Consider the following 288358-nt stretch of genomic DNA (forward strand, 5'->3'; position numbering starts at 1 on the left):
AGGAAGCGCTGGAGGCTCTGTGTTATGCCTCCCGACCACGGGGATGGAGTATCGTGATGTCACGCCCCCGCCCTCGTGTGACGTCCCACCCGCCCCCCTCAATGCAAGTCTATGGGAGGGGGCGTACGCCCCCTCCCTCAGACTTGCATTGAGGGGGCGGGGCGTGACATCACGATACTCCCTCCCTGTGGTCGGGAAGCATAACACAGAGCCTCCAGCGCTTCCAGCAGTGCTTACAGGTTGGTGCCGCATGCTATATTGCGGGAGTCCCCAGCGGCGGGACCCCCGCGATCAGGCATCTTATCCCCTATCCTTTTGGATAGGTTATAAGATGTCTTGGGGCCGGAGTACCCCTTTAAAGGGGGTATTCCCATCTCCTGTCCTGTAGATATGCCATTGTCGTCTGATATATCTGGGTTCCACCTCTGGGACCCGCATCTATCTTGAGATCGAGGACCCCTATGGTCTTATTGCAGCCGCTGGATGGATGTAAAGCCAAAAACAGGCAAACTGATTTTTAGTTTTTCGTAACATACCGTAGATATCAATGGGCGTTGCCCAAACGGTGTAGCCATAAACTTTGCCTTTTCCATAACTTATTTTGGAAATTGCCTAACTTGTGGTCCAACACTGTTTGCATAACTGCATAAAACAGCCTGTTTGGCTTCCTGACCACCTCAGGTGGCTGCAACCAAGGTGGAGGAATCTTGGGATATCTTGTGAAAATGGCAAAAAAATTACTAGATGGGACTACTCTTAAAGGGGTATTCCAGGTAAAAACTTGTGTGTGTGTGTGTGTGTGTGTGTGTGTGTGTGTGTATATGTATGTATGTATGTATGTATGTGTGTGTGTGTGTGTGTGTATATGTATGTATATATGTATAATATATATATATGTGTGTGTGTGTGTGTGTGTACACACTCTCTCTCTCTCTCAATTGGCTCCAGAAAGTTAAACAGATTTATAAATGACTTCTATTAAATTTTTTTAATCCTTTCAGTACTTATCAGCTACTGAAGTTGAGTTGTTCTTTTCTGTCTAACTGCTCTCTGATGACACCTGTCTCGGGAACTGTCCAGAATAGGAGCGAATCCTCATAGCAAACCTATCCTGCTCTGGACAGTTCCTGAGACAAAGGTGTCCGCAGAGAGCACTGTGGTCAGACAGAAAAGAACTCAGCAGATGATAACTATTGGAAGGATTAAGATTTTATAATAGAAGTAATTTGCAAATCTGTTTTACTTTCTGGGGCCAGTTAATCTTAAAAAAAAAAAAAAAAAAATTTTTCTTTGGAATACCCCTTTCTAATTTGGTGGCTGCCTAGGGAAGGCCTTGACAAGTGGCAGAAGCCATTTTTTGCTGGCTCTAAGATTCATAGCAAATTTGTCAGGCCCTTTTCTAGGGAAACCTGAATTTTATCCTTTTTTTCTATGCAGAGGATTTGGAGCTGTGTATCAGCAAAACTACAACCCTTAGGAAGGGATAACAAATGAATCAGTGTGAAATTCTGAACTTATGTATGTAAAATAAAGATTAGGCCTCATCCATCACATTGGTTGTCCATGGCAACCAGCCAGATCTCTGCTTTCTCTAACATAATGAAAGCTGCGCTGTGATTGGTCGTTGTGAGCAACAAGTGATCGATTTTCATTTGGACAGGTCTCTGCGCCATTGTAGATCACGGCTTGCGGAGATGGCGGAATCGTGAGAATCCTAGTAATGGACCCTTTTGACGGACATTGAATTGCGATGACTTCTATTACGCTTCCCTTTTGGTTATCTCCCTGAGTCGATGTAAAGTAAACCTGTTTTCGTACGCCCAGTGGGTCGGTACCGCGTCTGACGGTAGATGCCACCCTAGTTAACCCCTTGTGATGTGTGTGTGGATTCGGACATACCCTGCTGACTCTGTTACCCGCGCTATTGCCTTTTGATCACCTCGGCTTTTTAAGAGGCTCCTCAACAACAGGCGCTCGCCTCCCTCTCCATCTGCCTCCATGTCGGGGGAAAAAAAAAAACTTAAAATGGTTTTGCCTGAAATATTCCTTTTTAAGGGGACGTTCACACGTACAGGATCCTGCGCAGGTGTGATGCGCGGGATTTCTAACTGCCGATTAGAAGCTGCGCTCAGTCATTTTTAGTTTACATTGAAATCTTCAGCAGAAAATCCTGCGCATCAAATCTGCGTACGTGTGAACGTACCCTAAAGGAACACTTTAATGCAGTGTTTCTCAACCGGTGTGCCTCCAGCTGTTGCAAAACTACAACGCCCAGCATGCCTATACAGCCAAAAGCTGGTTGGGAAACACTGCTGTAATGTATAAATGTTGGGGCGGGGCATGACACACTAGAGCAGTGTTTCCCAACCAGGGTGCCTCCAGCTGCTGCAAAACTACAACTCCCAGTATGCCCGGACAGCCTTTGGCTGTCCGGGCATGCTGGGAGTTGTAGTTTTGTAACAGCTGGAGGCACCCTGGTTGGGGAAACACTGCTCTAGAGAGCATGTCTGTGCAATGCCCTGCCCTAAGCTTGAGTGTGTGTTCCTTTAAGAGTCTGTAAGGGGGAATGTTGGCTGCCCGGGCATGCTTGGAGTTGTAGTTTTGCAGCAGCTGGAGGCACCCTGGTTGGGAAACGCTACACTGCAAAGCATGTCTGTACACTGCCCTGCCCTAGGCACGAGTATGTGTTCCTTTAAGACTTTGTGAAGGATGCAGAGTACAATGAAGCGATATTAAAGACTGCAGTTGGCCATTTTGGGGGATATAATTCCATTGGAAAAGCAACTGTGACCTCATTAGTCCTCAAGGTTAAAAGGTATCCACAGGTAATAACTGACAGATTGCTGGGGGGTCTGAATGCTGTGGACCCCCCCCCCCCCCCTCTCTCTCTCTCTCTCTCTCTACCGAATGCAGCGTACATGCTTAAAGGGGTACTCCACTGGAAAACATTTTTCTTCTAAATCAACTGGTGCCAGAAAGTTAAACAGATTTGTAAATTACTTCTATTAAATAATCTTAATCCTTCCAGTACTGATCAGCTGCTGTATAATACACAGGAAGATCTTTTCTTTTTTTTTGAATTTCTTTTCTATCTGATCACAGTGCTCTCTGCTGACACCTCTGTCCATGTCAGGAACTGTCCAGAACAGGATAGGTTTGCTGTGGGGATTTGCTCCTACTCTGGACAGTTCCTGACATGGACAGAGGTGTCAGCAGAGAGCACTGTGGTCAGACTGGAAGGAAATTCAAAAAGAAGAAAAAAACTTCCTGTGGAGCATACAGCAGCTAAGTACTGGAAGGATTGGGATTTTCTTTTTATATAAGTCATTTACAAATCTGTTTAACTTTCTGGCACCAGTTGATTTTAAAAGAAAATGTTTTCCAGTGGAGTACCCCTTTTTAACCACTGTTCCATTCACTGTCTATTGGGCTTCCAAACATTGCCGAGCTCATTGGCCATGTCCCTAAGTCCCACAGAGAATGAATGGAGCCAGGATTGCGCATGCATTTTGGTGTTGTTTTAATTGTGGTCGGACCCCACCAATCAGCTACTTACCACATATCCTGTGGATAACCCTCTTAAAGGAACACTTCTGGAAAACTAACACCCACCCAGTTCATATGTTGCTGTTTTGGTGGCACATATGGTTCTTATGCAAAAAAAAAAAAAAAAAAAAAGAGAAAAAAAACTACTTCTATTTCTGGTTTCAATTTGCAGTGTGTGAACTGCGCCAACCGTATTTAACTTTTGTCTTTTAGCGGTGTTTCCTAACCAGGGTGCCTCCAGCTGTTGCAAAACTGCAACTTCTGAATGCCATAGGCTGTCCTGGCTTGTTGGTTGTTGTAGTTTTGCAACAGCTGAAGGCACACAGGTTGGAAAAACCCAGATCTATAGGAAGGGGGGTGCCACTGCTGCATCTTATTTTCTCTGCATCTGTAGCAATTGTACCTCTGTGTGCCATCTTTGGCTAGTAGAAGGGGGTACTCTGTTAGCTGACTGTACCCTAATAAGGGATCTGGAATGGGGTTAAACTCTTTAAGAAATAATGCCAATACTGTCAACAGGCAATGCAGTCATTTGCAGTACCAGACATAGCCTGTGGACAAGGGTGGCGCTGTTTCTGGAGTATAGTATATAAAACCTAAAGGACCCACGTTTACCAGCTATTCTGTTGTAATACATCAAATATGGACATTTTTAGAATGTTTTATCATTTTATTTTTTATTTTTTTTTTTTTTTTACATTTTCACTACTCTCGTTTTTTACCCCGATTCTGTCAAAACGAAAAACGATTACTTGGTAATGAAATACTGGATTGATATGGACTAATAGGGACCCTAGGGTACAGCTTGTTGGCGCTATACCAGTGGTCTTCAACCTGCGGACCTCCAGATGTTGCAAAACTACAACTCCCAGCATGCCCGGACAGCCGTTGGCTGTCCGGGCATGCTGGGAGTTGTAGTTTTGCAACATCTGGAGGTCCGCAGGTTGAGGACCACTGCGCTATACCAATATAATGGCCTGTTAGAGAAGGGTCGGGGAGGCGACAGGCTGCAGGATGGTAATGTTCCCTCATAGTCATGTGACATCAGGAGAACCAATGCTGAGAGTTGTGAACATTTTTGACTGGACAGCATCAAGCTGCATAAAGTTAAATGACTACAGATATTAGGAAAAGTGGAGCAGCAGGTTCTAGGACAGGGTTTCCCAACTAGGGTGCCTCCAGCTATTTCAAAACTACAACTTTCAGTGTGGCTGTCCGGGTCTGCTGGGAGTTGTAGTCTTGCAACACACTGGTTGGGAAACACTTCTCGGTCCCTGCATGATAATGTATTCCCAGCTAGTTAAAGAAAACAGCGCCACTCTTGTCTATGGGCCATGTCTGGTATTACAGCCAAACCCCCTACACTGGGAGATGAGCTGCAAAACCAACAAACCAGAGGTGCTATTTTTTTTTTTTTTTATGCTTTAAAGGAATAGAAATTGTTAAAGGGGTACTCCCGTGGAAAACTTTATTTTTTAAATCAACCAACCGGTGCCAGGAAGTTAAACAGATTTGTAAATGACTTCTATTAAAAAAATCTTAATCCTTCCAGTACTTTTTAGTGGCTGTATGTTGCAGAGGAAATACTTTTCTTTTTGGATTTCTCTTCTGTCACAACCACAGTGCTCTCTGCTGACCTCTGCTGTCCATTTTTAGGAACTGTCCAGAGCAGCATATGTTTCTTATGGGGATTTTCTCCTGCTCTGAACAGTTCCTAAAATGGACAGCAGAGGTCAGCAGAGAGCACTGTGGTTGTGACAGAAGAGAAATCCAAAAAGAAAAGCATTTCTTCGGCAATATACAGCCCCTAAAAAGTACTGGAAGGATTAAGATTTTTTAATAGAAGTGATTTACAAATCTGTCTAACTTTCTGGTACCAGTTGATTTAAAAAAAAATAAAAAAGAAATATTTTCACGGGAGTACCCCTTTAATTTCTTCTAAATACAATGCCACCCCTATCCTTAGGTTGTGTTTAGTATTACAACTTGGCCTCAATGGAATTGAGCTGCAATACCACACACAACCTGAGGACAGGTGTGGTGCTGTTTTTGGAAGAAATCAGCTCTATTTTTGTTTTTAAAATCTGGATAAGCCCTTTTAATTTATCTGATGACATTATAGAGGGTAACAGGGTGATGCTCTATATGTTACTTGCAATACTGTATATTGTCTTTGCCTCAAGCTGTGACTAATGGGTTTACCACTAGGCCCCATTTTAAAGGGGTACTCCAGTGGAAATTTGTTTTTACATTTTATTTTATTTTTTAAATCAACTGGTGCCAGAAAGTTAAACAGATTTGTAAATGACTTCTATTAAAAATGAATCTTTCCAGTACTTATTAGCTGCTGAATACTACAGAGGAAATTCTTTTCTTTTTGGAACACAGTGCTCCCTGCTGACATCTCTGTCCATTTTAGGAACTGTCCGGAGCAGCATATGTTTGCTATGGGGATTGTCTCCCGCTCTGGGCAGTTCCTAAAACGGACAGCAGAGGTCAGCGGAGAGCTCTGTGTTCCAAAAAGAAAAGAATTTCCTCTGTAGTATTCAGCAGCTAATAAGTACTGGAAGGATTAAGATTTTTTTTAATAGAAGTAATTTACAAATCTGTTTTAACTTTCTGGCAGCAGTTAATTTAAAAAAAAATAAATAAAAATAATAATTTCCACCGGAGTACCCCTTTTAAGACCCCTCGCTGGATCCCATCTTCAGTCCTGATCTTTCTCTATGCCAGTTGGACATCCGGCTGTTGCAAAACTACAACTCCCAGCATGCCCGGACAGCCTTTGGCTGTCCGGGCATGCTGGGAGTTGTAGTTTTGCAACAGCTGGAGGGCCACAGTTTGGAGACCCTTACTCTATGCCTATAGATAACATATCATAATTGTGATGCTGGAACAGTGTGACATTACTAAGAAGCGGCAGCATCGCCTATCTGGTCAGCCTTTAATTAATTCGTTAGGTTATCGCTGTTTTCCTATATTCTGAATGTACAGGTCCTGCTGAGGTCACCGATTCGGCTGCGGCAGGTTTCATCTCTCGCATTTATACTGTTCTATTGCTCCTCTTAATAAACAGTGTATTTTGTTAATGACTTTGGACTTCTTCTGTGTGTTCCCTGTATAACTAATAAATGACAGCACTAAAAAAAAAACTCCCAATACATTCTTATGGGTTATAGAAACTTTTTATTTATTAAATCAAAATGTCAACAGTTTAGAAATCAACAGTTCCCTTTGTTTGTAGCTAAAAGTCACTTAATAAAATTCAATTATTTTTTTATTTTTTATTTTTTACAAATCTTCTGTATAATGTGGTAGAGAGAAGTAGACAGTTCTGCTACACAGCACTAAAGTCCGCAGTAACGTTAAAATATATAGATTTACCAAACGCTAGACTAAGAATGGGCTTCCATTTTTTTTTTTTTTTTTTTTTTTTTTTTAAAGGGGTACTCCACTGGAAAACATTGGCCCTCATTTACTATTGCAAAGCCGACATGTTTTGTCGGATTGTGCGCCAGATTCTGTCGCATTGCACCAGAATTGAAAAAAACCCTGACTAACGCTCCATTTTGCTAAGAAAACCTGAAAAGGGGGCGTGGCTGGTGGAAAACGGGGCGTGTTCCCGACTTTCACAAGAACCCAACATATTTACTAAGGTTTCCACAGAAAATGTGGTGGATTTGAGCTGAGGAAAACCCAACAGATCAGAACATGTGTTAAAAATTAAAATAAAAATATGTAGGGAAAGTGGAAAAAGTAGGGAAATCTTAGTAAATACAGTGGAAATAAATTGTAGGGAATTAAAACCCAAAAAGAAACCTACACAACACTCTTAGTAAATAAGGGCCATTTTCTTTTAATTCAACTGGTGTCAGAAAGTTAAACAGATTTGTAAATTGAATTCTATTTAAAAAAAAAAATGTTTTACCCTTCCAGTACTTATCAGCTGCTGTATACTACAGAGGAAGTTCTTTTTTTTTGTCTGATCAGAGTGCTCTCTGCTGACACCTCTGTCTATTTAAGGGACTGTCCAGAGCAGGAACAAATCCCCCATAGCAAACACCTCCTGCTCTGGACAGTTCCTGAAATGGACAGAGGTGTCAGCAGAGAGCACTGTGGGCAGACAAAAGAAATTCAAAAAGAAAAGAACTTCCTCTTGAGCATTCAGCAGCTGATAAGTACTGGAAGGAATAAGATTTTTTTAATAGAAGTAATTTACAAATCTGTTTAAAATCAACTGTTGTCAGAAAGTTAAAGAAAATGTTTTCCAGTGGAGTTCCCTTTTTTAAACGCGCAAAAAAAAAAAAAAAGCAGTCATGTGTTAGCAAAAGTCAAAAGGGAATCCTGGTATATATATATTTTTTCTCACACAGACTTCCAAATGCCAAGTAAAATGTAATGTGGGTTTCACGTTGGCATTTTTGACCCCAATTCTCCAGTAGAAGTCACATGACCTGTAAAGAAAAAAACGCAGGGGGAGAAAGCCAAAGAATATAATGCAATGCGAGATTAACCTCGTGTTTTCTGGGTCTCTAATATACCAAAACCCGGGACACAGGATCCCTTCGAGAAACTCCCCTAAAATATAACTTATTGTGTTTTCTATAATATCATAAATGTGACAATTGTTATAACCACAGTCACAGCTCCAGATAGGTCCATATAATTGGGATGACCCAAATATTTGTGAAGTATAGGGAACTACAGTCTCCCTTATTACTGTACAACGGTGACAATGATTTTAATAATCTCCAGTGATAAGGGAAACTTCACAATAAAAGTTATATTTTAGGGGAGTTTCTTTAAAAGGAATCTTGTGCCCTGGGTTTTGGTATATTCATTAATAAGGTGGTCCCTGGCTCTCCAGGGCGATCATTTGTGGGTGTTCTGGGTCACACACACGAGATAAAAAAATGGCAAAGGAAAAAAAATGTCTAAACTAAAACTATATTTTTGGGGGGAAAAAAAGCCACAAAAACCGCATCTTAAGAGTGCAAAATTATGGGGGGGTTTTTAGTGGCCAAAAATAAGCTGTATGGAAATGTAGCTCTATGAAGCATGAAGTCATTCCGATTCCCTGGAGAAGTCCGGAATGAAACTCTGGACCATCCCAGACCAGGAAATCGGAATGACTTATAAGACTTATTGAACCAATGGCCGATTTGGGGAACTGCCTAGTGGTAAGAGGCCTAGACCAGTTGTCTCCAAATTGTGGACCTCCAGCTGTTGCAAAACTACAACTCCCAACGGTTGTCCGGGCATGCTGGGAGTTGTGGTTTTGCAACAGCTGGAGGCACCTTTTTTGGGAAACAATGCTGTACTGTGTACAGGGCCTCCAGACTCTTATTTACAGATGAGGGCTAGAGATGAGCGAACTTACAGTAAATTCGATTCGTCACGAACTTCTCGGCTCGGCAGTTGATGGCTTTATCCTGCATAAATTAGTTCAGCTTTCAGGTGGGCTGGAAAAGGTGGGTACAGTCCTAGGAGAGTCTCCAGCCCACCGGAGCACCTGAAAGCTGAACTCATTTATGCAGGATAAGTCATCAACTGCTGAGCCGAGAAGTTTGTGACAAATCGAATTTACTGTAAGTTCGCTCATCTCTAATGAGAGCGGGAAGAATTGGGTACATTGGATTTCAACTGCAATATTGTTGTGTTCTGCGGAGAGATCGCTAGCCACAACTATCGTGTGTTTCTGTGTGTATGTCTCTACCTTTAAAGGGGTACTCCACCCCTGGCATCTTATCCCCTATCCAAAGGATAGGGGATAAGATGTCAGATCGCCGGGGTCCCGCTGCATCACCCCGCTATCATTACTGCACAGAGCGAGTTCGCTCTGTGCGTAATGACGGGCGATACAGGGGCCAGAGCAGCGTGACGTCATGGCTCCGCCCCTCATGACATCACAGCCCGTCCCCTTAATACAAGTCTATGGCAGGGGGCGTGACGACCGCCACGCCCCCTCCCATAGACTTGTATTGATGTGGGCGGGCCGTGACATCACGAGGGGCGGACCCGTGATGTAACGATGCTCCGGCCCCTGTATTGCCTGTCATTACGTGCAGAGCGGTCTCGCTCTGTGCAGTAATGATAGCGGGGTGCTGCAGCAGCGATCCCCGGGGTCCCCAGCAGCGGGACCCCGGCGATCTGACATCTTATCCCCAATCCTTTGGATAGGGGATAAGATGTCTAGGGGCGGAGTACCCCTTTAAATACAACACATTATTTTCCTAACCATTAGAAAGAATTGAAAGAATGCATTATGTTGCCATCTACTGGCAGAAAGGTGGTATTGCACAATAAAGTCCTCTCTCATTTTATCTAGTTACTTCTAGGTCCATTTAAAATAAACTTATTGCCAGGAACCATTATTAGGTAGATATTACTTTATCTAGTTAAAAAAAGGGAATGGTTAGCTCAACCAAAAATGTAGAGATAGCTTTGTTATGCCATACGAGTACTAAGGTAAAAAAGTTGTCTCATACAACTTGAACAAATATAAAATATACAAGGGGCACTTTCCTCAAGACTGGTCTTAAAATGTAACCTTGGATTTGAGGTTTATTGTATATAATGGTTCTATAATCAATAAAATACAGTCAGATATGTATAACAGTGGTTTTATTTATATCTCATAAAATACAATAATATGCTTGTAGTGAGTGTCAGCTGCAGGGCCCTTGCAGCTGATCTCAGCATATAAGAAAAATATGGTCAATAAAATAGATAAATATGGTCAATCTATAGATAAAAGTAAATATCAGAAAAATATGCATAGAATACAATTGTTTGTAGATATAACCAACATAACACCAAATGTAATTAGTCTTTTTGCACAGCAACGCCAAGGTACTGTAGTGTAAATAGTGTGCGGCCTCCTAAAGAGTGCAGTTCAAATAGTGATTCAGATAGACCATCCAGTCTTCCGGGAAGACGTCCTCAATAGATACTATGTATCTGTAAAGTATATAGCAGAGAATGGGATCCACTCATTGCAAAGTGCGATCTCACCAGTTCAGATGATGTCTCGTGACGCTCACACTTACCCTCTATGGTCGCACGGACGCTCTGATAGCGGGCTTAGGCTGCACCGGCAGACCTGAGAAGGGAGAGGTCTGTTGCCGGCCTGATGCTTGTGATGAATGGGTTGTCAGTAGTAGCGTTCTCCTCGTGCGTGCCAACTTGCATTAAGGGTTGCGTACGTGCTGGGAATAGTAGTGGTAGGTAATTCAAAGGCATTTGCTGACTGTGTATATGAATCGGGTATTATACATCAAGGTTAGACGTGTTTCGATATCCTGCTCCATCTCTTTCAATAGCTATTGAAAAAGAGATTGAGCAGGATCCCGATTCATGTATACAGCCAGCAAACTCCTTTTGAATTACATACATGAAGAAAAGACAAAAAGGTACCTGCACTCACCGCGAGGAATCCGACTTCTATGGCATCTCAGACAGATCCGGATTCAGGCTGATAGCAGGACGCTCAGAGTGGAGGCGACAAAGTTTCGCGCAGGTCGCGCTTCTTCCGGCCTCGTACGAGGCCGGAAGAAGCACGACCTGCACGAAACTTTGCCGGCAGTCGGCTCCACTCTGAACTCCCTGCTATCAGTCTGAAGCCGGATCTGTCCGAGATGCCATAGAAGTCGGTCTGCTGATTCCTCGCGGTGAGTGCGGGTACCTTTTTGTCTTTTCATGTATGCTATTGAGTGACTTTGGGTTTCTTGGTTCCCAGCACCTCCGGACCCATAGGCACTAGGACTCCGCGCTGCCACAGTGACAGGACGCTAGCCTCCACACTACATGCTGACATACAGCGGTGATATAGGGATCGGTCCTTCTCCACAGCAGTGCCCTCTAGTTTGTGTTAGTTAGTTCTCCTTTGAATTACCACTTCTATTCCCTGCACATCCGCATACCCTTTATTGCACGTTGGCGCGCACGAGGAGAACGCTACTACCGACAACCCATTCATCACAAGCATCAGGCCGGCAACAGACCTCTCCCTCCCCAGGTCTGCCGGCGCAGCCTAAGCCCTCTATCAGATCGTCCGTGCGACCCTAGAGGGTAAGTGTGAGAGCACCGTGAGACATCATCTGATCTGCTGAGATCGCACTTAGCAATAAGTGTATCCAGTTCTCTGCTATATACTTTACAGATACAGTGGGGCAATAAAAGTATTTAGTCAGCCACCAATTGTGCAAGTTCTCCCACTTAAATAGATGAGAGACACCTGTAATTTTCGTCATAGCTATACCTCAACTATGAGAGACAGAATGAGGAAAAAAAAAAATCCATAAAATCACTTGATATTTCTGATTTTTAAAGAACTTATTTGCAAATTATGGTGGAAAATAAGTATTTGGTCAATAATAAAAAAAAAGTTCATCTCAATACTTTGTTATATCCCCTTTGTTGGCAATGACAGAGGTCAAACATTTTCTGTAAGTCTTCACACACTGTTGCTGGTATTTTGGCCCATTCCTCCATGCAGATCTCCTCTAGAGCAGTGATGTTTTGGGGCTGTCGCTGAGCAACACAGACTTTCAACTCCCTCCAAAGGTTTTCTGTGGGGTTGAGATCTGGAGACTGGCTAGGCCACTCCAGGACCGTGAAATGCTTCTTACAAAGCCACTCCTTTGTTTCCCGGGCGGTGTGTTTGGGATCATTGTCATGCTTAAAGACCCAGCCACGTTTCATCTTCAATGCCCTTGCTGATAGAAGGAGGTTTTCACTCAAAATCATCTCACGATACATGGCCCCATTCATTCTTTCCTTTACACGGATTAGTCGTCCTGGTCCCTTTGCTGAAAACCAGCCCCAAAGCATGATGTTTCCATCCCCATGGTTCCAGTAGGTATGGTGTTCTCTGGATGCAACTCAACATTCTTTCTCCTCCAAACACGACAAGTTGAGTTTTTACCAAATGTTCTACTTTGGTTTCATCTGACCATATGACATTCTCCCAATCCTCTTCTGGATCATCCAAATGCTCTCTAACAAAATTCAGACTGGCCCGGACATGTACTGGCTTAAGCAGGGGGACACGTCTGGTACTGCATGATTTCAGTCCCATGTGGCATAGTGTAACTGATTTTGACACCACGGGGTGAGATCTTGCGTGGAGCCCCAGATCGAGGGAGATCATCAGTGGTCTTGAATGTCTTCCATTTTCTAATAATTGCTCCCACAGTTTTCTTCACACCAAGCTGCTTGTCTATTGCAGATTCAGTCTTTCCATCCTGGTGCAGGTCTACAATTTTGTTTCTGGTGTCCTTCGACAGCTCTTGGGTCTTGGCCATAGTGGAGTTTGGAGTGTGACTGAGGTTGTGGACAGGTGTCTTTTATACTGATAACAAGTTCAAACAGGAGCCAATAATACAGGTAACGAGTGGAGGACAGAGAAGACTCTTAAAGAAGAAGTTACAGGTCTGTGAGACAAATCTTGCTTGTTTGTAGGTGACCAAATACTTATTTCCCACCATAATTTGCAAATAAATGATTTAAAAGTTTTCCTTATTTAGTCTCTCATAGTTGAGGTTATACCTATGATGATAATTACAGCCTCTCATCTTTTTAAGTGGGAGAACTTGCACAATTGGTGGCTGACTAAATACTTCCCCCCCCCCCCCCCCACTGTACATAGTATCTATTGAGGACGTCGTCACAGAAGACGGGATTGTCTATCTGAACTGCACTCTCTTTAGGATGCTGCACACAATATTTAAACGACAGTACCTCAGGGTTGCTGTGCAAAAAGACTAATTACATTTGGTGTTATTTTGACTATATCTACAAACAGTTGAATTATTCTATACATGAATCTATATTATATATATTTTTAGTGACAATTTTTTTATTTTATTTGCAAGAGCCCTGCAGATGACACTCCCTACAAGCATATTATTGTATTTTATGAGATATAAATAAAACCACTGTTATACATATCTGACTGTATTTTATTGATATAGAACCATTATACATAATAAACCTCAAATCCAAGGTTACATTTTAAGACCAGTCTTGAGGAAAGTGCCCCTTCTATATTTATTACTTTATATTGCACCATAGCCTGTCACAGGCCCGAGAACTAAAGTTGGTAATGCTTTATGAATGAAGGTGACAAAATGTTTCCCGACAGCAAATCCAATGGTTCTATCTGCTACAATAGGATCAGTTTATGGGTTATAGCACCAGTTTTCTTTATATCTTGTATATGAGGGTGCTACAATTAGTACGTGTAGCATTTAGCGTTTCCAGATTAGTGATTTATTATCTAGGCTGTGAATGTAAACCTGTGTTCAGCTGCGTAACCAGTCTGTTCTACGTAATACAGAGCGGTGTCCGCTAGTTTATAGACCTCTGGTCGTCCTCCTCAGATAGGATCGGGGTTCTGTCAGACTCTTCCCGGGACTCTTGCTCCACCTGAGGTCTCTTCTTTGTCATTTTGTTTAATGTGCCTCCCTGCAAAAGTGAAGGGGGGGGGGGGGGGGGGGGAAATAGGTCCGTCAACTGTGCAGCAAAACTAGGGCTATGTCCACACAACAGAATGTCAGTCTGGAAAACACGCGCAGACATTCCGCATATTGCAGGTGCGGGCAGAACTTGCCGGTGATCAGAAATGTGATGGCAACGCATTTCGGAGCAGGTTACATCGAAATAATTGACATGTCAAATCTTTCAGCAAAAGCTGGAAACGGGATTTCCACAGCAGTAAATTCTACCTTGTGCACGGTGCAGCAGACTCCCATTGAAAACAATTGTATTGAAACAAAAAAATAGGGTAAATACCGTTTGGTGTGTACATAGATTATATGCTAAACTCTCACCCTCTACCTACCTCAAGTACTTGTATTAGAGAGGTCTTCCATATTTTTGGATGGCCTCTTGTGGTGGTGCAGCCTTCCTGGTGACCGGAGTCCTAGGGCTGGTATAGATCTCTTGGAAGAGATAACTGCAAAATTCCAGGTTCTAGTGGCGCTCCCACTCCGAAATATACTCAGGCAGATGTAGGAAGTTGTATAACACAATGTCTTTTTATACCCGTATGCTTAGACGCGTTTCGGGACCTGCAAGTCCCTTTTTCAATAAGGGTGTAGGCTATACTCACTGAAAAGGACTTGCAGGTCCCGAAACACGTCTAAGCATACGGGAATAAAGAGATATACGCAGGCAGATGTAGGAAGTTGTATAACAGAATATTTCAGAGTGGGAGCGCCACTAGAACCTGGAATTTTGCAGTTATCTCTCCCAAGAGATCTAATCACTGAAAACAATGGGACTCTGCTGCAGCAGAATTTCAGAGCAGAATTTTTTCCCCCACCCTATAGCACAGTGGTCTTCAACCTGCGGACCTCCAGATGTTGCAAAACTACAACTCCCAGCATGCCCGGACAGCGCATGCTGGGAGTTGTAGCTTTGCAACATCTGGAGGTCCGCAGGTTGAAGACCACTGCTATAGCAGAACTATTTTGGTTTGTACACAATTGTCAGAGCCAATGTTCACATGTGCGGAATCCCGTAGCGGCAGAGCCCCATTGTATTCAATGGGATTTTGCTGCGCTATATTCATGCCAGATGTTTCTGCCACGGAAATTCTGATTTCCGTGTCCGCAGAAAGAATGAACCTGTCCGTTCTTTCTGCAGACTCCGCACGGAATGCATAGCAGTCTACAAGACATTACCGTGCGGTCCTAGCGCCAGCTTGTTATGCCGGTGTCCGCAGAATGTCCAGAGATTTTCCATGAGGATGTTCCGAGGTGTGAACATAGCCTTATGGTTCTGTATGCTCACACCTGGACTGAGTAAGGAAGGGGAATTTATCAGCGTAGAGTTTTGCACAATGTACAAGCTGCTGAGTGGTATTCCCCAGTTCCTGCGCAAAATTTATAATGAGGTCCATGAAACCTTTATTAATTTGGATAATGCAAAAAAAAAAGAATGAAAAGCTTACACAGATTCCTAAGCCAGCTGGTCACTGGGGTATATTTGCGCAAAAATAATTTGTGTGATAAATTTAACACAACCAGTGAATCTGCGAACCAGGACCCCCTGGAGGCGCACTGCAAGAAAAAATACGAAGGCAGCGCAGACAAAATAATTATTGTAATTAGACGATAAGTCAATGCGCAAAATAAGAACACACTGCACACACAATTTTGCAGGTGCCCACCAGTTGATAACTTAAAGGGGTACTCCGGCCCTAAGACATCTTATCCCCAAGACTCCGTCCCCGTGTGATGTCAAGCCCCGCCCCCTCAATGCAAGTCTATGGGAGGGGGCGGGGCGGGAAGTCACACGGGCGGCGGAGTCGTGACGTCATGATACTCCGTCCCTGTGGTCGGGAGGCATAAGACTTTGAGCCTCCAGCGCTTCCTGCAGTGCTTACAGGTGGGTGCTGCATGCTAGATTGCGGGGGTCCCCAGCGATCAGACATCTTATCCACTATCCTTTGGATAGGGGATAAGATGTCTTTGGGCCGGAGTACCCCTTTAAAATGTATCTGTAAGGAACAATGTGGGAGATTTATCAAAACCTGTCCAGAGGAAAAGTTCACCAGTTGCCCATAGCAACCAATCAGATCGCTTCAAGTAAAAAAAAAAAAAAAAAAGCGATCTGATTGGTTGCTATGGGCAACTGGTGAACTTTTCCTCTGCACAGGTTTTGATAAATCTCCCCAGATATCGGCTCTTAGAAGTAATACACAATATGATAGTGTGTGACAGGATTATCCTAAACCTATAAACCTGTGCCGCCATATAGTGCTTCTAGCAGAGGGTGCCTGTTGCTGCAATTCTGCTTACTAAGTGTATACCTGGTGCCCGAGCCCGTTACATGACACTGGGGTGGATAATGGAGGAGATTGGACATGAAATGGCGGGATTTCACCATTTATTTATTATAGCGCATCGCATATCGAAATCGCAATTTTTAGCCCCATAATCGCAATTGCACATTTTCCCCATATCGTGCAGCCCTAATACAGACTAAGATAATCAATGGTGACGCAGTCAGGTTCAGATTTGGCTGCATTTACTGTAAGTTTCCCCAACACTACTCTACAGTATAGAGTACGGGCGCATACTGGATATCAGTGTAATACATGTGCATGCGGTAGAACAGGGACCCGATATTGTACAATTACCTGTTTCTTGTCCACTATATTTAAGGTCACGCACGTGACTATACAAGCAATGGTATTTGCCAGCATGAAAATCATCATTTGTTGCCATCGCCATAATGGGATCTTTGATTCACTGTAGGAACAGAAATGGGGGGGAAAAAAAAGTGGTTACATAATAAAAATGTCAGTATTTAAAGGACCCCCCCCCCCGTGATCAGACACTTATCCCCTATCCAGTGGATATATATATATATATATATATTTTTTTTTTCCTGCTGCGGATTTCCTTTAACAACTTCTCAGTATTAAAGGGGTACTCCGGCGCTAAGACATTTTATCCCCTATCCAAAGGATAGGGGATAAGATGCCTGATCGCTGGGGTCCCCCCGTGATCTTGCACGGCGCACCCCGTTAGAATCAGTCCCCGGAGCATGTTCGCTCCAGATCTGATTACTGGCGATCACGGGGGCGGAGCATTGTGACGTCACGGCCCCGCCCCCGGGTGATGACACGCTCCGCCCCCTCAATGCAAGCCTATGTGAGGGGGCGGGACCCCCCGCGATCAGGCATCTTATCCCCTATCCTTTGGATAGGGGATAAGATGTCTTAGCGCCGCAGTACCCCTTTAATTACTAAAATTCTGAAATGGTAACCTCATTTAAAAAAACAAAAAAAATAAAACTTTCGACATGTTGCTCAGACATGTCAAAAGTTTTGATCTTACTCTAGAAACCTACTGCGATAACTAGCCGGGGAAGTTTGCGTAGCGCGACACTCACACCCAATCAAACCGATCTGAACTCTTCGCTATATAAGCCTATGCTGCGCAAAAGGGCTGGCTGGCTGGGGAATGGAGCGCAGCATTTCCCCGGTAACTTGTAACCTGTGATTGCTGTGGGTCTAAGGAATGAGACCCAGCGCAATCTAAACTTTTCACATTGCTGGGCAACAAGTCAAAAGTTATTTTTTTAATGATAGTAACGCCTGAAGTTTCTATCCCCCCAGGAATCACTGACCTGTTGGCCGGACATCAACTCTCCCAGGAGGTTCAGTCCGGCAGAATTTAGCATTTCTTCTATACATACCTGGATTTGGTACCAAGAATTCTGCCAACGATAAGATTGGAAATCCCAATGCCAATCATCTGTACGGAGGTGGCGAGACCCATGGCAGTTCCCAGAGTAGCTTGTGGGACCACAAGAGGGATTGATGGCCACATGCTTGCCTAAAATATAGGATCAGAAAGCAGGTCACATTGTGTCCGATATTTACTAGTAAGTTAAGCCAAATTGCAGTTATCTTGTCAGAAACCGAATCTGATGGTCACATACAGTCCTGGGAGACTTCAGTGTCATCCCTGACTTTTCTAAGCAATTGGGGCACACTAAAACTTCTTTTCTTTACGACCAGTGTTTCCCAACCCGGGTGCCTCCAGCTGTTGCAAAACTACAACTCACAGCATGTATGCAGCCTCCTGGCCCCCCCCCCCCCCCCCAGTGAAGATATAATGAAAAGTAAATTAAGTTGCATATAATACCATAAGGCTGTGTTCACACCTTTTTAGGTTTTTAATTACAATTAAATCATTATTAGGATTATGAGATCATAAATGTAGGACACTTCTCAAATCTTTTTCTGGCTTTGTATTGATTAATTGCATAATAATTAATGTATCAATTAATTATATATTTAATTAGAAAACCTTCAATTTAATGCAACATTCATTTTTTATGTTAATAATAAAATAAATACATAAAAAAAAATTAAATTAATAAAATAAATAATTAAATATAAAAATACAGGGCATTGTTTTCCAACCGGTATGCCCTCAGCTGTTGCAAAACTACAACTCCCAGCATGCCCGGACAGCCGTTGGCTGTCCGCGCATGCTGGGAGTTGTAGTTTTGCAACAGCTGGAGGCACCCAGGTTGGGAAACTCTGTGCTAGACTGTGCAGCACATTTGCAGTTTGTGGCTTCCTACCTGGCTTCCTTACTGGTCCCTATTAAAATATATCTTTCCCGATTCCATTCCGTGCACAGGGAGAGACTGGGCCCTGTTCTGGAGTTTGTAGGATGACAGGGACTAGGTCTCCAATTGTGGAGGGTCCCACCTCTGGGACACCCCCCCTTACAATCCCCTATCCTGTGGAATACCTGATTATGGTACAATTACATGTATTTTGTAGCAGATTTTCTTACTGACTCAGGCCCCTTTCACACTACAGGTATGCTCCTTTAAAAAAAAAAAAAAAAAAAAAAAAAAAAAAAAAAAACCTCCGCTATTACTCCAGTCAAAAGAAGAAAAAAATTGTGAAAAACCAGATGTTTAAATTTTACATTGAAGTCAAAAATAAAAACTGACTTAAAAAAAAACAATAACTGATGTTATCCGTTTGTATCCGTTATTGTTCAGTTAATAAACCAAAAAAAAGAATTTTTTTTGTTCAGAAGTAAAAACGGATAAAAAAAAAAAAAAAACAACATTGAAAAAACGGACGCAAAGGGATGACATTAAAGGCTCATCCATTTCCCATAGACTTCAATGTTAAATGTACTGTATCCGTTTTTTCTTCCGTTTTTTTATTTGACAGAAGAAAAAATGCTGCATGTGCCATTTTTTCTGCCGTCAAAAAAACGGAAATGAGTGCAGACGGGTGCAAACTGATTGTAAAAAAATCCTATTGACATGAATGGGATTTTTTTTTTTACCGTTTTTAATCCGTTTACAGCCTGCAGGAATGGAGCCGAAACGGGGATAAAAAACGGGGACAGGCTGGTGAGTCCTGCAGGAACGCCGTTCCCATACCGTCCAGGGACCACCCCCCAGGTCCCACATTTAACTGTTAACGCAGCCATATGCTTGTAGTTTAGCGCCTGTCAGGGCATGCTGAGACGTGTAGTTTTGCAAAAGGTGAAGAGCACTGCTCTAGAGTTGTGTTGGTAAGCACAAGCTCTAGGTTTAATGCCACTTTAAATAAATAAAAAAACGTAACTTATAATATTAAAATCTTTATACTTTACCGCTGCAAAGGAGTAAGTGACTCCAAGCCATATGGTGGACACCAGCGGTGGGACAAAGGTGAATGCCAACAAGGCAAACACTGGCAACGTCAGTATCGCACAAAGGACTGCCAGCACCCCCCTCAGGCCTATATAGTCCTATGAAGTGCAAAAGAATAAGAGGTTAAGTGCTTAAAGGGGTTATCCAGGAAAAAAACTTTTTTATATATATCAACTGGCTCCGGAAAGTTAAACAGATTTGTAAATTACTTCTATTAAAAAAATCTTAATTCTTTCTTTCAGAGCTGCTGAAGTTGAGTTGTTCTTTTCTGTCTAAGTGCTCTCTGATGACACCTGTCTCGGGAACCGCCCAGTTTAAAAGCAAATGCCCATAGCAAACCTCTTCTACTCTGTGCAGTTCCCAAGACAAGCAGAGATGTCAGCAGAGAGCACTGTTGCCAGACAGAAAACAACAACTCAACTTCAGCAGCTGATAATTATTGAAAGGATTAAGATTTTTTTAATAGAAGTAATTTACAAATCTGTTTAACTTTCTGGAGCCAGTTGATATATAAAAAAAAAAAGGTTTTCCCTGGAATACCCCTTTTAGTTAAACATGGACAATTTTTTATAAAAAAAAAAATTCTATAAATAGAATAAAAAAATAAAAAAAGCGAAAACCTACTATTAATATTCCAACAGCCGCAGACAGAACCAGAGAGCTGTCATACACAGCCCCAGCTATATAAGACGCCATCTGCTGGTCATAGCCATCATACTTGTCTTGAATAAATTTGCTGGTAAAAAGAAAATAAGGCATCAGCTGCGGAAAGAGATTAATCCTTAAACTACCATTATGACTAGAACAGTGTTTCTGAACCAGGTTTCCTCCAGCTGTTGCAAAACTACAACCCCCAGCATGCCTGAGCTGTCCGTGCATGCTGGGAGTTGTAGTTTTACAACAGCTGGAGGCACCCTGGTTGGGAAACACTGCTCTAAGGAATATGTCCTAGTAATACAATTCCTCTACATCAGTGGTCTCCAACCTGCGGAGCTCCAGATGTTGCAAAACTACAACTCCCAGCATGCCCGGACAGCCGTTGGCTGTCCGGGCATGCTGGGAGTTGTAGTTTTGCAACATCTGGAGGTCCGCAGGTTGGAGACCACAGCTCTACATCATCCACAGAAATGCATTGCGTACCTGGCATCAGCCACGAAAGGAAATATTCCATTGTAGAAAAACATGATGGTCAAAACCAAGAGCCAATAACGTAATGGCAGTCGCCGGATGTCTTGAACTCGCTGGAAGTATAGAAAAAAATAAAGAAAGAAAGAAAAGCAAACACAAATTAATTTAAAAAACAAAAAAAAGACATAACTGTGATAGGGACAACCAATGGTCATATGCTCTTAAGATATTCTGAGATTATAGCAGGACAACAGCTCCCAGTTTGGTTGACTTGGCGCGCTCATGTATTACAATAGTGTATCCCAATCAGTGTGCCTGGGCATGCTGGGATTTGTAGTTTTGCAACAGCTGGAGGCACGCTGGTTGGGAAACAATGAATGACATGGGTATCTATTTACATCCACTATGTTAGAATCCATTTGCCTTCCATCACTGTCGGCATCTTTCTCAGCAGACTGCAACTCCTTAAAGGCTTGTGCAGCCATCAACACTTGGGGAATCACTGCGCCCCCCCCCCCCCCCAACAATCTTGACAATGGGGGTCCCAAGCCTCCTGTGGGAATGAAGCAGCAGTTGCACATGTTCACTGCCATTCCATCTTCTCCGCCCCACGATCAAACACTTTTTAAAAGGGGTTGTCCAATGACAGCTGAGTGCAGTTTGCTCCCCCCTCCCCTCCTGTCTGCTCAGGACCAGACCATTGATTAAAACTACTGTGACAAAGAAAGGCTTTGTTCTTCCGTTAAATCTAATGAGCAGTAATATGAGCTCCACCTCTTCACATCACTGGTCTTGTCCTGAGCAAACAGGAGGGGAAGGGTGACAGGGACAGTTTACAAGCCAGACAGAACAGCTGATATGGACAGATCTGTGCACTATGGCTAAAAACATTATATTAGTAAATTGTTTTATAATTTTTACATCATACACAAGATATATATATATATTTTTTTTTTTATCTGGACAACCCCTTCCAGTGCAGTAATAAGAGTCATAATCCATGACCTTACTTACCACTTTCTTGGACTCTTCCTGCATTGCTCCATCCAGCCCAAGCTGCTTCATTCCGACTTTATCCAGGATACTGACCGTAACAGCAGACAATAAGCCCAGGACGCACAGTATGGTTCCTAAACATGAAAAAACACAGAATATACATCATACCGCACCGCTGTTCAGCTGCAGGGAGTGTAGCTGGTAGTTGTAGTCTTGCATCATCTGGAGGGCCGCAACTTGGAGACCACTCCAGTATTTCAAAGACAAATTGTCTAGTTTTAACCCTTGCCCCAAAAAGATTGCTTACCTCCCCAAAGAGTCCATTGGATTCCAAAGTGATCTTCAAACCGCCTAGTGAGGAAGAAATTGAGAACGCTGCCCAACCGTGAGAAAGATAAGGTCAGCCCGAACGCCAGAGCTAGTTCTTTCCCTTTGAACCAGAAGGCTGTGATCCGGTTCTGTACAACTGGGGAGAAAACAGAGGTTATGTATAAGAAAATACAAAGACAATTGACGGAAATGATAAAAACTAGCGGAAGAAAAAGAAGAGGAGCTGCCGCATACAGCAACCCGCCACAGTCTCTGAAAAAGAAGATCTGTAAAGCGATTGGTTGCCATAGGCAAAGGCTCCAGGAATACAGACAACACTGGAAGATGACCTCTTACTTGTCAGCGATCCATTCCCGGATCCGAACAACAGGCGTCCCGTCAACATTAGCGGAAGCAGGTAGGGAGATCCTTTAAAATGTGATCCCAGGGCAAATATGGAGGAGCCGACAACAGTCAGGGAGGAAAACAGGAACAGGCCGACTGAAAGAAACCCAATGTTACTTATTATAGAATGATGATGACCCCCCCCCCCCCCAACTAGTCCACAATTAAAGGGCGTGAACACTTCTGCAACGCCAAACAGTAAATGATTTTTAATAAGGACCGTTTGCAAACATAAATGTGATACTGTGTTGCTGTCACTTTAAAACACTTTGCAAAGCACACAGACACCTTTAAAAGTTTTGATCGGTAGGGGGCTGGGTGTTCAGACCCCAACAAATCGTTAGATCAGTGTTTTTCCCAACCAGGGTGCCTCCAGCTGTTGCAAAACTACAACTCCCAGCATGCCCGGACAGCCTTTGGCTGTCCGGGCATGCTGGGAGTTGTAGTTTTGCAACAGCTGGAGGCCCTCTGGTTGGGAAACAGTGCACTAGATAGAGTCGGGGGAAAAAATGCAGCTGACTGCTTCTCTTCCCAGCTCGCTGCAGGATTTCACGTCTATAATACATCTCCTGCAACATGACGGGGAGAGCAGCAATCAGCCACCCACTTCTCCCAACTCTATCTAGGGATCTTAAAAGGGGTACTCCACTGGAAAACATTTTTTTATTCAGCTGGTGACAAAAAGTTAAACAGATTTGTAAATTACTTCTATAAAAAAAAAAAAATCTTAATCCTTCCAGTACTTATCAGCTGCTGTATACTACAGAGGAAGTTATTTTCTTTTTCAATTTCCTTTCTGTCGTTCACAGTTGTCTTTACTTTTTTCTCCTATATAGTGCAGTTCCCTAAATATACCCAAAAATCTTAATATGTATATATGAGCATCTAGGGTACACTGGTACGCACTCCCGGCTGGTCCTCGATGCACGCCCTCTACGCACGCTGCATCTACGTGCGGTTAGATCTTGAAAACATCCGGCGTGTCACCCCGAATGCACCATTTTCACAGCAGCAGTGGCTCCATGCAGAAAAGGAGTGTGATGAATATTTATTTGGGGGTGTTCATCTGGGATCAGCCGAGCAGGCATAGAAGTGCACCAAGGGGCTAGGAAACACCCCATTCTAGGATTTTTGAGAACAGCTCAGAAACGCAGCCACGTAAGAGAAAAGGGGTTGTGATCAGCATCATACATACTAGCCCGTACCAGCAGGCTTCCCTTTAACCCCTTAACGACGCAGGACGTAAATGTACGTCCTGGTGATGTGGTACTTAACGCACCAGGACGTACATTTACGTCCTGACATTAACCGGGGGCATCAAAGCGATGCCCAGATCATGCGCGGCAGGTCCCGGCTGTGGATCGCAGCCAGGGACCCGCCGGTAATGGCGGACACCCGGGATCCCGCGGATGTCCGCCATTAACCCCTCAGATGCCGTGATCAATACAGATCACGGCATCTGCAGCATCGCGGTCACTTAACAGGATGATCGGACCGCCCGCAGCGCTGCCGCGGCGATCCGGTCATCCTGCACAGCAGACGGAGGTCCCCTCACCTGGCTCCGCTGTCTTCCGGGAGTCTTCTGCTCTGATCTGCCTTCCTGCAGACCAGAGCAGAAGATGACCGATAACCCTGATCAGTGCTGTGTCCTATACATAGCACTGAACTGGATTAGCAATCGAATGGTTGCTATAAATAGTCCCCTATGGGGACTATAAGAGTGTAAAAATAAAAGTAAAAAAAGTAAAAAAAAAAGTAAAAAAAAAAAAAAATAAAATAAGGGAAAAACCCCCTCCCCCAATAAAAACGTCCCTATTTTACCCCCAAAAAGTGTAAAAAATATATTTTATACACATATTTGGTATCGCCGCGTGCGTAAATATCCGAACTATTAAAATAAAATGTAAATGATCTCGTACGGTGAACGGCGTGAACGTAAAAAAAAAAAGTCCAAAATAGCTGCTTTTTTATAACATTTTATTCCAAAAAAAAAAATGTATAAAAAATGTAATAAAAGTTTTGTATAAGCAAATATGGTATTAATAAAAAGTACAGATCATGGCGCAAAAAATGAGCCCTCATACCGCCGCTTATACGGAAAAATGAAAAAGTTATAGGTCTTCAAAATAGGGGGATTTTAAACGTACTAATTTGGTTAAAAAGTTTGCGATTTTTTTAAGCGCAACAGTAATAGAAAAGTGTATAATCATGGGTATCATTTTAATCGTATTGACCCAGAGAATAAAAAACACATGTCATTTTTACTATAAATCGTACGGCGTGAAAACAAAACCTTCCAAAATTTGCAAAATTGCGGTTTTCTTTTTAATTTCCCACACAAATAGTACTTTTTGGTTGCGCCATACATTTTATGGTAAAGTGAGTTATGGCATTACAACGGACAACTGGTCGCGCAAAAAACAAGCCCTCATACTAGTCTGTGGATGAAAATATAAAAGAGTTATGATTTTTTGAAGGGGAGGAGGAAAAAACGAAAGCGTAAAAATAAAATTGTCTGAGTCCTTAAGGTCCAAATGGGCTGAGTCCTTAAGGGGTTAAAAAGAAAACTTCCATTAGTGTCAACGCACTAAACTGTTGGTACAGGCAGGTAATGTGGGTGACACTGATGATAGCCATACTTACCTGTCCTGATCCGAGGTCCTGTTCTCCAGCTGTCTTCTTCAGTTTAGGGCGCAGGCAGAGCTTCTGAACGTCATCGCTAGAGATGAGCGAATTTACAGTAAATTCGATTAGTCACGAACTTCTCGGCTCGGCAGTTGATGACTTATCCTGCATAAATTAGTTCAGCTTTCAGGTGCTCTGGTGGGCTGGAAAAGGTGGATACAGTCCTAGGAAAGAGTCTCCTAGGACTGTATCCACCTTTTCCAGCCAACGGGAGCGCCTGAAAGCTGAACTAATTTATGCAGGATAAGCCATCAACTGCCGAGCCGAGAAGTTCGTGCCGAATCGAATTTACTGTAAATTTGCTCTTCTCTAGTCATCGCTGCTGTTTTCCCAAGTCTGCTCGCAACAGGTTCCAACAGAGAAACAGCAGCGGTGACATCAGGAACCTCCACCCATGCCCCAAGCCAGCCGCAGGAACGAAAGGAAGCGAGAACAATAGGGGAAGAACGGGACCACGGATTGGGGACAGATAAGTATGGTTAGCAGTGTCACCCGCACTACCTGCCTGTACCAACAAGCTATTGCGATGATATGAATAACAGTTTTTCTTTAAAAACACAGCAGCACATGTATCAATAATGGTGTGTAGGATGGGTTTGGAATGGTCACATTTGAAAAGGGGTATACTCTGCATCTGTGGCACCAGCTGTTCTGACACTACAACTCCCAGCATGCCTGCGGACAGCCTAGGTATTCTGGTTTGGAATCATTCTGCTGCTGTTGTAAATTATTATAAATGTACATTCACCATGAGCCCCAGGCCAACACTGAGTGAACAATATCCTATATACTCACATCTGTTCCCCAGCTTGTCGATAAGAAATCCAGCCATGATAACCACCAAGGCATTCCTGGAGGGGGGAAAAAAAAGCAGAAAAATCTATTCCTTGGTGTTTTTTACCTTCAAATATTTTTGAAAATGAATCCTGATCATGTCCTGCTTGCACAGTTGCGCACTTTAGCAGCTACGTTCCTAAATTCCTGTAATGCGTCAACCAAATAAAAAATATGAAGCCGCTAGGTGAACACAACTAAGACAAGGTTTGTGTATACAGTCCCTAGGAAGACCTGCGTTTTGAATTTTCCATACTTTATGGGCCTATTTTCTGTATACTGTGCATTTTTGATGTCTGACAAAAATTAAAGAATAACTCTCTTTTTGCTATGTTTTTAAGTTTTTGGGCCTAAAAAGGAAAAGTGGGGTGAAAAAGTTACAAACAATAAATTCCCCCCCCATGTGCCTGACTAAAAAGACTTTTGGGGGAAGATACATAGCACTATGCACTGTGATCAACCTGGGGAATTTGATGTCTGGCCATCTACGTTTACACTTTCTAAGGCTGCATTCACACCACGTTTTGCAATACAGTTCCCGTATCAGGTTTTTGATAAACGGATTCCTCAAAACGCGACTAGACTGTATCAAGAACTGTGTACAAATTTTAATCCGTATACGGTTTGAAAAATGACGTTCGGTTGCATCTGTTTTTTAAGAAAAAAACTTATACGTTTTTAACTTTTCACTCCATTATGAATAAAGTTTCACTTGTTTGATTGAAATTCCAAGAAAAAAAAACTGTGCAAAGTCAAAAACCGTAAGGTGAAAACCGGATGGAACCGTACACACATACGGTTCTATACGGTTCCCATTGACTCCCATGTTTAAAAATGTATACGTTTCAATACAGTTTTTCACCCGAACCAAAAACTGTGGTAGGCTATGGTTTTGGGTACAGGAAAAAAAACTGACAAAACCGTACAGGATGCAAAACGGACACAACCTGATGCATCGTTTGGCATACGGCTTTCAATACGGTTCCATATGGTTTTCAAATTGAAAACATATACAGGAACTGTATTGCCAAAATGTGGTGTGAACCCAGCCTAAGGCTGGGTTCACACTACGTTTTTGCCATACTGTTTTCAATCCGTTTTTCTAAAGAAAACCGTATGGCAAAAAAACAGATGGAACAGTATGGAAAAAAGTAAACCGTATGCGTTTTTAAACAGTATACTGTTTTTAAAAGTGCATACAGTTAAAAAAAAACAAAAACATAAGTTTTTGAAAATTTTGTCCATTTTTAATGGGAGGGTTCTTGGGTGGGGACTTTAGGATTCAAATGCGCATGTGCAAAGTAAAAACGTATACGTTTTTCCCGTATGGAACCGTATACATGTGCATTTCCCATTGACGTCCATGTTTAAAAAAAACGTATACGGTTGCAGTACTGTTTTTAAACCGGAGTCAAAACCGTGGTTGACCACGATTTTGTCTCCAGTTTAAAAACCGTACTGCAACCGCATACGTTTTTTTTTTAACATGGACATCAATGGGAAACGCACATGTATACAGTTCCATACGGCAAAAACGTATACGTTTTTACTTTGCACATGCGCATTTGAATCCTAAAGTCCCCACCCAAGACCCCTCCCATTAAAAATGGACAAAATTTTCAAAAACTTTTGTTTTTTTTTTAATAAAAACTGACGAAACTGTATGCACTTTTAAAAACAGTATACTGTTTAAAAACGCATACGGTTTACTACTTTTTCCATACTGTTCCATCTGTTTTTTTCCCCATACGGTTTTTGATAGAAAACGTATGCGGGAACTGTAGTTGAAAAACATAGTGTGAACCCAGCCTAAGAAAGACAGCTTTAGCAATTTTTTTGTGTGTGCATAGTGATGAGTGGTGGGTGCTGACCAATGGACTAAAATCCTTGTGTCTATAGGGCAGTGTTTCCCACCCAGGGTGCCTCCAGCTGTTGCAAAACCACAACTCCCAGCATGCCCGGACAGCCAAAGGCTGTCCGGGCATGCTGGGAGCTGTGGTTTTGCAACAGCTGGAGGCACCCTGGTTGGGAAACACTGCTATAGGGGATGAAGAATTCTTTCTCCTTATCGAAAGACCTGTCTCATTGCAGGAGAACAGTCCAATGAGGCTAGCAAACAAGATGGCAGACTAGTTTAATGCTATTTATACTTACGTCCAGGCATAGATGGCATATAATAGGTTATACTGCTCTGGGGTCATGCCAAGCCCCTCCACACAGTTGTCACTGCTATTACCATGGGTGCTGTTAGGGCGACTGCCATTTGTACATGTCAGGTTCTGTAGGTTCAGAAGAGAGGAAAACAAAGAAACATTACTATTAAGTCATCTGCAGGAACTATAGGTCTATAAGATGTTCAGGGGTACTCCGATGGGAAAAAAATGTTTTTTATTAACTGGTGCCAGAAAGCTAAACAGATTTGTAAATTACTTATATTAAAAAAAAAATCTTAATCCTTCCAGTACTTATTAGCTGTTGAATACTACAAAGAAAATTATTTTATTTTTGGAACCCAGAGCTCTCTGCTGACATCATGACCACAGTGCTCTCTGCTGACATCTCTGTCCATTTTAAGAACTGTCCAGAGTAGGAGCAAATCCCCATAGCAAACATATGCTGCTCTGGACAGTTCCTATAATGGACAGAGATGTCAGCAGAGAGCACTGTGCTCGTGATGTCAGCAGAGAGCTCTGTGTTCCAAAAAGAAAATAATTTCCTCTGTAGTATTCAGCTGCTAATAAGTAGTGGAAGGATTAAGATTTTTTTAATAGAAGTAATTTACAAATCCGTTTAACTTTCTGGCAACAGTAGATTTAAGAAAAAAAGTTTTCCACGGGAGTACCCCTTTAAAGATTCCACTAGAAGCCTCTGACACAGACTGCGTCGAAAAAAAAAAAAGTTTGGAAAACAGTGCAGCATGGATGGAGCACTATTTTATCCAGTAGAATGCCAGATAGCGTGAAGGAAACCTGATAAACCCCATTAGGGTGCGATCGCACATAGAAAGTCCACTGCGCATTTCATAAAGCTGCGTACAATTTTATTTTGTGACATAAAATCTGCAGTGGATTTGCTACCCATTGACTTTAGAGGGTAGAAAGTACTCTACTAACTCGCAGGAATTCTTGCGAGTTCTACACTACATGGGTCAGGTGCAAAGTGCACCACTGATTATTGTACCTGGAGCATGGATTCTCATCAAAATGACAGGTGTCCCTGCACTGAATGAGGTGCTCAAGAGCAGCAGGTACAGCAGATCTGTTGCACTACTCTTGGTCTTCTTGAGCTGGGCCTGAGGCTATACAGCCACAGGGTTCAGTTTGGTCTGAGCAGCAGGCATGCACAGTCAGCCAGGAAGGAGTTAAGTGGTGATGATGTGCATTGTTCTTTTGGGCTAGACCAGCGTTTTCCAGCCAGGGTGCCTCCACCTGCTACAAAACTACAACACCCAGCATGCCCGGACAGCCTTTGGCTGTCCGGGCATGCTGGGTGTTGTAGTTTTCAAACAGTTGGAGGCTCCCTGGTTGGAAAAAACTAGGCTAGACAATAAGCAGCAATTTATTTAGATTGCAGCTTACTGTCACCCCTATTTAGATTGCAGCTTACTGTGACCCCAGTGCTGAGGTCACTGTGGCCGGCCTAGTGAGGAAGGAGTTAAAGGAGTAGTCCAGTCCTGAAAAACGTATCACCTATCCTAAGGCTAGTGGATAAGTTTCCGAACCCAGGGGGGGGGGCTGGTTAGTCCGACAGCGTGTCGACCACCGATCTCCCGTAAGGGGGCGTGTCGACCACCGTACGAAGCCGCGGCTGACATGCCCCCTCAATACAGTGCTATAGCAGGGCCGGAGATTGCCGAAGGCAGCGCTCCAGCTCTACCATAGAGTTTTGTATTGAGGGGGCGTGTCAGCCGCGGCTTTGTGCCGAGGTCGACACGCTCCCTTCCCCGCGGGCTGCCGTCCCCCCCGCGATCTGAAACTTATCCCCTATCCTTAGGATAGGAGATACGTTTCTAAAAACTACTCCTTTAAGTGGCTCAATGAGGGGCTACACAGTAAGAAGTGATCTATGCGGATCTAAGCAGCAGGACAGCCTGTGATCAGGCTAAAGGTGGACCAATGTGTAAGTAAGGCACTCACCCCCTGAAACTGGTCCTGGAGGACGCTGGGAATATCGAAGCAAAAATATGAGCCGAACGTGAGCAGGCAGTTAAAGAACAGCACCACAAAGCGGTAATAGGCTGCAAGAAAAATAGTAAAAAAAAGTCAGAATATGGGGCAAGCACTATTTGTGGTGCTGTTAAAGAGGCACTGTCATTGTTAAAAACTTTTCATATATTGCAGGACTCATTATAATATGACATTTCACAATATACACCTGTTAAAAAAAAATTCAAGCTCAAAATAGCCACCACTAGGGGTCGCCTGTCTTTTAGCCAGACAGACTAGTCTAGATTTTACAGCATACTGCATACCAGCTGTAAAGCATACCAGTATCCAGTATAGGAGATTTCTATTGTGTATGCAAAACTACAGAGAAAGGATGTGTGGACATGCTGGGAGCTGTAGTTTTACAACAGCTGGAGGCAACACTGCTCTAACAAAGTTATTTACAAACACTGCAGCTTCAGTTGTTACTAAACTACAACTCCCAGCATGCTGAAATAGTCAAAGCTTTCTCGGACTTCTGAATGACAAAGAAGTTGATCAGACATTCAAGAGTCTGTGAAAGATGAATGACACACATAGTGACAGCTATGCTGATTAGCATCCAGCTTTACTAGGAGAAGATAAAACAGATAGAACATGTATTCATAAAAATGCTGTACTTTTATCTAAAAAATCCTTGCTCTAATTTTATAAAGATCTATTCTTATATTTATACATTTTATCCTGTTATGAATTCACCATAATGTCTTCTGATTACTGCAGGCAAGCTCCAAGTATCTTCCTCTGTGTAACATGACACAGCATAAAACCAGAGAGGAAAGGGTTACAGAGTAGAGAGTACTGATTGGCTGACTGCACAGGCTTGCTCCTGTGAGGGAGACAGACTGACACGCCCCCTCCAGCCTGCACAATGAAAAAGTAACTCACCAGCAGATAAATGCTTATATCTCTGGATATATAGGTCCGAGACACATAAACATTATATGCACATGATCAGGATTGGGTCCCGAGTAACATCACTTTTTTCTTTTTTTTGTACTATGACAGGTACGCTTTAAATACAATCCATTGTATCTCTGTTTGAATAGAACCTTATCGGGAGGTTTATCAAAACCTGTCCTGAGGAAAAGTTGCCCAGTTGCCCATAGCAACCAATCAGATCGCTTCTTTCATTTCTAACGAGGCCTCTGCAAAATGAAAGAAGCGCTCTGATTGGTTGCTATGGGCAACTCGGCAACTTTTCTTCTACACAGGTTTTGATAAATCTCCCCCTTTGGGTACGATCACATATGCATATGTTGCTGCAGATTTTCCGCAACAGATTTTGCTACTCATTGAAGTCAATGGGTATATAATCAGTTGTAGAAAATCTGCAGCAAAATCTGCATGTGTGAACGTAACCTAAAAGTCTCAAAAATCCCATATTTTTTATATAGCAGATCATATGTGATCAATGGTAAAGAGAGGAGGTTGAATAATCACATATCAGACAATTGCTTAGAATACAGTTCCCTATGAGTCACAGCGCCCCCCAGTGCTGAAGCTTCTTCCACTATAAGAGGCCACATCAGAGTGGGGAGTGGGGGGGACTTAAAACTTCTGTCCAACTTCTCTGTTACGACATCTAGAATGAAGGTGATAACACAAAACTGTGCAGTCAGGCCCCACACTGTGCCCTGTGCCCTGGAGATGTGACCCACAGATGCTGAGACAGCAGAGCAGACAGGATGCACATCTGCCGGAGGATCGTGCTCCTCTATTACTCATTTACTTTCACCATGCGGCGCCGAGCAATGGAGGAAAAAACTGCTGCAGCGTCATGAATGTCCATGTATACTGCTGTGTCAGATGGCAACTAAAGGGGATCCGTGATCAAGTTTACCAATGGTAGATTTCGGGTACAGACATTTTTGTAACTGTAAATCTGAAAGAAACACCATAAAAAAACTGGCATGTCACTTTGCACCCTTTTTTTTTTGGGGGGGGGGGGGGGGGAAGAGTGTTGGGTTTTAGTCTTGATGTTCTTTTCTTTGGCATTGTTTTAGCCTGTGTTTTTATCCTGAGAGGTCATGTGATTTTTTTTCATCATGTGTCAATAGAAATCCTTGAAAAAAAATAAAAATCACATGACTTGTCAGGATAAAAACGCAGGGTAAAACAATCTGGGAGCCAGAAACAAAGCCAATGCTAAACCCACATTTAGCATAAATTTTTTAGCATTATATAATTTTTTTTTTTTGCTCCCATAGACTTCTATGGGAGCAAAATGCCAAGATTTTGTCTAAAAAAAATAAATAAATAAAAGTTGCATATAAAAAAAATTGGCTAAAAACTCACTACATATAGCCCACTTTCAAGGAGGAGGGAGAAGATGCTGAAGTGACTAAAACACCAAAAACAAAAAAATTTAATAAAAAAAAATGATGAGGTTTGCGCAAATTTTTTATTTATTTTTTTAGCCAAGAAAAACAACATACAGGCCTTAGTTAGTTAGTTAGTACGGTTGAAAAAAGAGATACGTCCATCAAGTTCAACCAGGGAATTGAAGGGTAGGGGTGTGGCGGGATATTGGGGAAGGGATGGGATTTTATATTTCTTCATAAGCATTAATGTTATTTTGTTCCAGGAATGTATCTAACCCTGTTGTAAAGCTGTTAATTTTTCCTGCTGTGACCAGTTCCTGAGGTAGACTGTTCTATAAATTCACAGTCCTTATGGTAAAGAAGGCGTGTCGCCCCTTGAGACTAAACCTTTTCTTCTCCAGACGGAGGGAGTGCCCCCTCGTCCTTTGCCTTGATAAATTGGGTTCCCATAGCGTTCTCTGGTGTGCATTTTGTCATCGTGTGCTTGAATACGGTCTTTAACGGGAATACGTGTCACGGTTACCGTCACATGCCACGGCCTTTAGCTGTCCGGGCAGGACTGGAGTAGTAGTTTTGCAATATCTGGAGACACCCTGCCATTATATGATCCCATGCATGGTGTCTCAAGATAAGTTCACCCAGCGTATTATTCCTTATGCGGTTTCGGAAGTGAAAATCGCCTCATTCAATAGATTACCGTATTGTGACCAAAGCATTCACAGTCGGACATGTATTGGGGTGTTGAATGCGTGTATTATGGCACGTAACATGCACGTGTGTATATATATATATATATATATATATATATATATATACACATACATACACACACACACGTTAAAATACGCCATGTGTGATTGGGCTGTTGCAAAACTACAATACCCGACATGCTGGGAGTTGTAGTGCCATAACAAGCCACAGCCTAAAGACCACTACTCTGTAGAACAGTGGTCTCCAACCTGCGAACCTCCAGATGTTGCAAAACTACAACTCCCAGCATGCCCGGACAGCCGTTGGCTGTCCGGGCATGCTGGGAGTTGTAGTTTTGCAACATCTGGAGGTCCGCAGGTTGGAGACCACTCCTGTAGACACTATAGGGGCACATGACATATCATTTACACTACCAAGTCGTTTGAACACTTGTTGCTCCCAAGTCACGTGAACACTTGTTGCTCCCAAGTCACGTGAACACTTGTTGCTCCCAAGTCACGTGAACACTTGTTGCTCCTCTAGTCACCTGACTAGTTGATTTCTCCTCTGGTCACATGACCGTACAGCCGGTCACATGACTCGGGGAGCAGTCACATTAGTTTACAGAGCCCCCCCGGGGTGCACCCTGACACTGGCGGATGATTACAGTACTGACCTTTCTCAGCCGGGGCTGCCATGTCTTCTTCTTAGAGCCCTGTTCAGACACACAAAGAAAACGCAGTTTAGACACAACGAGGGGGCAGCCAGACGGTAAGACACATACATAGCCGAGTGCACACTCAGTACATACAGACACCGGGCACTCACACACACTGCCTCAGCTCTGCTACTCACCCTCAGCTGAGCCCAGCACAAAGCCCTGTCCACAGCCGCACACTGCACCGCCAGGCTCCGGCCCCGCCCACGGAAACTTGATGGACAGGTTACAGGCCACGCCCACTGGTTGCGATCTGGTACAAACCGCTAGGGGCGCTCGAGTACCTCTGTATATAAAATCAGCAGGGACAGAGTTTATAGCTGCAGAATATTGTGCTAAACGTCTTCTACCAAGGGGCTGATCTGGTCTGTCCTGTGGTCGTAGAATAGAATGGGGGGAAATTTACTATTGCTTACTACACAGTGCGTTTTTATGGAACAAAATGATGGAAAAAAAAAAACACATTGATGCCCTGCGCCCATTTCCTGAGCGCGCCTCATGTTCCGATTGCTATCAGTACGACTAATGCCGGACATCGCCGATCGGACCGATGTCTGGTATTAACCCTTTAGACGAACAAAAAAAAAAAAAGGAGAGAAGTGCCTAAAACATAACTTTTGCTCTAGTTGGTTAAAAATTACAAATATCGATAGGTGTATAATTCATTAGATTGCACAATGGCAAAAAGTAGAAAAGGAAAAATAAGTGTGCTTGCTACCAAGGAGTGGCTGGGCCCAGCCTCACCCTGTGCCACACAATCCCTGATAAAATGCAAAGCAACAAAACTATAGCCAATACCGCCAACGCGTTTCTGCCACCAGTGGCGGTGGTGTCATCAGGGAGGTATGCTAAGTACAAATATCAGACATTCAATGCAACTTTATAGGTGCCCCAATACAAATGATAATATACGATTTTGTCAGAACTGTATAGGGCCCTAGAAGGGAAAACCATCACTTCAAAAGGTTGCAAAGATTAACCCTTTAGACAAAGCAATGAAAATTGATTGCAGCTTCTAAAATGGTAAAAATCTACTGCCGGTTAGCTCCAGGAGCTGATCGGGAAGACTGCAGCAAAATCACGAGGTCCCGATCAGCTGAGAGGACCAGCAGAGGTCTGTGACTTAGCTCCGTCCTGTCTAATCGGCGCTCCAGTCCTGCAGGCAGCCTGTAATAATGGAGCCCTGATAACACGGATCAATGCTGTGCTATGGCACTGCCTTAAAGGGGCACTCCGCTGCTCAGCATTTGGAACAAACTGTTCTGAACGCCAGAGCCGGCGCCGGGAGCTTGTCATGGTACTGCCCCGCCCCTCAATGCAAGTTTATGGGAGGGGGCGTGACAGCCGTCCATAGACTTGCATTGAGGGGACGGGTCGTGACATCATAAGGGGAAGGGGCTATGACGTCACAAGCTCCCGGCACCGACTCCAGCTTTCGGAACAGTTTGTTCCAAACGCTGAGCAGCTGAGTACCCCTTTAAAGGAGTTCTACAGTGGAACATAACTTATCCCCTATCTAAAGGGATAAGTTATAGATCTCAGGGGGTCCGACCGCTGAAACCCCCGCCATCTCCTGAACAGGGCCCCGGGAATGTGCTGGAAGGGGGCGTGCAGACCCCCGCACGGAGCGGTGGCTGACATGCCCATAGAGATCCCATAGACATACATGGAGGGGGCGTGTCGGCCGCGTCTTCCTGCGGGGGTCGGAATGGCCGCTTGCCGGGGCCCCGTTCAAGAGATCGTGGGGGTCCCTAATCAGTGTTTTCAATCTAAAGATTCTGTGTAATAGTCTCCTTTGTGGGACATAAAAATAGTTAAAATGCCTAAACAAAAGCTTGATTCACCTCCCCCCCCCCCCTTTTCCTATTTTTAATGAAACTGCACGGTCAATGGTGTAAATGTAAAAAAAAAATGCAAAATTCCAGAATTGCTGATTTATGGTCACTTTAAATACCAGATAAAGAATAATAAAAAGTGATGAAAAAGTCTGTAGGTGGAAAATTTTAAGCGTTATGGCTATTAGAAAGGAAGGAGGAAAAAAACAAAGGCGCAAAAATTAAAGATCCCTACGTCCTTGAAGGGGTATTCCGCCCCTAGACATCTTATCCCCTATCCAAAAGGCTGTTTAGGCTCGCTGGGAGTTGTAGTTTTGCAACAGCTGGAGGTACACTATTTGGAAAACACTGCGTTAGCGGATGCAAACAATGTATTCTCCTTGATGCCATACAGCAGAATCCCTTTCACATTACAAAATTAAAAAGAATGCAACATAAATGTGGTGTCCCAGCACCAAAGGCTGTCCTGCACCATTATCAGTTATGCATAATATGTTCAAGCACTTTATTGTATACAGTGACCCCCCGACCTACGATGGCCCCGACATACGATCATTTCAACATACGATGGCCTCTCAGAGGCAGCATCCACATACGATGCTTTTGTATGTCGGGGCCATCGCATAAACGGCTATCCGGCAGCGCAGACTGCTTCAGCTGCCACCGGATAGCCGTTTACAGTGCCCCGTGTGGTCCGCTGACAATCACTTACCTGTCCTCGGGGCTCCGGCGCGTCCTCTTCAGGATGCCCTCCATCGCCGGCGCTCTCCATCGTCGTCACCACGTCGCTGCGCACACCGTCCCGTCATCCAATAGGAGCGGCATGCGTAGCGATGTGATGGCGGTGACGGAGAGCGAGGATGGCGGGGAAGCAGAGGCCTTGCCAGAGCGTCGGGGACACCCCGGGGACGCGGCGACAGCGATGGAAGGCGACATCCAGGGCAGCGGTGACGAGCGGTGACGGTCCGGAGCGGCGGGGACACGCGAGTATAACCTCCAATACCAGTGGTCTTCAACCTGCGGACCTCCAGATGTTGCAAAACTACAACTCCCAGCATGCCCGGACAGCCGTTGGCTGTCCGGGCATGCTGGGTGTTGTAGTTTTGCAACATCTGGAGGTCCGCAGGTTGTAGACCACTGTCCTATACTTTACATTGCACGGATCCCTCAACATACGATGGTTTCAACAAACGATGGTCCATTTGGAACGGATTACCATCGTATGTTGAGGGACCACTGTACTTTATTATGTTTACCATATTCACTGTACTATGCCTTTAAAAGTGAGGAGTAGTGTAAACCAGGTGACCCTGTCTTCCCAATGGGAACCTCTGAATTGTCAGGTATATAGTGTAGGGGGGGAAGGAGTTGCCCTAGAGCCAAAGCTGAGCTCAAGTGTGGAAAGGAGGTGAAGTCACATGTGGAGAAATCCTGCGGGAAGCCTAAGAAAATCTCTTCTCATAGGAAAGAGGAAAGTCAAGACCTGGCGGTGAAGGTAATTGGACCTTGTCAGAGCCTTAGCCAGCCTGAAATCTACAGTCTACCATCTCAAGTCAGTATTATTCCAAGTGGGTGAAAAGTCCTAGCAAAGCAACAGGGCTCCCAAAGGGTTACACTGCCTCCTCTCCACTCTGCTCCATACTTTGGGTGTGTGTGTTACCATCTGCACCCAGCTCAGTAAAGACAGTGATCCGCAACCCGACGTCGGTGTGTTGATTACTCCCCGTGTCTGGCCCAGAAGAAGCTGTCTCTAACCTCGGACCGTGTATAGGTCAACAGTGCCCTGGCATCACAAAGTGATAGGAATTCCTTGCACCCCTGTGTCACCACATATGTTTTTTTTTTTTTTTTTGCTGTACACAAAAGCACAGAATACTAAGCCTTTTGTGTTTACAGTTAACTATTTTTTTTTTATTTTTTTATTACATTTAATGGGGTACTCCAGTGGAAAACAATTTTTTTCTAATCAACTTTTCCAAAATGTATACATTAAAGGGTAGCTCCCACCATCCTATTTTTTTTTTTCCTAGCCCGTTACCCCCCCCCCCCCGCTACGGCACTAGCCCGTTCCCTCCTCCCCCCCTGCCCCGCATACCCCGTTCCCTCATTACACTTGCAGTTACTGCAGAGTCCGGCAGCGGGCGTGCAGGCACAGCGGCGGCAACGAGGCGGCGGCGATGTGCGGGAGGAGTGGCCGGGGAGCCAATGCGCTCGCTCCCGCCTGTCTGATTGACAGGCAGGGAGCGAGTGCAGCCTAACTGAAAAAGGACTGATTGCCACTCCAAAATCAGTCCTTTTTCAGTGGACGGTTTTTAAATGTAAATTAAACCTTTTTAATGAAAAAAATAAAAATAAAAGTATATTAGAGATATGTTGCAGTACATAAGTACTACAACATATCAAAAAATAAAGTTGGTGACAGTGCCCATTTAAATATAAACACAGACACAGTAGCAAGTCCTTTGCAATGGATGCAAGCACCTGATCATTGTCATAGAATTCTATAGCGACCTGTAATGCCTTCAGTTTGGGTCAGTTCGGTTCTTTAATCCGGACGCAGAAGCGCAACCATATCATGCCTTTTTTCTGAACAGCAGAATTTTAGAGTGGGATCCGGTGGAAAAATTGTGCTCGGAAATTCTGTTGCACCAGAGACTCATTGCTTTCAATAGGATCCTGCTGCACCATGCACACGTCAGAATTTCCACAGCAGGTATTTCCACCATGGAAATTCGGATTCCGTCTATGGAGACGGTGCATTTCCGAGCAGTCCCTGCTATTTGTGGAATGTCTGCCTGTGTTTTGTGGGCGGACATGCCACAAATATTTAGCTGTGTGTCCAGTATGGCCTGAACAACCTTTAAGTGTTAACCCCCTAGCGGGGACAACCCTTACTAGAACCCCCCCTAAAAATATATTCTTTATTTTATTACTGCTTAAAAATTGTGACCCTCCAAAAAAAATAATGTTAAAATTATCAGTGGTATAGAAGTGGTTAATCTGGGAGAATATGTGCCTCCTCCTCCCTGGGGATTGTACTGACTAAATGCACTCTCTGTTCTTGTGCGCTCCTATCTGCGCACTGTATTTGTCAGTACTATATCCCTATTTATGGATACCACTATGCCGCTGGATTAAAACATAGAACTGATAGGCTCCCCGACGTTTCGCTGACGAATCAGCTTTGTCAAGGGCTGTGAGGCTACTGCTGTGAGGCTACTGCCCTTGACAAAGCTGATTCGTCAGCGAAACTTCGGGGAAGCTATCAGTTCTATGTTTTAATCCAGCGGCATAGTGGTATCCATGAATAGGGATATAGTACTGACAAATACAGTGCGCAGATAGGAGTGCACAAGAACAGAGAGTGCATAAAGTCACTACAATCCCCAGAGAGGAGAAGGCACATATTCTCCCAGATTAACCACTTCTATACCGCTGATAATTTTAACATTAATTTTTTGGGAGGGTCACAATTTTTAAGCAGTAATATAATAAAGAATATATTTTTAGGGGGGTTCTAATATGGGTTTTTCCCACAAGGGGGGTTACCCCTTAAAGGTTGTTTTTGAATTAATGCCCTGGAACCTTCAGGGATCTTTTTCTTGGTGTCTATGCAGTATGGCCTGATACTCATCTGATACTGACCTAAGGCCATGTTCACATGGTGTAAAATGTCCAGGTTGTCCGCTCAGAAAACATGGGCAGACATTCCGCATAGTTGAATAATCCGGCAGGCGCTAGGACAGCCTGGAATTTGGCCGGACAAGTCTATTCTTTTTTGCGGACGCTGGAATCGGGATTTTCACGGGTTGCACAGTGCAACAGAATCCCACTGAAATCAATGGGACTCTGCAGCAGTGGACTGTCCGTGCGGAATATTATGGCGCAATTCCGCAAGGACATTCCGCCATGTAAACACAACCTAAGGCTATGTTCACAGGCAGAATTTCTGCTGGAAATTCTACCGAAAATTATATGCACATTGGGTGGTATTTATCAATGGATTTATGTGTCTTTTATTGCGTATGTTTGGTGCATTTTCTTGGTGCAGTTTCTTTTTGTTTCATTCTCTCCACTGTCATTTTGTAAACTTGCTAGGATCTTGACAGTCCTGTGTATGATTTTTGCAGTGGTCAGTGATTTATCATTTGGGCCAATTGTATTCTGGCGCTAATATGCCTGTTTTTGAAGCATGTTTGGCGCAAATCACTGCTAACAATATTCCGCAACACACATACCAAAGGAAGAATATGGTATGTGCCAAAGTTACTAAAGGACATGCGCCAAATGATAAATTTGGCGCATGTCCGTAAAAACAAAAGTACGGGTAAAAAGAAACTGACAGCAGGTAAAAAATGATAAATATCCCCCATAATGTTCAATGGGATTCTGCTCCCACACTGCGGAATTTCCGTGGCAGAAATTCCAATGCTGGAAATCCGCATTCTGCAAAATTATGAGACCTTTCTTTAAGTTTGCACAATTCCGCAGCAGAATCCCATTAAATTAGAATTTCAGCAGAATTCTGTATTTTAAGTGCACAGAAATTCTCCTGGAATTCCATCCAAATGCTGCTCAAATTCTGCAAAACTGCGAAAAATCTGCAGTCGTGTACACAAGCGGATTTTGCTGCGGATTTTAGTGCAGATTTTGCTGCGGATTTTCAGCTGCTTATTTTCTACAGCTTTTTTTTCTGCTGCTTATTATTTGCTGGTTAGTCAATGAAAAAATAAGCAGCAGAAAATAAAAAGCAGCAGATCAGCTGCAGAAAATCCGCACAAAAATCCGTTCATGTGAATGAGCCCTAATGGGGAATTATTTTGACTTTTTTGTATAAATTCTATAGATGTCCCGGAATAAAAATTCCGTTTTATATACAGAAATGCCCATTAATTTTAAACTGTCAATAAAATCCATTAATCCATTTATTATAAAGTTTTTGCCGGCGCACAATCATTGTAAGGATCTACAGGATAACATGACGTCCCTATTGCTAATGGTTAATACACTTGGGGGGACATGTATCATTATTTGTGTGTGGTAGAAGCAGTTTACCCCTTTTGCCGAATTCTAAACTATGCGCAGAAACGCTAATGAGTTTCATAAATTGCGGGCAAATATAGTAATCTCCTCAGTCCACTCTTTGAAAAATGAAATCGATGATTTAGAGCATCTTGCTACGTGCAATCCAAGATGGCTTATATTGCGTTAAAAATATGGTCATTGTGCAAGATTTCTGCGGGTAAATGAAATGTACGCAGTTAATAAATTCGTGCGTACTAAATAGGTCACTCCAAGGTTACACCAAAACCTACACATCTGGATGAAATGCTCCACCTGAATGTACGCAAAAAAACTGCTTGTGCAAAAATTTTAACACAAAACAGGGGTAAAAGCTTTGATACATGTCCCCCCCCCCCCCCCCCCCCGTGATGTATATACACAAGGAGGCCTATATATACTATGTCACAAAGCATGTAATGATATTTCTCAGCACACACTCTTTGACAGTGCTTTCCAACCAGGGTGCCTCCAGCTGTTGCAAAACTACAACTCCCAGCATGCCCGGACAGTCGTTGCAAAACTACAACTCCCAGCATGCCAGATATTTTTCGATAAGGAGAAAGAGTCCTTCATCCCCTATAGCAGTGTTTCCCAACCAGGGTGCCTCCAGCTGTTGCAGAACTACAACTCCCAGCGTGCCCAGACAGTCGTTGCAAAACTACAACTCCCAGCATGCCCGATATTTTTCGATAAGGAGGGAGAATCCTTCATCCCCTATAGCAGTGTTTTCCAACCAGGGTGCCTACAGCTGTTGCAAAACTACAACTCCCAGCATGCCAGGACAGTCGTTGCAAAACTACAACTCCCAGCATGCCAGATATTTTTCGATAAGGAGAAAGAGTGCTTCATCCCCTAAAGCAGTGTTTCCCAACCAGGGTGCCTCCAGCTGTTGCAAAACTACAACTTCCAGCGTGCCCAGACAGTCATTGCAAAACTACAACTCCCAGCATGCCAGATATTTTTTGATAAGGCCAAAGAGTGCTTCATCCCCTATAGCAGTGTTTCCCAACCAGGGTCCCTCCAGCTGTTGCAAAACTACAACTCCCAGCATGCCAGATATTTTTTGAAAAGGAGAAAGAATCCTTCATCCCCTATAGCAGTGTTTTCCAACCACGGTGCCTCCAGCTGTTGCAAAACTACAACTCCCAGCATGCCCGGACAGTCGTTACAAAACTACAACTCCCAGCATGCCAGATATTTTTCGATAAGGAGAAAGAGTCCTTCATCCCCTATAGCAGTGTTTCCCAACCAGGGTGCCTCTAGCTGTTGCAGAACTACAACTCCCAGCGTGCCCAGACAGTCGTTGCAAAACTACAACTCCCAGCATGCCCGATATTTTTCGATAAGGAGGGAGAATCCTTCATCCCCTATAGCAGTGTTTTCCAACCAGGGTGCCTCCAGCTGTTGCAAAACTACAACTCCCAGCATGCCCGATATTTTTCGATAAGGAGGGAGAATCCTTCATCTCCTATAGCAGTGTTTTCCAACCAGGGTGCCTCCAGCTGTTGTAAAACTACAACTCCCAGCATGCCAGGACAGTCGTTGCAAAACTACAACTCCCAGCATGCCAGATATTTTTCGATAAGGAGAAAGAGTCCTTCATCCCCTATAGCAGTGTTTCCCAACCAGGGTGCCTCCAGCTGTTGCAGAACTACAACTCCCAGCGTGCCCAGACAGTCGTTGCAAAACTACAACTTCCAGCATGCCCGATATTTTACGATAAGGAGGGAGAATCCTTCATCCCCTATAGCAGTGTTTTCCAACCAGGGTGCCTCCAGCTGTTGCAAAACTACAACTCCCAGCATGCCCGGATAGTTGTTGCAAAACTACAACTCCCAGCATGCCCAATGTTTTTCGATAAGGAGAGAGAATCCTTGATCCCCTATTGCAGTGTTTTTAAACCAGGGTGCCTCCAGCTGTTGCAAAACTACAACTCCCAGCATGCCCCGACAGCCTTTGGCTGTCCGGGCATGCTGAGATTTGTAGTTTTGCAACAGCTGGAGGCACCCCGGTTGGAAAACACTGCTCTATGACATAGGATCAGCTAATAAACCAGCGGCACGCTTCCCCCCCCTCCTCCTCCAGCCTCCTCCCCGATTGTGGTCCAGCAGGCAATTGGTTTGCATTGCAGGCGATGGTTGGCAGCAGGGAGTGAATCAGCTGTATTCTTTACCCATAATGCAGACAGCCTGACGTCAGATTGTCAGGGCAGGGAGGGGGAGCGAGCAGCCTGCCTCCTATTCCCACACTTACAGCAGAGCTGGGAGGTGCCTCTGTCTGCTAGCACCACCATCATCATCACTACCTCTATAATGAGATGGAGGGGTTCCTCTGACATCCAAGCAGGGGAGCATCATCAGAATTAAGGATCACCCCACGACTAATGCAGGTGTGTTCAATCCATATTAGCCGGGAAGATCAGTTCTCATCCAGGGTATCCTTGAAGGGTGGGGGAGGGAGGAAGGAAGGAATCAGGTGCATAGATCCTATAGAGTAGCAGGCGAAGTGCATTTTTCTTGGCCGAGGTCTGGCCATCTTTAGGATGGAGGAGCTATATAGAGGATAGGGAGGATCCTCTTATTGATACGTAACATAGCAATATAGTTTATATGTATATAGTAAGGCTTCCAGGAGGATGTATGTCCTTATAAGCTAAGGATCCAGAGTCTATATATATGTGTATATATATATATATAGAGAGAGAGAGAGATATTTGCACTATATACAGAATATAACTATAGAAGCAAAGCCGTCATCGTGCTTGTGATCCCCGCTTTCTATTGCCGGTCAGTAAGGAAATAAATGATGACCTAATAGGAGGTTAGGAGAAATCCATCCGGGGTGATACGAGCGGCCTGGTCGCTGAAGTCATTCTTGTTTTTGCAGATGGAGACCGGTGCTGCATTGAATTGGCACCGATAGGAACCCACACAGTGGTGACAGAAGGCCCGAGCCCTGGGTGCAAGCACAATTCATGTAAATAATGTCCTTGCATCCGGGTATTTAGCTTCGATGCCTATAAGTTAGAATACACCGTTATATAGAACAGAATACACTATATCGACAGGACGGATCTATAAGATAACTCCATCGCTGGGAACCAACTAACTTAAATCTAAGTTGTCTTACAAGACAAAGTCAATGCATCTGATATCTACCAGGAAAGGGTCGTCATAGTAACCAGGTAGACATTGATTACTTTTAGTCCCCCCCCCCAATTCCATTTCTGCCCGTGGAGTAAAGATCAGCTCTTCAAGATGATGGAGATACAGATAGACGATGGGGTGGTCTACCAGGATGACTACTGTTCGGGGTCGGTTATGTCAGAACGGGTGTCAGGGCTGGCGAACAGCATCTACAGGGAATTTGAACGTTTGATCCAGTGCTACGACGAGGAGGTGGTAAAGGAGCTGATGCCACTGGTGGTCAACGTCCTGGAGAACCTTGACGCCGTCTTGACGGAGAACCAAGAACATGAGGTGGAGTCGGAGCTCCTGAAGGAGGATAATGAACAGTTGCTGACTCAATATGAGCGGGAGAAGGCCCTCAGAAAACAGGCGGAGGAGGTGGGTACCGGGGTCATGCGTTGTCCTTGCTGTGTGTTTGGTCACTAGTCCAAAGAGCTAGCATTCTGTTCTGCGGTCTGGACGTCACTTGTGAATTGGTTTGTCACCTTTCTTGGGGGAAAAAAAAGAATACCGGCCATGCTAATTTGCATAATACATTATATGGGTGCGTTCCCACATGGCCTATACGCAGCGTATTTCGTATTCCTTGCTCACTATACACACAGGGCTTTCCGGCGGCAGCCCTATGTGTGTAGTGAGTTTTAGAGGCGGGGCCGTGTGCCGGCGTGACTGTGATGCGCGGCTCCGCCTCCAAAACTCACTGCACTGCCGGAAAGCCCTGTGTGTATAGTGAGCAAGGAATACGCAGCGTATTTCCCGCTACTGCCGTAAATTTTGTGCAGCGTGAAATACGCTGCATATACGCCGTGTGGGAATGACATCACAGGATACACATATGTGGGGGGAATTTTGTCCTATTCTGACCCCTATGACTTTATTATTTCTCCTTATATGGGCCTGTATGTGGGCTCATTTTTTTGTGCCCCAATCTGTAGTTTTTAACAGGACCATTTTTATTTTGATGTGCCTTTTTGTTCGCTTTTTTTTTCTAAATTAAATTCGGGAGTTACAGTTAGTTACTAACTACAACTCCCAGCATGGCCTGATACAGCCTGTGGCTCAGCAGCTGCCCCAAATGAAAACTACAAGTCCCAGAATGTTGGACTATATAATAGTATATAGTATGGGTCAGTGTTTCCCAACCAGGGGTGCCTCCAGCTGTTGCAAAACTACAACTCCCAGCATGTCCGGACAGCCGTTGGCTGTCCGGACATGCTGGGAGTTGTAATTTTGCAACATCTGGAGGTGCTCTGGTTGGGAAACGCTGGAATAGGTTATGGTGCCACCTTCCTGGGAGTTAGAGGATTGGTTGGATAAATACCGGCGATTGCACATTATTTTGGCCACCCTGCCGTTATTTTGGCCACCCTGCCGTTATTTTGGCCACCCTGCCGTTATTTTTATATATTAAAAATACCGGCAGGGTGGCCAAAATACCGCTGTGTCGGTAAAATACCGTCCAGGTGACAACCCTACTTGTGAAGAACGTCATTGACTCACTTGTATTCGATGAATGAAGGTGTAACTTTCCATAATGGGGATCACTTTGACCACGACTTATCAGAACCTTCTGGTCTTTATATAAGGATATAAATACCATATATACTACATACTGTACATGAAGTATCAGATCAGTCTAAGAACATTTTTAAGATCCTTCTATTTTTCTTAATACGGTTCTGTTTAAGATTAGCAAGATTTAGCTGGCCGTAGACGATTTATTCACATGAGATATAGGATAGGTCAAGGATCACATCTACATTTAAAGGGGTTATCCACCATAATGTGATTTTAGTATGTACCTGGCAGACAGTAATGGACATGCTTAGGAACGATCTGTGCTTGCCTTGGGGCTAAATGGCTATGTTGTGAGATTGCCATAACACTGTGGTTAGCTTTTTGTGAACTGGTATTTCCTGTCTGAGTTTTTCTTTTTTGCCTACAAATCCCATAATTCCATTTTCCTCCCTCCCACACATCAGCCACCCCACCCATTGAAACATCAATGAGCTGCATCCATTCAAAAGACCTGTGGTTTTCAATCAGGGTGCCTACAGCTGTTCAATTAGTTGCGGATTGATCTCTCTCTTCCACCAAGGGATCCCTCCACCCATTGAAGCAGACAGGCTCCCTGTCATCAGCTGACTAGTGAGTCAGGTCTCGGCCGCATTGCAAGCTGGGAAAAATCTGAGGCAACAGTCATTTTGTATGCTGGTAAAAATAAATATTGCGGTGAAAATCACAGAAGAATTGTGCAGAAACCGTCAAACACAGGTACAGACACTATATTATGGACTACACTAACTTTACAGCCCCTGTAGTATAGGCAAATAAAAAAAAAAATCCTGGAATACCCCTTTAATGTTAGTTCTCTCCTTCCATAGAGACATGGCAGAAGATAATGGGGTACATTTATCAAACCTGTGCAGAGGAAAAGTTGCCCATAGCAACCAATCAGATCGCTTCTTTCATTTTTAACAAGACCTCTGCAAAATGAAAGGAGTGATCTGATTGGTTGCTATGGGCAATTGGGCAACTTTTCCTTTGCACAGGTTTTAATAAATCTCCCCCAATGTTACTTTTGGTACAGTATATGTGGTGATATTGCCCTAAACCCCTTCTGCACCCATACAGGATAACAGATGCTTAGATATACTGGTCTTCCATTATGGAAACAGGTTGAGACAGACATGAAGAGTGAGGCCCTTGGCAACCACCTCTGCCTTCTGGTATCTGGTTGTAATGGGAGATTTCGCCATTTTTTCCTTTTTGATATCAAAAGGTGAAATCTACTGATTTGAAAACTCCACGGGGAAGATTTATCAAATCCTGTGTAGAGGAAAAGTTGACTAATTGTCCATAGCAACCAATCAGATTGCTTCTTTCATTTTTCCACAGGCCTCTTTAAAAATGAAATAAGCGATCTGATTGGTTGCTATGGGCAACTGCGTCACTCTTCCTCTAAACAGGTTTTGATATATCTCCCCCTACGAGTACACAGAACATAGCCAACGTTCCTCCATTGTCCCAACAGAGGCCAAAATGGTGTCCATACAGGATTATTATACAGCAGGGAGCCCCAAAAATGTATACTGTACAATAGGGGGCATTTATCATTGTAGGTGTAAGTGAAGCATTTATCATTGTAGGTGTAAGTGAAGCATTTTTCTACACCTTTTTTTTTGTGTGTGTGCTGGTAATGTGTAGAGCACCACATTTATTAAATAGTGTCAGGGTTTTTGAAAAATGTTATGCAGGTACACATTTTCTGAATTTTGTGGTAAAACTTCTTAAACCAAAATTGAAGGGGTCCATGTTTCGAAAATAGTGCCACATCTGTTTACAGGTTGTGAATGGTATTGCAGTTCAGCTCCTGTGCCAGTGTTTCCCAACCAGAGTGTCTCCAGCTGTTGCAACTGTTTTGCAACAGCTGAAGGCACCCTGTTTGGGAAACACTATTCCATGCAGTTGAGCTGCAATACCAGACACAACCCATGGACAGGTGAGGAGCTTTTTCTAAGAAGAAAGCAGCCATATTTTTCCAATATTGCACAATGTATTGACAAGGTTGTCTTCTGAAGCCAACCCCTGTCCTTATGCTGTATTAGGATCTTCCACCTTTGTCCATATGCTAGGGACCCCCACCTATAATACTTAAGTAGATGTTATTGTCAGGTGGGCTCATCCTGGCCTTGTATTATATTGTCACCCATTCATTTCAGTGGGAGATTTCATCCTGGATAAACCTTTCCCTTGCAGTTAGTGGGAAGCTCAGCTGATCTTTTTTTAAGAGAATGGGGGCCTTTCTGGGCCCACTGGGCTTCACACTATGGAATTTTCTATTGGAAAATTTTGCTTGGAAATTGTGATGCTATTCTGCCTCTGAAATTCCACCACCAAAAGAATATTGGTCATTCTTAAGGTGAAAATCTGTGTGGAAGACCTTCTGTAGTGTAAACCTGCCTAAGAATAAGCAAACTGGACAACCAAAAAGCCAGTATAGTCAATGTTGATTCCCCTGTAACCTTCTCACATTACACGCTGTTTTTGGCAACTATAGTTTACTTTTAGGGTCCATTCACACTATAGAATTTCCAAGGGACCACTTGGAAATTTGTCGTCTCCAGGACATTTCTGAGCGGATTCCACCAAGAGAATAAACACATTGGGATCCTAGACATGAGTCTGGTATCCGAAAGTTTCCACATACCCTCAAATCCATCATATGTAAATACATTGAGCTTATTCTCTTTTATTTGTGACTGGAAATTCACATTCACGTTCAATCTTTTGGCAGAGAAGTCCCACAAATGCGTTGTAGTGAAGGGGACGGCCCATCATGTCCACGCATACATTAAAGTGCACCTGTCATTAACAAAAACTTTTTTACATTTTTTTATTTTTTTGTGCGCAATTCACTTTATTCAGAAAAAGGACTATAAGCAGCGCGCCCGTCTCTTCACATAAAAACCGGCGGCGGGCCCCACGGTCAGCCCCACCGCCACCCTCACACCATGAGCAACTAGTCAGAGCAGCACACCGCGTTCTACACGAGAGGAAACCGTCCGATCCTACAGACAGGAAGTGCTTTATTGTCTGCTGAAAAGATGGCATTACAGGGTGGGGGCGTGGCCTCTTGGAATGTCGCTACAAGGAGAAAGAAGAACGCTAGTGGGAACATGTGATTTACATGGAACACGCCAGGGTGTATGGAGCTGGGTGGGACCAGTAGGCAGGGAGCGTGGCTATATTGCGTCAATCATCCAGCCAGTACAAAAACTTTTTATGTAATGTAAATAATACCACTTTATGTATATTTGTAATATACATTGGTTAAAAATGTGTATAGTTTTGGATGAAAAATGCGGTCTCTGCAGATATTGCCTGTGTGTCTGTGTGGTGGAGCACTATGTGGAAAGCCTTGTGGGGGTGTAGGGCAGTAGGGGTGTTGCTGTTCAATTTAATAAAGGGCGCTGTTAACCCTTGTCACTCGTGACGCCAGGGTGAGGGGTTAAAACTCTGTAGTGATGCTGGGCCTATCGCCACCCTTCCCAAGAGCGATAGGTGAGTGTAAAATAATAAATGGATTGTCCACAGCGATGCTGAACTTAAAACTTGCAGGAATCTTTACTGAAGATTTTCTGTATATGCAGTAACAGTAACAGTCCAGATAACAGAGTCTTTACAAACAGCACAGCAGTGATTGACAGATGCCTAGGACCGGAAAGTTCCCTTTAGATTTTTTAAGGATAGTATTTGCATAGATCCGTGGGATTTAGGGGTTAGATTAGGTCCAGAGGTCTTGCTGAGATAGCGGGGAATTGTAAGAACTATACGACACTAGCACAGGCCTAAGCTGCAAGGCTTTGGGCCTAGTAATTTGTCTTGTAAGCTGCGGAGGTCCTACCTTGTCCAAAGTCAGCAACCCAAGAGAGCGACAATATGGCGCAGCTCCCTTATATGGGCAGGGGCTGGCCGTTTTGGATTGGTCCAATCAGCTGTCACTCACCGTTACAATGGATTGTGGGTGATCACATGTCCAAAACCACCAAAGGTCCTTTAGCAAAAAACCATAGAGTTCTGCAACCCGGTCACATGACCCGCAGGTCCTGCGACGCTAAAACTGTGAGTAATACCATATACATTTATTTAGATAGATAATATTTACAAATATTAAGTGACTAAGGGTTAAATGAGGAAAGCGAACCCCGACAGTCCTAGGGACTCTAACTTTGGGGACTAATTACCAAGGCACAGTATGAAATACGGTGTCGGGACACCACATCTGTATGAGGAGACCAAATACAGGAAGTGAGGACAGGAGCATGTTATAAAGCCTCAGTTCACTGAACCCTGCTTGTCCTCAGTGTACAGAGCCCTGCATGTTCTCAGTGTACAGAGCCCTGCTTGTCCTCAGTGTACAGAGCCCTGCTTGTCCTCAGTGTACAGAGCCCTGCTTGTCCTCAGTGTACAGAGCCCTGCTTGTCCTCAGTGTCCAGAGCCCTGCTTGTCCTCAGTGTCCAGAGCCCTGCTTGTCCTCAGTGTCCAGAGCCCTGCTTGTCCTCAGTGTCCAGAGCCCTGCTTGTCCTCAGTGTCCAGAGCCCTGCTTGTCCTCAGTGTCCAGAGCCCTGCTTGTCCTCAGTGTACAGAGCCCTGCTTGTCCTCAGTGTACAGAGCCCTGCTTGTCCTCAGTGTACAGAGCCCTGCTTGTCCTCAGTGTACAGAGCCCTGCTTGTCCTCCAGTGTACAGAGCCCTGCTTGTCCTCCAGTGTACAGAGCCCTGCTTGTCCTCCAGTGTACAGAGCCCTGCTTGTCCTCCAGTGTACAGAGCCCTGCTTGTCCTCCAGTGTACAGAGCCCTGCTTGTCCTCAGTGGACAGAGCCCTGCTTGTCCTCAGTGGACAGAGCCCTGCTTGTCCTCAGTGGACAGAGCCCTGCTTGTCCTCAGTGGACAGAGCCCTGCTTGTCATCAGTGTACAGAGCCCTGCTTGTCCTCAGTGTACAGAACCCTGCTTGTCCTCAGTGTACAGAGCCCTGCTTGTCCTCAGTGTACAGGGCCCTGCTTGTCCTCAGTGTACAGGGCCCTGCTTGTCCTCAGTGTACAGGGCCCTGCTTGTCCTCAGTGTACAGGGCCCTGCTTGTCCTCCAGTGTAGAGCCCTGCTTGTCCTCAGTGTAGAGCCCTGCTTGTCCTCAGTGGACAGAGCCCTACTTGTCCTCAGTGGACAGAGCCCTGCTTGTCCTCAGTGGACAGAGCCCTGCTTGTCCTCAGTGGACAGAGCCCTGCTTGTCCTCAGTGGACAGGGCCCTGCTTGTCCTCAGTGTACAGGGCCCTGCTTGTCCTCAGTGTACAGGGCCCTGCTTGTCCTCCAGTGTAGAGCCCTGCTTGTCCTCAGTGTAGAGCCCTGCTTGTCCTCAGTGGACAGAGCCCTGCTTGTCCTCAGTGGACAGAGCCCTGCTTGTCCTCAGTGGACAGAGCCCTGCTTGTCCTCAGTGGACAGAACCCTGCTTGTCCTCAGTGTACAGGGCCCTGCTTGTCCTCAGTGTACAGGGCCCTGCTTGTCCTCAGTGTACAGGGCCCTGCTTGTCCTCAGTGTACAGGGCCCTGCTTGTCCTCAGTGTACAGGGCCCTGCTTGTCCTCAGTGTACAGGGCCCTGCTTGTCCTCAGTGGACAGGGCCCTGCTTGTCCTCCAGTGGACAGAGCCCTGCTTGTCCACCCACACTTCCTGTGTTTGGTGTCTTCAAAGAGACCCACAGACAATAGATGTAGGAACAAAAATATACACATTTTTATTTTCAAAATATTTTATTGATTAAAATATACACATTTTTTAACCAATGTAAATTACAATTATACAGAACATAGAATAGTATTATCTACATTATATAAAACGTTTTTGTTAACGACAGGTACACTTTAAGCGCTGACTCTGCAGGAAGCTGTTGCAAGCGGAATCTGCCCTGATTTTCCGTAGTGTGTGGCTGGGTTCACACTATGGAATTTCTGAGTGGAATTTCAAACCGGAATTTGGGGCGAATTCTGCTTGCAGTAGATTCTAGTGAAGCTTGACAGTGGGATTAAACTGCACAGTGCACAATACGGAGTTTTAGCGGTGGAGCGGTGCTGTGCGAATGGGCCTTTAGAGGGCAGGTATGGATAGGGCCTGTTCACACTACGAAATTTCTGAGTGAAGAAATTCTGCTCGGAAATTCCGTTGCAGCAGCCTACCGTTGTTTTCAATAGGATTCTACTGTTCCGTGCACACTGCAGAGTTTCTGCTGCGGAAATTCTGTATTCCAGACTAAGTCAAAAGAATGAACGTGATGGAGATGGTGTATGTTTACGCAGTCTGATTTTGCGCTGACTGATTTTGGCATGTAAATTCTGTATATGGATCCTTGTTGCACAGAGCCTGTGCTACCTTTCTCACTGGGGCCAATAGTTTATTTGTATTGGTTCCCCTCCATCACAGGGTCTGGGGATCCAATCTCCAACCAGAACTCAGTTTTCTCTATTTGGCTGGATAGGAGCTTTACATAAATAGCGTGGTCCCCGAGTGAGTATTATGCAAATGAGAGTTGGCTTCTTTCTCATTAACATTCCGATTTTTGTGTGCCTGCATACAAAATCATCCAGAATCCCTGCTGTGGTGGAGCAATAGGGGGTGCAGCCCCCATACACCCCTCCTGCAGCATTAGCGAAACATGACTGGTGTCAAGACACTAAGTCACATAAGGATAACAGCATGAAGTTATAATCGTACAAACTATACAACAATAATTCTTCATTGTTATAGTGTATATCTGATTAGCTCTCCTCCAGAAGGAAGACAACTGCCTCTCTACTGCCTTCTATAGGTCATTATCTTGTAAGGCAAGTACAAACCATTAAAGGGGTACTCCGCCCCTAGACATCTTATCCCCTATTCAAAGGAGTACCCCTTGAAGGCCAAGGTGCAAAGGTGCCCTGGGAGTGGTGACCCCCAGGGTGCCGGAACTCACTTGGGATTGGCAACCCCACTTGACTGATGGCACGCACCATGCACTTTTTCTCTCACTCTTCTGAGCACTCACTCCTAGCGTTCGGCCTTCTGGCTGTAGATCTGCAGAGGAATTTTTATAGATCCGTCCAGATGTCCGGGCAGTATCACACTGTGCACATCCACTTATTTATTTTATATGTTTTTTGTCAATGTGCTCACTTTTTGTGTTCTTTTTATGTGTCGCTAGGATTTGGTCAGGATGCGGTAGCCCTTCTGGGTGTCCCTCCTGCCGGTCTAGGGGAGGTGTGTGTGGCCATCAGATTCCTCACCTCCGTACCATGCCCCGTGGCATTCCTGCTTCTGCAGGAATGCTGAACCGGTTTTACTGGTTCCTCGGTGGCAACTTGGTTATCGCCTAATTGTTCGCCAGGAACACTTTTCGGTCCTTGAGTAGCTTCGGCGAAAGGGGATATCGTACCTGAAACCTTGCAGGTGCCTTTTTTTGTGTGAACACTTACACTTTTTACTTGCACTTTTTGAGATTTGAGAGCACGTACCTCGGCTTTCAATAAAAAAATAAAATAAAAAAAAAGCTGGGATTGGGGATTATCGCTTCACAGCCTTTTGGCTAAGATCAAGTGGGGTAAGCCTTGGGGGGGTGTATGGTAGTTGGGATATTGTAGTAGATAAGGGGTTAATGTTAACCCTATACTTTGTGACGCCAGGCTGAGGGCTAGTATGCTGAGGTAATTCTCCGGCCTATCGCCGCCCTTCCCAGAAACGATAGGCGCATGTAATAAAATGACTGAAGGTCCACAAGGTACTTGAACTTGAACAAACTTTACTTAAGTGCTTGCGGTACATCCAATGAACAATGACAGTCTCAGGCAAACAGTCTCTATATATCTCAATGACTGACAATTGTTGTGGACCTAGAATGATATTAAAAGTCTCTGAATTTAGGGTAGTTATTGCAGATCCGTCCGGATTTAGGGGATAGAGAAGGTCCGGTGATCCTGCAGAGTGCGTGGGGATTGATATACATTGATATATAGAAGTTATCGGCCGTCGCCGCAAGGTTCAGGCCTAGACTCACTGATCGCAGCAGCGCAGATGCTTCTTGCTTGCTTGCACAGGAACAAGAGAGCGAGAACATGGCCGCCGCTCCCTTATATGGGCAGGGGGCAGGGGCTAATCTGATTGGTCCGAACATCTGTCATTCACTGTTACACAGTGTGATGGGATTGACTACGTCACAGCGACCTCTAAAGGTCCTCAAGCAGAAATACCATAGAGTTCACCTGACCACGCGACCCGCAGATCCTGTTACGCTATGGGCAGGTAATTAACTATTTATGTACATTTATACAATCTTATACATCCAAATCCTTAGTGGTTACTGGACAATTACCAACTGGATGAGAGGTGACTAGGGGTGAACTAGACAATTGGGACCCCGACGTCTTAGGGACTCTGGCTATGGGGACCCACAATAAAAGGTATCGGATAGGATACGGTACCGGGATACCACACGAGTGTAGTATCTGTTCTTATCAGTTTATGCCAATGTCCCGAAACGCCGGTATTGGGCTGGTGGGGATGGGTGCTGCATGGAGGGGGCAGGTGTAACGGGGCATCCTGGGGCTGGTTCTGAGGAATCAGCTCGACGGCTGCCCCGATGTTACCTATTTCCTCCAGGTCTCGCCATGAGGCTGGGAGGGTCTAGAGCCGACGTACTTTTAGTGCCTCGTGGAGTGGTGACCCTGAGGTACCGAAACTCACTGGGAGAATAGGCTCACTGAGTTGAAGCACGGGCACCATGATCTCTTCACCTTGTGGCACTCACCTCTTGATTCCCGGCCTTCTGGCTAGGATCAGAGAAATTTTTATAGATCCGGCCGGATGTCCAGGCAGTATACCTGTGCACATTCACTTATTTATTCACTTTATTTATTTTTGTCACACTGTCACTTTTTTGCGTGTAGTGTGTCCACAGGATTGTTAGGATGTGGTAGTCCTTCTGGGTGTCCCTCCTGGCGGTCTAGGGGAGGTGTGTGTGTGGCCATCAGGTTCCTCACCTCCTTTCAAAAACCCCGGGTACTCTTGCATGGGCAGGGTACCGACCGTTTATGGCTCTGCAGGCAGATACCTTGGATAACACCTAGGGGGATGCCGGGAGCATTTGTGGTCCCTTAGTAACTTCGGTGAAAAGGGACATGGAACCTGGAACCTCGCAGGTACCTTTTGGTCTGGAGGCGAAGGGTAAGGTTTGTTGAGGGGCCTTTCTCCTGTCGGAGAAGGGCTTGCGATAGACCGCATCCTTTGTGTATGTTTTTTTAGTTTTTAGTTTATGTTTAACTAATTTTGCACTTTTCTTGCACTTTGGGTGATTCTAGAGCACGTTCCTCTGGATTAGAAGTATTCTCTTATAGAGAGTGCTCCTAATCTCTGCTCGTTACCTGTATAAAAGACACCTGGGAGCCAGAAATCTTTCTGATTGATAGGGGATCAAATACTTATTTCACTGAGTAAAAGGCAAATCAATTCATAACTTATATAAAATGCGTTTTTCAGGATTTTTTGTTGTTATTGTGTCTCTCACTGTAAACCGACCATGAAAGTAATAGACTGATCATTTCTTGGTCAGTGGCCAAACGTACAAAATCAGCAGGGGGTCAAATACTTTTTTCCTTCACTGCTCTTCTACACAAGCAAGACTCATAGTTTAGACACTGTGTACTGGATAAGTAGTCTAACTTAAAGGGGTACTTCAGTGGAAAACAAAGTTTTTAAAATCAACTGGTGCCAGAAAGTTAAACAGATTTGTAAATGACTTCTATTTAAAAATCGTAACCCTTATCAGCTGCTGTATGCTACACAGGAAGTTGTATAATTCTTTTCAGTCTGACCACAGTGCTCTCTGCTGACACCTCTGTCCGTATCAGGAACTGTCCAGAGCAGGAGAGGTTCGCTATGGGGATTTGCTCCTACTCTGGACAGTTCCTGATACGGACAGAGGTGTCAGCAGAGAGCACTGTGGTCAGACAGAAAAGAATTCCAGGATGAAATACAACTCTCTGTAGTATACAGAAGCTGATAAGTACTGGAAGGATTAAGATTTTTAAATAGAAGTAATTAACAAATCTGTTTAACTTTCTTGCACCAGTTGATATAAAAAAAACTGTTTTCCACTGGAGTACCCCTTTAAATCTGAATTTAATATAAAATAACTATAGTTGCAAAGCAATGACTCTACTAGTGCTTAGTTCCCTATGGCACAGGCTTTCTCCTGAACAGGTTCCAGCAGGGGAGAAATCAAATTCCTTGTGAGTGAGTTCTATGAACATAGTGGACAGAAAGGCCGGCACCCATGGATACTATAGTTAGTGTTGCTCACGAATATTCGCAATTCGAATATTATTTCGCGAATATCGCATATTCGCGAATTCGCGAATTTCGCGAATATAGCGCTATATATTCGTAATTACGAATATTCGTTTTTTTTTTTTCTTCACAGTACACATCACAGTGATCACCCCTCTCTGCTTCCAGCTTGTGTGGTGTAAAGAAGGCTGTAATACTACTGTGTGAGACTGGCGTGCGAAAATTCGCATATGCGAATTTTCGCGTATGCTAATTTTGTATGTGCTAATATTCACATATGGTAATTTTCGCATACGCGAATTTTCGCATATGCGAAAATAAAACGAGCATATGCGAATATTCACGAATATATGACGAATATTCGTCCATATATTCGCTAATATTCGCGAATTCGAATATGGCCTATGCCGCTCAACACTAACTATAGTGGGCTCATAGGTAAACAGTGGGACCATGGGTACTATAATAGCCCCTTTTGGCTAGGACCCTGTGGTGAGCCACGGGTGTGAAGGGGAGGTGTATGGGGCAGGTGTTATTAACCCCTAAATGTTTGTGATGCCAGGGCGTGATTTTCCCGGTAACTACCCGAATGGTAGCACGACTATCCCTAGGTTAGGCAGGGTAATAATAGTCCAAGACCAGGTTAGGGTTAACTGTAGCTTTACTGAGGTAGACTGATGGAAATAGTCTTTAAAGCTAGGCCAGGATACCAGAGAGGGGGCCAGTAACACAGAAGGACCTTGCAGCTTGCTGGGACTTGTAGTGACTTTGATAGACTTAAGGACAGCCACGCTGACTATAATAGACTTGACTGTAGGTAGTGACAGCAGACATAGACTTGACTTACTGGAATGTGGCTGTAGGTAGTCTTGAGGCCTTCAGATGTGCTGGACACTGGCCCTGAGACGTCTGGTCTTTACTGTTCCTCAGGATCTAAGAGAGAGATTGTAATAGCTGCCCCTCTTATAAAGCGGGGCTAGCCAGAAGCCCATAGGTCAAGCTGCAGGTCAACTGGTTAGCTGGTGCTCTCTGGGTAACAAACACATCATGTGAACACATCATCATGTGTCCTTAAAGGTCCTTAAAGGTCCTTTATACATAACACACATAACACTATACTATGGGGATTTTCTCCTGCTCTGGAAAGTTCCTGATACGGGCATCAGGTGTCAGCAGAGAGCACTGTGGACAAGACAAAAAAGAAATTCGAAAAGAAAAGAATTTCCTCTGTAGCATACAGCTGCTAAAAAGTACTGGAAGGGTACCCCTTTAATTCTTCCAGTACTTATCAGCTGCTGTATGCTCTTGAGGAAGTTGTGTAGTTCTTTACAGTCTAACCACAGTGCTCTCTGCTGACACCTCTGTCCGTATCAGGAACTGTTAAGAGCAGGAGATGTTTGCTATGTGGATTTGTTCCTGACATGAGGTGTCAGCAGAGAGCACAGTGGTTAGACTGGAAAGAACTACACAACTTCCTGTAGAGCATACAGCAGCTGATAAGTACTGGAAGGATTAAGATTTTTATATACTTTACTTTATTTCTTTGGCTTTGACTTTAATGGAGGAGTTTCGAGCGTAAGATGCTGGAAAAATTCTGCTTAGAAATTCAGCAAAATTTACTGCACATTGTGTTAAATGGGGATTTCACTGTCCCATTCACATGGCGAAATTTCCACATTCCGGATTCTGCAAAAACATTGAAGGCACAGAGAGGTACAGTATGGACAGGTGCAGAGGGGACATAAGAGACAGAAGACATAGGGTCAGACTACAAAGCATTGGTTTGTAGTCTGTTATCATGGAGACAGGTAAGTCGACATGGGAGCTGTATACTCAAAATGCACTATTTACAAAGTTGCTTCATCTTTTATTTAGATGTACTGAAGCAATAAAAGGTTTTCTTAAGTGTATGTATCCTTTAAATGGGCACTGTCAGCTTCAAAAACTTTTTGATTTGTAAATTACTTCTATTAAAAAATCTGAATCCTTCCAGTACTTATTAGCTGCTGAATACTACAGAGGAAATTCTTTTCTTTTTGGAACACAGAGCTCTCTGCTGACATCATGACCACAGTGCTCTCTGCTGACATCTCTGTCCATTTTAAGAACTGTCCAGAGTAGGAGAAAATCCCCATAGCAAACATATGCTGCTCTGGACAGTTCCTAAAATGGACAGAGATGTCAGCAGAGAGCACTGTGCTCGTGATGTCAGCAGAGAGCTCTGTGTTCCTAAAAGAAAAAAATTTCCTCTGTAGTATTCAGCAGCTAATAAGTACTGGAAGGATTAAGATTTTTTTAATAGAAGTAGTTTACAAATCTGTTTAACTTTCTGGCACCAGTTGATAAAAAAATAAAAAATAAAGTTTTCCACCGGAGTACCCCTTTAACCTTTCTAATATACTTCATAAAATAATGTTATCTTATTTTTATAAAAAGCATGGCTTTTAAAAAAGACCACTAGGGGTCCCCATACCTGCCAAAACATTGATAAAAAAATAAAGTTTTCCACCAGAGTACCCCTTTAACCTTTCTAAAATACTTCATAAAATAATGTTATCTCATGTTTATAAAAAGCCTGGCTTTCAAAAAGACCACTAGGGGTCCCCATACCTGCCAAAACCCAGATGAAGCACAGGATGGGACAAAGTCCAGTAAGTTAGGCCAGAACTGTGCTCACTCCTGTCCTATCAGACTGCAGCATGAAAACAGAGAGAAGGGGGATACAGAGAAGCCTGCAGTGATTGGATAAAGAGACCTAGTACAGCACAGCAGACTCAGGGAGGTAGTGAATGCATTGTGAGTGAGGGCGAGCTCAGTACTTGCCTTAGACACGCCCCTTCCTTAGTAGTGGATGTCAGAATAAGTGAGCAGCAGAATAGAAGGATTTGTGAGCCAAATACAGAAGCTAGACACATTCAAAAGTCATGTAAAGCATCTGCATGACCTAGTGAGTAACGTATAGAAGTATTTTATTTTTTTTCTGTGATATGAGAGGTAGGCTTTAATTTGAGTGTTTTTTTTGGCTGGAGTTTCCTTTTTTAATGTAAGAAATGTGAATAATTTTTTGAAAATGCAATATTTCCGTAGCTCTCTGTGAATTTATAGTACGTTTTCTAACTGGGATTATCCTAGTGGTGGTTGTATGGTTTAGTGCAGTGGTCTTCAACCAGCGGAACTCCAGATGTTGCATAACCACAACTCCCAGCATGCCCGGACAGCCAACGGCTGTCCGGGCATGCTGGGAGTTGTAGCTTTGCAACATCTGGAGGTCCGCTGGTTGAAGACCACTGGTTTAGTGTATACACATATATTGCTATTTAGGGGGAGGATTGCTCTCTCTCTCTCTCCTTCTTTAGGGACATCTGGTTACTTTCCCCGTCTATTACTGTACAGTATATGCGTCTGGTTTGCAGTTAAAAGCAATGATGCATTATGGTCTAGCTAGGGGGATTGACATAGACAATGGGCAGTCATTATGATTCATGAAGCATTCTGGGAGTGAAGGGGTTAATATCAGAAATGATGTCATAGTGCAGGAAGGCCAGTGCATCTGTCCCCAGGGACTCTATGGGCTTGGTTTGTATTTTATTCTATTGCTGATCCTTTCCATATACCAGGCCCCTGGCCAGAGACCTATGTAGGAAGAAAATTCACTAAATTAGCTTATTCTTCCCCAATTTTTTTTTATTTTTATCATTTTGTGTAATAAATGTATAGATTCTACACAAAATGATTTAAAAAAAAGTTCTATACCAGTGGTCTCCAACCTGCGGACCTCCAGATGTTGCAAAACTACAACTCCCAGCATGCCCGGACAGCCGTTGGCTGTCCGGGCATGCTGGGAGTTGTAGTTTTGCAACATCTGGAGGTCCGCAGGTTGGAGACCACTGGTATAGAACATTAGTCCTCGAGTCTTCCTCGTCCGTCAATAGGTTAAATAATGGATTCAGTTATATCTGCCTCCTCTCGTACAAGCTAATAGCGCCCATTACGGCTCCCATGGGGGGGATGTCATCCAGCTGCTTGATGGGGAATCTGCCTAGTTTCACAATAATAAATCCACTGTTCTTGTATTGATGTTTAAAGGGGTTATCCCAAGGTTATAAGTTATCACCTCTCCACAGGATAGGTGATAAGTAACTGATCGAGAGGAGTCCCCGCTGATCATGAGAATGGGGTCCCTTCCTCTCTGAGTGAGTAAGGCAGCAGTTGAACATGCATGCTTTCACCCAATTCATTCGCTATACACAGTGGTCTTCAAACTACGGCCCTCCAGATGTTATAAAACTACAACTTCCAGCATAAAAATGTATATAGGGAAGTGAAGGGAGTGTGGCTGGAGATAGCTGGGCATACAAAAGCACTTCTATGATTATAATGAGTATTAGATCTCACTCCAATGCTGGCAATATTCTGTACTGCTCTATAATATCGTCTATACTGCTGCTTCTTCTACAGCAGTGATTTTCAAACTGTGGACCTCAAACTATTCAGCCGTTAGCTGTCCGAGCAGGATGGAGACCACCGCTGCAGAAGAAGCTGCAGAATAGTAGACATTAGATCTCACTCTAATGCTGGGTTCACAGCTTGCACTATTCTGTACTGCTCTTTAATGTCCTCCATACTGCTGCGGCAATATTCTGTACTGCTATTTAATGTCCTCCATACTGCTGTGGCACTATTCTGTACTGCTATTTAATGTCCTCCATACTGCTGAGAGTGGTCTCAAAATTGTTTACCTCCAACTGTTAAAAAACAGATTTGTAGTTTTGCAACATCTGGAGGGTCGCATTTTGTAGACCACTACACTAGAAGACTGATAAAGATAGTGCTGTACTTGGCTACCTACAGCAGTCCCATAGCGCGTGAATGGAGTGGCAGCACGCATGCTCAACTGCTGCTCTACTCACTCAGGGAACAAGGGACCCCAGTCGCACCAATCAGTTGTCCTGTTGTGCAAGATTGAACTATAAATTATATAGTTTAAAGATTTTAAAATGAACCATGAAAAATTTTTTTTTTTTTAAAAAGGCAACCTGTGAACACAGCCTGAACCTGAGATGCACGAAAACTGACAACACCTACCGGAGCAGTCATAGTAAAAAGCAGAGAAAATTTAAGACTGGTGTTTTGAGAGTTCACATTATAGTCAGTCGTTTTAGCTAAAACCAAGGGGAAGGTCCAAAACACATAAGAAGATGCAAATCTGTTCTTTTAGTTTTTTTTCTGTGCTTATTCCACTCATTGTTTTGGCTTAAAATATTGACCAAAATACTACATGTGAACCCAGCCTTAAATGGGTAGTCCACTAAATTTTTCTATTCTGCCAGGCTGCAAAAATTAAAATACCAAACTTTAACGCTCCCCCGGTGTGCCGATATCACTCTCTTGTCTTCTGGGCCCTGGTCTTCTTCTGCATTCTGGGGCCATACGTCATACTGTGCGAGCTAATCGCTGGCCGCAGCCATGTCCCACCTCACCTAATGCACTGAATGGTAGTGAAATAGATATAGAACACAGGTCAGCACTCACCATCCAACTTTAGCTTTTATTCAAGCGTGACATGCAATGACATCAGGTGTGTGCCAAGGTGGAGGCGGGGAGCACAGCCGGGACAGACTGTTTCACGCTATTCAAGCGCTTCTATTCTCCACTGAATGTACCAGAAAAGAGGCTGGGCCCAGGTCCGTTACATGACACTGACGCTCAATTGTTATTATGATACAAAAAAACATATATGTTAAATGGATGTTAAAAACAGGTTGTACTGTATGTCATACAGCAGAATTTGTTTCCCGTTGACTTACATGATAAAAAAAAAAAATTATACGTGTTGCAAGGTATTATGTAATTCTATACAGCATGGTAAACAACATGTGTTCTGTATAGTGCTGGAAAGATTGTTCATTCAGTACTATTTCCTTGGATATGACACTGAGCATATGGGCGCTTTCACACTATGGAATTTCCAAGCAGAAATTCCAGTGCAGCAGCCTACCATTGTTTTCAATATGATTCTGCTGTACTGTTCACACCCTATCTATCTATTTATCTATATCTCATATCTATCTATCTCATATCTATCTCATATCTATCTATCTATCTATCTCATATCTATCTATCTCATATCTATCTATCTATCTATCTCATATCTATCTATCTCATATCTATCTATCTCATATCTATCTCATATCTATCTATCTATCTATCTATCTATCTCATATCTATCTATCTCATATCTATCTATCTCATATCTATCTCATATCTATCTCATATCTATCTCAAATCTATCTCATATCTATCTCATATCTATCTCTCATATCTATCTCTCATATCTATCTATCTCATATCTATCTATATCTCATATCTATCTATCTCATATCTATCTATCTATCTATCTAATTTATTTATCCAGTTATCTATTTCATATATTTCTATCTATCTATTTAATATCTATCTCATATCTATCTAACTTCCTATATATCTATCTATCTATTATCTATCTCATATATATATTTTTTTCTTTAATATCTATATGTCTATCTATTTGATTTAGTCAGTGCCCACAGCAGATGGAATCTCCCAGGTGGAGAGTCCATAGTGTGTACGTGCCCTTACACCTTTGCAACCCATTTTTCTTGCATCTTGCATAGAAAATAAAGCAACTTGGTAATTAAACTTGATTTAAAAAATCTTTCTGTATACAGCTCCTATGCAGACCTATGTGTCTCCAAGGTGACAGACTACAAACAAACCCTGTACAGTCTGATCCTGCAGCCATTCTTTCTTCCAACATCTCACCTAGCACATAGTAAGTGCTAGGTATCATCCATCTATCCACCCCTCCATGCTTTCCTACAGTTGTGTATAGAATAGAATGTCCATTGACCACTGCACCAATTATAAAAGTTAGCTGAGCAAGCAAAAGAATTGCTGATGGTCGATGAGGGGTTAACATTGGCGGCGGGTGGCTGCAGGCAGTCTGTGCTGTACAGCCTGGAGGAAGCAGCTGTGGTGCCTGTTCACATTGTGAATTATTAATAGGGGGCAGGTAAAATTACCTCTCTGCGCATTATCCCTCCCATAGGGGGTTCTGTACTTTCTGCTTCCTCACAAGGCTGTCAGCTCTGTATACTGCAGGACGTGCAGACATCATCCTATATATATATACCAAGTGCAAATGTTATATTTATTGCTACAATTGTAACTACAGCTCTGTAAGAAATAAAGACCCCCGAGAAATATAGCAGGAAATTGCTATTTATCTATCTGTCTCTCTATCTCATATCTATCTATCTATCTATTTCATATCTACAGTGGGGATCAAAAACTTGGCCACCCCAGGTAAAAATTTGTATTAATGTGCATAAAGAAGCCAAGGAAAGATGGAAAAATCTCCAAAAGGCATCAAATTACAGATTAAACATTCTTATAATATGTCAACAAAAGTTAGATTTTATTTCCATCATTTACACTTTCAAAATAACAGAAAAAAATGGCATCTGCAAAAGTTTGGGCACCCTGCAGAATTTATAGCATGTATTGCCCCTTTTGCAAAGCTGAGACCATGAATTGTTTTCAATCATCATCTGGGAAGACCAGGTGATGGCAATCTCAAAGGTTTTAAATGCCCAGAATCATATGACCTTGCCCCAACAATCCGCACCATGGGTTCTTCTAAGCAGTTGTCTAGAAATCTGAAACTGAAAATAGTTGACGCTCACAAAGCTGGAGAAGGCTATAAGAAGATAGAAAAAGGTTTTCATATGTCAGTATCCTCTGTTCGGAATGTAATTGAGAAATGACAGTCATCGGGAACAGTGGAAGTTAAAGCAAGATCTGGAAGACCAAGAAAAATATCAGACAGAACAACTCGCAGGATTGTGAGAAAAATAATTCAAAACCCATGTTTGACTGCACAATCCCTCCAGAAAGATCTGGCAGACACTGGAGTTGTGGTCCACTTTTCCACTATAAAGAGATACTTGTACAAATATGGTCTTCATGGAAGAGTCATCAGAAGAAAACCTCTTCTAAGTCCTCACCACAAAAATTAGTGTTTGAACTTTGCAAATGAACATATAGACAAGCCTGATGCATTTTGGAAACAAGTTCTGTGGACCGATGAGGTTAAATTGAACTTTTTGGCCGGAATGAGCAAAGGTACGTTTGAAAAGAAGCTCTATCCAACTGTTAAGCATGGGGGTGGATCAATCATGCTTTGGGGTTGTATTGCAGCGAGTGGCACAGGGAACTTCTCACGAGTAGAAGGAAAAATGGATTCAATAAAACTTTTGTCATCTGTGAAAAAGCTGAAGTTAAAGAGAGGATTGCTTCTACAAATGGATAATGATCCTAAACACACCTCGAAATCCACGGGGGATTACATCAAGAGGCGTAAACTGCAGGTTTTGCCATGGCCTTCACAATCTCCTGACCTCAACATAATTGAAAATCTATGGATAGACCTTAAAAGAGCAGTGTGTGACAGACAGCCCAGAAATCTCAAAGAACTGGAAGACTTTTGTAAGGAAGAATGGGCAAAGATACCTCAAACAAGAATTGAAAGACTCTTGGCTGGCTACAAAAAGCGTTTACAAGCTGTGATACTTTCCAAAGGGGCAGTACAAGATATTAACTCTGCAGGGTGACCAAACTTTTGCAGACGCCATTTTTGTTTTCTGTTATTTTGAAAGTGTAAATGATGGAAATAAAATCTAACTTTTGTTGACATATTATAAGAATGTCTAATCTGTAATTGATGCCTTTTGGAGATTTTTCCATCTTTCCTTGGCTTCTTTATGCACATTAATACAAATTTTTTCTTGGGGTGCCCAAACTTTTGATCCCCACTGTATCTATCTATCTATCTCATATCTATCTCATATCTATCTATCTATCTATCTATCTATCTATCTATCTATCTATCTATCTATCTCATATCTATCTATCTCTCATATATCTATCTCATATCTATCTATCTCTCCCATATCTATCTATCTATCTATAAATATATGTCTGTATAATCTAATACAAAATGCCACAGCACATTCAGCACGCAGTAGTTTGCAGGGCCAGGACCACGGTCATACATAGTTCATAGTTTGTAAGGTTGAAAAAAGAGTCCATCAAGTTCAACCTAAAACCCTACTGTGTCCCTACTGTGTTGATCCAGAGGAAGACAACCACCTCCCCCACCCCCCATGAGGCTGATGTCAATTGCCTCATAACCAGGGCGGAAAATTCCTTCCCGACTCCAATATGGCATCAGAATAAATCTTTGTATCAACTTTATATCCCCATAAATCCAGTATCCATGAGCAAAGTCAAGAGTGGCCAAAGGTAGTTAAAGGGGCACCTTGTATACTAATATGGAGGGGTTCCCCACCTGTATTGCATAGTCTTTTTGCTTGTCCATGATGACAGAAACATATCTGCTTTGTTACATAGTGCCATGCTTGTTTACATGTATTGTTACTCAGTCCTATTCATTTATCTGCAGTACCAGACATAACCATTCAACAGAAGTGGCGCTATTTCTGGAAGAAAGTCATATTGTACATATCCTGGACAATCCTTTTAAGACTATGAGCCAGAGTAACAGTGCAGATAAGATCAGACAGGAATGATGAGATCAAATGGAAATTGAAGAACAGTCGGAGCGTACGCAATGGGCTTCACGGCAGATCGATGCTTCTATTTTTCTAAGTTCATTCAGTCCCATAAAAATCAATGCATTCAGGTTTATAGTTATCGCTGGAATGCGCAGTTATATTGGTGGACCTGCTGATCGACAGGCGGTCAATACCAAAACCGCGTGCAGCTAAGTAGTGATTTAAGAGGCGAATTACAGGCTCTACTAGTCACTCTGCTATATCCAACCAAACCTCCAACTCTGCGTGTCAGTACAGTGATCCCTCAACTTACAATGGCCTCAACATACAATAGTTTCAGCATACAATGGTCTTTTCTGGAACATTGTAAGTTGAAACCAGACTCAACATACAATGTACAGATCTGTGAAACTTGTCAATGGCCGGAAGAACTGACCAATCAAAATGGGCATTCACTGGTAAAACCCCTGTATTACTGAAGCATATGCACTGACTGGTGTCTGGTAGCGCCCCCTACAGTACAGGGAGGTATTACATGTTCTGTACTACTCTTTACCTGTATTACTGAAGTGTATGCACTGACTGGCTGTGTGGTAGCGCCCCCTACAGTACAGGCAGGTATTACATGTTCTGTACTACTCTTTACCTGTATTACTGAAGTGTATGCACTGACTGGCTGTGTGGTAGTGCCCCCTACAGTACAGGGTGGTATTACATGTTCTGTACTACTCTTTACCTGTATTACTGAAGTGTATGCACTGACTGGCTGTGTGGTAGCGCCCCCTACAGTACAGGGTGGTATTACATGTTCTGTACTACTCTTTACCTGTATTACTGAAGTGTATGCACTGACTGGTGTCTGGTAGCGCCCCCTACAGTACAGGGAGGTATTACATGTTCTGTACTACTCTTTACCTGTATTACTGAAGCGTATGCACTGACTGGTGTCTGGTAGCGGCCCCCTACAGTACAGGGGGGTATTACATGTTCTGTACTCTTTACTTGTATCAGGGTTACCTGCTTTTTTGGATACCAGGTGAGGGCGACTCCATGTTACTTTTTTAGGACACTGTGTACTGTACAGGACCCTGAAGAAGCTCCTGTCCTCTACATAGAACAGCATTTCCCAAGCAGGGTGCCCCCAGCTGTTGCAAAACTACAAAAGGCTGTCCGGGCATGCTGGGAGTTGTAGTTTTGCAACAGCTGGAGGCACCCTGCTTGGAAAACACTGACATAGACAGTGATTTACAGCTCCCAGCAGATCTTTATTACTTTTATATGTAAGGATTTGCTTTATCTATATTAATTATCTACACATTTTTCTTTAATCCTCACTTTTTCCTATTTTTGGATGACATTTTGGGGCTTCAGAACCAATTACCAGGTTTCCATAGAGTTCTGTTCTCAACATACAATGGTCCCAACATACAATGGTCGTCCCAGAACCAATTAATATTGTAACTTGAGGGACCACTGTATTGAGATATTGTTCCCTATTGTGGGGCATGGGGTCCATTATTAATTCCATCTGGATTTTTTGTGCATCTGTGTGAATTCTGTCACAGTATCTTTGTGAATGCCTTCCTATCTAGGCTGCAGCAATGCAACATCATTATCCCCACAGTAATGGTTAATATGAGGTGATGCTCTAGTTTTACTGCAGCCTGGTAACATGGGGGGAGATTTATCAAAACCTGTGGAGAGGCAAAGTTGACCGGTTGCCCATAGCAACCAATCAGATCGCTTCTTTCATTCTTAACAAGGCCTCTGCAAACTGAGAGAAGCCATCTGATTGGTTGCTATGGGCAACTGGTCAACTTTGCCTCTCCACAGGTTTTGATAAATCTCCCCCATGGTGATGAGCTCTACCACTTTGTTTGCTGACATCTAGTGGTCAATAAGAAAAGTGTAATATTTTATTATTCCTTTCTCGTGTGACTCCACATATTTAAAGGGAAACTGACAGATGGATCAACCCCACTAACCTGAATATACAGGTGGTCAGAGTGGGTGATCCAGAATAAAAAGGTGTATTACTTACACCAATCCCTTCAGCCATTCCCAAAATATAGTACAATCTTGCAATATGCAAATTAACTGTACTGGAGGCGGAGCTGAAAACTATCTGCACTTCTGATGATGTCCCCTGGGACCTGTTCGTGCCACCCAACTCAGTATTCATCTTCTTCTCCTTAAGTTGGGCAGAGCCAATGGGACCCAGGGGATGGCATCAAAGTTCCAGATAGGCTTCAGACCCACCTCTAGTGCAGTTGAAGGGGTACTCCACTGCTCAGCGTTTGGAACAAACCGTTCCGAATGTGGGAGTCGGGAGCTCGTGACATCATGCCCCACCCCCTCAATGCAAGTCTATGGGAAGGGGCATGACATAGACTTACATTGAGGGGGTGGGGCGTGATGTCATGAGGGGGTGGGGCTATGACGAGCTCCAGCGTTCGGAACAGTTTGTTCCAAACGCTGAGCAGTGGAATACCCCTTTAACCCCTTAAGGACCACGGGTTTTTCAGTTTTTGCACTTTCGTTTTTTCCTCCTCACCTTTTAAAAATCATAACCCTTTCAATGTTGCACCTAAAAATCCATATTATGGCTTATTTTTTGCGCCACCAATTCTACTTTGCAGTGACATTAGTCATTTTACCCAAAAATCTACGGCGAAATGGAAAAAAAAAATAATTGTGTGATGAAATTGAAGAAAAAACGCCATTTTGTAACTTTTGGGGGCTTCCGTTTCTATGCAGTACATTTTTCGGTATAAATGACACCTTATCTTTATTCTGTAGGTCCATACGGTTAAAATGATTCCCTACTTATATAGGTTTGATTTTGTCGGACTTCTGAAAAAAATCATAACTACATGCAGGAAAATGTATACGTTTAAATGTCATCTTCTGACCCCTATAACTTTTTTATTTTTCCGCATATGGGGCGGTATGAGAGCTAATTTTTTGCGCCATGATCTGAAGTTTTTAGTGACACCATTTTTGTATTGATCGGACTTTTTGATCGCTTTTTATTCATTTTTTCATGATATAAAAAGAAATATGTTATTTTGGAATGTAGAATTTTTTTTGCGCGTACGACATTGACCGTGCGGTTTAATTAATGATATATTTTTATAGCTCAGACATTTACGCACGCGGCGATACCACATATGTTTATATTTATTTTTATTTACATGGTGTTTTTTTTTTATGGGAAAAGGGGGGTGATTTGAACTTTTATTAAGGAAAGGGTTAAATCACATTTATTAACTTTATTTTTTACACTTTTTTTTGCAGTGTTATAGCTGGGCAGCTTTCACTTTCGTTTTAGATGCGGCGTTCAACTTTGAACGCCGCATCTAAAGGGTTAATAGCGCGTGGCACCGTGATCGCTGCCGCGCGCTATTAGCCCCAGGTCCCGGCATCAGATACATGCCGGGACCGACCCGATATGACGCGGGGTAAATATACGTCCTTGGTCGTTAAGGGGTTAAGAGTTCATTTGCATATAGTAGGATTGTGCTATACCTCGGGAACGTAGTGAGGAATACATAGTTTTACTCGGGATCACCCTCAATAACCACCTGTATATTCAGGTTAGTGGGTTCATCTATCTGTTTCCCTTTAAATAAAACTAACACAAAAAAATTATGAAAAATACGAAATTTTATTTTATATTACGAATATTATGGACACAGGCCTCTTTGTCATATAAGGGCACCCATAAAAGTTTGAGTCTTTACTATACCTCTGTATGCCTCTGATTTTAGGTACACATAGCATGGAATATAGTTGTATATGACTTATTGATGGCATACTGTATGGACAAAGCTTTATATTCCTAGACAAACTTATTTTATAGGATAATATCTCTAGATAAATGAGGAAAAAAATTATTTGATCCCCTGCTGATTTTGTACATTTGTTTTAATGGTCTGTTTATTTAAAGGGGTATTCCAGGATTTTTTTTTATTTGAGTATGCTTAGTGTAGTTCATAATATAGTGTCTGTACCTGTGTGTGACGGTGGTGTCGCAATTCTTCTGTGATTTTCGTCCCAATATTTATTTTTAAAAGCATCTAAAATACTTAGGTCTCGCTTTTTCCCAGGTTGCAGTTTGTCAAGACATGACATCACTAGTCAGGAGTGCAAAGGGAGCCTGTCTGCTTCAATGGGTGGAGCAACTGCTGGGTGGGAGAGAGATCATTTTGCAACAAGTGGAGGCACCCTGGTTAGGAAAAACACTGGTCTTTTGAATGGGATGCTCATTTGTGCCTCAATGGGTGGGGTGGCTGATGTGTGGGAGGCAGGAAAGTGACAAACGACAAACAAGGAACTATGGGATGTGTAGTTTGATAGAACGAAATCTAACAAAAAATAAATGCCCAGTTCACAAAAAGCTAGCCACAACATTATGGCATTTAGCCCAAAGACAAGCACAGATCCTTCCTAAGCATGTCCATTACTGTCTGCCAGGTACGTACTAAAATCGCCTTATGGTAGATGACCCTTTAACCTCTTAAAGGGGTACTCCCATGGAAAACTTTTTTTTTTTTTTTACATCAACTGGTGCCAGAAAGTTAAGCAGATTTGTAAATCACTTCTATTAAAACATCTCAATCCTTCCAATACTTTTTAGGGGCTGTATACTACAGAGAAATCCAAAAAAGAAATGCATTTCCCCTGATGTCATGACCACAGTGCTCTCTGCTGACCTCTGCTGTCCATTTCAGGAACTGTCCAGAGCAGAAGAAAATCCCCATAGCAAACATATGCTGCTCTGGACAGTTCCTAAAATGGACAGCAGAGGTCAGCAGAGAGCACTGTGGTCATGACATCAGGGGAAATGCATTTCTTTTTTGGATTTCTCTTTAGTTTACAGATGTTATTCACCCCAGTCTTGTAAAGGAATTAAGTAATGTAATAGACAGACCCCTATTTAATATTCAGGGACCCTATAGTGACAGGGACCCCAGGACTGGCGCATGGCAAATGTGGTGCCAATATTTAAAAAGGGGTCAAAAGGTGACCCCGGGAATTATAGACCTGTTAGTTTAACCTCAGTTGTATGTAAATTGTTTGAGGGTTTTTTAAAAGATGCTATTTTGGAATATCTTGATAAAAATAAATGTATGATTCCATATCAGCATGGATTTATGAGGGATCGGTCCTGTCAAACTAACCTGATCAGCTTTTATGAGGAGGTGAGCTCCAGACTGGACCAGGGGCAATCGCTGGATGTCGTATATCTGGATTTTTCCTAAGCATTTGATACGGTGCCACATAATAGATTGGTGCATAAAATTAGAATGCTTGGACTGGGGGAAAATGTGTGTAAGTGGGTAAGTAACTGGCTCAGTGATAGGAAACAGAGGGTGGTTATTAATGGTACTTATTCTGATTGGGTGACTCTTACTAATGGGTTACCACAGGGGTCAGTCTTGGGTCCTAGTCTATTTAATATATTCATTAATGACCTTGTAGAGGGGTTGAAGAGTAAAGTAGCAATCTTTGCAGATGATACTAAACTCTGTAAAGCGGTAAACACTATAGAGGACAGTGCACTGTTACAAATGGATCTGGATAGGTTGGAGGTTTGGGCTGGGAAGTGGCAGATGAGGTTCAACACTGATAAATGTAAGGTAACACACATGGGGAGTAAAAATTCTTGCTGGGATTATGTATTAAATGGGAGCACACTTGGGATGGCTTATGTGGCAAAGGACTTGGGAGTCTTAGTTAATAGTAAATTTAGCTGTAGTGACCAGTGTCAGGCAGCTGCTGCCAAGGCAAATAAAATCATGGGGTGCATCAATAGGGGCATAGATGCCAACGACAAGGAAATAATTCTACCGCTGTACAAATCACTAGTCAGACAACACATAGAATACTGTGTACAGTACTGGGCACCAGTGTACAAGAAAGATATATTGGAGCTAGAGAGGGTTCAAAGACGGGCAACCAGAGTAATACGGGGAATGGGAGGACTGCAGTAACCAGAAAGATTATCAGAATTAGGGTTATTTAGTTTAGAAAAAAGAAGGCTTAGGGGCGACCTAATAACTATGTATAAATATATCAGGGGACAGTACAGAGATCTCTCCATGATCTATTTATACCCAGGACTGTATCTATAACAAGGAGGCATCCTCTACATCTAGAGGAAAGAAGGTTTCTACACCAGCACAGATGGGGGTTCTTTACTGTAAGAGCAGTGAGACTGTGGAATTCTCTGCCTGAGGAGGTGGTCATGGTGAACTCTGTAAAAGAATTCAAAAAGGGTCTGGATGCATTTTAGGAGAATAAGAACATTACAGGTTATGGATACTAGATTTATAGGGACAGAACGTTGATCCAGAGATTTATTCTGATGCCATATTTGGAGTTGGGAAGGAATTTTTACCTCTAGTATGAGGGTTTTTTTTTTGCCTTCCTCTGGATCAACTCAGTAGAGACTCATTAAGGTTATAGGTTGAACTTGATGGACTCTGGTCTTTTTTCAACCTTATGAACTATGTTACTATGTATGTAATATGCAAATCAGTTCACAACTTTTTTGAAATGCGTTTTTTTGTTTTTTGTTCTCTCTCTAAGGCTGGGTTCACACCACGTTTTGTACTTACGGTTCCCGTATACGGCTGGGAGGAGGGGGGGCGGGGCTTAATCGCGGCGCCTGCTCTCAGCCGTATAGGGGAACCGTATTTAATGCATGTTTATGAGCTGACCGGAGTGAACCGCAGCCTCCGGTCGGCTGCGTTTTCGGCCGTATGCGGTTTCCCGACCATAGGCAAAAACGCGGACGACAACGTTTTTGCCTACGGTCGGGAAACCACATACGGCCGAAAACGCAGCTGACTGGAGGCTCATAGACATGCATTAAATATGGTTCCCCTATACGGCTGAGTGCAGGACGGTGATTAAGCCCCGCCCCCCTCTCCTCCCAGCCTTATGCGGGAACCGTAAGTACAAAATGTGGTGTGAACTCAGCCTTACTGATCAAATAAACTGCCCAACGTATATCCTAATGTATGTGGTAAATACTTTTCCTGTAGTGGCCTCCTGCCAATTGACAGTGTAGGACGATGAGAATGAAGTGGCTGTCATGTGAAAGTAGCTCTTTTATTTTTTGTTTTTTGATGAAATGTGAGTTGATCAGTTGCCATGGACGAGATCTCCAATTTATCCTTTTTTTCTTTCTTGCAGAAATTTATTGAATTTGAGGATGCGCTGGAGCAGGAGAAGAAGGATCTGCAGTACCAAGTGGAGAGCCTTGAATTTCAGTCCCGGCAGCTGGAGCTAAAGACCAAAAACTATGCTGACCAGAGTACGTGTCCCAGGAGGGGGGTTCCACTAAATATCATGTGTGAATCCATTGACTATTTTAATACATCTTTTCCTTATGCAGCATACACCTTTGTTAGCAGTGTTTTAAAGGGGTTGTCCAGCAAAAGGAACAACATGTGTGTGCTGTCAAAAAGTATGATAAAGTATAAAAGCAACTTACTAATACAATGTTAAGCCATAGTGCAGAGATCTTCTATTTTCAGCTGTGATCTCTCTCTTGTACGTTTTGACATCAAATCAAAGACTCTGAAGGCAGTCTGCTTTGTCCCCTATCCCCCTCACCTCATGTCAGCACAGGACAGACCAGTGATGGGAAGGAGGAAGTTAATATTACTCCTTAGATAAGGCAGCAGGGAGAGTGTTCTGCGGAATGGCTTTCTGCTGCCTTATCTAATGAGCCATGAATCTGATGAGCAGAAATACTATCCCCCCCTCTTCACATTACTGGTCTCATCCCCTGCTGACAATAAGGGAGGAGGGGGGGGGGACAGGAGCTCTTTGCATTCAGAGCCTGTGACACGGCATCACAGCTTAAGAGAGAGCACACCTGATATGGAAGATCTCTGCACTTTGGTTAATGTACAAAACAAAAGGGGAAAAAAAGCAGATATACTAAAATGCAGTGCACACCTATCAGTAACAACAATATTCTGTATAAAATATTAATCTTTATTAGCAAAAAATATACAAATATACATGGATGCAAAAAGACAATGCAATTAAAAACAATTAAAATTGCTCTAACCAGAGCAACCTCCTACAAAAACATGAGGGAAGGATATAACCAACCTCATGTTTAAACCATATATGTAGCAGAAAAACAATACCTAGTGTACAGAATAAAATTACACAGTATAACTTCAAAGCAAGTAATGCTGCCCTATACTTTATACACAGAATGAACTGGCTATCAGAGCTCAGGGCAATTTTAATTGGCTAGAACAATTTTAATTGTTTTTAATTGCAGTGTCTTTTTGCATCCATTTATTTTTGTATATTTTTTGCTAATAAAGATTAATATTTTATACATAATATTGTTGTTACCGGCGTGCACTGCATTTTAGTATATCCGCTTTTTTCTCCTTTTGTTTTGTATATGGCTATTGGGATATACTGCTTTGCACCCTGATATGTTCTCTGATATAGAGGTTGAGTCCCTGTGTTTTTTTGTGTTTGTTTGCACTTTGGTTAATAACATTATATTAGTAAATAGTTTTATTATAGTTTTTGACACCATAAACAGTTTTTTTTTGCTGGACAACCACTTAAATGTACATCATATAGATATATGGCTCTACTATAGGTACTTATCTGGCCTTAGCCACAAGGCTTGGCTAAGGCAAGTTTTTATGGATTATACTCCGATATTGGGAACAGCTGGTAATCCTAGTGTGCACATGTGCATGTGTTTCAATAAGTATATCAGTGATCCTGATATTAGTAACAATCCTCCATCATTGTACCGTGTTTCAGTTTCCAGACTAGAAGAGCGAGAAGCAGAAATGAAAAAAGAATACAACGCCTTACACCAGAGACACACTGAGGTAAATGGGGAGAAGTGTATCATACATTCATGTACACAGTGACCTCACCAGCAGAATAGTGAGTACAGCTCTGGTGTATAATACAGGATCAGTAATGTAATGTATGTACACAGTGACCTCACCAGCAGAATAGTGAGTGCAGCTCTGGAGTATAATACAGGATATAACTCAGGATCAGTACAGGATAAGTAATGTAATGTATGTACACAGTGACTTCACCAGCAGAATAGTGAGTACAGCTCTGGAGTATAATACAGGATATAACTCAGGATCAGTACAGGATAAGTAATGTAATGTATGTACACAGTGACTTCACCAGCAGAATAGTGAGTACAGCTCTGGAGTATAATACAGGATATAACTCAGGATCAGTACAGGATAAGTAATGTAATGTATGTACACAGTGACCTCACCAGCAGAATAGTGAGTACAGTTCTGGAGTATAATACAGGATATAACTTAGGATCAGTACAGGATAAGTAATGTAATGTATGTACACAGTGACCTCACCAGCAGAATAGTGAGTACAGCTCTGGAGTATAATACAGGATATAACTCAGGATCAGTACAGGATAAGTAATGTAATGTATGTACACAGTGACCTCACCAGCAGAATAGTGAGTGCAGCTCTGGAGTATAATACAGGATATAACTCAGGATCAGTACAGGATAAGTAATGTAATGTATGTACACAGTGACCTCACCAGCAGAATAGTGAGTACAGCTCTGGAGTATAATACAGGATATAACTCAGGATCAGTACGGGATAAGTAATGTAATGTATGTACACAGTGACCTCACCAGCAGAATAGTGAGTACAGCTCTGGGGTATAATACAGGATATAACTCAGGATCAGTACATGATAAGTAATGTAATGTATGTACACAGTGACCTCACCAGCAGAATAGTGAGTACAGCTCTGGAGTATAATACAGGATATAACTCAGGATCAGTACAGGATAAGTAATGTAATGTATGTACACAGTGACCTTACCAGCAGAATAGTGTGTACAGCTCTGGAGTATAATACAGGATATAACTCAGGATCAGTACAGGATAAGTAATGTAATGTATGTACACAGTGACCTTACCAGCAGAATAGTGAGTACAGCTCTGGAGTATAATACAGTATATAATTCAGGATCAGTACAGGATAAGTAATGTAATGTATGTACACAGTGACCTCACCAGCAGAATAGTGACTACAGCTCTGGGGTATAATACAGGATATAACTCAGGATCAGTACAGGATAAGTAATGTAATGTATATACACAGTGACCTCATCAGCAGAATAGTGAGTACAGCTCTGGAGTATAATATAGAATATAAATCAGGATCAGTACAGGATAAGTAATGTAATGTATGTACACAGTGACCTCACCAGCAGAATAGTGAGTACAGCTCTGGAGTATAATACAGGATATAACTCAGGATCAGTACAGGATAAGTAATGTAATGTATGTACACAGTGACCTCACCAGCAGAATAGTGAGTACAGCTCTGGAGTATAATACAGGATATAACTCAGGATCAGTACAGGATCAGTAATGTAATGTATGTACACCGTGACCTCACCAGCAGAATAGTGAGTACAGCTCTGGGGTATAATACAGGATATAACTCAGGATCAGTACAGGATAAGTAATGTAATGTATGTACACAGTGACATTACCAGCAGAATAGTGAGTACAGCTCTGGAGTATAATATAGAATATAACTCAGGATCAGTACAGGATAATTCATGTAATGTATGTACACAGGGATTCCACCAGCAGAATAGTGAGGATAAATAATGTATGTGCACATTAATGTACACAGTGACCCCACCAGCAGAATAGTGAGTGCTGCTGTGGAGTATAATACAGGATGTAGCCCAGGATGACTACTAGACAATTCATGTGCAAAGTTATTCAAAATGTTGTCTTGCAAAACCTTTAGCAGCCATTATGTTTACGTCATAGATGATCCAGACATATGTGGAACATATTGAACGGTCAAAACTGCAGCAAGTCGCTGGCAACAGCCAATCAGATGGCGGCGGCACGGGCAGAAGGTGCGACTAATGACAATCCATAAAGTCTACATTACAGAACTTTTTGTTTATTTACGATATTGTAATCTATATCCTGCTTCTCTCTACGGATAATCCTATAAGGATAATTCTTTACTGGACCCCATTCTTGTAATTTGTATGTACAGTGCAGGAAACATAAAGAGGGAATGGCGCTAATGGACGGTGGTCAGTAAGTGCCGGTTCTTAGGGTCCATACATGGCATTTCAGCCCTGTACAGTGGCACATGGAGTCATAATGGTCTGTGGTATGCACACTCAGTATGGCCTTAGAGCAGGGTTTCCCAACCAGTGTGCCTCCAGCTGTTGCAAAACTACAACTCCCAGCATGCCTGGACAGCCTTTGGCTGTCCAGGCATGCTGGGAGTTGTAGTTTTGCAACAACTTGTTGGAAAACACTGCCTTAGAATACCCACACACATTAGATGAAAGTCTGCCATATGCACTGGTTTTGGTTACCAACCATCTAGTATGTATAGTATGTATAGGAGGGGGGTGGGGTGTGTCCCGGTCACTACTTTGCTCCCTCCATGTTTGCCCAGTCTAAATCATTTCGAGCATTTTATTTGTATATATGTACACGTTTTTTTTTTTTTTTTTACCTGTACATACCGATGGCTGTTTGATACTGAGTTCAGTGACACACGTGCACGCTGGTTATCTGGGGCCTGTTTGTATAAAGTACATTTTGTTGTACACAAAATGCATTTAGGTGGCCTAAAATGCACAAATTTTAACTAAAGGGGTTCTCCGTTTATGCAGTGTTTGATAGGTGTCTGATCGTAGGGGGCCCAGAATGGGGCGCCTCGACCTTTACCTTCCAATACTGCTCCGTTAAAGGGGAACTCCACTGGAAAACATTTTTTTTTTTTTTTAAATCAACTGGGGCCAGAAAGTTAAACAGATTTGTAAAGTACTTCTATTTAAAAAAGTTATCCCTTCCGGTACCTATCAGCTGCTGTATGTTCCATAGGAAGTTCTTTTCTTTTTGAATTTCCTTTCTGTCTGACCACAGTGCTCTCTGCTGACACCTCTGTCCATTTTCGGAACTGTTCAGAGTAGGAGAAAATCCCCATAGCAAACCTCTCCTTCTCTGGACAGTTCCTGAGATGGACAGAGGTGTCAGCAGAGAGCACTGTGGTCAGACTAAAAAGAAATGAATAAAGAAAAGAACTTCCTGTGGAGCATGCAGCAGCTGATAAGTACTGGAAGGATTAAGATTTTTAAATAGGAGTCATTTACAAATCTGTTTAACTTTCTGGCACCAGTTGATTAAAAAAAAAAGTTTTCCAGGGGAGTACCCCTTTAATCACCAGCCGAGGCAATGTCCCACCTGATGATTGGCGGAGAGGCTTGTCACTCCCAAGGCCAGTCTTGAAAGGTGAGGGCCTGACAGGGGGTCCCATTGATTGGACCCCTCACAATCAGACTTTCCTGTGGACATTCCCTATTCGGAATACCCCTTCTCCACTTTAACAAAACTAAATTTTGGGTTGAAATATTATCCTGCGCCTTTAGATGCATTCTATGTCACAAAATAGGATCCTGTGATACATTTTAGGTGTCACAGAATGCAATGTATATTTTCAACACTTGTTATCCATAGCACAGTCTACTGTTTTTTGCATGATTTGCCAATTTGTCTCACAAAGTTGTGTTCTGTGATGGTGGGGTTTAAAGGAGTACTCCGGTGAAAAACTTTTTTTTTTTTTTAAACAGATTTGTAAATTACTTCTATTAAAAAAATCTTAATCCTTCCTGTACTTATTAGCTGCTGAATACTACAGTGGAAATTCTTTTCTGTTTGAAACACAGAGCTCTCTGCTGACATCATGACCACAGTGCTCTCTGCTGATATCTCTGTCCATTTTAAGAACTGTCCAGAGTAGGAGAAAATCCCCATAGTAAACATATGCTGCTCTGGACAGTTCCTAAAACGGACAGAGATGTTAGCAGAGAACACTGTGGTCATGATGTCAGCAGAGAGTTCTGTGTTTCAAAAAGAAAAGAATTTCCGCTGTAGTGTTCAGCAGCTAATAAGTACAGGAAGGATTAAGATTTTTTAATAGAAGTAAATTACAAATCTGTTTAACTTTCTGGCATCAGTTGATTTAAAAAAAAAAAAAAAAAAGAAGTTTTTCACCGGAGTACCCCTTTAACCTCACGACTGTACTGTGTGCGGACAGCACCCTATTGCACACAGCTCCTATTTCCCACCACGCGGCTATGTCTGTGTGCCCCACCCCTGTCACGCTTGCTTATTTGATTTCTTTTTTTGCAAATTTTTCTGCATGAACCGGGCATCTAACCGCTGTTTTCTTGTCTTGCTTCTCGTGCTGTGGCCGATGTGTTTTGGGTGTTTTGTCTGTGAATTCTCACTGCAGTCACCGCCAGTCATGGAGGAAGAGGTAAATGTCACTCTGTGAATAGGCCTAAGTGTGTTCTCAATGGGTTATCTTCTCATCATCTGTACAGGCTATAGAGATGCTCCACCACGGTTCTCGTTTTTTCTCACTGCTTAAGGGGTACTCCACTGGAAAACTTTTATTTTTAAATCAACTGGTGCCAGAAAGTTAAGCATATTTGTAAATTACTTCTATTAAAAAATCTTAATCCTTCCAGTACTTATCAGCTGCTATATGCTCCACAGGAAGTTTTTTTTTCTTTTTGAGTTTCCTTTCTGTCTGACCACAGTGCTCTCTGCTGACACCTCTGTCCATTTTAGGAACTGTCCAGAGCATTTTGCTATGGGGATTTTCTCCTACTCTGGTCAGTTCCTAAAATGGACAGAGGTGTCAGCCGAGAGCACTGTGGTCAGACAGAAAGGAAATTAAAAAAGAAAAGAACTTCCTGTGGAGCAATCAGCAGCTTATAAGTACTGGAAGGATTAAGATTTTTTAATAGAAGTAATTTACAAATATGCTTAACGTTCTGTCACCAGTTGATTTAAAAAAAAAAGTTTTCCAGTGGAGTACCCCTTTAAAGCGTCACACTCAGGGCTCAAGTCCTGCAGGAATGTGTGGGAATTGAGTTCCTGCCCTTCTTCCACAGCAGGAACACCATTCCCATTAGCAGGAGCAGCCCTTGAGTGGAAATCTTGGGTGAGTTCCCACACTTTTTTTCCCCAGGACTTGACCCCTGGTCACACTCATTTAAAAATAAAAGCTAAAAAACTAAAAAAAAATTGACATGTTGTCAAAAGTTTATATTGCGTCGAGTCTCAGTCCAGAGACCCCTTGCGAGATGGCACACACTTCATTCACTTTCATAGGAGTACTGCACTCTGGCAACTCTGACACTCCCATACAGCACACCCTGTAGGTGGCCGGGGCCCCGTTCAGGAGATGGCATGGGGTTCCAGCGGTAGGAATCCAAATACCCCTCCCACAATATGGATAGGGAATAAGATAATTTTACCTGGAAAACCCCTCTAAGTAGAGAAATTCAGCTCAAAAATTCCATTGCAGCAGCTACGCATTGTCTCTAATGGGATTCTGCTGCACTGTGCACATTTCACAATTTCCGCTTTGAAAAATTCTGTCGCAGAAAATCTAATTATGGAACATGTTCATTCTTTTGGGGGAAATCTACATGGACTGCATTGCCCTTAGACAGGTACCCGCAGGTGAAGGAATCTCTGTCCATAGTACTCAACCGGGCGGCCAAATCCTATCATAATGTGCATAGGTTCTTTTTTTGATAAATACTTTTCTTCCAGCCCAATAGCTGATTTACTTTAATAAAGTGGTACTCCGGTGGAAAACTTTTTTTTATTTTTTAAAATCAACTGGTGCCAGAAAGTTAAACAGATTTGTAAATTACTTCTATTAAAAAATCTTAATCTTTCCAGTACTTATTAGCTGCTGAATACTACAGAGGAAATTATTTTCTTTTTGTAACACAGAGCTCTCTGCTGACATCTCTGTCCATTTTAGGAACTGTCCAGAGCAGCATATGTTTGCTATGGGGTTTTCTCCTACTCTGGACAGTTCCTAAAATGAACAGAGAGGTCAGCAGAGAGCACTGTGCTCGTGATGTCAGCAGAGAGCTCTGTGTTCCAAAAAGAAAAGAATTTCCTCTGTAGTATTCATCACCTAATAAGTACTGGAAGGATTAAGATTTTTTTTAATAGAAGTAATTTACAAATGTGTTTAACTTTCTGGCACCAGTTGATTTAAAAAAAAAAAAAAAAAAAAAAAAAAAAAAGTTTTCCATCGGAGTACCCCTTTAATGAATTCCCTATTTACCGGGTGAGAGGCCTGTATCTAACAGAAAGCAATATGTTTTCTTGCTATGTATAGTAGCCGAGCAACACCTTTTTTTTTAAATGAAAATACAATACATTATAAACTGCTCCCATCCTGGTCAGTGTACTTTGGGTACAATAGAGAATATAATGTTGGAGAGATGATGAATATGATACTAAGAAACAGGTCGGGATTATAGGGAGGGTACATGGTGCACAAACCCTTGGACATCCACCACTTTAGGCACCCGGCACCCACCCTCCTGGATGTCCATTTGGTGAGCCAGCTGTGGAAAGGGGGCCATTCATGTGTGGGGTTCTGTCTATTAACATGTATAAATTAAAGCGATTTTCCAGGAATATGAAAACAGCACCTCCTCTGTCCTCAGGTTGTGTGTGGTATTACAACTTGGCTCCATTTACTTCAATGGAACAGAGCTGCAGAACCACACACAACCTGAGGAAAGGTACGGTGCTGTTTCTTGAAAAAAATCAGCTTTGTTTTTCTAATCCTGGGAAACCCATTTAAGCAAAATGGACCATGTGCATACATAGCAACCTCTAAGGTGGCATCCACATCCCAGAGATAAAATGGGGGCCCTCACCAAATGTTTTGCCCATGAACCTCCACCAACCTTAAAGGGGTTATCCAGGAAAAAACTTTTTATATAAATCAACTGGCTCCAGAAAGTTAAACAGATTTGTAAATTACTTCTATTAAAAAACCTTAATCCTTTCAGTACTTTTTAGCTGCTGAAGTTGAGTTGTTCTTTTCTGTCTAAGTGCTCTCTGATGACACCTGTCTCGGGAACTGTCCAGAGTTGAAGCAAATCCCCATAGCAAACCTTTTCTACTCTGTGCAGTTCCCGAGACAAGCAGAGAGCACTGTTTCAAGACAGAAAAGAACAACTCCGCTTCAGCAGCTGATAATTATTGGAAGGATTAAGATTTTTTAATAGAAGTAATTTACAAATCTGTTTAACTTTCTGGAGCCAGTTGATATATATACAAAAAAGTTTTTTCCTGGAATACCCCTTTAATGCCAGCCCTGCTAAGGAATTATGCTTTTGTGCTACAATGATGTTCTTTCTTCCTGTTCCTATGATGCCTTACTCTTGTTTCCTTCTCTGTCCCCCAGCCGAAAGGAGCGCCCAAACTCTCTCAACGTCTTTTCACTGGCGGACGGAATGGTACGTGGGCAGGTGGGTGGCAAGATCACCCCGAGCTCGGACCACTGGCACCTGAGTGACCTCAGCCAGCTAAAGTCCAGCTTCAGTTACAAGGTTGGCTCAGATATCCATGGGAACCGAGTTTCTATGTGTATTCATTACAAAATCCATCTCCATCCATCACTAGGTGGTCATGGGGCTGTTTTATGTAGCCAACTCATCGGAAATGAGCTGAAGGTCCACAGTTTGGAGACCACTGGTCTAAATGATAAAATTTGGTCTTCCTGAAGTTCCCACTTGATGTACATATTACACAAGGATTTATAGGGCTACGACTGGACTCCATATTAAATCACTATGAAGTATATCACCCCCGGTTGTAATCGATTTTCTATTTTCTTATTCAGTGAACTGGCTCCGAGGGTGTGTGTGTGTGTGTGGGGTGGGGGGTAGGGGCCCATGACCAGATCAAATTCGGACCCTACACCAAGTTCTAAACATGTCCCATACCCAGGATCCTTTGCATCACATTGCATCTGCATGTACATTGTTCACCACTTGTGTTCACATTTATTATTAACAAGTCAAGTCTTTGTCAGTTTCATTGATTTCATTAGATATCGTGATATTCTTAATGGTGGGATGGGTGCAGAGCTCCCCTTTATCTTCCCTTAGGTTTTATTAGGCAATTTTTTTTTTTTTTTTTTTTGCAATTTTGGCTAATAGTGCAGCAAACCAGTCTCTAAAATACACCCCAAACAGGGCACTATAGTATGATGACAGATCCAGGACCAGGGACTGTAGTTTGATATCTGGTAGAGTTTTTTATTCTATAGCTCTGCTTTTTGTTTTACTAGGTTAAACCATTTATCTTAAGGAACCTATCATCCTCAAGGATGTTAAAAGGGAATCCATATTTTTGATTCTCACACTGGCCTCTGAAGGACCCAACTTTCCCATTTAGACTGGGACAGAGTCAGCAGAGTCCTCTCATCATCATTAGAGAGTATAGATTTAACAGAAGACAGATGACATTGTAGTGCACGAAACCTAGATAAGGCAGTAAAGTAACACTATATGAGCACATAAGACTCTGGTCTCTTTGGTTGCACTTTATAATTGTTTAGAGACAGTATTGGTCTATTGACACTTTTCTGCAGCTGCCATAAAGCACACACTGAGTTACTGTCTATACAGGAAGAAAGTGACTCCAATATGGCAGCCTACAAGGAACCTAAATACATGAAACATTTCCTTTAAGTAGTGGTGTCTTTACTATTTCCAATTATACAGATATTCCTATATATAGAATGAATTATGAAATGACCGAGAAATCTGAGTTAATATCTGTATGATCTTCTGCCAGGATGAAATGTCAGAATCTGGTCAATCATCAGTGGCTGCCACCCCAAGCACCACTGGCACAAAGTCCAATACCCCAACCTCATCCGTCCCATCGGCAGCAGTAACCCCCCTACATGAGAGTCTCCAGCCCCTCCAGGACTACGGCATGACTAGCAAAAGCAAGAGGTCGCGCGAGAAGCGGAACAGCCACAACATGGAGGTGCAAGTGAACCAAGAAATGAGGAATGTTAGCATAGGTAAGACCTTCATACAGTAATGGAAACCATTTTAGTAAATCAATGTCTGCCATGGGCGTAGCCACCAGGGTTGCAGGCATAAGACATGCTATGGAGCCTAACAGCAAATGGTGCCGAAACCTAGAATGCTGCATATGCTGCAAAAGATGACTATAGGGCTAATGGTGAGGTTCTTACACAGGCATGGGGAGCAGCGATGAATGGTCAGACGTCCAGGACATTATTGACTCAACTCCAGAGTTGGACATGTGCCAGGACCCCCGACTAGAACGTGCAGGGAGCAGGTATGAAGCTATATATTGTATATCACAATCTACTTTTTAACTCTTTTTTTTTCCCTCACCTAATGTGTAATATGTTCTGTGTCATTCGTCCATCAGCCCCACACAAGGCATTGTGAACAAAGCCTTTGGGATCAATACTGATTCTTTGTACCATGAATTGTCCACGGCTGGGTCAGAGGTCATTGGGGATGTAGACGAAGGAGCCGATCTGCTTGGTAAGGGTAGAATAGGCTTTCATTTATATGATTTGATGCATGGATTCTAGTCATGTTCATTTGCATTTGCTATACTTGTACTTGTCGGCCATTTATTATGAACCTAGGGGGGGGTCATCTGCAGCTTTTTGTGGCTGCAATGTACGAACCTCATTGGATCAATGTATCATGTGACCAAACGTTGCATTATATAATAATTTTTCGTATCGAGTCTCTATTTTCCTAGTCATGGGATCGTGGACATTTCCTTCACTTGGTACTACCCTACTGTGGAAGTAACGTTCCCTTGCATGTCCTACTGTTTTTAGGATAGTGCTCTTATTATGTTGGTTCTAGTCAATCACTGACCCGGTCTTTCCCTCTATTTCCCTTCTCTCCCCCCACCCCCTGTCATGTAACTGTACATCGCTGGACGCTCTTCCTAGGAGAATTCTCAGGTGTGTACGTTTTATCATTACGCCTCCTGCTTGTTAATCCCCCGTTTTTCCCAAATTTCCCATTTAACCCTTGAATGAATGGCATTTCCCCTTTTTCTTGCTGATGGCTTTGACTAACTGGCGCACAGTACGCCTTGCTCTTATAGGACTATACATAAAGACTGGCGTAGCACCTGTGTACATTGCTTAAAGTGCAAGTCCCATGTTTCAGGCCTGCATGAGGCCATGCCAAGTCAACCATACCATGCTCCGCGTACAAGCTTTTTTCTGATGAACATGACTCGTGCACAGAAGTTCACTGAGCATGGTACTGTTGCCTTGGCAACTATACCGCCTCTATACACATGGTCGGCGTCTCCCCATGCTTGAGCTGAAGATCGTGCTGGCCTGAAACTTGGGACTTTAAAGGATATTTTCACCTATGTTACAAAAAAAATCATTATTTTTGGAAAACTGGGTGACAACCACTGGAGCCAAACGGGAAATAGACCTAGTAATGCAGGCAATATGGAAAGCACCAAAGAAATATGATTTATGGTTCAACCTCTAGTTATGATATGTTAACTTACATCTCCATTGCAAACATAGACCATATTAATTATTGGGGTCAGTGTATTTTTAGGCCCACCAACACCCCTCTTTCCACAGAAAAGATAATGAGTATCTGATTAGTGGGGTCCTACCACGGGGACTTACGCTGATCACCAGAATGGGGGTCCTGTGTCCCCTCAGTTGCATGCTTCAGCTTTGGACCCTAAGTAGATAGCTGAATACAGCACTGGGTTATCTTCACAAGACCCATGAAGTTGTCTGACCACCACTTCCTTCAAATGGACATCAGATCCCCATTATTTTGAACAATGAGGGTCCCAGCAATCAGACCCCCACTGATCAGACACTCTGTACCTAACCTGTGGAAAGGGAAACCCCTTTGAACCTTAACAGAAATGAGGTGCGCCTCTTCTGCCAGGCCTTATAGGCTCTGCTGGGGATGGGCTTCATAATGTCAAACTTGGGCTAGAACTCGTTTCGACCTTAAAGGGGCACTCCGGTGGAAAACATTTTTTTTCATGTCAACTGTCTCCAGAAAGTTAAACAGATTTGTAAATTATTTCTATTACAAAATCTTAATCCTTCCAGTACTTATCAGCTGCTATATACTCCAGAGGAAGTTGTGTAGTTCTTTTCAGTCTGACCACAGTGCTCTCTACTGACACTGCTGTCCATGTCAGGAACTGTCCAAAGTAGGAACAAATCTCCATAGCAAACCTCTCCTGCTCCGGACAGTTCCTGACATGGACAGAGGTGTCAGCAGAGAGCACTGAGGTCAGACAGAAAAGAATAACTAAACTTCCTCTGACATATGCAGCAGCTGATAACTACTGGAAGGATTAAGATTTTTTTAATAAAATAAGTTATTTACAAATCTGTTTAACTTTCTGGCACCAAAAAAAAAAAAATAATAATAAAAATAGTTTTCCACCAGAGTACCCCTTTAACTTCCATATTGTTAAATCACCATGTGTATTTGCCAGCTTGTATAAGATCTCTGTTTGCTGTCCGTGAATAGGAACATTACAGTTTATCAAAAGGATCCATACCTCCTGTCTGTCCCGGATCCGGCGTGACATTCCCAATTTTTAGGGTGATGAGCCACCGTCCCAAAAACCTCTCCTGCTCATACAGATGCATGTCTCGTCACAGTGTATCAGAGCTCTCTTGTTAAGAACTGTTTACCAAGGAAAGGTTTATATGTATGTATCCATTCACTGGTAGCAAGCAGAGATATTGAAAACAAGGAAACATTTTATTGGCATAAAACTGGGAAATCTCGTAATTTAAAGGGGTATTCCGGTGGAAAACGAATTCTTTTTTTTTAATCAACTGGTGCCCCGAAAGTTAAACACATTTGTAAATTACTTCTATTAAAAAATCTTAATCCTTCCAGTACTTATTAGCTGCTGAATACTACAGAGGAAATTATTTTCTTTTTGAAACACAGTGCTCTCTGCTGATATCTCTGTCCATATTCAAAACTGTCCAGAGCAGCATATGTTTGCTATGGGGATTTTCTCCTACTCTGGACAGTTCTTAAAATGGACAGAGATGTCAGCAGAGAGCACTGTGGTCATGATGTCAGCAGAGAGCTCTGTGTTCCAAAAAGAAAAGAATTTCCCCTGTAGTTTTCAGCAGCTAATAAGTACTGGAAGGATTAAGATTTTTATAATAGAAGTAATTTACAAATCTGTTTAACTTTCTGGCACCAGTTGATAAAAAAAAAAAAGTTTTCCACCGGAGTACCCCTTTAAACAAGTAGTGATGTCAGACACTCATTCCGTTTAACTCCATACTAACACTGCCCTGGGCACTGGTGACACTGCATGGCAAGGTATTTGTTGCACACATATAACTGATACCGGGGTTTCTCCTATTGCAGTGTTTCCCAACCAGGGTGCCTCCAGCTGTTGCAAAACTACAACTCCCAGCATGCCAGGACAGCCAAATGCTGGAGGCAACAGCTGAAGGCACCCTGGTTCGGCAACACTGCCCTATAGGGTCACAGGGTTGCATGGCGATACTTGCTGTATGGGCCGATCTCCGATCATTTCTTAACAGCTGCTCTGTTTTTTTTCTACCCTCTTTGCTTCCTCCCTTTCTTCTTCCCATGTGGCTGCACTCCTAGTGAGGGATGATTTCTTTGGTAAGGCTGAGGCCTGTGCGCTCCTCCTGTCAGTCCAGGCCTCCCATTTGTTTTTTCCGTCTGTACTTTCCGTTCTTGCTGTAATAAAGTTTTTTTAAATTTCTTTCTTTAAAGGGGTACTCTGGTGGAAACCTTTTTTTTTTTTATTTTTTTATTTTTTTTATCAACTGGTGCCAGAAAGTTAAACAGATTTGTAAATTACTTCTATTCCAGTACTTTTTAGCAGCTGTATGCTTCAGAGGAAATTCTTTTGTTTTTTAATTTCTTTTTTGCCTTGTCTACAGTGCTCTCTGCTGACACCTGATGCCTGTGTCAGGAACTGTCCAGAGCAGGGGAAAATCCCAATTGCAAACCTATGCTGTGCTGGACAGTTCCTGATATGGGCATCAGGTGTCAGCAGAGAGCACTGTGGAAAAGGCAAAAAAGAAATTCAAAAAGAAAAGAATTTCCTCGGTAGCATACAGCTGCTAAAAAGTACTGGAAGGGTAAAGATTTGTTAATAGAAGTAATTTACAAATCTGTTTAACTTTCTGGCAGCAGTTGATTAAAAAAAATAAAAATAAAAATCCACCGGATGTGTATGTGAAGAAAATGTGTATCCTCAACAAAATGTATCAAATGCCTTGCGACCATTTAATAATGCAAAACATGCAAAAAAAAAAGAAAAAATGAACTACATCGCACACATCTTAGTAAATGCCCCCCATTGTCCTTTTGGACCTATCAAGAGGCACATGTGTCTTCCACGCAGGCAGCCATTATAGAGCTCTTTGACAAAGACGATGTTCAGTGGGGACTTTAAAGGGGTACTCTGGTGAAAAACAATTTTGTTCCATATCAACTGGCTCCAGAAAGTTAAACAGATTTGTAAATTACTTCTATTAAAAAATCTTAATCCTACCAGTACTTATCAGATTCTGAAGTTGAGTTGTTCTTTTCTGTCTGACCACAGTGCTCCCTGCTGGCACCTCTGTCTGTCTCAGGAACTGTCCAGAGCAGGAGAGGTTTTCTATGGGGATTTGTTCCTGCTCTGGACAGTTCCTGAGACAATCAGAGGTGTCAGCAGGGAGCACCGTGGCAGGGCCGGTTTTAGGCTTAGCGTGGCCCTAGGCAAAATCAAAAGAGCGGCCCAAAAAGTCGTCATAGTGCACTAACCTGATTTGCACATTTTTGGTCACTTGAAATACCATAAAAAATATCTAAAAAGCAATTGAAAAGTCCCATCAAAACAAAAATGGTACAGAGAAAAACTACAAATCAAAGCGCAAAAAATGACCCTCATACATCCCCATATACAGAAAAATAAAAGAGTTATAGGGATCAGAATAGTACAGTTTTATATTTTTGTATAGTTCCCCCACAATAGGTTGCCAGTATAGCTTCCAAAGATAAGGTTGGAAGTATAGTTCCCCCACATTAGGTTGTAGTTCCCCTACATTAGGTTGGCAGTATAGTTCCCCCCACATCAGGTTGACAGTATAGCTCCCCCACATTAGGATGTAGTTCCCCCACCTTAGGTTGGCAGTAGAGTTCCCCACACATTAGGTTGTAGTTCACAAACATTAGGTTGGCAGTATAGTTCCCCCCACATTAGGTTGTAGTTCCCTCACATGAGGTAGGCAGTATAGTTCCCCCACATTAGGTTGTAGTTCCCCCACATTAGGTTGGCAGTATAGTTCCCCCCACATTAGGTTGTCGGTATAGTTCCCCCACATTAGGTGCAGTACAGTTCCCCCACATTAGATGCAGTACAGTTCCCCCACATTAGGTGCAGTACAGTTCTCCCACATTAGGTGCAGTACATTTTCCCCACATTAGGTGCAGTATAGTTCCCCCACATTAGGTGCAGTACAGTTCCCCCACATTAGATGCAGTACAGTTCCCCCACATTAGGTGCAGTACAGTTCTCCCACATTAGGTGCAGTACATTTTCCCCACATTAGGTGCAGTATAGTTCCCCCACATTAGGTGCAGTATAGTTCCCCCACATTAGGTGCAGTACAGTTCCCCCACATTAGGATCAGTACAGTTCCCCCACATTAGGTGCAGTACAGTTCTCCCCACATTAGGTGCAGTACAGTTCCCCCACATTAGGTGCAGTACAGTTCTCCCACATTAGGTGCAGTACAGTTCTCCCACATTAGGTGCATTACAGTTCCCCCACATTAGGTGCAGTACAGTTCCCCCACATTAGGTGCAGTACAGTTTCCCCACATTAGGTGCAGTATAGTTCCCCCACTTTAGGTGCAGTACAGTTCCCCCACATTAGGTGCAGTACAGTTCCCCCACATTAGGTGCAGTACAGTTCTCCCACTTTAGGTGCAGTACAGTTCCCCCACATTAGGTGCAGTATAGCTTCGCACATTAGGTGCAGTATAGTTTCCCAAATTAGGTGCAGTATAGTTCCCCCATATTAGGTGCAGTATAGTTCCCCCATATTAGGTGCAATACAGTTTCCCCACATTAGGTGCAGTATAGCTTCCCACATTAGGTGCAGTATAGTTTCCAAAATTAGGTGCAGTATAGTTCCCCCATATTAGGTGCAGTATAGTTCCCCCATATTAGGTGCAGTATAGTTTCCCCACATTAGGTGCAGTACAGTTTCCCCACATTAGGTGCAGTACAGTTTCCCCACATTAGGTGCAGTACAGTTCCCCCACATTAGGTGCAGTACAGTTCCCCCACATTAGGTGCAGTATAGCTCCCCACATTAGGTGCAGTATAGTTTTCTCAAATTTGGTGCAGTATAGTTCCCCATATTAGGTGCAGTATAGTTCCCCCATATTAGGTGCAGTATAGTTCCCCCACATTAGGTGCAGTATAGCTCCCCACATTAGGTGCAGTATAGTTTCCCACATTAGGTGCAGTATAGCTTCCCACATTAGGTGCAGTATAGTTTCCCACATTAGGTGCAGTATAGTTCCCCCACATTAGGTGCAGTATAGCTTCCCACATTAGGTGCAGTATAGTTTCCCACATTAGGTGCAGTATAGCTTCCCACATTAGGTGCAGTATATCTCCCCCACATTAGGTGCAGTATAGCTCCCCCACATTAGGTGCAGTATAGCTCCCCCATATTAGGTGCAGTATAGCTTCCCACATTAGGTGCAGTATAACTTCCCACATTAGGTGCAGTATAGTTTCCCACATTAGGTGTAGTATAGTTCCCCACATTAGGTGCAGTATAGTTCATCCACAGACATACAGCCTTCAGCCATATACAGTGTATGGCTGGAGGCTGTATGTCTGTATACTGCCCCACTTCAGTGTTCTGACCACCAGTCCTCCGGTCCGGGGTCACGATCTACCGCTATTGCCTATAGACCATAGCAGTAGGTCCCGGGACCGGAGGAGCACTGAAGAGAACGTGCTGCCAGCTGGTGGTGGGGACTTACCATTCCGGCCGGCGTACGTCGTCCTCCACGATGCTCTGCTCCTCCGTTGCTATGGGCGCACGCACGGGATGTCATTGACGTCCCTGCGTGTGCTACCTCCCAGCAGCCCCTGCGTTTTTAAAGTTAACGCCGCAGAAAGGTAACCAAGACATCCTTGTGTCCCGAAAAGATCTTTCGGGACACAGGGACGTCCAGAATGTGACGGGGGCCCCCTGCATGCTGCTCAGTGGCGGCCGTGGATCCCCCCCCCCCCTGGGCTTGATTAGGGTGCGCATGCCTTTGCTGAGCAGCCGGAAATTGCCTGGTTTGCCCCGCCCTAACACCAGTCCTGCACCGTGGTCAGACAGAAGAGAACAACTCAACTTCAGCAGCTGATAAGTACTGGGAGGAATACGATTTTTTTATAGAAATAATTTACAAATCTGTTTAACTTTCTGGAGCAAGTTTTTCACCAACATACCCCTTCAAGGCCTATCTTAAAGAAGCACTCCAGGAAAAAAAATTTCCTTTACTTATACCGTGCAGCATAGGCTATAATTAGAGAATAATGTAGAGGTTCTTGTGTATGCCTTCTGCTTACCTGTTTAGATGATGTGGCAGGCATCGGGGTTTTAACCATTTCAAGTGGCAAATCCATCACTGGAGGGACTTGATAATGCAGCCCACATTTTCTATAAATCCTCTGGTTGTGCAAAGAGAAGGGGTGTTGTGTTTGATCACTGCACATGGTCATCTAATTAGGCTGCTGATGCTGGAGGTCACCCAGGTGAACTCATTAGACTTATAAGTGAGTTGAGGTCAGTTCACACTATGTACAGTTTTGATGCGTTTCTTATTCAATGTGTGTTTTGTAGAGAAATATTGGCAAAAGTGATTTCACCTATAATCACAATTGAGGTGTTTTATGAAGATTTGCAGTCTTTAACGGGGCATTCCAGGGAACTGAACTTATCAGACACTTATCCCCTATCAACTTATCCCCTATCCTGGACGAAAGCAAGTGACATCCCGCTCAGCCAATCACCAGCTACAGCAATGTCCTACCTCAGCTGGGGATGGGCTGAACAGGCCGTCATTAGCTCTCTTCTGGGAAGGTGGGGGCTGGAGCAGGCTCAGGACAGGTAAGTAGACGGGATGCCAGCGGTTCGACCCCCACCCCCCCCCCCCCCCCCCCGATCAGACACTTATCCCCTCTCCTGTGGATAGGGGGATAAGGGTCTGATAAGTTTAGTTCTTTCTACTGTGGCTTTTTCTACTGTGATTTACCAACATATTGTTAAAAATTACATAATTTAATTTAATAATGTGATTTGCATATGTGCAGTAAAATAGCACCTTTTCTGCCACTATTTTAAGAAATCTGGGCAAAATCTAAAGAAACGCAGCAAGAAACACAATGTGTGAACACAGCCTCAGGGGAGGGGAAGATGATATATCCGGATCCCATAAAGATAGGAGTGGAAGGGCGGGATCTGGTAGGTGATGTCATCCTGTAGTTCACAGGAAGTCAGCTGACCCAGAGCTGACATCCTGGTCTGACACAATAAGCACTGGGAGGTTTGGAGAATCAGACTGGTAGCCCAGTTACAGTAATGAAACATGTTGATGCAGCTGTGTGTGCTGGAATATAACAAATGGTGCTGTACAAATAGTGATAGTGAGTGTGCATAATGTAGGCAAAAACATAAATAGAACTCTGAAGTGCTTCTTTAAAGCCCCCAGGTACCAATGCATAATTTGTGAAGTGCCCCCAACTACCATGTGTCATTCATAATACTTAAGTCCTCTTGTAGGACAGAGGGTACTTTGGGGGGACCCCTCAGGTTCCACAGTCTGGGTCAGAATATTACCTTTGTGCCCCTATAGTTCACTTACTTAAAGGTCTCTCCATTGAAAAAACCTGCCTGCCCAAGAGATAATGACAGGCTCAGTACTGCCCTCTCCTGGCAGCAATCAGTAAAATCACTCTTGAAAAGTCTTATTTTCTGTTGGTTACTGTCTGTATTCTTGTTGTGTTGTATGTAAGTAGACTGTGCTGTATATGAAGGCTACACAGAGTAGGGAGGTTGTAGGACCATGCTGGAGGAGGGGATTTGGGTCTTGTGTGTCATTTCCATTGGGTACTGCCAGATGCCTAATTTTTCTGCCGTTCATACAGGGATGGGGAAAGAAGTCGGTAATCTTCTCTTAGAAAACTCCCAACTGCTCGAAACCAAGTAAGATTATAGATTTTAACCCCTATCTTTTAATAAAAGGTTTCAATTGGTGTGAAGACATCTTCAGTAGCTGTCAGCCAAATGCTTGTTTGTCTGACATCTACTCCTCCAGTCCTCCTTGTACACATGCACACTGGGCTTGGCCGAGCATGAATGTATTCTTCATAAGAAGAGGGATAAACACACTGCCGGGCACCTCAATACGTCTGATACGTCTGATACTTCTAACATAGTCTGCCTATTCGCTGACTTTACTGTAAAAAGTATGGAGGGGCTGAGGCTCTCATTATCTATCTATCTATCTATCTATCTCATATCTACAGTCATGACCGTAAATGTTGGCACCCCTGACATTTTTCTAGAAAATGAAGTATTTCTCACAGAAAAGGATTGCAGTAACACATGTTTTGCTATACACATGTTTATATCCTTTTGTTTGTATTGGAACTAAACCAAAAAAGGGAGGAAAAAAAAGCAAATTGGACATAATGTCACCAAACTCCAAAAATGGTCTGCACAAAATTATTGGCAATCTTTAAAAATTGTGGATGAATAAGATTGTTTCAAGCATGTGATGCTCCTTTAAACTCACCTGGGGCAAGTAACAGGTGTGGGCAATATAAAAATCACACCTGAAAGCAGATAAAAAGGAGAGAAGTTCACTTAGTCTTTGCATTGTGTGTCTGATGACTTGACTGACTGATGACCGACTTGTGGCTGCAGGACTTTAGGCTTGAGGCCTCCAATGCTCTGGACACAGACACTGAGACGACTGCACTGGACCTCAGCAGGAAAAGAGAGAGATTGCAGCCCCTCCCCTGGTTATATAGGGGGGCTGTGCAAGGAGCCCATAGGTCACCTGGGGGGTCACCTGGTCACTATTGCCTCCTGGGTAGCAATCATGTGGTACGAACATTAAAGCAACAGTACATTGAATACTCAAAACCTATGTACATTAAAGGTTACAATAAGGGGTGCCCTGGGGACATGCAGGGACTCTGCCTGACAGGGCAGAAGGACAGTACAGGGCCACATCATCTCGTACTGGGACACCACATATCTATCTAATCTATATAATATCTCTCTATCTATCTCTTTTCTCTCTCTCTCTCTCTCTCTCTCTCTCTCTCTCTCTCTCTCTCTCTCTCTCTCTCTCGTACAGTTATATATAACCCTTTATTTGCTTTTATCGATTTTTAGGAATGCATTAAATGTGGTGAAGAATGACTTGATAGCGAAGGTGGATCAGCTTTCAGGAGAACAGGAGGCCCTGAAGGGAGAACTGGAGGCCACTAAGCAGGCCAAGATCAAAATGGAGACCCGTGTTAAAGAGCTGGAAGAGGAGCTGAAACGGTAACAAGGATCAACGTGATGTATTGTTGCATTTGCTTTCAGCTACAAATTCCATTGATAATGTTCCATTTTCCATATTAAGGGTGAGATCTGAAGCTATAGTCGCTATGCAAGAGCCTAAAGAAGAGGTGGATGAGGTACAAAAACCTGACATTAATATTCTGTATCATAGAAGTGTTTCCATTACGATTAAAGACATCACCTCCACTGTTTAGTGGTATTGGGGGATCTCTGTATGGTAGATATGTGGCATAATGTGGTGGTAATATTTATACAATTTATGGTGGTATTGTGAGAGCCCTGTATGATAGATATGTGTGGTGGAAGTATTTATGCTCTGTATGGTGGTATTGTGAGAGCCCTGTATGATAGATATGTGTGGTGGAAGTATTGATACACTGTATGGTGGTATTGTGAAAGCCCTGTATGATAGATATGTGTGGTTGTAGTATGTATGCACTGTATGGTGGTATTGTGAGAGCCCTGTATGATGGATATGTGTGGCTGTAGTATTTATGCTCTGTATGGTGGTATTGTGAGAGCCCTGTATGATAGATATGTGTGGTGGAAGTATTGATACACTGTATGGTGGTATTGTGAAAGCCCTGTATGATAGATATGTGTGGTTGTAGTATGTATGCACTGTATGGTGGTATTGTGAGAGCCCTGTATGATGGATATGTGTGGCTGTAGTATTTATGCTCTGTATGGTGGTATTGTGAAAGCCCTGTATGATGGATATGTGTGGCTGTAGTATTTATGTACTGTATGGTGGTATTGTGTGAGCCCTGTATGATAGATATGTGTGGCTGTAGTATTTATGCACTGTATGGTGGTATTGTGAGAGCCCTGTATGATGGATATGTGTGGCTGTAGTATTTATGCTCTGTATGGTGGTATTGTGAGAGCCCTGTATGATGGATGTGTGGTTGTAGTATTTATGCTCTGTATGGTGGTATTGTGAGAGCCCTGTATGATGGATGTGTGGTTGTAGTATTTATGCTCTGTATGGTGGTATTGTGGGAGCCCTGTATGATAGATATGTGTGGCTGTAGTATTTATGCACTGTATGATGGTATTGTGGGAGCCCTGTATGATAGATATGTGTGGTTGTAGTATTTATGCACTGTATGATGGTATTGTGGGAGCCCTGTATGATAGATATGTGTGGTTGTAGTATTTATGCACTGTATGGTGGTATTGTGAGAGCCCTGTATGATAGATATGTGTGGCTGTAGTATTTATGCTCTGTATGGCAGTGTTCTAAGAGTATTCCTACTCCTTTTCTTCTAATGTCCCAATGTGCATTCACACATTTTACTCAGGGGCCTACCACAGGTTTGGGGCTGTATATCTGAAATTGTTTCCTTCCCTCTGCAGAGCTCGTCTCCCTTGCAAGATAACATCCCAATTGCGCAGCGCAGGAGGTTCACACGTGTGGAGATGGCTCGTGTCCTTATGGAAAGAAACCAGTACAAGGAAAGGCTTATGGAGCTGCAGGAGGCCGTGAGGTGGACAGAGATGATCAGGTAAGTACTCTGGTCATAAACCATAACCAAACCTCCATCTTTGGAGAGGTTTTCTAGGTGAGCATTTACATTACCGTGTGAAGCCAATAATTCTGATTTAGATGCCCTTTAGTGTATTCCATTTTGTACATGCAGTTTACTATATTCATACCTACTAACCCATAGATAGATAGATAGATAGATAGATAGATAGTGTTGGGCGCGAATATTCGCATTTCAAATTTTTATCGCAAATTCACGAATATTGCGAATATATTTGCTATATATTCGAAATTGCGAATATTCGCTTTTTTTCAGCATATGCGCATATTCCTTCTTTTCACTTGGGGGCCAATTAGAATGATGCAAATACAATACAACCCTCACTGTTTCCTTCCTCGAATTTGCGAATATTCGAATATTCGCAAATGCGAATATATCGAATACGTGAAATTCGAGAATATAGGACGAATATTTGTCTATATATTTGCGAAATATCGCGAATTCGAATATGGGCAATGCCGCTCATCACTAAAGATAGACAGTAATATGAGAAGGCTAAAATCTCCATCATGACAGTAAATGTTGCTTATCTAATTGCAGGGCCTCACGGGAACATCCGTCCGTCCAGGAGAAGAAGAAATCCACAATCTGGCAGTTGTAAGTAATAGTATGTGTCCTCTATAACAGTGGTCTCCAACCTGCGGACCTCCAGATGTTGCAAAACTACAACTCCCAGCATGCCCGGACAGCCAATGGCTGTCCGGGCATGCTGGGAGTTGTAGTTTTGCAACATCTGGAGGTCCGCAGGTTGAAGACCACTGCTCTTTAAGATGTATATGAGGAGTTGGAGTTGTAGTTTTGCAACATCTGGAGGTCCACAGGTTGAAGACCACTGCTCTTTAAGTTGTATATGAGGACATCTTTATTCTGGACCTGAACACCTAGAATAGAGATGTGTTGCAACGGTGTAGCAAGGTCTGGTGGTATTAACTCTGTGGGGTAAGGTGTTATTAACTCCTGATTTTTTCGTGATGCCAGGATGTGGTTGTTTTCTGTAGAAGGCCCTGCCGACAACCAACCCAGAAACGGCAGGCAATAAAGGAATGTCCACAGCAGGAATTGTGAGATAACTGGAACTTTTACTTAAAGGGTACCTCTCATCAAAAAAACTTTTGATATATTATAGATTAATGTTTGCAGAATAACTTTACAATTGCATGTTATTAAAAAATATGCTTCTTTCTATTTAATTTTCCATTTTGAAAAAATGACCACTAGAGGTCTCCCTACCAGTCCTGGCAGCAAGCATTTCAGACTCATGCTGGAGTCCTAAACACTCAGAGCTGCCAGCCTGCTTTGTTCACAGCCAAACAGGCTGTGAACAAAGCAGGCTGGCAGCTCTGAGTGTTTAGGACTCCAGCATGAGTCTGAAATGCTTGCTGCCAGGACATTTTTTCAAAGTGGAAAATTAAATAGAAAGAAGCATATTTTTTTTTACTAACATGCAATTGGAAAGTTATTCTGTATACATTAAACTATAATATATCAAAAACATTTTTGATGAGAGGTACCCTTTAAACTTCTTAGGAAACAGTCTTTACAATGATGCAGTTTCTCTAGAGGCAACCAGGATGCAGGATACCTCACAGGCTTGCTGGGACTTGTAGTATTGAGATTTATGCAGACCACTGTGCTACTAATTATATGCTTGAGTTGAGTAGTAGTCACTAGAAATTGTAGCTAGAGCTTGGTAACTCACGTTTTGTAGTGGCTGCAGGTTCTTTAGGCTTTGGCCTAGCTGAGATGAATTTAGTAGTATATGCTGAGATTGTGCTTGCTTCAGATCCAGGAGATGAGAGTGAATTTAGAGACTACAGTACCTTATATACTAGGGGGGCTGGACTAAAGCCCATTGGTTGCAAAGCCTGTAGGTCCTGTGCCCAGGGAACTCTGGGTACATCACATGACAGTATCACATGACCCAGGAAGGTCCTATACATTTTATACATTTGTACAACCTTTATACATACTGAACAATAAGCACAATACATTTACAATGCATTTATATGAGGTGAGCAACAGGTGAGCCCTGCAGGAAAACCCTATGGACTGCAGGGACTCTTCCTGAGGGGACTTAGAGACATCTGGCGGAAGTATCAAATAAGAGAACTGCAATGGGATTGGGATCCTGCGGGACCCGATAAAATACTTGTGGGTAAGGGTAGTATTCAGTCTGCTGCAGGCAGGAGCGGGCAGTCACACAATATACCGCGGACTCACACTCCTACAAACCGCACACTGCATCTTCACAAGTGAAAAGCCGCCAGTATTTAAAGGTGCCCACTAGTTATGCTATCAGACCCATCTGTGCAGTGTCAACCTGGGCTATGATGATGTTTCCTCCCAGATAAGTTGCGTATAACAGAGCACTGGGAGGACGTCATTATCGCTTAAGCAAGTGGGATTGGACAGTAATGGTCAGAAATTTAGTGGGAGCAGTTGGGAGCGGACTTAAAGGGGCACTCCTGTGGAAAACTTTTTTTTTTTTTTTAAATGAACTGGTGCCAGAAAGTTAAACAGATTTGTAAATGACTTCTATTAAAAAGTCTTAATCCTTTTAGTAATTTTTAGTAGCTGTATGCTACAGAGGAAATTCTTTACTTTTTGAATTTCTTTTTTGTGTTGTCCACAGTGCTCTCTGCTGACACCTCTGTCCGTGTCAGGAACTGTCCAGAGCAGCATAGGTTTGCTATGGGGATTTTCTCCTGCTCTGGACAGTTTCTGATACGGGCATCAGGTGTCAGCAGAGAGCACTGTGGACAAGACAAAAAAGAAATTCAAAAAGAAAAGAATTTCCTTTGTAGCATACAGCTGCTAAAATGTACTGAAAGGATTAAGATTTTTTAATAGAATTAATTTACAAATCTGTATAACTTTATGGCACCAGTTCATTAAAAAAAAAAAAACGTTTTCCACCGGAGTACCCCTTTAAGAAAACAGGGCTGTGCAGGGCTCTATATCAAGGCCCCTGATGTGCTGTTATTTTTTGTGGGACCCTTCTATAGGTGGTCAGTTCATACTTCTTCCCCATCTCTATGATGTCCAAAACGATAAAGTCATACATAGGTATAGATGAAGTACACTAATACATTCTGCTGTGAGGAATCAAGATTTTATTAAACATTTCTTTTTAAAGGGGTACTCCGGTGAAAAACATTTTTTTTTTTTAATCAACTGGTGCCAGAAAGTTATACAGATTTGTAAATTACTTCTATTTAAAAATCTTAATCCTTTCAGTACTTATCAGTGGCTGTATACTACAAAGGAAGTTCTTTTCTTTTTGAATTTCTTTTGTGTCTGACCACAGTGCTCTCTGCTGACACCTCTGTCCATGTCAGGAACTGTCCAGCTGGAGAGGTTTGCTATGGGGATTTGCTCCTACTCTGGACAGTTCCTGACATGGACAGAGGTGTCAGCAGAGAGCACTGTGGTCAGACAGAAAATAACTATTCAAAAAGAAAATAACTTTGTAGTATACAGCAGCTGATAGGTACTGGAAAGGTTAAGATTTTGAAATAGAAGTCATTTACAAATCTGTTTAACTTTCTGGCACCAGTTGATTAAAAACAAAAAAATGTTTTTCACCAGTGTACCCCTTTAATAATAAAGTGTCTGGTAGTGAGGGGGCACAGATTACCGTATTTTTCGCCATATAAGACGCACTTTTTCTCCCCCAAAACTGGGGGGGAAAAGTCGGTGCGTCTTATACGGCGAATACACCCCTATTGTGGCGGTCCCTGCGGCCATCAACAGCCGGGACCCGCGGCTAATACAGGACATCACCGATCGCGGTGATGCCCTGTATTAACCCTTCAGACGCGGCGATCAAAGCTGACCGCTACATCTGAAGGGAAAGTGACACTAACCCGGCTTTTCAGTCGGGCTGTTCGGGACCGCCGCGATTTCACCGCGGCGGTCCCAAACAGCCCGACTGAATAGCCGGGTTAGTGCTTACAGGACACCGGGAGGGACCTTACCTGCCTCCTCGGTGTCTTCTCCGTTCAGGGATCCCCTCTATGGCCGGCGCTCTCCTTCCTCGTCATCACGTTGTCGCGTACGTGCGTCGGCGTGTGTAACGACGTGATGGCGGCGACGGAGAGCAAGGATACCCGGCCGGCAGCAGAGACATTCCGGAGCGACGGCGACAGCAATGGAGCGACATCCAGGGCAGCGGTGACGGGTCCGGAGCGGCGGGGACACGTGAGTATTACCTCCTATGCAGTGGTCTTCAATTTGCAGACCTCCAGATGTTGCAAAACTACAACTCCCAGCATGCCCGGACAGCCAACGGCTGTCCGGGCATGCTGGGAGTTGTAGTTTTGCAACATCTGGAGGTCCGCAGGTTGAAGACCACTATTGGGTTAAAAATTTTTTTTAGATTTTGCCCCTAAAAATTGGGTGCGTCCTATAGGACGAAAAATACGGTATTCATTTTGGACAGTCAGATCTTCAGTCCCCATGCTCTGTAAAAGTGTTCCCCATCATGTGACTCTCTAGCTCCCTAGAGTAAGTTAAGATTGTCTGTAGGGCTTCCAGAGACGGACATCATTATTTAGCCCTTCCCACAAATTAATAATAGACCAATAAAAATGACTAATAAGAGACCAATAAAAATAACCAATGACCAATATACTTGAAGCTCATGCAGTCCTAGGATTTACTATAAATAACCCCATTTTCTGCCTGTTCCATATTTCAGCTTCAGCAGGTTGTTCAGTACATCCTCCAGCCCACCTCCGGCAAAGAGGACCTACCCCCCTGTCAACATCCACTACAAGTCACCCACTCCAGCTGGGTTCAGCCAACGCCGCAGCCACACCATGTGTCAGATATCCACCGGAGGACGCACAATCGAATTCTTCCCTGATGAGTAAGTCAACGTATTGTAGGCTCTTCTTCTGTAAATGGGTCCGTATGGGCATGGGTCCGTGCAAAGTAATGATTGGTGTACAAAAGTAATCAAAAATAGGGCAGAAGAATTCTGCACCTGTATAGGAGGTTAAGACAGTCAGTAGGGCTTCTAGAGAGGAAAATGATGGTACAGCCCTTCCTACCAATGAATAATAGACCAATAAAAATAACCATTTGGAAGAAGAGAATCATGGGACGTTGCTTGTGCGCCACTTAGAGATTCTCTGGGCACCAATAAAACAAGACGGTGCTAACACCTCCCAAAAACATGTTCATTCTGGGGTGAGAAATTTTAGCGGTAGATGTCCGGGAAATTAAAATTTAAAAATAAAATTTTGCCCAGGTTTTCATGCTTTGCCCACATTTTTTTTTATTCACAGGACCCACACCTGGGTGCTGTAGCGAAAGTCTTTTTATTTTACTGACGATAAGAAAAACAAGGATTGCACTCACCAGACGATTATTTATTCCATAGTGTCAGGTATAACAAGCTGGTGCAAGGGTGGAGGCGGGAGATGGGACCGGGACAGACCGTTTCACGCCACTAAGGCGCTTCTTCCAGCCAGCCTAAGTGGCGTGAAACAGTCTGTCCCGGTCCCATCCCCCGCCTCCACCCTTGCACCAGCTTGTTATACCTGACACTATGGAATAAATAATCGTCTGGATGGTGAGTGCAATCCTTGTTTTTCTTATCGTCATTGTTTCTACATGCTACTGGATCTATGCACCACCACATCCAACGTATATATCAGGAACTCTAGAACTACCCACATCACACCTGCTGCCATTTGCCTTAGTTCTGCAGTGCCGGACTTTATCTTTTCTTCTTTTCGTTCATTATCTTTTTATTTTACTGTTGTCTCTTTCCCAGCATTCCATGTGGCCAGAGACAATGGCCCTGATTTACTAAGAGTGGAGTGTAGGTTTATTTGTGGGTTTTATTTCCCTACAATTTGCACTTTTCCCTACTCTTTGCTTTTTTTTTTTTTTTTTACACATGTTCTGATCTGTAGGGTTTTTCTCAGCTCAAATCCACCACATTTTCCTTGGAAACCATAGTAAATATGTTGGGTTTTTGTGAAAATGTCAGAGACACGCCCCTTTTTCACTGTGGCCACGCCCCTTTTTCAGGTTTTCTCAGTAAAATGGAGAGTTAGTCAGGTTTTTTCAATTCTGGTTCAAATTCTGGCACAGAATCTGGCACAGAGAGAATCTGGCGCACAACCCAACAAAACATGTCTAGTTTGCAATAGTAAATCAGGGCCAATATGTGCTAAGTCACATGGTCTCCAGGGTTGTGTGGCTTTGCTGCAGTGGGAAGGGATTTAATACAAACCACCCACCCACTGTCACACCCCCTGGAGACCATGTGACTTTTTAAATTTTCTCTGATCGCATGGAATGCTGGGAAAGGTCAAAGACAACAAGTAAAAAGACTTGCACTACAGCACTTCCGGGTGTGGGTACTGTGCATTAAAACAGGACAAAGCAGAGCATTGAGGTTAAAGGGGTACTCTGGTGGAAAACTTTTTTTTTTTTTTTTAATCAACTGGTCCCAGAAAGTTAGACAGATTTGTAAATTACTTCTATTAAAAAAATCTTAATCCTTCCAGTACTTATTAGCTGCTGAATACTACAGAAGAAATGTATTTTCTTTTTGGAACACAGAGCTCTCTGCTGATATTACGAGCACAGTGCTCTCTGTTGACATCTCTGTCCATTTTAAAGGTGTTATCCAGGAAAAAAAATAACTTACTGGAGCCAGGTGATATATAAAAAATAAACAGATTTGTAAATAACTTCTATTAAAAAAAATCTTAATCCTTTCAGTACTTATGAGCTGCTGAAGTTGAGTTGTTCTTTTCTGAAGTGCTCTCTGATGACACGTGTCTCGGGAACCGCCCAGTTTAGAAGCAAATCCCCATAGCAAACCTCTACTACTCTGTGCAGTTCCCGAGACAAGCAAAGATGTCAGCAGAGAGCACTGTTGCCAGACAGAAAACAAGAACTCAACATCAGCAGCTGATAATTATTGAAACGATTAAGATTTTTTAATAGAAGTAATTTACAAATCTGTTTAACTTTCTGGAGCCAGTTGATATTAAAAATAAAATAAAAAAAAATAAAAAAGTTTGGAATACCCCTTTAAGAACTGTCCAGAGTAGGAGAAAATCCCCATAGCAAACATATGCTGATCTGGACAGTTCCTAAAATGGACAGAGATGTCAGCAGAGAGCACTGTGCTCGTGATTCAGCAGAGAGATCTGTGTTCCAAAAAGAAAATAATTTTCTCTGTAGTATTCAGCAGCTAATAAGTACTGGAAGGATTAAGATTTTTTTAATAGAAGTAATTTCCAAATCTGTTTAACTTTCTGGCACCAGTTGAGTTAAAAAAATAAATAAAAAAAAGAGTTTTCCACCGGAGTACCCCTTTAAAGAAGTAAATTGCAAAGTATTATAACTTGGCATCATGGGCTCAAAGGCTGAAGAAAAATAATCCTGCAATACCCCTTTAAGTCAAATTTGATTACACGTACACAACAAAACAGCAAAACACAATAAAAACTAGCATAAAGGCAATGTCACGTTTTGGGAGACAAATCTACCTTGATCTGTTTGCAGTAAGCCTGTCGTCATTTATATGCATACAATGGCGACAAAGAAGGTTTGTTTGTGGGCGGGGCATAGAGTACAAACAACAAGAAGAACGGCGTCATGGTTGGTCTATTGCCGGTCAGCAAAAACGCAATCACAGTGATGCATTCTGGTAAATATAGCTGTAGCAAACAATGGCTACTCATATTGCTTGATGACAGCTCCTATGTCAGTGTTTCCCAACCAGGGAGCCTCCAGCTGTTGCAAAACTACAACTTCCAGCATGCCCGGACAGCCTTTGGCTGTCCGGGCATGCTGGGAGTTGTAGTTTTACAACAGCTGGAGGCACTATGGTTGGGAAACACTGTCGTACATCAATGGGTCGATCCATAAATATCTGTGATGGGAATACTACTGCAGGGGTTACTATTTCACTTCTGGCTGGTTGTTGTAGTTAGTCCTGCGAAAAAAAATGTCAGATGATGAATGTGCAGTTTGTAATGTTTTACAGAATAATATAATATAATGAATTTATTGTAATGCTGTGTGGTCTGATACTTCATATCTTGCTTCCAAGCACTAACAACTAATTAAAGGGGTACTCCCCTGGAAAACTTTTTCATATTTGTTTTTTTAAATCAACTGGTGCCAGAAAGTTAAACAGATTTGTAAATGACTTCTGTTAAAAAATCTTAATCCTTCCAGTACTTATTAGCTTCTGAATGCTACAGAGGAAATGGTTTTCTTTTTGGAACACAGAGCTCTCTGCTGACATCATGACCACAGTGCTCTCTGCTGACATCTCTGTCCATTTTAAGAACTGTCCAGAGTAGGAGTAAATCCCCATAGCAAACATATGCTGCTCTGGACAGTTCCTAAAATGGACAGAGATGTCAGGAGAGAGCACTGTGCTTGTGATGTCAGCAGAGAGCTCTGTGTTCCAAAAAGAAAACCATTTCCTCTGTAGTATTCTGCAGCTAATAAGTACTGGAAGGGGATATCCAGGAAAAAACTTTTTTATTTTATTTTAACTGGCTCCAGAAAGTTAACAGATTTGTAAATTACTTCTATTAAAAAATCTTAATCCTTTCAGTACTTATGAGCTGCTAAAGTTGAGTGGTTCTTTTCTGTCTGTCTGTGTGCTGTCTGATGACAGGTGTCTCGGGAACTGTCCAGAGTAGAAGCAAATCCCCATAGCAAACCTCTTCTACTCTGTGCAGTTCCCGAGACAGACAGAGATGTCAGCAGAGAGCACTGTTGCCAGACAGAAAAGAACAACTCAACTTCAGCAGCTGATAATTATTGAAAGGATTAAGATTTTTTAATAGAAGTAATTTACAAATCTGTTTTAACTTTCTGGAGCCAGTTGATATAATAAAAAAAAGTTTTTTTCCTGGAATACCCCTTTAACTTTCTGGCACCAGTTGATAAAAAAATAAATAAATAAATAAAAAGTTTTCCACGGGAGTACCCCTTTAACTGAGGCTTTGTTCACATAAGGTTTTTATCACTTTAGCGTCAAGAGTGGAGCATCACGCAGCGCCATTCCTGTTTGCAAGATGAGGGAAATATTTGCAGACAACAATATAAATTTGTAGGATCCTCTGGACACCACCATGGCTTCCCCAATTGACAGTAGCCATAGTGTACATGTGAACAAAGTCTAAGGCATATACCGCATTGCACTTTGCTTGGCTGCCATCCACACATAAGTACAGTTGTTCTCCATCTATATTTATTTCTTCCAACAAAAATTATTGTAATAGAAAGGGACTGATACATCATTGTTGCCTCTTCTCTAAATCACATTAAGGGAGACTTAAAGGGGTACTCCGGTGGAAACCTTTTTTTTTTAAATCAACTGATGCCAGAAAGTTAAACAGATTTGTAAATGACTTCTATTGAAAAACTTAATCCTTCCAGTACTTATTAGCAGCTGTATACTACATAGGAAATTCTTTTCTTTTTGGATTTCTTTTCTGTCACGACCACAGTGCTCTCTGCTGACACCTCTGTCCATGTCAGGAACTGTCCAGAGCAGGAGAAAATCCCAATAGCAAACCTCTCCTGCTCTGGACAGTTCCTGACCTGGACAGAGGTGTCAACAGAGAGCACTGTGGTCGTGACAGAAAAGAAATCCCAAAAGAAAAGAATTTCCTCTGGAGCATACAGTCGCTAATAAGTACTGGAAGGATTAAGAGTTTTTATAGAAGAAATTTACAAATCTGTTTAACTTTCTGGCACCAGTTGATTTAAAAAAAATAAAATAAATGAAGTTTTCCACCAGAGTACCCCTTTAAAGGAAGAAACTGGTTGCTAGGGAAAGACAGCATTAGAAACCAGTCTGTCTTAATACTATAGCCTTACCAACCAGTCTGTCTTATTTGACTGATCTCACCTGACACTTGGACCGGCACCGTCCTGATAGCAGGGAAGGGGAAGAGATTCTTGGCAGCAGTCATACCACACTCTGCCCCATGTCAGCCACATTAGCCATTTTAAATTTGGGTGAAGAACCTGTATGCTGCAATGTTATATTTCTGCTTAGAGGTGGAGGCCTACTGTCATAAAAGAGGACTTTCCCTTTAAGTAGTGAGGCTGCTGTTTACCTGTATCCATGCTGAATTATTTGGAATACTTGTAAAACCGGACGACTCTGTATTTGCTTTCCTAATTCTTGCCTATTGCTCATACATTCTATTTCTTCTTAATTAAGTTATCTGGAAAACAAAGTATTACACAATATGTATGAAAGTGCACAATATTCTGTTCATAGTTTACAGTGACTGCATATGCTCTCCATAATACACAATGGCTGCGGAGGCTATCCATGATACACAATAGCTGCGTATGCTATGCATTATACACAGTAGCTGCGTATGCTATGCATAATACACAGTAGCTGCGTATGCTATGCATAATACACAATAGCTGCGTATGCTATCCATAATACACAGTAGCTGCGTATGCTATGCAAAATACACAATAGCTGCGTATGCTATCCATAATACACAGTAGCTGCGTATGCTATGCATAATACACAATAGCTGCGTATGCTATCCATAATACACAGTAGCTGTGTATGCAATGCATAATACACAATAGCTGCGTATGCTATCCATAATACACAGTAGCTGCGTATGCTATGTATAATACACAATAGCTGCGTATGCTATCCATAATACACAATAGCTGCGTATGCTATCCATAATACACAGTAGCTGCGTATGCTATCCATAATACACAGTAGCTGCGTATGCTATGTATAATACACAATAGCTGCGTATGCTATCCATAATACACAGTAGCTGCGTATGCTATGTATAATACACAATAGCTGCGTATGCTATCCATAATACACAATAGCTGCGTATGCTATCCATAATACACAATAGCTGTGTATGCTATCCATAATACACAATTGCTGCATATGCTATGCATAATACATAATAGCTGCGTATGCTATCCATAATACACAGTAGCTGCGTATGCAATGCATAATACACAATAGCTGCGTATGCTATTCATAATACACAATAGCTGCGTATGCTATCCATAGTACACAATTGCTGCATATGCTATGCATAATACATAATAGCTGCGTATGCTATCCATAATACACAGTAGCTGCGTATGCTATGCAAAATACACAATAGCTGCGTATGCTATCCATAATACACAGTAGCTGCGTATGCTATCCATAATACACAATAGCTGCGTATGCTATCCATAATACACAGTAGCTGCGTATGCTATGCAAAATACACAATAGCTGCGTATGCTATCCATAATACACAGTAGCTGCGTATGCTATCCATAATACACAATGGCTGCATATGCTGTCTTTAGTACACAATGGCTGGATATGTTATGCATAGTATGTAATGGGTGTGTATATCATCCATTGTATAGCAGATCAGATACATTTTTAACCCTTCATTTCTAGATTGCTTTGCTTGGGCGCATAGTAACCTTACTAATACATTGCTGTTAACCCTTGCTGCTTTGCTTTCTGCTCTCCCCTGACGCTGGGCACCCTCTCTCCCTTTTCTCTCTCCTTCTAGATTGAGAAGTAACACTGTGGCTTCTCTCCTCAGTGACTGCACATCCACAGCTCGCCGTGAGCAGAAACGTGAGCAGTACCGCCAAGTGCGGGAACACGTGCGTAATGATGACGGTCGCCTACAAGCCTGTGGGTGGAGCCTACCTGCTAAGTACAAGCAGGTTGGTGAATTTAAATGGGCTTTTAACTTGGTGTATTTTTAGACTTATTGCCTATAAACAGCCGCAGAACCTATTTTTAGGGCTGAACCATGTGTACAACATATTATTTGCCAGGAAGTAGCTGTAAGTAGATTTAGTGTGAAATTATAGATTTTCCCCCTCAAGAACATCATATAGGGTAGTGTTTCCCAAACAGGGTGCCGTCAGCTGTTGCAAAACTACAACTCCCAGCATGCCCGGACAGCCTTTGGCTATCTGGGCATGCTGAGAGGTTGTAGTTTTGCAACAGCTGAAGGCACCTGGTTGGTAAACACTGTTATAGGAATTACCCCATAAATAAAATATGGTACCATGGGATGTTAGGAGAAATACCTTATCACCTCGTGACGCCAGGGCACCGTTATCCTATACACATAGTCCGAGGTTGGAGACAGCTTCTCCTGGGCGAGACATGGTGAGTAAAAGAACACACCGACGTCAGGTTACGGATAACTGTCTTTATTGAGCGGGGTGTAGATGGTATTACACAGACCGTTTGGTGCCGGGTGAGAAGATGCAGCGTAACCCCTTGGGAGCCCTGTTGCCTTGCTGGGATTTGTGGTGCTTTCACCAAATTAACTGATACTGACTTGAAAGATGGGTAGATGAATCCTGGTAGCTAGGGTTCTGTCAAGGTAACTTCCACCGTATGGGAGATCCTTGCAGAATGACCGGATTGAATAAATTAGGGGTACAGTAACACATTTAACATACATAAAGATAACAACAATAAGATAATTATAAAAAATATATTAATTTCTCAATAAAGTGCAAACATAATGAATACCACGTTTAGTGTCTTGGTGGGCCCAACAGTTGTGCTGCCAGGCTGCCCAAAGCAGTCTGAAGCCACCGGACAGCCATTAGTGCTGTGACACCTCTAGCCTGTTGGTGGCCGGCAGAGATGGCAGAACACCATAAACAGCTTTGTTATGTCATTTGCGTAAACCCTATTGCCATTAATGGGAGGTATGCAAATGGCGTAGCATCGGGAGCTACGCTGGTTACATAACTTTGGAAGTATGGAGGCATTCAGGTTCTGTATGGCATCTTGTGGTACATTTGCCCACAGATTTTGCAGCTGGGCCTGTAGATACTGAACATGAGCTGCCATCCCGTCCGATCCCATGAATGCTAAATTTGTGATAAATCTGGTGACTGGGCGGCCGAGGACTTGTTGCCATCTGGCTGAGACATTCCGGGGAAATCTTTGCTGTGTGTGGGCATTATCCTGCTGTAAAATGCCAACTGGAAGCCATGAAAGGTGACACATGTGGCCACAGGATGCTGAGCTGTAAGAGCCCCTTGTACTAGGGGTGACTGTCTTATACGATGGCTGTCCAGATCATCACACCAGCAGGGGGCAGGAAAGATTATATAGTTCCAGTCCATAACAGTCCAGGTTTTTTGCGCCAAACACCACTGCAAACAAACGCTATGCAGGCTGGCTGTCAATGGCAGGACACATAGTAGGCAGAGTAACACCAGATTTCCTTCTGTTAAGCCCCTGGAAATGGTCTGGGCAGAGACAGTGGTGTGTAATGAAGAGATGGGGGCGTGTAATGAAGAGATGGGGGTGTGTAATGAAGAGATGGGGGTGTGTAATGAAGAGACGGGGTGTAATGAGAAGACAGGGTGTGTAATGAGAAGAGATAGGGGAGTGTCATGAAGAGAAAAGGGGTTGGAATTAAGGGACATGGGTGCGTATTAAAGAGATAGGGGAGGGAAATAAGGAGAAAAGGTGCTTTAATGAAGAGATAGGGGTGTAATAAAGAAACAGGGGGTGTAATGAACAAACAGGGGGTGTAATGAAGAGATAGGGGATGTAATGAAGAGCAGGGATGCGCAATAAAGAGACAGGGGTGTGTATTGAAGAGATAGGGGTGTCTAATGAAGAGACAGAGGTGTCTAATGAAGAGACAGGGGTGTCTAATGAAGAGACAGGGGTGTGTAATGAAGAGATAGGGAGTGGAATGAAGAAACAGGGGGCGTAATGAAGAGCAGGGGTGTGTAATAAAGAGACAGGTGTATAATGAAGAGCAGGGGTGTCTAATGAAGAGACAGGGGTGTCTAATGAAGAGACAGGGGTGTCTAATGAAGAGACGGGGTGTGTAATGAAGAGACGGGGTGTGTAATGAAGAGACGGGGTGTGTAATGAAGAGACAGGGGGTGTGTAATGAAGAGCAGGGGTGTGTAATGAAGAGCAGGGCTGTGTAAAAAAGGGGTCACCTGTGTCTGGATGGTGGACAAGAATACTGTGCAAGCTGCTTGTGCTTGTTGGTGAATCAAACTATCCTCTCTACTGGTGGTCTGTGAGGGTAATTTGGAGCCTGTTCACCATGTGAGTGTGCCCTCATGTAACCACTGCTCCCAACACATCCTAACAGGACCGCCCGGAGGATGGGGAATTCATTGAAACTCTGTCAACTTGGCGGAAAGTCTTCAAGGGGATCACAGTAACTGTTTGTAGGCAATAGAGAAATCTGACATATAAAGCCAATGCCATTTCCCTTCCCAGAAGTAATGGGTTTTTACAGAACTATTTTATATGTTGTTTAACAAGCTGAGTCCAAACGGAGGTCAGGAGGACAACCGCATGAAGAATGTGCCTGTGCCCGTGTACTGCAGACCCCTTGTAGAGAAAGACCCCACGATGAAGGTACCATCATTGTTGTATCTGAGACATCTAAGACTACCTACTGCTCCTGGTACTGAAATGATCACGAAACTATGTTGCGCTTTTGTTCACAGTTGTGGTGCGCAGCCGGAGTCGATTTAACAGGCTGGAAGCCATTCGAGGAGGAAACTGTGCCAGGGGCAAAACCGGTACCTGGTCGAGACCCATTGACATCTGACCGTGAGGTGGAAGGAGAGAGCAAGAGCACCCATACCTCTCCGGAGAAGAAGAAGGTGAGGAGTGGGTTATTGCTTTATAGCAGTGGTCTTCAACCTGTGAACCTCCAGATGTTGCAAAACTACAACTCCCAGCATGCCCGGACAGCCAACGGCTGTCCGGGCATGCTGGGAGTTGTAGTTTTGCAACATCTGGAGGTCCGTAGGTTGAAGACCTCTGCTTTATAGTATGTGTACAGTATGTTACTTGTAAGATAGGCAGGAGACACAATCCTGTATCTTCTGCATTACAGATGCACAGAACATAGATACAGCACCCCACATATATTGCTTATAAGGATTTATAGGATTAGTTAAAGGGGAACTCCGGCGGAAAATAAAATGTTTTCAAATCAACTGGTGCCAGAAAGTTAAACAGATTTGTAAATTACTTCAATTTCAAAATCGTAATCCTTCCAGTACTTATCAGATGCTGTATACTACACAGGAAGGAGTGCAGTAGTGTGTCAGGAACTGTCCAGATGTTAGAAGCATATCCCCATAGAAAACCTCTCCTGCTCTGGACAGTTCCTGGCACAGACAGAGGTGTCAGCAGAGAGCACTGTGGTCAGGCTGGAAAGAACTACACACCTTCCTCTAGAGCATACAGCAGCTGATAAGTACTGGAAGGATTAAGATTTTTAAATAGAAGTCATTTACAAATCTGGTGAGCTGAAACAGACTCTTTGCAAACTCCTTAATTGACAAATCTGTTTAACTTTCTGGCACCTGTTGATTTTAAATAAATTGTTTTCCACCGGAGTTCCCCTTTAACTTCTGGGAATGTTGAGTGGGGACCATTACGGCCATTAAAGCATCCATATAAATTCTTACTCAGTTTACCCAGAGTCCTCAATGGATAATCTGAATAGTGATACCTGAATATAAGGGGTTGTCCTCTTTGGTCAAACTGTCTTTGTCAGAGGAGTCCCCCGAAAATATGCGAAAACACAGACTGTTCCGCTGCGGGGATTCCCAGGACAGCTGTAATCTGTAGGGAGCAGATATTGGGAAGGTGAAGGGTCTGACATGTGGGATTTCAATTTTCTCAATGGCCCTCATTTACTATTCTAAACCCGACCTCTTTTGTCGGGTTTTTTTGTCGCATCTTTGTCTGCGCCATGTCGCAGACATCGTGCGCCAGTCTGCGACACCATGCGACATCTTTTCCCGACGGACCCGATGTGGATTCTCCCAAACCCGAAAAAGGGGCGTTACTCGACATTTCTGAGCTTTCCCACATATTTATTAAGGTTTCCAACCTGAATTTGTTGTATTGTTGTGGATTTTTTCCCGACAGCTCAGAGGAGTTGGAAACCAAAACCAACAAAACCCACGTGCGACAAACAGGATGCGACATAATAATAAATACCAGAGAAAAAAGCAGTCGGGTAAGAAAGCAACATAGACTTACAACCCGATTTTCTTAGTAAATGAGGGCCAATGTCTTTGTTGTCAGGGGCTATAAGCCACTGCCAGTGCTGGTGATGGCTTTCTCCCCTCTTTTCATTTCCAAAATATGTATGCTAAACTGAGCTGAGCATGTATGTGAGGATCAGGAGAGAGTGCTGGTACCATCTAAATCAGTGTTTCCCAACCAGGGTGCCTCCAGCTGTTGCAAAACTACAACTCCCAGCATGCCCGGACAGCCTTCGGCTGTCCGGGCATGCTGGGAGTTGTAGTTTTAGCAACAGCTGGAGGCACCCTGGTTGGAAAACACTGATCTAAATACATCATGTAATCTTGCCTCTGCTCATCGTGTTTTCTTCTTCCTCCCTGTCTGCAGACCAAGGAGCTCTACGAAGCAGATGCCACCTCCAGTCGTGTTTGGATACTAACCAGCACCCTATCGACAAGCAAGGTTGTCATTATAGATGCCAACCAGCCTGGCACCCTGGTGGACCAGTTCACAGTTTGCAATGCCCATGTCTTATGCATCTCCAGTATCCCTGGTAGGACAATGGCCCCCTATGTACGCATTGAGGGAGATTTATCAACACCAGTGTAAAGGAAAAGTGGCCCAGTTGCCCATAGCAACCAATCAGATCGCTTCTTTCATTTTGCAGAGGCCTTGTTTAACCCCTTAAGGACACATGACGTTCTCATACGTCTCCATGTCCGAGTCCTTAAGGACACATGACGTATGAGAACGTCATGTGTTTTGCCGGCCCCCCGCAACCATCTGGAGCGGAGCCGGCGCCCGATGCCTGCTGAAATCGATCAGCAGGCATCGGGGCATATCGCCCAGGGGGGTCATGATGACCCCCCATGTCGGCGATCGCGGCGCATCGCTCGTCAATTCAGACGAGCGATGCGCTGCAATTCCGTTCCCCGCCGCTCGCCGGGCGGGGATCGGAGCCGGATGTCTGCTGATTTCTATCAGCAGACATCCCGGCAGTGTGCCGGAGGAGGTCCGGAGGACCTCCTTTACCGGCGATCGCTGCAGGACGCCGGTAACTACTAACCGGCGTTCTGCAGCGGTTCCAGGTCATCAGGGTCACGTGTGACCCTGTGACCTGGATATAGATGGTGACTGGTGGTGTAGTATACACCACCAATCACCATCCATGCTGTACTGGGGGCTGGCATTGTGGCCACCCCCTCAGTACAGTTGTGATTGGGTGGCCAAAGTGGCCACACCAATCACAATGTAATGGGAGGGGATCTGGTGGGCTAGGAGCACGTTGCTCCGTTCTGCCCACCATTCCACAGAGATCTGGTGTGCAGGACGGAGCCCCGTGCTGCCCACCATCCCCTCAGTAAAAAAAAAGTGCCCCTTGCCCCCTTTCTGTGGCCCCTTGGCACAGAAATCCCCAGGGATAGCTTTAGATTAGGTAGGGACAGGTTAGGGTTAAAAAAAAAATAGTTTTTAATACCTCAGTGGGGGTCCGTGGGTCCGTAGCACCTTTAGCTGCGTGACCCCGGCCCTGCTGGGTCGCTGCGGTCTGCCGTCAGCCTTTTTTTTTGGCGCAGATCTTTTTTTTTTTTCACTAAGCGTGTGTGCGGACCCTCTTAGTTATAAAAGAGCGGTCCGCCACCGTTTGTTAAAGCCCACCCGCCGCTGATCAGTCCCGTAGTACTGATCAGCGTTTTTTTTTGTGGTGCCGGCGTTTTTTTCGGGTTTTCTAGCGTGTTTTTGCCCCCATAGGCGGTCCGTGCCACCAGTAGCAGGCGTGTACTGTGTGGCCGGACCGTACCTGTGTGTGCGGCGTTCCTCACCGCTGTCAGTGATTTATCACTGATCAGCTTTTTTTTTGTGGTAAAGGCACCTTTTTCGGTTAACGCGGATTTTTTTTTGCACCCATAGGCGGTCCGTGCCACCAGTAGCAGGCGTGTACTGTGTGGACGGACCGTACCTGTGTGTGCAGCCTGTCCCACCGCTGTCGGTGATTTATCACTGATCAGCGTTTTTTTTTTTGGTTCAGGCGGGTGCATTTTTTTCGGGGTAAAGCGTTTTTTTATTTATTTTTTCGGGTTTTTTGTGTGGGGGTCTGTGAACAAGCCACCAGCCACTGTCCTGGGCTGAGTGGCTGGACCCCCCACTGACTTCTGCGCCCCCTGCCGCCACAAGCGCTAATCAGTGCGCACACCACTGATTAGATAAACGCTTATTTTTTTGGTGCAGGGTTTTTTTTTGCGCTAGAAGTCCCCCTTTTTTTTAAAAGTCCCCTTTTTATTTTATATTTTTTTCTGTTAGGGCGGGTTAGTTTAGTTAGGTTAGGCTAGGGCGGGTTAGGGCGGGTTAGGGAGGTAGTATCGCACCACACCACACGCAGCACACACACCAATAAAGTTTTCCCCCCCACACACACACATACCCGTATCCCCATTAGAGTAGGGAAATGGCCCGCAGAGTGTTTTCGGCGGAGGAGGCATATGACCTAATTGCCTCCGACTCTGAAAGCATCTCAGAGGACGATGAAGACCCCACCTTCCTTATTTCATCGTCCTCCTCATCATCTAGTTCAGATGATGAGCCACCAAGGCGGCGAACTCGCCGCCATGCGGTGCCGCAAACCTCCTCTGTCCTTGAGCCTGTGCCCCATGCTAGTATGAGTCCCCCTGGCGCTCATACTAGTGAAGCCCCCCTGCCAAGGTCACTGGTACCTCGTACCGGAGAACTTGACTGGGCTGAGCCAGCGGACCACGAGCCCGTGATTCCTGAGTTTGTTGGCGACTCAGGAATCAAAATTAACATCGCCGGGTTCACTGAAAAGGACTTTTTCGGTCATTTTTTCAGTGACGACTTTGTTAATTTGATGGTTACACAGACGAATCTGTACGCCCAACAGTTCATCGCCGCTAACCCGGGCTCACTTTTAGCTAGACCCGGCGGCTGGACTCCAGTCGATGCAGCCGAAATGAGGACCTTTTGGGGCCTTGCGCTGCATATGGGTATAGTTAAAAAACCCTGTGTCAGGCAATATTGGAGTGGGGACGTCTTTTACCAGACACCCCTCTACAGTATGGCCATGACACGTTCCCGGTTCGAGGCCATTCGGAGATGTTTGCATTATGCTGATAATGCGGCATGTCCCCCCCGAACTGATCCCGCGTATGACCGCCTGTATAAAATCAGGCCGGTCATCAATCACTTCGGGGCCAGATTTTGGGAGGCCTATGTCCCGGGGCGGGAGGTCTCTATTGATGAGTCGCTCATCAGCTTTAAGGGGAGACTCAGCTTCCGGCAATACATCCCGACCAAGCGAGCGCGGTATGGCGTGAAGATGTATAAACTTTGCGAGAGTACCTCCGGGTACACTTGCAAGTTTATGGTGTATGAGGGACGAGATTCCCGCATTGAACCCCCAGATTGTTCCCCCACTCTGGGTGTTAGCGGGAAAATCGTTTGGGGCCTTTTGCACCCATTGCTAGATAAAGGTTACCACCTTTACGTGGATAACTTTTATACTAGTATCCCTCTCTTTTCATCCCTCGCCGCCAGATCCACGGTCGCTTGTGGGACAGTCCGGAAGAATCAAAGAGGCCTTCCGCCCCATCATTCCCTACATGCTCCTATCCCCCGGGGTGAGTCCCGTGCCTTTTCCCATGAGAACCTGTTGTTGGTCCGGTATAAGGACAAGAGGGATGTCCTTATGCTCACCACAATTCATGGGAATGGCAGCACCCCTGTCCCTGTGCGAGGTACCGCGGGACCGGTCCTCAAGCCCGATTGTATTCTGGACTACAATCGGTATATGGGGGGAGTTGATCTTTCTGATCAAGTCCTCAAGCCATATAATGCCATGCGGAAAACACGCGTATGGTATAAAAAGGTTGCGGTCTACATGGTACAGGTTGCCATGTACAACTCTTTTATACTGTACCAGAACGCTGGCAACACAGGGACATACCTGGAGTACCAAGAGGTAGTTCTAAAGGCCCTCATCTATGGTGACCGCCAAAGAGCGGGTCAGAGCACCTCTGGAACTTTAGGTCCCCGGATCGTCCCCGGCCAACACTTTCCAGGTGTGATCCCCAACACTGGAAGGTCGGGACGAACCCAGAAAAGATGCAGAGTGTGTCACAGGAAGGGGAGACGGAGGGACACCACCATTCAGTGTGACACTTGCCCCGATCATCCGGGCCTCTGCATAGGCTGCTTCAGGGAGTATCACACTTCCATGGAGTACTACATTTTCCATCCTTTGCCCTAAATTTCATTCCCCAGAATTCGGCTCCAATGTACCAGTCCAGGGTACATTATCTTCCAAATTTTATACCAAAATACCCTACCCCCAAAAAATCAAACCCAAAACCTCTTTCCCAATGCCCCTCATAATATCTTTGTCCCCCAAAAATGGGTCATGGGACACAGAGTCAACAGCATTGGAGGTTTGCAGTTGCCTCAAATGCGCAACGCTCTCTCTCTCCACCTGAGCGGGTTGCGCATTTGAGGTAACAGAATAGGGACGGCCCCACATATCCCCTTCCCAGAATGATGATTCAGAGTATAGGGTTTGGGGCGGGCATCATTTTTACTTTTGGCTGTACTCTGGGTCATCATTCTGGGAAAATAATTGGCATATCAGTTCTAAAATTGCAATTTTTTTCCCCCCCATAGTACACTTCATCCATTCCTGGAAAATAAATGAAGGGAACACCCGTCTGTTCCAAATCTCCACTTCACCCTATACACCTTCCTTAGGGGGTGTACTGTTTGTAATAGGCTCACATGTGGGTGTTCCTTTCTTGTATTTTCCTCTGAATGTATGTAACTGTTAGGTCCGTAACAAACATCCGCCTCAAATGCGAAGAGTTCTCGCTCATGAGCTCTGTCGTATTTCCAGGCGACAATTCGGAGTCACATGTTAGTTGTTCCCAGAAAAATGAAGCAGAGTATAGGTTGAAAATTGCAATATTCAAAAGCTACCCTTCATCCATTCCTGGAAAATAAATTTAGGAAACACCTGTGCATTAAAAATGTCCTCTTTACCCCTATACCCATTCCTCAGGGTGGGTACTTTCTGTAATGGTGTCACATGTGGGTGTTTCATTTTTGTATTTTCCTCGGAATGTATGTAACCGTCAGCTACTGATATGCCAAAGGTCACAAATACAAAGTGACCTCTATGACTTCTGAGCCTTGTTGTGCGCCCGTCCAGCACGTTACCCCATATGTGGATGTATTTTTATAGTCAGGGGGAAAAGCCCTCCAAAATGTGTAACCCAATTCCTCATATTACCCCTTGTGAAAATGTTAATAATTGGGTAACCCCAGCATTTTACTGTAAAAAAATCTAATTTTTCAATTTATGGCCCACTTTTCAAAAAACCTGTGAGGTGTAAGTACTCACTGTAACACTGTTACGTTCCCCAAGGGGTCTAGTTTCCAAAATGTATGCCATGTTTTTTTGTTTTTTTTTACTGTCCTGGCACCATAGGGGCTTCCGAAATGCGGCATGTCCCCAGAGCAAAATTTGTAACTCCTCTTCTGAGACCTGTAGTGCGCCAGCAGAGCACTTTTCACCCCCATATGGGGCGTTTTCTGAATCAGGAGAAATTGGGCTTCAAATTTTGGGGGGTATTTTCTGCTTTAACCCTTTGTAAAAATGTTAAATTTTTGGGAAACCAAGCATTTTTGGTAAAATTTATTCTTTTTTTTTTGCATATGCCAAAGTCGTGAAACCCTTGTGGGGTATTAAGGTTCACTTTACCCCTTGTTACGTTCCCCAAGGGGTCTAGTTTCCAAAATGGTATGCCATGTGTTTTTTTTTTGCTGTCCTGGCACCATAGGGGCTTCCTAAATGAGGCATGCCCCCAGAGCAAAATTTGCTTCAAAAAAGCCAAATGTGACTCCTTCTCTTCTGGGACCTGTAGTGCGCCAACAGAGCACTTTTCACCCCCATATGGGGTGTTTTCTGAATCGGGAGAAATTGGGCTTCAAATTTTGGGGGGTATTTTCTGCTTTAACCCTTTGTAAAAATGTAAAATTTTTGGGAAACCAAGCATTTTTGGTAAAATTTATACTTTTTTTTTTGCATATGCCAAAGTCGTGAAACCCTTGTGGGGTATTAAGGTTCACTTTACCCCTTGTTACGTTCCCCAAGGGGTCTAGTTTCCAAAATGGTATGCCATGTGTTTTTTTTTTTGCTGTCCTGGCACCATAGGGGCTTCCTAAATGCGGCATGCCCCCAGAGCAAAATTTGCTTCAAAAAAGCCAAATGTGACTCCTTCTCTTCTGGGACCTGTAGTGCGCCAGCAGAGCACTTTTCACCCCCATATGGGGTGTTTTCTGAATCGGGAGAAATTGGGCTTCAAATTTTGGTGGGTATTTTCTGCTTTAACCCTTTGTAAAAATGTAAAATTTTTGGGAAACCAAGCATTTTTGGTAAAATTTATTCTTTTTTTTTTGCATATGCCAAAGTCGTGAAACCCCTGTGGGGTATTAAGGTTCACTTTACCCCTTGTTACGTTCCCCAAGGGGTCTAGTTTCCAAAATGGTATGCCATGTGTTTTTTTTTTGCTGTCCTGGCACCATAGGGGCTTCCTAAATGAGGCATGCCCCCAGAGCAAAATTTGCTTCAAAAAAGCCAAATGTGACTCCTTCTCTTCTGGGACCTGTAGTGCGCCAGCAGAGCACTTTTCACCCCCATATGGGGTGTTTTCTGAATCGGGAGAAATTGGGCTTCAAATTTTGGGGGGTATTTTCTGCTTTAACCCTTTGTAAAAATGTCAAATTTTTGGGAAACCAAGCATTTTAGATATTTTTTTTTTTTTACATTTGCAAAAGTTGTGAAACCTCTGTGGGGTATTAAGGCTCACTTAATTCCTTGTTACATTCCTCAAGGGGTCTAGTTTCCAAAATGGTATGCCATGTGGGCGGTTTTAGCTGTTCTGGCACCATAGGGGCTTCCTAAATGCAACATGCCCCCCAAAAACCATTTCAGAAAAATATACTCTCCAAAATCCCCTTGTCGCTCCTTCGCTTCTGAGCCTTCTACTGCGCCCGCCGAACAATTAACATAGACATATGAGGTATGTGCTTACTCGAGAGGAATTGGGCTACAAACACAAGTAAAAATTTTCTCCTTTTACCCCTTGCAAACATAAAAAAATTGGGTCTACAAGAACATGCGAGTGTAAAAAATGAAGATTTTGAATTTTCTCCTTCACTTTGCTGCTATTCCTGTGAAACACCTAAAGGGTTAACACACTTACTGAATGTCATTTTGAATACTTTGGGGGGTGCAGTTTTTATAATGGGGTCATTTATGGTGTATTTCTAATATGAAGACCCTTCAAATCCACTTCAAACCTGAACTGGTCCCTGAAAAATATTGAGTTTGAAAATTTTGTGAAAATTTGGAAAATTGCTGCTGAACTTTGAAGCCCTCTGGTGTCTTCCAAAAGTAAAAACTTGTCAATTTTATGATGCAATCATAAAGTAGACATATTGTATATGTGAATAAAAAATAAATTTATTTTGAATATCCATTTTCCTTACAAGCAGAGAGCTTCAAAGTTAGAAAAATGCAAAATTTTCAATTTTTTCGTCAAATTTTGGGATTTTTCACCAAGAAATGATGCAAGTTACCATAAAATTTTACCACTATGTTAAAGTAGAATATGTCACGAAAAAACAATCTCGGAATCAGAATGATAACTAAAAGCATTCCAGAGTTATTAATGTTTAAAGTGACAGTGGTCAGAATTGCAAAAAACGCTCCGGTCCTTAAGGTATAAAATGGCCTAGTCCTTAAGGGGTTAAAATGAAAGAAGCGATCTGATTGGTTGCTATGGGCAACTGGGCAACTTTATCCTCTTTAAAGGCTTTGATAAATCTCCCCCATTATTTTTCTCTACATCAGGCCCTGGCAGTATTTATCCCAGATTTTGCCCTTTTTGTGTCCTGTAGCTGCCTGCGATACTGACTACCCGCCAGGGGAGATATTCCAGGAGGGAGATGTTAATACAGAGGAGGCTGGTGAGACTGATGGAGTCCTGGCAGGAATCACCATTGTAGGATGTGCCACGAGATGCAATGTACCGCGCAGTAACTGCTCCTCCCGCGGTGACACCCCAGTATTGGACAAGAATCAAGGTGTGTGCTGCTTATACTTTGCACTCAATGGTAACACAGTCTGCATTAAGCTCCTTGGCTCCCCCTAGTGATGGCTGCAGGCAGGTGGCATGCTGTCTATTAAAAGGGGTACTCCGGTGGAAAACTTTTTTTTTTTTTTTTTTTAAACCAACTGCTGCCAGAAAGTTAAACAGATTTGTAAATTACTTCTATTAAAAAAAAAATCTCTATCCTTCCAGTACTTATTAGCAGCTGTATACTACAGAGGAAATTCTTTTTGCTTTTTGAATTTCTTTTTTTTTGTCTTATCCACAGTGCTCTCTGCTGACACCTGATGCCCGTATCAGGAACTGTCCAGAGCAGGGGAGAAAATCCCCATTGCAAACCTATGCTGCTCTGGACAGTTCCTGACATAGACAGAGGGGTCAGCAGAGAGCACTGTGGACAAGACAAAAAAGAAATTCAAAAAGAAAAGAATTTCCTCTGTAGCATACAGCTGCTAAAAGGTACTGGATTTTTTTTAATAGAAGTCATTTACAAATCTAAATCTCTGAGCGCCCCTTACCGTCTCCGTCTATGCCGTGGTGATCCCGGACCTCGTGGCCTGCAGCTGTTTACCCCCGGTGAGTGCACGCTACCTCTTTTCATTGTATCATTTACAAATCTGTTTAACTTTCTGGCACTGGAGTACCACTTTAAGCTATTTCATGATAGTAAAACCCTAATTTTTGGGGGTTGGCCACAGGTCCTTTTTAAAGTGTACATGTAATTTTAAATTATTTTTTTTTATATATATCATAGAGACGTATCAAAAGTTTGGATCAGTCAGGGTCTGAGCCAGGAGAACTCTATGCTTAGGGTGAGCTGGATGGACTTACAATGTAAGTCTAAGGCAGTGTTTCCCAACCAGCATGCCTCCAGCTGTTGCAAAACTACAACTCCCAGCATGCCCGGACAGCCGTTGGCTGTCCGGGCATGCTGGGAGTTGTAGTTTTGCAACAGCTGGAGGCACGCTGATTGGGAAACACTGGTCTAAGGGGCCGTCCAGGTCCTACAGACTCTCTCGCTCGTTCTTGTCATCTGTCGGGGTCTGAACACTCCCCGAATGATAAAAACTTTTGACATGTCCCTCGAATATATGAGAAGTTTTTTTTTAAAGTCACAGGTACACTGTTAAGGAATGATTGAAAGTTTTCATAGGGGTTTTAACAACTCTGGAGTAGTGTTGCTCACGAATATTCGCAATTCGAATATTATTCGCGAATATCGCATATTTGCGAATTTCGCGAATATAGCGCTATATATTCGTAATTACGAATATTCTTTTTTTTTTTTTCACAGTACACATCACAGTGATCACCCCTCTCTGCTTCCAGCTTGTGTGGTGTAAAGAAGGCTCTAATACTACTGTGTGAGACTGGCGTGCGGAAATTCGCATATGCGAAAATGAGCATATGCACATTTTCGCATATGCGAATCTTTGCGTATGCTAATTTTGTATATGCTAATATTCACATATGTTAATTTTCGCATGCGCGCATTTTCGCATATGCGAAAATAAAACGAGAATATAACGAATATGCGAATATTCGCGAATATATGACGAATATTCGTCCATATATTCGCGAATTCGAATATGGCCTATGCCGCTCAACACTACTCTGGAGTACTCCCTTGAAGGCATATTTGCATAAGCCTCACACCTCGGAGATATGTTTCGTGAGACAATCTATTGGAGGTATATCGTATATTGATTATTTATATGGTGATTCTATGTTTTATGATCTTTATCACCAGGGGAGGTCTCCACAGTAAGCAATGGCAAACTCACCCAGCACCAGTCAGCAGAAGAAGCCACAGAAGCTCTGGAGGTACCAGAATCCTCAATCAGTGAAGCAGAACCGGCACAAGTTCGACCAGGACCCCTCACAGAACATGTATTCACAGACCCCGCCCCTGTGGCAAATGGCCGACTCTGCAGGTATTAGCTGTTGGTCTCAGCCCAAAATGACACATTTCCTATGATAATGGTAAACAGACCCTGACATAACAAAAAACTAATATTTAAAGGGGTGCTCCACTGGAAATCAACTGGTGCCAGAAAGTTAAACAGATTTGTAAATTACTTTTATATAAAAATCTTAATCTTTCCAGTACTTATCAGCTGCTGTATGCTCCACAGGAAGTTCTTTTCTGTTTGAATTTCTTTTCAGTCTGACCACAGTGCTCTCTGCTGACACCTTTGTCCATATAAGGAACTGTCCCACAGCAAACCTATCCTGCTCTGGACAGTTCCTGACATGGACAGAGGTGTCAGCAGAGAGCACTGTGGTCAGACTGAAAAGAAATTCAAATAGAAAATAACTTCCTGTGGAGCATACAGCAGCTGATAAGTACTGGAAGGGTTAAGATTGTTTAAATAGAAGTAATTTACAGATCTGTTTAACTTTCTGACACCAGTTGATCTGAAAAAAAAAAAAAAAAAAAAGTTTTATACTGGAGTACCCCTTTAACTAGAAAACTGCCAAACTCTGATATGACTTTAAAAAGTGCAACTATAGGCCAGTGAGTAGCTTTCCTTATGAATGTATATATAAAATATATAAAACTCAACGTATGTATGGTATGTACTGAATGGATGTACAGTATGTCTATATGTATATGTAGAAGTATGGCCCATATTAATCAGTCAGCCTGAAACCCTAATTGTCTGTTTTTTCCCAAAACAACCATTTATAGCTCAACTTTCACTTTTCCAGGGCTCGTTAAGATATGAAATCTGAGCTGTAATTGGTTGTTATGCGAAAAAACAGACAATTATTATGAAAATATTGTTAAATTAACCCTAGTCTCTGAAGTCCCATGCGAGTCTGAGGGCGTTCCAGTACATCTTCTGATAATGTTGCTCTTGGGCTGCAGAGATTGCCCGGAACTTTTAAACATCCTGCTGACTGTCCAGCCAGCAGGTGCTGAGAAAAGTTAGTGCGGGGGATGGGATATGAGGTCGGGACATGAGAACAGGATATGAGATCTGGATACAAGGATGGGATATGAAGACAGGATATGATGATGTGATGACAGGATATGAGGTTGGGATAGAAGATCGGGATAAGAGGTGGGCATATGGGATATAAGATCTGGATATGAGGACGGGATCCGATAATGGAATATGAGGTCGGGATACGATGATGGAATATGAGGTCGAGATAAGAGGATGGTATATAAGGTTAGGATATGAGGATGGGATATGAGATCAGTATATGAGGTCGGAAAAGTGGTCGAGATATTAGGACAGGATATGAGGATGGGATATGAGATCAGGATACAAGGATGGGATATGAAGATGGGATATGAGGACAGGATACAAGGATGGGATATGAGGATGTGATATGAGGATGGGATATGAGGATGGGATATGAGGTCCGGATACAAGGATGGGATATGAGGACAGGATACAAGGACGGGATATGAGATCAGGATACAAGGATGGGATATGAGGACAGGATACAAGGACGGGATATGAGATCAGGATACAAGGATGGGATATGAGGACAGGATACAAGGATGGGATATGAGATCAGGATACAAGGATGGGATATGAGATCAGGATACAAGGATGGGATATGAGATCAGGATACAAGGATGGGATATGAGATCAGGATAGAAGGATGGGATATGAGGACAGGATACAAGGACGGGATATGAGATCAGGATACAAGGATGGGATATGAGGACAGGATACAAGGATGGGATATGAGATCAGGATACAAGGATGGGATATGAGGACAGGATACAAGGATGGGATATGAGGACAGGATACAAGGATGGGATATGAGATCAGGATACAAGGATGGGATATGAGGACAGGATACAAGGATGGGATATGAGGACAGGATACAAGGATGGGATATGAGGACAGGATACAAGGATGGGATATGAGGACAGGATACAAGGATGGGATATGAGGACAGGATACAAGGAAGGGATATGAGGACAGGATACAAGGATGGGATATGAGATCAGGATACAAGGATGGGATATGAGATCAGGATACAAGGATGGGATATGAGGATGGGATATGAGGTCCGGATACAAGGACGGGATATGAGGACAGGATACTTTCCTTTTTACAAGGTTAAGGTAGGAAGACTGGCCAATGCCAAGCTCTCAGATAACAGTAGCTATGGCCTAGTAGGCATCACAGATCATACAACTCCTATAAAAGTTGTCCCAAATGTGTGTGTCTCTAACATGAAGATATGAATTGAGGGTGGGAACTGATGCGAATTGTAACGCTGCAGAATATGTCGCTCTATGTAAGTAGCAAAAATTAATGTACAGCTTAATAAATAAGATGATTTTTCTTTTTTGTTTTGTTTTAATTCTTAGTCTGATATTGTTACATTTTTATACCAAATACTAGTGAAAATGGACACCTAAAGCCTGAAGGGAACCCAGCGCAGCAAGAGACAGCGCCGAACAATGAGATCCCTGCTGGCACTAGTGCTGCACCAACAATGTGGCTGGGAGCGCAAAATGGCTGGTATGTGACCCTGCCCCCCTGATATGATCCTTTCCGTGTATAACATAGAAACATAGAATGTGTTGGCCATCTAGTCTGCCCAATATATGTGTATAGATCACCACCGCTCACCCTGTCCTTATACCTCAGGTTGTACGTCCACTCTGCCGTCTCCAACTGGAAAAAGTGTCTGCACTCCATAAAACTGAAGGACTCGGTGCTGAGTATTGTGTAAGTATAAAACTACCACATGTTCAACGCCGCGCGAGTGGAATCAACAGGGCTGGATTATGGAAAAAAGGGGGTTCAATATTGGGAGATGTCGGCACTTCCGTGGAATCTGCATTAGTGCACAAGGTAGGGTAAAGCCACAGGTAGAAGAAAGATAATGCCCAGCACTCACCAGTGATGCACAGTGAAGGTTTATTATGCCATAGTGTAGTACAAGGACGCGTTTCGGCATGGGAGCCTTCCTCAGCTGTCTGCCTATGGCAGACAGCTGAGGAAGGCCCCCACGCCGAAACACGTCCTTGTACTACACTATGGCATAATAAACCTTCACTGTGCATCACTGGTGAGTGCTGGGTATTATCTTTCTTCTACCTATGGAGAAAAAGGGGAACATGCCTCCTGGTCTCCGCCATCCTGCCCTGATCTTGATCCGGAAAGAGCGGAGTAAGTTGTTAAAAATCCAACATGCCTAATCCATCTCTCCCCCAACATCATCTGTCATCAGACCGCCATACTTATTTGGTAGTCAACTGGTCCTGTCCAAATTGTCTGGTTCGGCTGTCATGTTTCTGATGTTTATGGCAGGCTCCAGTACTGTGTTAACAGAGCTCTGCATTATTTTATCATATTCTTATTTATTCTTTTTATTATGTGGGCACCATATACTGTTATATGTTCACAGAATGGTACTGTTACATGGAAATGAAAGGTATCCTTATGATACTGTAATTTGGATGTGTATATGATATTTTTGTTAAAGGGGTTCTCCACTGCCCTGTCTTCCGGAGCTCCGCTCGCAGCATCCGGAAGTTTATTACTCCGGACGCTGTGTGCGGGCTTCCGTGTTCGAGGCCGCCCCCTTGTGACGTCACGCCCGCCCCCTCGTGACGTCACGCCCGCCCCCTCAACGAAAGTCTATGGGAAGGGGGCGTGACGTCACAAGGGGGCGGACGTGACGTCTCGAGGGGGCGGGTGTGACGTCTCGAGGGGGCGGGTGTGACGTCACGAGGGGGCGGGCGTGACGTCACGAGGGGGCGGGCGTGACGTCACGAGGGGGCGGAAGACAGGGCAGTGGAGAACCCCTTTAAGCTGCCCTGATAACATTTTTATTTGGGTACTACATAGAATTATTATTTGGGCACTGCACTGCCTTATTATTGGGTACAATATAGAATTATTATTTTTGGGTACTAAATAGCATTGTTTGGGCACTATATGACAAATATATCTGTTTATTACATTATACAGTTATATAAAAATTGTAATACTTAAAGAGCCGTGTAATATACTGTCATTTGTCATGATACAGTGGTGTTTAATAGTCACTGTATAGCAGTATTATTTTATATGGGCACTTTATGGTACTGTTATTTGGCAGTACAGTGCTCCCTCAAGTTACAATATTAATAGGTTCCAGGACGACCATTGTATGTTGAAACCATTGTATGTTGAGACCAGAACTCTATGGAATCCTTGTAATTGGTTCTGAAACCACCAAAATGTCATCCAAAAATAGGAAAAAGTTAGAATTAAAGAAAAATAAGTAGATAACTAATATAGATAAAGCAAATCCTTACATATAAAAGTAAGAAAGAGCTACTGGGAGCAGTAAATCACTGTCTATGTCAGTGTTCCCCAACCAGGGTGCCTACAGCTGTTGCAAAACTACAACTCCTAGCATGCCCGGACAGCCAAGGGCTGTCCGGGCATGCTAGGAGTTGTAGTTTTGCAACAGCTGGAGAAACCCTCGTCGGGAAACACTGGTCTATGTAGAGGACAAGAGCTTCTTCAGGGTCCTGTACAGTATACGAAATGTCCTAAAAAAGTAAAATGGTGTCGCCCTCACCTGGTGTCCAAAAGGAGCAGCTAACCCTGGTACAGGTAAATAGTACAGCACATGTAATACCTACCTGTACTGTAGGGGGCACTACCAGACAGCCATTCAGTCCATGCACTTCAGTAATATAGAGGTTTTACCAGTCAAATGCCCATTTTGATTGGTTGGTTCTTCCAGTCATTGACCGATTTCACACATCTGGACTGTCTGTACATTGTATGTTGAGTCTGGTTTCAAGTTACAATGGTCCAGAAAAGACCATCGTATGTTGAAACTATTGTATGTTGAGGCCATTGTAAGTTGAGGGATCACTGTATTCTTTATAAACCAACCTCTATTGTAAATGACCTATCCCTCCTATAACTCTCAGGCATGTGAAGGGACGTGTCCTTGTGGCCCTAGCAGATGGGACGTTGGCCATCTTCCATCGAGGAGAAGGTATGGCATCTTTTATTATTTTTTACATGTCATCAAATTATTACATTTTTAGTTAACTGGTGGTAAGTATTCCCTTTATGTCAATAACACAGGAGGAGTCATGAACCACCCAAATACATGTACAATGTTACGCCTCCTCATATGAATTGCTGTATTACATACCACCCAATAAAGTCAATGAATGAGCATGTATTGAATACACAGTGGATCCGAGTCCACAAGAGAGGGAGCATAAAGTGGCCTCCATCTGTGGCTAGTAGATGGGGGTCCTAAGACCACCTTCCCCATGATGTCCATGCACTCCTCTAACCTGGTCTCATTACTACAATGAGTTTAGGTAAATAAACACAGCACTGGCTCATAGAGAACACTGTAAGAGTATAGAATGCTATTCAATTGTGTTTTTCTCCTGATAAGACAAACAGTGGGACCTCAGTAATTATTACTTGATGGACCTTGGGCACACTCATCACTCAATCCGCTGTATGGCTGTCGTATATGACCGAGTATGGTGCGGCTACAAGAACAAAATATATGTCATTCAGCCTAAAACCATGCAAATACCGGTAAGTGGAATCTCCTATCTGTCTGTATGTCTGTCTGTCTATTGTATCTCCTATCTATCTATCTATCTATCTATCTATCTATCTATCTATCTATCTATCTATCTCATATCTATCTATCTATCTATCTATCTCATATCTATCTATCTATCTATCTATCTCATATCTATCTATCTATCTATATCATATCTATCTATCTATCTATCTCATATCTATCTATCTATCTATCTATCTATCTATTCACAAAATTCCAACAGAGCAGCACATCCAGAGGAATTAAAGAGGTGCCAGCGGCAAAGTAGCCTGGTCCAGGCGGTCACACATCCAACATAGTAATCCGCAGCACTCAAAGAGTAAGGTGCAAAAATAAAAGTGCTTTATTCCACTAATACTAGTATGGAATAAAGCACTTTTATTTTTGCACCTTACTCTTTGAGTGCTGCGGATTACTATGTTGGATATCTATCTATCTATCTCATATCTATCTATCTATCTATCTCATATCTATCTATCCCATATCTATCTATCTATCTATCTATCTATCGATCATCTATCTCATATCTATTTATCTATCTATCTCATATCTATCTATCTATCTATCTATCTATCGATCATCTATCTCATATCTATCTATCTATCTATCTCATATCTATCTATCTATCGATCATCTATCTCATATCTATTTTTCTATCTATCTATCTCATATCTATCTATCATCTATCTCATATCTATCTATCTATCTATCATCTATCTCATATCTATCTATCTATCGATCATCTATCTCATATCTATTTTTCTATCTATCTATCTCAAATTTATCTATCATCTATCTTATATCTATCTCATATTTATTACCTATCTAATATCTATTTATCTCATATCTGTCTATATCTATCTCATATCTATCTATCTCATATCTATCTATCTATTGATCATCTATCTCATATCTATTTATCTATCTATCTTATATCTATCTCTTATCTATCTATCATCTATCTCATATCTATCTATCTCATATCTATCTATCTATCTCATATCTATCTATCTAAAATCTATCTATCATCTATCTATCTCATATCTATCTATCTATATATCTCATATCTATCTATCTCCTATCTATCATCTATCTATCTATCTCATATCATATCTATCTCATATCTATCTATCTGTCTCATATCTATCTATCTCTGATCTATCTATATATCTCATATCTATCTATCTATCTATCTATCTCATATCTATCTATCTATCTCATATCTATCTATCTCATATCTATCTATCTATCTATCTATCTCATATCTATCTATCTATCTCATATCTATCTATCTCATATCTATATAACTATCTATCTCTTTCTATCTAAATTTGCTCTGCATATTTAAAGATATTTATAATTCTTCTATATACATATCTAGACCCTGTATTTGCATTGTATGATACAAGTGAACACTGGGTCCTATTATACTATGATTTCTCCATTTGCTACTTTCAGAAATCATTTGATGCCCATCCCCGAAGAGAAAGTCAAGTACGACAGCTGGCATGGATCGGAGATGGGGTTTGGGTATCGATCCGTCTGGACTCCACGCTGCGGCTATACCATGCCCACACCCACCAGCATCTCCAGGATGTGGATATTGAGCCTTACGTCAGTAAAATGTTAGGTGGGTGATGCTTACGTCCATGGTCCTTTAGTATTTGTCTTTTGAATGTACTGTAATATATTTATTGTTTTTAAAAGGGAAGTTCCAGGCAAAACAGATATACTTCTGTGTCATACACACTGCACCCCAGAGCGTTACAGAGAATTAAAAAAAAAGAATTTTTGGAGTGTTACTTTAAAATGTATTGAGTATATACTGGGCCATATTTACAGCTCCTGAATACGCCCCATTAGGGTAATTCCACAAACGTTGGAATTTTTGGTTTTTGTACTAGGAATACAAGAGGTCACATTATCCATATTCCATCGGCCATGACTCCCTTGAGCAGTGTTTCCCAACCAGTGTGTCTCCAGCTTTTGCAAAACTACAACTCCCAGCATGCCCGGACAGCCAACGGCTGTCCGGGCATGCTAGGAGTTGTAGTTTTGCAACAGCTGCAGGCACGCAGGTTGGGAAACACTGACCTAGAGCTTTTGCCCCCCCCCCCCCAATCCAATACTTTCTGCCTCCAAACTATGTAAATTGAGCTGTATCCTAGTATATTGATTGAGTAGTGTTATGTTGGCACTGTAATTAGCAATATGAGATACAGCATAAGGGAAAGGACAATGGATAGAAGATTTTCCCCATAGCGCCCACCAACCTAACTAGAGATGAGCAAACTTACAGTAAATTCGATTCGTCACGAACTTCTCGGCTCGGCAGTTGATGACTTTTCCTGCATAAATTAGTTCAGCCTTTAGGTGCTCCGGTGGGCTGGAAAAGGTGGATACATTCCTAGGAAAGAGTCTCCTAGGACTGTATCCACCTTTTCCAGCCCATGGGAGCACCTGAAAGCTGAACTAATTTATGCAGGATAAGTCATCAACTGCCGAGCCGAGAAGTTTGTGACGAATCGAATTTACTGTAAGTTCGCTCATCTCTAAACCTAACGCCAGCCCGCAGGGTTAAAGGGGTACTCCAGTGGAAAACATATATTTTTTTTAATCAACTGGTGTCAGAAAGTTTAAACAGATTTGTAAATTACTTCTATTAAAAAAAAATGTCATCCTTCCAGTACTTTTTAGGGGCTGTATACTACAGAGGAAATGCTTTTCTTTTTGGATTTCTCTTCTGTCACGACAACAGTGCTCTCTGCTGACCTCTGCTGTCCATTTTAGGAACTGTCCAGATCAGCATATGTTTGCTATGGGGATTTTCTCCTGCTCTGGACAGTTCCTAAAATGGACAGCAGAGGTCAGCAGAGAGCACTGTTGTTGTGACAGAAGAGAAATCCAAAATGAAAAGCATTTCCTCTGTAGTATACAGCCACTAATAAGTACTGGAAGGATTAAGATTTTTTTTTAATAGAAGTAATTTACAAATTGTTTAACTTTCTGGCACCAGTTGATTTAAAAAAAAAAAAAAAAAAAAAAAAAAAAAAAAAGGTTCCCACGGGAGTACCCCTTTAAACAGATTTGTAAGTTACTACTATTTAAAAATCTGAATCCTTTCAGTACTTATCAGCTGCTGTATAATACAGAGGAAGTTCTTTCCTTTTTGTATTTCTTTTCTGTCTGACCACAGTGCTCTCTGCTGACACCTCTGTCCATGTCAGGAACTGTCCAGAGCGGGAGCAATTCCCCATAGCAAACCTCTCCTGCTCTGGACAATTCCTGACATGTACAGAGGTGTCAGCAGAGAGCACTGTGGTCAGTCAGAAAAGAAATTAAAAAAGAAAAGAACTTCCACTCTATTATACAGCAGCTGATAAGTACTGAAAGAATTTAGATTTTTAAATAGTAGTAATTTACAAATCTGTTTAATGGGATACTCCGGTGGAAACCTTTTTTTTTTTTTTTTTTTAAATCAACTGGTGCTAGAAAGTTAAACAGATTTTTGAATTACTTCTATTAAAAAATCTTAACCCTTCCAGTACTTGTGAGCTGCTGTATAATATAGAGGAAGTTCTTTTCTTTTTTAATTTCTTTTCTGTCTGACCACAGTGCTCTCTGCTGACACCTCTGTCTGTGTCAGGAACTGTCAAGAGCAGGAGAGGTTTGCTATGGGGAATTGTTTCTACTCTGGACAGTTCCTGATATGGACAGAGGTGTCAGCAGAGAGCACTGTGGTCAGACAGACAAGAAATTCAAAAAGAAAAGAATCCTCTGTATTATACAGCAGCTAATAAGTACTGGAAGGATTAATCTTTTAAATAGAAGTATTATACTAATATCTATATAAATAGATGTATTATACTAAGATTTACTCTATATAATAAAGCTTATTTATTTGTTGTTTCCTTTTCATGTCATTGGCAGGCACGGGAAAACTGGGATTTTCATTTGTACGAATCACAGCGCTGCTCATCGCCGGCAATCGACTATGGGTGGGAACTGGAAATGGAGTGGTCATCTCAATACCTCTTACAGAAAGTAAGTGACGACTAGATGACCGTCCTAATAGGGCATTGCCATAATGTAAATATGATCGGAGAACGCCATGCAAGATAGGATGGACGTATATCAATAAACACCATAAATGAGTCCCATTATATAGGAACCGTCTCTAAGAAGCCTTTCAAAACATCCCCACCCCATATAGATAGAAATATTTGCCAGGGTAACTATATACAAATACCAACCGTAGTGCCCATACAATACACGCCACCTGGCCCATATTAAATATAAGTCACACAGGATCTTTTATTAACATGTGCGCCTTTTGTTATCTTTTGCCTAGTGTGCCCCCAGTAGCAGCTGGTCGCTGTTTATCAAGATGGCTGTGCCTTTTGATAAATGCCGGCTAATGTTTACGGAGCTAATGTGGAGCGCCTTTGTCAGTCAGCCCGGTGCGGCTGCCTGGTCCTGGTTCTCGGTGGAGTGGACTTTGAGCAAAATTGTACGACTCTTGCAAAAATCGTCACGTCATAAATCAGCGTGACGTGACTTTACAAGAATATAGGCTGATTAAAGTGGTACTCTGCCGCTAGACATGTTATCCTTTATCCAAAGGATAGGGGATAACATGCCTGATCGTGGGGGGTCTGGCCGCTGGGGCCCCCACAATCTCTGCCGCGGCACCCCAGTTATCCGGTGCACAGAGCGAACTCCGCTCCGTGCCAGATGACTGGTGATCACAGCCGCCACGTCCCCTCCATTCATGTCTATGGGAGGAGGCCTGACGGCTGTGTACTAGGCATCGCGCCCCCCCTTCCATAGACATGAATGGAGGGGACGTGGTGTGACATCATGATCACGGAAGCCCCAGCCCGCGGCGCAGCCCGGGGTTCGTGGGGGGGGGGGCCCAGCGGCTGGACCCTCCGCGATCAAACATGTTATCCCCTATACTTTAGATAGGGAATAACATGTCTAGGGGCGGAGTACTCCTTTAAGGCTTTCCTAAATGACCCCCACAGTGTCTATATTAAATGGCTACAGTGCCCGTATTACATTTGGCTATGTGACGGTAGTTCAGACAAACCACAGATGACATTCCCCGCTGGATTGTTAGTCTAGGAAGATGCTGCTTATTGCAGTAAAAGTGCGATGCTGCCTAAAATGAGATGCTCATTTAACCTCTTAGTGCCCTAGAAGGCTAACTTAAAAGGGTATTCCGGGCAAAAACAGCTTATCCCCTATCCAAAGGATAGGGGATAAGATGTCTGATCATAGGGGGCCCATTGCTGGGACCCCCCGCGATCTCCCTGCAGCACCTGCATTCTATATGGGGCTGTGTCTCCAGTTTCGGGAACCTCCGTGTTTCCGGGACTGGGGACGTGACGTAATGCCACGCCCCCTCCATTCATGTCTATGGGAGGGGGCGTGACAGCCGTCACGCCCCCTCCCATAGACATGAATGTAGGGGGCAAGGCGTGATGCTGCGTCCCCAGTTCCGGAAATCCGGAGGCTCTCGAAACTGGAGACACAGCCCCATATTGAATGCAGGTGCTGCAGGGGGTCCCAGCAGTAGGCCCCCCAAGATCAGACATCTTATCCTCTATCCTTTTTGCCCAGAATACCCCATTAATCTGGAAATCTATAACCCTTAAAAACTGGTCATAAATATACTGAACTTCAATGTTGTCCATACATTCTAATTGATAAGAGGCTGATAAGTACTAGATGCCTGATATTTTTCACTACTAAGAGTTTGGTACAATTATATCCAGAGGTTAGGCCCCGTTCACAACAGTGTTGGGACTCCGTTTAGGGACCAAAACAACAAACACCAGATGGAAACCCAATGGACCTCACTCAAAGAAAGAATCGTTTCCCCGCAAACCTATGGGCAGCCAAAGACTGTTGGCTTCCATAACACACGTGATCAGCTGATATCACAGGGGGAAGCCATGGTCACACATTTCCCCTGCAATGGCCTCTGCAGGGAAATGTAGCATTACATGGCTGCCATTAAAGAAGCACTCTAGGGTTTGCTTTTTATTTATTTTTTGCTAATACAGTTAAGCATAGGTTATTATTAGAAAAGGTAGATGTTCTTGTGTATGCTTTCTGCTGACCTCTTTTTGCTGATGTGGCAGGCGCGAGATGTATGCAACAAACAAACCTTAAGGGCTTCTTTAAAGAGATTTGTGAATTACTCCTCTTAGAAAAATCTTAATCCTTCCAGTACTTCTCAGCTGCTGTATACTACAGAGAAAGTTATTTTTGAAATTTTCAGTCTGACCACAGTGCTCTCTGCTGACACCTCTGTCCGTGTCAGGAACTGTCCAGAGCAGGAGAGGTTTGCTATGGGGATTTGCTCCTACTCTGGACAGTTCCTGACATGGAGAGAGGTGTCAGCAGAGAGCACTGTGGTCAGACTGAAAATTTCAAAAAGAAAAGAACTTCCTCTGTAGTGTACAGCAGGTGATAAGTACTGGAAGGATTACGATTTTTGATCAGCTGCTGTATACTACAGAGGAAGTTGTTTTCTTTTTGACATTTTCTGTCTGGCCACAGTGCTCTCTGCTGACAACTCTGTCCGTGTCAGGAACTGTCCAGAGCAGGTGCAAATCCCCATAGTAAACCTATCCTGCTCTGGACAGTTCCTGACACGGACAGAGTTGTCAGCAGAGAGCACTGTGGTCAGACTGAAAATTTCTAAAATAAAACAACTTCTTCTGTAGTATACAGCAGCTGATCAAAAATCTTAATCCTTCCAGTACTTATCAGCTGCTGTACCCTACAGAGGAAGTTCTTTTCTTTTTGTCATTTTCAGTCTGACCACAGTGCTCTCTGCTGACACCTCTCTTCATGTCAGGAACTGTCCAGAGCAGGTGCAAATCCCCATAGTAAACCTCTCCTACTCTGGACAGTTCCTGACATGGACAGAGGTGTCAGCAGAGAGCACTGTGGTCAGACAGAAAATAAATTCGAAAATAACTTACTCTGTAGTATACAGCAGCTGATAAGTACTGGAATGATTCAGATTTTTAAATCTTAAAGTTATTTACAAATCTGTATAACTTGCTGACACCAGTTGATTTGAAGAAAAAAGAAATTCCACCGGAGTACCCCTTTAAAACAATGTTTCCCAACCAGGGTGCCTCCAGCCATTGCAAAACTACAACTCTCAGCATGCCCAGACAGCCGAAGGCTGTCTGGGCATGCTGAGAGTTGTAGTTTTGCAACAGCTGGAGTCACCCTGGTTGGGGAAACTCTGGTCTACGTTAACAACAGAGGTTGTCAGTATTAGTCGGCCCCTTTAATTCCAGAGTCCATTGACAGACTACAGGTTGCAATAAGCAGCAGCCAGTAGTCAGCTGTTAAATAATAAGGAATCTGAACTATGCCGTGCGTATAATGACTGCGTACATTAGAAATGTTGTTTAAAATCTATATATGATAACTATAAAGAATTAAAATGATTAAAAAAAATAAATGTATTAAAATAAATGATTGCATTGAATAAAATGATGTGGATGCTGAGATCAATACAAGTGTTTGTTCTATTGCTTATATATATATATGTATTATTTTGTTCCGGCTGATGTATTGAATGCCCCAATATACAGGTTTCCCACCTCAAATCCTGCCAATAATTTATTCTTTGTGTTCTTCATGCTTTATCCCTTTCCTACCCCTCCTATTCCCCCCTCCCCTCCTCTCGCCTATGACTACTCCCAACCCTTCCACCTCCGCTAGCGGTAGTCCTACACCGGGGCCAGCTGCTGGGCCTGAGGGGTAAGTTCAGGACCTGACTCTATGTCTCCTCATCCCATCTTTCCAACATGTCCTGTCTCCATCCTCATTCTCCATCTTTCTATGGTATTCACAAAGAGGCGGAACTTTTCAAACTTGGATATTTGTAGAAACTGTAAGAGAACACATGATCACGGCGGCCATTTTGGTAGTCACTCGGTTTTCTTAATATTCAGAGCATTGGAAGGGGACGAGTCAAGGAGCCACGTTTACGTGAATCCAGAACCTTATGGGCCCTAATGCAAAATCTGTAATATGGCCAGGGACATGCAGAGGTTGACTAATAAGGGGGCTTAAGCCCCTGCCCTTTTTGATGTTCCTCCTAAGGGTTCGCTCACACTGCGGAATCTCCGCTCGCTGAATTTCGCGAGCGGAGCTTCCGCCTGGCGGCCGCCGCCGTGACTGCTTCGGCGCTATGGCCGCGGGGCACTGAGCCGCCAGCACTGACAGCTATGCAGTGCTCGCGGAATCCGCGCAAAGAATGAACACGTTCTTTCTTTGCGCGGAACAATTTCAGCAGCAGAATTGTCCGCCGCGGAAATTCTGCAGTGTGAACGGGTCTCGCGGAGACCCATTCACACTAATGTTAAGTTCACACAGCGGAATTCCGCTCGTGGAATTCCGCTGGAATTCCGTAGTGTGAACGCACCCTAAAAGTGCCATGGGCAGTGCTGGGCAGTCTGGCATCATTATGTAGGCATTTATATAAATGTTTATGAAAAGTGCCCCACAAAATGTCCGTGCACATCCCTGAAGACGGCCCACACTTACTATCAGGGCTCAAGTCCTGCAGGAAAGCATGGGAACTGAGTTCCTACACTTTTTCCACAGCAGGAACACCATTCCCATTTGCATGAGTTCTGCTGGACCAGCCCTTGAGTGGAAATCTTGGGTGAGTTCCTGCACTTTTTTTCCCCCAGGACTTGACCCCTGCTTACTATGTACCATATAGGACTCTGGTGTCTCCTTATGCATCAGAGGGGCCTTTGGGGCTATGAGACACCGGGTCTGGGTGCGACTGCTACCTGTGCCCCCCATATATTCAGATTATTGCTATGTGATACTAAGGGCATTGTAGTATTGTGACGCCATCTTCCGTACAAGTACCACATGTATCCACGCTTGAGTTGGTCTGTTCATCTTTCTTAGTGAATACCAATTTTAATTTAAGTTGTCCACATCATACAGAATACATAATGGAGTAGAGACCACGGTATTTTCTAGGCTTGAAGGGTACAACTAAATATTTCATTATGTGTGGTGTCCTAAATCGGGACGATATAATGTTCTAGGGATCGGTAATGAACTACAAATGCTCTCCAAGCAAATGATCTGTCAATCCCTTCGTCTAGCACAGTGTTTCCCAACCAGGGTGCCTCCAGCGGTTGCAAAACTACAACTCCCAGCATGCCCGGACACGGTGCATGTCCCCCTGGAGGAAAGACTAGGGCGCTATCCATATGCTGTGCCAGTAGTGATAAATATTCCCCACTAGGCCTCATTTGGTCTTGTTGCCCATAGTAACCAATCACAGTGAAGCTTCATTTTAACTCTTAGCCCCCAACCCGCCATTTTTAGCAGTCGTCTCCACAAACTCCAGTTGTTGCAAAACTACAACAACCAGCATGCTGTAGTTTTGCAGAATCTAGAGGTCCACAGTTTAGAGACCATTGATTTATAGTACTAGTATTTTCTATATGGCCCCTTGAAACATTAGGATATTGTTGGACCTAATTTTGGCCTACATTACAGATGTTTTATATGGCCATAGACAGCGCTGTTGCCCCTGGCAACCTGTTCCATGTGTGTTTTTTAAATGAAAGTAAATGATCAAAAAGTATGCAGCGATCTGATTTATGGTGATAGATGACGCCCCCGCGCTACCTTATATACATGATCCCCAATATCTGCGGTTGCCGAGAACGAGTCGAGAAATTATACCTGGTCTCTTCTCTGTGTATATATATCTATAGGGATCGTAAACTTTATGGTAATAGTGACCCATAGGCCACCATATTATACTTGGTAACTTGTCCAGATTCTGCCTCTGTGAAGAGATCACAGGTTTGGGCTGGTCAAGTGGGTAGTTGGTGCTGTTACCTAATGGTGTCCCACCACTTAGGCCCTGTTCACACTACAGAAATTTTGCACAGGTCCCACTTCTAGCTGCCTCCTATTGATCCCAATGGGATTCCACTGCTTAGTTCACACATTGCAGGTTCAGCACTGAAGTAGAATTTTATTTGCTTGTCAGGGAAGAATTTGAGTCTCTGCAGTACATGGCAGTATTGTCACGTATGGGCAGGGAAGCAGTGCACACTATTCTCGCTCACTCCTCTATCCCTGCCTACTTACGTACTCGCCCTTGGCGACGGGTCTGTAACCACGGTGACAGTCCCTCCCCAGACAAGTGAGGGACGTAATTGTCAAAGTAATAAAATACAATAATACAGACTCAGGTCAAGGAACAGTAGGGAACAGACAGACTAACAAAGCAAAACTAACACACTCACACAAAGTCAATGTCTACTAAACGAGTCAAAAGCCAGAAGTTGTCAGAGTACAAAATCGCTAATACCAGAGAGAAATCCAGAAGACAAGCCAAAAGTCAAAGATGCCAGGTTAACAAGAATAAACAGGGATAATTCGCTAGCTACTGGAGTTGGACTCTTCCACAGGCAGCATGTGAGAGCAGACTGCCAGCTAATATAGGGAGTACACAGGTGAAAGCTAAGGAGGTCAGCTGTCCATCCCAGAGGCTAGGCATAACCAAAGTAACCAGAACAAACAAAAGACTTTCAATGCAGATTAACCCTGTGGGTCCTGACAAGTATAGCTGAGAATGCGTCATCTGCAGGGACTATATTGTTAGCTGCCAGAGGGGGAAGGAAATTGATCCTGTCCAGAGTCAGCCCCCAGCAGCACAGATTAGCAGCAGTACATGGAAGTATATTGCTAGCTGCCAGAGGTGGAAGGAGACTGATTTTGTCCAGAGCCAGCCCACCAGCAGCACAGATTAGAAGCAGTACGAAGGGGGACACATGGGGGGGAAAAAATAATAATAATATATATATATATATATATATATATATATATATATATATATATATATCAAAACAAAACAAAACTACCACAGAAATAATCCAGATCTTTCTGTGTCGGGTGTCTGTCTTGTATATTTTAAATGATAGTTACTGATACCACTTCCTGGACTAGTCATAAAGGATGGTTTAACAGCACCAGTTACACCACTCTCCACTTATTCACCCAAACTCTGCTCCCAGAGGAGAAATTGGGAGCATGGTAGAAAGTTCCCAACCTAGCCTATGGGACACCCTTGCCATGTAATTTACTGTTGCCCTATTATACTGTTCAAAATGTTTATAACAGCATCTAATGATACATGTACTGTTTTATTGACTGCTATTATACTTTATGCTTACATGTTTTCATTTTTAAGATATTGGTCTTTCAACGTTATTTGTTAAAGATGTTTTCAAGGATGGTCTGACTCAAAGGACCAGATGTAATGCTTCATATCCCCTGTAGAGGCACTGCAGAGAAATTGAACACTTGTTGACAGATCCCCCTACAGATTATAACTAATTTCTATGGATTTCCAGGGGCAGGACATATAGAAAGTGGGCAACATGCTTTCTTTATAAAAATATCTGACTAAGTACCATATAATACTGGCCATAAAAGTACCAGTCCTCTCCCCTATAACAGAACCATCCAGTCTTTACCCCACTGTTTCCCAACGAGGCACCTCAGACAGCCTTTGGCTGCTCTACCCCATAGCAGTGCGAGCTACAGAGGAGGTAATTCACCTTCCTTATACCCTTCAAAAATTGTATTATGGGAGATTCTTCCTGGCGTTCCCAGGGTCAGGGCTTCAATATCTTTTTAAGGCCCTGTTCATCGTGGTCTCCAGAGAAATGGAGACTGTCAATAGTGCTGACCCATCGAAAGACAGACACCAATAGCACGCAAAAGTACCCTATTGTCTTTTAACAGGGAACGACAGGTTCCTTGATGGATAGCACACCATGCCCTTCAAATCAGATAGAACTACCGACTGAGGCTCCAAACTGAGCTTCTGACTTTAGTGTAATGGTCGCCACCCAGTCCTTAAAGTCCACCAACATTTTAGGTTGTTCAGTTACTCCATTGGAATGGAACAGAAAAAAAGGTTGGTGGGCCTTGAGGCCTGGGTTCGGACCTCTTCTGTAGTGAGGAAAGAGACTACATTTTGGCAGGTTGTCGTGGTTTCTGTATCCAGGCTCCTACTGAGGGCCACATGAGGGAGCATCATGTATTGTGGTCTATGTGCCCCATAGAACATGTTAAAAGCCACATAAAAGGTGTCTTATGTGAGTCCATAACCTTGAGGCAAGTAGCCATAAGTCTTCTCCATTTTTGTATTAGAAAAGTTTAGAAAAAAACAGGAATACGCGATCAATCCGGCTGATAGATTATCTTGTCTCAGGCAGCGTCCTCACATAAGACACCTTTTATGTGGCTTTTAACATCTTCTGTGGGGCACATAGACCACAATACATGATGCTCCCTCATGTGGCCCTTAAAAAAGGGGTTTTTCTATGGAGGTAGTGTCCACATCATGTCACTCAATCCCTGTATGTGTTTTCAGCCAACAAGACATCCCCTACATCTTCTGGAGAAGTAGCCCGGGCAGGCGGAGGAGTGATCCACGTGTATAGCGATGACAACAGTGAAAAGTCTGCCGGCAGCTTCATACCTTACTGCTCTATGGCCCAGGCCCAGCTCTGCTTCCATGGTCACCGTGATGCCGTCAAGTTCTTCGTGTCTGTACCAGGTATACTACTGTATATTATATATAATCAAATTATGCACACCTTTATATATTGTAGTTAACCCCTTAAGTGCCATGATCAGTAGCGATCACTACACTTCAGAGGCGCAATTCCTGTCCCCCTACCGCATCGGCACAGAGAACAGAGATGTCAGCAGAGAGCACTGTGGTCATGATGTCAGCAGAAAGCACTGTATTCCAAAAAGAAAATAATTTCCTCTGTAGTATTCAGCAGCTAATAAGTACTGGAAGGATTAAGATTTTTTAATAGAAGTAATTTACAAATCTGTTTTAACTTTCTGGCACCAGTTGATTAAAAAAAAAAATTTAAGTTTTTTACCGGAGTACCCTTTTAAAGACCTTGTTTTGCCTATGTTCTTTGTTTTAGAATTGTATTCATATACTTCTTCATATGTTGGTACTATTGTACAGCATTTTGTTTTGTTAATTAAAAAACACATATTTGGTATCGTCAAGTGCAGAAACCAATCGCCATGTCCAAACCATTAAAACACAATTTTTATGATCCCTTATGGTGACCAGCTTGAACATTAAAAAAAAATAAAAAAAAATAAAAAAAAAAATGTCAGAATTGATTTTTGGGCACATTATATATCAGAAAAAAATTATAAAAAGTGATCAAAAAGTCCCATGTAAGAAATTTTTTTATCAATTAAAACCACAGATTTTGCTTTTATTTTGCTGTACGCTGTTCCACTGAATTTAGGGGTATGTTTAGGTTCAGTAGTCACATAGGATTGGTAAGATTTGCGTCGGATTAACTCGCGGTTTACAAAGCGGCTGAAGTGGCCTAGCTTCAGGCCTAGCTTGTCTTGTAGCTGTGATAACAGATCTGCTCAGTTTGGTAGTCCGGAACTAAGAGAGAGATTATTGGATGAAGCGCCCTTATATACAGAAGGGGCAGGATCAAAGCTTATTGGTCCCCAAACCTGTCGGTCCTAAACCAAGGCATTATGGTTACATCACATGACCTAGTCACATGACGCAAAGGTCCTTAAACCTAGCATAACACAATTCACTAGAAATCACGTGACCAAAGTGTGGTGTCCCGGTACCGTATCCTATCCAGTACCTTTTATTGTGGGTCCCCATAGCCAGAGTCTCTAGGACATCGGGGTCCCTATTGTCTAGTTCACCCCTAGTCACCTCTCATTCAGATAGTTATTGCACCAATAGCTTACTTAGGAAGCATGTAAATATTATATAAAAGCCCTATAAATAGTTAATTACCTGTCTATAGCGTAGCAGGACCTGCGGGTCACGTGGTCAGGTGAACTCTATGGTATTTCCTCTTGAGGACCTTTGGAGGTCCTTGTGACGTAGTCAATCCCATCACTCATTGTAACAGTGAATGAAGGATGTTCAGACCAATCAGATTAGCCCCGCCCCCTGCCCATATAAGGGAGCGGCGGCCATGTTCTTGCTCTCTTGTTCCTGTGCAAGCAAGCAAGAAGCATCTGCTCTGCTGAGATCTGTGAGTCTAGGCCTGAACCTTGCGGCGACGGCCGATAACTTTTAAATTCTGAGTGTATAAATTCCCACGCACTCTGCAGGATCACCGGACCTTATCTATCCCCTAAATCCGGACGGATCTGCAACAATTACCCTAAATTCAGAGACTTTAATCTATTTCAAGGTCCGCAACAGTTGTCAGTCATTGAGCTATATAAAGACTGTATTCCTGAGACTGTCATTGTTCACTGGATGTACCGCAAGCACTTAAAGGGGTACTCCGTTGAAAACCTTTTTTCTTTTAAATCAACTTGTGACAGAAAGTTAAACATATTTGTAAATGACTTCTATTAAAAAATCTTAATCCTAAATGCTACAGCTCTCTGCTGACATCTCTGTCCATTTTAGCAACCATGCATAGCAGATGCATAGCAGATGTATGCTAAGGGCAGCATGGTGGCTCAGTGGTTAGCACTGCTGCCTTGACTTGGGTTCAAATCCCACTAAGGACAACAATAAATAAAGCGTTATTATTATAATAACGTCAGCAGAGAGAAATGTGCTCGTGAAGTCATCAGAGAGCATTCCAAAAAGAAAAGAATTTCCTCTGTAGTATTCAGCAGCTAATAAGTACAGGAAGGATTAAGATTTTTTAATAGAAGTAATTTACAAATATGTTTAACTTTTTGCCACGAGTTGATTTAAAAGAAAAAAAGTTTTTTACCGGAGTACCCCTTTAAGTAAAGTTACCCAAGTTCAAGTACCTTGTGGATCTTCAGTCATTTCATTATATGCACCTATCGTTTCTGGGAAGGGCGGCGATAGGCCGGAGAATTACCGCAGCATACTAGCCCTCAGCCTGGCGTCACGAATTATAGGGTTAACTTTAACCCCTTATCTACTACAACATCCCAACTACCCTACACCCCCCAAGGCTTACCACAAAGCGTCCTGTACATCAATTACATTATCATTAAATATATTAAATATACACATGTCTAAATGGCATTATTAGGTGACTAGGGGTTAACCCACCAGGAAAGCCCTACCAGCATGGAGGAACTCCTCTGACTGTGGGGACTTACGACAAAGGTACGGGACCAAGTCCAGTACCAGGACACCACAATTGCATCCAATATAAAATCTTACATTAAATTGACACGACCATATGTTACAAAAAATAACAGTGTACAGAGCCTGAGTAGCAAAAGCATACAAAGTCAATACCGCCATTGAGTGCTCAAAAATAATAACGTACAGTGACCACATAACATTCCTATACATACAGATATCTAATGTATTTATACATAGTATTATAAAGCCCCCTAAACCCTAGGACAGTGGTCTCCAACCTGCGGACCTTCAGATGTTGCAAAACTACAACTCCCAGCATGCCCGGACAGCCAACGGCTGTCCGGGCATGCTGGGAGTTGTAGTTTTGCAACATCTGGAGGTCCACAGGTTGAAGAGCACTGCCCTAGGATCTAACTTCATGTCCATAGTCCAGTGTTTCTCAACAAGGGTGCCAGCATGTTGGGAGTAGTAGTTTTTCCACAGCTGCAGGTACCCTGATTGGGAGACACTGACATAGCCTAACGTCTGTGTATATTCCTAGGTAACGTCCTGGCCACGCTTAATGGCAGCGTGTTGGATAGTCCCTCTGAGAACCCAGGCACCCCATCCGCAGAGACGGAAGAACAGAAACTGAAGAATGTACTGGTGCTGAGCGGAGGGGAGGGATACATTGACTTCCGTATTGGTGAGTTCGCACTTTTTACTTCTTAAAATGTATTATGACCTAATCTTCATCATTCCAGCTGTGCCCCCAATCTGTTGCCTAACTACAACTCCCAGCATGTCTTGAGAGCATGTACCCGTTCGTTCTGGTATGCTGGGAATCATGGTTTTACGACAGCTATGGATATGCAGGTTGAAGGGCATTCATTTTATTGAAGCAAAGCAAGGATGTTCCCATTTACTGGACTATAAGTAGTCACTCTCCAGCTATTGTAAAACTACAACCCTCACCATACACCATACAAGGTATTTCTACAGCAGTCCGAGAGCCTCAGCTTGGCCACTGTTCTAAGGCCCTATTTACTCAAAGGAAATTACGCTCGGAAATTAGCAGACTCCCTACTGTTTTTAATGGGATTCTGCTGCACCTTGCAGAATTTCCACAGCAGAAAATCTGCCGGGGAAATTCTGAACTCCCCAGAAAGACTTGACATGTCTATTCTTTCTGCAGAATCCACTCAGAAATGCATTGTTGTCTATAGAGACAGTGCAGGTGCCGGGTGGAGCATGTCAGCATTAGGACCGCTTGGAAATGCGCCATCTCCATAGACTGCAATGCAATTCCGAGGGGATTCCACCTAAAGAATTGACGTGTTCATTCTTTGGGGGGGGGGGGGGAGCCAGAATCGGGATTTCCGCAGCAGGTCATTCCGTCACGGAAATTTCACCGTGTGCAGGGTGCAACAGAATCCCATTAAAAACAACTAGATTCTGTTGCAAAATATTTTCCGAGCTTCATTTTTCGCCGGATTACGCTCCGTTGTGTGAACATGGCCAAGTGTTCTACAGGAATCTTTAAATGGGCACTGTCAGGTACAGTAACTTTTTATATATTCTAAAGCATGCAAAAACAATATGTTTTGCAATTGCTTTCGTCAGAAAATTTTCAGTATTTCATACTGAAAAGCCAGTCAAAAAAGTGGCCACTAGGGGGATCCCCCTGCCTCCTGGGTCACATACCAGTCCTGCAGTGTCCAGTAGTCATCGAAACGTCATGGACACCATGAGTGATTGACAGGGCTACAGGCAGGTCAGGGCCCTCTGTGAGTCAGAGCAGAGTGGGGGAGGAGTTATCACAGTGAGGAGAAGAGAGGGACACGCCCCATGCCTCTGCATGGACAGAAACCTTACTGAGCAACTATGGCAAGTAAATAAAGGTAATTCTGAGAGAAATATAGGTCATAGACACAAAAACATTACATGTACATGATCAACATATTATATGTGAGCAACATATAACAGTTTCTTTTTTTTTGGGGGGGGAGGGGGATCTGACAGGTACGCTTTAAGCCAGGATCAATAATATAGGCCCTAGGGGGTTGAGAGAAAATAGGGGCCAGTTTCACATGGGTGTAATTTGGCACCAGTTATTTCTGGGATAGCCAAGGATAGGGAAGGTTTGTTTACAAAGTATTGGTGCCTCAAAAGATTCATGCGCCATTTTTTTTTTCAAGGGGATGGAGAAGACGATGAGACAGAAGAACACTCTGGAGATGGCGCCAACCAGACCAAACCAGTACTTTCTAAGGCAGAGCGAAGCCATATCATTGTGTGGCAGGTCTCCTACCTACCCGAATAAATGCACCCTCAGCCTTCTCTCCAGAATGCCAAGACGCTTCCGGCTTCCCTGCACCCGCTGGAAATACCAAACTGAAAACTTTAACCCCGATTCTGCGCAGTTTCTCTGCCCGTTCTTTTCCACTGGTCTTCTCATCTCGTCTACTTCACCCTCAACATCTCCAGAACATGGCGGCATCTCCACAGGATCCTACAGACTCTATTTCTGTGACATTCTGGACTAAGTCTCATGTTACTTGTTCCAATGCCTAAGAATGCTAAACTGGGTTACTAAACATCATCTCTGCCAGGCTGGTGGTGGCATCATGGTCTTAACATCCAGTTTGGCACTGAAACGTTTGTGGCGTTCCGGTATGGATTGCGTAGGATTGAATTAAAGATGGTCATGCAACCAAACATGCGCACAAAAAAATTATGGGCTGGACTGGATTGGAGGATCCATTTTTATTTCTTTTCATGCCAAATTATTTGTCAATCATATACAGTGGTCCCTCAAGTTACAATATTAATTGGTTCCGGGACGACCATTGTATGTTGAAACCATTGTATGCTGAGACCAGAACTCTATGGAAACCTGGTAATTGGTTCTGAAGCCAACAAAATGTCATCCAAAAATAGGAAAAAGTGAGAATTAAAGAAAAATAAGTAGATAACTAATATAGATAAAGCAAATCCTTCCATATAAAAGTAAGAAAGATCTGCTGGGAGTTGTAAATCACTTTCTATGCCAGTATTTCCCAAGCAGGGAGCCTCCAGCTGTTGCAAAACTACAATTCCCAGCATGCCCGGACAGCCAAAGGCTGTCCGGGCATGCTGGGAGTTGTAGTTTTGCAACAGCTGGGGCCACCCTGCTTGGAAAACACTGGTCTATGTAGAGGACAGGAGCTTCTTCAGGGTACTGTAAGTAAAAAAGTAATGGAGTCGCCCTCACCTGGTGTCCAAAGGAGCAGCTAACCCTGGTACAGGTAAAGTGTACAGAACATGTAATACCTCCCTGTACTGTAGGGGGCGCTACCAGACACCAGTCAGTGCATACGCTTCAGTAATACAGGGGTTTTACCAGTGAATGCCCATTCTGATTGGTCAGTTCTTCCAGCCATTTACACGTTTCACAGATCTGGACTGTCCGTACATTGTATGTTGAGTCTGGTTTCAACTTACGATGGTCCAGAAAAGACCATTGTATGTTGAAACTATTGTATGTTGAGGCCATTGTAAGTTGAGGGATCACTGTACATTATAGGTATTCAATAGAATCCCATTAGTTACTGCCCCCCCGCCATGTATAAACTCAAAAAGTCTTATCAGTATTGGCGTATTGCATCAAATTTCATGGATTGGACGGAGGCGACTGCCCAACATTGAAGAAAGCTGGAAGAGTCTTGATGGATCGCAACTTTTGGGGTGTGCTAAGTGATGGTAGTCATGTCTACTGGATCCAGAATCACTCACAGGAACCAATCAGGACTGTCAAAAATGCACTGAGAAAACAAAACACAGTCTCTGATTGGCCGCCTATGAGCATTCGTGCTACCTGACCATTTGGATAGGAGGCCAAATGTCTATGGATGACCAGATGCCTCCACCATTAGGGTACAACTACAGCGCTCTTTATTGGCTGCCTTGCCAGTTCCAACGCGGGGAACCACACGTATTAGATGATATATATATCGAAAGAGCGAGGTGACATTTAAAAACATCGTATACTGTACAGAAAATAGGGCCATGTTTCTTAAAAACTCTATAAGGTCTCATATAGATATCAGGCTGGGGTAATAGGGGAATATGTTTTATTTTTTTGCACCTGTAATCCTAAAATCGCACAGTGCGGTCAATGCCCCGACTTGACGTTTGTGTTATTGTGTCGAATGAGATGACAAAACAGCGCCACTCCTGTTTACAGGCTGTGAGTGGTAATGCAGATACACATTAAAGGGGTATTCCAGGCCAAAACTTTTTTTTACATATCAACTGGCTCCGGAAAGTTACACAGATTTGTAAATTACTTCTAGTAAAAAATCTTAATCCTTCCAATAGTTATTAGCTTCTGAAGTTGAGTTGTTGTTTTCTGTCTAACTGCTCTCTGATGACTCGCATCCCGGGAGCTGTGCAGTTCCTATGGGGATATTCTCCCATCATGCACAGCTCCCGGGACTTGACATCATCATTGAGCAGTTAGACAGAAAACTTCAGAAGCTAATAACTATTGGAAGGATTAAGATTTTTTAATAGAAGTAATTTACAAATCTGTTTAACTTTCCGGAGCCAGTTGATATATATATAAAAAAAGGTTTTGCCTGGAATACCCCTTTAAGACCATATTTACACGGCGGAATTCCACACAATTTCCATTCAGCATAACTTGCAGAATTGCGGCAGAATTCTGTGTTTTTTGAAACTCTTTCAAAATTCAAGCCCAATTGAGTTAAATGGGATTCCACCCACAAAATTTAAAGACTGGTCTTAAAGGAGTAGTCCAGTCCTGAAAAACCTATCCCCTATCCTAGGGATAAGGGATAGGTTTCAGATTGCAGGGGTCTGACCACGGGGGCCCCCTGCGATCTCCTGTACAGGGCCCCGGCAGCCCACGGGTACAAGCGGCGGCCGACACACCCCCTTCATATAGCGCTATGGCAGAGTCGGAGATTGCCGAAGGCAGTGCTCCGGCTCTGCCATAGAGTTGTATTGAGGGGGCGTGTCAGCCGCCGCTTCGTGCTATGGTCAACACGCCCCCTTCCCGCGGGCTGCCGGGGCCCTGTACAGGAGATCGCGGGGGCCCCCAGAGGTCAGAACTAGAGATGAGCGAACTTACAGTAAATTCGATTCGTCACGAACTTCTCCGCTCGGCAGTTGATGACTTTTCCTGCGTAAATTAGTTCAGCTTTCAGGTGCTCCGGTGGGCTGGAAAAGGTGGATACAGTTCTAGGAAAGAGTCTCCTAGGACTGTATCCACCTTTTCCAGCCCACCGGAGCACCGGAAAGCTGAACTAATTTATGCAGGAAAAGTCATCAACTGCCGAGTGGAGAAGTTTGTGACGAATCGAATTTACTGTAAGTTCGCTCATCTCTAGTCGGAACCCCCACGATCTGAAACTTATCCCCTATACTTAGGATAGGGGATAAGTTTTTCAGGACTGGACTACTACTTTTAAAGTTTGTGGAATGCGGAATTTCAGCCTCGGAATTGCTGCCACGGAAATTCTGCTGAAGTAAATGGGAAGTAAATTTCGGTAAAATTTTCCGGCAGAATTTTTCTGCGTAATTCCGTAATTCAGTGAACATGGCCAAAAGGGCTTAGCCACGGATAGAAAAACAGAGCGGATTTCTTCACAAAACAGCATCACAGCAACAGCTTCATGTCCTCAGGTTGTGTGTGGTATTGCAGCTCAGTTTCATTGAAGTCAATGGAGCCGACTTGTAATACCGGACACAACCTGAGGAACTAGGTTGACGCTGTAATTGGAACAAATTAGCTCTGTTTTTCTGTTCATAAATAACCCCTTTTGAGGTTGAGCTGCATTACCAGACAACTCCTAGACGAGAGTGGCACTGTTTTTCGCAAATAGAGCGTAGTTGTTTTTTTTCTATCCCTGAGTTTATGGATATGTCCACACGCTGCAGATTTTCTGCAGATTTTCTCCAATCAATTCCAAAAAGGAAGTCAAAACAGTGCCACTCCTGTTTAAAGGCTGAGAGCGGTAATGCAGCTGATTCACCTTAATGGGCCTGAGCTTCAATACCAAACGCAGCCTATAAATGGGAGTGGCTCTGTTTTTTCGGAAGGCGCACAGGTTTGTTTTCTCAGTTGAAACTGAGTTTATGGATATGTTCGCATGCTGCGGATTTATTAGGAAGGTCAAAGTCTACAACAAATCTGAGTGTGAACATATCCTATAGCAGTGTTTCCCAAACTAGGTTCCGTCTGCTGTTGCAAAACTACAACTCCCAGCATGCCCGGACAGCCGAAGGCTGTCCGGGCATGCTGGAAGTTGTAGTTTTGCACCAGGAGGAGACACATTGGTTGGGAAGCACTGACCTAAAGCTATCATTGATCCTAAAAATCAGCCCCCCTCCCCCTCCCGATGGGACTTAAAGGGGTACTCCGGTGGAAAATTATTATTTATTTATTTTTTATCAACTGGTGCCAGAAAGTTAAACCGATTTGTAAATGACTTTGATTAAAAAAATCTTAATCCTTCCTGTACTTATTAGCAGTTGAATACTACAGAGGAAATTATTTTCTTTTTGGAACACAGAGCTCTCTGCTGACATCTCGAACACAGTGCTCTCTGCTGACACCTCTGTCCATTTTAGGAACTGTCCAGAGCAGCATATGTTTGCTATGGGGGATTTTCTCCTACTCTGGACAGTTCTTTAAAATGGACAGAGATGTCAGCAGAGAGCACTGTGCTCGTGATGTCAGCAGAGTGTTCCAAAAAGAAAAGAATTTCCTCTGTAGTATTCAGCAGCTAATAAGTACTGGAAGGATTAAGATTTTTTTTATAGAAGTAATTTACAAATCTGTTTAACTTTCTGGCACCAGTTGATTTAAAAAAATAAAATAAAAAGTTTTCCACCGGAGTAGCCCATTATGGAGGGGGTAGACCTGGAGTTAAACCACCATCCTTAATCAAGACCCAAATGGGCGCCACTGTTTCTAAGAAGATAGTGTAGCGCCAACCATCTCCTACAGTGCTGCCAGTATTGGGGTAAAGGGGGTCCTCAAGTGCCAGAACCAGCACGTGGGCCTTATTGTACTTTCACTATGGTGCCTAACACCCTCTGGCCAAGATGTATGTATCATTTACCATTGCATCCACCCGCCCGACTTCTTATGCACTTAACACTGCAAAATGGCGAATGCAAAAAATATAACAAACAAACAAAAAAAAAAAAAAACTACCAATGTGGCGAATGGACCCGCTCAGTATAATCCCCTTCGTGGTGAAGGCATCAAGGCTTGGAAGACCCTGCATTATAGTTACTCGATACATATCTCATATTTCAATGATAGTGCCGGGAATGAAAGTAATGTTATAAAAAAAAATCGCTATATCCCTAGACGACTTGCATGTGATCCTGTAGCTCCCGCACTGCCAGAGCGCCTCCAATAACTCAAAGTGTTGCAGGATTTTCTGGGAGTTTAGGGGTTAAACAAGTAAAAACAAAACAAAAAAAAACAAAAAAAAAAAAAGCATCAAAAATGATAATAAAATATTAATAAAATAATAACAATAAAAAAAAAAAAAAGCACATTACTAATCGGCCAGCAGAGACTATATATATACAGCGCTCGGCTCTGACAGCTCGTTCTACCTACTGCGACGACCTATGTAAAGAGAAGTGTCACAAGGGGGGCTCTGATGCGTCTGTTTCCGAAAAAAAAAAAGGCTTGTAAACTCCGCAGTGTGTCCCGTCCATCTTCTGGTCTTCTCGGTGGCATTATGTAAAGACGGCTGTATGAATAACGCTCTCTGCTTCCTCTATCTCCCCCTTGTGACATGAAACACCATGTAATTGTTATGTATGTAATAAATGTAATACAAAAAAAAAAAAAACGAATGCGAGACGCCGGCCTTGTGTCCATGTCATGGGTGAAGACCCCTTTATAAGGATACGGCATGTATCGACTACAGATATCTGGGGGGTGTTTATTAATGTTGCTCATTTTTGCGCATGAACAGCTACAGTGACCCCCCCGACCTACGATGGCCCCGACATACGATCATTTCAACATACGATGGCCTCTCAGAGGCAGCATCAACATATGATGGTTTTGTATGTCGGGGCCATCGCATAAACGGCTATCCGGCAGCGCAGACTGCTTCAGCTGCCACCGGATAGCCGTTTACAGTGCCCCGTGTGGTCCGCTGACGATCACTTACCTGTCCTCGGGGCTGCGGAGCGTCCTCTTCGGGATCCCCTGCATTGTCGGCGCTCTCCATCGTCGTCATCACGTCGCTGCGCACGCCATCCTGTCATCCAATAGGAGCGGCGTGCATAGCGACGTGATGGCGGCGATGGAGAGAGAAGATGCCGGGGAAGCAGAGGCCTTGCCGGAGCGTCGGGGACACCTCGGGGACGCGGCGACAGCGATGGATGGCGACATCCAGGGCAGCGGTGACGGTCCAGAGCGGCGGGGACAGGTGAGTACAACTTCCTCTACCAGTGGTCTTCAACCTGTGGACCTCCAGATGTTGCAAAACTACAACTCCCAGCATGCCCGGACAGCCGTTGGCTGTCCGGGCATGCTGGGTGTTGTAGTTTTGCAACATCTGGAGGTCCGCAGGTTGTAGACCACTGTCCTATACTTTACATTGCACATTGGAACGGATTTCCATCGTATGTTGAGGGACCACTGTATACTATAACAAAATCTACATTTAGGGTAGGGTGACGTGTAGCGTAAACGCTGCTGGGGGAGATTTGTCAAAACCTATGCAAAGAAAAGTTGCCCAGTTGCCCATAGCAACCAATCAGATCGCTTCTTTCATTTTCAGAGGTCTTGTTAAATATGAAAGAAGCGATCTGATTGGTTGCTATGGGCAACTGGGCAACTTTTCCTCTGGACAGGTTTTGATAAATCTCCCCCTGTGTTTTTGACACTGCAGTAAATCCGCCGGGCAGCAGGAAATACGCGGGGTATTTTGCTACATGCAGGAACACAGGCCCAGATTTATCAAAGAATGTATACTGTAGAGCTATTTTCCCACGTTTATTTGGGTGGTGGCTGTGACTAGCGTGCATCGTATTTATCAAGAAGGTGCCGCAGGATGATGAATTTTGCGCAGCTCTGCTGTGGCGGGAAAAGCTCTACCACATATACTTTTTCTAGACACTTTCCCGGGTCCTGAATTTGGAAAGTTAGTTGTTTTTATTTAATTGTACAGAGCTGCCGGGACATTTTTACTTGCATTTTAGACGCTGCAATCAAATTAGATTGCGGTGTCTAAGGGGTTAAAGCTGGGTATCACCGTGATCGGTGATGTCTGGCATTAGAGATGGGTCCTGGTGGCAGATAGACGCCAGGACCACCCAGCTATGACCTGCACTCAGCTCCTGTGTGTCATAGAAGGGGAGTGGGACGCTGTCGTCCACAAGGGGTTAAAAGGTTGAATTGCAGAAGGTAGAAGTGATTCCCACGCCTACTGGTAGGTGGTGTAGCTTTGCGCCTGAATAAGTACCATATTTTTCGCCCTATAAGACGCACCCAATTTTAAAGGTGCAAAATCTAGAAAAAAAAGATTCTGAACCCAACAGTGATCTTCAACCTACGGACCTCCAAATGTTGCAAAACTACAACTCCCAGCATGCCTGGACAGCCGTTGGCTGTCCGGGCATGCTGGGAGTTGTAGTTTTGCAACATCTGGAGGTCCGCAGGTTGAAGACCACTGGATAGGAGGTAATACTTTCGTGTCCCCGCCGCTCCGGACCCGTCACCGCTGCCCTGGATGTCGCTCCATCGCTGTCGGCGTGTCCCCGACGCTCCGGACGTCTTCTTCCCCGGGATCCACGCTCTGTCGCAGACACCGAGGAGGCAGGTAAGGTCCCGAACAGCCCAACTGAACAGCCGGGTTAGTGTCACTTTCGCTTCAGACGCGGCGGTCAGCTTTGATCGCCGCGTCTGAAGGGTTAATACAGGGCATCACCGCGATCAGTGATGTCCTGTATTAGCCGCGGGTCCCGGCCGTTGATGGCCGCAGGGACCGACGCGATAGGTGTGTATTCACCGTAAAAGACGCACCAACTCCCCCCAGTTTTGGGGAAGAAAAAGTGCGTCTTATACGGCAAAAAATACGGTACCTTTACGCACAAAATAGCGACTTTTGACAAAAAGTCGCAAATGATAAATATTTGACCACTGCATGGTGAAAAAGAAAAAGTTCTACAGGTAGGCAAAAAAAGTGAAACTGTCTATATCAAAAGGCGCATAAAAGTCGCTAAATATGCTGCTTGCACCTGAACTGCGCCAAACCATAGACAGAAGAAATGCTCTAAAAGCAATGAGAAATCTCCCCCACAGGGCTTCTCCATCTTCGCCCGTGAATTTTGATGCCTTCGCTCGCCTTCAAGACACAGGGCTGTGGGGGAGAAGTGTTTCTGCCTGTAGCAAAATATGCTGCGTTTTTTGTGCTGCCCGGCAGATTTCCTGCTGCATTAAATACTCAGCATATACTCTACCCAAGACATGGTCAGTAACTATACTCTGGTAGGCTGTCATGTTTATACCAGGCTCAATTATGGTACTAAGGGGCCCAAAGTATGCCCAGAAAATGCCCCGCCACACCATTACACCCCCACCAGCTGATACAAGGCAGGAGGGATTTATGCTTTTATGTTGTTTACACCACATTCTGACCCTGTCATCTGAATGTCACAGCTGGAATCAAGACCAGACAACGTTTTTCCATCTTTCATTGTCCAGTTTTGGTGCCTGTGTGAATTGTAGCCTCAGTTTCCTGTTCTTAGCTGACAGAAGCGGCACCCGGTGTGGTCTTCTGCTGCTGTAGCCCATCTGCTTCAAGGTTGGACGTGTTGTAATTTAGAGATGGTATTCTGTATACCTTGGTTGTTACCAGTGATTACTTGAGTTACTTTTGCCTTTCTTTCATCTCAAACCAGTCTGCCCATTCTACTCTGACATCAACAAGCCATTTTTTATCATCCACACAACTGCCGTTCACTGTATATTTTCTCTTTTTTCTGACCATTCTCTGTAAACCCTAGAGATTGTTGTGTGTGAAACAACCAGCAGACCAGCCTTCTAATATGTATGTTCCGCTTAAAGGGGTACTCCTCTGCTAAGTGTTTGGAACAAACTGTTCCGAATGCTGGAGCAGGAGCTCATGACATCACACCCCGCCCCCTCAATGCAAGTCTATGGGAGGGGGCGTGACATCGGTCACGCCCCCTCCCGTAGACTTGCATTGAGGGGGCGGGGCTATGACATCACGAGCTCATGGATCCAGCGTTCAGAACAGTTTGTTCCAAACGCTGAGCAATGGAGAACCCCTTTAAGCTCAGCATCCATCGGACCAGGTTAGTGTCATATCAAGCATTACAGAGAATCCGTTCTTTCCGGTCTGACCACAGTGCTCTCTGCTGCCCCCCTCTGTCCATGTCAGGAATTGTCCAGAGTAGTAGGAAATCCCATAGCAAACCTCTCCTGAATCGGACAATTCCCGACACGGACAGAGGTGGCAGCAGAGAGCACTGTGGTCAGACTGGAAAGAACTACACAACTTCTTCTGGAGCATACAGCAGTTGATAGGTACTCCACTTCCCCAGTGTTCGGAACATTTTGTTCCAAACGCTGGCTACGAAGGGTCATGACGTCAAGGCCACGTGCCCTCATTGCAAGTCTATGGGAAGGGGGTGTGGCCGGGGCAGTGGAGTATCCCTTTAAATATTGTTGTGCAAATTTAATCCTTTTTAACATTTTTTTCTGCACTATCCAGGGGCATCCTGTCATTTGCGCAAATGTATGAAGTGACGAGCGGCACAATCTGCGCTACTGATAAATTCACCATTAAAGGGGTACTCCGGTGAAAAACTTTTTTTTTTTTTTAAATCAACCGATGCCAGAAAGTTAACAGATTTGTAAATTACTTCTATTAAAAAATCCTAATCCTTCCAGTACTCATTAGCTGCTGAATACTACAGAGGAAATTCTTTTCTTTCTGGAACACAGAGCTCTCTGCTGACATCACGACCACAGTGCTCTCTGCAGACACCTTTGTCCATTTTAAGAACTGTTCAGAGTACGAGAAAATCCCCATAGCAAACATATGCTGCTCTGGACAGTTCCTAAAATGGACAGAGATGTCAGCAGAGAGCACTGTGGTCATGATGTCAGCAGAGAGCTCTGTGTTCCAAAAAGAAAAGAATTTCCGCTGTAGTATGCAGCAGCTAATAAGTACTGGAAGGATTAAGATTTTTTTTTTTTATAGACGTAATTTACTAATGTGTTTAACTTTCTGGCACCAATTGATTAAAAAAAAAAAAAAAAGTTTTCCAGAGTACCCCTTTAATAGGGATCGACCAATATCGATTTTTTTTAGGTCCGATAATCTGTGGCCTTTCAGGCTGATAGCCGATAATTTATTCCGATAATCCGATAATGCCCCGCATTGCATCGGTATATCGGCAAGGTAATTGCCGATACCTATAACGTCCAAAATCGTGAGTATTGGCCGATAATATCGGCCAAACCGATAATTGGTCGATCCTAACCCTTTAACCATTCTCTATCTACTTCTCAGTTTCTGGTCTGGATTATTAAATTGCGGATTAATGGAGTGGCAAAAAAAAAACAAAAAAAAAAAACACATAATAATGACAGGAAAAAACAAAACAAAAAGACACACAACTTTATTTTCCAAATTCTATTTTATTACAAAAAAGGGGCACAAGCAATGAAAAACCTTCTGTATCCCCAGCCTGTAAACAGATTACCCACTTACCCATACCAGCCCACTGTCGCCCATCGTGCCCAACAATCTCTCGACTGGACATTCGCAAGAAAAATGTAAACTTCAGACTTTGGTCTAATAAAAAACCTGACGAGAATTGGGGAAAACATCTGATTCGTAGGACTCGGCCCACAATGCCCTTATGGCTTCCATACTGTGTCACAATCATGGTGGGTGTAGAAGTATTGGGCAGACCCTACATTCAGGATACAATGCATTTAGTATATGGACCCAAAGATAACAATGAGGTTACACCAGTGTTTCCCAACCAGTGTGCCTCCAGCTGTTGCAAAACTACAACTCCCAGCATGCCCGGACACGTCAATTAATGCTGCTAAACAGGCTGAAGATTTATAGGATGATCTCTAGGTAGAAGCTACGTTTTCTGTATTTGCCCAGGATTAGACTAAGGCAGTGTTTCCCAACCAGAGTGCCTCAAGCTGTTGCAAAACTACAACTCCCAGCATGCCCGGACAGCCAAAGGCTGTCCGGGCATGCTGGGAGTTGTAGTTTTGCAACAGCTGGGGGCACCCTGGTTGGGAAACGCTGTACCAAGATGAAACCTTGCAGCTTTCTGCCATAAATAGCACCACCTCTGTCCTCAGGTTGTGTGCGGTATTACAACTTGGCGTCATTCACTCAAATGGCACCGAGCTGTAATACCTATAGTCTCTTGGAGAAATGACCGGCCGTTTATTACCCTTTAAAGGGGTACTCCGTTGGAATTTTTTTTAACCCCTTAAGGACACAGGACGTAAATGTACGTCCTGGTGCGGTGGTACTTAACGCACCAGGACATACATTTACGTCCTGTGCATAACCGCGGGAATCGGAGCGATGCCCGTGTCATGCGCGGCTGATACCGGCTGCTGATCGCAGCCAGGGACCCGCCGGCAGTGGCAGACGCCCGCGATCTCGCGGCCGTCCGCCATTAACCCCTCAGGTGCCGTGATAAATACAGATCCCGGCATCTGCAGCAGTGCGCGATTTCAATGAATGATCGGATCGCCCGCAGCGCTGCTGCGGGGATCCCATCATTCAGAACGCCGCACAGGGGTCCCCTCACCTGCCTCCTTCCGGCATCTTCTGCTCTGGTCTGAGATCGAGCAGACAGAACAGGAGATCACCGAAAACACTGATCTGTTCTATGTCCTATACAGATCAGTATTAGCAATCATGGTATTGCTAGGAATAGTCCCCTATGGGGACTATTCAAGTGTAAAAAAAAATTTAAAGTAAAAAAAAAAGTGAAAAATCCCCTCCCCCAATAAAGTAAAATGTCCGTTTTTTCCTATTTTACCCCCAAAAAGCGTAAAAAATTAATTTAATAGACATATTTGGTATCGCCGCGTGCGTAAATGTCCGAACTATTAAAATAAAATGTTAATGATCCCGTACAGCGAACGGCGTGAACGTAAAAAAAAAATAAAGTCCAAAATTGCTACTTTTGTAATACATTTTATAAAAAACAAAAAAATTATAAAAAATGTATTAAAAGTTTTTTAGATGCAAATGTGGTATCAAAAAAAAAGTACAGATCATGGCGCAAAAAATGAGCCCTCATACCGCCGCTTATATGGAAAAATAAAAAAGTTATAGGTCATCAAAATAAAAGGGATTATAAACTTACTAATTTGGTTAAAAAGTTTGTGATTTTTTTTTAAGCGCAACAATATAAGCAAAGTATGTAATAATGGGTATCATTTTAATCGTATTGACCCTCAGAATAAAGAGCAAGTCAAAATTAAATTGTCTGAGTCCTTAAGGCCAAAATGGGCTGAGTCCTTAAGGGGTTAAGGACCACGATTTTCCGTTTTTTCCTCCTCACCTTTTAAAAATCATAACCCTTCCAATTTTGCACCTAAAAATCCAAAGGATGGCAAATTTTTTGTGCCACCAATTCTACTTTGCAGTGACAGTCATTTTACCCAAAAATCTAAAGCGAAACGGAAAAAAAAAAAAAGAATAATTGTGCGATGAAATTTAAGAAAAAACGCCATTTTGAAACTTTTGGGGGCTTCCGTTTCTACATAGTACATTTTTCAGTAAAAATGACACCTTATCATTATTCTGTAGGTCCATACGGACGGTTAAAATGATCCCCTACTTATATAGGTTTGATTTTGTCGCACTTCTGGAAAAAATCATAACTACATGAAGGAAAATGTATACGCTTAAAATTGTCATCTTCTGACCCCTATAACTTTTTTATTTTACCCCGATATGGGAAGTTATGAGGGCTAATTTTTTTGCGCCGTGATCTGAAGTTTTTAGCGGTATCATTTTTGTATTGATCGGACTTTTTGATTGCTTTTTATTCATTTTTTCATGATATAAAAAGTGACCAAAAATAGGTTATTTTGGACTTTGGAATTTTTTCCGCGTGTACGCCATTGACCGTGCGGTTTAATGATATATTTTTATAGTTCAGACATTTACGCACGCGGCTATACCACATATGTTTATATTTATTTACATTTATTTATTTTTTTATGAGAAAAGGGGGGTGATTTGAACTTTTAATAGGGAAGGGGTTAAATCACATTTATTAACTTTTTTTTTTTTTTTTTTTTACACTTTTTTTTTGCAGTGTTATAGCTCCCATAGGGACCTATAACACTGCACACACTGATCTTATACACTGTTCACTGCAAAGCCATAGCTTTGCATTGATCAGTGTTATCGGCAGTCGATTGCTCAAGCCTGCATCTCAGGCTTGGAGCAATCAATCGCCGAAGGGACGCGCCGGAGGAAGGTAAGAGGACCTCCGCTTGCTTCCTCGCTGATCAAGAGACCGCATTTTCACTGCAGTGGTCCCAATCAGCAACACTGAGCAGCCAGGAAGGTTTCACTTTCGTTTTAGACGCGGCGTTCAACTTTGAACGCTGCGTCTAAAGGGTTAATAGCGCACGGCACCACGATTGCTGCCGCGCGCTATTAGCCCCGGGTCCCGGCTTCAGACCGTGACCCCGCGTTATATCGCGGGAGCCGGCCAAGGATGTAAATATACGTCCTTGGTCGTTAAGGGGTTAAGTCAACTGGTGCCATAAAGTTAAACAGATTTGTAAATTACTTCTATAAAAAATCCTATTCCTTCCAGTACTTATCAGCTGCTGTATACTACAGGGGAAGTTCTTTTATTTTTGAATTTATTTTATTTCTGACCACAGTGCTCTCTGCTGACACCTCTGTCCATGTCAGGAACTGTCCAGAGCAGGAGAGGTTTACTATGGGGATTTGCTACCACTCTGGACAGTTCCTGACATGGACAGAGGTGTCAGCAGAGAGCACTGTGGTCAGAAAGAAAGGAAATTCAAAAAGAAAAGAACTTCCTGTGGATCATACAGCAGCTGATAAGTACTGGAAGGGTTAAGATTTTTTAATAAAAAAAATTTACAAATCTGTTTAACTTTCTGGCACCAGTTGATTTAAAAAAAAAATGTTTTTCCCAGCAGAGTAATCCTTTAATTAAATGGACATAAGACAACAGAAGGAGGAAGTTGGCTGTGAGAAGAGGCACAGCTGCCATCACCATTCCTTCCCTATGTGGTAACTTATGCCACTTTTACAGTAACAGGCAATGACATATACACATTTGATGGCTTGGGCCTTAGCCGGGCATGTTGTACCTGTATTAAGGGGTTATCCAGACTGGAAAATAAGGAAAAAAAACTCCACCACCTGTCTTCAGGTTGTGTGTGGTATTGCAGCAAAGTTTAATTAAAAGTTAATGGAGCCAAGTTGTAATACCCGTCACAACCTGAGAATAAAGGTGATGCTGTTTTTAAAAGAAATTAGTTCTGTTTTTCTATTTCTGGATAATGTTAAACAGTATATATTCTGGATGTAACACCCAGATCTCCTTTTCGGGCTTACGCCCACAGCAGTGCCCTATTAAGAATATTCCCGGGAGACTGAAGGGTCAACTGGACAATGCGATTCAGGGGACACATTAGTGTTGTCTGGACGGAATTTAGAAGAAATACCCCAGGGTAAGTCTAAACACCCTTTACATTCCTGTTTCACTCCCAAGACTTTGAAGTAATGGTCCTAAAAAAAAAAAAAAAAAAAAATCAAAAAACTTGAAATTTGTAACTTTTCCACATTCATCCCTTCCCGGAGACATTTTACTCGTAGATCCAGCTCTCGGCATTGTCCTGCCAGCAGACAATCTCATCCGGTCTGAACCAGAGGGAAATCTCCCGCTGCGCACTCTCTGTGGAGTCGCTGCCATGGATCACATTCCTGAAAAATTAAAAATAAATGGATTATAGAGCAGCAGTGCAGGGATATAAGGGAAACCCTATAAGGAGTGGTCACTAATACAGGGTTAAAAATACTGGGTGGGGTGTACACTAAGAAGCCAAACAGGAGTCTGAACTACCACAGATGGGGCACATGCGCTGCAATCGCCCCACCCACAACTAGTATGGCAGCATTTTCCAACCAGGGTGTCTCCAGCTGTTGCAAAACTACAACTCCCAGCATGCCCAGACAACCTTCAGCTAAATCAAATCGATAGATATGAGATAGATATAGCTTCTGCAGCACTCCGAAATATGCGGTGGAAAATGAGAAGTTTATTCCATCAGACAAGCATGCTTGAAAATGGTCGCAACTGGCGACCGAAACGTTGCACCTTGTCTGATGGAATAAACTTCAAATTTTCCACCGCATATTTCGGAGTGCTGCAGGATCATCTTTTTCTTGTCTATAGTGCCTTGGACCGGGCCTCTGTCTGCTTGGACCCTCCTGAATTCCTTACACCTTAGGAGTGCTGCTCACCACTATCTTGTATCTATAGATACGAGACAGACAGGCAGGCAGACACGAGGCAGACACGAGGCAGACACGAGGCAGACACGAGGCAGACACGAGGCAGACACGAGACAGACACGAGACAGACACGAGACAGACACGAGACAGACACGAGACAGACACGAGACAGACACGAGACAGACACGAGACAGACACGAGACAGACACGAGACAGACAAGAGACAGACAAGAGACAGACAAGAGACAGACAAGAGACAGACACGAGACAGACAAAGAGGTCACTTAGAATACGGGGTGGGGGCCAAAGGCTGTCCGGACAAATTTGGTACTATATAGTTTTACCTTGAGGCACATTGGTTAGTAAACAATGTAGTATGGAGTGGCTGTGATATTCTGCAGAACACCATGACCCATTGCAAAGACCCACAATACCCCATTTACTTGTCACTTACCTGCTGACATCCACACAGAAATCTCCGCGAATAGTGCCTGGCAGGGAGTCGGCGGGATTGGTCTCCCCAAGCATAACGCGAGCTGTCTTCACTACATCCAGGCCCTGCCAGACCTGTAGAAAACCATGTTTTTCCATTAGACAATACCAAGGAAGGTGTAAGCAGGATGGATCAGGGATAATAGATAGCAGCTCTCACCATGGCAACAACAGGTCCGGAGCCCATATACTTCACAAGGCGATCATAGAACGGACGGTCCCGCAGGGAAATGTAATGTTCCTTTAAAAGAGACTCTGATGCCTGTAAAAAACAATTATATATCAATATAAAACATCGGGCTCGAAATAAGGTGTAATAATCTCTTCAATCATACAGGAAGAAAACACTATAAAAGGAGAAAGCAGCAAATGGACCAAAGGAGCGAGACAGAAGCTTCTCTTCTTTACAGAGCGTTCACACTACGGAATCTCCTCCACACCAGCAGCCTCCATTGTCTTCAATGGGATCCTGCAGAGCGGTGCACACACTGTAGAATGTTCTAATTCTGTTCTCCGCAGAAAGAATGATCATGTTTGTTCTTCCAGCAGAATCCAGTCGGATATGCATTGCCGTCTATGGTGACAACACATGGCCAAGCGACCTAGCGCCGAGTGAATTAGTCCAGGCAAGCTTTCCATAATGTGAAGGTACACTAAGGCCGGCTTCACACTGCAGAAAATATTTGAATGGAATTTCCACCGGAGATCCAGCCGGCAGCGTTAGAAATGCGCGGGTAGCATTGCTGTCCCCATAGACGGCTATGCATTTCAGAGCAGAACTGCCGAAAGATCCACTCATGAATACATTGCCGTCTATGGGTCCTAGTGCCGCCTGCGAGATCAGAAATGACTCCTGGAGATTCTGCAGTGTGAACCCGGTGTAATGAAGAAAACTGTGCCCCTGTAGTGGAATGTGACACTCCGCACAGGGACACAGTTTTCTGCTTTTCACTCCATCCCTGCTACCCTTTGTCAGGGGGACGGGGACACAGTTTCTCGGCGCATCTCCCCGCCACTTAGACTGTGAAGCGCAGCCAGAGGAGAGCTCCATAGACTTACTCCCACACTCCCGCACCGCAGATTCGCCATCCAACTGCAAGACTACAACTCCCATAGCATACCCTTACAGTGAGGACATGCTGGGGGTGTTAATCTTGCAACAGGTAGCGGACGGCTGGTGGATGTGTGGTGTGGAAGAAAGGCTGGGAGATGTGCTGCGAAACTGTGTCCCTTCCCCTTGAGAGAGGGAGCAGGCTAGAGTGCAAAAAACTGTCCTGTGTCCCTGTGCGGAGGGTCACATCCTGCTACAGGGACACAGTTTTCTTCATTACACCCCCCTTAATGAGGTCTCACACAAGCACTGACGAAGTATCAATTGTGGGAAGGGGTGGTCAAACTGAAAAAATGTTTTCAAATCAACTGGTGCAAGAAAGTTAAAACAGATTTGTAAATCACTTCTATTTAAAAATCTTAACCCTTCCAGTACTTATCAGCTGCTGAATACTACAGAGAAAATTGTGAATTTCTTTTCTGTCTGACCACAGTGCTCTCTCTGCTGCCACCTTTGTCAGTGCCAGGAACTGTCCAGAGCAGGAGAGGTTTTCTATGGGGATATGATTCTAATCTGGACAATTCCTGACATGGACAGAGGTGTCAGCAGAGAGCACTGTGGTCAGACAAAGGAAATTCACAAATTTCTCTGTAGTATTCAGCAGCTAATAAGTACTGGAAAGATTAAGATTTTTTAATAGAAGTAATTTATAAATCTGTTTAAGGGTATGTTCACACTACGGAATTCCACGGGCGGAATTCCACGGTGTGAGCTTAACATTAGTGTGAATAGGTCTCCACGAGACCCGTTTACACTGTGGAATTTCAGCAGCGGATAATAACGCCGCTGAAACTGTTCCTCGCAAAGAAAGAGGTTCATTCTTTGCACGGATTCTGCGAGCACTGCATAGCCGTCAATGGTGACGGCTCAGTGCCCCGCGGCCCTAGCGCCAAAGTATTTCGGCGGCGGCTGCCAGACGGAATCTCCACTCGCTGAATTCAGCGAGAGGAGATTCCGCAGTGTGAGCGCACCCTAACTTTCAGGCACCAGTTGATTTGAAAAGATTTGTTTTTGACTCGTTTCCACCGGAGTTCCCCTTTAACACTAAGGTTGCAGAACGAGTTGCAGACACCTGACTCGGTCAGACACATACCTACAAGGGTACAGCTTGTGTCACCCACCTGCATTAATTTCAGTGCAACCAGTCGGAAGCCCTTCCTCTCGAAGCGCCTGATGATCTCGCCAACCAGACGACGCTGATACCCATCGGGTTTTATAGCCAGGAAGGTGCGCTCATTGATCCCCGTCCAGACTGTAGAGAAAAGCCGTATAGTCAGTGACATGGAGACTCCATGCATTATGGCTGCATGCACACCACGTATTTGCTATACAGTTCCCGTATACGGTTTCAAGTTAAAAACTGTACGGAACCGTATAGAAAACCGTATGCATTGACCTAACATTGTAAACCGTAAGTCAAACGCATCATCCGGTTTAGTCCATTTTGCGTCTTATACGGATTTGTCAGTTTTTATTTTATTTTTTTTACCTGAACCCAAAACCGTAGCCTACCACGGTTTTTGGTCCAGGTGAAAAACTGTATTAAACCGTATACTTTTTTTTTTTTTTTTTTTTTTTTACATGGGAGTCAATGGGAACTGTACAGACCTGTATGTGCGTACGGTTCCATCCGGTGTTCACCATACGGTTTTTGGCTTTGCACAGTTTTTTTTCTTGGAATTTCAATCAAACAAGTGAAACTTTATTCAAAATGGAGTGAAAAGTTAAAAACTTATAAGTTTTTTTTCTTACAAAACGGATGCAACCGGACATGGGTTTTCAACCGTATATGGGTTAAAATTTGTACATACGTTTTAAGACAGTTTTTCAAATACGGTTACCAAATACGGTTTTCCTCTAAAAAACGTATGGCAAAACCGTACGCAACCGTATACAACCGTATGACTCCAAATACGGTTTTTCCCCGTATATGGTTCCAAAACGTATGTACGGTTCTATCCGTTTTTGCTATTTTATTGGAATTAGTTTTCAAGCAATTTTATAAAGTTACTATTGTTCTATTGAAATTCCTTCTGCGCATGTGTCAACTCCAAAAACGGATTCGAAAAACCGTGTGCAACCGTATTCTGAAATTCTGTGTACGGTTCTGATAGACAACAATGTTAAAAGAACCGCATACGGTTCGCATACGGTTTTCCAACCGGAGGCAAAAACGTAGTCGACAGCGTTTTTTGTCTACGGTTGAAAAATCGGCAAAACCGTATCCGAGGCAAAACGGATGCAACCGTACACAACATTTGGAATACGGTTTACAATGCATTCTCTATGCATACGGTTTCGGATACGGTTGTATATGTTTTTTTTTGCGGAAAACAGTATACGGTTTGAAAATCGTAGTGTGAACCCAGCCTTAGTCGGGTTTTGAGGAATCCGTTTTTCATCAAAAACCTGATTCGGGAACCGTACTGCAAAAACGTGGTGTGAATGTATAAACACAACAATATAACAATCTAGTACACAGGAAAAGACAAGAAGCCAAGAATAGACTATTCAACCCTTTAAAGGCCATACAATGATATTGCCAAGCAGTGTGCCTCCAGCTGTTGCAAAACTACAACTCCCAGCATGCCCGGACAGCCTTCGGCTGTCCGGGCATGCTTGGAGTTGTAGTTTTGCAACAGCTGGAGGCACATTGCTTGGGAAGCACTCTACTCGAGTTGTAGTTTTGCAACAGCTGGAGGGACACTGCTTTGGAAACACCACCATACAAGATGCTAATGAAGAATGAAAATAAACTATATTAGAATTTTAAATTAATATTTTTTTTAAAACCAATAGCAGGAAATTCTTAAGAAACTGATAGTAAAACTGTCTCTGTTGCCCATAGCAACCTTTGAATATCTATCTAAGGCTGTTGCCCATAGCAATTTGTAACGAGCTCTGATTGGTTGCTAGGGGTAACAGACAGTTTTCCAATTAGACTGTTTATAAATATCATAACCACTGTATGAAAAATGTATCAAGACTAGAACAAGGGAAGCGGTCACCATAGCAACCGGATCCCAACGGTCACTTGGAAAAAGCAGCCTGCCTGGTTGCTATGGGTAACAGCTGTCCAGCAATCATTCATATGTAACTGTATCACCTGACACTATAGAGCGGTATCTGTGGCCCGGATGTACTGCGTGCAACGTGGAACTACTACTCCCAGCATGCCCGGACACACTGGGAGCTGCAGCGCCATAACAAAGAGCCGCACACTGCACAGGAGTCATATACAGACAATGCGCTAGTGACCTCCACACAATGCACAGGCCCTGTCTATAGGACACTGCAGCCCCGCGACCATAACAGGACCCCCGGTACACCCCGCCACTCACCGGTGGGGAAAATGTGCGCGAAGACGGTGAGCACCAGGCAGATCATGGCGAGAGCAGGACAGGACCGGGGCCGCGCACGTCACCTCAGCCGGGATACCGGGGCCGCGCACGTCACCTCAGCCGGTAAATTGGACCGCCCCTTTCCGAAGTTTTCCGAAGATAGAAGGGGGAGGAGCAAGTGTACCGAGGCTACAGCGGGGAGGAGCGAGGGCAGAGCGGGGAGGAGCGAGGGCAGATCATTTCACCGTACGTCTGCAGAAGCCACGCCCCCTCACCCCCCTCCCGGAGGATGGAGAGCGCCAGAGCACAGCTCTAATACAAGACAGTGGAGGGGGAGAATGAAGACGTCCACAGCTCCTCCCCCCCGCTCTGTACACACAGGACCTAAGATATCACGGGGAGGTTTGATGTTATCACGGGGGAAACACAGTGCGGGGGAGGGGAGAGGGAACATGCAGAGCGGGGGAGGGGAGAGGGAACATGCAGAGCTCCATAATGACTGCTGTGTGTGAGGAGACACTGGGGATGAGAGGACATAATACACGGGATGTATAGACTGCAGGGGAATACATATCATACTGGGGATGATTTCTATGTGTGAGGGGGGGGGGGGGGGGGCTACTGAATGACACATGCTGGGAGTCGTAGTCCCTGCTATGTGTGTATATGTCAGTGGTTCCCAACCAGGGCATGCTGGGAGTAGTAGTTTTGCAACATCAGTAGGCACCCTGCTTGGGAAACACCCAGTTAGGTAACAGAACCTGAGTGCTTACTCACCAGAGTGCCTCCAGCTGTCGCAAAACTACAACTCCCAGCATGAACTGACAGCTGAAGGGAATGCTGGGTGTTGTAGAAATGCAAGATCTTAATGGCCACAATTTAGAGACCATTGTACAGTGATCTCCAAACTGTGGCCCTTCAGATGTTGCTGGGTAACTACTCACTTCCTGGCTCCCCTCAACAGCACGATCACCGCCTGCCACTGCTTGAGGAGGACCTCCACCGCTGCTCACATCACAGTTCAGTCACTCTGCCCAGACTACCATGGGTGGGCAGAGCAGGGGAACAGAACTTTAACCCTCGCGCCACCTCCACGATCTGCTATTGGTCGGTCGCTTCTGACCAACCAATAGCAGAGATGGGTGGGGTGGCACCGCTGCCACCTCACTCCTATCACTTCAGGGTGATTGAAGCTGTCTTGGACAGCCTTGAACACCCCTATTTACCGGGTCACCGGAGACACATATGTCCTGGAATCGCTGCCAATCTCCGGTCTGAATTGACAAAGGGGGGCTGGAGATCCCCCCAGGCATTGGCACGGAATGCCTTCTGAATGATTTCAGCAGGCCTCCTGTTCCGTTCACCTCCTGGTTACCAGTGGTGAACAGAAACGCTGAGGGCGTACAGGTACGCCCTTGGTCCTAGACAGGTTAATGATTTCATAAAACTCCACTCACAGAATTCTGCAAGTGAAGTTTTAATGTGGCATCCGCCGCCAAAATCCGTTTTCTCCTCTTCAATTTCCCCTGGATGAAGCTGTACAATGTACTGTGTTATTTCTCCTGTATGTCCCTCCTGACATGAATTTCTCTCGAAGCTGCTGTGCAATGAACGCTGACATGAAGACCTCTGTACACACCCCGTACATCTCTGCTTCCCTGTATAGACCCCGTACATCTCTGCTTCCCTGTATAGACCCCGTACATCTCTGCTTCCCTGTATGAACCCCGTGCATCTCTGCTTCCCTGTATGAACCCCGTGCATCTCTGCTTCCCTGTATGGACCCCGTGCATCTCTGCTTCCCTGTATAGACCCCGTACATCTCTGCTTCCCTGTATGGACCCCGTACATCTCTGCTTCCCTGTATGGACCCCGTGCATCTCTGCTTCCCTGTATAGACCCCGTACATCTCTGCTTCCCTGTATGGACCCCGTGCATCTCTGCTTCCCTGTATAGACCCCGTACATCTCTGCTTCCCTGTATGGACCCCGTGCATCTCTGCTTCCCTGTATAGACCCTGTGCATTTCTGCTTCCCTGTATAGACCCTGTGCATTTCTGCTTCCCTGTATAAACCCTGTTCATCTCTGCTTCCCTGTATGAACCCCGTGCATCTCTGCTCCCCTGTATGAACCCCGTGCATCTCTGCTTCCCTGTATGAACCCAGTGCATCTCTGCTTCCCTGTATAGACCCCGTGCATCTCTGCTTCCCTGCATGAACCCCGTACATCTCTGCTTCCCTGTATGAACCCTGTGCATCTCTGCTTCCCTGTATGAACCCCGTGCATCTCTGCTTCCCTGTATGAACCCTGTGCATCTCTGCTTCCCTGTATGAACCCCGTACATCTCAGCTTCCCTGTATGAACCCCGTACATCTCTGCTTCCCTGTATGAACCCCGTACATCTCTGCTTCCCTGTATGAACCCTGTGCATCTCTGCTTCCCTGTATGAACCCCGTGCATCTCTGCTTCCCTGTATGAACCCCGAGCATCTCTGCTTCCCTGTATGAACCCCATGTATCTCTGCTTCCCTGTATGAACCCCGTGCATCTCTGCTTCCCTGTATGAACCCCGTACATCTCTGCTTCCCTGTATGAACCCCGTGCATCTCTGCTTCCCTGTATGAACCCCGTACATCTCTGCTTCCCTGTATAGACCCCGTGCATCTCTGCTTCCCTGTATGAACCCCGTGCATCTCTGCTTCCCTGTATGAACCCTGTACATCTCTGCTTCCCTGTATGAACCCCGTGCATCTCTGCTTCCCTGTATGAACCCCGTACATCTCTGCTTCCCTGTATGAACCCCGTGCATCTCTGCTTCCCTGTATGAACCCCGTACATCTCTGCTTCCCTGTATGAACCCCGTGCATCTCTGCTTCCCTGTATGGACCCCGTGCATCTCTGCTTCCCTGTATAGACCCCGTACATCTCTGCTTCCCTGTATGGACCCCGTACATCTCTGCTTCCCTGTATGGACCCCGTGCATCTCTGCTTCCCTGTATAGACCCCGTACATCTCTGCTTCCCTGTATGGACCCCGTGCATCTCTGCTTCCCTGTATAGACCCCGTACATCTCTGCTTCCCTGTATGGACCCCGTGCATCTCTGCTTCCCTGTATAGACCCTGTGCATTTCTGCTTCCCTGTATAGACCCTGTGCATTTCTGCTTCCCTGTATAAACCCTGTTCATCTCTGCTTCCCTGTATGAACCCCGTGCATCTCTGCTCCCCTGTATGAACCCCGTGCATCTCTGCTTCCCTGTATGAACCCAGTGCATCTCTGCTTCCCTGTATAGACCCCGTGCATCTCTGCTTCCCTGCATGAACCCCGTACATCTCTGCTTCCCTGTATGAACCCTGTGCATCTCTGCTTCCCTGTATGAACCCCGTGCATCTCTGCTTCCCTGTATGAACCCTGTGCATCTCTGCTTCCCTGTATGAACCCCGTACATCTCAGCTTCCCTGTATGAACCCCGTACATCTCTGCTTCCCTGTATGAACCCCGTACATCTCTGCTTCCCTGTATGAACCCTGTGCATCTCTGCTTCCCTGTATGAACCCCGTGCATCTCTGCTTCCCTGTATGAACCCCGAGCATCTCTGCTTCCCTGTATGAACCCCATGTATCTCTGCTTCCCTGTATGAACCCCGTGCATCTCTGCTTCCCTGTATGAACCCCGTACATCTCTGCTTCCCTGTATGAACCCCGTGCATCTCTGCTTCCCTGTATGAACCCCGTACATCTCTGCTTCCCTGTATAGACCCCGTGCATCTCTGCTTCCCTGTATGAACCCCGTGCATCTCTGCTTCCCTGTATGAACCCTGTACATCTCTGCTTCCCTGTATGAACCCCGTGCATCTCTGCTTCCCTGTATGAACCCCGTACATCTCTGCTTCCCTGTATAAACCCCGTGCATCTCTGCTTCCCTGTATGAACCCCGTACATCTCTGCTTCCCTGTATGAACCCCGTGCATCTCTGCTCCCCAGTATGATCCCCGTGCATCTCTGCTTCCCTGTAGGAACCCCGTACATCTCTGCTTCCCTGTATGAACCCCGTGCATCTCTGCTCCCCAGTATGATCCCCGTGCATTTCTACATCGCTGTAAGAACGATTACATATAAATACACAGGGTTCATACAGTGATGTTCATGCCTGTACAAACCCCATTCATTTCTATGTCATCTTTATGGGGCTAATGAACACCCCATGAAAAAGCAGAAGCCAGCCCGTGCAGTCCGTCCTCCCCCTTGCAGCCCGAGGAAACCTGCGTTATACACAGCACACTAATATATATATATATATATATATATATATATATATACAGCGTTATACACAGCACACTAATATATATCTATCTATCTATATAGCGTTATACACAGCACACTAATATATATCTATCTATCTATATAGCGTTATACACAGCACACTAATATATATCTATCTATCTATATAGCGTTATACACAGCACACTAATATATATATATATATATATCTATCTATATATACAGCGTTATACACAGCACACTAATATATATATATCTATCTATATATACAGCGTTATACACAGCACACAAATATATATCTATCTATATATACAGCGTTATACACAGCACACTAATATATATATATATCTATCTATATATACAGCGTTATACACAGCACACAAATATATATCTATCTATCTATATATACAGCGTTATACACAGCACACTAATATAACTCAGCCCTGGTTGGGATACACTGGCATACACACACAAAAGGGACTACAACTCCCAGCATGTGTTATTCAGGAGTCTTGAGTCTGTGGTATAAGACCGGCATGCTGTCTCTGTAGTCTCCTGGGAGTTGTAGTTCACTAACACCTATATTGTATCTCAGTAGTCTCCTGGGAGTTGTAGTTCACCAACACCTCTATTGTATCACAGCAGTCTTCTGGGGGTTGTAGTTCACCAACACCTCTATTGTATCTGAGTAGTCTCCTGGGGGTTGTAGTTCACCAACACCTCTATTGTATCTCAGTAATCTCCTGGGGGTTGTAGTTCACCAACACCTCTATTGTATCTGAGTAGTCTCCTGGGGGTTGTAGTTCACCAACACCTCTATTGTATCTCAGTAATCTCCTGGGGGTTGTAGTTCATACACTAGTGTTTCCCAACCAGGGTGCCTACTGATGTTGCAAAACTACTACTCCCAGCATGCCCTGGTTGGGAACCACTGACATATACACACATAGCAGGGACTACGACTCCCAGCATGTGTCATTCAGTAGCCCCCCCCCCCCCCCCACACACACATAGAAATCATCCCCAGTATGATATGTATTCCCCTGCAGTCTATACATCCCGTGTATTATGTCCTCTCATCCCCAGTGTCTCCTCACACACAGCAGTCATTATGGAGGTGAGAAGCTCTGCATGTTCCCTCTCCCCTCCCCCGCTCTGCATGTTCCCTCTCCCCTCCCCCGCTCTGCATGTCCCCTCTCCCCTCCCCCGCTCTGCATGTTCCCTCTCCCCTCCCCCGCTCTGTGTTTCCCCCGTGATAACATCAAACCTCCCCGTGATATCTTAGGTCCTGTGTGTACAGAGCGGGGGGAGAGGAGCTGTGGACGTCCTCATTCTCCCCCTGCACTGTCTTGTATTATGCAGAGCTGTGCTCTGGCGCTCTCCATCCTCCGGGAGGGGGGTGAGGGGGCGTGGCTTCTGCAGACGTGCAGTGAAAAAATCAAACCCATGGCTCTGCCCTGGCTCCTCCCTGCTCTGCCCTTGCTCCTCCCCGCTGTAGCTTCGGCATACTTGCTCCTCCCCCTTCTAGCTTCGGTAAACGTCAGAAAGAGGCGGTCCAATTTTTTCACGGGTCTTAATTTTTCACCTCACACCGGGATACCGGGGCCGCGCACATCACCTCAGCCGGGATACCGGGGCCGCGCACTTTACCTCAGCCGGGATACCGGGGGCACGCACATCGCCTCAGCCAGGATACCGGGGCTGTGCACGGCACCTCAGCCGGGATACCGGGGGCGCGCACGTCACCTCAGCCGGGATACCGGGGGCACGCACATCGCCTCAGCCGGGATACCGGGGACGCACACGTCACCTCAGCCGGGATAACGGGGGCGCGCACGCCACCTCAGCCGGAATACCGGGGCTGCGCACGTCGCCTCAACCGGGATACCGAGGGCATGCACATCACCTCAGCCGGGATACTGGGGGTGCGCGCATCACCTCAACCGGGATACCTGGGACGCACACGTCACCTCAGCCGGGATAACGGGGGCGCGCACGCCACCTCAGCCGGGATACAGGGGCCGCACACGTCACCTCAGCCGGGATAACGGGGCCACGCACATCACCTCAACCGGGATACCGGGGGCGCGCATCACCTCAGCCGGGATAACGGGGCCACGCACATCACCTCAACCGGGATACCGGGGGCGCGCACATCACATCAGCCGGGATACCCGGGGCGCGCACGTCACCTCAGCCGGGATACCGGGGGCACGCACATCGCCTCAGTCGGGATACCGGGGCCGTGCACGTCACCTCAGCCGGGATACCGAGGCCGCGCACGCCACCTCAGCCGGGATACTGGGGGTGAGCGCATCACCTCAACCGGGATACCTGGGACGCACACGTCACCTCAGCCGGGATACCGGGGGTTCGCACGTCACCTCAGCCGGGATACAGGGGCCGCGCACGTCACCTCAGCCGGGATACCGGGAGTGCGCACATTACCTCAGCCGGGATACCGGGGGCGCGCACATCACCTCAGCCGGGATACAGGGGGTGCGCGCGTCACCTCAGCCGGGATACCTGGGACGCGCACGTCACCTCAGCCGGGATACCGGGGGCGCTCACGCAACCTCAACCGGGACACCGGGGGTGCGCACGTCACCTCAGCCGGGATACAGGGGCCGCGCACGTCACCTCAGCCGGGATACCGGGGTGCGCACGTCACCTCAGCCGGGATATCGGGGCCGCGCTCGTCACCTCAGCCGGGATACTGGGGCCGCGCTCGTCACCTCAGCCGGGATACCGGGGCCGCGCTCGTCACCTCAGCCGGGATACCAGGACCGGGCTCTTCACCTCAGCCGGGATACCGGGGCCGTGCACGTCACCTCAGCCGGGATACCGGGGCCGTGCACGTCACCTGAGCCGGGATACCGAGGGCACGCACGTCACCTGAGCCGGGATACAGGGGCTGCGCACGTCACCTCAACCAGGATACCGGGGGCACGCACGTCACCTCAGCCGGGATACTGGGGCCGCGCACGTCACCTAAACCAGGATACCGGGGGCACGCACGTCACCTCAACCAGGATACGGGGCCGCACACGTCACCTGAGCCGGGATACCGGGGGCACACACATTACCTCAGCCGGGATACTGGGACCGCACACGTCACCTCAACCGGGATACGGGGGGGGGGGGGGGGGGGGGGCGCGCACATCACATCAGCCGGGATACCGGGGGCGTGCACGTCACCTCACCCGGGATACCGGAGCCGCGCACGTCGCCTCAAACGGGATACCGGGGGCGCGCACATCCCCTCAGCCGGGATACCGGAGCCGCGCACGTCGCCTCAACCGGGATACCGTGGCGCGCACATCACCTCAGCCGGGATACGGGGGAGCGCACATCACATCAGCCGGGATACCGGGGGCGTGCACGTCACCTCAGCCGGGATACCGGAGCCGCGCACGTTGCCTCAACCGGGATACCGGGGGCACGCACATTGCCTCAGCCGGGATACCGGGGCCGCGCACGTCACCTCAGCCGGGATGCCGGGGCCGCGCACGTCACCACAGCTGGGATACCGGGGGCACGCACGTCACCTGAGCCGGGATACCGGGGCCGCGCACGTCACCTCAACCGGGATACCGGGGGCACGCACGTCACCTCAACCGGGATACCGGGGCTGCGCACGTCACCTCAGCCGGGATACCGGGGCCGCACACGTCACCTCAGCCCGGATACCGGGGGCACGCACATCACCTCAGCCGGGATACCGAGGCCGCGCACGTCACCTCAGCTGGGATACTGGGGGCACGCATGTCACCTCAGCCGGGATACCGGGGGCGCGCACGTCACCTCAGCCGGGATACCGGGGCCGCGCACGTCACCTCAGCCGGGATACCGGGGCCGCGCACGTCACCTCAGCCGGGATACCGGGGGCACGCACATCACCTCAGCCGGGATACCGAGGCCGCGCACGTCACCTCAGCTGGGATACCCGGGGCACGCACATCACCTCAGTCGGGATACCGGGGGCACGCACATCAACTCAGGCTGGTTATCGGGGCCGCGCGCGCGTCACCTCAGTCGGGATACCGGGGGCGCGCACATCAACTCAGTCGGGATACCGGGGGCGCGCACATCACCTCAGCCAGGATACCGGGGGCACGCACATCACCTCAGCCGGGATACAGAGGCCGCGCACGTCACCTCAGCTGGGATACCGGGGGCACACACATCAACTCAGGCTGGATATCGGGGCCGCGCGCGCGTCACCTCAGTCGGGATACCGGGGGCGCGCACATCAACTCAGTCGGGATACCGGGGGCGCGCACATCACCTCAGCCGGGATACCGGGGCCGCGCATGTCAACTCAGTCGGGATACCGGGGGCGCGCACATCACCTCAACCAGGATACCGGGGGCACACACATCAACTCAGGCTGGATATCGGGGCCGTGCGCGCATCACCTCAGTCGGGATACCGGGGGCGCGCACATCAACTCAGTCGGGATACCGGGGGCGCGCACATCACCTCAGCCGGGATACCGGGGCCGCGCATGTCACCTCAGCCGAGATATCGGGGTCGTGCACGTCACCTCAACCAGGATACCGGGGGCACGCACGTCATCTCAGCCGGGATACAGGGGCTGCGCACGTCACCTCAACCAGGATACCGGGGGCACGCACGTCACCTCAGCCGGGATACTGGGGCCGCGCACGTCACCTAAACCAGGATACCGGGGGCACGCACGTCACCTCAACCAGGATACGGGGCCGCACACGTCACCTGAGCCGGGATACCGGGGGCACACACATTACCTCAGCCGGGATACTGGGACCGCACACGTCACCTCAACCGGGCTACGGGGGGGGGGGGGGCGCGCACATCACATCAGCCGGGATACCGGGGGCGTGCACGTCACCTCACCCGGGATACCGGAGCCGCGCACGTCGCCTCAAACGGGATACCGGGGGCGCGCACATCCCCTCAGCCGGGATACCGGAGCCGCGCACGTCGCCTCAACCGGGATACCGTGGCGCGCACATCACCTCAGCCGGGATACGGGGGGGCGCACATCACATCAGCCGGGATACCGGGGGCGTGCACGTCACCTCAGCCGGGATACCGGAGCCGCGCACGTCGCCTCAACCGGGATACCGGGGGCACGCACATTGCGTCAGCCGGGATACCGGGGCCGCGCACGTCACCTCAGCCGGGATGCCGGGGCCGCGCACGTCACCACAGCTGGGATACCGGGGGCACGCACGTCACCTGAGCCGGGATACCGGGGCCGCGCACGTCACCTCAACCGGGATACCGGGGGCACGCACGTCACCTCAACCGGGATACCGGGGCCGCGCACGTCACCTCAGCCGGGATACCGGGGCCGCACACGTCACCTCAGCCCGGATACCGGGGGCACGCACATCACCTCAGCCGGGATACCAAGGCCGCGCACGTCACCTCAGCTGGGATACTGGGGGCACGCATGTCACCTCAGCCGGGATACCGGGGGCGCGCACGTCACCTCAGCCGGGATACCGGGGCCGCGCACGTCACCTCAGCCGGGATACCGGGGCCGCGCACGTCACCTCAGCCGGGATACCGGGGGCACGCACATCACCTCAGCCGGGATACCGAGGCCGCGCACGTCACCTCAGCTGGGATACCCGGGGCACGCACATCACCTCAGTCGGGATACCGGGGGCACGCACATCAACTCAGGCTGGTTATCGGGGCCGCGCGCGCGTCACCTCAGTCGGGATACCGGGGGCGCGCACATCAACTCAGTCGGGATACCGGGGGCGCGCACATCACCTCAGCCAGGATACCGGGGGCACGCACATCACCTCAGCCGGGATACCGAGGCCGCGCACGTCACCTCAGCTGGGATACCGGGGGCACACACATCAACTCAGGCTGGATATCGGGGCCGCGCGCGCGTCACCTCAGTCGGGATACCGGGGGAGCGCACATCAACTCAGTCGGGATACCGGGGGCGCGCACATCACCTCAGCCAGGATACCGGGGCCGCGCATGTCAACTCAGTCGGGATACCGGGGCCGCGCACATCACCTCAACCAGGATACCGGGGGCACACACATCAACTCAGGCTGGATATCGGGGCCGCGCGCGCATCACCTCAGACGGGATACCGGGGGCGCGCACATCAACTCAGTCGGGATACCGGGGGCGCGCACATCACCTCAGCCGGGATACCGGGGCCGCGCATGTCACCTCAGCCGAGATATCGGGGTCGTGCACGTCACCTCAACCAGGATACCGGGGGCACGCACGTCATCTCAGCCGGGATACCGGGGCCGCGCACGTCACCTCAGCCGGGATACCGGGGCCGCGCACGTCACCTCAGCCGGGATACCGGGGGCACGCACATCACCTCAGCCGGGATACCGAGGCCGCGCACGTCACCTCAGCTGGGATACCGGGGGCACGCACATCACCTCAGGCTGGATATCGGGGCCGTGCGCGCGTCACGTCAGTCGGGATACCGGGGGCGCGCACATCAACTCAGTCGGGATACCGGGGGCGCGCACATCACCTCAGCCGGGATACCAGGGTATAGACGTATAGTTCTTCCATACATACAGATGGGAGTTATGTGTAATCTCATATCTATCTCTCAATCTAATCAAATTTTATCTATCTATCTCTCTTATCTATCTATCACATATATACCTATTTATCTATCTATCTATCTCATATCTATCTATCTAGGTAACGGATGTAGGCAGCACAGGAGATTAGTGAAATAAACTGTGTTTTTTATTCCATGATAGAGTTGACAACGTTTCGGCGATCTCTCACCGATGTCAACTCTATCATGGAATAAAAAACACAGTTTATTTCTCTAATCTGGTGTACTGCCTACATCCGTTACCTACTAAGAAGAACCGGAGCACCGAGGTTCTACCATGCTTGCACCCACCCTCTTTACTCAGAGGTGCTGCTTTGTATGGACTGTTTATCTATCTATCTATCTCATATCTATCTATCTATCTCATATCTATCTATCTCATATCTATCTCATATCTATCTATCTCATATCTATCTATCTATCTATCTATCTCATATCTATCTATCTCATCTATCTATCTCATATCTATCTATCTATCTCATATCTATCCATCTCTCATATTTATCTATCTCATATCTATCTATCTCATATCTATCTGTATATCTATCTCATATCTATCTATTTCATATCTATTGATCTCATATCTATCAATCTCATATCTATCTATCTATCTATCTATCTACCTATCTCTCATATCTATCTATCTAGAAAAAATTGAATATCCGCAGCACACAAGTTGCAAAACAATCCAGTGATTTTATTCCAAACAAATGCGAGAGTCAGTAGCAACGTTTCAGCTAGCTCTCCTAGCCATTATCAAGCTCAGTACATAGTGCAAATACACACCTTATATAAGGGTACTAATCAGTACCCCCCCCCCCCTATTACCCCATAAACATACACAAAGAGGAAAAAAATCTTTGTAACAAATATTTTTTTTTATTACAGATAATTTAAGTGCAAGTGCAAGTCCCCCTTAATCAGTCCTCTGTCCCCTTAATCAGTCCCCTGTCCCCCTTAATCAGTCCCCTGTCCCCCTTAATCAGTCCCCTGCCCCCTTAACCCCTTAAGGACCAGGCCCATTTTGGCCTTAAGGACCAGACCAATGTTATTTTAGCATTTTCGTTTTTTCCTCCTCACCTTCTAAAAATCATAACTCTTTTATATTTCCATCCACAGACCCATATGAGGGCTTGTTTTTTGCGTCACCAATTGTACTTTGTAATAACATCACTTATTTTACCATAAAATGTACGGCGCAACCAAACAAATATTATTTATGTGGGAAAATGGAAAAGAAAACCGCAATTTAGCAAATTTTGGAAGGTTTTGTTTTCACGCTGTACACTTTCTGGTAACAATGACATGTTTTTTTTATTCTGTGGGTCAATACGATTAAAATGATACCCATGTTATATGCTTTTCAATAATTGTACCGCCTAAAAAAAATCTCAACCTATTTTAACAAAATGAGTACCGTATTTATCGGGGTATACCACACACCGGCCTATAACACGCACCCTCATTTTACCAAGGATATTTGGGTAAAAAAAGTTATTTACCCAAATATCCTTGGTAAAATGAGGGTGCGTGTGTGTGCATGCGTATACCCCGATACACCCCCAGGAAAGGCAGGGGGAGAGAGGCCGTCGCTGCCCGCTTCTCTCCCCCTGCCTTTCCTGGGGTCTAGAGCCCTGCTGCCGCCGCTTCTCTTACGCTGGCTATCTGCGCCGCTGCCCGTTCTCTCCCCCTGACTATCGGTGCCGGCGCTGCTTTGCACTGCACGGCGCGGCGCAATGACGAATGACGTCATTGCGCCGCACCATGCAGTTCATAGCAATGACGCAGGGAACGCACACCGGAGGCCTGAAGCAGCACAGACCCAACCCCGGCAACAAGTAATTATACAACCGGGGATGGGGGAGGCAACGGGGCAGCGGCGCCGGCAATGGGTGCCGCTGCCCCTTCTCTCCCCCTGTCTGTCGGCGCCGCTGCCCCATTGCCGGCGCCGCTTCTCTCCCCCTGGCTATCGGCACCGGCAATGGGGTGCCGGCACCGATAGTCAGGAGGAGAGAACGGGCAGCGGCACCGATAGCCAGGGGGAGAGAAGGGCCGGCAGCAGGGCTCTAGACCCCAGGACAGGCATGGGCAGAGAAGCCGGCAGCGCTGGCGGTCTCTGCAACTGCAAAGCCGCTGCAGTTCATTGATTTAAAGCGCCCGCTTTAAATCATTGAACTGCAGCAGCTTATCGGCGTATAAGACTTTAGGCTAAAAATTTTAGCCTAAAAGGTGCGTGTTATACGCCGATATATACGGTATGTTTGAAATTGCCCTATTTTGACTACCTATAACTTTCAAATTTTTCCGTATATGGGCCGATATGAGGGCTCATTTTTTGCGCCATGATCTGTAGTTTTTATCAGTACCACTTTTGCTTAGGTTTTACTTTTTATTAATTTTTGATACATTTTTTTGGGAATAAAATGTGACAAAAAAGCAGCCCATTTTGAACTTTTAATTTTTTTTTTTACGTTTACGCCGTTCACTGTACGGGATAATTAACAATATATTTTAATAGTTCCGATTTTTACGCATGCGGCGATACCAAATATGTGTATAAATTATTTTTTTTACGCTTTTTGGGGTAAAATGGGAAAAACTGACATTTTACTTTTTATTGGGGAAGGGGATTTTTCAAATTTTTTTGCTTTTTTATTTTACATTTTTAAACTTTTTTTTTCTGCACATTTTATGTCCCCATAGGGGACTATTCATAGCAATCATTTGATTGCTAATACTGTTCAGTGCTATGTATAGGACATAGCACTGATCAGTATTATTGGTGATCTTCTGCTCTGGTCTGCTTGATCTCAGACCAGAGCAGAAGACCCCGGGAGATGGCCGGAGCCAGGTGAGGGGACCTCCGTCTGCCATGCTGGATGATCGGATCACCACGGCAGATGCCGTGATCTGTATTGATCACAGCATCTGACGGGTTAATGGCGGACATCCGCGCGATCGCGGATGTTGGCCATTACCGGCGGGTCCCTGGTTGCTGATAGCAGCCGGGACCTGCCGCGCATGACGCGAGCACCGCTCCGGTGCTCATGATCATGGCGGCGCGTAAATGTACATCATGGTGCGTTAAGTACCACGTCACCATGACGTCCATTTACGTCCATTGTCGTTAAGGGGTTAATCAGTCCCCTGTCCTACTTAATCAGTCCCCTGCCCCCTTAATCAGTCGCATGTCCCCCTTAATCAATCCCCTGTCCCCCTTAATCAATCCCCTGTCCCCCTTAATCAGTCCCCTGCCCCCTTAATAAGTCCCATGTCCCCTTTCACCAGTCCCCTTCCCCCCTTAATCAGATGCAGACCCCCTTAATCAGGCCCTCCCCCTTCACCAGTCCCCTTTAAGCAGACTCAGACCCCCTCCCCCCTTCACCAGTCCCCCTTAAGCAGACTCAGACCCCCTCCCCCCTTCACCAGTCCCCCTTAAGCAGACTCAGACCCCCTCCCCCCCTTCACCAGTCCACTTCTCTGTCCCCATTAATCAGACCCTCTCTCTTTATTCCATAATTAGACGGACGGACCCTGCCCCCCTTCTCATATCCTATGCCCTGCTTAAAAAATAAATAAATTTAAAAAAGCACAAAATAAAACAATTATTTAGAACAGCCAGGTACTTACTTTTGAAGGCTGCTGCGCTGCTCCCTGGAATCAGCTTGTAGAGCATCGGCCACCGCCTTCACACTGCACACAGGGATCCTTCCGCTGCCCGTGCCCCCAAGCTCCTCCTCCACGCTCCGGACCTTGCTTCCTCCTTCAAAGCAGCTGCAGCCTGCAGTTCACTTCTCCCCATCTTCGGCCAGCCTGTTACACTGCGAGCTGTGTCGGGCGCCCGACGTCCCTGTTGCTATGGCGCCCTGTGCGGCCGCACAGCTCGCACACCCCAAAGGCCGGCCCTGCTCATATTTATTCATATCTATCTATCTCTTATCTATTCATCTCTTTCATATCTATAGTAGGAGTAGGCAGAGACAGCACGACTCGATGTAGTCTAGAAGACAGCGGGGTGCAAGCAGGCAAAAACACAGTCCCAATCACAGACCATGAGTATCGATCCAAAAAGAAATGATCCTGGAAGCACTCCCATAAGGTGCAAATAAACAGGTTTTATTTACCCATGTGGAAAGAACATAAGTGAAGAGTCAACAGTGCATTAAATTACTTGCATAAAATTCTATACATAATTCAGTACAAAATACATAATAAGTGAATTGCGCACAGCCTGTGTTGATAAAACCATTATACATGTAAACAATAGACTCTGGGGATTGCCAAGAGCAACCTACCGGCTACACAGCGAACACGCCGCTTCTGCGATCCTGTGTCCCCATTTCCACGCGTCATCAACATGTGACGCCTGCGCGGCCAATGGTATGCGCGGATCAAGCGCATCATCACTGCCGGCTCCGCATCACTGTCTGCGCATGTGCAGACTACGCAATGTAGCTAGCACGGCCATAATGTGTAAGGGCAGTTATGTGTAAAGAAGTATACTGGATGTATGCGCATGCGCAAACCGCATAATGCAGCTAGCGCAGCCATATTAAGTAAAGACAAATATAGAAAAGAGTAATATTTGATATATAAGAGCATGTGTGTATGTGTATAGACCGCAATGTATTGGTAACATATGGATATGAGACAAAAGTGGTGTGTGCGAAAATAAGAATTGTAGAATATAAAAAATATGTAAAGAAAACAATTATTTGTTTGCCGCATCGTGGGAGTGGAGGGGAGGATTGAAGCTGTCCTGGACCAGATGATTTCCAAAGAGAGGCTATCCTCCAGAATTATTACAGCAAAGTAAAAAGAAAATTCTAACACGTGATCGCAAAGAATTAATAAAACCTTCTAAACCAGTTGACAAACCTTCTAGAGCTGCATTCATCAGTAAGTACAACTCTAAATCAAATGCCATTGAAAGGATTCTTCGTAAACATTGGCTTATCATCAAAGATTGTTTTCTAAAGATTACTGAATTTCAGATCCCTCCTCTAATGTCTTATTGAAAAAACCCCAGCCTGAGGGATAAACTGGTAAAAACCGACTTTTCTACAGGCCCGGGGGTACATAACTGTGACACAGAAAGGGTCTTTCCCGTGCCGTTCATGTATAAATTGTCCGCGTATGAACAAGCGGACCATATTTTGCCACCCCAGAACAGGGAAAGTGTCAAGTCTGTCTTGGTCTGTGTTCACACACAGCCTTTAGGTTTTGCTGTGTGTGAACAGTTTTATGTTTCCTGGTCAGGGAAGAGTTAATGTCTCTGGCTCTTTCAGCTTCAGCCTCTGTTAGCCAATAGCCTTTTGGGTTTGTCTATTTAAAGTCAGCCCAGCCTAGCTTCAGTGCTGGTGATTGACTTAATTTTATCCTGACTTGTGACCATACTGCCATGCTGCTAATGGAGGCTGGGTAAAACTCTTCTTATTTGAGCTTTTAATCTACTATCTCTGTTTTAACCCCTTAAGGACCGTGTTTTTTTCCGTTTTTGCACTTTCGTTTTTTGCTCCTTGCCTTTAAAAAATCATAACTCTTTCAATTTTGCACCTAAAAATCCATATGATTGCTTATTTTTTGCGCCACCAATTCTACTTTGTAATGATGTCAGTCATTTTGCCCAAAAATCTACGGTGAAACAGACAAAATTGAAAAAAAAACCGCTGTTTTGTAACTTTTGGGGGCTTCCGTTTCTACGTAGTACATTTTTCGTTAAAAATGACACCTTATCTTTATTCTGTAGGTTCATACGATTAAAATGAATAGATTTGATTTTGTCGTACTTCTGGAAAAAATCATAACTTCATGCAGGAAAATTAATACGTTTAAAATTGTCATCTTCTGACCCCTATAACTTTTTTATTTTTCCGCGTATGGGGCGGTATGAAGGCTCATTTTTTGCGCCGTGATCTGAAGTTTTTAACGGTACCATATTTGCATTGATAGGACTTGTTGACCAAAAATGCACTATTTTGGACTTTGGAATTTTTTTGCGCGTACGCCATTGATCTTGCGGTTTAATTAATGATATATTTTTATAATTCGGAATACCATATATGTTTATATTTTAATTTACACTGTTTTTTTTTTATGGAAAAGGGGGGTGATTCAAACTTTTAATAGGGGAGGGGTTAAATGATCTTTATTCACTTTTTTTTATCACTTTTTTTTGCAGTGTTATAGGTCCCATAGGGACCTATAACACTGCACACACTGATCTCTTATACTGATCATTGTTATCCCATAGGCACCTATAACACTGCACACACTGATCTCTTATACTGATCATTGTTATCCCATAGGGACCTATAACACTGCACACACTGATCTTTCACATTGATCACTGGTTTCTCATAAGAAACCAGTGATCGATGATTCTGCCGCATGACTGCTCATGCCTGGATCTCAGGCACTGAGCAGTCATTCGGCGATCGGACAGCGAGAAGGCAGGTAGGGACCCTCCCGCTGTCCTGTAAGCTGTTCGGGATGCCGCGATTTCGCCGCGGCTATCCCGAACAGCCCACTGAGCTAACCGGCACTTTTTACTTTCACTTTTAGCCGCGTGGCTCAGCTTTGAGCGCGCGGCTAAAGGGTTAATAGCGCGCGGAACCACGATCAGTGCCGCGCGCTATTAGCGGAGGGTCCCGGCTTCACTATGACGCCGAGCCCGCCGTGATATGATGTGGGGTCACCGCGTTATATCACGGGAACGGGACCAAGGACATACTCATACGTCCTTGGTCCTTTAAGAGGTTAACATGCACTTTGTATTTTCTGGTTTTAGCCATGTTAGATGGCATGCTTTTAGTAGATTTTAAGCTGTGTTTGTTTAGTTGGTTTTAGGATTTATTTATCCTTTCTGCTATGTGTCTGTTTACCAAGTTTTTCTTTTGTATCCGTTCTGTGTTTTATATTTCTGTTTTCCTACTGGGCCAGCATCCTGACCTCTGTGGAGTGTACCGCTGGCCAGTATTCTATTTGGATTTATTATTAATGGCTACTCCTATAGTGGAGTGGAGTGTCCAGTTTGTTTGTCCTGTGGGAACAGAGTCCTATGTTTGGCATCCCTGTTTCTGCTCCTTGGGGACAATCCTGTCTACTGGAGGTTTTCTGAAGGGATTGCGACTTCTGTGTTGTTTCTAGTGTGGACACTGCCCTATGTTAGATCCCTGTTTCTGGTCCAATGGGACTTTCTGTCTGTTGGACGTTCTGGGGGATTATGCTATATTCCTGATTAGCGATAGATCCCTATTTCTGGTCCATGGGGACTTTATCTGTTGGATGTTCTGGGGGATTATTATATGAAGCCAACTCCGCGTGGTGGATGGGGGACACGTTTTGATCAAAAAGTGCGCTAAGAGCCTCCATTGTTTGACCAAGTGTGCTGCTGCAACCTTCTTTTTTTTGTATAAAATATTACAGACCGGAATTCCCATATAATGCGGCGTAAAAAGACACAGATTACATGTGTAAATTATAGTTAAAGTGCAAGAGAAAAATAAGTCATGAAGTGCATATTGTTTGCCTCCTACCACTATTGGAGCATTTATCTTCAGGAACTTATATTCTAGTCTTATGCCTGTCCAGGTCAATTATAAGTATACCTGTAATGGTGGAACGGTACTCTAAAGTGCACCAATAGCCATATGCATATATGCTATATTTTCAGACTTGCAGTTTGCAAAGTAATCATTGTCTTACCCATTATGGGACTGTGTCTGCTTGCCACTACTACCCCTACAGCTGTTTCGGCTCCTTCTTCAGGGGGCACACTACTTGTTGGTCCTCTGCTCCCTTTTATACTGTTCAACCTGTCCATTATTTCCGGAACGCCACTTGCGCTTCTGCCCGCTGAACAGCGATCACCTGATCCGGCGCGTGTCACGTGAGATGCAGGAGAATGTCGCCAGAGTGCATCATCGGGCTCTGTGCCAGACATGTCTGTGTCAGACATGCGCAGCGCTGGAGTCCGTATCAGTCGCTGCGGACTCCAGTGCTCCCGCTGTACTTTACCGATGTCTATTTTGATCTGCCGCAGCATAACTTGGGGATATGTCTAAGGTATATTCAGTCAGGCAACCGATCCCTACTCTAATTCTAACATATACATATAGTAAAAGTGCTAATAAAGTGACCTGTGCAATATTATTCATACTTCCAATGTGTATATTTTATAATAATTTACATTCTGCTACATCTGATAATGGATGTCATTTTATCTCAGTAATATACTCATATTTATTTTGGTAACTTTCCCATAATTATAATCATATCACCAAAAATTATAATGAAATTCAGCAATATTCACATTCGTTGTGAATCGAAATTTTTCATGAAATTTGTAACGAATTCATATTCGTCAGATTTGATTCGCTCATCTCTAATAGAAGCACCTGCAGAAATGTATAGAAAATTATAGATTAATAACAGGGTGATAATAGAACTCAGTACACCCTAAAGGGTAACAGTCAAAGAACTGTAGGTCATAACGCAAATAAACATCAAAACAAAACAAATCTGACTATAGAAGATTGTCTCTCGCAGCAGTTCTCACACCAACACACTCACGCAATGAAGAGTACAACAGAGGTATGTGAGGTGTCCCGGCACTGTATTGCATACAGTACCTAGTGTAGAGGTCCCCAAAGTCAGAGTAACTACGTTCAGGTAGGGTTCCTCAGGTGGGACAGCCCCTAGTCGCCTCTCCTCAAGTCTATCTCTAATGATAATATATGTATATATTTAAAATATATTCTATAGTAATGTATAGTACTTACCTTTTTCAGCGTCGCAGGACCTTCGGTCATGTGACCATGCTAGTAACCTCTATGGTATGTTGCAGGACCTTAGGAGGTCCTTGGGTCACATGTTACCCACAAATCTCTGTAATGGTGATTGGCATCAGTAATGGACCAATTAGCGTTAGTCCAGCCCCTGCCCATATAAGGGAGCTGCGTCCAATTATCCCTCTCTTGGGTTGCTGCTCTCGTGGATGCCGGACTAGCAGGACGGTTCTGCGCAACTTTCAAAGACACGCTCGGCCTGAGCTGAACCAAAACTTGCCGGCCTCAGCTGAACCAAAACCGTGAGTTTAAATCTATCTCCCCGCTAATGCTAGCGTGACTACTGGACCGCAACTAAATCCCCTAAATCCAGTGGAACAACGCACAGTACTAAAAGACTCTAAATGCTAAAGTCCCAACTTTTGTCAATCTCCAAGGAAAACCGTTGTTATGCTTAGAGACTGTTATGTTATTGAAGCTTGCAGAAAACCTTCAGTAAAAGTTAATACTGTTTCAGAAAACTCTCCGGTTGTGGACAATCTATTCTTCTCCACCTCCCTATTGCTCTTGGGAAGGGTGGCGGTAGGACAAGGGTTATTGAGGAGCCCTAACCCTGGCGTCACGAATAGCAAGGGTTAACAAGCACCCTTTAGTTACTGCACAGCTACACCCCCATACCCTACATCCCCAGGCTATCACATAGCCACATACAGCTTCAGATTGGGGTAAGATACAGATGTATTAAGAAGGAGATGAGGTGAACGCTCTGACATCTCTGTGTGTTAGAGGAGAGTCACACCATGGGCCCCAAACTTTCTCAAATTTAGCAGGGCAATTCCTTTGCTTATACTCTATTCGTGAAAAGGGGACAATCGCATTCACTAGTTTCTTCCACTTGGAACAGGTTGGAGGTCTCGCATCCATCCATCTGAGGGCCCCCATCTTCCTAGCAATAAACAAGGACTCCCGGAAAAATGTACGGGTATAGTGGGGCCACACTTCCTCATTCAAAATTCCAAATAAGCAGACCAACGGATCTAAGGGAGGAGCCGGATTCGCTAATGTAGCTAGGAGAGCCAACACCTCTTTCCAATAGGATGACACATACGAGTAAGCCAAGATCAAATGCCAAAAATCCGCTCGGAGTGCATAGTACCTGCGGCAGGTGTCAGAGGGCAATAGTCTCATTATATGGAGAAGGACAGGGATTATATATTCATTGTTAGCTGCTGGAGAGACAACCAGTGGAGAGGACAACATTTCCTTCCAAGTCTCAGCGGATGTTTCAGGGATGTGTGCCCTCCAACGTCTCTCAGCATCAGACATGCAATGTGTCACTCAGCTGCAATAAAATTGCCTAGTTACTTTTAGCATGTGCATGTTAGCTGCCGTACATAATATAAATAACACCCAAAGTTACACAAGAATCACAAACATTAGTCAATATACAGCATGTAAGGAACAGACATCACAGGTCCCTCCTGTTTTTTAATCATAATATCTAAGTAAAGATTTTTTTGTATTGGAAATATATATTTTTGAAAGACTCAATTTTTTTCTCTAGTTGGTACTTCACTGGAAGAAGAGGTGACTGGTGTAAGTTTGGATACGGTGAGTGGGATATATATATATATATATATATATATATATATATATATATATATATATATATATATATATAGTTAGGGATGCACCGAAATTTCGGCTGCTGAAAATTATCTGCCAAAAATGGCCCTTTCGCATTTTCCGCTGATTGAATTTTCTGCCAAAAATTTGGGGAGCATGGCTGTATAGGGTACAGCCTCGTAATCGGAAAAATAACAATCCCCAGTGACAGCAATAAGAGAAACCAACAGGTAGTGTGATACAGGGCGGCAGCACTCACGCCTCACATGCTCCCGCTGTCAGCCCTTCAAGGCCTGCTGAATGGAAAAACTGCGCGTAACATCCAGCCAACCCTGTAACTTAAAATAAAAACCACCCTAGATAAGCGTATCTGGGCAACAGAAGCTGAAACTCCTGCAGCCCGCAGGGATAACAAATAAGATACAGTAATCTCCAGCCGGAGATCGCCGCTAGCAGTAAAATCCTGATCCCCATCAACCACCAACCACTCCTTCCACGCCTTTCCATGAGCTCTCCAGGTGGTGATCGACACAGAAGCCGAGGGGATGAGGGGCAGTAAACCATCTGCACCAGATCCCAAAGGAAGGGTGGACACGGAAGACCCACCAGGGCCGTCTCCGGACACAACAGCCGAAACTCCTGAAAGTTAAAACGAGAAAGAGAGTCAGCAACAACATTAAAGGAGTACTCTGGCCCTAATACATCTTATCCATTATCCAAAGGATAGGGGATAAGATGTCATTGCACACCCACCTTTGTGAGCTCTGCAGTGCCAAAGGCTCCGAGTGTGCAGCGTGGTGACCACAGGGTGGGAGTATCTTCCCCCGTGACGTCATGCCCCGCTCCCTCAATGCAAGTCTATAGGAGGGGGCGTGAGTTCATAAAGGTGGGTGCAGAATGACAGATTACGGGGGTCCTCAGCCGCGGTACCCCTGTGATCAGACATCTTCTCCTATCCTTTGGATAGGGTATAAGATGTATTAGGGCCAGAGTACCCCTTTAACAAAAATAAGGACATGGCGAGAACGGAACCATATGTTGTAATCCAAACAGCGTAACACCAGGTGCCCAAGGAGGGACAAAACAGGAAGAGATAAAGAAAGACTGTTAATGTGAACCACGCTAATATTGTCGGTCCAGAAACAAACCATCCTATCCCTAAACTGTTCCCCTAACAACTCAACTGCTAAAATGGGAAAAAGAGTTAAATTGCGACACTAACCCAACTCCTTCCATTCCAAATGCCATTCCTCCAAACACCTTTCCCCATGAAAGTAAGCCCCAAAACCAACAGATCCAGAAGCATCAGTAAACAGAAAAATCTCGCTGTTACCCACCTCCACCACCTGGGATCACGTACGGCCATTATATCGCCCTAAAAATTCCCTAATAAGAGTTAGGCGAATATGATGTTCAGGTCGAGACACTCCTTTTGTGGCCAACGAGAGACGCCAAGAGAAAACTCAACCCATCGGCATAATCCTGCAGGCAAAAACCAGGTGACCCAGAAGAGATTGCATATGCCTAAGGGTGATCTTGTAAACACCACAAAAACTTTCAACTAACTGCAACAACCTTTCCAGTTTATCTTCGGGAAACCAACTCAGCCGAGTAAATCTCGATTCCCAGAAAAGAAAGGGTCGTCATTGGCCCTTTCATCTTGCCTCTAGACAAGGCAACACTAAACTTAGCCATGAAAAAGCAAAAAGTATCGAGGAGAAATTGAAAAAAATTAGGCCCCCCCCTTGGGGCAACAAAAAGAAAGTCATCCAGATAATGGATAACCGAGTGATAACCCATCTCATAACGCACCACCCACTCCAAGAATGTACTAAACATCTCAAAGTAGTGGCACAAAATGGAACATCCCTTCGGAAGGCAAGTGTCATAATAAAAGGCACTGTCGACCTGACAACCCAAGAGATGGTAACATTCAGGATGAACTGGTAACAAGCGAAAAGCTAACAACTTAGCCATGAGGGCACCCTTGCCCGCCACCCTCACCAGAGACACTGCCCTGTCAAAAGACACATAAGAAGCCGAGGCATCATCTTTAGATATACCATCCTTAACCGATGTGCCCTTGGGATAGGACAGGTGAAGTATAAGGGGGAAACAAGCAGCCTCCTTCTTAGGCCCCCCCCCCCAACGGGGACACTCGTAAATTCTCAACCACAAAAGGACCCTCAATAAGAATCAAACTAACCTCCTTAGCAACTTTTGCCTGTAAAACCTCTGGGTGATTCCTGACAGATCTGAGATTGTCTGAAAAAACAGGTTGAAGTAACAAAATGAACGGTATAAAAAAAAACCATACCTAAAACCATCCCACAAAAACTGGGCCGCTTCCCTATTGGGATAAAGCCAAGCGCGCATCGCGTCCACGGAGTCTTTCCCGAAAGCAGCCACTGACGGTTTTGCATCCAGCTTTCCTGCCCGCTGACATCGCACACTGCCACATGATTGCCCCCACAGGAGGAGCATTCATGCTTAAACTTGCACAAGGCAATGAACTTAATTGAAGAGCCAGCATGTTCCGGGCCGCCGTACAGCCACTGACTCCTGGCTACCTGACTGTTGGGCAGTGGTCCCTGAGGGAAAGGGAGACACTTTTTGCGCCATCATCAATTTTAGCCACACATCAGTGGCCTTAGTACCCCAGCCTACCTCAGGCTTCAGCGCCAGCCGGCGCAGAGATTTTTCATCATGGCGCCACTAGGTGCTACCCCGTGCGACTTATAAGCACTGTAAATACTGTCCAAATAAATTAACAGCTCCAAACATCTCTCTGGGTGCCACTGGTCCATAAGTCCCCAGTACAGAAAAAGCCTGCAATCAGTTACCCCAGGTCTTTGCCACCTGGGGCTTATCAGGATCTCCTGATATCATGGGCAGCAGGTGGCTCGCTGATTGGCACGGACACATCGGGTGGGGAAAGTGGTGGTGACTCAATAGATTCCGAAGCATCCACAAGGCTGCTCAGCACACGTGGAATCAACTATTGCAGGCTGCATGGTGGCCCCAGGGGCCGCAGGAGCCGGAGGCAGTGTAATGGCAGGGGGAGCCTCCCCAGCAGAGGAGGAATCAAGGGACACAGACTAATTTTGACCTGTGGTGTCCCAGTACCGTATTATATACGTTACCTGTATAGAGGTCCCCATAGCCAGAGTCCCTAGGACGTCGGGGTCCCTCTTTTGTAGATCTCCCCTTCTCACCTCACATTTAGTCTGTGACTATATAGCAGTTCTATTTAATATTAGCATAAGTATATCTATATGTAGATTTAGTTATTTAACTGTTCGGAGCGTAGCAGGACCTGCGGGTCACGTGACTAGCTTAGAACTCTATGGTTTTGTTTTAGGACCTTTATAACCTAGCGGATAGACTAAGCAATTCCCCGCTACCTAACTACTCCCCTAAATCCAGCAGATCTCTGCTATACAATTCCTCAAAAGCTAAATTGGGCTTACATGATCCCAACCGACTGTCAATCGCTGCTCAAATCCTATGTAAAGAGACTCTGTTACCTGGACTGTTGCTGTTACCTCATGCACAGAAGTTCACTAGTAAAAGTTTCTGCAAGTTTTCAACTACAGCGGTTGTGGACAATCCTTTATTCCTGCATCACCTATTGCTCTTGGGAAGGGTGGCAATAGGCCTATAACGAAACACAGTATTTAACCCTCACCCTGGCGTCACGAGTGACAAGGGTTAACAGCGCCCTTAACTATTCAGAACCGCAACACCCTAGTTACTATACACCCCACAAGTCAACATCCTCCCATCTGCCACCACAACTCTATTCTGGCGTTGCACGAACAGGATTCGGGTGTGTGCCTACTGCTGTTGCCACTAGTGAAGTTGTACTCCCCCCAGAAAGTAATGGACTTTATTCATGTACTGTGATTTATACTCCGGAGTAAGGGGTTGCATGCATGGTGCTGTGTGGAGAAAGTGCGCATGGACATATGTCTTTTTTCGACCGTACTAACTATGTAACTATGTAACTATGTAAAGTAAGGGGGGAGGCGAAGAGTACAGCGGAGCTACAAGTTGTATGAGAAAGAGCTGAAGTCAGCGTAGGGCCCTCCTGTGCGCGTGATCAAGAGACCCCGCCCACTGAAGCCCTCGGTGCCGCGGTGGCCATTTTGTTGGAGTCTGGAGCCGGAGCTCAAAACAGAGAGAGAGTTCAGCAGGGAAAAAGGCGCAGTGTGCGACAGCGGGTTGGAAGTCGTAAAGAGCCAGAACAGTACGGGACTCTGAGACACCAGATTGCCAAATTGAAGTCTTATATAGAGTCACTTCAGCTGCCGATCAACACACTCAAATTTCAACTAAAGGCTATTGAGTTTCAAGTTACCGCTCTCAAATTTGAAATGTACGTTCTCAAGTTCCAGATTAGAGAACAACTGCGTATCTCCTCAGGACCTAGGAATTCAAGATCTACTTAAAGGGCCAGCATACCAAAGACAAAGATGTCGGAACCTGCAGTGCCACAGTCCCCACCTGAGCAGCAGGGGGGCGATGCTCCAGTGACCCCATCAATGGGGTCTCCACCCCTAGTCAGAAGGGTACTACCGCCTTCACCAACACTCTCTACCTCACAAAGACGTGCTCTCCCTGTGATTCCAGCAAGACCTTCGTCACAGGCAGAGCAGGATCCAGCAAGTCCACCTCCAGCCTCTCCCTATGTATTGGGAGCCCCTGTTGCTGCACCTGTCTTTTTGGGGAATCCTGTGCTTCTCACCTACAATGGTGACCCTTTCACATTGAGAGACTTTAAAGAGAAGTTCTACAGCCTCTTTGGATTTTATGCATTACCGCCCCATCAACAGATACAGTTGCTTCTGGGACAGCTCAAGGAACCTGCCTTGGAGGAACTTCGCACCTGGCCAGCGTCTGACAAAGCCACAGGGGGCAGATTTTCGAAGGACTTTCTCAGGTGTTTTAATCTCATTCCCCCTCTGAGGTACGCCTCAGAGGGGGAATGAGATTCTATATGAGCGATGTCAGAAACCAGGTGAGACTCTCAGAGCATATGCAGTAGCTTTACAGAGTGCATTAGAGGCGGTACAGAAGCTGGACGGCATCACGCCCGATCAGGGCAACCGAGTATTGATTAGGGATCGACCGATATCGTTTTTTTAGGGCCGATACCGATAATCGGTGGAGGTTAGGGCCGATAGCCGATAACTTATACCGGAATATCGGTATAAGTTATCGGCTATTTATCCCCCCTCGACACCGCTGCAGGTCATTGATTTAAAGCGGGCGCTTTAAATCAATGCACTGCAGTGGCTTTTGCGGTGCCATAGACTGCCGCCACCACCACCCGCTTCTCTCCCCTACCTGTCAGTGTGGTCCGGGCCATCAATTCTTCCTTCCTGTAGTGTCCGGGGGCGTTCCGGGTGAAGGGTGCACCGGTCCGGGCTGTCCTTCTTCTCCGGCGGTCATCTTCTCCACTCCGGGCAGGCTCCGGCCTAGTACGCTGCATAGACGCCGCTGCGCAGTGACGCCTGTGCGCAGCGACGCACCTGACGTCACTGTGTAGCGGCGTCTATGCAGCGTACTAGGCCGGAGCCTGCCCGGAGTGGAGAAGAGGACCCCTGGAGAAGGACAGCCCGTACCGGTGCACCCTCCACCCGGAATGGCGCCGGACCACCCCCATTACGGGTAAGTTTATTTATTTATTTTTATTGACTCGGAGGGTGGGGGAGGGGCCAGACCGGTATAGCGGTATGGGCAAAAATCCATACCGGTATACCGCCCAGCACTACGGTGGGGGTGTGACGCGGTGGGTCGGGGGGGTGGTCGCGGTGTGGTGGAGGCGGGGCATTATCGGCTTATCGGCAAGGTAATTGCCGATAACGATAATGCCCAAAATCGTGATTATCGGCCGATAATATCGGCCATACCGATAATCGGTCGATCCCTAGTATTGATAGACCATTTTATAGAAGGGGCACTGAACAAATGGGACAAAGCCCAACTTAGGATGCTGGCCATGCAAAATCCCGACACGTCTTTCCCAGCTTTTAAGAGACTAGCGGTTAAAGTGATCGAATCAGGACCCCAGACAGAGGAGGCTAGTGTTCCCACTACAGAATCTCCGGGGCCCTTGCCCCAGTCACCTGTCCCTTCTCAGGCTGCCCTTCCAACACCTTTTTCTAGCCCTTGGACAGCTGATCTACAAGACATTAAGCAGGACATTGAACAGTTAGCCAAGGCCTTTAAAGAAATGGCTGTGCGGCCCAATCCTTCTAGAACTGCAACACCTCCACCTAAGAAACCTGACCCCAGCCCTGCTGATCCACCTAATACCCCTCCTGTGAGACCGCCTGGAAGTCAGAGACCTGTCTGTAGTTATTGTAACAAGAATGAACACTGGAAGTGCCAATGCTGGGCTTTAAATGGGCGTCCCCTGGGGTCGAGGACCGCACCCCAGGAGTAGCTGCTGAAGGTCCAGAACCAACCGGCAACAAGAAAGGACCGTCTATGTATGTAGCTCCTTGCCCTTGTTTACAGGTGATAGTTGAGGGTATCCGGTTACAAGCTCTGATAGATACGGGGTCTCAGGTGTCCACCCAGACATGGCTACTGGGAGCCCACGGTGAAGGTGGGAGAGCATGTGTTAGGAAGGCGGGGTGTGATTGTCACCAGCGTTAGGGATGAAGGGGCAACTGAATTAATCTTAGGGATGAATATCATGAAGCACTGTTTTGATGATATTGTCTGTGCACTGCATGCATCTCTCTGGCAAGCTGCGCAACACCACCTCAAAATCCTCCAAGCAGAACAGAAGTTTGTGAATCATCAAGGAGAAATCTGTCGAGTCAGGATTCAAGACATACGCACTGTTACTCTGCAGCCACAGACGGAGACAGTTATTTGGTGTCGTGCCCAACCTGGGGTGAAAAATCAAGATTACCAAGCGCTCTTGGAGCCCATCGTGCTAGAAGATTGTCCCTTGGTGCGAGCCGCTAGAAGCCTGGTAACAGTCCGAAACGGAAAAGTTCCGGTAAGACTAATTAATCTCTCTGAAGTTGCCATCCGGCTACCCAAATACACCCCTGTGGCTAAACTGCACCATTTGGACGCAAGAGATGTGGTCTCTAAGTCACAAGCGGCCAAACGAGAACCTGATCAGAGTCCAACCGAACCCTGGTGGGTTCAGCTGCAAATAGGGGATGAAGACACCCCCAGGGAACAAGTGGAAGGAGTCATCCAAGTCGCTAAACAATATCAAGAGGCTTTCAGCAAGTTCCCCACAGACTTTGGCAGGACCACGATGATCAAACATCGCATTCTCACTGGGGACAGTCCACCCATTAAGGAGAGGCATCGCCCTGTGGCTCCTGGAATGTATCAGACCATAAAGAAGATGCTCGTGGAAATGAAAGAGGCTGATGTCATCCAAGAAAGCCAGAGCCCTTGGGCCACCCCTTTGGTCCTTGAGAAGAAAAAAGATGGGACTACCCGCTTTTGCGTAGATTACCGGAAATTGAACGGCATAACTCACAAGGATGCCTATCATCTCTCCTGTATTGAAGAATCCTTGACTGCACTGGGGTCTGCCGCCTACTTTTCCACACTGGACCTGACAAGCGGTTACTGGCAGTTACCAATGGCGGAGGAGGATAGAGAGAAGACAGCATTTGTGACCCCCATGGGACTCTTCGAGTTCAAAAGCATGCCCTTCGGACTGTGCAATGCACTGGCTACTTTCCAACGCTTAATGGAGCGATGTTTGGGGCATCTCAACTTCCAGAGTGTTCTGTTGTATCTAGATGACGTCATAGTCTATTCCCGGACATATCACCTGAAAGAGGTTTTCCAAGTCCTTATCCAACACGGGCTCAAGATTAAACCCTCTAAATGTCACTTGTTGAAGTCGCAAGTACACTATCTGGGACATGTCGTCGGTGCTCAAGGAGTCCAGCCTGATCCGGACAAAGTGAGTGCTGTGAGAGAGTGGCCTACCCCCAAGACGGTGCGAGACGTCCAAAGTTTCCTGGGATTTGCTGGTTATTACCGACGCTTCATCCCCCACTTTGCCCAAATTGCCGGACCCTTGACCGAGTTACTTAAAGGAACCGCCCAGGAGCATTATAATGGGAGGCTACCCATACAGTGGGCTGAAATACCTCCTCACGGAACCCCCTATTTTGGCGTACCCTGATTACAGCCTACCGTTCCGTTTATATACAGACGCTAGCTTCGAAAGTCTGGGAGCAGTCTTATCTCAGGTGCAAGATGGCAAAGAGAGGGTATTTGCCTACGCCAGCTGACATTTCCGAGGCGCCGAAAAGAATGACGCCAACTACAGATCCTTCAAACTGGAGCTCCTGGCCTTTGTCTGGGCCGTTACCCGGCTGCTACTCTCTTCATGGTCTACACTGATAACCACCCCTTGGCCCATTTGAACACTGCTAAGTTGGGGGCTCTTGAACAACGCTGGGCCTCCCGGGTGGCCAACTATGATTTAAACATCAAGTACCGCAGCGGAAAAACTAACGTTAATGCAGATGTACTTTCTCGTATGGCCCCGGGGGAAGCACCTCCTGCTGATGTGTGGGAAGATGTGGAGATGCCTCCCTTCTACCAAAGGTTCGTGAGCCAGAGTGCTCTAACTGTCCAGGAGGGTGACGAACCTGAATCTCTCAAAGTCCCTGAAGATTTATTCACCTGGAAGACACTTCAGGACGAAAGCCGGGTTATCGGGGACCTCTTAGACTATTGCCTCCATAAGAAAGTGCCCACTCGGCTGCTCAAGACACAAGGGGACTTTGAATTGAAACAGCTGTGGAGAGGAATCGCCTGTTCCTGCACAAGGGGTTGGTATACCAAAATTCCCTGGACCCAGTTTTCGGAGATCGCATACATCAGATTGTGGTCCCTAGAAGAGATGCAGCCATGGTCCTGAATGCCTATCATGACCAGTCCGGGCATTTTGGGGTCCATAAGACTGAAGCCACCGTTAGAAGATTTTACTGGATAGGGATGCGGGGAGACTTTGAGAAATGGTGCGCTGAATGCTCCATGTGCAATGTTATCAAGAATCCCTGAAGGGACGCAAGGGCCCCTTTACATCCCATCTGTACGGAGAGGCCGAACCAGATTGTTGCCTTGGATCATGTGAAGTTGGCCCCCACTCGATCTGGCTACTGCCATGCTCTGACCATGGTGGATCATTACTCCAAGTGGGTGGTCGTGGTCCCTGTCAAGGACCTTAACGCCAAGACAGCTGCTCAGCTCTTCTTTCGTCATTGGATCCAACCTCTGGGGTGTCCCGAATCGGTCCTCACGGATCGGGGAACCGCCTTTGAAGCCCAGTTGTTCCAAGAACTTTGCCAGTTGCATGACTGCAAGAAGCTTTGAACGACGGCCTACCATCCCCAAGGGAATGGGCTCTGCGAGAGGATCAATCAAGTGTTCATCCAAATGCTCAGAGCTGCCTCTGTTTCAAAGCACGAAGAGTGGCCCCGGTTGTTGCCTGAACTCCTAGAAATTTACAACACTGTCCACTGTTCTATAGGGTATATGCCCTTTTTCCTGATGATGGGCCGACACGGTCAATTGCCAAAGGATTGGACCTTCGGGCTGCAGGCACCTTTCAACAATTCCCCTCAGGTTTCCCAAGGTTGGGTGTCGGATCATCAACGAAGAATAGAGGAGGCCAAAAACATTGTTGAGAAGAAAATGGGTGAAGTTCATGGGCGTCAGCAGAAAGATTATAATCGACATGCTTCGGCTCAGCCCTTACAGCTTGGAGATAAGGTGTGGCTCCGAAAGTTCCCTAGGACCCATAAATTGGACTCATTTTGGGAAACGGAACCCTATACCATTACTGCAGTCCCTTACCCTGAAACGGATGTATATGAGATACAGAAAGAAGGGTTCGAGCCGCAGGTGGTCCACAGGAACAGAATAAAAGTGTGCCTGAAAGAAGACATGCTTGGGCCACCTCCAACAAGGCCAGTGAGAGAATATGTGCCGGGTGAAGGAATTCATCCTACCATGGACGTTCCTCTGTTCCCATCTCATCAGTCTACCATGTATTGGGGTATACCGTTTCCAACTCCACCCAGCCAGCCGCCACTGGTTGCTCCACCCAGTCAGGGGCCAGTAGCCGTTCCACCTAGCCAGTTACCAATAGCTTTTGCTCCCTATCAACCACCATTGGTTACTACACCAAGCATCAGTCCTACTTCTATCGCTGCTCCATGTCTTGATGCAGCATCTCTACTTGACTTCAGAGAACCTCCCAGTCCAACCGAAGATATTGCTTCTGTTTCCAGCCCTCCAGCTGATCCCTCGGGGACTGAAGTTCTTGCAGAATCACCAAGTGAAGAGACTCCTGATGACTCGGAAGTGGTGTTGCGGCGGTCTCAAAGGACTACACAGGGTAAACTTCACTTAAGGTACCAAGATTCACATTCAGCACCTGCACACATGGTACCTTTGATAACTTACTTCAATGCACTACCTATATCTTTTCAGTACTCTAAACTACTCACTTAAATGTACTACCTCATTCTGCTTCAGTACATACGCAAAAATAAACATATATCTCACATTCAAGTAACACTTGGGAATTGATACCCAATTCCTGCCACTGTTAGGTACACTCCTATTTCTCTTCTCTGTATTACGTGTGTGAAATGCTCTACCTGACCAGTAGGTGCTCTTGCGAGTATAGAATAAAACACATATTTCTAAAGGTAACCTAGTTAGGTTACACTGTTGTGTTCTAGAAGAAACAAAAGAGTGCTTCAGCTCACCCCAGGTGCACACGGACTGGGCGTGGACCTCGCCCGCAACAGATTAGAACAAAGCAAAGGAGTCCAGCGTCCAAAACTCTGAGGATAACATTTATTTCACCAGATGGCACATACAGGAACACAGGTACAGTGACGCGTTTCGGCCTTAGAACAAGGCTTTAGTCATACTGTTGAGTTCTTGGGGTAATTAGCATGTAGCCGATAGACCCTAGTAGCCATCCTTATTGGTAGATAGCCTGGGGCAAGCCAATATACCCTTCTGTGTACTAACAGGTGACTCATTGTGGCAAAAAGAAGAATGTGGTGAGAGTTCAAAATGTTTAGACAGCTTGAGACTAAATGTATAGAAAGCTGTGTACTAATGTCTAGTTAGCCTCATAAATGTTCTAGAGAGCTATAATAAATGTTTAAGGAGCTAGAAACTAAAGGTTAGATAGCTTCATCAATGTCTAGATAGTTTCCTCCATGTCTAGATAGCTTCAATATTGTCTAGTCAAGAGACTAGTAGGAGTATCCAGAGAATGTAAATGTGTGTAATGTTTACTTAGGTTTTGTCAGGATGTATAGAAAAATGTATAGGTATAATCCTGTTCTAGTCCTAGTTCCTCTGCCTTAGGGGACAGTTATCGAGGTCGACTTATCTTAAGTAAGGGGGTTTGTGGTCTCCCGGTACCGTATTGCATACGTTACCTGTATAGAGGTCCCCATAGCCAGAGTCCCTAGGACGTCGGGGTCCTTCTTTTGTAGATCTCCCCTTGTCACCTCACACTTAGTCTATGACTATATAATAGTTCTATTTAATATTAGCATAAGTATAAATATATATATATATATATATATATATATATATATATATAATGTAGATTTAGTTATTTACCTGTTCGGAGCGTAGCAGGACCTGCGGGTCACATGACTAGCTTAGAACTCTATGGTTTTGCTTTAGGACCTTTTGGAGGTTCCCGTGATGTATTCACCCACAATGCACTGTAATGGTGAGTGACAGTCATTACGGACCAATCCAAAACGGCCGGCCCCTGCCCATATAAGGGACCCGCGCCATCTTGGTCTTTCTTCTCTCTTGGGTTGCTGTCTCTGGAAGAGGTAGGACCTCCGCAGCATACAAGACAATTTACTAGGCCAAAGCCTTGCGGCCTAGGCCTATAACCTAGCGGATAGACTAAGCAATTCCCCGCTACTCATCGCAAGATCACTGGACCTTATTACTCCACTAAATCCAGCGGATCTCTGCTATACAATTCCTCAAAAGCTAAATTGGGCTTACATGATCCCAACCAACTGTCAATCGCTGCTCAAATCCTATGTAAAGAGACTCTGTTATCTGGACTGTTGCTGTTACCTCATGCGCAGAAGTTCACTAGTAAAAGTTCCTGCAAGTTTTCAACTACAGCGGTTGTGGACAATCCTTCATTCCTGCATCACCTATTGCTCTTGGGAAGGGTGGCAATAGGCCTATTACGAAACACAGTATTTAACCCTCACCCTGGCGTCACGAGTGACAAGGGTTAACAGCGCCCTTAACTATTCAGAACCGCAACACCCTAGTTACTTTACACCCCACAAGTCAACATCCTCCCATCCGCCACCACAGACCCACAACGGCAGGGGCACTGAGCTGGGAGATGGATACACCAGGTAGAGAGCCAGCAGCAACAAGCTCGAGCAAAGGGACAGGAGAGGTGGTGGATGGGGGGGCTAGAGCAGATGCAGCTTGCCACAGAAGAAATACAGGGGGACAATGGAGGCTGGAGGTATGAGGACTGGGCTGTGTAACAGGCACATGTAAAAGCCCAGGAAACTGAACAGGAGGTGCACGCAGGGGAGGTGACGGAGGTACGGCCTGTGCTTCCTCCTCTCCAATGGGCCTGCCCCAGGCCCCTCACACTGAACCCTTCCCTGTCTTAGCTTGGCCAGACCCCCCTCGAGCAGTAGCAGGAGGCACCCACCTGCTAGCCGGGACAGCAGTGGGGGCCGCAACTGCTGGAGGCACAGACGCTAGACGTGGAGACCGCCTATAGCCTGGCTAGGAAGGATGGATCAGCCAACGCCTGCTCCTGGAGTGCTTCAAAGAACTGCTGGTCGGCCATGAGGGAAGAGCACCTGCACACCAATATGCCAGACCGGCATGAGCGGGGAAAAGAGGGAGGTTCAATCTAACAGGTGGCATATGCAAGCCTAACTCTCCCCCTAGCCCTGCCCCCAGAACCACCAACCCTTCTGAGTAAAAGGGGAAAGGGAGGTACTCACATTAACCCTATCCTCTCCCTCAGGCCTCTTAACCCCTTATTCCCCTTAAGTCTCCTCCTCTGAGTCTTCCCAGTCAAAGTTACCTAAGCCTAGTCGGCCAGGTAACTACTATGCTCCCTGGTGGTCCAGTGGGGACAATCCACTGTGGAGGTACACGGAGGGCTTACCTCTGCATCATTGGTGTCAGTGGCTCTTCATTTGATTTAGCCCGGCTAAGCAGGCTCAACCAAATGATCGCAGAGCATACAGATCAATGGAGTTCTATGGAACTCCATTGATCTTTATGAGGAATCTAATGATTTGGGAAATTACCAAACCCACAGGCCAAAGCCCAGGGTAAAAAAAAAAAACCCTAATAATTATTTTCACCCCTAAAAAACGTATCTATTTAAAAAGTTTAATCAATTACTATAGTATAACCTTCTGTGATTAACACACACGTTAAAAATTGGTGGCTGACACCGGCTCCAATCACTGTACAGAGATATTGGCTGATATTACGGAGCACTGCAGGCTCTGATCTATACTGATTATTCACCAGACCTATTCAGTAGAACAGTGATTGGAGCCGGTGTCAGCCGCCAACTTTTAACGTGTGTGTTAATCTCAGAAGATTTTACTATTGAAATTGAATAAGGAGATAATTATTAGGGTTTTTAACCTACCTGCATACGTTGTCTACCTACCTTCTTGCACCACCTATCTGCTTATAATGTCTACCTGCCTACACTGTCTACCTACATGTCTACACTTTCTACTTGCCTGCATATTTTCCTACCTACACTGTCTTCTTACCTACCTGCCTCCACACCTGCCTACCTGCACACCTGCCTACCTACCTGCAGACATGCCTTCCTATTTGCACACCTACCTACCTGCCTTCACAAACTACCTGCCTACAGTGTCTACCTACATGAGTATATTATCCACCTGCCTGAATACATTGACAACCTTCCTACAGGAGAAACAGTGATCCCGGAAGATGGTGCCATAAATGTACTTGTTCATGCACTTACTTAATCTTAGCAGTGCCCTATATTTAAGGCACGTGTCTTTAACGGGTTAATAATGCACTAAAAATGTCCAGAGAACCAAGACTGACAAGCTTGATATTCACTTTAATCAGCATGCTGTTAATAAACATAAAAAAACAAGAAAATCAATATCAAGAATATTAGAAATCAAGATTTTTTGTGATTCTGGGATGTCCTTTACCCAGCGCTTCTCAAACTGTGAGGCGCCCCCTAGCTGTTGGTGAGGTGCAGCTGGGGAGGCAGTTTTCATAAAGGTGACTATACACTGAACAGATCTTGTGTAACTTTATTGGCTCATTTTACACTTCATTTAATGTCAGACTTTAGGAGGTAAATGAGAGGTGGGCTGAGTAATATTCTTCATTTCTTCATGGACGTCCACCACCGATGCTGCGGCTCAGGTATAAGATATATAGATCTCTGCTCTGTTGGGTGAAGCCCCAGTAGAAAAGACTGAGAACTCTAGAACATTATTCTGACTGATATTACTGAGCACAACTTTCCACTCCACATTATATTTCTGTCCAATCTGGAAAAGTCCTCTGTCCATTCATGGTATTGGAGATATTGTGCAGATGGAAGGAAGCAACATGGCCGCCAGGCTGTGGTGATGTCACATTCTATATGACATCACAATGTATCAGAGTCTATGACACCCCTGCACACAGACATCTCAGCACCATTTCTTTGCTGCGGTGAAGAAGTGACCGGAAGTGTGAGCTAGTTTCTAACAGAATTAGCGATTTCTTCCAGTTTTCTTGTTTTATTTTATTGTTAATTGAGGCCAACACCACCAGAGCCTAGAGAGGACACAAGTCTGCCCGAGAACCCATGGGTTCTCGGGAGCTGCGGCTCCTGACCGCCGATAATGAGGCGTGGCTTCGTCGACCTGAGAATGCGGGTAAGTAACAATATTAGGAAGAGACCATTTTTGCTTTGAGACAATAATATACTGGAAATCAATAGTTTAATTTATTCTTCAAATACATTTTTCTCATTTAGGTCAGACTATTCTTCGTGAGCGACTGAGATTGCGCACAAGAGGAGCTCCATACCAAACTGGACCACCCCCGAGCAGGCCACGGGACCGGAGGAGGCAGGCCATAGAGGCGCTACCTAGGAGGAAAATACCCCCTGGAGAGACCCAGACCTGCCCCATCTGCCTGGCTGACTATGACAGCGGTGAGGAAGTGACAGTACTCCCATGCAGCCACATGTTCCATCACCTGTGTATCGGCCAATGGCTTCGCACAAATGACAGATGTCCGATGTGCCGGGGGCGTTGTATTCATCTGAGGACTTAAATATCTAAAAGCCTCTGCTCCTCCCCCTTTCCCTTTCCCCACCCCTCCCCCATCTTCCTTCCCAACCCTACCTTGCCTCCTTATCATTATAATAAAATAATGATATTTACCATCATTTTGTCTAGTCTGATTACATTTTTTCTCTAAGGCTCAGTTCACATTGCCGTTTGCGCCCATCCCATACAGCCCCTGAAACAGGTCGGAGCACAACGGGCACTACCGGGTCACCATGGAGCCCTTCTCCTTCTGCCATTCAGAGAAGGCATTGGACGGGGGAGAAACGCTCAGCCGCACACTTCCCCCAGCTTGTTGTAGCGATCAGTGGGGGTCTGAACACTAAGGGGGGATTTATCAAAACCTGTCCAGAGGTAAAGTTGCTGAGTTGCCCATAGCAACCAATCAGATGGCTTCTTTTATTTTTGAAAATGCCTCTAGAAAATGAAAGCAGAGATCTGATTGGTTGCTATGGGCAACTGGTCAACTTTTCCTCTGCACAGGTTTTAATAAATCTCAATGTAAGAGGGAGATTCACGAAGACCTGTGCTGAGGAAAAGTCACCCAGTTGCCCATAGCAACCAATCAGATCGCTTCTTTCATTTTGCAGAGGCCTTGTTAAAAATGAAAGACGCAAGCTGATTGGTTGCTATGGGCAACTGGGCAACTTGTCCTCTAAAAATTCTCCCCAATGTGTGTATTTATGTCATAGAGCAGTGTTTCCCAACCAGTGTGCCTCCAGCTGTTGCAAAACTACAACTTGCAGCATGCCGGGAGATGTGCCGGGAGTTATAGTTTTGCAACAGGGGAAAAGCCCCAACAGGATTTCTCTGTGGCTTCTTGATGTAGAAACAATGGGGGAGATTTATCAAAACCTGTGCAAAGAAAAAGTTGGTAAGTTGCCCATAGCAACCAATCAGATCGCTTCTTTCATTTTGCAGAGGCCTTGTTAAAAATGAAAGAAGCGATCTGATTGGTTGCTATGGGCAACTGGGCAACTTTTCCTCTGGACAGGTTTTGATAAATCTCCCCCATTATTTGCAGCAATTCGGCTACATTTTAATACATTTCAAGTGCTGGCTCGTAGCCTAGATCCGGCCATACCCTATATTAACCCCTTAAAGGAAAATGGTCATCCCGCGCTGATGTCCGCCATTATCAATACAATACAGATCACTGCATCTGCAGCAATGTGGCACTTTGAATGGATGATCTGATCGCCCTCGGCACCGCCGTGGGGATCCGAAAATCTAAAATGGCGGATGGAGGTCCCCCCACCTGCTGCCATCCGTCCTCCCAGCGTCTTTTTCTCTGGTCTAACATCGAGCAGATGAGAGAAGAAGATTGCCTATAATACTGATCAGTGCTATGCCTGTGTGTAGCACTGATCAGTATCTGCATTCTAAAGATTGCAAAAAACAGTGCCCTATGGAGACATAAACAGTGTAAAAAAAATACTGTAAAAAAAACTCTTTTAACCCCTTAACGACAATGGACGTAAATGTACGTCATGGTGCCGTGGTAATTAATGCACCATGACATACATTTACGCTCTGCCGTGACCGCGAGCACCGGACCGGTGTTTACGTCATGCGCTGCAGGTCCTGACCTGCCGGTAATGGCAGATACCCGCGATCGTGTGGATGGCTGCCATTAACCCCTCAGATGCCGTAATCAATACAGATCACAGCATCTGCAGCAGTGTAGTACTTTAAATGGATGATCGAATCACCCCTAATGCTGCCGCGGAGATCCGATCATCCATAATGGCGGACGGAGGTCCCCTCACCTGCCTCCATCCGTCTCCAGGGGTCTTCTGCTCTTGTCTGAAATCGAGCAGACCAGAAGATAGCCGATAACACTGATCAGTGCTATGCCCTATGCATATAACTGAACAGTATTAACAATCAAATGCTTGCTATAAATAGTCCCCTAGGGCGACTATTAAAGTTTTTTTTTTTTTTAAGTTCAAAAATTTGAAAAATCCCCATCCCCAATAAAAACGTAAATCATATGTTTTTCCCATTTTACCCCCAAAAAGCGTAAAAAAAATAATAAACATAATTGGTATCGCTGCGTGCATAAAAGTTTGAACTATCAAAATATATTGTTAATTACGGTGAACAGCGTAAAAAAAAATAAAATAAAATTGCTGCATTTTTGTCACATTTTATTCCCAAAAAAATATGTATACAAATTTTTTAAAATGTAAAACTTAAGCTATAGTGAGAGCCTCATACCATCTAACCTGTATGGATGGCGCCTGACTATACCCTGATGACAGACATCAGAGGAGAGAATGGTCACGTATGTTGGATTGTAACATGGCCATTTCTTATGTTTCAGGGCGGTAAGCCGATGCGAGAGTCTGGCAGCGCCTTGTTATCCCTATCACTCTCTTTAAAACACATGCATGCTTTGGAGGAACAGATGTCGGAAAATAAATGTTCGGCTAGCAGCTATTACAGATGTGACTCTATAGCTCAGGTCTGTCTCATAAAGAAATGAGAGATGGGCACTTCTACATGAAATCAAACAGGGGTGCACCGACAGTTGCAGGCTAGGAGTGCTTCCTGCGCAGGGCATATCTGCTTCCAAAAGCCTCTGCAACTGCCCGATCTCATGGGACTTGGGGGCGGGTGTAATGGCCCAGAGGGAGGCTCCTGCGTGGCACCTGACATCACGCTATGCCCCATCCCAGAAGCCACCACTGTTTTAAAGGAGTAGTCCGGCGCGCACTTTTTTCATTTTATCCCGTCCGGGCTGCAAAATAAAAGAAAACAAACTTTCTCTTACCTGCCAACGAGCCCGCGGAGCTCCGGTACAGGTGTTTGGTCCCCGGGCTGGATTCTTCTTACTTCCTGTTAGCCCGGCACGTCACACGGAGCTTCAGGCTATCACCAGCCGCAGCGATGTCCCGCCTCGGCTGGTGATAGGCTGAAGCTCCGTGCCGGGCTAACAGGAAGTATGGAGGGGCAAGCTGTGCATAACTAGCTTGCCCCCTGACTGGTGAGCAGTTAAGGGGTTAAGAAATATACAGGCAAGGTTTTTAGCCCCCTCCCCCGTCTGTAAAAACTTGTTGGTAACTATAGTGGTATGTCCCATGGGTGGGGGGAAGGAGTGCACCAATCAGTGGTGTAATAGTTTCCCGGGCTTTCAGGGGCCCTCCCCTGGGTATTTATAGCTGTGGTGCCTCCCTTCCCCCCTCAATCTGCCCAGGACCCGGAGTTTTGACTGCTGGCTGGTATGTGTCTTCCTTTTATTTGTGGCCTGGATGGAGCAGGAGGGTGAGGGCTGGCATGCTCCCTTATGGCTGAGCTGGCCTCCCCTCCTGTTGCACCCGAGGCGGGTTCGGGAGGCTGGCGGACCTCTCACAGTCCCGCTCTCCTACCCACTATGGCCCCTGTGAGCCCTGTCCCGCCCGTTCCTTTTGCCCTCTTCCCTGCCCGTGGCCAAAGCCCTCTCCCCTGCCTGTGCCTGTATCCCTCCCTATGGGCATGCTCCTTATGAGCATGCTCTGCTGTTTTCCTTGTCTCCCCCCCTGTCCCCCTCCGTCTCTTTTTCCTCTTTGCGGTCCCCTCCGTCTCTCCCCCCCCCCCCTGTTCCCCCCCCCCCTGGCTCTGGAGGCAGCGGCCCCTGGGGGGCTGCTACTGTTTTAACTCCCTATGTGCAAATCGACGCTTATTAACGTCCATTTGCGCTCCTTCAGATATAATGCTATATACGTTATATCCGTGGGGTCCCGGTTGCTCTTAGCAACCAGGACCCATGCTATGCCGGACATCGCCGATCGGGCAGATGTCCGGCATTACATCTAAGTTCATCGCCGCGTCTGAAGATGTACTTTCAAGCATCCCGGCTACTCAGTCGGGCTGACCGGGACAATCGCGATCTAATCGCCTTGTCCCGATCAGCTGGGACACAGCAGGAGGGTCACTTACCTGCCTCCTGCGCGTCCGCTCGTTGATTGATTGCTCCAAGCCTGAAATTCAGGCTTAATCAATCGTTGATAGCACCGATCATTGCCATGTTAATACATGGCAAGTGATCAGTGTTAGGAGCAGTGTGTGCAGGGTTATGGCTCCTATGGAGCTATAACATTGCAAACAATAAAAAAAAAAGAATTAAGTCAATAAAGGTCATTTAACCCTTCAATAATAAAAGTTTGGTTTGCCCCCCTTTCCCCATCCAAAAAATAAAAAATAAATAAATAATACAGATATATATATATATATATATATATATATATATATGTGTGTGTAAATAAATGAAAAAAAAAATCGATAAATAAATAAATAAAAGTGTATGTATGTATATATAGGTATAACTAGAAATAAATAAATAAATAAAATAAAAAAATATGTGTGTTGCAGACATGCATGTATGTGCCATGCGTGCATGTCTGGGGTATAACAATATGTCGTCGTTTGAAGTGTTCCGTCTATGGCGTGCACGCAAATATAAATAAATGAATAATTCAAATAAAATAATTTTAAATTAAAAGAAATAAATATAAAATTTCATTATACACATGATATACATAATAAATAATATTGGTAATTTAATACACATATGACATTTCTGTTTAGCATATTCGGTCAATTTTTCTACTATATGTATTAATAAACGGCGTTCACAAAAAAAAAAAAAAAAAAAAATTTTAAAAAACAATCCGAGAAAAGGGCACTGCGGGCTCTTTCGGATTACGGCGCAAATTATTTGAGCTCTCCTATCGTCCCCTCTCATTTACCCAGCTTCTCACTCCGCCCACGCTGGCACCTCTCCCCTTACCACCCCCCCCCTGCCCACTGCGTCTGCCCCCCCCCCCATCACCTCTCTGCCCCGTGTTCCCAGATCCCCCCCCCCCTTCTTCCTCCTGCCTCTCCAATGCCCCCCGTGGAGGGGTAGTGAGTGTGGTGGCGGAGTGCCCGCGACCCGGCGGTCTCCGACTTGCCTTGTCCCATGCCTGCGGCGGTGGTGAAGTGATTCTTCCAGCTGTTGGCTTCTCTATCTTCTGGAATTGGTGAGTGTTCTGATGCGGGGCTTGGCCCCTTCCCCGGTTAGTGTGCTTATGGCTGCGTTCTGTGCAGTGTTCGTCCTTTTGTTTCTGTGTGTATGTTGAGTTTGGTCCCTGGTTGGGAGTTGGGTACGTCTCTTTTTGGGTTCTGGCTGTAGGTCAGTGGTCTGAGCAGCCATCAGATGAATGTGTATTGTGTGGGAGACCAGAGTTCTAATCCTGCTTTCTTCCTCTATGTCAGGGTGCTTTGGTAGGGTATCATAAAAAAGTAAAAAAAAAAAAAATGTTTTCTGCGGTGAGTGCTCTTTTGGCCTTACGCTCTGGGTGGCCGGGTTTGGCAGACTTGGCTCCTGCGGCTTGCTCCTTTTCCTGATTCGGTGGGTGCCGCCCAGTTACGGTTTTGTTTCTTTTGGTTTTCTCCCCCTTTTGTTTGGTTTATCTCTCCGTATTTTCCCAATCTCTGGTAGGCATGGGACTTCTGTATGTCGTTTTGGGTGCTTTAGCTGATGTGTTCGGTGGGTAGGTTTCGCTTGAGTCTCCGGGGGTAGGTTCGCTTGAGTCTCTGTTTGCCTTGCCTTGTGAGTTTTTCTGTTCGTGGTGGTATTCCGGAGGGCGATTCTCCTGTGCTCTGCGCTTGTGGGGGTGTGGTTTGTTGTTGCAAGGCTGACATGCAAATTGTGAAGCGTTCCATATTTGGTGCTCGCTTCGGCAGCACATATGTTAAAATTGGAACAATACTGAGTAGATTAGCATGGGTTCCGCATGCCGCGTTGGCGTTGGTCTGCTGCTTTCCTGTGGTCAGGGTGTGATTGCGTTTTTCTCTGTTTTGGTTTCTTCGGGGCTCGCTAGGTGCCCTGGTTACGGTCCTTGCTGGTTTCCTGATTGTTCCACGTGGAATATGGTTCCGGGCGGAGTTTTTTCCTCCAGGTTGTCTCTGGCCGCCGAGGGTGTGTGGTATCTGTGCCCCCGCATATGTGCCCCGGGTGCGCTAAGGGCTGACGTTTCAGCTGGTTGGGGTTTTTTCATGTGTCGTGCAGTGGACAGGCCTGCTTTCTGTCCCCCGTTGCAGCTCACGGGAAGCTCGCTCTGTTTCCGGATGTGGCCGGTTTGGTTGGTTGTTGGTGTGGTTTGGTTTCCCAGTGGTGCTGCTGGGTGGTTTAGCCCTGGGTCTTGGTAGTCGGTGGGTTTCTGCCATGCTTGGGTTTTGTTAGCGCTTTTGCCTTGGTATTGGTTGTGGGACTTTGGGTGCTTGCTTCGGCAGCTCATGTTCTGGACTTGTAACGATACTGTGTGGGTTGGCTTGGCCCCTGCGCTTGGTAGAGCTCTAATTTGGTGTTACTTTTCTTCTTTTCTGGGGTGCTTTGAGTGATCGTGGCGTGTTGTCGGTCTGACATTCGGGGAGTTGTCACTGATATTACTCTTGCGGATTTCTTCTTGTGTTCGGCTTGTTGTGCCTAGTGCTTCGCTGTTTGGAGTTACTATTTATTTTGGGGCTGTGCTCCCTGGGGTCGGTATTGGGTGTTGACGCTTTGTCTCGTTTTTCTCTGGCAGTGGTTCCGGAGGTTGCTCCCTTGAGCGGAGTCGGAAGGTTTGCCTGTGTGGCTGGCCCGTGGGTCATCGTGGAGTTTGGTGTGTATTTCTTGGTCCGCTTTGGTGGCTCCTGCGACTTGGTCACACTCACGGTAAGGCGTTTGCGAGTGGTTGGTGGTGTGGTGGCCGGGATGTCTACAGTGGAGGGGGGTCCCGGAGGTTCCAAATGTGTCTGTGGATAGGGGATTTGTTTTTCGTACCTGGAATGCCTTTTGTAGTAACCTTCCGGGCTCTGATGTTTATTCCTATTTCGTTTTCATATGATGTGATGACGGAAGTTGACTGCTGTGTCACCTCTCCAAGGAGGTTCGAGATTTGGGCTGTGTTCTCTGTGCATCCAAATAACATTCTTAGTACATGATGCCGGGTATCTTCACCTGTTCATGTGAATCACCTTCTATTCAAAAAAAAGGAGAAAACAGGTGGGTGGCTTTCCCATTGTGCTGCAAACCAGTGGGGTGCGGTTGGCGCATGGCGGGGGGTAATTTTTTCTTTTCTACTTTGTGGTTGGTGGGATGTTGGTGCGTACCTAGGGGCTGGGCCCGCGAGTGGGTGGCCTTGCTGTCGGCGACCGGTTTTTCCTATCATTTTTGGGTCACTTGGTGGCAGCTGCGGGTCGGATTTTTGGTTGTCGCTTTTGCGTCGTTTTGCTCATCCGAGGTTTGCGCTGGCTTTTTTCGGGGCTATGTGGATGGGGCACTTCCTTTCTCCTCATCTGGGACTGGGGTGTCTGTTTTTTGGGTGCCTATTTTGTGCAATTTGCGACACAGTAATAAAAAAAAAAAATAAAAAAATTATTATAAAAATTAAAGGCCCCCTTTTTTGTCCGAGACTGCTTCGGCGATCCAGGTAGCGCAGCTTGTGCTGCATGGGGGTCAGCGAATGACTGTTTTTTCGGGTTGTCGTCCTATTGCTTGACGGGGCGGCTGTGGGGCGCCCCCCCCCCCCTTTTTTCTTTTTTGCTCCACGCCCCCGATTATTCAGTTTCGAGTTTTTTGTCTGTTTTGGGTTTTGCTTTTCTTTGATAGGATGGGGTGTTGTGAGTTTGAGATTCGCCCTCTTTTGTATCGGGGCCGGCGGAGATGGCTTGGTTTCCGGAGAGGGTAGCGCAGCGCGTGGGGCGCTGGCGATCTGCATGTTGCGTTGCTATTTTCGCCCAGTTTGATGTTTCCCATATGTGTTATGTTTTGCGAGTGGTTTTCCGCAAGGTGGTGCGAGTGCTGCGGCTCTCTTCGATGTATGGGTGAGTCTGAGAGATGTGTTCGCACAAGAGTTATTAAAAAAAAAACAAAAAAAACAAACAAAAAAAGATTAATAAATAAAATGAATGAATACAAATTTATATAAAAAATAGGTCCTGGCGGCAGGTACCTCGGATTTCCTGGAGAGGAAATGTGTTGAGCGGATTTCCTGGAGAGGAAATGTGTTGGGCGGATTTCCTGGAGAGGAAATGTGTTGGGTGTGTCCGGGGGGCTGAAGTGGCCCCAGGTGTTGGCTATCCAGTATCTCTTGGGTGGGGGTCGGAGCCCAGTGTAGGGCTAACTGGTCTCCTCCGTGGCGGTAAGAAGACGGTGAAAGCGGGGTCAACCCGGGGTAGACCTCCACACAGGACAGTGTGGCAGCACCTCTCGGGTTGGCAAGAAGCCAATCGGTGTCTTTGTTACAGTTAAATTGTTATTTATATAAGTAATTTTATAAATAAAGCTGTGGCCGATCCCCACCCATAAAAAGTTGAATTGTTGTTGTGTCAGTTATTATTTAATTAATTATTGTAATAAGGGGGAGGGGTAGTTATAGCCTGCTAGGAGCTAATTGGGTCTCAACAGTCAGAAGAATACAGCCCGGGGACCGAACACCTGTACCAGAATGTACTGGAGGTCCGGGGGCTCGTTGGCAGGTAAGAGAAAGTTAGTATTCTTTTATTTTGCAGCCCGGATGGGATAAAATGAAAAAAGTGCGTGCCGGACTACTCCTTTATAGCAGCGCTGACAATAATTATTAGAAAAAAAATAAAAGCTGCAGAGTGTGTGCAGAGCATTACACCACAGTCTGTACTACAGACTAGGGTGCAATGCTCTGCACATACCCCCACCTGTACAGAAATGTACACACACTGCTATACAATTGGGGAGTATGTGCAGACTGCAGAGCATTGCACACTAGGGTCTGTACATTCCTATGTTAGCGGGAGCTGGCAGGATTGGACAAACATATTAGAGGGAGTGGGTGGGATTGGACACAAATGTTCTGGGACCAGGCAGGAGTGGAGCAAACACCCTGCAGGATGGGCGGGATTGATCAAAAAATCATTGGGAGCAGACAGGAGCAGGATTGGAAAAACAGTCCCACGCAGGGCTCTAGTGCCGTGCCCTCCTCTACACAATCTACCGAATCATGGGCTCCGAACTGTTATAATGCCGCTGTGAGGGATTGTTATGCGCCTGGATGATTTTGTGTAAAATTTTTCTTGGCTCTGCCTGCACCCAAAATTGTCTGGGGTACATTGCCTCCACCTCCCCGCTATGTACTGCATTCTGGACTGTATAAGGGTTTACAAAACAATGTATAGCCAAAGCCTGCCCGAGCATGCTGCAAACTGTAGTTTTTCAAAAAGCATGCCTTTGGCTGTCCTTGCATGCTGGGGGTTGTAAATATGCAATAGCTGGTGGTACTTTTCCCCTCTAGCTGTGGCATAACTACAACTCCCAGCATGTAAGGACAGCCAAAGGGAATGCTTGGAGTTGTAATAGTGTGCCCTACAGCTGTTGTATATGTGCAACGACTTTGTTTGTAAACTGTAGTAATATTTCAGTACAATAGTAACAGCCTCAAGGTCCCTGTAATAATTAAAATGGGGACTGTCAGAATCAGGAAGTTGTACATCTTGGCCAAACATTAAGCTTTTTCATATACTAAATAAAACAAATGTTATGGGTCCCCATACCATCCATTGCATAATCCTGTCCGGCTGCAGCATCATCTTTGTCCCAGCTGAAGCACAGAATGGGACAAGGTCCAGGAAGTGAGGGTAGGACTATCACTCCTCTGTGCTCACTTCTGTCCTCTCAGATTGCTGCTTGAAAACCGAGAGGAGGGGGATAGAGAGCAGACTGCAGTGATTGGATGAAGAGACCCAGTACAGAACAGCAGACTCAGGGAGGAAATGAATGGATGGCGAGTGAGGGGGGCTCAGTGCTTGCCTCAGACACGCCCTTCATGAGCAGTGGATGTCAGAATGAGTGAGCAGCAGAACAGTGGAATTTGTGAGCCAAATACAGAAGCTTAGACACATAAAAAATGCTTTAAGAAAAAAACAGACAAGCAAGATGCATTTTGGGGTTAAGATACCCCTTTCTCAATTGCAGGTTAAAAGGCTGTCTACAATATGAAGAAATATAAAATCCCATCCTTTCCCCAATATCGCGCCACACCCCTACCCTTCAATTCCCTGGTTGAACTTGATGGACGTATGTCTTTTTTCAACCGTGTAACTATGTAACTATGTAACTAACTATGTAACTATGTAACTACATACAAGTGTGCAAGTTACAATTAAATACTAGACAAGAATAAAAAGAAATGGGTGCCATGGGAAGGGAACCACCCAGGGGGCGTGAACACAACAGGTTAAAAATAGTTCTTTTTATGAAGGTTTACGTGAGAAGCTTATGTATATTAAAATGGGAATATAATTTAGATGGTTCTGGTATTAATGACAAATTAAAATATAGATGTGAATTGAGTTTCTAAATCTAACAGACTCCTATCCGACAAAACTTTCTATATTCCCCTCACAAAAAATCCAGCATCTGAATACGTTAAAGATATGGATATCTTGTTGGAAACCGGTTTGAAAAACGGAGTCCTAAATAAACAGGAGTACAATTTCATTAAAATTACAGAACCCGACACACCTCTCTTTTATCACCTCCCAAAAATTCATGAACACCCCACAAATCCGCCTGGCCATCCGATCATATATGGAATAAATTCACTTACATCAAACCTATCGCAATATATTGATTTCCATTTGCAAAACTATGTCTGCAGTTTACCATCCCACACACGAGACACCAGTGATTTCATCAATTGAGTTATAGACCTTCAATGGAAAGAACATTACTCATTCCTCACCATGGATATCACATCCCTCTATACTATCATACAACACGACAAAGGAATCTCTGCTGTTTCCTAATAAGTAGACTGTGATGAAAAAATGCCCGAAACACAGCGGAAATTTCTACTGGAAACAATAAAATTCATTTTGGAACATAATTTTTTTTCATATTCAACCACCAAGTTTCCCGTCAGCACTGTGGAACAGCGATGGGCACGAAATTCGCACCAAGTCTAGCTAACCTATTCATGGGGGCATTTGAAGAAAAATTCTATATCAGAACCCCCTTTTTCAACACTTTATTACCTACCGCAGATATATCGATGATATCTTCATTGTATGGGACAGCAACAAATCCAACCTACTTCAATTCATAACCTCTCTATATGACAACAACTGGAATGTCCATTTCACACACACTCATACAGATAATCACACTGAATTCCTGGACGTCATAATTTCACATGATAATCAGAACCACATCAAAACCAAAACCTTCTTCAAAGCCGTTGATGGAAATAGTTACCTCGACTATTCCAGCTGCCATTTCAACAAATGGACTAAAAATATTCCATATGGACAATATAAAAGGATTCGCCATAATTGTACCTCCAAAACAGATTTCAACAACCAGAGCAAAATCCTGGACAATAGATTCAAGGCAAAAGGCTATCCAGCATCCATCATGAAAAACAGCAAACTCAGAGCTTGTCAGCTGGACCAAAAAACCTGCCTCCAGCCTAAACACATTAATCCGACTACCAATGCATCTGAAACCAATAAACACTCATACAATTTTCTCACAACCTACTCCACTGATCATAAAGCTATTAAACAAATACTCCAAACACATTGGAGCATCCTCCTTATGGACCCCTTCCTTAAGGATATTATACCTCCACACCCACAAATGACCTTCCGAAAAAAAAAATTTGCTCAAAAACATCCTGGCACCAAGCAAATTAAAAAGCGGCACCTCACGATCCACGTTTCTGAGCAACTCCATCACCGGCTCCTTCCGATGCTGTTCCACTAATTGCAAATGCTGTGACACCATAACAAACCGAAGAAAATATTTTACATCAAAAGTAACAGGAGAGACCTTCCAAATCAAAACCCTGATGACCTGCAAAACTAACTATTTGGTTTACCTTCTGGAATGCTCCTGCGGGATTCAATACGTGGGACTCACCACACAGATGCTCAGTTCCAGATGGAATAAACATCGATCCAACGTGAAACATGGATATCAACTTCATAGCATATCTCGCCAAGCCGCATTAGTTCATGACTGCAATTTTTCGGACTTTTCTTTAACACCCATAGAACATATCCCTTCTGGCTCCCAGCGACGGTACACTTAACTATGCAGAAGGGAGAATTTTTGGATCTTCAAGCTGAAAACTTTAACACCTTCAGGCCTGAATGAATACATTGAACATACTATGTAAAGGCCCCCTGACTTCATCTTGGAAATATCAGTAATATTGAAATTTTAGCGGCCCCTCACCGATTAGTCATAAACAAATCACCAAGAGACATCTGATTGGTCGCCACTCCAATACGTATTCATACGCATATTCCATACAGCATACTATGATAATTCATTGATCCAGCGAATTTCTAGCGGCTCTCCGCTGATTGGTCAAAAACACATCACCAAGTCACATCTGATTTGTCGTCACCCTAATACGTAGTCATACGCACATCCCATACTACATACTATAACTATCCAATGGTCCAATAGATCTCTTTGTGGATATATGTAAAGAATGCTGTACTCCGGCAAGCCTTTGATTGGACAGAATCACATCCAACTCTTAGCGAAGTAACTATACACCGCTTCACCAGCACCTTCTCGATTGGTCATACGCATTGTAGCCGGTATCTTCTGATTGGCCATCACTATCTCAGCCGCCATGCCTCTATACAAAAAGATACAGTTGAACCGGCAATCTTCTGATTGGCCGAACGGTCTACAAGAACACTCCGAACTGGCTGATAAAACATCACACCCCCATCCATTAAAAAAAAAAAAAAAAACGGAATCTTCTGCCGATACTCTATACATTAGAACCGAGGAGGAAGAATGATGTCAGTAACTTTGAAGCCTGCGATTGGTCGCTGCTGTTTGGAACTACGACCTGAAACTCAATTCACATCTATATTTTAATATGTCATTAATACCAGAACCAGCTAAATTATATTCCCATTTTAATATACATAAGCTTCTCAAGTAAACCCTCATAAAAAGAACTATTTTTAACCTGTGTGGTTCCCTTCCCTTGACGCCCATTTTTTTATTCTTGTCTAGTATTTAACTGTAACTTGCACACTTGTATGTACACAGCCTTTTAACCTGCAATTGAGAAAGGGGTAACTTAACCCCGAAACGCATCTTGCTTGTCTGTTTTTTTCTTAAAGATGTATGCACAATAAATGTGAACACTTTTTATATCATATCGGACTCTATCTGAATACTGATCTCACAAGGGAAGCGCCGCTGCAGAACATCCTCTTTTTCCTAAAGCAACTGTGTAATATGTGGCCATGCCCCCACCAGTCTGACCAGCAGACTGTCTTATAGTAAATCAGACAAGTAATGTGTCATTTTCTAAAGCTTTATTATTAGAAGTCATCATAGATTCAAACACATTTCATAGAATAAGTTGTTTTCTTTTGTACATTTGTAGGGTTAAATAAATCTTATACAGTTATTGAAACATATATTGAATCATAGTCATAAAGATTTGAGTACATTTGTAAAGTAAAATATAATAATGCCATATATTTATTTACAGGGATAACCAAGAAGCCTGTAATAAAGGCTCAGTCCTATTTTTAGGAAGTAAACTTCCCTGTGTTCTACCAGTCGGAGTAGTCATTATCAGATGGATTCTGGTGGACATTTATGAAACTTTTGTAGTCTATATTTTAGTCATTTTTTTTCAACTACTGTTTTGCTTACGTGTGATTTGTTGCACGTAATCAAAAGCAGGAAATTCCCTCCACGTAAGCAAAAGCTGTGAGGTAAGCGCCGGAGATTGCTCTGCTGTTCCCAAGTTAGCTAAAGAGGTGGTTCTCTGCTGTCCTCACTTGTTTCTCGGGCTCAAAATCAAGCAGCTTGCCAAACCGGTTGTGATGGCACAAGTAGGTGGTAAGAGGAGGTCCAAATCCAAACACATTTCCCAGCTTAGTGCCGCAGAAGAAATATTACAAAGTATGTCGTCCGCCATTGCCACAACCCAACCTGTAGGAGACTCTATTCCACCAAACTCACCCAATAAATTTGGCAACGATATTTTGAGTTCTAAGTGAATAAAAAAGGTTCTCATATGCGTTTGTGGTAGCTTGGGGGGGGGGGGGGGTGTAGATTTGAACAGGGGTGTTGCAATGTAGTGTTGCTGGGTATAGGATTAACTCTTGATTGTCGCAACGCCAGGGTGAGGGCTTTCTCTAGCTATATATGTCCTACCGCCACCCGTCCCAAGAGCGATAGGGAGGAATAAAGGATTTTCCACAGCCGGAATGGTTATAAACTTGAAATAACTTTACTGCAGATTTTATGAAGGATGCAATTAACAACAGTCTTTACAAGAGGACCGGGATTTAGGCTCCTCAAAGGTTGGCTGGGACTTTGTATTACACTATAATAAAATATATTAAATATATACAGTTTTAATGACATTAGTTGGCGACTAGAGGTTAATCCACCAAGAGAGCCCTATCAGCATGGAGGAACTCTGACTATGGGGACCCACGACTAAGGTACGGGACCAGGTCCAGTACCGGGACACCGCACGGTTTTTGTCATTATTCTTTTTATTTTTTTAAATAGAAGTTTACATTACGTTTTGACAAGCAAAGATTGGAATTAGCTTGAGTAGAAGAGGTTGATTATGGCAATCAGTGTCCAAAGAATAAAGGGGAAAAAAAACTCTAAAAAAAAAATCACACACAGTGCACAAAAGTAAGCATCAAAAATTAATAATGTAGTTATAACACACTTTCATAAAAAAAGATAATAAAAAAAAATTATAATAATAAATAATAATAAAAGAGGACAATTCATTTAAGAGGATGTAAGGCATTTTAGTAAGCCAGGAATGTGCTGGAGTAAATTTAACAACATAGGGACCCAGGGCGTACAGGTACGCCTTTGCTCCCTGGTAATTAACCCCTTAACGACGCAGGACGTATATTTACGTCCTGCGTCGGCTCCCGCGATATGAAGCGGGATCGCGCCGCGATCTCGCATCATATCGCGTTGGTCCCGGCGCTCATCAACGGCCGGGACCCGCGGCTAATACCACACATTGCCGATCGCGGCAATGTGCGGTATTAACCCTTTAGAAGCGGCGGTCAAAGCTGACCGACGCTTCTAAAGTGAAAGTGACCCGGCTGCTCAGTCGGGCTGTTTAGGGACCGCCGCGGTGAAATCGCGGCGTCCCGAACAGCTTGCAGGACACCGGGAGGGCCCTTACCTGCCTCCTCGGTGTCCGATCGGCGAATGACTGCTCCGTGCCTGAGATCCAGGCAGGAGCAGTCAAGCGCCGATAACACTGATCACAGGCGTGTTAATACACGCCTGTGATCTGTGTAAAAGATCAGTATGTGCAGTGTTATAGGTCCCTATGGGATCTATAACACTGCAAAAAAAAAGTAAAAAAAAAGTGTAAATAAAGGTCATTTAACCCCTTCCCTAATAAAAGTTTGAATCACCCCCCTTTTCCCATAAAAAAAATAAAACAGTGTAAAAAAAATAAAATAAACATATGTGCGTAAATGTCCGAACTATAAAAATATATCATTTATTAAACTGCACGGTCAATGGCGTACGCGCAAAAAAATTCCAAAGTCCAAAAAAGCAAATTTTTGGTCACTTTTTATACCATTAAAAAATGAATAAAAAGTGATCAAAAAGTCCGATCAAAACAAAAACTTCAGATCACGGCGCAAAAAATGAGTCCTCATACTGCCCTGTACGTGGAAAAATAAAAAAGTTATAGGGGTCAGAAGATGACATTTTTAAACGTATAAATTTTCCTGCATGTAGTTATGATTTTTTCCAGAAGTGCGACAAATCAAACCTATATAAGTAGGGTATAATTTTAACCGTATGGACCTACAGAATAAAGATAACGTGTCATTTTTACCGAAATATGCACTGCGTAGAAACGAAAGCCCCCAAAAGTTACAAAATGGCGTTTTTTCTTCGATTTTGTCGCACAATGATTATTTTTTCCATTTCGCCGTGCATTTTTGGGTAAAATGACTAATGTCACTGCAAAGTAGAATTGGCGACGCAAAAAATTAGCCATAATATGGATTTTTTTGGTGGAAAATTGAAAGGGTTATGATTTTTAAAAGGTAAGGAGGAAAAAACGAAAGTGCAAAAACTGAAAAACCCTGAGTCCTTAAGGGGTTAAGGACTCGGGACGTTCCTGTAAGCCCGTGGGAATTTTGGTCCCCGGGTGGGAACCGGACCCATGTCGGTGATCGCTGCAAATCGCCGGTGAATTTGTATCGATCATTACGGGTCTATGGTGACCCGGAAGATAAGGGGGATCGTGGTTGTCCAAGACACCCATGATCCCCCTGAAGGGATAGGAGTGAGGTGACAGGGGTGCCACCCCTCCTATCCCTGCTATTGGTCGTCAAGGAGTGACGACCAATAGCCGATCGGGGGGGGGGGGGGTTAATTTTTGGTTTCCCCGTTCTGCCCACCCACAATAGGCGGGGTGGAACAGGGAAACCGACAGGGACCGGAGTCGAAGTCAACTTACCCATCAACGGCGGCAGCAGGCAGCAATCGTGCACTTGCTGTACAAAACGGACACTGTCCCATGGAAGTGCCCCCGCCTCTGAGTCTTCTTTACCTGCTGTACATGTTCTATTAACCCCTTAAGGACTCAGGGTTTTTCCGTTTTTGCACTTTAGTTTTTTCCTCCTTACCTTTTAAAAATCATAACCCTTTCAATTTTCCACCTAAAAATCCATATTATGGCTTATTTTTTCGGTTGCCAATTCTACTTTGCAGTGACATTAGTCATTTTACCCAAAAATGCACGGCGAAACGGAAAAAAAAATCATTGGCCCTCATTTACTTAGAAAATCGGGTTGTAAGTCTATCTTGCTTTCTTACCCGACTGCTTTTTTCCCCTGGTATTTATTATTATGTTGCATCCTGTTTGTCGCATGTGGGTTTTGTAGGTTTTGGTTTCCAACTCCTCTGAGTTGTCGGGAAAAAATCAACAACAATTCAACAAATTCGGGTTGGAAACCTTTATAAATACGTGGGAAAGCTCAGAAATGTCGGGTTACGCCCCTTTTTCGGGTTTGGGAGAATTCACATCGGGTCCATCGGGAAAAAATGTTGCATCGTGTGGCAGACTGGCGCACGATGTCTGCGACATGGCGCAGACAAAGATGCGCCAAAAAAACCCGACAAAACAAGTCGGGTTTACAATAGTAAATGAGGGCCATTGTGCGACAAAATCGAAGAAAAAACACCATTTTGTAACTTTTGGGGGCTTCCGTTTCAACGCAGTGCATATTTTGGTAAAAATGACACCTTATCATTATTCTGTAGGTCCATACGGTTAAAATGATACCCTACTTATATAGGTTTGATTTTGTCGCACTTTTGGAAAAAATCATAACTACATGCAGGAAAATTTATATGTTTAAAAATGTCATCTTCTGACCCCTATAACTTTTTTATTTTTCCACGTACAGGGCGGTATGAGGACTCATTCTTTGCGCCGTGATCGGAAGTTTTTATCGGTATAATTTTTGTTTTGATCGGACTTTTTGATCACTTTTTATTCATTTTTTAATGGTATAAAAAGTGACCAAAATACGCTTTTTTGGACTTTTGAATTTTTTTGCGCGTACGCCATTGACCGTGCAGTTTAATTAATAATATATTTTTATAGTTCGGACATTTACGCACGCGGCGATACCACATATGTTTATTTATTTATTTTTTTACACTGTTTTATTTTTTTTATTGGGGGGGTGATTCAAACTTTTATTAGGGAAGGGGTTAAATGACCTTTATTAACACTTTTTTTTAACTTTTTTTTTGCAGTGTTATAGGTCCCATAGGGACCTATAACACTGCACACACTGATCTCCTATGCTGATCACTGGGGTGTATTAACACGCCTGTGATCAGCATTATCAGCACTTGACTGCTCCTGCCTGGATATCAGGCACAGAGCAGTCATTCGCCGATCGGACACCGAGGAGGCATGTAAGGGCCCTCCCGATGTCCGGTCAGCTGTTCGGGACGCCGCGATATCACCGCGGCGGTCCCGAACAGCCCGACTGAGCAGACGGGTCACTTTCACTTTAGAAGCGGCGGTCAGCTTTGACCGCCGCTTCTTAAGGGTTAATACCGCACATCGCCGCGATCGGCGATGTGTGGTATTAGCCGCGGGTCCCGGCCGTTGGTGAGCGCCGGGACTGACGCGATATGATGCGGGATGCTTCATATCGCGGGAGCCGGCGCAGGACGTAAATATACGTCCTGCGTCATTAAGGGGTTAAAGGACCTTGAGCTTCAGTGGTGAGTGCGATCTTCTGATTTGCTCCGTTTGTGATATTTGCTCATTCCCACTCTTGCATCTACATCCACAGAATTCACATTTGGCTGAAGTGAAGTGCCAGACTCATGTTTCTCATGTTTAAATTTGTAAATTACTTCTATTAAAAAATCTTAATCCTTCCAGTACTTATTAGATGCTGAATACTACAGAGGAAATTATTTTATTTTTGGAACGCAGGGCTTTCTGCTGACATCTCTGTCGATTTTAGGAACTGTCCAGAGCAGCATATGTTTGCTATGGGGATTTTCTCCTACTCTGGACAGTTCTTAAAATGGACAGAGATGTCAGCAGAGAGCACTGTGTTCCAAAAAGAAAAGAATTTCCTCTTTAGTATTCAGCAGCTAATAAGTACTGGAAGGATTAAGATTTTTTAATAGAAATAATTTACATATATGTTTAACTTTCTGGCACCAGTTGATTTAAAAAAAAAAAAAAAGTTTTCCACCGGAGTACCCCTTTAAGCATAGTTTTACTCTATTGTGACTTTTTATAGACAGTCGCATTTTATAAATCTCTTACTACTGCAAGTCAATTTCTAAAACTTACAATATAAAAAAATAGTGTGGCTCACTCAGTGGGAACATATACCTGAGGTGAACTGGTGTTACCTTCACCCAAAGGTCTAAAGAATGCAGAAGAAATATAGTTGATGAGACAACTAGATACCAGTCCTCAAGGTATATGTGAAAGGTATAGTAAAGAATAGAGAATGATCCAGATATCAATTAAATATATTTATTAGAAAGTATAAGGTGGTCACTGGTGTCTAATGTCCCTGCAGGGCCCTTGCATGGGACACAGACACAGCGTAATAATAAAATTAGAATAAAACAGTATATTAAAAATATATTAAAAATAAAAATAGAAAAACTTGCATCTATACTTCAGTATAATATTGGAATTAAGAGGTACTGTAAATGTGCTTTCACTGCTCGGTTGGTCAAATGTCTCTTGAAAGTACAATAGAGCGAATCCAATGGCTGGATATGCTATGCTGACAACGGATTATCCTGTATTTAAACAGTCACAGTAAATAGCTTTTCAATGTTATGTATTCAGTGTTGGTGATACAGTGTCAGTATACGGTATGGTAGCCGTTGGTGGTACAGTGTTGCAAACTGTATCACGAATATAGAAAATGAGGAGAATAATAGAGTCCGGTGCAAAGCACCACTCACCACCCTTGTACCCGCTGGTATCGCTGTCGGCACTGGAGAAGCTTGTTCGGTGATGCAGTGTGGGAGTATCAGACCTCCGGCAGGATCGGTCTCTGTCTCCTGTATCTGGCGGTGCTGTATGCAGCGCTGTGGGTAACGTTGATGGTGATTTGCTTTCAAGGTCTGCGGCTGGCACGGATGGCTCCGGCCTCACAGGTATGCCGGAGGTCTGATACTCCCACACTGCATCACCGAACAAGCTTCTCCAGTGCCGACAGCGATACCAGCGGGTACAAGGGTGGTGAGTGGTGCTTTGCACCGGACTCTATTATTCTCCTCATTTTCTATATTCGTGATACAATTTGCAACACTGTACCACCAACGGCTACGATGGGGATGATTGTTGCATAGACAATTGCGTAGTCACTGTTGCGACTTTTCTGCGACAATTATATGAAAGAAAAAACGGGTAAATGCTTTTATAAATGCCCCTCCATGTTTAGGGGTTATGGTTCTAAGCCGTCCAGCACTTCTCTAGTAGACGAATTACCAACCCCAGTGGAGGGTGGAGGTCCATCATGGAGCTCAGCCATGACTGGCATAATGTATCCCATCCAGGCGGTATTTTGTTTTTTAGCCGACTCTGACTTTGTGTTGTATTTCTCACCAAGTCCACCATGTTAGACCCAGGCACGACATTGTCCTTCACCTCTTTCATTCCATCTTGTAATGTCTCTGTTCTGTTGCAGCCTAAATTTCAGCATTTTTCTTAAAACGGGTGTTGACATGACAATTTCACTGACAGCCTCACCTTTATTAGAGGGAGTATTTACATTTTGTGATTGACTTTATGGGGTAGATCTAAATGGAAGGTTCTGCACGTATTCAGCTGATCATGTGATTCATTGATTGCACAAATATATATATTTTTTTTATTAGTTTTTTTGAAGAGTTAAAAACTATTGGCAACACACAGCAGGAAATTAGAGATCTACAAGCGCATAAAATAGATCAGCAATGTACACTGACAAATTAACAAATGACATAGAAGCACCTGCAGAAATGTGTAGAAAATTACACATTTGCCAATAACAGGGTGATAATAGAACTCAGTACACCCTAGAGGGTAACAGTCAAAGAACTGTAGGTCATAACGCAAATAAACATCTAAACAAAACTATAGAAGATTGTCTCTCGCAGCAGAGCTCACACCAACACTCACAATGTAGAGTACAACAGAGGTATGTACATACAGCTCCAGATCAGGGTAAGATACAGATGTATTAGGAAGGAGATGAGGTGAACGCTCTGACATCTCTGTGTGTTAGAGGAGAGTCACACCATGGGCCCCAAACTTTCTCAAATTTAGCAGGGCAATTCCTTTGCTTATACTCTATACGTGAAAAGGGAACAATCACATTCACTGGTTTCTTCCACTTAAAACAGGTTGGAGGTCTCACATCCATCTGTGGTGTCCCGGTACCATATAGTATACCGTACCTTGTATGGTGGTCCCCAAAGCCAGAGTTACTTCGTTCCAGTAGCCTCCTCCTGGTGGGATAGCCCTAGTCACCTCTTCCTTCTTTAATTTTGTGATGTTTATATGTATACTTGCTGAATACCCGGCGTTGCCCGGTTTTTCATTCCTAATCCTTGTTTGGGAGGAAAAATAAACAATGGAGGAAGCTTTTGACTTCATATCCCTTCCTCATATATTGTTGTCATATCCCAACCCCATATCCCGACTTCCTATCCCAACATCCTATCCCATCCTCCTATCCGACCTCCTATCCCATCCTCCTATCCCATCCTCATATCCTGGCCTCCTATCCAAACCTCATATCCCGTCCTCATATCTCGACCTCCTATCCCGACCTCCTATCCCTTCCTCCTATCCCGACCTATCCTGACATCCTATCCCGTCCTCCTATGCCATCCATCTATCCCGACCTCCTATCTTGACCTCTTATCCCGTCCTCCTATTTCGACCTCCTATCCCGACCTCCTATCCCATCCTCCTATCCCGTCCTCCTATCCCATCCTCACATCCCGGCCTCCTATCTCAACCTCCTATCCCAACCTCGTATCTCGACCTCCTATCCCGACCTCCTATCTCGACCTCCTATCTTGACCTCATATCTCGACCTCCCATCCCGTCCTCATATCCCGACCTGTAATATGTGTACCAGTGATTGAAATATCTCCAGCCGTACGGAAGTTATGTGAGAACATACATTTCCCATTGATTTGCATGGGACTTTAAACAAAAACCCCAACCCTCACAAATGGGGGTAGTTAAGGGTTAAATTAACTATCCTATATTTTAAGTGGACATATAAGTAACATGTGACCAAGTATTATGGAAATATCTCCAGCCGTTTGGAAGTTATGCAGTAACATATATTTCCCATAGACTTGTATGGGACTTTAAACATAAACCCCGCACCTGGCAAATGGGGGTGAGTAAGGGTTAAATCACCTATCCTATGTTTGTTGTTGACATATAAGTAACATGTGGCCAAGTTTCATGTTAATATCTTTAGCCGTTTGGACGTGATGCTGGAACATACACACACACATATATATATATATATATATATATATATATATATATATATATATACACATACATACACACACATAAATACATACATGTGTATATAGTGTCGCAGGACCTAAGGTCATGTGACTAATGTTAATTCTCTTAGAGTATGTTAAAGGACCTTCCTAGGTCACATGGGTGGTCAAATGTTTAGACCATAATTCCTTGTAAAGTGAATAACAGATGGTATGGACCAATGAGCTCAAGGCCAGCCCCTGCCCATATAAGGGAGCTGCCAGCCAATCCTCACTCTCTTGCTCCTGAGCTGCAAAGCAAGCAGCATCTCTTGGGTTCCGGACTAACAGAGAGTAGAGATCACTGCAACTTTCAAAGACAAGACCAGGCCGAAGCCTGATAATACCAAACTCTGAGTTGCAATACAACTCCCCATTAAAGTCCACGTGACTGCTGGACCTAAACTCAATCCCCTAAATCCAGCAGAACAATCTCCTGAGCTTAAAACTCACAAGGTCCCAACCAACTGTCAGGATCCTCATAGACTCTGCTTGTACAAAGACTGCTCCTGTTAGATTCTGCATAAAACCTGCAGTAAAAGTTCCAACAGTTTTCTGAAACCTCTGGTTGTGGACAATCATTTATTATTCCTCCCTATCGCTCTTGGAACAGGTGGCGATAGGACAAGTAATACAGAGGAGCCCTCACCCTGGCGTCACGTCAGTTAAGGGTTAAACCAGCACCCTTTCATCACTGCACAGCTACACCCCATATACCCTACACCCCCACAAGCTTACCACACATCCATCTGAGGGCCACCATCTTCCTAGCAATAAACAAGGACTCCCGCGAAAATTTACAGGTATAGTGGGGCCATACTTCCTTATTCAAAATTCCAAATAAGCAGACCAACGGATCTAAGAGAGGTGCCGGATTCGCCATTGTAGCTAGGAGAGCCAACACCTCCTTCCAATAGGACGACACATATGAGCAAGCCCAGATCAAATGCCAAAAAATCCCCTCGGAGTGCATAGCACCTGTGGCAGTGGTCAGAGGGCGATCATCTCATTATATGGAGAAGGACAGGCATTATATAACTATAGTGGACAATATATAATTATATCTAGGGATGCACCGATATATCGGCGGCCGAAACATATCGGCCGAAAATAGCTATTTTGGGGAAATGCCGAAACAACTAAAAAATTGCAGATAATGACCCACCTCCCCCCAAGACCATCCCAACTCACCATCTCCCGCTGGCCGATCTGCTCCGGGGCCGCTCCGGGGCCACTGCAAGCTCCGCTTCCCGTATACCATTTACCAAATAGAAAAACCTGCTATTGGCTATTTCAAAATGCAATAGCCAATCGCAGGTTGGCTTTTGGACCCGCCCTCTGCCTGCTGAAGGAGTAAGTTCTCCTTCAGGTCTGCTCCTCTGCAGATAGTGGGCGGGTCCAATAGCCAACCTGCGATTGGCTATTGCATTTTGAAATAGCCAATAGCAGGTTTTCTATTGTTTTCAATCAGGGCCGGCGCCACCCATTGACAGAATAGGCCGCTGCCTCCGCACCCTGATTGCCTGGTGACCAGCCAGGTCCATATCGCCCGCCAGCCTCTGGTTCCTTAGTAAAAGCCCCAAGGCCTACAGGGCTGTAGTTGGTGCGTCCTGGGACCGACCGCCTGGGGCCGAGAAACCCCGGGGACCATGCAGCCATGTATCCCTGGAAGTTGGAGCATAGCAGGTACCGGCATGGTGAAGGAGGGGTAGGGTGAGTGGCCTCACATGGGGCTGCAGCATGTGCACTGCGCTTGGCACTATCTCTGCTGCAGATTTTCAGGGCATGCTGGGTATAGTAGTCCATCAGCCATTGATTGTCAGCCTGTATCTGACTCTATTGTTGTAATTTAATTTATTAAAGGGACAGGTACACTTGGGTTTTTATAAGGGGCTCTTGTGGTGTTTCCCAAACAGAGTACCTCCAGCTGTTGCAAAACTACAACTCCCAGCATGCCCTGACATGCTGGCAGTTGTAGTTTTGCAACAACTAGAGGCACTCTGAAGGTTTGTTACAGTGTGTCACCCCAGTAGTAAGGAGATTACATGAGGAGGATGTTTGTTACAGTGTGTCACCCCTGTAGTACGGAGATTACATGAGGAGGAGGTTTGTTACAGTGTGTCACCCCAGTATTAAGGAGATTATATGAGGAGGAGGTTTGTTACAGTGTGTCACCCCAGTAGTAAGGAGATTACATGAGGAGGATGTTTGTTACAGTGTGTGACCCCAGTAGTAAAGAGATTACATGAGGAGGATGTTTGTTACAGTGTGTCACCCCTGTAGTACGGAGATTACATGAGGAGGAGGTTTGTTACAGTGTGTCATCCCAGTATTAAGGAGATTACATGAGGAGGAGGTTTGTTACAGTGTGTCACCCCAGTAGTAAGGAGATTACATGAGGAGGAGGTTTGTTACAGTGTGTCACCCCAGTAGTAAGGAGATTACATGAGGAGGATGTTTGTTACAGTGTGTCACCCCTGTAGTACGGAGATTACATGAGGAGGAGGTTTGTTACAGTGTGTCACCCCAGTATTAAGGAGAGTACATGAGGAGGAGGTTTGTTACAGTGTGTCACCCCAGTATTAAGGAGATTACATGAGGAGGAGGTTTGTTACAGTGTGTCAGCCCAGTAGTAAGGAGATTATATGAGGAGGAGGTTTGTTACAGTGTGTCACCCCAGTAGTAGGGTAAGGCGTGTCAAGGGGCGGAGCCAATGGGCGGAGTCAAGGGGCGGCAAAATGAGCTTTTGCCTAGGGTGGCAAAAATCCTTGCACCAGCCCTGGCTGCATTTTACCAGAAGACGGGGAGAAGTCATTTTCGGTTTCGGTATCGGTTTCGGCCGGACATTTTTTTTTATTTCGGTTTCGTTTCGGTTCTAAAATCTCCATTTCGGTGCACCTCTAAAATATCAATTCATTGTTAGCTGCTGGAGAGACAAACAGTGGAGAGGACAACATTTCCTCCCAAGTCTCAGCGGATGTATCAGGGATGTGTGCCCTCCAACGTCTCTCAGTAGAGAGGGGATTTAGAAATTTTGGCCTGGATGAGGTGTGTATAAAGAATAGAAACGAGACCCCAAGGACCCTGTGAACGTAGCACTCCTATCAATGGATACCAGTGGTGGATCCAGAGTCTAGTCTCGGGAGGGGCACTATCAGGCTATAATTACACAGGGGAATGTCGGCACGTAAAATAGTATACATTATTACACAGAGTATAGTGGCTTTCTGGGGAGGTGGGGGGGGGGGGGGGGATGTGAGTTATGCCACAAAGGGAGATCAGACAGCACCGTAGTGAATGTGTGGACCTGTTTGGCGGCCTTCCACACCTGTGAAGCCAATTTGTGCAAAGGAAGGAGTCCTCCAGCAGAGTATCCCTCCAGAAGAGGTCTAATGGAAGGGATATTGTCAAATCTAGCCAAGACTTGCTCAGCTCTTGGCAACGGGTCTGAGCAAAATATAGTTTAATAACTATTTCCTGATATATACAGTATCAGCAGGGCCAACTCTAGCCTAAGGCAGCTGCCTTAGGGCGCTGGAGGTGGGAGGGCGGAAAAATCTGAATCCTTAGCCACTAACAGTGGATTTGGATCACAGACCACGCTCCTACCCCCTCCAAGAAGATTAAGATGAATGTTGATGCGTACAATGTACACATCAACACTCATGAACATGAATCCCTGCTTTTCTACTGTACAAGAGCGGCGCTCTGCATACCTAGCACGCAATGTGATGATGTCATCAAAGTGCGGTGTGTAGAGGGGAAGCAGAGCGCAAGAGAAGTCCTTCACTGGAAGAATGAATAAGCGTATTTCAGACAACAGGGTTTTAGTGTAGTGCTATGAGGTTTAAAGGGGTACTCCGGCGCTAAGACATCTTATCCCCTATCCAAAGGATAGGGGATAAGATGCCTGATTGCGGGGGTCCCCATTAGAATCAGTCCCTGGAGCATGTTCGCTCCGGGTCTGATTCCTGGCGATCACGGGGGCCGGGGGCGTTGTGACGTCATGGCCCCACCCCGTGTGGCGTCATGCTCTGCCCCCTCAATGCCAGCCTATGGGAGGGGGTGTGAAGGCCTGCATTGAGGGGGCGGAGCGTGACATCACATGGGGCGGAGCCATGACGTCACAACGCCCCCGGCCCCCGTGATCGACAGGAATCAGACCCGGAGCGAACATGCTCCGGGGACTGATTCTAACAGGGTGCTGCGTGTAAGATCACGGGGGTCCCCAGCGGCAGGACCCCCGTATTCAGGCATCTTGCCTCTAGGTGCCTGCCTTGTGACCTGTGGTAATGTCTGTTCCTTACATGCTGTATATTGACTATTGTTTGTGATTCTTGTGTAACTTTGGGTGTTATTTATATTATGTACGGCAGCTAACATGCACATGCTAAAAATAAGTAGGCAATTTTATGACAGCTGAGTGACACATTGCATGTCTCCCCCCCCCCCGGGTGTAATCTCTCCTGTTTTTTAAACATTATATCTAAATAAAGATTTATCTGTATTGAAAATATATATTTTTGAATGACTCCATTTTTTCTCTAGTTGGTACTTCACTGGAAGAAGAGGTGACTGGTGTAAGTTTGGATAAGGTGAGTGGGATATATATATATACGTTAGGGATGCACCGAAATTTCGGCTGCCGAAAATTATCTGCCAAAATCTGCCAATATCTGCAAAAATTTTGGGGGCAGGGCTTAACTCCTTCCTGACCCATGACATACATCCACATCATGGGTCGGGTGAGGACATAATGTGGGTCGGGTACGCCTCATACACAGGAGATGCCCACTGCATCTGCCTGTAATGACCGACATCGGAGATTGCTCCCATATCCGTTATCGTCCACACCCTGCAACCCCCTAATAATACTTATAGCGGGGGCCGCCGCTAATAGCCCAGAATTCAGTGATTGCCGCGACCAGCAATTAACCCTTTAGATCGCTGCTGTCAAAGCTGAAAGCGGCATTTTAACCTCCTGAGCGGTATTCCCGAGCGTGACTCGGGGTTAATTTTCCCTGCAAGGATCGGTAACCCCGAGTCACGCTCGGGGTAGAATTACAGAGTTCCCGGCCGGGCTGCACGATATATCGCAAAAGCAATGCGATATAGCGATGCAGCCCCCCGGGAAAACTTGCGATTATCTGCTCTGGTCGGCTCCCGTTGCGGGGGCCGGCCAGAGCAGGTAAAGAAAAATACTAAAAGTCAGTGTTTCCCTACCAGGGGGCCTCCAGCTGTTGCAAAACTACAACTCTCAGCATGCCCAAACAGCCAAAGGCTGTCCGGGCATGCTGGGAGTAGTAGTTTCACAACAGCTGGAGGCCCCCTGGTAGAAAAACACTGAGCTAAGTGTAAAAGGAAAAAGTAGTAAAATAAAAAAAACTTTTGCTCACCTAATCCCGGTCCCTGCAGATGTCGTTCCCCTCCGTGCGCTCTGGTCCCTGCTTTATTCATCTTACAGGACCTTTCACTTTTCAGCCAATCACAGGCCGCAGTGGTGTAAAGCCTGTGATTGGCTGAAGGGGAAAGGGCTTGTTCTGCAGCAAATACACTAGGTATGAAATCTGCCCGGCAATCCTAGTGTATCCTGCTGCAGGACAAGACAAGGTGACAGAGGGGGGAATGTGACAAGGGGGGGAATGTGACAAGGGGGGGATGTGACAGAGGGGGGGATGTGACAAAGGGGGGGGTGGGAATGTACCAGGGGGGAATGTGACAAGGGGGGGGGGGGAATGTGACAAGGGGGGGGGGGGAATGTAACAGGGGGGAATGTGACAAGGGGGGGGGGAATGTGACAAGGGGGGGGGGATGTGACAAGGGGGGGAATGTGACAAGGGGGGATGAATGTGACAAAGGGGGGAATGTGACAGAGGGGGGGATGTGACAAGGGGGGGGAATGTAACAGGGGGGAATGTGACAAGGGGGGGGGGAATGTGACAAGGGGGGGGGAATGTGACAAGGGGGGGGGATGTGACAAGAGGGGGGAATGTGACAGGGGAGGGGGAATGTGACATGAAGGGGGGGATGTGACAAGGGGGGGATTTGACAGGGGGAGGGGAATGTAACATGAAGGGGGAGAATGTGACAAGGGGAGAATGTGACAAGGGGGGGAATGTGACAAGGGGGGGAATGTGACAAGGGGGGGAATGTGACAAGGGGGGGGAATGTGACAAGGGGGGAATGTGACAAGGGGGGAAGAATGTGACAAGGGGGGAAGAATGTGACAAGGAGGGGGGAGAATGTGACGGGGGGATGTGACAAGGGAGAGGGGGAATGTGATAAGGGAGGGGGAATGTGATGGGGGAGATGTGAAATGGGCGGGGGGGGGAGATGTGAGATTCAGTGCAAAAAATTGTACCGCTTTTGGTACAAATTTCCAGAAAGAATCATACCGCCAGGGAGGTTAAGGGACATGTAAAGACTGTGCCGAACATGAACCACCTCACCGTTAAGCTCCCACACCCGACTAGCCTCTCGCTTAATACTATAAATAATTGAGGCAAACATCAATAAATCTTTTGCTGGACTGGGTAGGTCGGTCACATCGTTTAATGATACATTTATAAATAACATAAAATCGTGAACAAAAACTGCGTGGCAGTCAACAGTAATTGTAAACAATGACTGAAGCACTATACAGGCCGCCACAATTGCCAGCGGGTAACTCCACCTTCAGCCTCCCGTTCTCTGTTATTCTCCTTCTTCACCACCATGGAGGAGTACGTGTACCCCTACACGTCGCTCCGACCCCCACCCAGCAAGAACAGCGCCTGCTCCACACCATTTTGCAATCCAGACAAAAAGATGTCCATCCCAATATCATTAAGATGGACATCAGGCATTGGTTGTCACCCTCCAGCTGCCGGTGCTTGATGACCACCCCACCTTTGGACCTCAAAAAGCACGCCATCCAGGAGTTAACCCTCCTGCAGGCTCTTTACACAGCTGAAGCCTCCCTGTCCCCCTGCCAGGTGACTCTCGGGACTATCTCCGACCAAACAATAACCACTTCGGTAAAGAAACTGTTAATACATTCCAGATCAGCCTTCATGAGCGTGATGAGCTCCGGCACCTGGAGGAAACAGAGGTCATTACCTCCAGCGTGCAGAACCAACACCACAGGAAGGTGAACTGACCAGGCCAAGGCCAACGTCTTCGCAAGCACATCCAACCATCTCAGACCTCTAACGCCTTGCCAGTGAACATGCACATTCTGAAAACCCAAAGCCCGGCCTCCAGGATGACATTCCGCTCTCTGGGCTTCCTGGAAGATGTACGAGTGCCCTAGAAAGCACACAGTGGGCAGTGGGCAGGACAATCTGAAAAGAAAAACATGTTGGAGAAGAAGTTCAGGACACACATAGCCCGCGTAACAAGCCGACTTCCAACGCCTGATGTGTTGAATATCCGGCACAGACATCCTTGCCTCAGCGGCCTCCGTAGCCACCCCAATTCAAAAGGAATGAGTACCGTAGTCAGCAGGAGAAACAACCCACCTTGGATAAACAACGTCGAAAAACCGTAGAAAATTGGTATCGGGTGAGTGGAGCGTGTAGAAAAAATTGCAAACCATCAACACGACAAGACAAAAATGGGAGACCACCAGAACCGGACAAGCAGTACTCCCCACCGAGAGCAAGTGGATCCAAGCACCCTGGCACAACTGATCCATCTTCAAGCGGCGCACCCGCAGCTGCACAACACTGTTAGCACAAAAAACATCAGCATGCAAAAGAACACCCCCGCCCGTGCGTGATGCCGAAACTAGTTCCCCAACCCGGAGGGCACCAAAAAAAGCAAGATAAAAAGCTGCTGTATAGGGTACAGCCTCGTAATCGGAAAAATAACAATCCCCAGTGACAGCAACAAGAGAAACCAACAGGGAATGCGACAGAGGGCAGCAGCACTCACGCATCACATGCTCCCGCTGTCAGCCCTTCAAGGCCTGCTGAATGGAAAAATTGCGCGTAACATCCAGCCAACCCTGTAACTTAAAATAAAAACCACCCCAGATAAGCGTCTCTGGGCAACAGAAGCTGAAACTCCCGCAGCCCGCAGGTATAACAAATAAGATACAGTAATCTCCAGCCAGAGATACGCTAGCAGTAAAATCCTGATCCCCAGCAACCACCAACCACTCCTTCCACACCTTTCCATGAGCTCTCCAGGTGGTGGTCGACACAGAAGCCGAGGGGATGAGGGGCAGTAAACCATCTGCACCAGATCCCAAAGGAAGGGTGGACACGGAAGACCCACCAGGGCCGCCTCCGGACACAACAGCCGAAACTCCTGAAAATTAAAATGAGAAAGAGAGTCAGCAACAACATTAAATGAGTACTCTGGCCCTAATACATCTTATCCCCTATCCAAAGGATAAGGGATAAGATGTCTGATTGCGGGGGCTGCTGCCACTGGGGACCCCCACAATCTGTCATTGCACACCCACCTTTGTGAGCTCTCCGCAGTGCCGAAGGCTCCGAGTGTGCAGCGTGACGACCACAGGGTCCCCTTTGGATAGGGGATAAGATGTATGAAGGCCAGAGTACCCCTTTAACAAAACTAAGGACATGGCGAGTCCGGAACCATATGTTGTAATCCAAACAGCGTAACTCCAGGTGCCTAAGGAGGGACAAAACAGGAAGAGATGAAGAAGAAAGACTGTTAATGCAGTGAACCACGCTAATATTGTCGGTCCAGAGACAAACCTTCCTATCCCTAAACTGTTCCCCTCACAACTCAACTGCTGCTAAAATGGGAAAAAGAGTTAAATTGCAACAATAACCCAACTCCTTCCATTCCAAATGCCAGTCCTCCACACATCTTTCCCCATGAAAATAAGCCCCAAAACCAACAGATCCAGAAGCATCAGTAAACAGAAAAATCTCACTGTTACCCACCTCCGCCACCTGGGATCTCGTACGGCCATTATAATGCCCTAAAAATTCCCTTCAAACCCTAATAAGAGTTAGGTGAATATGATGTTCAGGTTGAGGCACTCCTTTTGTGGCCAACGAGAGACGCCGAGAGAAAGCTCAACCCATCGGCATAATCATGCAGGCAAAAACCAGGTGACCCAGAAGAGATTGCATCTGCTTAAGGGTGACCTTGTAAACACCACAGAAACTTTGAACTAACTGCAACAACCTTTCCAGTTTATCTGCGGGAAACCTGGAAACCAACTCAACCGAGTCAATCTCGATTCCCAGAAAAGAAAGGGTCGTCACCGGCCCTTCCATCTTGCCCCGAGACAAGGCAACACCAAACTTAGCCATGAGAGAACAAAAAGTATCGAGGAGAAATTGACAAAAATTAGACCCCCTTGAGGCAACAAAAAGAAAGTCATCCAGATAATGGATAACCAAGTGATAACCCGTCTCATAACGGACCACCCACTCCAAGAATGTACTAAACATCTCAAAGTAGTGGCATGAAATGGAACATCCATTCGGAAGACAAGTGTCATAATAAAAGGCACTGTCCACCTGACAACCCAAGATATGGTAACATTCAGGATGAACTGGTAACAAGTGAAAAGCTAACGACTTAGCCATGAGGGCACCCTTGCCCGCCGCCCTCACTTGAGACACTGCCCTGTCAAAAGACACATAAGAAACCGAGGCATCATCTTTAGATATACCATCGTTAACCGACGTGCCCTTGGGATAGGACAGGTGATGTATAAGGCGGAAACAACCATCCTCCTTCTTAGGCACCACCCCCAACGGGGAATCTCGTAAATTCCCAACCACAAAAGGACCCTCAATAAGACCCAAACTAACCTCCTTAGCAACATTTGCCTGTAAAACCTCTGGGTGATTCCTGGCAGATCTGAGATTGTCTGAAAAAACAGGTTGAAATGACAAAATTAACGGTATAAAAAAACCATAACTAAAACCATCCCACAAAAACTGGGCCGCTTCCCTATTGGGATAAAGGTCTAGCCAAGGGCGCATCCGCGATCACAAGGGGTCTTTCCCGACAGCAGCCGCTGCTGGTTTTGCAGCCGGCTTTCCTGCCCGCTGACATCGCACACTACCACATGATTGCCCCCACAGGAGGAGCATTCATGCTTAACCCCTTAAGGACTCAGGATTTTTCCGTTTTTGCACTTTCGTTTTTTCCTCCTTACCTTTTAAAAATCATAACCCTTTCAATTTTCCACCTAAAAATCCATATTATGGCTTATTTTTTGCGTCGCCAATTCTACTTTGCAGGGACATCAGTCATTTTACCCAAAAATGCACGGCGAAACGGAAAAAAAAATCATTGTGCGACAAAATCGGAAAAAAAAACCGCCATTTTGTAACTTTTGGAGGCTTCCGTTTCTACGCAGTGCATATTTCGGTAAAAATTACGCCTTATCTTTATTCTGTAGGTCCATACGGTTAAAATTATACCCTACTTATATAGGTTTGATTTTGTCGCACTTCTGGAAAAAATCATAACTACATGCAGGAAAATGTATACGTTTAAAAATGTCATCTTCTGACCCCTATAACTTTTTTATTTTTCCACGTACGGGGCGGTATGAGGACTCATTTTTTGCGCCGTGATCTGAAGTTTTTATCGGTATGATTTTTGTTTTGATCGGACTTTTTGATCACTTTTTATTCATTTTTTAATGTTATAAAAAGTGACCAAAATACGCTTTTTTGGACTTTGGAATTTTTTTGCGCATACGCCATTGACCGTACGGCTTAATTAATGATATATTTTTATAGTTCGGACATTTACGCACGCGGCGATACCACATATGTTTATTTATTTCTTTTTTTACACTGTTTTATTTTTTTATGGGAAAAGGGGGGTGATTCAAACTTTTATTAGGGAAGGGGTTAAATGACCTTTATTAACACTTTTCTTTTACTTTTTTTTTGCAGTGTTATAGGTCCCATAGGGACCTATAACACTGCACACACTGATCTCTCATCCTGATCACAGGCGTGTATTAACACGCCTGTGATCAGCATTATCGGCGCTTGACTGCTCCTGCCTGGATCTCAGGCACGGAGCAGTCATTCGTCGATCGGACACCGAGGAGGCAGGTAAGAGCCCTCCCGGTGTCCGAACAGCTGTTCGGGACGCCGCAATTTCACCGCGGCGGTCCCGAACAGCCCGACTGAGCAGCCGGGATACTTTCAGTTTCACTTTAGAAGCGGCGGTCAGCTTTGACTGCCGCTTCTAAAGGGTTCGCGGCGATCGCGGCGATGTGCGGTATTAGCCGCGGGTCCCGGCCGTTGATTAGCGCCAGGACCGACGCGATATGATGCGGTATCGCGGCGCGATCCCGCTTAATATCGCGGGAGCCGGCGCAGGACGTAAATATACGTCCTGCGTCGTTAAGGGGTTAAACTTGCACAAGGCAAAGAACTTGCAGTGCCCTTCATTGTAGAACCAGCATGTTTTGGGCCACCGTACAGCCACTGACTCCTGGCTACCTGACTGTTGGGCAGTGGTCCCTGAGGGAAAGGGAGACGCTTTTGCGCCATCATCAATCTTAGCCACACATCAGTGGCCTTAGTACCCCAGCCTACCTCAGGCTTCAGCGCAAGCCGGCGCCGGGATTCTTCGTCATAGTGCCACTAGGCGCTACCCCGTGCAACTTATAAGCACTGTAAATACTGTCCAAATTAATGAACAGCTCCAAACATCTCTCTGGGTGCCACTGGTCCATAAGTCCCCAGTACTGAAAAAGCCAGTGACCATATACCCACATATTAGTTCGCCCAAATTCTCTTGAGGACCTCCTCATGTACATGGGTCCCTAGGGGACTGATACCGCAGAAAAAAGATTCCTTGTGAATCCCAGCCCTAGTCAGGGACACTGGGGGCTGAGAATTAACTAGCTTATCTAACAGGGCCTTAATTACTTTCACCAACTTAATGTGATCCTCCCCCGATCCCCTGGCCACAGCAAAATTAAACTAACCATCCACAATGGGAAGTCCAGTAGAGGCAGACGGTTCGGCAGTAGAGGTGGATGGAAGTACCACGTATGATCGGCGACCGCGCAGGGATGACTTCTCCTGCGGGACGACATAGTCGACATATCTAGTTGACATATCAGGCTACCACCTTCTCATACGGCGTCTGGAACGATGGGCGGAACCAGAAGAGCTCCAGGTGCCACCAGCCTATGTCGACGGCAAGCGGCAGCGGGATGACATGGAGCGCCCAAATCCCTCATGACTCCTGGATTTGCGACGATACCGCCTATAGCGGCGCAGTCCTGCTTCGCGTACAGCGAGCCTAATCCCGTGAGGAGGACCTCGAACTGGACCAGCAACTATGCCGGGAGGATCTCCTGATATCATGGACAGCAGGTGGCTGGCTGATTGGCATGGACATATCGGGTGGGGAAAGTGGTGGCGACTCAATAGATTCCGGGGCATCCACATAAGGCTGCTCAGCACCGGTGGAATCAACTATTGCAGGCTGCATTGTGGCCCCAGGGGCCGCAGGAGCCGGAGGCAGTGTAATGGCAGAGAGAAGCCTCCCCAACAGGAGAGGAGGAATCATGGGACACAGACTAATTTTGACCCATAACTGCAGGGGCACTGAGCTGAGAGGTGGATACACCAGGTAGAGAGCCAGCAGCAACAAGCTTGAGCAAAGGGACAGGAGAGGTGGTGGATGGGGGGGGGGGGGCTAGAAGAAATACAGAGGGACAATGGAGGCTGGAGGTATGAGGACTGGGCTGTGTAACAGGCACATGTAAAAGCCCAGGAAACTGAACAGGAGGCGCACGCAGGGGAGGGGACGGAGGTACGGCCTGTGCTTCCTCCTCTCCAATGGGCCTGCCCCAGGCCCCACGCGCTGAACCCTTCCCTGTCTTAGCTTGGCGAGACCCCCCTCGAGCAGTAGCAGGAGGCACCCACCTGCTTGACAGGACAGCAGCGGGGGCCGCAACGGCTGGAGGCACAGACGCCACAAGACGTGTGAGGACCGCCGATAGCCTGGCCAGGAAGGATGGATCAGCCAGCGCCCGCTCCTGGAGCGCTTCAAAGAACTGCTGGTCGGCCATGAGATAAGAGCTCCTGCACGCCGGTAAGCCAGACTGGCGTGAGCAGAGAAAAGAGGGAGGTTCAATCTAACAAGGGGCATATGCAAGTGTAAAGGGGCCTAACTCTCCCCCTAGCCCGGCCCCCAGAACAACCAACCGTTCTGAGTAAAAGGGGAAAGGCAGGTACTCACATTAACCCTATTTTCTCCCTCGGGCCTCTTAACTCCTTTTTCCCCTAAAGTCTCCTCCTCTGAGTCTGCCCAGTCAAAGTTACCTAAGCCTAGTCGGCCAGGTAACTACTATGCTCCCTGGTGGTCCAGTGGGGCCAATCCACTGTGGAGGAAGCCGGAGGGCTTACCTCTGCATTATTGGTGTCAGTGACCCTTCATTTGATTTAGCCTGGCTAAGCAGGCTCAACCAAATGATCGAAGAGCACACAGATCAATGGAGTTCTATGGAACTCCATTGATCTTTATGAAGAATCTAATGATTTGGGAAATTACCAAACCCACAGGCCAAAGCCCAGGGTAAAAAAAAACCCTAATAATTCTTTTCACCCCTAAAAAATATATATATTTAAAAAGTTTAATCAATTACTATAGTATAACCTTCTGTGAGTAACACACACGTTAAAAGTTGGCAGCTGACACCGGCTCCAATCACTGTACAGATATATTGGCTGATATTACGGAGCACTGCAGGCTCTGATCTATATTGATTATTCACCAGACCTATTCAGTAGAACAGTGATTGGAGACGGTGTCAGCCGCCAACTTTTAACGTGTGTGTTAATCTCAGAAGATTTTACTATTGAAATTGAATAAGGAGATATATTTTTTAATGTGTGGAAAGAATTATTAGGGTTTTTAACCTACCTGCCTACACTGTCTACCTACCTTCTTGCACCACCTACCTGCTAATAATGTCTACCTGCCTACACTGTCTACCTACATGTCTACACTTTCTACTTGCCTGCATATTTTTCTACATACACTGTCTTCTTACCTACCTGCCTCCACACCTACCTACCTGTACACCTGCCTACCTACCTGCAGACATGCCTTCCTATTTGCACACCTACCTACCTGCCTTCACAAACTACCTGCCTACAGTGTCTACCTACATGAGTATATTATCCACCTGCCTGAATACATTGTCAACCTTCCTACAGGAGAAACTGTGATCCCGGAAGATGGTGCCATAAATGTACTTGTTCATGCACTTACTTAATCTTAGCAGCGCCCTACATTTAAGGCACGTGTCTTTAACGGGTTAAAAATGCACTAAAAAGGTCCAGAGAACCAAGACTGACAAGCCTGATATTCACTTTAATCAGCCTGCTGTTAATAAACATAAAAAAACAAGAAAATCAATATCAAGAATATTAGAAATCAAGATTTTTTGTGATTCTGGGATGTCCTTTACCCAGTGCTTCCCAAACTGTGAGGCGCCCCCTAGCTGTTGGTGAGGTGCAGCTGGGGAGGCAGTTTTCATAAAGGTGACTATAAACTGAACAGATCTTGTGTAACTTTATTGGCTCATTTTACACTTCTTTAATGTCAGACTTTAGGAGGTAAATGAGAGGTGGGCTGAGTAATATTCTTCATTTCTTCATGGACGTCCACCACCGATGCTGCGGCTCAGGTATAAGATATATAGATCTCTGCTCTGTTGGGTGAAGCCCCAGTAGAAAAGACTGAGAACTCTAGAACACTATTCTGACTGATATTACTGAGCACAACTTTCCACTCCACATTATATTTCTGTCCAATGTGGAAAAGTCCTCTGTCCATTCATGGTATTGGAGATATTGTGCAGCTGGAAGGAAGCAACATGGCCGCCAGGCTGTGGTGATGTCACATTCTATATGACATCACAACGTATCAGAGTCTATGACACCCCTGCGCACAGACATCTCAGCACCATTTCTTTGCTGCGGTGAAGAAGTGACCGGAAGTGTGAGCTAGTTTCTAACAGAATTAGCGATTTCTTCCAGTTTTCTTGATTTATTTTATTGTTAATTGAGGCCAACACCACCAGAGCCTAGAGAGGACACAAGTCTGCCCGAGAACCCATGGGTTCTCGGGAGCTGCGGCTCCTGACCGCCGATAATGAGGCGTGGCTTCGTCGACCTGAGAATGCGGGTAAGTAACAATATTAGGAAGAGACCATTTTTGCTTTGAGACAATAATATACTGGAAATCAATAGTTTAATTTATTCTTCAAATACATTTTTCTTATTTAGGTCAGACTATTCTTCGTGAGCGACTGAGATTGCGCACAAGAGGAGCTCCATACCAAACTGGACCACCCCCGAGCAGGCCACGGGACCGGAGGAGGCAGGCCATAGAGGCGCTACCTAGGAGGAAAATACCCCCTGGAGAGACCCAGACCTGCCCCATCTGCCTGGCTGACTATGACAGCGGTGAGGAAGTGACAGTACTCCCATGCAGCCACATGTTCCATCACCTGTGTATCGGCCAATGGCTTCGCACAAACGACAGATGTCCGATGTGCCGGGGGCGTTGTATTCATCTGAGGACTTAAATATCTAAAAGCCTCTGCTCCTCCCCCTTCCCCCTTTCCCCACCCCTCCCCCATCTTCCTTCCCAACCCTACCTTTCCTCCTTATCATTATAATAAAATAATGATATTTACCATCATTTTGTCTAGACTGATTACATTTTTTCTCTAAGACTCAGTTCACATTGCCATTTGCGCCCATCCCATACAGGTCCTTAAACAGGTCGGAGCACAACGGGCACTACCGGGTCACCATGGAGCCCTTCTCCTGCTGATATTCAGAGAAGGCATTGGACGGGGGAGAAGCGCTCAGCCGCACACTTCCCCCAGCTTGTTGTAGCGATCAGTGGGGTCTGAACACTAAGGGGGAGATTTATCAAAACCTGTCCAGAGGTAAAGTTGCTGAGTTGCCCATAGCAACCAATCAGATGGCTTCTTTTATTTTTGAAAAGGCCTCTAGAAAATGAAAGCAGAGATCTGATTGGTTGCTATGGGCAACTGGTTAACTTTTACACTGCACAGGTTTTAATAAATCTCAATGTAAGAGGGAGATTCACAAAACCTGTGCTGAGGAAAAGTCACCCAGTTGCCCATAGCAACCAATTAGATCGCTTCTTTAATTTTGCAGAGGCCTTGTTAAAAATGAAAGACGCGAGCTGATTGGTTGCTATAGGCAACTGGGCAACTTGTCCTCTGAACAGGTTTTAAAAAATCTCCCCAATGTGTGTATTTATGTCATAGAGCAGTGTTTCCCAACCGGTGTGTCTCCAGCTGTTGCAAAACTACAACTTGCAGCATGCCGGGAGATATGCTGGGAGTTATAGTTTTGCAACAGGGGAAAAGCACCAACAGGATTTCTCTGACTTCTTGATGTAGAAACAATGGGGGAGATTTATCAAAACCTGTGCAAAGAAAAAGTTGGTAAGTTGCCCATAGCAACCAATCAGATCGCTTCTTTCATTTTGCAGAGGCCTTGTTAAAAATGAAAGAAGCGAGCTGATTGGTTGCTATGGGCAACTGGGCAACTTTTCCTCTGGACAGGTTTTGATAAATCTCCCCCATTATTTGCAGCAATTCGGCTACATTTTAATACACTTCAAGTGCTGGCTCGTAGCCTAGATCCGGCCATACCCTATATTAACCCCTTAAAGGAAAATGGTCATCCCGCGCTGATGTCCGCCATTATCAATACAATACAGATCACTGCATCTGCAGCAATGTGGCACTTTGAATGGATGATCTGATCGCCCTCGGCACCGCCGTGGGGATCCGAAAATCTAAGATGGCGGATGGAGGTCCCCCCACCTGCTGCCATCCGTCCTCCCAGCGTCTTTTTCTCTGGTCTAACATCGAGCAGACGAGAGAAGAAGATTGCCTATAATACTGATCAGTGCTATGCCTGTGTGTAGCACTGATCAGTATCTGCATTCTAAAGATTGCAAAAAAACAGTGCCCTATGGAGACATAAACAGTGTAAAAAAAATATTGTAAAAATAACAAAAAAATACCTCTTTTAACCCCTTAACGACAATGGACGTAAATGTACGTCATGGTGCCGTGGTAATTAATGCACCATGACATACATTTACGCTCTGCCGTGACCGCGAGCACCGGACCGGTGTTTAGATCATGCGCGGCAGGTCCTGACCCGCCGGTAATGGCAGACACCCGCGATCGTGTGGATGGCTGCCATTAACCCCTCAGATGCCGTAATCAATACAGATCACAGCATCTGCAGCAGTGTAGTACTTTAAATGGATGATCGAATCACCCCTAATGCTGCCGCGGAGATCCGATCATCCATAATGGCGGACGGAGGTCCCCTCACCTGCCTCCGTCTGTCTCCAGGGGTCTTCTGCTCTTGTCTGAAATCGAGCAGACCAGAAGATAGCCGATAACACTGATTAGTGCTATGCCCTATGCATAGCACTGAACAGTATTAACAATCAAATGATTGCTATAAATAGTCCCCTAGGGCAACTATTAAAGTTTTTTTTTTTTTAAAGTTCAAAAATTAGAAAAATCCCCTCCCCCAATAAAAACGTAAATCATATGTTTTTCCCATTTTACCCCCAAAAAGTGTAAAAAAAATAATAAACATAATTGGTATCGCTGCGTGCATAAAAGTTTGAACTATCAAAATATATTGTTAATTACTGTGAACAGCGTAAAAAAAAAAAAAAATTCTGCATTTTGTCACATTTTATTCCCAAAAAAATATGTATACAAATTTTTTAAAATGTAGAACTTAAGCTATAGTGAGAGCCTCGTACCATCTAACCTGTATGGATGGCGCCTGACTATACCCTGATGACAGACATCAGAGGAGAGAATGGTCACGTATGTTGGATTGTAACATGGCCATTTATTATGTTTTCAGGGCGGTAAGCCGATGCAAGAGTCTGGCAGCGCCTTTTTATCCCTATCACTCTCTTTAAAACACATGCATGCTTTGGAGGAACAGATGTCGGAAAATAAATGTTCGGCTAGCAGCTATTACAGATGTGACTCTAGCTCAGGTCTGTCTCATAAAGAAATGAGAGATGGGCACTTCTACATGAAATCAAACAGGGGTGCACCGACAGTTGCAGGCTAGGAGTGCTTCCTGCGCAGGGCATATCTGCTTCCAAAAGCCTCTGCAACTGCCCGATCTCATGGGACTTGGGGGCGGGTGTAATGGCCCAGAGGGAGGCTCCTGCATGGCACCTGACATCACGCTATGCCCCATCCCAGAAGCCACCACTGTTTTAAAGGAGTAGTCCGGCGCGCACTTTTTTCATTTTATCCCGTCCGGGCTGCAGAATAAAAGAAAACAAACTTTCTCTTACCTGCCAACGAGCCCCCGGAGCTCCGGTACAGGTGTTCGGTCCCCGGGCTGTATTCTTCTTACTTCCTGTTAGCCCGGCACGTCACACGGAGCTTCAGGCTATCACCAGCCGCAGCGATGTCCCGCCTCGGCTGGTGATAGGCTGAAGCTCCGTGCCGGGCTAACAGGAAGTAAGAAGAATACAGCCCGGGGACCGAACACCTGTACCAGAATGTACTGGAGGTCCGGGGGCTCGTTGGCAGGTAAGAGAAAGTTAGTATTCTTTTATTTTGCAGCCCGGATGGGATAAAATGAAAAAAGTGCGTGCCGGACTACTCCTTTATAGCAGCACTGACAATAATTATTAGAAAAAAAATAAAAGCTGCTGAGTGTGTGCAGAGCATTACACCACAGTCTGTACTACAGACTAGGGTGCAATGCTCTGCACATACCCCCACCTGTACAGAAATGTACACACACAGCTCTACAATTGGGGAGTATGTGCAGACTGCAGAGCATTGCACACTAGGGTCTGTACATTCCTATGTTAGCGGGAGCTGGCAGGATTGGACAAACATATTAGAGGGAGTGGGTGGGATTGGACACAAATGTTCTTGGACCAGGCAGGAGTGGAGCAAACACCCTGCAGGATGGGCGGGATTGATCAAAAAATCATTGGGAGCAGACAGGAGCAGGATTGGAAAAACAGTCCCACGCAGGGCTCTAGTGCCGTGCCCTCCTCTACACAATCTACCGAATCATGGGCTCCAAACTGTTATAAGGCCGCTGTGAGGGATTGTTATGCGCCTGGATGATTTTGTGTAAACTTTTTCTTGGCTCTGCCTGCACCCAAAATCGTCTGGGGTACATTGCCTCCGCCTCCCCGCTATGTACTGCGTTCTGGACTGTATAAGGGTTTACAAAACAGTATATAGCCAAAGCCTGCCCGAGCATGCTGCAAACTGTCGTTTTTCAAAAAGCATGCCTTTGGCTGTCCTTCCATGCTGGGGGTTGTAAATATGCAATAGCTGGTGGTACTTTCCCCCTCTAGCTGTGGCATAACTACAACTCCCAGCATGTAAGAACAGCCAAAGGGAATGCTTGGAGTTGTAGTAGTGTGCCCTACAGCTGTTGTATATGTGCAACGACTTTGTTTGTAAACTGTAGTAATATTTCAGTATAATAGTACCAGCATCAAGGTCCCTGTAATAATTAAAATGGGCACTGTCAGAATCAGGAAGTTGTACATCTTGGCCAAACATTAAGCTTTTTCATATACTAAATAAAACAAATGTTATGGGTCCCCATACCATCCATTGCATAATCCTGTCCGGCTGCAGCATCATCTTTGTCCCAGCTGAAGCACAGAATGGGACAAGGTCCAGGAAGTGAGGGCAGGACTAGCACTCCTCTGTGCTCACTTCTGTCCTCTCAGATTGCTGCATGAAAACCGAGAGGAGGGGGATAGAGAGCAGACTGCAGTGATTGGATGAAGAGACCCAGTACAGAACAGCAGACTCAGGGAGGAAGTGAATGGATGGCGAGTGAGGGGGGGCTCAGTGCTTGCCTCAGACACGCCCCTTCATGAGCAGTGGATGTCAGAATGAGTGAGCAGCAGAACAGAGGAATTTGTGAGCCAAATACAGAAGCTTTGACACATAAAAAATGCTTTAAGAAAAAAACAGACAAGCAAGATGCATTTTGGGGTTAAGTTACCCCTTTCTCAATTGCAGGTTAAAAGGCTGTCTACAATATGAAGAAATATAAAATCCCATCCTTTCCCCAATATCGCGCCACACCACTACCCTTCAATTCCCTGGTTGAACTTGATGGACGTATGTCTTTTTTCAACCGTGTAACTATGTAACTATGTAACTAACTATGTAACTACAGACAAGCGTGCAAGTTACAGTTAAATACTAGACAAGAATAAAAAAAAATGGGCGCCATGGAAAGGGAACCACCCAGGGGGCGTGAACACAACAGGTTAAAAATAGTTCTTTTTATGAAGGTTTACGTGAGAAGCTTATGTATATTAAAATGGGAATATAATTTAGATGGTTCTGGTATTAATGACAAATTAAAATATAGATGTGCATTGAGTTTCTGAATCTAACAGACTCCTATCCGACAAACTTTCTATATTCCCCTCACAAAAAATCCAGCATCTGAATACGTTAAAGATATGGATATCTTCTTGGAAACCGGTTTGAAAAACGGAGTCCTAAATAAACAGGAGTACAATTTCATTAAAATTACAGAACCCGACACACTTCTCTTTTATCACCTCCCAAAAATTCATGAACACCCCACAAATCCGCCTGGCCATCCGATCATATATGGAATAAATTCACTTACATCAAACCTATCGCAATATATTGATCTCCATTTGCAAAACTATGTCTGCAGTTTACCATCCCACACACGAGACACCAGTGATTTCATCAATTGAGTTATAGACCTTCAATGGAAAGAACATTACTCATTCCTCACCATGGATATCACATCCCTCTATACTATCATACAACACGACAAAGGAATCTCTGCTGTTTCCTATTAAGTAGACCGTGAAGAAAAAATGCCCGAAACACAACGGAAATTTCTACTGGAAACAATAAAATTCATTTTGGAACATAATTTTTTTTTCATATTCAACCACCAAGTTTACCGTCAGCACTGTGGAACAGCGATGGGCACGAAATTCGCACCAAGTCTAGCTAACCTATTCATGGGGGCATTTGAAGAAAAATTCTATATCAGAACCCCCTTTTTCAACACTTTATTACCTACCGCAGATATATCGATGATATCTTCATTGTATGGGACAGCAACAAATCCAACCTACTTCAATTCATAACCTCTCTATATGACAACAACTGGAATGTCCATTTCACACACACTCATACAGATAATCACACTGAATTCCTGGACGTCATAATTTCACATGATAATCAGAACCACATCAAAACCAAAACCTTCTTCAAAGCCGTTGATGGAAATAGTTACCTCGACTATTCCAGCTGCCATTTCAACAAATGGACTAAAAATATTCCATACGGACAATATAAAAGGATTCGCCATAATTGTACCTCCAAAACAGATTTCAACAACCAGAGCAAAATCCTGGACAATAGATTCAAGGCAAAAGGCTATCCAGCATCCATCATGAAAAACAGCAAACTCAGAGCTTGTCAGCTGGACCAAAAAACCTGCCTCCAGCCTAAACACATTAATCCGACTACCAATGCATCTGAAACCAATAAACACTCATACAATTTTCTCACAACCTACTCCACTGATCATAAAGCTATTAAACAAATACTCCAAACACATTGGAGCATCCTCCTTATGGACCCCTTCCTTAAGGATATTATACCTCCACACCCACAAATGACCTTCCGAAAAAAAAAATTTGCTCAAAAACATCCTGGCACCAAGCAAATTAAAAAGCGGCACCTCACGATCCACGTTTCTGAGCAACTCCATCACCGGCTCCTTCCGATGCTGTTCCACTAATTGCAAATGCTGTGACACCATAACAAACCGAAGAAAATATTTTACATCAAAAGTAACAGGAGAGACCTTCCAAATCAAAACCCTGATGACCTGCAAAACTAACTATTTGGTTTACCTTCTGGAATGCTCCTGCGGGATTCAATACGTGGGACTCACCACACAGATGCTCAGTTCCAGATGGAATAAACATCGATCCAACGTGAAACATGGATATCAACTTCATAGCATATCTCGCCAAGCCGCATTAGTTCATGACTGCAATTTTTCGGACTTTTCTTTAACACCCATAGAACATATCCCTTCTGGCTCCCAGCGACGGTACACTTAACTATGCAGAAGGGAGAATTTTTGGATCTTCAAGCTGAAAACTTTAACACCTTCAGGCCTGAATGAATACATTGAACATACTATGTAAAGGCCCCCTGACTTCATCTTGGAAATATCAGTAATATTGAAATTTTAGCGGCCCCTCACCGATTAGTCATAAACAAATCACCAAGAGACATCTGATTGGTCGCCACTCCAATACGTATTCATACGCATATTCCATACAGCATACTATGATAATTCATTGATCCAGCGAATTTCTAGCGGCTCTCCGCTGATTGGTCAAAAACACATCACCAAGTCACATCTGATTTGTCGTCACCCTAATACGTAGTCATACGCACATCCCATACTACATACTATAACTATCCAATGGTCCAATAGATCTCTTTGTGGATATATGTAAAGAATGCTGTACTCCGGCAAGCCTTTGATTGGACAGAATCACATCCAACTCTTAGCGAAGTAACTATACACCGCTTCACCAGCACCTTCTCGATTGGTCATACGCATTGTAGCCGGTATCTTCTGATTGGCCATCACTATCTCAGCCGCCATGCCTCTATACAAAAAGATACAGTTGAACCGGCAATCTTCTGATTGGCCGAACGGTCTACAAGAACACTCCGAACTGGCTGATAAATCATCACACCCCCATCCATAAAAAAAAAAAAAAAAAACGGAATCTTCTGCCGATACTCTATACATTAGAACCGAGGAGGAAGAATGATGTCTGTAACTTTGAAGCCTGCGATTGGTCGCTGCTGTTTGGAACTACGACCTGAAACTCAATTCACATCTATATTTTAATATGTCATTAATACCAGAACCAGCTAAATTATATTCCCATTTTAATATACATAAGCTTCTCAAGTAAACCCTCATAAAAAGAACTATTTTTAACCTGTGTGGTTCCCTTCCCTTGACGCCCATTTTTTTATTCTTGTCTAGTATTTAACTGTAACTTGCACACTTGTATGTACACAGCCTTTTAACCTGCAATTGAGAAAGGGGTAACTTAACCCCGAAACGCATCTTGCTTGTCTGTTTTTTTCTTAAAGATGTATGCACAATAAATGTGAACACTTTTTATATCATATCGGACTCTATCTGAATACTGATCTCACAAGGGAAGCGCCGCTGCAGAACATCCTCTTTTTCCTAAAGCAACTGTGTAATATGTGGCCATGCCCCCACCAGTCTGACCAGCAGACTGTCTTATAGTAAATCAGACAAGTAATGTGTCATTTTCTAAAGCTTTATTATTAGAAGTCATCATAGATTCAAACACATTTCATAGAATAAGTTGTTTTCTTTTGTACATTTGTAGGGTTAAATAAATCTTATACAGTTATTGAAACATATATTGAATCATAGTCATAAAGATTTGAGTACATTTGTAAAGTAAAATATAATAATGCCATATATTTATTTACAGGGATAACCAAGAAGCCTGTAATAAAGGCTCAGTCCTATTTTTAGGAAGTAAACTTCCCTGTGTTCTACCAGTCGGAGTAGTCATTATCAGATGGATTCTGGTGGACATTTATGAAACTTTTGTAGTCTATATTTTAGTCATTTTTTTTCAACTACTGTTTTGCTTACGTGTGATTTGTTGCACGTAATCAAAAGCAGGAAATTCCCTCCACGTAAGCAAAAGCTGTGAGGTAAGCGCCGGAGATTGCTCTGCTGTTCCCAAGTTAGCTAAAGAGGTGGTTCTCTGCTGTCCTCACTTGTTTCTCGGGCTCAAAATCAAGCAGCTTGCCAAACCGGTTGTGATGGCACAAGTAGGTGGTAAGAGGAGGTCCAAATCCAAACACATTTCCCAGCTTAGTGCCGCAGAAGAAATATTACAAAGTATGTCGTCCGCCATTGCCACAACCCAACCTGTAGGAGACTCTATTCCACCAAACTCACCCAATAAATTTGGCAACGATATTTTGAGTTCTAAGTGAATAAAAAAGGTTCTCATATGCGTTTGTGGTAGCTTGGGGGGGGGGGGGGGGTGTAGATTTGAACAGGGGTGTTGCAATGTAGTGTTGCTGGGTATAGGATTAACTCTTGATTGTCGCAACGCCAGGGTGAGGGCTTTCTCTAGCTATATATGTCCTACCGCCACCCATCCCAAGAGCGATAGGGAGGAATAAAGGATTTTCCACAGCCGGAATGGTTATAAACTTGAAATAACTTTACTGCAGATTTTATGAAGGATGCAATTAACAACAGTCTTTACAAGAGGACCGGGATTTAGGCTCCTCAAAGGTTGGCTGGGACTTTGTATTACACTATAATAAAATATATTAAATATATACAGTTTTAATGACATTAGTTGGCGACTAGAGGTTAATCCACCAAGAGAGCCCTATCAGCATGGAGGAACTCTGACTATGGGGACCCACGACTAAGGTACGGGACCAGGTCCAGTACCGGGACACCGCACGGTTTTTGTCATTATTCTTTTTATTTTTTTAAATAGAAGTTTACATTACGTTTTGACAAGCAAAGATTGGAATTAGCTTGAGTAGAAGAGGTTGATTATGGCAATCAGTGTCCAAAGAATAAAGGGGAAAAAAAACTCTAAAAAAAAAATCACACACAGTGCACAAAAGTAAGCATCAAAAATTAATAATGTAGTTATAACACACTTTCATAAAAAAAGATAATAAAAAAAAATTATAATAATAAATAATAATAAAAGAGGACAATTCATTTAAGAGGATGTAAGGCATTTTAGTAAGCCAGGAATGTGCTGGAGTAAATTTAACAACATAGGGACCCAGGGCGTACAGGTACGCCTTTGCTCCCTGGTAATTAACCCCTTAACGACGCAGGACGTATATTTACGTCCTGTGCCGGCTCCCGCGATATGAAGCGGGATCGCGCCGCGATCTCGCATCATATCGCGTTGGTCCCGGCGCTCATCAACGGCCGGGACCCGCGGCTAATACCACACATTGCCGATCGCGGCAATGTGCGGTATTAACCCTTTAGAAGCGGCGGTCAAAGCTGACCGCCGCTTCTAAAGTGAAAGTGACCCGGCTGCTCAGTCGGGCTGTTTAGGGACCGCCGCGGTGAAATCGCGGCGTCCCGAACAGCTTGCAGGACACCGGGAGGGCCCTTACCTGCCTCCTCGGTGTCCGATCGGCGAATGACTGCTCCGTGCCTGAGATCCAGGCAGGAGCAGTCAAGCGCCGATAACACTGATCACAGGCGTGTTAATACACGCCTGTGATCTGTGTAAAAGATCAGTATGTGCAGTGTTATAGCTCCCTATGGGATCTATAACACTGCAAAAAAAAAGTAAAAAAAAAGTGTAAATAAAGGTCATTTAACCCCTTCCCTAATAAAAGTTTGAATCACCCCCCTTTTCCCATAAAAAAAATAAAACAGTGTAAAAAAAATAAAATAAACATATGTGCGTAAATGTCCGAACTATAAAAATATATCATTTATTAAACTGCACGGTCAATGGCGTACGCGCAAAAAAATTCCAAAGTCCAAAAAAGCAAATTTTTGGTCACTTTTTTTATTCAGAAGAGTTTTATTAATTGAGCAGTATACAAACAGTAGCAAAGAGCATTGTTAGAGTACTCAATGATAATCTCCATCAGTCGAGTCAATAGGGAAAACAGCATGGAAAAGATAAGGCAATGAACATCTGGTACAAAGTATCAATAGGAAAGGAATGTCATCTGGGGACAATATACAATGCCGTGGATACTAACAAGTTGCACCAGGACAAACAAGTAGTTAAACTATCGATAAACATGTCTCTATATCCTCATGTGTTTAGGAAGAGATAAAAGTCAGTGATATAAAATAAAATTGAAATAAAATAAAGTAAAGGGGTAAAGGGAAAGAGCTGGGGAAGACGACAAGGGGAGAAGTAAGGAGAGTTGGAGGAGGAGGGAGGAGAAACATCAGAACTCGGGTACTCACTTGAATCGCTACGTAAGGGTGCAGCCACCACCCCAACACTCCGGTCCCGGTCCACGAGAGGGTTACCACACCTCCCTCAAATACCATCATCCGCCGCGTAGAGGGGTGAGTTAACAAAAGTGAGCCAGGGAAGCCAAATCGTAGTGTATTTTTCTTGTCTACCCGAGGAGTCTGCCATCAGTTCCTCCATACGGCATAAGAAGAGTATCTCCCCGTACCATTCAGAAATGGTCGGGGGGCAAGGGTCTTTCCAATGTCTGGGTATGACAGTTCTCGCAGCCATGAGGAGGAAGTGTGCTAGTGTCCTAGAGGGGGTTCTCCTAGTGGCGGGTAGTATGGAAAGTAGGAGGGCTTTTGGGTGGTTCATGTATGTCACACCAGTAATGGAGGCGATGCGGGCAACCACCACCTCCCAGAAACGGGTCAGTGAGGGGCACGACCACCAGATATGGGTCATTGTTCCACCAGGTGCGCCGCAACGCCAACATAAGTCCGGTACAGTGGGGTACATGCGGTGCAGAGTAGAAGGAACCCTGTACCACCGGGATAGTAATTTAAAGTTAGTCTCCTGCGCCCTACATGATATCGACAGTCGGTGACACATGGTAAAGGCAGTCGTCCAGTCCGAGGGAGCAAAGGTCGTGCGTAGCTCCGACTCCCACGCCCCCACATACCTTGGAGGCGATTGCTCAGCCTTATCCATAATTAAGCGATAAATCTGTGATACAGGCCTGAGGGGCGCAGAGTCAGAGACGCACATCTGTTCCAAAGGCGAAAGAGGTCTTGCCAGGAACAGTGTCTGTCCCATGGTCCGGATAAAATGATCTAGTTGTAGGTATTGCAACTGGACTAGCGGTGTACGGGAGCGTTCAGGGACTAGTGTCTCATAGGGTTTCAGTCTCGTGCCGTCCAAGAAAGTGTTAATCGGGAGGAACCCTCGTCCTGTCATCCCTAAAAAGTCAGTACGGTGTAAACCAGGAGTGAAGAGGGGGTTGCCAGCGACTGGGGTCAGGGGGCCACCCGGTATGATCAGTTCAGTCTTCGTTATATAGCGCCTATATGTCGTGACCATTTCCCTCAACACCCAGGGCAGAGTGCGGATGGATTCCCAGGACAGGGCATCTGGGGGCAACCAGGGGAAGGCGGCCAGTTGTTTGCCAGTCCCCAACTCGGATCCCACCCATCTCTTGGACGCGTGACCGTGAAAGAGGTCTAGGAATCTCACCAGAGTGGCTGCTACGTAATAGGCCTGACTGTCCGGGACCGCCAGGCCTCCCGCCCGTTTACTTCTCATTAAAACTTGCCTGGCTATCCTTGAAGGCCTGTTTGCCCAGATAAAGTCCCTAAACAGCTTGTTTATCTTTTTAAAGAATGCGGGGGGGAGGGTGACAGGCACAGTTTGGAATAGGTAGAGGAGTCTTGGGAGAACATTCATTTTAAGGATGTTCACTCTACCCAACCACGAAAAGGTATCCCTCGTCCATCTCCGTAAGTCCCCCTCAATCGTAGACAGTAAAGGCTGAAAGTTAAGGGCATAACAGTCCGATAGATTCGCGGGCACCTGGACACCCAGATAAGTGATGGATGTGGAGGACCATCTGAAAGGGTGGGCTTCCTTAAGTCGAGTCACTAACTCCTCAGGGAGGGTCACATTGAGGGCAACACTTTTGGTCAGGTTGATTTTATGGTTACTAAAGTGAGAGTACGTCTCTATGGTCTGCAATATAGCTGGCAGGGAGACCAGAGGGTCCGTGACGTAAAGGAGCAGATCATCCGCGAACGCAGAGCAGGTGTGACTCTCCACCCCCTGTCGAAACCCAGTAATCGCAGGGTTCGATCTTAGGGCAATCAGTAGGTGTTCCATGCACAGAACATAAAGTAAGGGGGAGAGAGGACACCCCTGTCTCGTACCGTTCCGGATTGGAATGGGGGATGAAAGGGAGCCGTTAATTCGCACCCTCGCCTGGGGGCTATCATATAGGGCCAAGATTCGCCCCAGCATTGAAGGGCCCAGTCCTATCTGCTCGAGGACAGCATTCATGAACCCCCAGTCCACCCTGTCAAATGCCTTTTCGGCATCAAGTGACAGCAACATTAATGATTGGCTAGATGTCTTGGCCTGGTGTATGATAGAGTATGCTCTGACAGTATTGTCCCTGGTTTCCCTCGATTTAACAAAGCCAGATTGGTCAGGGTGGACTAGGGGACCAAGAACAGTGGTCAGGCGATTCGCCAACAGCTTGGCAAACAGTTTGGTATCAACGTTCAACAAGGAGATGGGGCGGTAGCTGGCACATAAATTGGGGTCCTTGCCTTCCTTAGGTATTACTGTAATATGGGCATTTAGGGCGTCTCGAGGGAAATTAGAGCCGAGGGAGATAGCATTGAACGCCCCGTGCAGGAGGGGGAGCAGGTCATCCCTCAGGGACTTGTAAAACTTGGCTGTGAATCCATCCGGACCGGGGCTTTTCCCCGATGACTGGTTCTTAATCACCGTGGCCAGCTCCTCCTCTCCAAACGGGGCCTCCAAGAGCTCAATGTCCTCTCCAGATAGTCTGGGGAGGGCTGTATCGGTAATATAGTCAGTCAAGGAGAGGTGAGGTGAGGTCGATGTTAGGGTGTCGGCGGGTGATGGGAGATTATAGAGATTGGTATAGTAAGACTCAAATGCGGCAAGGATGTCTTTCGTAAGGAAGGACCTCCCAGTCTGGGACGTGGTGATTGACGGGATATAGAGCGCAGCTCTCTTGTCTCTCAGTGCCCTGGCCAGGAATCTCCCGGGTTTGTTTCCCCACTCATAGAAAGTCTTCGAGCAGTGTTGTCGGTAGTATTTGTAACCGTCGTTAAGGAGGGTACAGATGTCGTGGCGGGTTTTGATGAGGGCACGTAAAGAGGATTCCTGTAGAGACCGTTTGTGTTGTGCCTCCAGGGAAGACAATGTTTCTAGAAGACGCCGCAGTCTCTCCGATCTCTCCTTTTTGAGGCGGGAGCCATGTCTAATCAGCACACCCCGTAACACACATTTAAGTGCTTCCCATTGGGTGGGGAGTGGTGTATCATCAGAAACGTGATCAGTTCTGAAATGTGCGATGGTGGTTTTGAGATCGGACAGACAGAGCGTATCAAGAAGTAGAGATTCGTTTAATCTCCAATTATATTGCGGTCTGGTGAGGGTGGGGAAGAATAATGTGCAATGGACCGGTGCGTGGTCAGATAGGAACAAGTTCCCAATTTGAGACGATGTCACTCTGGGTAAGTAAAAGTGAGGGAGGAATATGAAGTCTAGTCGGCTGTAAACATTGTGGGGGCTAGAGTAGTACGTATAGTCTCGGTCGGTGGCGTGCTGGAGCCTCCACACATCGCACAGCTGCATGGAGTGCAAAAGTTTCCTGAGTGTACTAAGTTGTCTATAAGAGACAGCAGAGCGCTGCGTGGAAGCGTCCAGCAGGGGTTGCATAGCTAAATTCAAGTCGCCCCCCAATATCAACATGCCCTGTGTGAATGAGGACAATTCCTCTAGCGTACGTGTGAGGAATGGGATTTGTAGTGAGTTAGGGGCATAAATCGTCGCTACAGTCACCACCTGCTCCAAAACCGTCCCCTTAACAAACAGAAATCTGGCGTCAGGGTCGGTTCTGACGTCCAGGACCGAGAAGGGTAGGGAACGATGGAAACCAATCGAAACCCCCTTCGAACGAGACTCAGAGTTTGTACTATGGAACCAGGTGGTGAAGTATCGACCCAGGCGATCTGGCATGTGGCCTGTCTTAAAGTGAGTCTCCTGGAGACACAAAATTTTTGTGCGGTTTTTGTGTAAGTGGTATAAAATTTGGGACCTCTTTTCCGGGGTATTAAAACCCTGGACATTTAAAGTGGTTACCTTAATGTCCGACATGATGCTAGTAGTCACCGGGTCCGGAGGAGGGGGTCCGGAGCGCAGGGGTCAGCGGCAAGTCCCAAGTCCTAGATCGGGGGGCAAAAAAGAAGGACACACAAGGGAAGAAGAGAAAGTTAGGAGAAGGAAAGATAAACAAAAATACAAGGTCTGTAAAAGAAAAAGCAAGTGTACTTGCAAATAAATCTACCTGCAGCACTAGACGTCTGCGTGTCTGGTGTATGTGAACTACACCTACCCTAGTGGGGGGAAGGGTACGATGTGAAGGTATCAGAGCTAGTTCTAAAACCGCGTAACAAAATCAGAGAACAACTAGAACTATCGGCTGGGCCCGTCAATCCCAGGCCTCTATAACTGCTAAATAAGGGCTGCGGCAGTTCGTGCTACCACCGTCTAAACTCAAGATAAGGGGGGAGCAGTGGCAGCTCGTGGGAGAAATGCTACCGATGGGGGGGGAGGGGGGGGTAGGGGGGGGGGGGAGGGGAGATGGAGGAGGGGGAAGGGGGAAAGGGGGTAGGGAAGGGGGCAAGAAGAGGGAGGGGAGGGGGTGGGGGGGGGGAGGGAGTAAATAGGAGGGCGGGGGGAAGGAGTAGGTGGTGGAGAGGGAGGGGGGGGAAGGGAGAGTGGGTGGGAGTTAGATTATGACATGAGTATAGACGTTGATAGGGTCGGCAGGAAATCAGGTGGCCCAATGGAGGGTATATAAGTGGTCAAAAGGGGGTTCGGAGACAGTAATGGTCGTTAATGCGAAACTTAATCACAGTTCCATTCAATCACAATTCCAATCCCCTCGACTCCGATCTGGTAGGCCGGCGTCTCTGAGGGAGCGGCTCCCCATCAGCCAGGCGCCGGTTCTGGGAGCGTTGCGAAGGTCTCAGGGTCGGGGGGGGGTGCATAAGGGTCCCTCAGGTAGGTGATCCATTCAGGTAGCGCCAAAGGTGGGAGTCCCAATGTAGTCAGGAAGGATGAAAGGTCACCCGGGTGACGTAAGGAGGCCGCCTGGTTTCCAGAGGTGGCGTATAAGGCAAACGGGAATCCCCATCTATACGGGATGTTACGTTCCTGCAGGTGTCTCAGCAATGGGCGTAGCAGAGCCCTCTGTCTCAGTGTGCGGCGGGACAGGTCAGGATAAATTTGTAGAATAGCTCCATCAAAGTCTATGTCCCCTTGCAGTCGCACTTTCTGCATGAGCTGCTCCTTGATTGTGTATTTGTGGATACGGCAGATAACGTCTCGCGGTCGAGAAGGGTCCGTGCTGGGAGCTCTAAGAGCCCGATGGACTCTGTCAATTTCAATATGAGTAGTTGGTGGGTGTCCCAGTATCAGGTTGAAAATCCCGGTAACCGTGGCAAGTAGGTCAGGTGTTCTGGTGGCCTCAGGAAGGCCCCGTATACGAACATTATTTCTCCGGTTTCTGTTCTCAATGTCGTCTAAGTGATCCGCAAAGGCGTGGTGTGTGGAAGTTTGAGCATTCAGAGCAGTTTGCATGTCCTTTAGTGAGACAGTAACAGAGTCTTTAAAGTCCTCCAGAGCTCCAATCCTACCCTGCATGTCGGCTACATCGCGTTTAACAGGTTGCAAGTCCTGGCGCCAGGCAAATTTGAGATCTGAGGCCAACGCAGACATATCAGCTTTCGTGGGTAGCAGTGCCAGCAGTGCTTGTAATTCGGGGTGCCCCTTAAGGAGAGCCACGGCTTGGGCAGGTGGTGGGAGGGTGGAAGCAATATTCATGTATTCCGGAGAGCCAGCAGGCACCCGACGAGACCCCTGGTCCCGCACACCCTGTCCCCTCTGTGGAGGCCCCCCAGAGGCCAGGCTCTCAGACATGGCAGTCGGATCATGGGCCAGGGAGGGCGACAGCCAGGCTGGGGATGTAGTGGGAGACCTCTGGCGAAAGTGGGGGTCGTCCTGGGTAGGCAGATCATGCGCCCCTTCTTCTTCTGGAGGGTGGAGAGGGGGGTCCCTCTTGGCTTCCAAATATGGAGGGGATGCTAGGGGATGGAGAGGGAGCCCTGCATCCCTCCATGGCAGTGGAGGGCATAAGAGATAGGGCCCGGGGTGGTGGCGTGCTCAGGACCCCTCCAGCACTCACCTCCGTCCAAGACGTTCGGGGCGCAGCTTCAGCGCGGGTCCCCGGCTGCTCGCGGGCATCCTCTGTGGGGCAGTCCATGAAGTGCGTTTGTGGAGCACTTATACCTCCACCCGTCTCTTCCGGTAGTTGCCGAGGTACCTGGAGCCCGGTTTTCACAGTCCCTGGTGGCAGCGGAGGCTGTATGGAGCTGCGAGGGGCTCTGGTCGGTAAGTCCAGAAGTGCCGGGAGCGGGGGTCCCATGTGGCGCCGCTCCGGTCCCCGCTGTGCGTTGCCTCGTGGCTGGAGGGGAGTGGGCGGGAGTAGTGGAGCCCTGCTGGTCCCGCGCCATCTTGGACTGGGCCGGCATCTTCTGCGGTGGCTCCTGCAGGGCACTCAGCGGGCCGAAGAAGTTCCGGATCGGGGTCCCTGCGTTCTGGGGTGTCTTGGTAGAATGTCCCCTCTTTCCTGATCTCCTGCCGACCATTTATAGTGGCGATATCCCCCGATTTGACGGCCTGGGTGACGGAGCTCTGTGCCTCAGCGTCTTGCTCGCACCATAGCAGGACACGCCCCTTTTGGTCACTTTTTATACCATTAAAAAATGAATAAAAAGTGATCAAAAAGTCCGATCAAAACAAAAACTTCAGATCACGGCGCAAAAAATGAGTCCTCATACTGCCCTGTACGTGGAAAAATAAAAAAGTTATAGGGGTCAGAAGATGACATTTTTAAACGTATAAATTTTCCTGCATGTAGTTATGATTTTTTCCAGAAGTGCGACAAATCAAACCTATATAAGTAGGGTATAATTTTAACCGTATGGACCTACAGAATAAAGATAACGTGTCATTTTTACCGAAATATGCACTGCGTAGAAACGAAAGCCCCCAAAAGTTACAAAATGGCGTTTTTTCTTCGATTTTGTCGCACAATGATTATTTTTTCCATTTCGCCGTGCATTTTTGGGTAAAATGACTAATGTCACTGCAAAGTAGAATTGGCGACGCAAAAAATTAGCCATAATATGGATTTTTTTGGTGGAAAATTGAAAGGGTTATGATTTTTAAAAGGTAAGGAGGAAAAAACGAAAGTGCAAAAACTGAAAAACCCTGAGTCCTTAAGGGGTTAAGGACTCGGGACGTTCCTGTAAGCCCGTGGGAATTTTGGTCCCCGGGTGGGAACCGGACCCATGTCGGTGATCGCTGCAAATCGCCGGTGAATTTGTATCGATCATTACGGGTCTATGGTGACCCGGAAGATAAGGGGGATCGTGGTTGTCCAAGACACCCATGATCCCCCTGAAGGGATAGGAGTGAGGTGACAGGGGTGCCACCCCTCCTATCCCTGCTATTGGTCGTCAAGGAGCGACGACCAATAGCCGATCGGGGGGGGGGGGGGGGGTTAATTTTTGGTTTCCCCGTTCTGCCCACCCACAATAGGCGGGGTGGAACAGGGAAACCGACAGGGACCGGAGTCGAAGTCAACTTACCCATCAACGGCGGCAGCAGGCAGCAATCGTGCACTTGCTGTACAAAACGGACACTGTCCCATGGAAGTGCCCCCGCCTCTGAGTCTTCTTTACCTGCTGTACATGTTCTATTAACCCCTTAAGGACTCAGGGTTTTTCCGTTTTTGCACTTTAGTTTTTTCCTCCTTACCTTTTAAAAATCATAACCCTTTCAATTTTCCACCTAAAAATCCATATTATGGCTTATTTTTTCGGTTGCCAATTCTACTTTGCAGTGACATTAGTCATTTTACCCAAAAATGCACGGCGAAACGGAAAAAAAAATCATTGGCCCTCATTTACTTAGAAAATCGGGTTGTAAGTCTATCTTGCTTTCTTACCCGACTGCTTTTTTCCCCTGGTATTTATTATTATGTTGCATCCTGTTTGTCACACGTGGGTTTTGTAGGTTTTGGTTTCCAACTCCTCTGAGTTGTCGGGAAAAAATCAACAACAATTCAACAAATTCGGGTTGGAAACCTTTATAAATACGTGGGAAAGCTCAGAAATGTCGGGTTACGCCCCTTTTTCGGGTTTGGGAGAATTCACATCGGGTCCATCGGGAAAAAATGTCGCATCGTGTGGCAGACTGGCGCACGATGTCTGCGACATGGCGCAGACAAAGATGCGCCAAAAAAACCCGACAAAACAAGTCGGGTTTACAATAGTAAATGAGGGCCATTGTGCGACAAAATCGAAGAAAAAACACCATTTTGTAACTTCTGGGGGCTTCCGTTTCAACGCAGTGCATATTTTGGTAAAAATGACACCTTATCATTATTCTGTAGGTCCATACGGTTAAAATGATACCCTACTTATATAGGTTTGATTTTGTCGCACTTTTGGAAAAAATCATAACTACATGCAGGAAAATTTATATGTTTAAAAATGTCATCTTCTGACCCCTATAACTTTTTTATTTTTCCACGTACAGGGCGGTATGAGGACTCATTCTTTGCGCCGTGATCGGAAGTTTTTATCGGTATAATTTTTGTTTTGATCGGACTTTTTGATCACTTTTTATTCATTTTTTAATGGTATAAAAAGTGACCAAAATACGCTTTTTTGGACTTTTGAATTTTTTTGCGCGTACGCCATTGACCGTGCAGTTTAATTAATAATATATTTTTATAGTTCGGACATTTACGCACGCGGCGATACCACATATGTTTATTTATTTATTTTTTTACACTGTTTTATTTTTTTTATTGGGGGGGTGATTCAAACTTTTATTAGGGAAGGGGTTAAATGACCTTTATTAACACTTTTTTTTAACTTTTTTTTGCAGTGTTATAGGTCCCATAGGGACCTATAACACTGCACACACTGATCTCCTATGCTGATCACTGGGGTGTATTAACACGCCTGTGATCAGCATTATCAGCACTTGACTGCTCCTGCCTGGATATCAGGCACAGAGCAGTCATTCGCCGATCGGACACCGAGGAGGCATGTAAGGGCCCTCCCGATGTCCGGTCAGCTGTTCGGGACGCCGCGATATCACCGCGGCGGTCCCGAACAGCCCGACTGAGCAGACGGGTCACTTTCACTTTAGAAGCGGCGGTCAGCTTTGACCGCCGCTTCTTAAGGGTTAATACCGCACATCGCCGCGATCGGCGATGTGTGGTATTAGCCGCGGGTCCCGGCCGTTGGTGAGCGCCGGGACTGACGCGATATGATGCGGGATGCTTCATATCGCGGGAGCCGGCGCAGGACGTAAATATACGTCCTGCGTCATTAAGGGGTTAAAGGACCTTGAGCTTCAGTGGTGAGTGCGATCTTCTGATTTGCTCCGTTTGTGATATTTGCCATTTTCTCTTGGATATGATCTGCACCCCATGCTCACTCACTAGTGCTCATTCCCACTCTTGCATCTACATCCACAGAATTCACATTTGGCTGAAGTAAAGTGCCAGACTCATGTTTCTCATGTTTAGATTTGTAAATTACTTCTATTAAAAAATCTTAATCCTTCCAGTACTTATTAGATGCTGAATACTACAGAGGAAATTATTTTATTTTTGGAACGCAGGGCTTTCTGCTGACATCTCTGTCGATTTTAGGAACTGTCCAGAGCAGCATATGTTTGCTATGGGGATTTTCTCCTACTCTGGACAGTTCTTAAAATGGACAGAGATGTCAGCAGAGAGCACTGTGTTCCAAAAAGAAAAGAATTTCCTCTTTAGTATTCAGCAGCTAATAAGTACTGGAAGGATTAAGATTTTTTAATAGAAGTAATTTACATATATGTTTAACTTTCTGGCACCAGTTGATTTAAAAAAAAAAAAAAAAGTTTTCCACCGGAGTACCCCTTTAAGCATAGTTTTACTCTATTGTGACTTTTTATAGACAGTCGCATTTTATAAATCTCTTACTACTGCAAGTCAATTTCTAAAACTTACAATATAAAAAAATAGTGTGGCTCACTCAGTGGGAACATATACCTGAGGTGAACTGGTGTTACCTTCACCCAAAGGTCTAAAGAATGCAGAAGAAATATAGTTGATGAGACAACTAGATACCAGTCCTCAAGGTATATGTGAAAGGTATAGTAAAGAATAGAGAATGATCCAGATATCAATTAAATATATTTATTAGAAAGTATAAGGTGGTCACTGGTGTCTAATGTCCCTGCAGGGCCCTTGCATGGGACACAGACACAGCATAATAATAAAATTAGAATAAAACAGTATATTAAAAATAAAAATAGAAAAACTTGCATCTATACTTCAGTATAATATTGGAATTAAGAGGTACTGTAAATGTGCTTTCACTGCTCGATTGGTCAAATGTCTCTTGAAAGTACAATAGAGCGAATCCAATAGCTGGATATGCTATGCTGACAACGGATTATCCTGTATTTAAACAGTCACAGTAAATAGCTTTTCAATGTTATGTATCCAGTGTTGGTGATACAGTGTCAGTATACGGTATGGTAGCCGTTGGTGGTACAGTGTTGCAAACTGTATCACGAATATAGAAAATGAGGAGAATAATAGAGTCCGGTGCAAAGCACCACTCACCACCCTTGTACCCGCTGGTATCGCTGTCGGCACTGGAGAAGCTTGTTTGGTGATGCAGTGTGGGAGTATCAGACCTCCGGCAGGATCGGTCTCTGTCTCCTGTATCTGGCGGTGCTGTATGTAGCGCTGTGGGTAACGTTGATGGTGACTTACTTTCAAAGTCTGCGGCTGGCACGGATGGCTCCGGCCTCACAGGTATGCCGGAGGTCTGATACTCCCACACTGCATCACCGAACAAGCTTCTCCAGTGCCGACAGCGATACCAGCGGGTACAAGGGTGGTGAGTGGTGCTTTGCACTGGACTCTATTATTCTCCTCATTTTCTATATTCGTGATACAGTTTGCAACACTGTACCACCAACGGCTACGATACCGTATACTGACACTGTATCACCAACACTGGATACATAACATTGAAAAGCTATTTACTGTGACTGTTTAAATACAGGATAATCCGTTGTCAGCATAGCATATCCAGCTATTGGATTCGCTCTATTGTACTTTCAAGAGACATTTGACAACCGAGCAGTGAAAGCACATTTACAGTACCTCTTAATTCCAATATTATACTGAAGTATAGATGCAAGTTTTTCTATTTTTATTTTTAATATATTTTTAATATACTGTTTTATTCTAATTGTATTATTACGCTGTGTCTGTGTCCCATGCAAGGGCCCTGCAGGGACATTAGACACCAGTGACCACCTTATACTTTCTAATAAATATATTTAATTGATATCTGGATCATTCTCTATTCTTTACTATACCTTTCACATATACCTTGAGGACTGGTATCTAGTTGTCTCATCAACTATATTTCTTCTAATTTCTAAAACTTACTTACATAAGCCAAAATCAATTTTCTTGCTTTTCTCGCTCTTAGGGATGATTGTTGCACAGACAATTGCGTAGTCACTGTTGCGACTTTTCTGCGACAATTCTATGAAAGAAAAAATGGGTAAATGCTTTTATAAATGCCCCCTCCATGTTTAAGGGTTACGGTTCTAAGCCGTCCAGCACCTCTCTAGTAGACAAATTACCAACCCCAGTGGAGGGTGGAGGTCCATCATGGAGCTCAGCCATGACTGGCATAATGTATCCCATCCAGGCGGTATTTTGTTTTTTAGCCGACTATGACTTTGTGTTGTATTTCTCACCAAGTCCACCATGTTAGACCCAGGCACGACATTGTCCTTCACCTCTTTCATTCCATCTTGTAATGTCTCTGTTCTGTTGCAGCCTAAATTTCAGCATTTTTCTTAAAACGGGTGTTGACATGACAATTTCACTGACAGCCTCACCTTTATTAGAGGGAGTATTTACATTTTGTGATTGACTTTATGGGGTAGATCTAAATGGAAGGTTCTGCACGTATTCAGCTGATCATGTGATTGATTGATTGCACAAATATATATATATATTTTTTTTTATTAGTTTTTTTGAAGAGTTAAAAACAATTGGCAACACACAGCAGGAAATTAGAGATCTACAAGCGCATAAAATAGATCAGCAATGTACACTGACAAATTAACAAATGACATAGAAACACCTGCAGAAATGTATAGAAAATTATAGATTTGCCAATAACAGGGTGATAATAGAACTCAGTACACCCTAGAGGGTAACAGTCAAAGAACTGTAGGTCATAACGCAAATAAACATCTAAACAAAACTATAGAAGATTGTCTCTCGCAGCAGAGCTCACACCAACACACTCACACAACAGAGGTATGTACATACAGCTCCAGATCAGGGTAAGATACAGATGTATTAGGAAGGAGATGAGGTGAACGCTCTGACATCTCTGTGTGTTAGAGGAGAGTCACACCATGGGCCCCAAACTTTCTCAAATTTAGCAGGGCAATTCCTTTGCTTATACTCTATACGTGAAAAGGGAATAATCACATTCACTAGTTTCTTCCACTTAAAACAGGTTGGAGGTCTCACATCCATCTGTGGTGTCCCGGTACCATATAGTATACCGTACCTTGTATAGTGGTCCCCAAAGCCAGAGTTACTTCATTCCAGTAGCCTCCTCCTGGTGGGATAGCCCTAGTCACCTCTTCCTTCTTTAATTTTGTGATGTTTATATGTATACTTGCTGAATACCCGGCGTTGCCCGGTTTTTCCTTCCTAATCCTTGTTTTGGAGGAAAATAAACAAAGGAGGAAGCTTTTGACTTCATATCCCTTCCTCATATATTGTTGTCATATCCCAACCCCATATCCCAACCCCATATCCCGACCTCCTATCCCAACATCCTATCCCGTCCTCCTATCCCGTCCTCCTATCCCGACCTCCTATCCCATCCTCCTATCCCGTCCTCATATCCTGGCCTCCTATCCAGACCTCATATCCCGTCCTCATATCTCGACCTCCTATCCTGACCTCCTATCCCTTCCTCCTATCCCGACCTATCCTGACATCCTATCCCGTCCTCCTATCCCATCCATCTATCCCGACCTCCTATCTTGACCTCCTATCTCGACCTCCTCTCCTGACCTCCTATCCCGTCCTCCTATTTCGACCTCCTATCCCGACCTCCTATCCCGACCTCCTATCCCATCCTCCTATCCCGTCCTCCTATCCCATCCTCACATCCCGGCCTCCTATCTCAACCTCCTATCCCAACCTCGTATCTCGACCTCCTATCCCGACCTCCTATCTCGACCTCCTATCTTGACCTCATATCTTGACCTCCCACATCCCATCCTCATATCCTGACCTGTAATATGTGTACCAGTAATTGAAATATCCAGCCGTACGGAAGTTATGTGGGAACATACATTTTCCATTGATTTGCATGGGACTTTAAACAAAAACGCCAACCCTCACAAATGGAGGTAGTTAAGGGTTAAATTAACTATCCTATATTTTAAGTGGACATATAAGTAACATGTGACCAAGTATTATGGAAATATCTCCAGTCGTTTGGAAGTTATGCAGTAACATATATTTCCCATAGACTTGTATGGGACTTTAAACATAAACCCCGCCCCTGGCAAATGGGGGTGAGTAAGGGTTAAACCACCTATCCTATGTTTGTTGTTGACATATAAGTAACATGTGGCCAAGTTTCATGTTAATATCTTTAGCCGTTTGGACGTGATGCTGGAACATACACACACACACACACACATATATATATATACATATATATATATATATATATATATACACATACATACATACATACATACATACATACATTGAGTTTTATATATATATAGATTTAATTGTATATTTAATTGTGTATATAGTGTCACAGGACCTTAGGTCATGTGACTAATGTTAATTCTCTTAGAGTATGTTAAAGGACCTTCCTAGGTCACATGGGTGGTCACATGTTAAGACCATAATTCCTTATAAAGTGATTGACAGATGGTATGGACCAATGAGCTCAAGGCCAGCCCCTGCCCATATAAGGGAGCTGCCAGCCAATCCTCACTCTCTTGCTCCTGAGCTGCAAAGCAAGCAGCATCTCTTGGGTTCCGGACTAGCAGAGAGTAGCGATCACTGCAACTTTCAAAGACAAGACCAGGCCGAAGCCTGATAATACCAAACTCTGAGTTGCAATACAACTCCCCATTAAAGTCCACGTGACTGCTGGACCTAAACTCAATCCCCTAAATCCAGCAGAACAGCGCATATAAATCTCCTGAGTATAAAACTCACAAGGTCCCAACCAACTGTCAGGATCCTCATAGACTCTGATTGTACAAAGACTGCTCCTGTTAGATTCTGCATAAAACCTGCAGTAAAAGTTCCAATAGTTTTCTGAAATCTCCGGTTGTGGACAATCATTTATTATACCTCCCTATCGCTCTTAGAACAGGTGGCGATAGGACAAGTAATACAGAGGAGCCCTCACCCTGGCGTCACGACAGTTAAGGGTTAAACCAGCACCCTTTCATCACTGCACAGCTACACCCCATATACCCTACACCCCCACAAGCTTACCACACATCAGTCCATCTGAGGGCCCCCATCTTCCTAGCAATAAACAAGGACTCCCGCAAAAATGTACGGGTATAGTGGGGCCACACTTCCTCATTCAAAATTCCAAATAAGCAGACCAACGGATCTAAGAGAGGTGCCGGATTCGCTAATGTAGCTAGGAGAGCCAACACCTCCTTCCAATAGGACGACACATATGAGCAAGCCCAGATCAAATGCCAAAAAATCCCCTCGGAGTGCATAGCACCTGTGGCAGTGGTCAGAGGGCGATCATCTCATTATATGGAGAAGGACAGGCATTATATAACTATAGTGGACAATATATAATTATATCTAGGGATGCACCGATATATCGGCGGCCGAAACATATCGGCCGAAAATAGCTATTTTGGGGAAATGCCCAAACAACTAAAAAATTGCAGATAATGACCCACCTCCCCCCAAGACCATCCCAACTCACCATCTCCCGCTGGCCGATCTGCTCCGGGGCCGCTCCGGGGCCACTGCAAGCTCCGCTTCCCGTATACCATTTACCAAATAGAAAAACCTGCTATTGGCTATTTCAAAATGCAATAGCCAATCGCAGGTTGGCTTTTGGACCCGCCCTCTGCCTGCTGAAGGAGTAAGTTCTCCTTCAGGTCTGCTCCTCTGCAGATAGTGGGCGGGTCCAATAGCCAACCTGCGATTGGCTATTGCATTTTGAAATAGCCAATAGCAGGTTTTCTATTGTTTTCAATCAGGGCCGGCGCCACCCATTGACAGAATAGGCTGCTGCCTCCGCACCCTGATTGCCTGGTGACCAGCCAGGTCCATATCGCCCGCCAGCCTCTGGTTCCTTAGTAAAAGCCCCAAGGCCTACAGGGCTGTAGTTGGTGCGTCCTGGGACCGACCGCCTGGGGCCGAGAAACCCCGGGGACCATGCAGCCATGTATCCCTGGAAGTTGGAGCATAGCAGGTACCGGCATGGTGAAGGAGGGGTAGGGTGAGTGGCCTCACATGGGGCTGCAGCATGTGCACTGCGCTTGGCACTATCTCTGCTGCAGATTTTCAGGGCATGCTGGGTATAGTAGTCCATCAGCCATTGATTGTCAGCCTGTGTCTGACTCTATTGTTGTAATTTAATTTATTAAAGGGGCAGGTACACTTGGGTTTTTATAAGGGGCTATTGTGGTGTTTCCCAAACAGAGTACCTCCAGCTGTTGCAAAACTACAACTCCCAGCATGCCCTGACATGCTGGGAGTTGTAGTTTTGCAACAACTAGAGGCACTCTGAAGGTTTGTTACAGTGTGTCACCCCAGTAGTAAGGAGATTACATGAGGAGGATGTTTGTTACAGTGTGTCACCCCTGTAGTACGGAGATTACATGAGGAGGAGGTTTGTTACAGTGTGTCACCCCAGTATTAAGGAGATTACATGAGGAGGAGGTTTGTTACAGTGTGTCACCCCAGTATTAAGGAGATTACATGAGGAGGTTTGTTACAGTGTGTCACCCCAATAGTAAGGATATTATATGAGGAGGAGGTTTGTTACAGTGTGTCACCCCAGTAGTAAGGAGATTACATGAGGAGGATGTTTGTTACAGTGTGTCACCCCTGTAGTACGGAGATTACATGAGGAGGAGGTTTGTTACAGTGTGTCACCCCAGTAGTAAGGAGATTACATGAGGAGGATGTTTGTTACAGTGTGTCACCCCTGTAGTACGGAGATTACATGAGGAGGAGGTTTGTTACAGTGTGTCACCCCAGTATTAAGGAGATTACATGAGGAGGAGGTTTGTTACAGTGTGTCACCCCAGTATTAAGGAGATTACATGAGGAGGTTTGTTACAGTGTGTCACCCCAATAGTAAGGATATTATATGAGGAGGAGGTTTGTTACAGTGTGTCACCCCAGTAGTAAGGAGATTACATGAGGAGGATGTTTGTTACAGTGTGTCACCCCTGTAGTACGGAGATTACATGAGGAGGAGGTTTGTTACAGTGTGTCACCCCAGTAGTAAGGAGATTACATGAGGAGGATGTTTGTTACAGTGTGTCACCCCTGTAGTACGGAGATTACATGAGGAGGAGGTTTGTTACAGTGTGTCACCCCAGTATTAAGGAGATTATATGAGGAGGAGGTTTGTTACAGTGTGTCACCCCAGTAGTAAGGAGATTACATGAGGAGGAGGTTTGTTACAGTGTGTCACCCCAGTAGTAAGGAGATTACATGAGGAGGATGTTTGTTACAGTGTGTCACCCCTGTAGTACAGAGAAAGGAAGGAAGGCGCCTCATGTGCGGGATCAGTAGATCTTGCAGGTGGGGGTGGGGGAAGGTGATTCCCAAGCCGCTTACCGAAGTCGGTTGTGCGCCCACACACAACAAGGTTAGGAGCAGAAGAGATATGAAAGCAGGTTCACTGCAGCCCTCCTGGATAGGTGTAGAATCAAAGGCGAATGACCAGGGGGTCAGGAGTTTGTCTGGCGCAGAGAGGAACCATCAGACAGCCAAGTAAAATCAATGGATTTATTAGATGCAACGCGTTTCGCTGCGCATGCGCAGCTTCATCAGGCATGACAAGGGGAGGCTGGTAACAGGTATATATACCTCCAGGAATTAACCATTAGAGTGCTTTTTGAAAAGAGTTGTTACATAGAATTACATATCCATATGACAATGTATGAAAAATATATAAATAAATAAATATAAACAGAAATCACAAGAATAATAATAAGACAGCAATATGAAAACACAATGCAATCCTATGAACGTATGTATATAAATATATATAATATAATATAATTATAGTTATCGCATGTGATGTGAATGTAACACCACAAACGACTCAAAAAATCGCACCGCTAAATCGCCGGTGCGGCATTCAATAACACAAGTTGGATATTATTTCAAAAAATATATATGATATAAAGAGTCATGTCAATTGATTCAAGAGATAGAAAAATTATTATTTAGTTGTATATCGCTACCTTATTAAAAAATAAAATAGTAAAAAATAAATAATAAATAAATAAATAAATTACAGTGCGGTAAACCAAACCGCAACTGATCAAAAAAGGAAATGTATGAACACTACTTAGAGAATAAAATGAACTCAATTAATTAATGCGGTATTGAATATAGCAACCGGCGAAAACGCAAGGTGTAAATATTCGTACAAAAATCCAGATTAACAAACAATAAATAAATTAAAAATACAAAGATGTTTATATGTAAAAAAGAAAGGAAAATAAACAAAACTTAGATAATAAAACATAAGGAATAAATAAATACACCATGGGGCATTCCAGGGTGAACAGTACAGAAGGAACAAAGAAAAAATTAAGGTATCATATTTTCGAAATTAATCCATATGGAAAGATGGGAAATTTTTAAATCCCAAATTATCAAATTATTTAACTGTATCGATACATTCATTAAAACCTTGAGGGTGCAAAGTATGTAGTTTGTGAATCCAGAACGATTCACGATTGTTCAGTCTTTGTATTCTATTAGGTAAATGAATGGGGATAGTTTCTAAAATAATTAATTTTAAAGTTTCAGTGTTTTTTTGATGATAAAGAGTGAAGTGACGGGAAAGACTATGCAACAAAAAACCATGTTTTATGTTCCATCTGTGTTTGTTCATCCTGGAGCGTACCGTTTGTGTGGTACGGCCAACGTATTGGCGATCGCAACCACAGGTTAATAAATAGATAGCAAAAGTGGTGTCGCAATTTAGTGAATCCTTAATTTTAAATGTTTGTTGTGTAAAAAAGGAAGAAAAAGTATCAGTTTGGATAATCCATTCACAACAGAGGCAGCGACTTTTTTTTACAAGGAAAACAATATGGTTTAATAGAACAGGAATTCTGTGGTGTACAGCGAAACGCGTTGCATCTAATAAATCCATTGATTTTACTTGGCTGTCTGATGGTTCCTCTCTGCGCCAGACAAACTCCTGACCCCCTGGTCATTCGCCTTTGATTCTACCCCTGTAGTACGGAGATTACATGAGGAGGAGGTTTGTTACAGTGTGTCACCCCAGTATTAAGGAGATTACATGAGGAGGAGGTTTGTTACAGTGTGTCACCCCAGTAGTAAGGATATTATATGAGGAGGAGGTTTGTTACAGTGTGTCACCCCAGTAGTAGGGTAAGGCGTGTCAAGGGGCGGAGCCAATGGGCGGAGTCAAGGGGCGGCAAAATGAGCTTTTGCCTAGGGCGGCAAAAATCCTTGCACCAGCCCTTGCCATTTTACCAGAAGACGGGGAGAAGTCATTTTCGGTTTCGGTATCGGTTTCGGCCGGACATTTCCTCCCAAGTCTCAGCAGATGTATCAGGGATGTGTGCCCTCCAACGTCTCTCAGTACAGAGGGGATTTAGAAATTTTGGCCTGGATGAGGTGTGTATAAAGAATAGAAACAAGACTCCAAGGACCCTGTGAACGTAGCACTCCTATCAATGGATACCAGTGGTGGATCCAGAGTCTAGTCTCGGGAGGGGCACTATCAGGCTATAATTACACAGGGGAATGTCGGCACGTAAAATAGTATACATTATTACACAGAGTATAGTGGCTTTCTGGGGAGGTGGGGGGGGGGGGGGGGATGTGAGTTATGCCACAAAGGGAGATCAGACAGCACCGTAGTGAATGTGTGGACCTTCCACACCTGTGCAGCCAATTTGTGCAAAGGAAGGAGTCCTCCAGCAGAGTATCCCTCCAGAAGAGGTCTAAGGGTAGGGATATTGTCAAATCTAGCCAAGACTTGCTCAGCTCTTGGCAACGGGTCTGAGCAAAATATAGTTTAATAACTATTTTCTGATATATACAGTATCAGCAGGGCCAACTCTAGCCTAAGGCAGCTGCCTTAGGGTGCTGATGGTGGGAGTGCGGAGAAATCCGAATCCTTAGCCACTAACAGTGGATTTGGATCACAGACCACGCTCCTACCCCCTCCAAGAAGATTAAGATGAATGTTGATGCGTACAATGTACACATCAACACTCATGAACATGAATCCCTGCTTTTCTACTGTACCAGAGTGACGCTCTGCATACCTAGCACGCAATGTGATGATGTCATCAAAGTGCGGTGTGTAGAGGGGAAGCAAAGCGCAAGAGAAGTCCTTCACTGGAAGAATGAATAAGTGTATTTCAGACAACAGGGTTTTAGTGTAGTGCTATGAGGTTTAAAGGGGTACTCCGGCGCTAAGACATCTTATCCCCTATCCAAAGGATAGGGGATAAGATGCCTGATTGCGGGGGTCCCCGTTAGAATCAGTCCCTGGAGCATGTTCGCTCCGGGTCTGATTCCTGGCGATCACGGGGGCTGGAGCATTGTGATGTCACGGCCCCACCCCGTGTGGCGTCATGCTCTGCCCCCTCAATGCCAGCCTATGGGAGGGGGTGTGAAGGCCTGCATTGAGGGGGCGGAGCGTGACGTCACATGGGGCGGAGCCATGACGTCACAACGCCCCGGCCCCCGTGATCGACAGGAATCAGACCCGAAGCGAACATGCTCCGGGGACTGATTCTAACAGGGTGCTGCGTGCAAGATCACGGGGGTCCCCAGCGGCAGGACCCCCGTATTCAGACATCTTGCATCTAGGTGCCTGCCTTGTGACCTGTGGTAATGTCTGTTCCTTACATGCTGTATATTGACTATTGTTTGTGATTCTTGTGTAACTTTGGGTGTTATTTATATTATGTACGGCAGCTAACATGCACATGCTAAAAATAAGTAGGCAATTTTATGACAGCTGAGTGACACATTGCATGTCTCCCCCCCCGGGTGTAATCTCTCCTGTTTTTTAAACATTATATCTAAATAAAGATTTATCTGTATTGAAAATATATATTTTTGAATGACTCCATTTTTTCTCTAGTTGGTACTTCACTGGAAGAAGAGGTGACTGGTGTAAGTTTGGATAAGGTGAGTGGGATATATATATATATATATATATATATATATATATATAAGTTAGGGATGCACCGAAATTTCGGCTGCCGAAAATTATCTGCCAAAAATGGCCCTTTTGGCATTTTCCGCTGATTGAATTTTCTGGCAAAAATTTTGGGGGCAGGGCTTAACTCCTTCCTGACCCATGACATACATCCACATCATGGGTCGGGTGAGGACATAATGTGGGTCGGGTACGCCTCATACACAGGAGATGCCCACTGCATCTGCCTGTAATGACCGACATCGGAGATTGCTCCCATATCCGTTATCGTCCATACCCTGCAACCCCCTAATAATACTTATAGCGGGGGCCGCCGCTAATAGCCCAGAATTCAGCGATTGCCGCGACCAGCAATTAACCCTTTAGATCGCTGCTGTCAAAGCTGAAAGCGGCATTTTAAGGGACATGTAAAGACTGTGCCGAACATGAACCACCTCACCGTTAAGCTCCCACACCCGACTAGCCTCTCGCTTAATACTATAAATAATTGAGGCAAACATCAATAAATCTTTTGCTGGACTGGGTAGGTCGGTCACATCGTTTAATGATACATTTATAAATAACATAAAATCGTAAACAAAAACTGCGTAGCAGTCAACAGTAATTGTAAACAATGACTGAAGCACTATACAGGCCGCCACAATTGCCAGCGGGTAACTCCACCTTCAGCCTCCCGATCTCTGTTATTCTCCTTCTTCACCACCATGGAGGAGTACGTGTACCCCTACACGTCGCTCCGACCCCCACCCAGCAAGAACAGCGCCTGCTCCACACCATCTTGCAATCCAGACAAAAAGATGTCCATCCCAATATCATTAAGATGGACATCAGGCATTGGTTGTCACCCTCCAGCTGCCGGTGCTTGATGACCACCCCACCTTTGGACCTCAAAAAGCACGCCATCCAGGAGTTAACCCTCCTGCAGGCTCTTTACACAGCCGAAGCCTCCCTGTCCCCCTGCCAGGTGACCCTCGGGACTATCTCCGACCAAACAATAACCACTTCGGTAAAGAAACTGATAATATATTCCGGATCAGCCTTCATGAGCGTGATGAGCTCCGGCACCTGGAGGAAACAGAGGTCATTACCTCCAGCGTGCAGAACCAACACCACAGGAAGGTGAACTGACCAGGCCAAGGCCAACGTCTTCGCAAGCACATCCAACCATCTCAGACCTCTAACGCCTTGCCAGTGAACATGCACATTCCGAAAACCCAAAGCCCGGCCTCCAGGATGACATTCCGCTCTCTGGGCTTCCTGGAAGATGTACGAGTGCCCTAGAAAGCACACAGTGGGCAGTGGGCAGGACAATCTGAAAAGAAAAACATGTTGGAGAAGAAGTTCAGGACACACATAGCCCGCGTAACAAGCCGACTTCCAACGCCTGATGTGTTGAATATCCGGCACAGACATCCTTGCCTCAGCGGCCTCCGCAGCCACCCCAATTCAAAAGGAATGAGTACCGTAGTCAGCAGGAGAAACTCCCATCTTGGATAAACAACGTCGAAAAACCGTACAAAATTGGTATCCGGTGAGTGGAGCGTGTACAAAAAATTGCAAACCATCAACACGACAAGACAAAAAAATGGGAGACCACCAGAACCGGACAAGCAGTACTCCCCACTGAGAGCAAGTGGATCCAAGCACCCCGGCCCAACTGATCCATCTTCGAGCGGCGCACCCGCAGCTGCACAACACTGTTAGCACAAAAAACATCAGCATGCAAAAGAACACCCCCTCCCGTGCGTGACGCCGAAACTAGTTCCCCAACCCGGAGGGCACCAAAAAAAGCAAGATAAAAAGCTGCTGTATAGGGTACAGCCTCGTAATCGGAAAAATAACAATCCCCAGTGACAGCAACAAGAGAAACCAACAGGGAGTGCGACAGAGGGCAGCAGCACTCACGCATAACATGCTCCCGCTGTCAGCCCTTCAAGGCCTGCTGAATGGAAAAATTGCGCGTAACATCCAGCCAACCCTGTAACTTAAAATAACCCCCCCCCCAGATAAGCGTCTCTGGGCAACAGAAGCTGAAACTCCCGCAGCCCGCAGGTATAACAAATAAGATACAGTAATCTCCAGCCAGAGATACGCTAGCAGTAAAATCCTGATCTCCAGCAACCACCAACCACACCTTCCACACCTTTCCATGAGCTCTCCAGGTGGTGGTCGACACAGAAGCCGAGGGGATGAGGGGCAGTAAACCATCTGCACCAGATCCCAAAGGAAGGGTGGACACAGAAGACCCACCAGGGCCGCCTCCGGACACAACAGCCGAAACTCCTGAAAGTTAAAACGAGAAAGAGAGTCAGCAACAACATTAAAGGAGCACTCTGGCCCTAATACATCTTATCCCCTATTCAAAGGATAAGGGATAAGATGTCTGATTGCGGGGGCTGCTGCCACTGGGGACCCCCCACAATCTGTCATTGCACACCCACCTTTGTGAGCTCTCCGCAGTGCCGAAGGCTCCGAATGTGCAGCGTGACGACCACAGGGTCCCCTTTGGATAGGGGATAAGATGTATGAAGGCCAGAGTACCCCTTTAACAAAACTAAGGACATGGCGAGTCCGGAACCATATGTTGTAATCCAAACAGCGTAACACCAGGTGCCTAAGGAGGGACAAAACAGGAAGAGATGAAGAAGAAAGACTGTTAATGCAGTGAACTACGCTAATATTGTCAGTCCAGAAACAAACCTTCCTATCCCTAAACTGTTCCCCTCACAACTCAACTGCTGCTAAAATGGGAAAAAGAGTTAAATTGCAACAATAACCCAACTCCTTCCATTCCAAATGCCAGTCCTCCACACATCTTTCCCCATGAAAATAAGCCCCAAAACCAACAGATCCAGAAGCATCAGTAAACAGAAAAATCTCACTGTTACCCACCTCCGCCACCTGGCATCTCGTACGGCCATTATAATGCCCTAAAAATTCCCTTCAAACCCTAATAAGAGTTAGGCGAATATGAGGTTCAGGTCAAGGCACTCCTTTTGTGGCCAACGAGAGACGCCGAGAGAAAACTCAACCCATCGGCATAATCATGCAGGCAAAAACCAGGTGACCCAGAAGAGATTGCATCTGCTTAAGGGTGACCTTGTAAACACCACAGAAACTTTCAACTAACTGCAACAACCTATCCAGTTTATTTTCGGGAAACCGGGAAACCAACTCAGCCGAGTTAATCTCGATTCCCAGAAAAGAAAGGGTCGTCACCGACCCTTCCATCTTGCCCCGAGACAAGGCAACACCAAACTTAGCCATGAGAGAACAAAAAGTATCGAGGAGACATTGACAAAAATTAGACCCCCTTGAGGCAACAAAAAGAAAGTCATCCAGATAATGGATAACCGAGTGATAACCCGTCTCATAACGGACCACCCACTCCAAGAATGTACTAAACATCTCAAAGTAGTGGCACGAAATGGAACATCCATTCGGAAGACAAGTGTCATAATAAAAGGAACTGTCCACCTGACAACCCAAGAGATGGTAACATTCAGGATGAACACATAAGAAACCGAGGCATCATCTTTAGATATACCATCGTTAACCGACGTGCCCTTGGGATAGGACAGGTGATGTATAAGGCGGAAACAACCAGCCTCCTTCTTAGGCACCACCCCCAACGGGGAATCTCGTAAATTCCCAACCACAAAAGGACCCTCAATAAGACCCAAACTAACCTCCTTAGCAACATTTGCCTGTAAAACCTCTGGGTGATTCCTGGCAGATCTGAGATTGTCTGAAAAAACAGGTTGAAATGACAAAATGAACGGTATAAAAAAAACATAACTAAAACCATCCCACAAAAACTGGGCCGCTTCCCTATTGGGATAAAGGTCTAGCCAAGGGCGCATCCGCGATCAAAAGGGGTCTTTCCCGACAGTCGGTTTTGCAGGCGACTTTCCTGCCCGCTGACATCGCACACTACCACATGATTGCCCCCACAGGAGGAGCATTCATGCTTAAACTTGCACAATTCAAAGAACTTGCAGTTCCCTTCATTGTAGAACCAGCAAGTTTTGGGCCACCGTACAGCCACTGACTCCTGGCTACCTGACTGTTGGGCAGTGGTCCCTGAGGGAAAGGGAGACGCTTTTGTGCCATCATCAATCTTAGCCACACATCAGTGGCCTTAGTACCCCAGCCTACCTCAGGCTTCAGCGCAAGCCGGTGCCGGGATTCTTCGTCGTAGTGCCACTAGGCGCTACCCCGTGCAACTTATAAGCACTGTAAATACTGTCCAAATAAATGAACAGCTCCAAACACCTCTCTGGGTGCCACTGGTCCATAAGTCCCCAGTACTGAAAAAGCCTGCAATCAGTTACCCCAGGTCTTTGCCACCCAGGGCTTCCTATCCTGGGGCCTATAAGCATTGGGCCTACGTTCCCTGTCAATGATGTGCTGATCCACCGACACCAGCGACCATATACCCACATATTAGTTCGCCCAAATTCTCTTGAGGACCTCCTCATGTACATGGGTCCCTAGGGGACTGATACCGCAGAAAAAAGATTCCTTGTGAATCCCAGCCCTCGTCGGGGACACTGGGGGCTGAGAATTAACTAGCTTATCTAACAGGGCCTTAATTACTTTCACCAACTTAATGTGATCCTCCCCCGATCCCCTGGCCACAGCAAAATTAAACTAACCAGCCACAATGGGAAGTCCAGTAGAGGCAGACGGTTCGGCAGTAATTTGAAAAATCCCCTCTCCCAATATAAACGTAAATCATATGTTTTTCCTATTTTACCCCCCAAAAAGCATAAAAACAATAATAAACATATTTGGTATCACCGCGTGCGTAAAAGTCTGACCTATCAAAATATATTGTTAATTGCGGTGAATGGCATAAACGTAAAAAAAAAAAATCCCAAATTGCTGAATTTTTGCCACATTTAATAAAAAAAAAAATGTATAAAACATTTTTAAAATGTAAAACTTAAGCAATAGTGGTACCGATAAAATCTACAGATCACGTCACAAAAAATGAGCGCTCATACCGCCCCGTATATGTAAAAATGAGAAAGTTAAAGGTGGTCAAAATATGGCAATTTGGGAAACCGGCCGACGAATCAGGGCGATCGTGAGGTGGCACCAGTGCCACCTCACCCCTGCCGGCTATGGCTGTTCGGGGCCGTCAGAGACGTCACCGAACAGCCTGTAATTCTGGATCACTGAAGATCCGATTGACCCGGAATCTGCCGCAGATCGCTGGACTGGATTATCCAGCGATCTGCGGCCATCGCCAACATGGGGGGTCATCATGACCCCCCTGGGTTGATATGCCGCGATGCCTGCTGAACGATTTCAGCAGGCATCCGGCACCGGCTCCCCTCCAGCTAGCGGAGGGGGACCGGCATTTGACAGGACGTACTCAAACGTCCTGAGTCCTTAAGGACTCGGAAAAGGGGCCGTTTGAGTATGTCCTGTGTCCTTAAGGGGTTAAACATACTGATTTTGTAAAAAAAAAAAAAAAAAAAGTAAAACCATGGGTATTTTAAATGTATTGACCCACAGAATAAAGAAAACTTGTCATTTTTACCGTAAAAATGAAACCCTCCAAAATCTGCAAAGTTGCGGTTTTCTTTTTAATTTTACCACACAACAATGTATTTTTTTTGGTTCTGCTATACATTTTATGGTAAAATAAAAGGTGTCATTGCAAAGTAGAATTGGTCATGCCAAAAATAAGCCCTCATATGGGTCTGTGGATGAAAATATAAAAGAGTTGTAGTTTTTAGAATGCGAGGAGGAAAAAATGAAAATGCAAAAAAAAAAGTTTTCTGTGTCCTTAAGGGGTTAAAGTCTCCTGAACTCACCAAGTTTAGTGAGAGCCGCGTACCATCTAGACTGTTGAGACCCAATTAGCTCAAAGTAGGCTATAACTACCCCTCCCCCTTGTTACAATAAATAATTAAATAATAACTGACACAACAACAATTTAACTTTTCTGTGGGTGGGGATCGGCTACAGCTTTATTTATAAAATTACAATTACAATTTAACTGTAACAAAGACACTGATTGGCTTCTTACCAACCCGAGAGGTGCTGCCACACTGTCCTGTGTGGAGGTCTACCCCGGGTTGACCCCGCTTTCACCGTCTTCTTACCGCCAAGCTGTGACTTATAATAAACAAAAAAAGGGAGGGAGGGAGGGCAAAACTCCGGGTCCTGGGCAGATTGAGGGGGGAAGGGAGGCACCACAGCTATAAATACCCAGGGGAGGGCCCCTGAAAGCCCGGGAAACTATTACCCCCCTGATTGGTGCACTCCTTCTCCCCCCCCCCCCCCCACATGAGACATACCGCTATAGCCACTGACAAGTTTTACAGGCGGGGGAGGGGGCTAAAAACCTTGCCTGTATATTTCTTAACCCCTTAACTGCTCACCAGTCAGGGGGCAAGCTAGTTATGCACAGCTTGCCCCTCCAGACTGTTGAGACCCAATTAGCTCCTAGCAGGCTATAACTACCCCTCCCCCTTGTTACAATAAATAATTAAATAATAACTGACACAACAACAATTTAACTTTTCCGTGGGTGGGAATCGGCCACAGCTTTATTTATAAAATTACTTATATAAATAACAATTTAACTGTAACATAGACACCGATTGGCTTCTTACCAACCCGAGAGGTGCTGCCACACCGTCCTGTGTGGAGGTCTACCCCGGGTTGACCCCGCTTTCACCATCTTCTTACCGCCACAGAGGAGACCAGTTAGCCCTACACTGGGCTCCGACCCCCCACCCAAGAGATACTGGATAGCCAACACCTGGGGCTACCTCAGCCCCCCCGGACACACCTAACACATTTCCTCTTCAGGAAATCCGCTCAACACATTTCCTCTCCAGGAAATCCGCCCAACACATTTCCTCTCCAGGAAATCCGCTCAACACATTTCCTCTACAGGAAATCCGCCCAACACATTACCATCTGAGGTACCTGCCGCCAGGATCTATTTATTTATTTATTTTTTAATTACTCTTGTGTGAACTCCTCTCTCAGACTCGCCCATACACTGAAGAGTGCCACAGCACTCACACCACCTTGCGGAAAGCCGCTCACAAAACAAAAACACATATGGGAAACACAAACTGGGCGAAAATAGCAACACAACATGCAGATCGCCAGCGCCCCAAGAGCTGCACTACCCTCTCCGGAAACCCAGCCACCTCCGCCGGCCCCGACAAAAAAAGAGATCGAATCCCGAACTCACAACACCCCATCCTATCAAAGAAAAGCAAATAAGTTGCAAGTTTTCAACTACAGCGGTTGTGGACAATCCTTTATTCCTGCATCACCTATTGCTCTTGGGAAGGGTGGCAATAGGCCTATCAAGAAACACAGTATTTAACCCTCACCCTGGTGTCACGAGTGACAAGGGTTAACAGTGCCCTTAACTATTCAGAACCGCAACACCCTAGTTACTATACACCCCACAAGTCAACATCCTCCCATCCGCCACCACAGACCCATAACTGCAGGAGCACTGAGCTGGGAGGTGGATACACCAGGTAGAGAGCCAGCAGCAACAAGCCCGAGCAAAGGGACAGGAGAGGTGGTGGATGGGGGGGGGGGGGCTAGAGCAGATGCAGCTTGCCACAGAAGAAATACAGGGGGACAATGGAGGCTGGAGGTATGAGGACTGGGCTGTGTAACAGGCACATGTAAAAGCCCAGGAAACTGAACAGGAGGTGCACGCAGGGGAGGTGACAGAGGTACGGCCTGTGCTTCCTCCTCTCCAATGGGCCTGCCCCAGGCCCCTCACACTGAACCCTTCCCTATCTTAGCTTGGCCAGACCCCCCTTGAGCAGTAGCAGGAGGCACCCACCTGCTGACCGGGACAGCAGCGGGGGCCGCAACCGCTGGAGGCACAGACGCTAGACGTGAAGACCGCCTATAGCCTGGCTAGGAAGGATGGATCAGCCAGCGCCTGCTCCTGGAGTGCTTCAAAGAACTGCTAGTCGGCCATGAGGGAAGAGCACCTGCACACCAATATGCCAGACCGGCATGAGCGGGGAAAAGAGGGAGGTTCAATCTAACAGTAATCTAACATATGCAAGTGTAAAGGGGCCTAACTCTCCCCCTAGCCCTGCCCCCAGAACCACCAACCCTTCTGAGTAAAAGGGGAAAGGGAGGTACTCACATTAACCCTATCCTCTCCCTCAGGCCTCTTAACCCCTTATTCCCCTAAAGTCTCCTCCTCTGAGTCTTCCCAGTCAAAGTTACCTAAGCCTAGTCGGCCAGGTAACTGCTATGCTCCCTGGTGGTCCAGTGGGGCCAATCCACTGTGGAGGTAGACTGAGGGCTTACCTCTGCATCATTAGTGTCAGTGGCTCTTCATTTGATTTAGCCCGGCTAAGCAGGCTCAACCAAATGATCGCAGAGCACACAGATCAATGGAGTTCTATGGAACTCTTTTGATCTTTATGAGGAATGTAATGATTTGGGAAATTACCAAACCCACAGGCCAAAGCCCAGGGTAAAAAAAAAAAAACCTAATAATTATTTTCACCCCTAAAAAACGTATCTATTTAAAAAGTTTCATCAATTACTATAGTATAACCTTATAATGTTAAAAGTTGGCGACCGACACCGGCTCCAATCACTGTACAGAGATATTGGCTGATATTACGGAGCACTGCAGGCTCTGATCTATATTGATTATTCACCAGACCTATTCAGTAGAACAGTGATTGGAGCCGGTGTCAGCCGCCAACTTTTAACGTGTGTGTTAATCTCAGAAGATTTTACTATTGAAATTGAATAAGGAGATATATTTTTTAATGTGTGGAAAGAATTATTAGGGTTTTTAACCTACCTGCATATGCTGTCTACCTACCTTCTTGCACCACCTACCTGCTTATAATGTCTACCTGCCTACACTGTCTACCTACATGTCTACACTTTCTATTTTCCTACCTACACTGTCTTCTTACCTACCTGCCTCCACACCTACGTACCTGCACACCTGCCTACCTACCTGCAGACATGCCTTCCTATTTGCACACCTACCTACCTGCCTTCACAAACTACCTGCCTACAGTGTCTACCTACATGAGTATATTATCCACCTGCCTGAATACATTGTCAACCTTCCTACAGGAGAAACAGTGATCCCGGAAGATGGCGCCATAAATGTACCGCATCATGCACTTACTTAATCTTAGCAGCGCCCTATATTTAAGGCACGTGTCTTTAACGGGTTAAAAATGCACTAAAAATGTCCAGAGAGAACCAAGACAGACAAGCCTGATATTCACTTTAATCAGCCTGCTGTTAATAAACATAAAAAAAAAAAAAAAAAGAAAATCAATATCAAGAATATTAGAAATCAAGATATTTTTGTGATTCTGGGATGTCCTTTACCCAGCGCTTCTCAAACTGTGAGGCGCCCCCTAGCTGTTGGTGAGGTGCAGCTGGGGAGGCAGTTTTCATAAAGGTGACTATAAACTGAACAGTTCTTGTGTAACTTTATTGGCTCATTTTACACTTCATTTAATGTCAGACTTTAGGAGGTAAATGAGAGGTGAGCTGAGTAATATTCTTCATTTCTTCATGGACGTCCACCACCGATGCTGCGGCTCAGGTATAAGATATATAGATCTCTGCTCTGTTGGGTGAAGCCCCAGTAGAAAAGACTGAGAACTCTAGAACACTATTCTGACTGATATTACTGAGCACAACTTTCCACTCCACATTATATTTCTGTCCAATCTGGAAAAGTCCTCTGTCCATTCATGGTATTGGAGAAATTGTGCAGCTGGAAGGAAGCAACATGGCCGCCAGGCTGTGGTGATGTCACATTCTATATGACATCACAATGTATCAGAGTCTATGACACCCCTGCGCACAGACATCTCAGCACCATTTCTTTGCTGCGGTGAAGAAGTGACCGGAAGTGTGAGCTAGTTTCTAACAGAATTAGCGATTTCTTCCAGTTTTCTTGTTTTATTTTATTGTTAATTGAGGCCAACACCACCAGAGCCTAGAGAGGACACAAGTCTGCCCGAGAACCCATGGGTTCTCGGGAGCTGCGGCTCCTGACCGCCGATAATGAGGCGTGGCTTCGTCGACCTGAGAATGCGGGTAAGTAACAATATTAGGAAGAGACTATTTTTGCTTTGAGACAATAATATACTGGAAATCAATAGTTTAATTTATTCTTCAAATACATTTTTCTCATTTAGGTCAGACTATTCTTCGTGAGCGACTGAGATTGCGCACAAGAGGAGCTCCATACCAAACTGGACCACCCCCGAGCAGGCCACGGGACCGGAGGAGGCAGGCCATAGAGGCGCTACCTAGGAGGAAAATACCCCCTGGAGAGACCCAGACCTGCCCCATCTGCCTGGCTGACTATGACAGCGGTGAGGAAGTGACAGTACTCCCATGCAGCCACATGTTCCATCACCTGTGTATCGGCCAATGGCTTCGCACAAACGACAGATGTCCGATGTGCCGGGGGCGTTGTATTCATCTGAGGACTTAAATATCTAAAAGCCTCTGCTCCTCCCCCTTCCCCCTTTCCCCACCCCTCCCCCATCTTCCTTCCCAACCCTACCTTTCCTCCTTATCATTATAATAAAATAATGATATTTACCATCATTTTGTCTAGACTGATTACATTTTTTCTCTAAGACTCAGTTCACATTGCCATTTGCGCCCATCCCATACAGGCCCTGAAACAGGTCGGAGCACAACGGGCACTACCGGGTCACCATGGAGCCCTTCTCCTTCTGCCACTCAGAGAAGGCATTGGACAGGGGAGAAGCGCTCAGCCGCACACTTCCCCCAGCTTGTTGTAGCGATCAGTGGGGGTCTGAACACTAAGGGGGAGATTTATCAAAACCTGTCCAGAGGTAAAGTTGCTGAGTTGCCCATAGCAACCAATCAGATGGCTTCTTTTTTTTTTGAAAATGCCTCTAGAAAATGAAATCAGAGATCTGATTGGTTGCTATGGGCAACTGGTCAACTTTTCCTCTGCACAGGTTTTAATAAATCTCAATGTAAGAGGGAGATTCACGAAGACCTGTGCTGAGGAAAAGTCACCCAGTTGCCCATAGCAACCAATCAGATCGCTTCTTTCATTTTGCATAGGCCTTGTTAAAAATGAAAGACGCAAGCTGATTGGTTGCTATGGGCAACTGGGCAACTTGTCCTCTAAAAATTCTCCCCAATGTGTGTATTTATGTCATAGAGCAGTGTTTCCCAACCGGTGTGTCTCCAGCTGTTGCAAAACTACAACTTGCAGCATGCCGGGAGATATGCTGGGAGTTGTAGTTTTGCAACAGGGGAAAAGCACCAATAGGATTTCTCTGTGGCTTCTTGATGTAGAAACATTATCTGCAGCAATTCGGCTACATTTTAATAGACTCCAAGTGCTGGCTCCATGTCTTGTCAACTAGTAGCCTAGAACTGGCCATACCCTATATTAACCCCTTAAAGGGGTACTCCCACCCTAGACATCTTATTTGGATAGGGGATAAGATGTCTGATCGCAGGGGTCCCGACGCTGGGGACCCCCTCATTATTGCATGCGGTACCCACCTGTGTTCTAACCGGAACCGCTGGAGGGTCTGTGTCGCGACTCCGGGAACGGAAGTCCGTGACGTCATGACTCTGCCCCGTGTGACATCACGCCCGTCCCCTCAATGCAAGTCTATGGGGACGGGCAAGTCTATGGGCACGCCCCCTCCCATAGACTTGCATTGAGGGGACGGGCGTGACGTCACACGGGGGCGGAATCCTGATGTCACGGACTTCCGTTCCCGGAGTCGCAACTCAGACCCTCCAGTGGTTCCGATGAGAACACAGGTGGGTGCCGCATGCAATAATGCGGGGGTCCCCAGCGGCGGGACCCCCGCGATCAGACATCTTATCCCCTATCCTTTGGAAAGAGGATAAGATGTCTAGGGTGGGAGTACCCCAATGGTCATTGCGCGCTGATGTCAGCCATTAACCCCTCAGATGCCGGGATCAATACAGATCACGGCATCTGCAGCAATGTAGCACTTTAAATGGATGATCTGATTGCCCTTGGCACTACCGTGGGGATCCGAAAATCTAAGATGGCGGATGGAGGTCCCCTCACATGCTGCTATCCGTCCTCCCAGCGTCTTCTTCTGTGGTCTAACATCGAGCAGACGAGAGAAGAAGATTGCCTATAATACTGATCAGTGCTATGCCTGTGGGTAGCACTGATCAGTATCTGCAATCTGAAGATTGCAAAAAAAAAAGTCCCCTATGGAGACATAAAAAGTGTAAAAAAAAAAAAAATATTGTAAAAAAATATATATATATTAACCCCTTAACGACAATGGACGTAAATGTACGTCATGGTGCCGTGGTACTTAACGCACCATGACATACACTTACGCTCTGCCGTGACCGCGAGCACTAGACCGGTGTTTACGTCATGCGCGGCAGGTCCTGACCTGCCGGTAATGGCGGACATCCTCGATCATGTGGATGGATGCCATTAACCCCTCAGATGCCGTGATCAATACAGATCATGGCATCTGCAGCAGTGTAGTACTTTAAATGAATGATCGATTCACCCCCATTGCTGCCGCAGAGATCCGATCATCCATAATGGCGGACAGAGGTCCCCTCACCTGCCTCCGTCTGTCTCCAGGGGTCTTCTGCTCTGGTCTGGCAAGACCAAGCAGACCGGAAGATAGCCGATAACACTGATCAGTGCTATGCCCTATGCACTGAACAGTATTAGCAATCAAATGATTGCTATAAATAGTGGGGACTATTAAAGTAAAAAAAAAAAATTTAAAAAGGGGGACTATTAAAGTAAAAAAAAAAAAAGTTTAAAAATGTAAAAAATTTATAGTAAAAAAATTTGAAAAATCCCGTCCCCCAATAAAAACGTGAATACGTTTTTTCCATTTTACCCCCAAAAAGCGTAATAAAAATAATAAACATATTTGGTATCGCCGCATGCGTAAAAGTCTGAACTATCAGAATTAAATGCACTTTTTACATTGCACGAATCCCCCAACATACGATGGATTCGACAAACGATGGGTCGTTTGGAACGAATTACCGTCGTATGTTGAGGGACCACTGTACTAATTTTGTTAAAATAGTTTGAGATGTTTTTTTTTAAGCGGTTCAATTATAGTAAAGCATATAACACAGGTATCATTTTAAACGTATTAATCCACAGAATAAAGAAAACAAGTCCAAAATTGCTGCTTTTTTGTCCCATCATATTCCCCAAAAAATTTTATAAAAATGCGGTGGCCCAGTACAGAACTGGCCCTTCTGTACGCTATATGGTCCTTTTCAGGTGTATTCAGTCCCAGACCCCTGGCCCCCACACTCCTCAGGACTCTTGTTATATTATTGTTCATACAAATGGTTAATGAATTGTATTTAAGTGCCTATGCCTTTAAGTCCTGTTGTTAAGTCATGTAACCAGGGAAGGTGTCAGTGACCAGGTGACTTGTGGGTGACCTATAGGACCCCTCTAAATCACTCCCATATAAACCAAGGGAGGTGCTATCCTAGTGAGCTGTGAGTTTAGTGCTGAGTACAGAACAGTCTAGTCCTGAGAGTGTCTGGTGTCCTGAAGAGACCCAAGGCCTAGTCACACAGCCACGCTTCCATCACCAAGTGCCCCTTCAGGTAAAAGTCAAAACCTGGTAAGCAACCACAGGGGTGAAGTCTAGTCAGTCATAGTCAAGTCTGTCCAGTCTGCTAAAAGTCAGCGCGGGTCTGCAGCATTCAGTCCAAGTCCACTACAAGTCCCAGCGAGCCATCAAGTCTTCTTGAGTCACTGGTCACCTCCTTGGGCCTAACTGAGCTGTAAAGACTATAACACGTGTCTACCTAAGTAAAGCTGCCGTTGTTCAGTAACTTGGCATCATTCATTATTTACCCGCACCTGGCCCAGGAACCAGCGGCCATACCTCGGGTGGTGTAGAGGATAACCACGCCCTGTCGTCACAAACACAAGGGGTTAATGCCATATGTCCCTAGCGTTAATACCATCTGCCCTTTCCATCACACCCTCACCACACTAATATTATATCACATATTGTGCTACCAATAAAACTACAGATCACGGCACAAAAATGAGCCCTCATACAGCCCTGTATAAAAAAAACTAGAACGTTATAGCTGGTCAAAATAGGAAAATTTTAAACATACTGATTTTGTAAAAAAAAAAAAAAAAAAAGTAAAACCATGGGTATCATTTTGAATGTATTGACCCACAGAGTAAAGAAACTTGTCGTTTTTACCGTAAAATGGAAACCCTCCAAAATCTGCAATGTTGCGTTTTTTCTTTTTAATTTTACCACACAACAATGTTTTTTTTTTGTGGTTCTGCTATACATTTTATGGTAAAATAAAAGGTGTCATTACAAAGTAGAATTGGTCATGCAGAAAATAAGCCCTCATATGGGTCTGTGGATGAAAATATAAAAGAGTTGTAGTTTTTAGAATGCGAGGAGGAAAAAATGAAAATGCAAAAAAAAAGTTTTCTGTGTCCTTAAGGCCAAAATGGGCTGTGTCCTTAAGGGGTTAAAGTCTCCTGAACCCACCAAGTTTAGTGAGAGCCTCGTACCATCTAACCTGTATGGATGACGCCTGACTATTCCCTGATGGCAGACGTCAGAGGAGAGAATGGTCACGTATGTTGGATTGCAACATGGCCATTTCTTATGTTTCAGGGCGGTAAGCCGATGCACGAGTCTGGCAGCGCCTTGTTATCCCTATCACTCTCTTTAAAACACATGCATGCTTTGGAGGAACAGATGTCGTAAAATAAATGTTCGGCTAGCAGCTATTACAGATGTGACTCTAGCTCAGGTCTGTATCATAAAGAAATGAGAGATGGGCACTTCTACATGAAATCAATCAGGGGTGCACCGACAGTTGCAGGCTAGGAGTGCTTCCTGCGCAGGGCAAATATGCTTCCAAAAGCCTCTGCAACTGCCCGATCTCATGGGACTTGGGGGCGGGTGTAATGGCCCAGAGGGAGGCTCCTGCATGGCACCTGACATCACGCTATGCCCCATCCCAGAAGCTCCATTAGCCCCCCCCCCAGCAACGCCCCTGGGTGCAGAGTATGCAACAATAACAAACAATAAAATATAAAGAAAAGCTTGACACATACAAAACCCTGCACACCACAAACAAATATACGGAAATATCAATTTTATATGTTAGCAAGAAATGGTTGACACAGCTCACCCTTTTGCCCTCACCACGACGCGGACTGGACCGGACCCCAGTCCAGCAATACTGGCAGAAATGAAGGAAAAGTCCAGTGTGGTAATTCAAGCAATGCTCAACACTTTATTCAGCAATCAGCCAACATGGAAGACAGGTGACACGTTTCGGCCACAATGTGCAGCCTTAGTTTAGCAGTGTCTGTATAGCAGTGTGTGTGTACATTCCTACTTAGGTGGGAGTGTGTGCAGAGCATTACACCACAGTCTGTACTACAGGCTAGAGTGCAATGCTCTGCACATACCCCCACCTGTACAGAAATGTACACACACACTGCTCTACAATTGGGGAGTATGTGCAGACTGCAGAGCATTGCACACTAGGGTCTGTACATTCCTATATTAGCGGGAGCTGGCAGGATTGGACAAACATATTAGAGGGAGTGGACGGGATTGGACACAAATGTTCTGGGACCAGGCAGGAGTGGAGCAAACACCCTGCAGGATAGGCGGGATTGATCAAAAAATCATTGGGAGCAGACAGGAGCAGGATTGGAAAAACAGTCCCACGCAGGGCTCTAGTGCCGTGCCCTCCTCTACACAATCTACCGAATCATGGGCTCCGAACTGTTATAAGGCCGCTGTGAGGGATTGTTATGCGCCTGGATGATTTTTTGTAAACTTTTTCTTGGCTTTGCCTCCACCCAAAATCGTCTGGGGTACATTGCCTCCGCCTCCCCGCTATGTACTGCGTTCTGGACTGTATAAGGGTTTACAAAACAGTATATAGCCAAAGACTGCCCGAGCATGCTGCAAACTGTCGTTTTTCAAAAAGCATGCCTTTGGCTGTCCTTGCATGCTGGGGGTTGTAAATATGCAATAGCTGGTGGTACTTTTCCCCTCTGGCTGTGGCATAACTACAACTCCCAGCATGTAAGGACAGCCAAAGGGAATGCTTGGAGTTGTAGTAGTGTGCCCTACAGCTGTTGTATATGTGCAACGTCTTTGTTTGTAAACTGTAGTAATATTTCAGTATAATAGTACCAGCATCAAGATCCCTGTAATAATAAAAATGGGCACTGTCAGAATCAGGAAGTTGTACATCTTGGCCAAACATTAAGCTTTTTCATTTGCTAAATAAAACAAATGTTATGGGTCCCCATACCATCCATTGCATAATCCTGTCCGATGCAGCATCATTTTTGTCCCAGCTGAAGCACAGAATGGGACAAGGTCCAGGAAGTGAGGGCAGGACTAGCACTCCTCTGTGCTCACTTCTGTCCTATCAGACTGCTGCATGAAAACAGAGAGGAGGGGGATAGAATGCAGACTTCAGTGATTGGATGAAGAGACCCAGTACAGAACAGCAGACTCAGGGAGGAAGTGAATGGATGGCGAGTGAGGGCGGGCTCAGTGCTTGCCTCAGACACGCCCTTTCATGAGCAGTGGATGTTTGAATGAGTGAGCAGCAGAACAGAGGAATTTGTGAGCTAAATATAGAAGCTCATACACAAAATGTAAAGAATCTGCACAACCTAGTGGGTAACATATAGAAGCAGTATTCTTTTTTTTTACTGTAATATGACAGAAGTAGACTGCATCCTATGTCAAACTGCCCACCAGAAGTTAAGTGAGAGGCGCCACACCCCTTTTTGGGCAAAATATTTTTGACCACGCCCTTTTCTGCATAGTCACTCCCCTTTTCACTCACATTTCCTCTCACGTTTCCTAAATGGAAGTGAATGAGTTTAGTGTAGAGCCCTGTGTAATATGTGGCCATGCCCCCACAAGTCTGACCAGCAGATTGTCTTATAGTAAATCAGACCAGTAATGTGTCATTTTCTAAAGCTTTATTAATAGAAGTCATTATAGATTCAAACACATTTCATAGAATAAGTTGTTTTCTTTTGTACCTTTGTAGGGTTAAATACATCTTATACAGTTATTGAAACATATATTGAATCATAGTCATAAAGATTTGAGTACATTTGTAAAGTAAAATATAATAATATCATATATTTATTTACAGGGATAACAAAGAAGCCTGTAATAAAGGCTCAGTCCTATTTTTAGGAAGTAAACTTCCCGGTGTTCTACCAGTCGGAGTAGTCGTTATCGGAAGAATTCTACATTTAGGGGTTACGGTTCCAGAGGTGCCATTCAACTTTATTTCTAAGCCGTCCAGCACTTCTCTAGTAGACGAATTACCAACCCCAGTGGGGGGTGGAGGTCCATCATGGAGCTCAGCCATGACTGGCATAATGTATCCCATCCAGGCGGTATTTTGTTTTTTAGCCGACTCTGACTTTGTGTTGTATTTCTCACCAAGTCCACCATGTTAGACCCAGGCACGACATTATTTACATTTTGTGATTGACTTGATGGGGTAGATCCCACTCTAAATGGTAGGTTCTGCGCGTATTCAGCTGATCATGTGATTGATTGATTGCACAAATATATATATATATATTTTTTTTTTATTAGTTTTTTTGAAGAGTTAAAAACAATTGGCAACACACAGCAGGAAATTAGAGATCTACAAGCGCATAAAATAGATCAGCAATGTACACTGACAAATTAACAAACGACATAGAAACACCTGCAGAAATGTGTAGAAA

The 288358-nt window shown here is 44.9% G+C and overlaps 6 protein-coding genes across 21 annotated transcripts; 4 read left to right on the top strand and 2 right to left on the bottom strand.

Moving 5' to 3' along the window:
- Window positions 1-13500: 13500 nt before the first annotated feature.
- Window positions 13501-34275, bottom strand: LOC130284599 (major facilitator superfamily domain-containing protein 1-like). 2 transcript variants are annotated; one of them, XM_056535077.1, is made up of 14 exons: window positions 34166-34275; window positions 33987-34025; window positions 30228-30328; window positions 28246-28370; window positions 26053-26108; window positions 22525-22668; window positions 22166-22324; window positions 21877-21992; window positions 20875-20975; window positions 20359-20470; window positions 19695-19832; window positions 17758-17897; window positions 16694-16805; window positions 13501-14013 (listed from the first exon to the last, which is right to left on the bottom strand). In XM_056535077.1, exons 2-14 carry the CDS (start codon window positions 34006-34008, stop codon window positions 13897-13899), a joined length of 1443 nt encoding a protein of 480 aa, XP_056391052.1. In that variant the 5' UTR covers window positions 34009-34025; window positions 34166-34275; the 3' UTR covers window positions 13501-13896. The 2 variants fall into 2 exon arrangements, with proteins under 2 accessions (XP_056391052.1, XP_056391053.1); XM_056535078.1 differs by lacking the exons at window positions 33987-34025; window positions 34166-34275 and adding an exon at window positions 33745-33840.
- An 8858-nt stretch (window positions 34276-43133) lies between these two features.
- MAPK8IP3 (mitogen-activated protein kinase 8 interacting protein 3) lies at window positions 43134-147053 on the top strand. Of its 15 annotated transcripts, none has more exons than XM_056537078.1 (33): window positions 43135-44493; window positions 72798-72918; window positions 74412-74482; window positions 76446-76537; window positions 78940-78963; window positions 81940-81991; window positions 83337-83571; window positions 83753-83855; window positions 83952-84070; window positions 84496-84507; window positions 87191-87208; window positions 92762-92819; window positions 94020-94172; window positions 94255-94309; window positions 95553-95701; window positions 96284-96340; window positions 100443-100613; window positions 107347-107473; window positions 110076-110171; window positions 110264-110422; window positions 112191-112356; window positions 119763-119948; window positions 121725-121908; window positions 124351-124470; window positions 124600-124680; window positions 126888-126955; window positions 127373-127521; window positions 129011-129182; window positions 131483-131596; window positions 135308-135346; window positions 140016-140201; window positions 143287-143430; window positions 144923-147053. In XM_056537078.1, exons 1-33 carry the CDS (start codon window positions 44185-44187, stop codon window positions 145045-145047), a joined length of 3915 nt encoding a protein of 1304 aa, XP_056393053.1. In that variant the 5' UTR covers window positions 43135-44184; the 3' UTR covers window positions 145048-147053. The 15 variants fall into 15 exon arrangements, with proteins under 15 accessions (XP_056393048.1, XP_056393056.1, XP_056393053.1 ...); XM_056537066.1 differs by having other exon boundaries at window positions 43136-44493; window positions 81940-82084; window positions 107314-107473; XM_056537071.1 differs by lacking the exon at window positions 87191-87208 and having other exon boundaries at window positions 81940-82084.
- An 11809-nt stretch (window positions 147054-158862) lies between these two features.
- Window positions 158863-165425, bottom strand: NME3 (NME/NM23 nucleoside diphosphate kinase 3). Its single transcript, XM_056534007.1, has 5 exons — window positions 165239-165425; window positions 163019-163149; window positions 160947-161048; window positions 160749-160861; window positions 158863-159763 (listed from the first exon to the last, which is right to left on the bottom strand). The coding sequence occupies exons 1-5, from the start codon at window positions 165282-165284 to the stop codon at window positions 159646-159648; spliced, it is 510 nt and encodes a 169-aa protein (XP_056389982.1). The 5' UTR covers window positions 165285-165425; the 3' UTR covers window positions 158863-159645.
- Window positions 165426-201289: 35864 nt separating this feature from the next.
- On the top strand, window positions 201290-202040 carry LOC130285092 (E3 ubiquitin-protein ligase RNF126-like). The gene is made up of 2 exons (XM_056536287.1): window positions 201290-201519; window positions 201621-202040. Exons 1-2 carry the CDS (start codon window positions 201450-201452, stop codon window positions 201920-201922), a joined length of 372 nt encoding a protein of 123 aa, XP_056392262.1. The 5' UTR covers window positions 201290-201449; the 3' UTR covers window positions 201923-202040.
- Window positions 202041-238956: 36916 nt separating this feature from the next.
- Window positions 238957-239622, top strand: LOC130284481 (E3 ubiquitin-protein ligase RNF126-like). The gene is made up of 2 exons (XM_056534875.1): window positions 238957-239179; window positions 239281-239622. The coding sequence occupies exons 1-2, from the start codon at window positions 239110-239112 to the stop codon at window positions 239580-239582; spliced, it is 372 nt and encodes a 123-aa protein (XP_056390850.1). The 5' UTR covers window positions 238957-239109; the 3' UTR covers window positions 239583-239622.
- Window positions 239623-280007: 40385 nt separating this feature from the next.
- On the top strand, window positions 280008-281081 carry LOC130284480 (E3 ubiquitin-protein ligase RNF126-like). The gene is made up of 2 exons (XM_056534874.1): window positions 280008-280638; window positions 280740-281081. The coding sequence occupies exons 1-2, from the start codon at window positions 280569-280571 to the stop codon at window positions 281039-281041; spliced, it is 372 nt and encodes a 123-aa protein (XP_056390849.1). The 5' UTR covers window positions 280008-280568; the 3' UTR covers window positions 281042-281081.
- The last annotated feature ends 7277 nt before the right edge of the window (window positions 281082-288358 follow it).

This window comes from Hyla sarda, chromosome 8, assembly GCF_029499605.1.
Source record: "Hyla sarda isolate aHylSar1 chromosome 8, aHylSar1.hap1, whole genome shotgun sequence".
NCBI classification, from domain to species: domain Eukaryota; kingdom Metazoa; phylum Chordata; class Amphibia; order Anura; family Hylidae; genus Hyla; species Hyla sarda.

What these genes read in the sequence shown, in the direction of transcription:
- LOC130284599 (XM_056535077.1), bottom strand. Translation starts at nt 34,008, where the DNA reads ATGGCAGCCCCGGCTGAGAAAG. An exon ending in CCAATGGACTCTTTGGGGAG is followed by an intron (nt 21,993 to 22,165) that starts GTAAGCAATCTT and finishes TTTCATGTTTAG; the next exon opens with GAACCATACTGTGCGTCCTG. An exon ending in CCTTTCGTGGCTGATGCCAG is followed by an intron (nt 20,471 to 20,874) that starts GTACGCAATGCA and finishes TCTTTTTACCAG; the next exon opens with CAAATTTATTCAAGACAAGT.
- MAPK8IP3 (XM_056537066.1), top strand. Translation starts at nt 44,185, where the DNA reads ATGATGGAGATACAGATAGACGATGGGGTGGTCTACCAGGATGACTAC. An exon ending in TCCCAACTGCTCGAAACCAA is followed by an intron (nt 92,820 to 94,019) that starts GTAAGATTATAG and finishes ATCGATTTTTAG; the next exon opens with GAATGCATTAAATGTGGTGA. An exon ending in CATCTTCCATCGAGGAGAAG is followed by an intron (nt 126,956 to 127,372) that starts GTATGGCATCTT and finishes TCTCCTGATAAG; the next exon opens with ACAAACAGTGGGACCTCAGT.
- NME3 (XM_056534007.1), bottom strand. Translation starts at nt 165,284, where the DNA reads ATGATCTGCCTGGTGCTCACCGTCTTCGCGCACATTTTCCCCACCG. An exon ending in TTGCACTGAAATTAATGCAG is followed by an intron (nt 161,049 to 163,018) that starts GTGGGTGACACA and finishes TGTTTTTTACAG; the next exon opens with GCATCAGAGTCTCTTTTAAA. An exon ending in CCGGACCTGTTGTTGCCATG is followed by an intron (nt 160,862 to 160,946) that starts GTGAGAGCTGCT and finishes GGTTTTCTACAG; the next exon opens with GTCTGGCAGGGCCTGGATGT.
- LOC130285092 (XM_056536287.1), top strand. Translation starts at nt 201,450, where the DNA reads ATGGGTTCTCGGGAGCTGCGGCTCCTGACCGCCGATAATGAGGCGTGG. An exon ending in TCGTCGACCTGAGAATGCGG is followed by an intron (nt 201,520 to 201,620) that starts GTAAGTAACAAT and finishes TTTCTCATTTAG; the next exon opens with GTCAGACTATTCTTCGTGAG.
- LOC130284481 (XM_056534875.1), top strand. Translation starts at nt 239,110, where the DNA reads ATGGGTTCTCGGGAGCTGCGGCTCCTGACCGCCGATAATGAGGCGTGG. An exon ending in TCGTCGACCTGAGAATGCGG is followed by an intron (nt 239,180 to 239,280) that starts GTAAGTAACAAT and finishes TTTCTTATTTAG; the next exon opens with GTCAGACTATTCTTCGTGAG.
- LOC130284480 (XM_056534874.1), top strand. Translation starts at nt 280,569, where the DNA reads ATGGGTTCTCGGGAGCTGCGGCTCCTGACCGCCGATAATGAGGCGTGG. An exon ending in TCGTCGACCTGAGAATGCGG is followed by an intron (nt 280,639 to 280,739) that starts GTAAGTAACAAT and finishes TTTCTCATTTAG; the next exon opens with GTCAGACTATTCTTCGTGAG.